Source organism: Mustela lutreola, chromosome 12, assembly GCF_030435805.1.
Source record: "Mustela lutreola isolate mMusLut2 chromosome 12, mMusLut2.pri, whole genome shotgun sequence".
NCBI lineage: Eukaryota > Metazoa > Chordata > Mammalia > Carnivora > Mustelidae > Mustela > Mustela lutreola.
Window position 1 is genome coordinate 90,929,787 of NC_081301.1, and position 251,256 is coordinate 91,181,042.

At 47.9% G+C, this 251,256-nt stretch overlaps 2 protein-coding genes across 5 annotated transcripts; one reads left to right on the forward strand and one right to left on the reverse strand.

Annotated features, from left to right (window-relative positions):
* Window positions 1-698: 698 nt before the first annotated feature.
* KANK1 (KN motif and ankyrin repeat domains 1) lies at window positions 699-194,237 on the forward strand. Of its 4 annotated transcripts, XM_059143268.1 has the most exons (13): window positions 699-809; window positions 65,084-65,211; window positions 132,930-133,049; window positions 164,123-166,780; window positions 179,927-180,124; window positions 180,769-180,877; window positions 182,052-182,294; window positions 183,692-183,779; window positions 187,254-187,473; window positions 189,737-189,879; window positions 190,432-190,632; window positions 192,605-192,703; window positions 193,252-194,237. In XM_059143268.1, the coding sequence occupies exons 3-13, from the start codon at window positions 133,013-133,015 to the stop codon at window positions 193,312-193,314; spliced, it is 4,059 nt and encodes a 1,352-aa protein (XP_058999251.1). In that variant the 5' UTR covers window positions 699-809; window positions 65,084-65,211; window positions 132,930-133,012; the 3' UTR covers window positions 193,315-194,237. The 4 variants fall into 4 exon arrangements, with proteins under 4 accessions (XP_058999251.1, XP_058999253.1, XP_058999252.1 ...); XM_059143270.1 differs by lacking the exon at window positions 182,052-182,294 and having other exon boundaries at window positions 700-809; XM_059143269.1 differs by lacking the exons at window positions 699-809; window positions 65,084-65,211 and adding an exon at window positions 93,555-93,624.
* On the reverse strand, window positions 74,124-74,708 carry LOC131813098 (cyclin-dependent kinases regulatory subunit 2). The gene has a single exon (XM_059143272.1). The coding sequence runs from the start codon at window positions 74,646-74,648 to the stop codon at window positions 74,409-74,411; it is 240 nt and encodes a 79-aa protein (XP_058999255.1). The 5' UTR covers window positions 74,649-74,708; the 3' UTR covers window positions 74,124-74,408.
* Window positions 194,238-251,256: the final 57,019 nt, after the last annotated feature.

Here is a 251,256-nt window from a genome sequence, read left to right on the forward strand (position 1 = left end):
CACGCTCGTGTCCCCCCCTCTCCACCGAGGGCTCCGTCCCGGCCCCACCCCCCGAGCCGGCCCGGGGAAAGGCGACGGGAGGTCCGCGGCCGCCCCCGGGCGCGTCCGGCTCGGGCACCTGCAGGAAAGCCGAGCCCTGCGCGCTCCCCTGGGGCCGGGAAACCACCCCACGCGCGCAGCTTCTGGGCGGAGGGCTGGGAGGGGGCAGTGAAGAGGCGCTGGCGGCGGGTATTAGCCGTGATCCCTCCCGGGCGGGGACGAGAGGTGGGAACGGACTCAGGTTTCCCCGGGGTGGGGCGGACTTTTTCGCTCCCTGCGGGGAGAGGCAGGCACCCGTGGGCGGCAGGGGCGCGCCGGGCGGAGGGCGCCGCGCGGATCGCGGCGCTCGGGGCAGGGGCCGGCGGGCGGGGTGAGGCGGAGGTGCGCGAAGGTGCCTCGTGGGCCTGGTGGAGTCGGAGCGGCGCGCAGGCGCACTGGGGCCAGCCCGCCGGCCGGGTCCCGGGGTACAAAGAGGCGCGGCGCAAAGCCGGGGTTCCCGGAGGTGTCCCGAGCCGCCTGGGGAGCCCTCCCGCCCGGCCTCGGGGCGCCGCCACGGTCGTTTCCCGCGCCGTGGCCGAAGCTCGCCCGCCTCCCCGGACTCGGTGGCCCTGCGGCGGCGGCGGCAGGGCCCGGAGCGCCGCAGTCCGTTTCGGGGTTTAATTCTGGCGCTCGCACGCGGGGCCGGCTCCGCCCTCTCCGCCCCGCCCCCTCCGCCGAGGTCCGGGAGCCGCGGCCGGGCGGGCGCCGCAGGTTGGGGAGCGCGCCCGGAGGTGAGTGAGCCGGGGCTGCGCCGCGCCCTGTGCCGCGCGGGGTGGGCGCGGGGCGCCCGGACCCCGACCCCCTGGCGCGGGCCGGCCAACCTGGCGCGCGCCGGGGGCGCTCGGCGGCCGTGGCGGTGGCGGAGGGCAGCCCCGCGGGCTCGCGCTCGCCCTGCCTCCCCCGGCCGCCTCGGGGCGGGCCTAGGGACGGGTCCGAGAGAGGTTGCTTGGCGCGCGCTGCGGCCGCGGGAAAGTCCGGGCTGGGGACGGGAGGGTGGCGAGCGCGCCGCGCGAGGGTCCCCCGGGCCCTGAACTAGCCCGGGACGGGGTGCCCGACCCTCCCCGAGGCGGCGCCGGCTGAAGTTCTCGGCTCCGCTCCGCAGGGGGACTGGCGGTCGACCTCTTTATCTCTGTGTCCCAGAGCGCCAGGTGGCCTCGGTCGCCCTCCGCCGACTCCGACATGGCTCCGGCCGGCTGGGGTCAGAGGGGTCGGGGGGGTGGGGTGGGGGAAGGGCGGGGGAGTCGGGGCCTCCGGGTCGCGACCCGGGCTACGGCGCGGTCGGCTTCTGGGCGGTCCGCGGCGTCAGGTCGGCGGAGGGTGCGAGTGCCCTTGAGCGGACTTGGTCCCCGACGTCCCCTCCGCGGGGCCACTCGGGCAGAAACCTACGGAATCCTGCGCTCCGTTTCAAGCCTGCCACCGCCCCCTGCTCACTCTGCCCCCTCCACCTGGGTCCCTGGGGAACTTTCGGAGGCAGCTTCTCTCGGGGTCCTGCGGGTCGGCGGGAGCGGCTCTGCACCGGGGTGACCGGTGAGGGCTTCGGCCGAGTTCGCGTTCCGATCAGTCTGTGGCGTCCCCCAGTGCTCGCTGTCTGCACCTCATGTCTGCGGGGTTCGTCTCGTCGTATTAATTAATGAAATACATCAGCACGACAGCCCTGAGACTAACAAGGAAGGGTAATCATCCAGTGTAATTGTGTAGTTGTGCAGTTTCTGGTCCCAACTTAATTCCACGCATCTCTGAGTTGGATGGAAATCAGAACCCCCTTCCTCTTTTTTAGTTCGTGGATTTAGTCAGCTTGATTTTTAGGAGATGCTTAGTTCATCGACCAATGTTCGTTTCATCCAGCTTTCTCTGCTGAGGAGTGGGGCACTCTCACGTTGTGTTTATTTTTAAAATTGAGATACGATAAACATGCCATCAATATACCCTTGTAAACTGCTCAGTTCCATGGATTTTCATATATTCACTAAGTTACACCGTTATCACGACTAGTTCCGGGACATTTTTATCACCCCCAAAAGAACCCCCGTCCCCATGAACAGTCTCCTCATTTCAACCTCGCCCAGCCTTCCTCCTTCATTTTAAGGAGGTTTTCCCAAGATAGAGATAGAATTAGACACGAAGAGATTATTAACTTCAGACTTTCTTCAGTTAATGGATTTGGGGGAAGGTGCTGCTGATGAGGCAGTTGAAGAATAAGTGGGGGCTGTCTCAGGTGAGATTAGTGTCTAAGGATGCAGGAGAATTTGCCCCGTGAGGGAATGATGGCCTCCTTCAAACACAATAACAGGAGGGATGCATTTTATCCCCTGGGGGGCACAAGGGTGCTTTGGGGGCACTTTGTCAAGTGCATGAACACTTCTAGTTGAAGTTCCAGCAAAAGTGAGTTCTGTTTTGTGTGTGTGTGTGTGTGTGTGTGTGTATGTGTTTCGGGGAGGGGGGGTGGAGATGATAGAGCAGAAAAGGAGCAATGTTTAAAAAATAGTTTTGTTTTAAATCATCCAAACTGGCCCCCAAAGAAATAAACCACAGGCAGATGGCCCCTGGAATCGATACAGTCAAGACCTAGGTTCATTTTGTGAGAGTCAGTATTTGCTCACTCATAGTACCACGAGCTGATGTGCTCTTGCCTTAGTCCCCTCGTCCAGAGGAGGAGAAGGAGGGTGGCCAGGGGGTGTAGCTGGAGTAAATTCAAGGAATGGAGGAGGAGGTAGGTGAAGGGCTGACAGGGGCTGTGCAGGTGGGAGGGGAGGCCTGTAGGGTATGAGGGTTCAGAAGCAGCAAGGGGGAATCTCAGGGAAAAATTACAGACACGTCACTCAGGCATTTGCTGGACTATTTGTGCATGTTGTAAAAGTCTCATTTTAGAGTTGCAGCTGCCCAAATGACAGCCACCTCCATACTTCTGCCCTGCAGTCAAAGAAGCTAGGTTGGTTTCGAATGTTTCGGGACATTTTATGCCTCTGTTGCATAGGTGACTTCGCTTATAATCTCTATTGTTTTGTTTTGTCTTGTTTTTAAATAATTGTTAAACTATATAACACCTACCAGTCGTAAATGTCTAATATGACGCATTTTCACAGTGAACATAAACTTGTAACTTGCATTGAGATCAAGGCACAGGAGGTTGCCAGACTGCAGAAGACCCCTTCTGCTCTTTTCCCATTCCTTTTTCATCCCACGGTAACCAGTGTCCCAACCCATAGATCAGTTTTGGATGTTCTCATGCTCTGTGGGCAGGGTATCCTCTAGTACATGTTGTTTGTGTGTTTTTCAATCTGGCTTCTTTCTGTCAAAATCACGCTGGTGAGATACAGCCATGTCGCGTGTGGCTCTGATCCAGTCATTATCTTTGCTGTCCAATATTCCATTGTGTGACTGTGCCCCCGAGTAATTTATCCATTCTAGGGTTGATGGGCATCTACATGGTTTCCACGTTTTATCCATGGCCAGCAGTGTGGCTGTGAACATTCTAGCACACTTCTTGATACAACTGTGCACATTTGTTTAGGGTCTGTTCTCAGAAGCGGCACTGTGAGTTCTAGACTGTTCAGTTTAGAGGACTGTGCCAAACAGATTTCCAAGCGGTCATTTGGTCAATACTCTACTAGCAGCATGTGAGAGTTCTGTCCTGTGTTAAACTGGAAGAACGATAAATCTACAGAGTTTCACAAATGGGCGAAGGGTGACCCGTATGTGTCCCAGTCTAGCAGATGGATTTTTCTAGTTGTGTGTACTTCTAGTGTTTTCCATGGCGGCTTCTGTTTGTATGATATCCTGATAGTCAATTTGGTATTTTGTTTGTCTTAATATTGTTTCAATCTCCGTAACTTTCTAATTCCTGCACACATCCACAATCCCATGGGCAGGCTTCCATTTAATAGTGCCCCCAGCATTAGAAATGAGTATTACTTTTTTTGGACTTGAACTGGTATATATTCCTAAAGAAACCATCTTTGTGCATATATCCCCCCCCTTTGGGGATCATTTCATAAACTAGAGTCTTTGTTTTTTATGGCTCTGGTCCTGTTGTTAAAGTACCACCGGCAGACCTCAGCTGTCCTTGAATCTAGTATAGAATTAAAGTAACCTATAAATTGCTAATATGTTACCCACAAAAAGGCGTTTGCCTAATGGTTTAAATTGCTTTCAAAGTAACGGTGAAGTTGACCCCGATACCTGCTTTTTAAGTAGTGTAAATGGGACTGTTGTAATTTCATTTGCCAGTCACCTATGATTTTTCTTTATGTGATGCTTTTTGCCACGGTACTAAGCTGGGACTTTTCAGGAGTACCAGAGGAATCACACCATTAAGCTGCTGGTTGTCCGGAAATTATGTATGAAAAATTAAGAACACCAGCTAGGCAGATTCCTTACATGTGACAAAGGAGTGTTTCGTTCATTTTCCAGATATTGAGTATTTCTCTGAGTTCTGAATCCAGAGCGGTCTTTCTTGCCTGAATGGTTAGAATGGGCTTCCCTGAAAAGTAAGATTTGAGCTGAGCTCTAGGGGATCCTTAGAAATTGGCAAGGGAGTAGATTTCTCCGAAGAAGACACCACTGAGTTATCTCAAGAAGAGAGCTGAACCGTGCACAGGCCATCCTGGACAGTGGAAATGATGCTGGTCTTTGTCTTCTTTCTCTGGAATAGAGGGAAAATCAGTGAACTACTATAAAGGCAGAAAAAGTAATTAGAGCTTTTAGGGCAAAAACTTTTTTACTTTCAAGTCAGCATCCTGGGGTTCGATCACGAACACTTGCCAAAGGTGACCATGTAGCGGACTGCTGCTTTGCCTAGCTCTGGCTCTAAACGCACTCTTTCCTCTCAAAATGCAGCAAAACTCTGCCTGAGTTAAAGGCTGCTTCACCACCTGGCATGTAGAATAAGCCAGTAGCAGTTTGCCTTTAGTAAATAATAATGACGTTTCTATTTTACACATGGCTTGGTGGGGGCAATTCAGAGACTTAGACCCTGGCAGAGTTCATGGCAAGTGGGGAGGTAGAAAGATACAGAATTGTGGTAGGATGCAAAAGGATGGAAGTATCTGCTAGTAATGGCTCACTCTGGACATGTAAGGGGTGAAAAATATAATGTTGAGAGGTTTGTGTGATATTGAAGGAGACTGGGCCTTGAAAAATTATGTGGTAGGGATTAGCGCAAAGGGCATTGCATTTTAGGGCCCAGCTTTAGAAGCAGTGAGGCAGTCTGGTAGAGCAGGATGTAATATTTGGTTGGTCACGCTCTTGGAGACTCAGGGGAGTGGCAGCTTGAGATCATGCTCTCTGTCCAGTGACTTCTCGCTGCTGAGGCAGCCCCATGATCTGTGTGGAAATATTGTAGCTCTGGACCCGGACTTGCTGATTTGAATATAGGTTGTGCTGCTTGCTGTGTGATCTTTGCCAAAGTTACTGAACCTCTCTGTGATTCTGTTTCCGATTTATAAAAAGGGGATAACAAAAGCACTCCCCTCATGGAGTCACCTGAGAATTAAGTGAGTTGAAATGATAGAGGGGGGCTGGCATGTCTCCAGCTCTTGAATTTGGAGTGTCCAGCACTTGATTTCGGGTGAGGTCACGCTCTTGGGGTGCTGGGATCCAGCCCTGCGTCCGGCTCCGAGCTCGGTCTGCTGGAGATTCTCTTCCCCTCCCTCTGCCCTTCCATTCCTGTACACTTGCTCACTCACTCTCAAGTAAATAAATCTTTAAACGAAAACCCAAACCATAGAGAGCACTTAGAAGACTACTTGGTACACCATAAATGCTAAACACATTCACTGTTGTTTCTTTAATTTTTAATTGTTTAAATTTCTAAGATAGTATTTGGACATAGAATAATGCAAACAACAAAGAAGCATTTAAACAAAGAAGCATTTAAAGGGCTCCTTTCTGATCCCTGTTCAGCTACAGTCTCTTATCGGGTGTTACTGTTAACTCTTTCCATTTTTAATTCTTTTGGCAGTTGTCATTGAGCAAATGACCTCAGACTTCAGTGGCTTGAACAGGTGTTTCATGGTATTTTGGATTCTGTGGGTCGGGGATTCAGGCAGGGCTTGGCTGCTTCTCTTTGTGGTGGTGAGGTCTCTGTGTAGCACGCCCCTGGTGAACAGGGTGGTCTGGAAGGTCCTAGAAGGCTTTGCTGCCGTGTCCCATTCCTTGGCAGGGATGGCTGGAGGGCTGGCTCAGTGTTGATCGCTGCCCAGAGAATCTACTACACATGACAGCTTCAGCCTGATGGTCCTAGGTAGTTGGACTACTCACATGGCCACCAGCTTCCCTCATGTATTAATCAGGGTTCTCTAGACAAACAGAACAAATAGGATGTATGTATTTTCATAGAAAAATATGTATTTTAAGAACCCAGGGTTCACTGATTAAAATGTTAATCTCATCCCCAAATAGTCTCCAGATGGACAGATACAATTCACTTGAGCTAGAGTGCCTCAAGAGAACCAGTTAGAAGCTTTGTGGCCTTTTATGACCTAGTCTCAGAGGTTATAAATATGACTTTCCTTTCACCAGTCTCTATTGATTGGGTCCATCACAAAGACTCAGACTCAGGGACAGGGGACATGGACCTGCCACTCAGTGGGAAGACTGTCAGCAGATTTGCAACCAGCTGCCATCATGTACCCTTGATTTCAACAAATTTGGCAGTATCCATTCATTCCTGCCAAGAAAGAAAGGGAATTAGTATTATCCTCATCTTTCCTCTCTTCCTCTCCCCTCCGCCTTCCAATTTTATTAGATTATTTTTATCTTATTATTATTATTATTATTATTTTTAAAGATTTTATTTATTCATTTTACAGACAGAGATCACAAGTAGTCAGAGAAGCAGGCAGAGAGAGAGGAAGAAGCAGGCTCCCCGCTGAGCAGAGAGCCTGATGTGGGGCTCCATCGCAGGACCCTGGGATCATGACCTGAGCCGAAGGCAGAGGCTTTAACCCACTGAGCCACACAGGCGCCCCTATCTTGTTATTTTTAATTCTCTTTTTTTCAGTAACCTTTATAATTTTAAATAAACCATTCTGTACTTGACAAGGCCATGAAGAAACGAGATTTGTTAGAGAGAGAGAGAGTGTGTGTGTGTGTGTGTTTAGTAGAAAAGAACAGAACTAAGAGGAGACCTAACAGAGAGGCTCTTATAAAAACCCTCCACTGGCTAGATGTGTGAATTGCTGGGGAGCATGTCCCCTGAGGCGCACAGCAGGTGACCTAAAGCAGCAGTTATTTTCTCTTTGGCTTTTGGATGCCTGTTTGCTTTTTTCTTCCTTGAGCTTTATGTTTCAAGTATGAATTCGTTCTCACTGATGAGGAATCTTCAAACAGATACACTGTTGAGTTGTATATTTGTGTATGGATACATACACCAGAAGGACCTATCAGAACTAAGTATGCTCATGCTTTTTTCATTACAGAAGCAATCAGTTAATTGGAAACAGTTACATATTTCAGACAGTGTCAGGAACCCTGTGGCTCTGTTGGAAGGTTGGCTTTTTTTTTTTTTTTTTAAATTAGTTAATGGAATTGAGAAGTGGGGCTTAGTTTAACCCTCAGAAGACATACTAATCCCTTTTTATAATTATCTGATCTCCTGAGAAGCACACAAAAACCTCCATTCTTGTTGGTTTACATTGTCGTGTATTGCAGATAAAACTCCTTTTTATATAATTTTTGGCTTCATTAGAGGGAAGAATGTAAATGTGTTGATATCTGCACTATGTTTTTGGCTGAATTTGTTCAGATTTTGTTGGTGATTCTGACTTGTTCACTGTTGACCTTGGGAAAAATATGAAAAAATGATTAGAGCGAAGGTCGAAATCGAGCTGAATTCGTACTCCCTCTTTCTTTCTCTCCTCTCCCCTGCCAACCCCTCTCCCTTTCTCCTCCACCCTTCTCAACAGAACTGCTCTTTCCTGTAGAAGTAACTGCTTAAGGGTAGCCCTTTTTAGGGGTGCTGATTGTCCCTCTTAGGTGATGCTCTGAGTCACTTGTCTATCAAATTCTGGCTCATTTCTTCTCCCTCACACAGAGCCACACCCTCGGGGTAACCCTCTGGTATCCTAGGTCACTTTTGTCTATGTGTGAAGGTTTTTAATCGCAGTGTGTGTATCCTTTTGTGTCTGGCTTCTCTTTGCTTCGGGCTGTGCTGTGTTATCTGGCTACGGAGTGTTCTTGTGGTTGGTTTGTTGTGTCCCATGGTGTGCTGTACCACCAATGACTCCTCCTCCTAGAGACCTGCATTGAGTTGCTTCCCACTTGGGACCGGCACGGACAGGGCTATCACAAACCAGTCTGCACCCGTGTTCTGGCCGATGTGTGTATACAGTTGTGTTGGACGCACACCCGGGAGCGGAGCTGGTGGCCGGACCGCTCACAGGTCTGCTGTGGTAGAGACGGCCGGAGCGGGGTATCATGGATATTCTCGTGGTGCTGTGTGAGTTCCACTGGCTCTGATGCTTGTCACTGCCCTTTGTCTTGTTTTAGCCGGCAGGTCAGTACCTGTTCTTGAATTCCCCAGACTGATGAAGATGAGCACCCCAAAAAGGGCTCCTGTAACATGTGCTGTACTGTATGTCAGAGCATAGCGAGATACGCACCATTAGACTAGTTCAAAGACTCATTTAGAGATTATATGTCAGCTTTTTGACTGGTCTAGCTCTTCTCTCTCTCCATGCTGTAAAATTCCGTTCTCATGGGACTTTCTCTTCTCATTTGGTAGGAGATGCGTGGCAAGAGATGGGCTCATAGTAAAAGTTAACAAAACTTTACGAATGCTTTCTACCAGTTCTGAGAATTAAGGCTTTCGGTATATTTGAAAGCTGGGATTTTGCTCATGTCATCTTACTGTTTGCACTTTGCTGGTTTAAGTCAATCCACTGGTTTTTGGCATTTACTGCGACATTTTTGTAGGAGAATTTGTCTAAGTCATGCTCTGCATTTGGCCAGGAATTTTTGCCATTTTTAAGAAAATGCAGTGAGTGGTTTGGATGAAACTTAAAATGATTTGATATGCCCGTTTGTTTTGATTTATTTCCTTTTGAAATTTCATCCCTCAGCTTCCGTTTAAGGGGCCTGTTTTATCTTCTCCGGTGTTTCTTTTTGAGGATCGTATCCCTCTTTAGGAATGCAGCCCCGCTTTGTACTTGGTGCAAATGTTCTCTCCCCATTATATATCACTGGGGCGTTGCTGATCAAGGGAGAGGCGCTGTTTGTCTTCAGCACCTCTAAGGTATTTGTGGTACTGTTTGGCCTGTTGGTGGCAAGATTAAATCCTGGGTGGCATAGCCTAAAGGGTCTTTAGAAAACCCAGGCTTCTGACCTCAGGAGCAGAAGATTTCTCTGCCTCCAGAGACCCACCTTTGGATCCCCTTTCAGGGTTACGTTCGGGAGCGGTGTTGGGGGTGGGGTACAGTTTGTAGGATCTCTGTCAAGGAGAGGAGGTTGGAAGAGAGATCATGGAAGCTTACTTCCTGCAACTCAAAGTTTCTTAGCCTGGGTGGGGTTTCAGTAACAATTAGGAGATACAATTCAAATAGTTGACTGCTATGGAAGTTTTTGTATATTGTTAAATTATTTTTTAAGTTGAGGGAACTCAAGACGAATCCTTTCATGAAGTCACGTGAACTTGTGTTCCAGTATGTTTTTGTTGGCAGGAGGAAGGGGAGTCCTTGTGGCTCTGGAGTGGGATCTGAGAATTGTTTGTAAAGCGGAGAAGGGCCCGTGCCCTGCCCTCAGGCAGGGAGGCACCTGCCTGAGGAACAGCAGCGGGGGCTAGTTACGGAGTCGTCGTGAAATAGAAGAAGAACGACTAGGTCACACTTTGTAGGCATTCAGAACTGTTTGTTGAATGAATATGCATAATTATATCCACCACATACTGAAGTTGCCAGATCTGCATGGAGGTCCGACCCATCAACTGTGGCAGTGGTCAAGGGGCTCACGGTCTGGTATCTCATTGATCCTTAGGTAATAAGGAGTTCTCTGCTTCCATCAGCTATAGTTGAAGCATTTTGGTTGGAAAGAGATTTGTCTTTAACAAGATGTGGCATGCTGTACCACGCCCCTCCCCCTCCAGGCATCCGTCTGAACCCAGTTTTGTTCCCTGCTGTTCCTCCCTATACACCCTTCCTGCACGTGTGTGTGTGAACTTGGGGGCACGGGGATCCTATAAGGTACCCTCCCCAAGTTCAGTGGACTCTGTTTTGTCAGGAAAATTTTTATATTCAATTTTTTAATAATTTTTTTATATTCAATTTTTTATATTCAATTCCCATTTATTTATGGCTCTTGGGGCCATGTGATCTCTTCAGTATGAAAAAAAGCAGCAAGTTCAACACAAAATAGAGATAAGACATGCAGAGTAGGGCAGCACCAAAGTAGGGGAAAAGGCAGTAGCCAAAGGAAGAGGTGAGATGCTCAAAGATGAAGAACTTCCTGGCCCGCCCGCCGCCCCCCCCTTTCTGGGGAATGACTCCGGTGTTAAGGTGGGACATACAGCTTTCCATAGGTGATCCCCCCTTTTTTTAAAAAGAATTCTACTTTTATTTATTATTATTATTTTTAAAATTCCCTTTATTTATTTATTTTTATTTATTTATTTATTTATTTATTTATTTTAGAAAGAGAGAGAGCAAGCAAGCAGGGGAAGGAGCGGGGGGAAGGAGGGGAGAGCCCCGAGCACAGCCACACTGAACAGGGAGCCCGTCGCGGGGCTCGATCCCATGGCCCCGAGATCAGGACCTGAGCCAAAACCAGGAGTTGGACACTCAGCGGACTGAGCCACTCCGACGCCCCCAGGAGCGTTTTAATCAATTTTTAGGTTCATAGAGAAAGAAAACTGTCTCTTTTTGTTTGTTTTTAGGCTTATTTTAGCCAGCCCCTAGAAACAAAAGGCTACTGTTTGGATAATCACGGGAACTGGGAGAGCCTAATTGGAAGGACTTGCTTTTCCTTTAGTCACATCCCTTGAGCTCATAAAGCTCTTTCACACCTTCCAGAGAAAGTGTCTCTCACTGGGAAACAGAGTGCTACTGTGCCGGGCTGGGTGCCGCCTGCGGCTCGGCTCGCTGGGAAGGGGTGGGAAGGGTGTGCCAGCTGCTCACCTCCTGAAGTCAGGAATGAGTAAGAAGACCTGGAGGACTTTGAGCCAATCCAGAACCATCAGAGAAAGGAGCTTTACTACAATGGGGGGGAGGGTGTCATTTTTTTTCCTGTCCATCAGCTTTGCCAGCAAGTGGGGAAATACCGTTTAAGGGCACGACATTTCTATAGTTTAGGAATCGTTTTCTTGGGAACTTTTTCTTTCAAAGAAAAAGTGTTATGAGCCTCTAGCCTCACATCCCGTTTGACCAAATAACTGTGCTTCCCTGTGGATCTGATTGGAGTCCCGACTTGAAGCTGTTCCTCACAGAACCAACCCACAGGCTGGTTCGGGGTGCTGAGTGCCTGGAAGCTGTGTTTGGTCCTCAACATCTCTTTCTCTCCTTGACCCTCGATGGCCCAGCGCAGCTTTATCTCCCCAACGTCCTTCCCTGTTTCTTACCTTTGTTTTTGGACTGCTCAGATTGAAGGCATCCGATTCCACACAGGGCAGCGGGCAGGAGCCTGGGCTGCTGGGTCCCAGCCTTGCACTTCCTGCCAGGGGTCTATTTCCTCTGCCTCCTTGTGTCTGAAAGGAAACAATCTTACTCTGCGGTGGTGTTTAAGTGTGTCTTGGGTGTGTGAGTGTGGGGCGGAGGGGAGGCAAGGCAGCGGACGTAGGGGGGAATACAAAGGAAGGCGGGTCTAAGATACAGTATGTCCTGACTCTAAAACTCCCTGAAAGAGCATCATAAAAGACTGTCCTGTTTGCCCAGGGCCAGAGGAGTAGAGAAGGGGTTACGGTCCCAGGTAGCGCACAGTGGAGCGGAGAACCCTGGGAGCAAGCGAAAGGGCAGAGACAGGCGCAGGAGCCCCGACTCCGAGCAGTGCCTTCTCCTCTCTGCGAGGTCTTCCACACTTTTGCCCGAGGAATAGCATCTGTCTCGGCCCGTGATATGGGGGTAACAAGATGTATTATACAGAGAAGCGAAGCTGATCAACCAGGTCATGGGCATGTGTGCCTCGCCCGAGCTTTGTTGAAATCTGCATCACTTGGGAAGCCTGTTGCCCTGCCTGCTGCCCCAGCCAAGGAAGCTCAGTGGTTATGCAGGATCCCTGGTTATTGAGGTTGGGGTACTAGTCTCTGGAGGCACTGGGGTGGGGAGAGATGAGATGCGTTCCTGGGACCCCAAGTTGGTGCTCTGCACTTCTCTTCGGGCAATGTCTCCATACGAATGCTGGTTCCGCAGAGCTGTGCTGGAAACATGGCATGGGTCTTTGAAGTGGTGCAGGCCATTCATCATCTAGAATAATGTTTCTAAGATTAATGCATAAATACTGTTGATAAACTGTGGGCAACACTGCTGGGTGTTGAATCAGTGATTCATTGTATCTGAAGCTTTGGGGGAGTGAGGAGAGTGACATTGTATTCATAGTCCAAGGCCTGTGCAAAAGCTGGGTCCCATTCCGTTAACTACTTAGCTTTTCTTAAATCAGTGACTGTGGGGACCCAGAGGTTGGGTCTTTTTCTCACAGCAACATGCACTGTTTTGCCTTTTCTTGTGTTCATTAAAAGGAAGAACTTTCATTTAGCAGCATACATGAAGGGTGGAGAGGCAGGTCACAAAGTAGAAGGTATTTGTCATATATCCAATAAGCGGCTTGTCCAGAATATGTCAGGGAGAACTACAAATCAACAAGAAAAACAAAACCTCATTTTAAAAATGGGAGAAGGGTATTCCATATCACCCGTCATCAGGAAAATGCACATTAAAACTACTATAAAATACAACACATATTCAAATGGCTCAAATTAAAACCAACCAACCCTAATAACCAAATATTAGCGGAGATAGGAAAAGCTCTCATTAGCTGCTGGTGGAAGTATAAACTGTATAAACTGGTTAGTCACTTTGGACTTAAAAAACCTGGACAAATACATACCCTGTGATCCAGTGATTATCCTCCTGGATATATGTGTCCAACAGGAATGAGTGTATATGTGCACTAGAAGCATTTGCAAGATCACTCCTAATGGAATGATAGAAACTAAGAGAAACAGTCCAAATGCACATGAATGGGTAAATACATTGTGGCAGGATTATGCATGAAATATTGCACAGCAATAAAAAAGAACAAAGTGGTGCTGCACAGAAAAACATGAATATTGAGACATTATATTGAGTAATGTTATAGATCTTATATTGAGGAAAAGAAGCCAAAAGTGTACATATTGTATGATTTCTTTTTTAAAATTTTTTTTTTTAAGATTTTATTTATCTCTTTGAGAGAGAGAGACACACAGAGAGAGAGAACATGAGAAGGGGGAGGGTCAGAGAGAGAAGCAGACTCCCTGCTGAGCAGGGAGCCTGATGTGGGATTCGATCCTGGGACTCCAGGACCATGATCTGAGCCGAAGGCAGTCACTTAACCAGCTGAGCCACCCAAGTGCCCTGTATGATTTCTTTTTTATGAGGCTCAAAGAGGGGCAAAAATAATCACTGGTGAATAGAAGAATAGGGCAGGGGGGCTAAGGTCAGGGGTATATTGACTAGGAAAGGACATGAGGGGCTCTGTGGTCTGGATGAAGTTCTCTATCTTTGACCTAGTTGCCGATGAAATGAGTATTTCATTTGTAAGAATTCCTCATGATAAGTATTTAAGATTTATATATTTTTTAAAGATTTTATTTATTTGTTTATTTGACAGACAGAGATCACAAGTAGGCAGAGAGGCAGGCAGAGAGAGAGGAGGAAGCAGGCTCCCCACTGAGCAGAGAGCCCAATGCAGGGCTCTCTATCCCAGGACCCTGGGATCATGACCTGAGTGGAAGGCAGAGGCTTTAACCCACTGAGCCACTCAGGCGCCCCAGATATTTATTTATTTATTTATTTATTTATTTATTTATTCATTTATTTTTACTTCATTGTACTTTTTTTTCCATTATGTTCAGTTAGCACCATATAATACGTTATTAGTTTTTGTTGTTGTTTTTTTTTGTTTTTTTGTTTTTTTAAAGATTTTATTTATTTATTTGACAGAGAGATCACAAGCAGGCAGAGAGGCAGGCAGAGAGTCAGGAGGAAGCAGGCTCCCTGCTGAGCAGAGAGCCCGAAGCGGGGCTCGATCTCAAGACCCTGAGATCATGACCTGAGCCACCCAGGCGCCCCCATCATTAGTTTTTGATGTGGTCACTGATTCATTAGTTGCTTATAACACCTGGTGCCATTTCCTCATTTTGGAAGTTTATTAAGATCAAACATTTAAAAATAAATAATTCAGGATTTACGGTAAAACAGATAGGCTTATTGGCTGCGTAAAAAGTGAAACTCATTTAAACTGACTTAGACAAACCAGCATCATCAAGGAGTTTTGGGAAACCAACCAGACCACAGTAGCCCAGCCAGTCCTACTGGGAGTGAGGACCGGAAACGGATTCCTGTGGGCACTCATGGTGTCTTGTCTCCAGCATTTGCACCATACTTTGGCTTTTCTCTGCAGATTACCTTTCTCTGCTTCAGCTCACCTGTGGTAGGAAATGGCAGCCCAGCCCTTGCTTCTCCTGACTCCCGTCTCTAACCTAGCTGCTCTAGCCCTCTCTCCCTCCCTGCGACTGGGCTTAGCCTATGCCTCCTTTTTTCTCCCTGGGAAGAGGAATCATTCTGTGATCCCATCAGCTGTGGCCAAGGAGGCTGGGGTTGTGTAGGAAGCACCACAGTAAATAGCCAAGGTTAAGAACGGGTGGCTTTTTCTAAAAGGGAAATGTGTGTGGGAAGAAAATGGTCTCCATGCTACCACGTGTTCTCCTGCTGAATGTCTGCTCCCACTGATTTTTTTTCTAGCCCCAGTTTAAAGCAGGGAAGAGGAGTCCCCAGGAAATTCTTTGCTACCTCACAACCAAAGTCAGACTCACGTTTGTCTCCAAACACCCCATCAGCTTGACCCTGATATTTTGCAAAGTGTTCCTGAGCTAAGCTTTGTCAAGATCCCTCACAAACTAGCCTTGCCGAGGGACCTACTACCCTGGATCTTTGGGGGACTATAAAAGTTTCCCAAATGCATGAAGTTTCACACCTTCCGGATGTAATTTTCTGTCCAATTGTAGGAAATAGCGTTCCTAACTTGATTTGAACTTAGTGTGAATAGCCTTCCTGTTAATTACTGTGGACTTGCTAACCATGGTGGAGGGAACCATGGCCCCCAGATTCAGGACTTTTCAAGGCAGAGTATAGCATTATCTCTCTCCCACTCTTGGGTCAGCTTAGTCCTAGTAAATGTTAGGAGTTTCTCTGGTCATCCAGCTTGCCCTAGCCCCATCACAAATTTGCAAGAGACTGTGCTGAATTTTTCCTTTGGCAGTGAAGTTTTTAAATGATTTGCTGTATATGCTCACCAGAGTAGCCATGAGAAGAGTCTTTAAGCATTGTTTTTCTTTGGCTTCTAGAAAAAAGTTTGAGAGATCTAGTAATTTTCATCAAGTTAGGTTTTAATGGCTCAGGTCTTATTCATATAGGTAAGATTTCCAGGCAGAGGCTAATACGAAAAGGCTAACATGAACCTGAACTTTTTGGGGATTGATTTCTGCATCCCATAAAATCCCAGACAATTACATTTCCTTGTTTTGCTGGGAGACTGGTTTGCCAGTTAAGTTTATAACCTTGATTCTTGTTTTATCCCCCAATTAGTTAGAGATTAATTATGTGTCTTAGGAAGGGTGAGCTGTTGAACCTTATCTTCTTGGAACCTACCGTTGTTCTCAACAAGGTTTTCTAAAGGTCAGTCAAGTAACTGAAGTTTTCTCTCTCTTTCTAAAGCACGTATTTATAAAGTAAAAACTTTAATTAGAAAAAGACCTTATTTCCAGTTTATTACGTATGTTTTGCGGATGGTCATGGAAATTCTCTGGCGGTAAGACCTGCATGTCTTTCTGCATTCATTCAGCTGCCCTAGGTACTAATTATTCCATTGATCATTAAAAGGTTTTTTTTTTTTTTTTTTTTTTAATAAGTGATGGTTTCATCTCTCAGCTTAGGCTACATGATACTCAGGGACCTAAGACACCATTTTAATTTCTTCTTCGCTCTGCTCCAAAGGTCTTCTGTATTTTAGCTCCAGATCTGGGTTGCGTGAGCCGTCCCGTTCTGGGATATGGTAGAGGGTGAGAAAGGAAACCGCCAATCCATTCGTGGCTCTTAATGCTTCCATTTGTATGTCAGTCCTCGTATTCACTTGACTATGGTAAGTTGCGTGGCTAAGCCTACCAACAGCGGAGTAGGGAAATGAAATTAACTTTTCCATCTGGAGACACTGCAAGTCACGTGACAATGGGAAGTCTGTTCCTTTTGCAGGGAGGGCAGCAGATGACTGAAACAAAACCACAATTTACCACAATGGAAAACAATATTTAATTCTAAGAGGTTTAATGGCCTGTATGCTGATTCAGAAACAGAGTTTCGATTGATGACATCTGTATTTGGGGGTTTGTTTTGAAAGTTGTGCTTCAGAAATCTGCCTACATATGGAAGACAGGGTCTCATTTTTATACAGGACTGATTAATCTTTTATGAGTTGGAGAGCTGTACCCACAGTTTGGGAACTTTCCACTCATTGTTTCTTAAGGGTCTGGATCTGCATTTAAACAAGAAGTTACTCTTCTTACTCTCTTGACTTTTGTATCTTGATTTTCTCTGTGTTACTGCTATCTTATTGGTTGATTGTCTTTTGTTTAATTGCCTGAATTAATATGGTTTTGGCAGCCACTCAAAGGCAGATGACAATGTAAAGAGAAAAATAGGAGCCTTCTGAACTGAAATTTATTAGGGCTTAGTCAATCTGTCCTGGTATTTTTCTTGCAAAATGAAATTGCTGAGCTGTTGCTGATATCCTTACTGGGGAATTTCTGCCTTAGTGTTGAAAAAGGACATCAGAATCCTTTGAAGAAAGATGACAAATTGCAATTATTCTTAATGCAAGGTAAAAAATGTCAGTGCCTTGAGTGGTTATTTTCCCGTATGCATGTTGGGGAGATTCAGAACCCTGTTTTGGGGGCAGGCAGGGAACCTTGGCCATTCTTAAGAGTTTCATTCTTGCAGCCTTTAGTGGAGTTAAGGCATCTGTTTAGGTAAGAGTCTTGCATAGATTTTTTTTTTTTAAAGATTTATTTATGTTCTATAGTTAAGAGGCTGTTATGACTTGTCTCCTTCTCTGCTTTTGTCAAGCCACGAGAGACCCTTAACTCTAGGGAACAAATTGAGGGTTGCATGGGGGGAGATGGGTGGGGGCTGGGCATTAAAGAGGACACTTGATGTGATGAGCACTGGGTGTTGTATGCAACTCATGCATCCCTGACCTCTCCCTCTGAAACTAATAATACACTACATGTTAACTAACTGAATTAAAATAAAGTAATTTATTTACTTTAGAGAGAGAGAGCGTTCATGCATGAGTGGGGGTAGGGGCAGAAGGAGAGGGAGAGAGAGAGAGAGAGAGAGAGAGAAAACCTCCGGTGAGCACGGAGCCACACTGGGGGCCTGATCTCATGACCCTGAGATCATGACCTGAGCCGAAATCAAGGGTCGGCTGCTCAACTGATGGGGCCACCCAGGTGTCCTTAGTTTCTGTAATTTTGATAAGAATGCCAAGATTTTTTCTGATTGCTTTATTCTTTAAAAAGGTGAGATGGAATTGACACATTGTGTTAATTTTAACTGTATAATATAATAATTCAGTATTTGTGTATTTTGCAAAACGATCACCCCAGGAAGTCTAGTTAATACCCATCACCACACGTAGTTACAAATTTTTTTCCTTGTGATGAGAACTTTAATTGTTTATTAAAGTTTTAAATTTTAATTCTAGTTAGTTAACATAGTATTAGGATGGTTTCAGAAGTACAATATAGTATATTCAGTATATTATGTATTTTTATATATATATTTTATATATAGCTTTATATGTATTATATATATATTTTAAATATATATATTTTATGTATTTCAGCAGTCCTATACATTAGTGCTCACGATGATAAATACACTCTTTAATCCTCTTCACTTATTTCGCCCATCACCCTGCCCACCTCCCCTCTGGTAACCACCTGTCTGTTCTCTGTAGTTAAGAGTCTGTTTCTTGATTTGTCTGTTTTTTTTCTTTGTACACTTGTTTCATAAATTCCACATCGGAGTAAAATCATATGGTATTTGTCTTTCTTTGACACTTGTTTCTCTTACCTCTCCTCTCTTGATCCATCCGTGTTGTTACACATGGCAGTTTTCCATTCTTTTTTTATGGCCAAGTAATATTCCACTGTGTTTATATACCCATTTTCTTTATCCATCCATCTGTGGATGGACACTGCGGCTGCTTCCGTGCTTTGGTGATTGTAAATAATGCTGCAATAAACATAGGGGTGCTTGTATCCCTATGAATTAGTGTTTTTGTACCCTTTGGGTAAACACCCAGGAGTATGATTACAAGATCTTAGGGTATTTCTATTTTTAACTCTTTGAGGAGCCTCCGTACTGTTTTCCAGAGTGGCTGCACCAGGTTGCATTCCCCCCAGCAGTGCAAGAGGGTCCTCTTTCTCCACATCCTCGCCAACACCTGTTGTTTCTTGTGTTGTTGATATTACCATTCTGACGGATGTGAGGTGATCTCATTGTGGTTTTGATTTGTATTTCCCTGATGATGAGTGACGTTGAGCATCTTTTCATGGGTCTTTTGGGGCCACGAGAACTTTTAAGACTTTTAAGATCTATTCTCTGCAACTTTCAAATAACCCAGCATTATTAACTATAATTGGCTGGATTTTAAGGTAAGCAGACCAGTCCTCAATGGATAACACTTAATCAACCTCAAGTATTAATGAAAACTAGGTTTTGAGACATAGTGTCCATTTATGAAATTCTAAAGGATTCTACACACCAGTCCCAATCAAGTATTGGGTGATTGTGAATGCTGCTTTTCCTTTCCCTCTGATTTCTCTGATCATGTTGGCATGTGTTATGTCCTGAGGGACAGGAAATAATTTAAGGACTAGCCACAAGAGACCCTAACACAGTGCATGTCTTTTGTGTCTGTTAGGGGCCCTTTTATGAAGAAGCATTAGAAAAGTTGCCTTAGGCCCCAGTATTAGAAAATGGTGATTTATTGAACGATATGAATCTCATATGAGACTATGGTTTGACCAAATGTATGTCCTGCTGCTGTTAAACAACCGTGTATACCTTCAGGATCGTCATTTTCCCCAATTTAGACTTTGTTTACTATTCCATAATATTTTCCTTTGTTCTGAATCTGATATTTTTCTTCTGTTTTTAAAATTAAGGTAAATACAGTTCAGTCTAGTTTTGAAAGCTGCCTGAAGCCCTCTTTGGAGTGAGGTTGGATATACATGCATGACTTGGTGCGTTCAAACATTTCAAGAAGGCCCTTCATGTACATGAAGTGTGCGCAGAGAGAGGAGAGCTCAGTCACCCCTCGGTCTGCCCTTTGTCTCTCTTGTTCTCAATAATAGATGTGCACGCTCAGGGGTTGCTGGGGTCTCCGGCTCTTGGACTCAGACTCTAGGCAAGAGACCCTGTCGGGGCCCTTTTGCTAACGAAGAAGGGGCTCGTGGTGTGCTATGCGGTCTGCGATGCAGGCCCAGGACTGCGAGTGGGTTGAAACTGGCAGGAGGCAGTGGGATAACGGGCACGTGGGCAGGAGCAGCTGGGGAAGGGCCTGCACACCAACTTTGGGGTTGGAGTTCATATTTTCCAACGAGCTGCTTTGACATCTGACCCTGGTCCCTCTGCAGACGGTGATACACTCCTTGGGCCGGGAGTGTGTGCCTCTCTGTGCTCTCCTGGCCTCTGGTCTGTGACCTGCTCTGGCTTCTCCTTCACCGCCCTCCCTCGGTGTCCACGGCTCTCGGTGTTCAAGACGGAACTGGCCAGAAGCTACACGCCCGGCCTGCTGCACTGTAGCTGCTCGAAGGCGTGCTTCCCCTGAACTTGGACTTGGTGCCCTTTGCTGTTACTGATGGACGTGATAAAGCATGTCCGTGTTACAGTTTCCGTACACTTGCAGGTTCTCCTCCTTGCTCACGGGTCATTCCTTTCCACTTTCCTTTGCTGCTGCTTCATCTCCTTGATTTTCCGAGGCCCGAGGGCTCCGTCCTCGCTGTCTTCCGCAGACTCGCGCGCGCTCGGTGCTTCGAGTACGGTGCATAACTGCGGTGAGTCTCGCATTGATTTCTCCGGCTCTGACTTTCCCCCTGAAATCCATGCTTGCTCGTCCAACCACCTCCTCCTGTCTCCACCTGGAAGTCTCCTGTGGCCACCACAGTGTGGCCAGAACAGAATTCCTGCTTTTTCCCCAAACTGGTTTTTTTCCCACAGGCTTTCCTGTTTCTATTGTGGGCAAAACCCTCAAACTCTGTATTCCTCTTCACTCGCTTTTTTCTCTCACTCCAGTCCATTGGCAGATCCTGCTGACTCTGCCTTGGCAATTTACCCAGAGTCCGCCCCCTCCCCACCTCCACCCTCCTCTCTCTCTCGCGTGAATCGCAGCAGCAGCCCCGCAGCTGGTCTCCCTGCGTCTGTCCTCGTGGTGCATTCTCCGCCGTGGTTCTTTAAAAACATCTGGGGCCTCAGTCGGTTAAGCGTCTGCCTTCGGCTCTGGTCATCCTGGGATCGAGCCCCGTGTCGGGTCCTTGCTCAGTGGGGCGTCTGCTTCTCCTTCTGCTTCTCTCCCCACTCGTGCTCTCTCTTCCCCCGTCTCTCAAATAAAGAAAATCTTTAACAAAAATTAAAAGCAAAGGTCAGGTGGTGGCACTTTTCTGCTAAACCCTCTGTTGGCTTCCTGTTTGCATAAAAGGAGAAGTTTTTACAGTAAACTCTGGGACTGTTTTGACCTGGGCCCTGGGTAGTCTCTGACTTCCTCTGCTGTACTCCCCCGCCCCCTTGCTCGACAGCGGGGCTCTCCATGGTCTTCCTCACACTTGGCTGTGTGCTTCCCCTTAGGGCCTTTGCACAGGCTGCGTCTCTGCCTACATTGTTCTCATCTCGGTTCCTGCTCAGGCTGAGCGCTCGAGTCCCCAACTCAGAACCTTGACTGTTGGTTCAGAATTGAAATCAGCCTCCTCCTGCCGCCCTTCGTCCCCCTGAGTCCTTCCTTGGCCTTTTCCCCGTAGCATAATAGCATATCCTGTAACTTACCGATTATGTCTACTGTCCGTCTCCCCCAGCAGAATATGGCCCTCCCCGGGGTAGGGCTCTTGACTCGATTTGTTGGCTCACGTACCCCAAACTCTGAGAACAGAGCCCGGAAACCCAGAAGGGGCTTCGTAGGTACGTGTCCAGTGAGCTGCTCCTACGGGTTCACTGTGCCGTTCACGGTCCCTCCTGTAAGGAAATGTATGTTTCAATTCATGTTACGAAAAGAAAATCTATTTCCCTGATGAACAGGGACTTTTAATTTCTTCCGCCAGTTATGGAAGTTGTGTAACTCATCGTATTTCCATTTTTGTTCTGGCTACCAGGATGCCAGGAGCTAAGTCGTAAGGTCAGTTGCACCTCGCTGTGTAGGTCAGTTGCGCCTCGCTGTGTAGGTCAGTTGCGCCTCGCTGTGTAGGTCAGTTGCGCCTCGCTGTGTAGGTCAGTTGTGCCTCACTGTGTAGGTCAGTTGTGCCTCACTGTGTAGGTAAGATCATCCAGACCTCTTCTCCTTTCCCCTCCCGCCAGCCTTCACTTGATGAAAAGTTACCTGGGAGTTCTTCTTATTCTTTGACGATAACTATGCCTTTTATCGTTAGATCCTTCAAGTGACCTTTGGGCATAAAGGGTGTATAAGAATTCGTATCCACAGGGCACTTGGGTGGTTCCGTGGGTTAAGCCTCTGCCTTTAGCTCAGGTCGCGATCTCAGGGTCCTGGGATTGAGCCCCGCATCGGGCTCTCTGCTCAGCAGGGAGCCTGCTTCTTCCTCTCTCCTTGCCTGCCTCTCTGCCTATTTGCTCAAATTTAAAAGATATATAAGGGTCAAGTGAAAAGCCTCCCATTCCTGCCACTAGCCGTATATTCCCTCCTCAGGAGCATTCAGTGTTCTTGCTTCTAAAGATACTCATAAGTAAAAAACATGAAATAAAAAAGTATAAAAACATTAAACACTAAATACTAAAAAAAAAAAGACTAAATAAAGTGTGTGTATTGTCATATTCTACCCCCTTTTAAAATCCCACATATAACGTACTTTTTTTTTTTTTTTTAAGATTTTAAAAATGTATTTGACAGAGATCACAAGTAGGCAGAGAAGCAGGCAGAGAGAGAGGAGGAAGCAGGCTCCCTCCTGACCAGAGAGCCCGATGCGGGGCTCAATCCCAGGACCCTGAGATCATGACCTGAGCCGAAGACAGAGGCTTAACTCACTGAGCCACCCAACCTCCCCCTCAACCCCTCCATAACATACTTTACATACTGTTACGCACCTTGCCCTTTTCCTATAACCAAACATCTTGAAATTTCCTCTGTATAGGTAGAGTTTTTCTTATATTTTTATAGTTTTAAACAGAGCAGCATAGTATTTTCTTCTTACAGATACTCTGTTTTGTTAAGTAGGTCTCCTTTTGATCTTGCCGTTTGCTACAATGCTGCAAGAGATGACTTTGCACGTAGATTATTTTGCTCACATAGGATACAGTCCTAACTCTGGGGTCCCCAGGTGGAAGGGTACGTGGCGTTTGTCCTGGGAGGAGATCCCGCCCCAGGTGTCTTCCGTAGAAGCCGTGCTAACGTCTGTACGCTCACCAGCGAGGTATGTAAGTGCCTGTCTGTTCCCATCCTCACTGGCATGGTGGGTTGTGACGCTTGTTCCTCTTCGCCAATCTGATAAGGGAAAAACAGCAGCTCCTGTGGTTTTAGTTTGCTGTCACTTAGGAGGCTGAGCGTCCCCTCCTGAGCCCGGAGGAGCTCTTCCTATTTACCTTCCTCTGAACTGTTCTGTCCTTCGCCATTGGGCTGTGAGTGACCAGTTCATGTCACTTACTGTCTAAGGGAAACGAGCCCCGTGTGACGAGAGATGGAGATGTTCCTAGTTCACTGCTCATCTTTTGACTTGGTTTATGTGACATTTCTCCATGCAGACAGTTCTGTCAGGTGCCTTGTTTTAAGGCCTTTGAATTTAATACCATAAAGAGGAAAAGGCCATCCTTACTCTAAAATTACTGTCTTTTATTTGTCCAGGGCTGCTTTTCTTACTTCTTTGCTTTTAGTTTTTATACTTACATTATTCATCCATCTTGAATTTATTTTACAACGTAGGATCCCAATATGCTTTTTTTAGATGGCTGCTGGTTTTCACAACCACTTACTGAGTAATCCATTTACCTCCTTTGATAGGAAATGCCACCGTTATCACATATTAAATCCCACATGCCTGTGTGTCCATTTTTTGATGTTTCTCCTCTTTTGATCAGACTTGATATTCAGGTTTTATTTGGGACACTTCTAATTATTAAGGGTTTTCTAATCTATGTTGGTGTTAGGGAGAATTAGGTTTTTTATTTTAATTTAATTTAATTTTATTTTATTGTTGGTGTGGACATTAACTACCAATTTTGCAGTGGCATTTAAAGGTGAATTATGCAGCATTTAAGGAAAACCGATTGGGATTTTGTGTAAATCAGAGGTACACGGACCTAGGTTGGTTCAGCTCAGAGTTTGCTAATGTGAGGCTTACTATTTTTGTTTTTTTCCAGTGAGGAGAAACAAAATACCAAAACAGGTAAAAAGTACTTAATTGTTCAGTTTTGGGAACAAGACTGGCTTACAAGTCAGAGCATTTAGTCCGGAGGGAGGAGGAGCGCGATTCACTAGGTCCGTCATCCCAAAGCAACACTCTTAGGTGGCCGGGCGGGTGCGGAGGCTTGGTGGGGGGACGCGGACCCGTTGGAGATGTGACCCGGCGGGGTGGGTGGGGGGAACGCGGACCCGTTGGAGATGCGACCCGGGGCGGGGGGACGCGGACCCGTTGGAGATGCGACCTGGGGCGGGGGGACGTGGACCCGTTGGAGATGCGACCCGGTGGGGGGGACGCGGACCCGTTGGAGATGCGACCCAGGCCGGGGGGGGGGGGAAGCGGACCCGTTGGAGATGTGACCTGGTCCATTCTTCGGTGTTGAAAATCCCGTGTCAGCAGCCTTGGTGATGTTCCGAGTGCGGAGCATCTGAGAGGATGGAGGGAGACTGCGGCAGCCCGAAGACCATTTCATTCTGAGTCACGACGGCCTTTTGGCCTCTGTCCTCGGCGTTACTCTGAAGAACCTGAGAACGTGGAAGAAGCAGTTGGCATGTCTCTGCGTGCGTGTGGGTCCGTGTGTCCGTGTGAGCCAGGCTGTTGCCATATGTCTGGGGACCCCAAGGAGCGAGAGCTCATCTGGATGCCCACCTTCGCTGTGGTGCCCAGAGTCCCTGCACTCGAGCGGGTCATTTTAGGAACTTTTCTCTGGACGGTAATGGGTCTCAGCCGGTAACTGAATGTGGGTGCCAGCACAGATCAAATACAGAGGAGACCCGTCATAGCTCAGGCTGCTGTGACACAGGCCCCAGACTTGGAGGGGTTTAACAGCCTGGTCGCTTCTCCCCATGATCAAGGCTGGAGGGCAAGGTCCAGCGGCTGCCTGGGTGGGTTCCGGGGACAGCGAGAGGGAGCGTGTTTCCTGGCGGGTGCTTCTTGCTGGGTCCTTGTGTGGTGGAGGGAGGAAGGGCTCTGCTCCCTCTCCCTCTTCTTCTGGGAGCACCCGTGCCTCACGACCTGACCTCACGTCAACCCAGCTCCCTTCCGAGGGTCTCACCTCCAGATACCATCACACTGGGGGTTAAGACTTCAACCTACGAATTTTGCAAGTGACACAAATGCTGAAGGGCGATCGGTCCTTTCCTCAGAGGACTGGCAGGGGATTCTGGCTTTACCGAGACACGCAGGCTCCACAGAGCAAGCCGTCCCTCAGGAACATTCGGTTTTTCCCCCAGAGCTCTGGGCCTGCAATTCCCCTTTCTTCCATGTAGCCCCTGCAGTGGGCCTAGAATGTTCCAGTGGTTGGTTTTGGAAGGAGCTGGGGCCTCCTTTCCCTTGGTACGGGGGCAGTTTCAACAGGAAGCACTCACCTGAATGTCAGGGTGCCTTTTGCTTGTGTTTCCCCATTTTCACCATGTCTGAGTGTACATTTCCGTGGCCCTGAGTCCGTTCACGTTGCTGGGCGAGCATCCCCACCCTCCTTCTCCAGAACTTTGTCATCTTCCCGGGCAGAGACTCCATCCCCGTTAAACACTAACTCTCCTCTTGTCTCTGCACCCAGTTCTGCTTTGTCATTGTTTTTTTTTTTTTTTTTTTTTTTTTTTTGAATGCTTGGAAGATCCCTCTGATACCTTTCTTTCTTTTTTCATTTTTTAATTAACATATAATGTATTGTTAGCCCCAGGGGTACAGGTCTGCGAATCACCAGGGTCACACACTTCACAGCACTCACCGTAGCACATACCCTCCCCAGTGTCCATCACCCTCCCCCTGCCCTGCGCAACCCCCTCTGATACTTTTCTTATGACACAGTCTTCACTCAGCAACTTGGCCTGAGCCTGTAGTTTGCTGGTCTTGGGATGGTCTTTATCCCTCGTTTTGGAACATGTGGAAAGTGGGTAAAACTGCCTGAGTTTATTAGGGAGGGACGTGCTTCCACATTTCTGCCGATGACAAGAGGTCTGACCAACGGTAGCATCTGCAGCACCCGTGGTGTTCTTACCTCTTGCCGCCTTGCGATGGTAAAGCCGTAGGCACAGCTGCAGGCCTGAGCTGGGAGGGGCGCGCTCGGAGGCTGGGGAACTCCTGGAAGGGGGCGTGTCAGGCCCCCTGCAGTGGGGGGTCTGGACAGTGTTGGAGTTGGAGTCCATCATGCCGGGGTGCAGACTCCTTCAAGGGGAAGGCATTTTGGAATATTTGCATTGCTTTGAAGCCAACCCCAGGGAGAGGTTGTGACTTCTTGTCCTGCAGCAACGCCGGGTGTGGCAGGTTGTCCTGTGCAGGAGTCAAGGTGGTTCAAAAAGGGAGATCACCATTGATTTTTGTCAGTACAGTTTGTTGATCCCCCGAGGGCAATGTGGAGGAGGCCTCGCTGTTCCCAGAGTCTGTTGCCAATCACGGCAGATCACAAGCATTAATCCTGAGGTCAGAGCGAACGTCTGGGTTCAGAGTCTAGGTCTGCCAGCTGGTGACTTGGGGCATGTTGTTTAGCAGTTCCAAGCCTGGGTTTCCTCCAGGGAAGAATGAACACGGAGGTAGTTTGCTCTTGGATCTTTGGAAGAAACAGATCAAATAATGCACACGCATTTAGGGAGTCTGGCACAGTCTCGGTACTGACAGTAGGGAAACTCCTACGGCCCTGAAAGAGGCGTATAAAATGGACTGTCTTCGGCATGTGTGTTTTTACCCTCGAGACAAACACTGTGGGGATCTCCCAGGCCTGTGCTGTGTGACTTCTTTGAGTTGCAGATCATTTTTGTGGGATTGTGTGGTGGTGTCCGGATTATCCTTGCAAGAAGCACGAGGTGAGAGAGGCTGGTGTGTCCAGCTCGGTCGGCATTGCTGGGTCTGATGGAGTGGCTGAAGCCCACGTGGAGGTCCAGGGAGCTTCGAACAGCTCCCACACGTCAGCTGTTTTCTTCTTCAAACAGGAGGCTGGAGTGTGTTAGCTAAGTCCGTTCTCTGTCTCTGAGCCATACCTCCTCCTTCCCATGTTGATAAAAAGCCAAACCAAATCACTAGACACACGAGGTGCATGTCCTCCTTCTAGAAGGACCCAGAGATTCACCTGCTGACCCTCCCAGAGTCTCCAGATTTGGACTGAGGAGAGGGCAAGCCCTGCAGCTCCTTTGCTCTCCTGGGTTTTTTGTATCCCCAGGGTCAGCAGAGGCTTGCAGCTTGAGGAGCACAGAAAACAGGGGTTGGGGGGAGGGCAGAGACAAGATCCAGTGCTCTTGTCACGTGCGCCCGAATAATGGATCTGTTCTGAGAACTGCCGATCTGGGTCTGCGTGGAAAGGGCACCGAGTGACACACAGTGGGAGTGCAAAGAATGAGCCTTCAGATCCACGCAGCTTGGCAAAATTCAGAAAATGTTGTGCAGAAGTGTATGCCTTTCCAGTTGGTGAATCCTAAACAATGGGATTGTTGGCAGAACTTTGGAAACTTGTTCTTTTTTGAAAGCATCATTGTGTTCGGTGGGGACATGTGCTTGGCTCACAGACATGCGTAACTTCATCACGCCACCCGGGAGGCTGTGCCTTCTGCCCCCAGCAGAAAGGAACGGAAGAAACGGTGGCTTCCCTGCAGGTGCTAAGAGGTTTTCTCGAAAGGAAGAACATGGGACTCGGGCAGAACAGGAGGACTCCGTCGGCCGACTCACTGTCTTAGCAGCCTACCAGGGGAGACTGGTTTCCTTCCTCGCTGCTGGGTTTTATCTTCATCATTCCTAAGGTGACTTTTTCTCCCTCTCTGTTAGGCTGTAGCCTGCTGGCTGACATTTAACTCTCGACTGGGAGTCCTGGCCAATGATCCACTGTAATTTATAGCCCGGGGTGCCCATGTGAAGAGACAGAAAGGATATTCAAATGCTTTCGGCGTCTTGTTTCTTTCCTTGTGATGTCTTCTCCCAGAAACCTTAGGAAAGCGCCTGAACTAAAAAAGTTCTTACGCTAGGAAAACACCTGTCATCCCTCCTCCATAGAAAATTCTAGGCGTTTCTGCAAAAGTTGGCTTTGCCGTGCCCCTGCAGGAACAATTGCGGTCTTTTTCATTCTTGTTGTGTCTTATAATTTCATGGATGGAGATGGGTGGTGGGCGGGGGAGAGGGGGAGGCTGAGGTAGGAAGCCAGGCTGGAGAATTGAAAACGATCTCTTTCTTTGAGGACGCCCCCGTCACCCCCTCCTGCTGGCTTCTCGACCGTGGGACCCAGCCACATCACTTCCTGTCCAAGTTGGCACCGAGAGGGGCACAGTATCTCGGCCCAGTGTTCTCAAACTGCGCTTGGCACGTTTCCAGTAATAGAGGCACCCAGAGGAACAGCTCAGCCCCCTTTTTGTCTTGCTCTGTTGCCTTGGACAGCTTCCCCAGGCCTCAGTCCCTCTGTCTCTTGCATTTCGGAATAGCCCCATTGAGCTCCCAGATCGCACTGTGATTTACGGAGCCCTGGCTTCCTGAACGTCCAGGTCTGGCTCTGCTCCCTTCTTTTATGCTTAGACCCTCAGTCTGCCCGAGGGAGGACTCATCGCAGGCTTTCCTGTGGGAGAGAGGGTGCATTCCTCTCCAGCCATTTCCCAGTGTCTGCCCTGTGCTGGGCACCCTGTGAGGGCTCTGCCTGCACGTCTTCATTAACCCCTGTGATCCCGTGAGGTGGGCACTGGGGCCATCCCGAAGAGCGGTTCGCAGAGGCTGTCTGCCCCAGGTCACGTGACGGGACAGCAGGTTGCCCCTGAGATGGTCAGGTGCCTTCCCCCCCTTGGGGGCTTCACTTTCTTTTTTTAAATTTTTTTACTTTTTTATTTTTAAAAAGATTTTATTTATTTATTTGTCAGAGAGAGAGCGAGAGCACACACAAGCAGGCAGAGAGGCAGGCAGAGGCGGAGAGAGAAGCAGGCTCCCCACAGAGCGAGAAGCCTGATGCGGGACTTGATCCCAGGACCCTAGGATCATGACTGAGCTGAAGGCAGCGGCTTAATGGACTGAGCCACCCAGGCGTCCCGGGGGCATCACTTTCTTCGCCCACAGCAGGCGGCGCATGCCAGGCGGGTGGCATGTGTGACGTCTTCCGCTCTCAACAATGCAGGCGTCTCCTCGGCAATCTGGGTTTCCTCCCTCCGGAGCTCTCCTTCCCGTCCATGTGTCTCCTAACAGCTCTGTTCAGGGCCATCTAGACTTTCTCTGCCGTGCTCCCCGCCACTGCCCTGTTCCAAAGCCACTGGCCATTTCTTGGCTTTTGTCACAACAGCACCCCACCAAGTCTATATTGGTTTTCTCTCCCTGCCGTGACAGAACCCTCACGTTTGATGCTTAGAGCAACATGAATATATTCTCCTACAACTCTGTAGGTTAGAAGGTCAACACTGGACTCACGGGGATCAAATCGGGGTGATCAAATCGGGGTGGGCAGGGCTGGTTTTGGGAGAGAATCTGTTTCCTCATTGTCCTAACTTCTCGGGCCCCCCCCGCATTCCTTGGCTCAGGACACACTTATTCCATCTTCAAAGCCACCAGTGGTGATGTGAGTCCCTGTCACATTTCAGATCTCTCCGGCTCCTTCATCTTCCTTCTCATCTCTCTCTCTCTGACCCCAGCCAGAGACGTCTGTCGGCTCTCCAGCTCTCATGATTACATTCGACCCACCAGGAGAGCCCCGGTGACTCTGCTCAGCTCGTGGGTCCTTGACTTTAACCACACGTTCAAGTCCATCGTGATAACATACTCAGTTGGGGAAGTAGGACTGAATGTCGTTGGGGGGCTGGTAGGGGTGCATTCTCCTGCCTGCCGCCCAAACTAAGGGATAGCTTCTTAGCAATACGAACTCTCTGGGCTTCGTTTGCAGCCAGCATTCCTTTAGCCAAGTGTGCAGTTGCTGATACAACGAACATTTTCTCCAGGTCCCGTCTGTCCCTCTGGCTGGCCGCACACACCTTGCAGAACAGGTGCGAGACGAGCAAGAGCCGTTGGAAGACTAGAAGCTTCCTCCTTTCCTCTTAAAGGGAAGACGAACCACAGAAGCAAGGAGACCACCCGGATGCAATTCCCCTCCTCACTGTAAAATTAAGAAAAACTAAACCAAGAACAACAACAACAAAAACCTCCCGTAACAGAAATACCAGTTAGTGCTGATGCTTAAAACCGACCCACCTCCTCCAAACCGCTTTCTCCTTTGAACGCAAAGCTGTCTTGCACTTTCATGGGAAAATCATCCCCCCAACCCCCGCCCCCGTGACACTGGGTTGTGTTTCTGACCAGAGTCCCTTTGGGGGCGGTCGGGGAGCGCCGTCTCCACTTGCCACCTGGAACTGGATGCCAGTTCCGCTCTGATAGCTGGTTAGCCTGTGGGATCCGCGCAAGTTCAATCTTGTCTCGGGAAATAATTTGCCTGAAGATCAAAGCGTGGATGGGATAGATTAATTTTTCAGCAAAACCGCAGGTCTGGGAGAATGTCAACACTGTCTCTTAAATGCCGCTCAGGTCCTGATGAACGAGTCATTTGAGGGGACTCTGTTTCTTTTTTTCTTTTAAGATGAAAATTCTGCTTGTGGTTCCTTTACATCCGAGTGTGTAGAACAAGATCTCTCAGTTCTACACTGAGATAAGGCCGCGAGTTGACCAGTTACTACTTGATATTTTGGAACCTCTTTAGAATAGTGCTTCTCGGGGGGCTTTGGTGGTGGGGTGGGGGGACGGTGGAGATTTTGCCCCCGGTGGGGGGGGGATTTGCCAGTGTCTGGAGATATTTTTGACGGTCATGATTCAGAGCAGGGGTGCTCCCAGCATCGGGTGGCCTGAGGCCCAGGACGCCGCTGAACCCCCGACAGCGCACAGGGCAGCCCCCACAACCAGCAGTTCTCCAGCCAAACATCAGTAGTGCCGAGGCTGAGAAACCTGCAGAGGGACGGTCTCCGCTTTTCCACTTACTCAGTTGTGTTTGCGCGTGGATGTGGTTTCTCTGAGGGGCCGCTCCTTGTATCTCCTCATAGCGTCTTCCCCTTAGTGGGCTTAGTGGCCACCATCTTTGTTAAGAACGTCATCTTTTTTGGCCTCAGAGCAGAGCTCTTTGGGGGGCCCGGGGGGTGGGCAGCACAGACAGGCTGACCGGGGCTGAGTCAGCCTGGTCTCCGGAGAGGAAAGAGCACAGGCTTTGGATTTCTCTCAGCCTCTGCTTCCTGACATGTAGAGCGGAGCTGGTAGGCTATGACTGGTATTTAAGAAACACGGTGTCGCAAAATGTTTGACATGTAGTGAGTGACATGTAGTAAATGTCTTCTTTGCCCAGACAACTGATCAGGAGACGGTGTGCAAAGCCCAAAGGCCCTAGGACCCTTTTTTGGGGGTAAAAAAGTTGCATATAAAGGAGAGGCAGAAGTCTGAAGCATTCTGGGATTTTTCCCCCCCCACCACCCAGGAAGGAGAAGGAAAGAACTTAGAGCTTTTTAGTAAAGGTTACTCCCCGGTTGACAAAACAATTTGAAGTACTTAGGAGGCAAGTTTTGCCTCAGGCTCGAGTGAATTTTAAAACTAAAATGAGAGCAACTAGCTCAAGTTGGAACATTCCTGGCTTAATTACAGAGACCTGGGGGAGGCGTGCAGAGTCGGGATAAGGCCATGAAGGGCCTGGTTAGCCTCAGTCGGAAATTTTAAACTCGAGCCCAAGGGCGGTGGGAGATCACTGAGGAGTTGAAAGCCCCGTGAGTTCTGGAACTAGGAGAGCAGACGGGAAACACCCTCCAGCCTGGGGTAGAGGATGGTCCGGGAGCCAAGGCACCTGCAGCAGCGCCCAGGTCAGGTGACCGAGCCTGGGCAGGGGCGCTGGGGCTGGAGGGAGGTGGACGGGCAGCTGTGGGAGGCCGCTGTCGGGGAGCCGTCTGGGAGCTGAGCCAGTGGGAGCGGGAGGCGTCCAGGGCCGAGCCCAGGCTTCCGGAAGGCCCAGCCGCTTGCTCCTCAGTGAGCGGAAACTCAGGAGGGTGTTGGGGAGGGCGATGGGCTTGGTTTGGGGCAGATTGAGTTCCAGGCTCTGCGCCCCATCAAAGGGAAGCGTCCGTGGGAACTGTGTATGTCAAGTTCAGGAAAGAGAGAATGTGCACCGTAGGGCAAGTTGTGCCCCTGCCCCTCCCCCGCACCCCGGGCAGGCGGTCAGTGCAGCTGGGAAGGAGCAGGATCTCCCAGTTGGGGCTGGAGGCCCAGGGTGGGGGACGGGGAGGCGTAGGGCCAGCACCTGACGAGCAGCCTGCAGAGCAGCTTGAGGATCGGATGCAGAGGGGTCCGAGGAACCCTGCAGGGGTGCGTTTCAAGGAGGGGAGAGTGACTGGCGTCCTGTCCTGTGCAGCCACGGGAAGGGAGTCGTGTATTGGATCTGGTGGCAAGAACAGTTTTCGGGGCACGATGCCTGCTGGACCCAGAGCCGAGGGTGGCAGAGTGGGTTGGACGTGAGGGACGGGTTCCTGCCGGCCTCCTCAGGCTTTCGAAGAAGGTGTGCCCGCTGGGGATGGACCCAGTCCCAGCATGTGTGGCTCCGTGAGTGGATGGGGGGCGGGGAGTGTGCCGCTCCCACAGGCCCCCTTAGCCCGTGCCCTTGTCTGGTGTGCAGACTGTGGCCCCGTACACCACTTCTCAGTCGGGGACAGTTTTGCTCAGTGGGGGGTCTTTGGCAATCTGTGAAGACACTTTGGGTTAAAAATGGAACCAAAGGGGGTGGGGGGCTCCTGGCAAATAGTGGGTAGAAGCCAGGACAGCACTCACATCACAGGCGCGTCCGGCCCCAAATGTCAGTTGTGCAAAGCTCAGAAGCCATGCTGGAGTGTGAAGAGGAGGCTGCGGCATCTTCGTGGCCATCTTCCTCTGGTTTCCTCGCGCCGGCCATGTCCCCTTTCTCATCAGATTGTAGCTTGACAACTCTTCCTTCTCTGGAACCCATTTCTCACACACGCCCCCCCAGCCTGCCCCAGTGCTGTGATGCAAAGTACGCTCCCGTCCTCTATTCTGTTTCTGGGCACCTTGTAAGGTGTGTGTATCTTAATACTGTTTGGTCAGGAAAATTTCTTTTGGTACCAGAGAGACCTATGTCACGCTTTGGCTCATCTGAATTCGCCCATAATTCATTGTCCGGGAGACAAGGCTTTAATGCGTGGTCTGTTGAGCAGCCCCTCGGCTGTCAGGCTTGGAGAAAGACCGGGAAGTATTCCTTGCCTTTGGAAGCAAGCCTGGCTCCTGGCTCAGGAAGAAAAGAGTACAAATGGTTCTCACCAGGTAGGGTGGCTGCAGCTCTCAGCCCCTGGGGGAACAAATCAAGTCATTATCTCAGCAGCCTTCTAACTGTGTTCCCAGGTCACTTGTTGTTGAAACATTTGGGGCTGATGAGGAGGAAAGGAGTGAATTAGCAGCTCCCCCCTCGCTGTCCGTTTCCAGCCCTCTCGGATTGCAGCACCAGAGCCCCTGAGATACGCTGGCGGCTTGTTTCATCGTCCAGGTTCTGCGTGGTGCAGGAAGTGGCCGGCTAGGTCTCGGGAGCCCCTCTGACGTGAGCCTGGCGGAGTCCTGGGTCCAGGGAACAGAGAAATGTCCTGCAACATCCCTGTCAGCGGGGAGACCCCTGAATTCACACAACAGCCGTGGAGAGTCCAGGGTGAGCTCGAAGAGCCGTCTTTTCTGTTTGCAGAAGTATTTTAACCCACCGCAGTGGGTAAATCTAAAGCCCCTGAAAGAAAAGAAAACAAGCTAAATAGGAGGTTTTGGCCAACAGTGCTCAAGTCAGTGAGACTGTGTGGGTGAAGCACGGGACACGTCTTACTGTTAAAATGGTGGTGATGGTCACGGCCACTGGCGGGACGGGTGCATCAGGGGCCTTCCCCGTGAGCATGTCCTTTCTGGATTAATTGCTGGATGTCGAGCTGGGCTTCAGGTCCCTTTCGGTTCAGTTGTCTTTCACGTAATTTAAAGAGCAAGGGCTGATACGACTTCCCTTCCCGCACACCCAAGTACCGCAGGCCAGATAACACAAGTGTGGCTTCCGTGTCTGTTTTGGCAAGTCTTAGCTCCGTCTACAACCCCACAAAATGGGGAGACACACGGGAGCTCTTCTGTTTCTGCGAGAGACCAGCCCAGGCTGTGGAAGGGGAGAGTGGTGGAGGGCCGGAGAAGGGGGAAACTCCTGGTCCTCTGGATTGGCCAGTTCCCTTTATGATGTGCTCAAAATTCCCGATGGTAATTCCTTCGAGGAAGGGACATCTTTCGTGGGTAAATAACCCTCCCCGTGCACAGTGTCCGTAGTCATTCTAAACAATATTGCAGACCCTCAGTGGAAATGATGATTCAGGGTTTTTGTCCCTTTGGTCAACCAACAGGTGTTTCTCTAGGGAAGGATCAAAGCTCCTTTGTCAGGGTTACTGTAGTCACTAACCCAGGAAGGCTTTCTAAAGGTCTCTCCGTGGCGTATGGAGGGTTCCCGATTTTGTGACTGCAGCAGGCAAACGTGGTCCTTCCAGCCTGTAAATCTCTGGGAGAGCGCGTACGTGACCCGTTTGCTTTCTAGGACTCCTGTAACAGTAAAGAGCAGGGGTGTTTGCCAAGAACATTTGCAAAGAGCATGCAAACAAAGGTGTATTTATTTGAACAAACAGATATGCATGACTCGTGTGGGGAAAAAAATCTAATAGGTTTAAGGAAATTTTTATAAACAAAGATCTTCCCCTAGCTGACCATGTATTTATATGTCTACATTTGCATAGGAAAAAATGGAAAAGCATGTCCTAAAGTGTTAACAGAAGTCAAGGTTTTTTGTTTGTTTGTTTGGAATTAGACCTATGTAACTGAAATTTTTTCAGATCAGGATTTTAAAATGTTTTCTAATGACCTTGTCATATTTATGCAATAAAAATGAAGGGAGAAAATAGGTATAAATATATAAAAAGCCAGAACTTTAAAGTCTGGTTAAAGAGGTATATAGTGCATGAAACTACAGAGATGAAATCATGTAAAAGTTTTTTCATTTTAATATCACTGGTAGTTTCAAACACATTTATTTTCTTTCTCCACTTACTCCACGGGAAAACAGGGAGAGAGAAAGCATATATGATGAATTTTCCATGTTTCTTCTCCATGGTTTTATTTCTTCTTTGCACTCACTTGGAGAGTTTTTCTGCCAGGCCTCTGATTCTAGAACCTTCCAGTAGAGAGAGTGGAGAGTACCCCACCCAGACCCTTCTGGGAGAATCCGTCCCCTAACTTGGCACCGTGGCTGTGACCTCCGGCCAGTTGCCTCCGGCCTCCCTCTCCGCCCTGACCGCCAAGGAGTTGTTGGTGGCACATCGGACCGAAAGCTCCGAGGTGTTTGAAGCAGGCTGTGTTTCGAGTTCACCAGCTTTTGCTCCCTTAGAAGACCAGGCCGTCCTCAGGAAGGACTGTTTTCCCTTCCCTTTCCTGTTGTGGCTGGGACAGCTGTCTCCGCGCACAGCTTGAGGTGCGGGGCAGCCTTGGGAAAGCCGGCCTCCGGCTGCACCGTGGGGTGCGAGAGAGCAGCCCCCAGTCCTCCCTCTGCCCAAGCCACCTGGCTCCTTTGTCTCTTTTTCCTCCTTGCCTGCCGTCTGGGGCCGAGCGGCAGTGACTCCATCCTCTAGGAACTCCGGAGCCCGGAATGCAGCCGCGAGCAGGTGCTGCTATTGTCCGTCGGGTGGAAGTGTGCGAGGCTCTTCCTGGGGCGGCTTTGGAGAGCTCGTAGCGGGGCGGGGGGGGAGGACCCTGCATTCGGGGTGCGGGCTTGTCCACACACCGTCCCGGGGGTCAGAGTGTTTCCTAGTGACGTCCTCTTCTCCGCGTGACTCTGAGCCGTCCGGAGTGAGGACTTGCCCTCTCTGTGGGCATGTCTGGAGGGTCAGCAGTGCCCATGCCGCTGGGTTGGATGCGGAGGGTCCGAAAACAAGTTCCACGCTGGGGGTCAGGGGGGCGCCGGGAGAAGACCCCTGCAGTGGGATAAACAGGCAGACTCATCTGCGGTAGGTTCTCCCCGAGGTCGTCGTTTCTAGTACCTTTTTAGATACCAGTAATTCCAAAGAGAGGCTCCAATCTTGGGGTTTTCTGAAGGCCATTAGGGTGTCGACGACAAAACCCTCCTCCCCTCGACTAACACGGTGCCGTCAGCGTCCTTCCCACACCCGTTCATGAGCCTGCCTGCGGGTCTTGGGTCTGATCATGCTTTGGGTCGAGCGGCGGGAACAGAGGAGGCATCTTGAAACCTCACCGACCACCTAAAGAACTGGGACTCCTTTGTCCGATTAAATCCTCTCGGGAGCGGCAGCCCGGGAGGGCGGTGCTGCCGGCTCTCAGCTCTCCGTCTTCGTGGTTGTGGGAGGGAGAAGGCCCGGCAGCCGTCGTGTGGACATCTCTGTGATCGCCCTGTTTTATCCGGTTGCTTTTTCTTTCTTCCCCGGAGCTGTCTACCTCTGCACGTGATCAGACTCCTCACCCCCTTTCCCGGGGCTCCAGATTAATTTCCTGCCACCTGCTCAGCAGTTTCCCCCAGATCGTGTAGCTCTGGGAGCCTTGAGGTCCTGCCTTCGAGCTGCTGAGTCGCTGCGTCTCCCGTCTTGGGAGGAGCTGAGTGTGGGGACCAGGGAAAGCAGGAGCCGAGATGAGGGGGCCCCGAGGGGCCAGCGGACAGGGAGGGCTGAGGAGGGAGAGGAAGAACGTGCGGTGAAGGGAGATGGTAGAACACGATTAATTATTGGTCCCACCTGGGGTGCCCAGGTGGCTCAGTCGTTAAGCGTCTGCCTTTGGCTCAGGTCGTGATCCCAGGGTCCTGGCATCAAGTCCTGCCGCGGGCTCCCTGCTCAGTGGAAGCCTGCTTCTCCCTCTCGCATTCCCCCTGCTTGTGTTCCCTCTCTTGCTGACTTTCTCTCTGTCAAATAAATAAATAACATCTTTAAAAAATAATAACGATTAGTCCCACCTGTCCCACCGGTCTGGCCCCGGACGGTCCAAGTTCAACCAGGAAGCCTCTCCTTCCCTCAGTCTTGTCTCAGTTGCTGCACAGCTGAAAAGATCAGGTGGGAAGAATGAAAGCAGGCCCTGGGGACAAAGCAAAAACAGACGAATGTGCCTGTTTCCCTCTTCTATCCAGACTGAGTAGATGGGAGATGGAGTCGTTACCCATGATGCTACCTAATACTGGTTTTAGCATACTAAGCTATTGGGTTTTATAAGAGTGATTCCCAGAATTTTGAATATGAAGTTAGCTGTATGAACTCCGAGGGCCCAGAGTTGTTTTTCAGTGTTGATGACATTCTGCTTTTGGAAACCAGAAAGATGTTGAAAGAATTTGCTTTCTCGTCTGACTTTCTTGCGCGTCTAAAAACCCATCTGGTCCAAAATTGTGTTTGCCTCTGAACTCTCTGACATCGGTGATCACCCTCGTTCCTGAAATGATGCCTAGAGGACTGTTTACAAGGCTGTCTCTCCGGGGCACCTGGGTGGCTCAGTCGGTTGAAGCACCTGCCTTTGGCTCAGGTCATGATCTCAGGTCCTGGGATCAAGTCCCACATCAGGCTCTCTGCTCAGCGGGGTGTCTGCTTCTCCCTCTCCTCTGCCCCCCCCTGCTTGTGGTCCCTCTCTCTCTCTGTCAAATACAAAAATAGAAAGAAATGTATAATGCTATCTCTCCCCTGTGCTCTACACCCTGCACTTAGTCCTAGACATATAGCAGTGGACAGAAACCCGGCCCGCATGGAGCTGGTGGTCCAGTAGTATAGACTGACATTCAGTAGACAGTTATAAAAGAGCAATATAGATACAACTGTGACAGGTGTTAAAGTAAGTAAAAGGAGTATGCAACAGGAAGATCCAATCTACTATCAGCTAGGACCGCTTTCCCTAGAAGTGACTTGGGACCCGAGGACTAATAGAATGGGCTGCAGACTGGGAGTGGATGCTCTGGGTGAGGGATGGGACTTGGGGGTGGGTGATATGGGAGAGAACAGGGCTGGAACAGCATGTGCAAAGGCCCTGAGGCAGGAAGGGTCTTTAGCCTGCTTGGGAGCAGATTAGGACTCTATGACTGGTGTAGAATGGACAGGATGAGGACAAGAGTAGAAGATCCGTGAGCTGGTGAAACGGCAAAGCCAGGACTCAAACCCAAGTCTGTTGGCATTGTCTCCTGAGTGTTTGTTAAATAATATTCAGTAATGATATTGACGTCAACCCACAGCATATTTAAAAGATTCTTAAGTGAAAGCTTTCTTTCCTTATGGCTTATTGATCTTTTAATTATAATCTGAAATGTATTTTATTATTAAGTTATCAGCCGCAGAAAAGAAGGGGAAGGCTCATTTGAATCCACCAGCAGAAACTTGGAATCATGCCCGGTGCCTCCTTCAGCTGTGCCAAAATGGGATTTCTTTAATTCATCCAATCACATTCTTGACTCACCTGCGCAAGTCTGTACTGCGCCTTGGCACCCCCCCCCCCCGCCCCAACCCCATAACGGCTTAGGGATCTCTAAAGAAAATATTTTGAAATGTTCTCTCTTGATCAGCGTGTTTGTGGTTAGACTCTGTGTACACGGCTTTCAGTGCAGAATGTATTTTTCTATCATGTGATTCTTTGTTAGGAATGAGAGCTTTTGGAGTTTTGTCCCCTTTATTTAAAAAATCATTAATCGGGTGCTTTTGTAGAGAACGTGATCTAGTTGTTGGCAGCCTTTCTTTTCCAGAGACTTGAGCATGCTCCGAGGTATTTAAGGTGGAGCGGTTCTGTTGGGTCAGAATAAAAAGATTTTGTCGTGTGGAGGAAGGGCTGCCCCGGGCCAGGAGAACGGCTTTAAATCACTTTGATTCTGATGACGTCCCTGTGATGAAGGTTGGGCTGTACTTTTGTTCTAATTTGGGGAAACTGAGGCTTAAACATGGGGGAACTGAGAGCTGACCTCAGGCTCTCTCAGGGTCCCTGCCCTCGGTCCCTTGCATTTGTGGTTCTAGGGTCAGGTGTGTTTCAGGCAGCTGTTGGGTGTCACCTTAAATTCAGGCAACCAGAGGAACATCGCAGATCAAGGAAGTCTGAGTCAAGTAGAGACATTTTCTAACCAACTATTGGAAGGACCACAGGTGAGAAAAAGGGACTCTAAGGGCTTACTGTCCTGTTAGTCACTCTTGTATGCAGAACTTGTGGTAAGCTCAAAGCTTCCCTGTGTTTGCATATACTCTCACAGGAATACTGGAGGGTCAGCGAGTGGCTCTTCATGGGCGTGGTGGAAATGAAACCCACGTCCAATGGCAATCTCAGTCAGTGGCCCCTTGAAGAAAACGATCGTTGATTGCAGTGATTCTTCCAATCATAATCCTCATCTGAATTCCAGGAGGCTGTACTAAAGCACAGATTGCTGGGCCCGGCTCCTAGCCATGGTGGTTGTTCAGGAGGTGGGGGACTGGCCTGAGAATTTCCACTGCTGACCAGTTCGCAGGTGCTGCCGCTGCTGGGCTGCTCAACACTCTGAGAATCACGGGTATGGGCCAGTGAGGAGCGCTCACGAAGCCAGGGGTCCCATGGCGAGTCCCTGAGAGTCCTGGTCCAGCCTCACACGACATCCACAAGCCGAAGCAGAGTGGTGTCCTGCTGTCCACCGGGGTCCAGGGTGCAGCAGGGACACCGTGGAGTCATCCTCACTGCTGGGAAAACGGTGGGGGGCGGGGCCCTGCCTCTCCTCTCCCTGACACCGCATACGTGGTTGTCAGTCCACTCTCCCAGGATGAAACTTCCGCTCTGCCAGGTGTTCGCCGTAACTGCCTGTACCGCTATGTGAGAGGAGTCCAGTGACTAACTGTAAATCAGGATTCGCAGACCCCATGGGTCAAATATTCTATGTGGTGTATTAAGGAGATGGTCCTTATGGGGGGAGTTGATGAGGTTGGGGGCCAAAAGCTCTCCTCTCCTTGCCATGACTGAGAATTACCTGCAGTCATCGAGAAGTTTAAGATTCCTGTGTGGCTGGAAATAAAATCACATCGGCTGGTTTAGTAAGCCTGAAGAAATTCCTTCAGATTTGATGTGTCCAGACTTGTTCCTGGAATATGAAATATTTGATGTAAGAAGATCTGTGGGCTCCCAGTGCCTAAATGCTTTGAAAGTATGTTTCTCAAAATACAATTAGAAAAAAATTCCTTTGGAATGCAAAAATGATCTGTTAGTGGTAATAAAGATGCTGACAGCCTACTAAGAAATGAAACAAAACAAAAACGTGTAACCTTCATGATGTTATAATAACATCATTAATTTTTTTGTAGACAAGCATCATTGATCATATTTAATCATTAAACGTTTTTAGAGCTGTATGAAAAAGACAACCACTTTTTAAATCATACTCCTCTAATAAAATATTGCAAAGTTGATGGAGGGGTGCTCTAGAGTTTGTTTTGTTTTAGCTCAAGTGGGAAAAAACAAAATTATAACTAAATACAAAGGCATTTTAGAAAGTCGTATTTTAAGGAGGAAGGGAAATTTTGGAGCCAGTTCTAATAATGAACCTCAAAAGTAATCCTGAGACCCAGTAGAATTTTTAAAAATTCCATTATAGTTAATATACCATGTTCTGTTGGTTTCACGTGTGTGATACAGTGTGTTCCGCACTTCCGGGTCACACCCAGTGCCCATCACAAGCGCGCTCCTTCCTTCTCATCCCTATCCCCTCATCCTCTCTCTCTCCCCCCGCTCTGGTAGCTATCGGATTGTTCTCTATAACTGAGAGTCTGGTTTTTGGTTTGTCCATTTCTTTTTCTGCCTAAATTCCACATGAGTGAAATCTCATGGTACTTGTTTTTCTCCGATTTATTTCACTTAGCATTATTCTCTCTACTGCCATCCATGTTGTTGCAAGTGGCCAGATTTCTTTTTTTTGCTTGTTTGTTTGTTAAGATTTTATTTATTTATTTATTTATTTGAGAGACACCACATGAGCAGGTGTAGCAGGAGAGGGAGAAGCAGACTCCCCGCTGAGCAGGGATCCCAGTGCAGGACTCGATCCCAGAACCCTGGGATCATGACCTGAGCTGAAGGCAGATACTTAACCGACTAAGCCACCCTAAGATTTCACGTGTGTTTTTTTTTTAATGATTGAGTAATGTTCCATTTTAGTAGAATATGTATACACATACCACTTCTTTATCCATTCATCTACTGATGGGAACTGGGGCTGCTTCAGTAGTTTACTGCCAAACATAGGGGTGCATATATCTCTTCAAATTAGTCCTTTCATATTCTTTGGGTCAACACCCAGCAGGGGAAATCCTGGATTATTGTAATTCTATTGGTACTGTTCCGAGGAACGCGGGATCTGTCTCCCACCGGGGCTGCACCTGTTTGTGTCAGCTCTGCACGGGGGTCCCAGGTTCTCCGCATCCCTGCCAACCCTTATTGTTTCTCGTTAGAGTTTCTTAGTTTATCTGGCTTAATTTTCTTATTTTAAAATTAATGGACATGTACTATTCACATAAAAAATTCCCTCGTTTGTGTATCTGCTGAGCAGAGAGAAGCTCAGTGTTTAGAGAAAGCTGGCGAAGCAGTTGGGAAGCTTGGTTTCTTGTGCTCTCCTTGGTTTGAGTGTGGTTTGACTCTTAATCTCCAGCCTTGACCAGGCTGGTTTCAGGATCCGGTGCCGTCAGTTATGAGGGGTGACCCTCACAATATCATTTAACCGTGGAGTTTCAGTTTCCACATCTCTTTGATATAATTATATTATTGACCTCATGTGGTTGTGGAGTGCCTGGCTTGGTAAATGATCTCTAAGGTTGGCTATCGCCCTGATAATTGCATGGCTTTAATTTCTTTTTGCAAAATAATAATAATAGTAGTAGTAGTAATAATAATAATAATAATAATAATAATAATAAAGCATTCTAAATCTGTGGAGTGATTGGGATCAGAATCTGGGAGCTAGAAATAGTCTGTCATACCAATGTCACTACCTTATATGGTATTTTACACTTATTTTGGTCCCTGTGAAATAAAACATAAACTCCTATCCAAGATCTTTTTAAACTAATAGTGTAATTATTAGGGTGCCATGATGTCAAAATGTGCTTGTGAAACTAAGGTTTGGGAAGTGAAATGAATCAGATACACCGACCGTAGGTTTTTATTTTTCATAGCTGCCCTTCCATTACCCTCTTGATCTGAAGTGGGATTGTAAAATCTAATGTCTTTGTTCCCTTAAGACAATTCAATAGTTTATCCAATTACACTCCTTACTCAACTTCAGTTCTCAGCCTGTTGGTGCCTTATCTCTGGCTCTTGCCCTGGTTTTGACTTTGCCGCTGAGTTCTAGTTTTGTTTATTTTGTCCATTTTGGTGGGCTGGGCTTCTTTCTACTTTGATTCTTTCAGTCATATGGGCGCCTCCTCTCTTTCCAAACTCACTCAGGACTCATCCCTCTGCTGGGGTTCCTCGGTACGGGCTCATCAGGTGAGATGCGGTATGCAACCTTGTTTGCATTATTATTTGGACAGACCATCTGCAAAAACACACTTCTGAGATAATCGTGAAAATGTTCATGTGGACTGATGCTCGGTGATAAGACAATTATTAATTTTGTTAGGGTTTGATAATGGCAGGTGATTATGTTAAAAACCAGTGTTCTCTTTCAGGCAGAGAACAGTAAGGAAAAAAAATACACGTAGGACTTGGGGTGATTCTAAAATATCACAGGGGACCCAGAGATAGCAATACTGCTCATTGTAGGAAATATGAGGAATATGGAAAAATTGAGAGGAACCCCTCCCCCCTGAATCCTTACACAGTCGGTGCTATTGTGTGTGACGTTTCTGTTCTGTAGGGCGCCGTGAGCACTGAGTTAATAAATACTAAAGCGCCGCTCCTAGTCTGAAAAGGACTAGTTTAGGTAGGGTCCTGTGAGCTCTTGGTCATGAACACTTCCGCCAGCAGTTACTGTGTAGCTTTGTTTCATATGTGTTTCCATTTTAAAGATACCTTGTTACATGTTGTTGACTCTTCAACACTGAGCTCCTGGCTGCCAGCACAGCAACTGGGGCCTGAATGAAGCTCATCTAACACCCGGTTTCCCCGTAACTCCTGTCCCAGCCTCCTCACACTTAGACCACTGGACAGCCCTGTAGCCTTTTGCGTGGGGGCCACTTCAGACAAGACAGTTATCAACAAAAATGCAGAAAATGTGGAACTGAGTGACTGTGAAAGGGATGCTTGTTTACGGCAGGAGAGCTGAAACAAGAAGGCAGGGCGTTGCCTTGTTTGACCTGTGCTGGGAATGTGTGCTACAGTCAGTCAAAGATGTCACTACTCCGCACATGGCCGCGAGTGACCGTGAGCGGTGATTTGGGGGTTAGAGGGTGCACTGAGCGGGCCACTTGGCACATATGGAGTCTGTGAGCAGCAAGGATCTACTCTAGTTTTGCAAGCCTTTTTTGGGGGTAGTCTACCCATAAGTGTTGAAGATTTTTGCCCCAGATTTGTCACCTTCTTGTCAATTGTCTGGTCTGTTCTTGCGGTCTTACAGATTTATTCTAAACACCAAACATCAGAGATAGCCACGTAGAGTTTCTTGTAAATATTTTTGCACTGGTCACCCATTTCATTTATTTTTGTGCAAAGTTTTTGATTACATAAGTCAACACTGTTATTCCTTTCTTTTCTTTCTTTCTTTTTTTTCTTTTTTTTTTTTTTTTGGTCTAAGCTTAGGCAACTCAAGGATGATGATTTTTTTTAATTGGAAAGAGCAAAACAAATGTTGAGGGCAGGGGGAGGCTGCCCACGCTGGGGGAGGTGACCTGAATGTGGAGTTTCTTCCACTGAGTCTGCGTCTTCAGGCCCGGGTTCATCCTATCTTAGGACGCTTTCCTGCCAGAGGTAATCTCCTTGAAAACGCTTCGTAAACTTAAAAATGCTGTTGAAAGTGTAAAGGTTTAATATTTCTGATTGTAGCCTTGTGCTGGCAATCTCAGAGGATAAGAGGAAGGCCAAAAAGAGTGAAGAGAGAGGCAGGTGTTCTTTAGAAATGGAAAAGATTTTTATTTTCTGAAATAGAAAATGAGAAATGCTAGATCTTTCCAAGTATGGTTGAGAAAGCTCTTTTAAAGGCGATTCTCCGGTAAAATCAGGTTGGTGTCTCTTACCGTGACCCCCATCCTTACCTTTATGCCCCGTCTTCATGGAGGCTTTGGTCCTACCAGAGAGAGCTCGTCCCTCCTGCTGCCTAGTGCTTTCCTGGTCTGGAACTTTCTGGAAGCCTTTTTTTTTTTTTTAAAGGATTTATTTATTTTAGAGAGAGCCAAAGTGCAATCAGGAGGGGCAGAGAGAGGCAGAGAGAGTCTCCAGCACACTCCCCACTGAGTACAGAGCCCGGCACAGGACCTGATCTCACAATCCTGAAATCATGCCCTGAGCCAAAACCAAGAGTTGGGCTCTTAACTGACTGGGCCACCTCGACGCTCCTTTCTCAAAGCCTTTTCTCCTTGTGTTGGAGTCCTCTGTGGGTCATCTTTCTGTCTTCCTCATGGTTTCCTGTCTCACCGACGGACTCTTGTTGAGTGCCTTCCAAAGAATAGGTGTGAAATGGTCTTGGAGCGAAGAAGGGATGATTTGGGATTGGCTTGGAAAGAGGCACAGCAGTTTGCAGCGAGTTAACGTGGGTTTCCCAGGGACAAGCCTTTCTTAAAGTCACTTTGTTTTCTTTCTTCCCCCTCCCCCCCCTTCCTTCCTTTCTGAATCAGTTAGTTATTGAAGAGAGAGTTGGAGTAAATATCATTGTTAGGGGATACCAGAATAAAACTCAGTGTTTGAGTTTCTTAGGATCCTTCTATGGGTAAGTTGGAAAAGTACAGATTTGATTATAATACTGTACATAGGTGTGTTGCAGGTTAATTAGCTCTTTGACTTTCTACACGTCCCTGCCTTGCCACTACTATTCTCATTTTCCCATCAAGGAACTCTTTAGGGAAAGCAGAGTTTATACTTTTTAGGGGAAGCTGTGAAGGGGTGAAAGGTACAGGGTCAGGAGCGTTGGGTAAGTTGGAAGCGTATCATGTGTCTTTGAAGTTGCATGTTTTTGCCCAAAGAGAAATCTGCTTTGTATTTTATTTTTTAACTCGTCCACATTTGTTTTCATATAAAAATATTTTAAGTTGTCAGAAGATAAATAGCTTGGTAGTCCTTCCAAGAAAAGACACGTGTCCTGGTTTGAGAGGGCGGTCTCTGATAAAGGCGGATTGCGTTTGCATCTTTCTCAGGGTTAGGATTTCAGAAATCAGAATAGAAAAAGGTTTCTAAAAGTCAAAAGCAATCAGCATGAACAAATATACAATTAAGCTCTACTGAACGCAATTTCCTTATCCCTGGTATAGGAAAAAAAATTGCATGTCCGTGGCATGGAGAGACCTGGGTCATTAGCCACTCTTGTTAAGAAGATGGAAGGTTTGGGTGCCTGGGTGGCTCCGTTGTTAAGCGTCTGCCTTTGGTTCAGGTCACGATCCCAGGGTCCTGGGATCAAGCCCCCATTGGGCTCCTTGCTCAGCGGGAAGCCTGCTTCTCCCTCTCCCTCTCTCTCTGCTTGTGTTCCCTCTCTGGCTGTGTCTCTCTCTGTCAAATAAATAAACAAAATCTTAAAAAAAAAAAAAAAGGATTGAAGGTTTGAGCCAGCCACTTGACATGGTTGGCCATCTTGAGCAGCATTAATGACAGTGTTCAGAACAAAGGAGATAATCATGCCATTGTTTCTGCACTGGACAGGCAGCCTCTGAGGGCCTGCCCTGGGTTCTGAGCTCTGCATTTTAAGAGGGCAGCCAGGGAGGAAAATGGCCTAGAAACTGTGTCCTACCAGGAATAGTAGAAGGGCTGTACCCGTGGAAAGGAGAGCCGACTAACTTCTCAGAATTGAAGCTTCCAGACAGACATAAGAGCCTTCTCTTCTCTGTCCGTGAATTCAAGATTTTTTTTCCCCTGTGTGTTCACAAAGAACATGAGATCTCATATACACTCATGAGTGATTTGCTTTCTTCCACCGACTGCGGCATATACATCATTTCGTGTTTATATTTCTCCATCTGTATTATTCTTCCTAATGGCTATGTAGCATCCTATTACATGAATACACCCTTTATTAAAACCATCTCTCACTGGTAGACATTTTGGTGGTTTGCAATTTCTTAGTATCATAAGCACCAGCGTTATGATGAATATCTTTGAGATATTCCCATCGCCATGGACTTGTCAAGTTATTTCCTTAGGACACCTTCTCAGAAATTGAATAGCTTGCTCAAAGTTAGTCCTTTTTCTCTTTCTTTCTTCCTTCCTTCCTTTCTTTCTTTCAAGGCTTTGGGTACTTTCTGCCAAATGACCTTACCGATAGAACTGGATGTGTTAAAGAATCCGGATTACCCCAAGTCATAGATGTGCAGAGGGGATTTGGTAAGGAGTTGTATATTGGACAGTGGTCTAACATAACCTTCAAAAAGGTCATGGAAGTTTTTACCGGGTGGTGGTTTTATCTAAAGGTGTCCTGTTTCCATCTTAGAGTCCATAAGGAAAGTGATGCAGAGTTCTTATCACAAACCACGGTAGAAATCAGCCAATGATGAGAGACATGTCTCAGGCTGCACGTTAGTGGACCCTCTGGCTAGTAGCACTCGGCACATGGAGAAGAGATCGAATCAGGTACTTCGGTTGCTTAAGAGAAAAGATGAAGCAAACATGCACACCATACTTCTGTCTACAAAGTTGCTTCAAACAAACTGATGAAATGTTTTGTCAAACTTTATTTTTATTTTCTGACCTTTAATAGAGAAGAATTTTTTGTTTATATTTTTTGTTTATATATAGCCAGCACTGAAGTCGCTGTTGCCAGGAAGAGAATTCTGTTATCCACGTCCCTAATATGGCCACTTTGTCTCTGTTTCTGTTCTTTGTGCATTGTGTTGGGTCTGAAACTGTGACTACTCCATTAACTGAGAGCTCTGAAGAGCCATTGTGAAACCGGAGTGATTCTCTGTCTGTGTCCGCTCCATGCATTGTGTTTGAGAATAAACGTGCTGTTTGATTTCTGACAGGACCTCTCTCGTTGCCACTACTGATGTGATGTTACTGAAAAGAGAAGCCAAAGAATGAACCTCAGAAGCTCTTGGCATGGTTGAAACATAAAATCTTTCAGTTTAGGCTTATATGATTATATGCACATGTATGTTTCTGTAGGTGCAAATGGTTGCTAGAACATTAGCATCTTATCCTTGGGCTTCAGGTGAGACGTGTCTATGAAACTGACTCCAGAATTTTGTTTATATGTGCTTTGCTAGGAAGAAGTTCTTTTTTTTTTTCCTTCTCCCTTTTTAAAGTCAAAAATCTCAAATTAGTCTACAGTCCAGAAAGATGAGGGGCTCTGACCCACCCAAATGAATCCAGCCCTAGTAGCTTGTTGGATCACTAGGAAATCTTATCGACACCTAGACCGAGCAGGGGACTCAGAGATGCCGCACACATGTTTGTCGGAGACCTGACAAACACCAGAAGTTCTTGTTCTTTCTCTTATCTGTAACAGGAAACAGCCTGTGAGCTCCCGAGGGGACACTCTGTTTTATTCGTTCTTCAGCATCCTGGCTTCTCACTGCTGTCCCTGTGTTATAAAATGTGCACTTGCTTTGTCAAGGGAGAAGTCTTTAAACTCTTCAGAACTTCCCATTCATACGAAACCGTTTGAGCGCACGTCCGCCAAAGCAGCACTTAACTCTCCCTTGGACGTGTGTGTGTGTCTCTACTGCGGATCCAAGCTCGGCTCTGTGTTACGCTCATCATGAAAAACACATGTGATGTAACTCTATGTAATTTTAGCAGTGCTAAAAGAGGAAGGACGGAAAGCAGCGTTTTTAAATGTACTGATAACCGTGATGGCTTCATGTCAACGTTAGCTAATATCCAAAAGGGCACACTGCGTACTCGGCCCCTGCCTGCTTCTGGCTTCCTCCCCTTTTAGGCTCGTACCCAGCTCTCAGGTCTCATGGTTCCTCTCCCCCCTCCTAACACCCTTTCAGCCGATGGCCTCGCTGCTGACCACTCCTTCTCTGTGCCGCTTTCCGATGCTTTAGTCGGCCTCTCAGTGTACCCATTTTGCCTTATCTTGTCGGGTCAACTCGCGTGAATGTCTCTGACAAACGGCGTTGGTTTCGGCTTCTCTGGCCCCCACAGGTCGCTGGGGCAAGCGGGAGACAAAGTCCCCCGGCACAGGCATGGCACAGGCAGCAAGGAGTGTGGGTGGGGTGGCTTCACCGAGGAGGGGCCCAGTGAGCCCGGAATCGTGGCCCAGCCTTCCACAAGTGTGGCCGGGGGCCTAGAAGAGACGCCGAAGTCTGACTTCCTCTCGTTTCCTTTGCAGGTGCATGCCCACGTTCTTTCCGAGATCTCTAGGCAGATTCAGCCACGTTTTTGCCATTGAAATAAAAAAGAGAGCTGGGGACCATTTATTCCGATACAGATCTTCCCCACCCCCCGTCCCCGTCTGGTGGCTGGCGGGGAGAAAACAGGAGTAGCTCCCTCTCGGAAACTTGCCCCCTTGTTCTTACAGCAGCAAAAATGGTTTCCTGTCCCCTCCCATTGAGCCTTGTGCAGACGGGGTTTGAAGATCTCTCGTGCAGAACGCAGCTCATTTCTTCTGCACAGATGGTGGCCGACAAGGAAAACACGGACGGCAGGTCCTAGTTTGGAAGGCCCCTATGGATGAGGCACGTGCTGGGGAACGTGAAACCTACTTATGCACCCAGGGGGGTGTTTTCTTTTGAAAAGCGCCTCCAGGTCTCTTCCTTGTCCAACTCGCGTGCAGTGTTGGCCCCTTCTGAAGCCCTGGCCACCTGCACCAGTGCCTGGGCTCGTCAGAGGCCGACCTCTTGGGAGTACGTTCCTGTGGTCTGGACGGTTGCACGTGTTCTAGAACTTAAGTGGCCAAGTGGTGTTGACTTGAGAGTTAATTTTTGTTTTTTTTAAGTGGCTCAACACTGGCCAGCAAGAACAAAATTTACTGTTTTCCGAGGAGAGGGAGAGGCGAGCACTAACGTTTATTGAAGGCCTAAGTTCTCCACTCTGTATTCTTTGTTTAAGCTCCCCTTCCTGCCGCGGATCGGTCACTACGATTATTCCCACCGTACGGAGAGGAAAATAAAGCTCAGAAGTTGCGATTTGACTAAAATCACAGACCAGTCCGGTGGGAGGTGTGGAAGGTGACCCTATGTGATGGGTGCTTGCATTTCTTTTGAGCCACTAGGTACCCGGTATGAAGTCAACGTGTGCTACCTTATTCTCAGCACATTTAAGTGTCAGAGGGTTTTTTTTTTTTTTTTTTAAATTTTTTTTTTATTTTAGTGAGTGAGCAGAGAGAGGAGTAGAAGGAGGAGAGAGAATCTCAGACTCCCTGCTGAGCAGGGAGCCCTACCCGGGGCTCGATCCCATGACCCTGAGATCATGACCTGAGCCACAATCAAGAGTTGGACATTTACCTGACTGAGCCACCCAGGTGCCCCTAAGCCTCAGAGGTTTTAAAGATCAGGCCCCCAAGACTGTCTTGAGACCAAGGACAAACATTATTGAAACGTTGTTGGATTTCCTTCTAGTCCCTTGTATGTATTTTTTGTGGAATCAACTTCATACCCAGTTTTCACTTAATTGTATAATACAAGCATTTCCACATCTTCATAAAATCTTCATAAACATGAAATCTGTGTAGTCATTTCAGTTTCTAACTATTTGCTATTATAATCGTGGGGCAGTGAATTTACGTTACTTAATCCGTGGGGGAGGGGGAGTTTAAAACATGTTTTCTTAAGGCGTATTATTAGAAGCAAAGTTACAGGGTCAGAAGTTACATTTATTTTTAAAGCTGTAACCACTTTAAAGGACAGTGATACATGTTGCCTAGTTGATTTCTTTTAACTATGGGAGCAATAGCCACCCCAGGGCAGTGTATGAGCGAATGCCCATTTCCCAGCTGACCTAGCCCCTGGGGCTGGTACGGGTGGTCCCAGTGTGGCTCTGTCCAGGACCATCCCCTCTGCGGGGCACAGAGGACTTGGGAGGCTGTTGGGGCAGAGACCTCACCTGAGTCTACCTGACTCCCAGCTGTTTCCACCTGCTAAAGGCACCGTTTACTAGTCTTCCTGCTGCCCCTCCATTGTGTCATGTCCATTTCAAAAAGCATAACTTTTTCATCTGTATTATTCATCATTCTTTTTTCAATTCCCTCAATATGTCCTAGTGCTTTTTTTTTTCTAATAGTATTTACTTTACTATTTACTGAGGTACCCTTAGAAGAGATACACACTTAACTTCTTTGATAGGATTTTATTATTTTTTATTGGATTTTATTTTATTTTGTTAAGATTTTATTTATTTGAGAGTGAGAGAGCACAAGCAGGGGGAGCAGCAGGGGGGGAACCAGGCTCTGGGGAGCCTCATGTAGGGCTGGATCCCAGGACCTTGGGACCATGACCTGAGCTGAAGGCAGATGCTTAACCAACTGAGCCATCTAGGCACCCCTTTTATTGAATGTTAAATCAACTCCTGGATTTATTGTTTCTGTTTTTTTTTTAATGCAGTCACTGTTGCTCTAGTGTTTCATAGTAATTTTTCTAACAAATGGAGTTGGGTGTTTTTCCTCATTGCATGTGTAGTTCACTTACTGTAATTACTCAGGACTTGCTTGCTTTTAGCTTTGTGCTCACCTTGGCCGGATGCATAAGATTTGACCTATAGGGTTTCTGTTTTGTTAATTTCCCAACTTCTCCAGGCCCAAGTGTTTCTGTTATTGTCAAAGCAGTCTCATGTTAGGATTTATATTTCTTTGAAGCAATGGTTATTTAGGAAAATAATTTCTTTTCCTCTATGTATTTGGCTTTTTTTTTTTTTTTTTTTTTGCTTGCTTAAATGCCTAGTATTTCTCTGATGTGCTTCGAGTGTGGTGTGCTAAGAATGTATTGAATTCCTTAGTATATTTAAATAATTTTTATATATGTTATATTTGTATATATGTTTATATATGATAAATATCTATATATGTTATTTGGTATAAATATATACAGTAAGTTATGTATGATATTTGCATAAACATATATAGCAAATTATGGACATTTGAAAAAGATGTTATTTCTGTAAAACTCACTTAGACTTCTTTTTAAAAATCTGCCCCTGTATTTTAATTACTGTGAAAATGTGATGTCCTTAGCATGCCCTGAATATGAAGACTTGTTTTCCTAGCCGGGGTGACAGTTTTAAGATCACAAGAGTCTTGCTGGCTGGCTACACTGTTACCCAGTGGGTCTGGCTGGGTGTAGACAGTCAGAAATCAAGACTCCGCTCCCTAGAAACCTGATCTGTGACCTAGACCCTGTCCAGGAGGTGTTCTGATCAGAAAGTTAATCTGTTAGAGGAACTTTCATCACTGTAAAAGGCAGAAATGGCTTTCTTAAAGCTTTTGATAAGATCTGGAAGCATACTGCTTTACCCTCTTTATTATGGACACTGAGCACAGGACAGTGTCTCCATTCACTGACATTAATAGTGACATATACTAAGTCACACATACTAATAGTCACATAGACTAAGCAATTTGAAAATTTGTACTTTTTGTAAGTTTTTAAGATATATTGAGGGAGACTAAATTATGTTGCTCTTCATGTTAATAAAGTTATTGAAGACTCCTTGACTTAGTTCTTCATAAGACTTCATACGCATGTTTAGTGTCTCCCTACTGTTTAATAGTAATTTAAATTTCTGACATTTTATTGTGGTAGTTAGTGGGGCAATACATGTATTTGTGCCTAATTTTTTCTATTGTTGTGAACCTTATTTCTTTAATGTGTGTTATTAGAAGCAAAGTGACTGGGTTAGAAATTATAAACTTGTGTGTGTGTATGTGTGTATATGTATGTGTGTATATATGTGTGTATATGTGTATGAACATATATAGAAATAATACCGAATAACTGTAATCACTCTAAAGACCCTGGATGTGTTTTGCCCAATTTATTTCTTTTGTTTTTTAAAATTTTTAAAATTTTTTAATTTTTTTTAAGATTTTATTTCTTTATTTGACAGACAGAGATCACAAGTAGGCAGAGAGGCAGGCAGAGAGAGAGGAGGAAGCAGGCTCCCCACTGAGCAGAGAGCCCGATCCAGGACTCCATCCCAGGAACCTGGGACCATGACCTAAGCCGAAAGCAGAGGCTTTAACCCACTGAGCCACCCAGGCGCCCCCAATTTATTTCTTTTAAATGGGACCATTGTCCACCCCATGGTGGGATGTGAGCGTCTGTCTCAGTGGGGGTGATCTCAGTGCTCTTCCACCCAGCTGTGGGGCTCCATCCAGGAGCATCTCCTTCTGTGGGGTGTTAGTGTGCAAAGGTGGTGTCATGTGTCTTCTCTACAAGAAAAGCATTGTTACCAAGACAAATAGTGGTACTGGATACAGTTATGTACATGTCAGAGGCAGAGAAAAGTTTCCCTGGAGGGGACCGTTGACCATTGCTGGAGGTTGGTAATGCAGAAGTTACATAGTGTTCTTTTGGTGGTAGATGTTAGTGGATTTGTTCTTTTTATTTTTTTTTAAGATTTTATTTATTTATTTGACAGATCACAAGTAGGCAGAGAGGCAGGGAGAGAGAGAGAGAGGAGGAGGAGGAAGCAGGCTCCCCGCTGAGGAGAGAGCCCAATGCGGGACTCGATCCCAGGACCCTGAGATCATGACCTGAGCCGAAGGCAGGGGCCTAACCCACTGAGCCACCCAGGTGCCTCTAGTGGATTTGTTCTAATGTAGGAGACCTTTAAAGAAAATTCTGAGCACCAGAGCCTTAGGAATGCATTATTTGTTAAGATTTAGTAAGGGAGAGCACATGTTGAACAAGATAGATTGCTTTTTTTTCAATTTAATAGGTAAGGAAATAGGCCATGCGTCATTTTTCAATCAAATATCTTTAAGACAGAGTACATTTTTAAACAAGGAAACAATGACCAAGATAGTTGCTCCGGTCCCCAGGCACTTAAAATCTCATGTAAATTTATGGTTAGAAACACACGATTCTGCTTCTTGGATTGAATGCTGAAATGCAGTTGGAGCAAGTCTCAGCCAAGAAACTTAGATGCACAGAGTGAGATGTTTTTCCTAATATATCAGAAAAATTAAAGATAATTTTTCTTGAAAAGGCACAGATTAATCAGGGAAGGAGAAATAGGGGTTTGTAGGAAAAATTTAGGTATTTGGTAAAGATTCACATTTTATCCTTTAACTTCTTGTCTCATAAAGTCAAGTCCTACAGTCATCAAATGTTCTTCCCAGTTTCCCTGTGGGTCAAGGTCAGAACAACCTGGAGATGCTAATTGAGCCTGTGTGTCTGCTGGTCTACCCCAGCAGCTGCTGGGAAGACCTCTGGGTTTTCCTTTTTTCAGTCATTTCAGTTGCAAATGACTTGGAATTAGAACCTCAGTTTTTCGTAGACTTAGATGTCTCTAGCTTGTATATATAATAAACAGTGATTAAAAATATATTTATGCTTTTTAAGAGGACATATTTATCTTAACTAACTGGAACTTATTGAAAGAAGTGTTGAAAAAAATCTTTGTATAATGAATTAAAAAAAGACCTACATGTCAAGCAGCAATTAAATGAAAATTTTTATTTAAACAACAATGATCAGTTTGCCCATCCCCTTCCCCCACCCCCACCCTTGGAACTGCCAGCCTGTTCTCCATCTGTGAGCTTGGTTTTGCCTTTTTTTTTTTTTTTTGGTGGTTTAGGTCCTACATATAAGAGAGATCATATACTATTTGTCTTTCTCTGTCTGACTTAATGTCACTTGCACCCTCTAGGTCCATCTGTGTTGTCACGGGTGGCACGATCCGGTTCTCCTTTATGACTGAGCAATGTTTTCGCTGCCACATTTATATGTGGTAAAATATATGCCACATTTTGCTTGTCCACATCCATTAAGGACCCTTAGGCTGTTTTCAAATCTTGACTCTTGTCAATAATGCTGCAGTGAAGTGGGGATGTGGATAGCTTTTCAAAGTAGGGTTTTCATTTTCTTCACATACATATCCAGAACTCGAGTTTGCTGGGTCATATGGTAGCTCTACTTTTAATTATTCGAGGAAGCTTCTTGCTGTTTTCTAGAGTGGCTGCACCACTTTTCATGCCTGCCAACCTTGCATACAGGGTCCCTTTTCTCCATATCCTCACCAGCACTTGGTACTTCTTATGTTTTTTTTTTTTTTTTAATTTATTTAAGTGTTAGCTACACCCAGTTGGGGTTCAAACGCATGACCCTGCGATCAAGACCCACACGTTCCACCAACTGAGCCAGCCAGGTGTCCTACTCCTCCTCTTGTCTTTGGTATTAGCCACTCTAACAAGTGGGAGGTAACATCTCATTGTGGTTTGGGTCTGCATTTCACTGATGATTGATGTTATAGAGCATCTTTTTCATGTATCTGTTATCCATCTCTGTATCTCTGGAAAAGTATCCAGATCTCTGCTCATTTTTTAATTGGTTTGTGGCGTTGCTATTTATTGGTTTGTTTTGTTTGCTATTAAGTTGCATGAGTTGTTTTTATTTTAAAGATTTTCTTTCTTTCTTCCTTCCTTCCTTCCTTTTTTTTTTTTTTTTTTTTAAAGTAATCTTCACACCCAACATGGGGCTTGAACTCACAACCCTGAAATCAGGTGTCACATGCTCCACCAAGTGAGCCAACTGGGTGCCCTTCTTTATATAATTTGGATATTATAATTTATATAATTTGGATATTAAGCCTTATCAGCTTCCATTCAGAAAGTTGCCCTTTCATTTTATTGATGATCTCCTTTGTTGTGGAGAAGGTTTTTAGTTCCATTTAGTCCCACTTGTTTTATTTTTTCTTTTGTTTCTTTTGCTTTTGGTGTCATATTAAAAAAAAAAATCATCAGCTGACTGACCTCAGGAGTTCTGTGGTTGCAGGTCTTATGTTCAGATGCCTCATCTATTTTGAGTTGATTTTGTGTGTGTGTGTATGAGAGGTCCAGTTTCATTCTTGTGCCTGTGGCTGTTCAATTTTCCCCCCGTTGTTTATTGAAGGAACTTTTCTTTCCCCCATTGTGTTCTTGTCTTCTCTCTCATAAGTCACTGCTCTCCGTTGAGATGGATTGATGTTTGCTCTAGACATCCTGAGTGAAAAGACTGAAGAGTTACCCCCTTGGGGTAAGAATGACTGACGGAGGGAGCCCAGGCTCCCTACCTTACACGGTAAAGGAGATACATACACACTTTGCGAATGTTTAGTATTAGATGGGGTTAACTGTCGATGAACAGCACACTTCTCATTCTTGTAATTGCTGGTGGCTTTCATTAGAGGCCGAGAGCAAGGAAGCTAGCGGCTGGCTTTGCCCATCCACCTGTGCTCTGTGTCCCCAAGATGCTTGCAAGTCTAACCTGGCTCTGTCTTTGTCCTGGAGGGAGTTGTATTGTCCCATTAGAACTCACTGATCATCACTAGCATGGACTCACTTCGCCCCTGGACTGCAAATATTTGAAAGGCCCACTTCAGCCCCACTTCCCTCCTGGGAAAGGTGACAGGAGGTCTGTGCTTGTAATATTCCATAAAGGCTGAGGAACGGGAGGAGGGTGACTGGGCAGGGCGCCAGCTCTCTGTCTTGAAATGCCAGAACCTGGGCTCTGATAATTAATGAGGTTGAGAGCATTTCCTTGGCGAACTTTGCTGCCTGACCTAGTTGACTGGGGTACTCTGGGGAAATAAGCCTGGATCCCTGCTCTTACTTCCCAAGATTGAAATCTGGCATTTACCTGATTGTTAATATTGAAATGGGCAACTGTACAGCCCTGTGTTCTCAACTGGGAAGAAGCCATTGCATTTTGTAATTCTTTGTCGAAAGTACACACTCTTTAAAAAATTTTTTAAAAAGTATGTATATTTCAAATTGAAACCTGTGTGTGTTTGCTTGGTCGTTACACATAACATGGAGCTTGACTGAAGTAATATCTCTTTCCATGAGGAATAATCAAAAGTATCTTCAATTTTTCTGCATTTGGGGAAGGCTCACATTGGCTAGACTTTGTCTTTTTTAAAAGAGAAGGATTTCTCCAATCTTGTGTGGAGGAGGGGTATGGGTATTTGTCTTAAATGTTATAAATTATTTCTATTGAGGCAGTCAGCAATATTCTAAAAGACAAGGCAGCAGCTGGTAGTGGGGGACGTCTTTTAAATTACTCAGTAATAACCTTTCATCAGGTCAACAGTATTTGGGAGGTAGGTGTTCTCAGTTTACGGGTGGAGAATTAAAGCACAGAAAGTGCTGTACTGTCTGAGGTCAGTCGCAAGGTTGGTGACAAAAGCCATGTTCATACTCTCTTTCATGTAATAAACTAATTAAAGGAGATAGTGTACTCATTAATAGCAAGGAATAGCCCAACAGGTGGCTCTGAGTGTGGTCCTTGGGCCATCGGCATCATCTGAGAGCTTGTTAGAAATCTAAATTGTCGGCTTTACCCCGGATCTGCGGAACTGCACCCGGAGGTCAGAGCCCGGCAGTTTGTGTTTTCAGAGCCCTTTGTGTGCTTGTGACGCAGGTGCCAGTTTGAGAAGCACGGCTTTGGAACCTGTGGGTGTTGTTCTCAATGCTCAGAGTCGCCAGGGTGATCAGACCCGCGGGGGTCTGAGGGGAGAGAGGCTGGGGAGCAGGGGGCAGCCTCCTTGGCACAGATGGCCCCCACAGCCCCCCCCCCCAACCTGACTTTTCAAGGTGCAGGGAGAGGACAGGTCAGGAGGCAGAAGAAGGGGAGCTGCTGTGTGCTTGCATCTCTCCAGCAGGTGCCTTTCCCCCAGCCCCTCTCCTGTTGGGCTGTGCCCTTACTGTACCCCTCGGGCCTCGTGGCTGCTTCGTTGTATTCCGGTTGGAGTCTCACTCTCAGGAGTGACATTGGCCATTAGCTTTGGTTCTCTGATGGGTGAGCACCGGGCGTTGCTGCTACATTCTTTCATGTTGGGGGCTGCGCCCCAGCTCACAGGGTCACAGGACATGGGGTTTGTGCTTGAGATGTGGGGCCCTCCTGCTGAGCTCGGTGCCTCTCCCTGGAGCAGGAGTTCTAGGACAGACATGCCGGAGAGGGGAGCAGGGCTCGTAAAGTGGTTGACTTCCTGCTCCTGACGGGAGGGGCGTGGTGAACAGCTGTCCCTGTCGTCCACACCAAGCTCGTACCCTGTCCTGTAGAGCTCGTGCACGCCCTTTGTCTGCTTCTGTTTAAGACAGTAGTTCTCAAGATGTGGTGCCCGCACCCCCCACCCCACCCCGTCCCCCAACACCACCACCAGCCCTGCCTGCGGCAGCAATGCATGTCCCCTGGGAACTTGTTGGAAATGGACATTCTCAGGCCTCACCCCAGACCTGGTGACTCGGACACTCGGGTGGGAACCGGCCATCTGTGCTTTAATAGATTAATGCTTTGGATTCGGAGTTACACTTAGATTTGAAAACTGCTAGTTTTAGGTGCTTGGTTGTCTTTGTTTGTTTGTTTTTAAGATTTATTTGAGAGAGAGAGAGAGAGAGAGTGGGGTTGGTGCAGAGGGAGAGGGAGAATCCTGAAGCTGTCTCACCACTGAACGCAGAGCCCAATGTAGGGCTCGATATCAGCATCCCCGAGATCGGGACCTGAGCCCAAATCAAGAATCGGCCGCCTAACCGACCAAGCCACCCAGGTGCTCCTGTTTCATTTTTTTGTTTTGTTTTGTTTTTAATGGTACATTTTGCTCTGATTTTCTGGGAAAGTAAAGATGTTTGGCATCTAGACTTTGGGGATAAGAGCGCACCGCAGCTCAGAGTGGCACCGTACGGAACCCCTGCCCGGGTGCTGGTAGTGGGTCATTACCTGCTTGCACACCTTTCCTCGAGGCCTCAGGGTCTAGCGAGGGACTTCCTGCCACCTTGCCCCCGGTCACCTTCAGATGTGGTCACCTGCTCCACGGAGAGCTGAAAGAGGGTCGGAATCCTGGAGAGTATGAAACGTTCTATCCCGGGGCTCCTGGTTTGAAGGGCAGGACTGAGCCGAGCGGTAAGCCCATCGGAGGGAAAGCACTTTCTGATCTGGTCTCACACACGTACAAGCCTTCATTCACCTTTTGTTTGCTTTGCTTGAAGTTGGAAATGTTCTTCCTCCTTTATATAAAATTTAGATACAAAGAAAGGAAGTGTATTTTGGATGACAGATGCTCCTTATTCACTGTGCAGTTTCTCAAGTGTAACTTCTTCTTTTTTTTTATTTCCCACCCTTTGCCAAACCACAGATGGTAAAAAAGTTGTGTGTATTAATAGTATAGTTTACATGGTCAGTTAACTATTCTCCTACTGATTAATCCTAAAAGAGAAAAGCTTTTCTTTCCTTGAGCCCTCTGTGTAAAATTTAAAAATTGAATATCTTTTAATTTTGCTCTCCTGGACAGTATTGCAGTTTAAGAATGTATTGGACTGTTGATTTTTACAAAAAGCTATATACATACACAAACAGCTAGCTTTATACCTTGTTACAAGATCATTGCAAGGTTTTTTTTTTTTTTTTTTTTTTAAAGATTTTATTTATTTATTTGAGAGAGAGACAGGGAGAGAGAGCATGAGTGAGGAGAAGGGCAGAGACAGAAGCAGAGTCCCCATGGAGCTGGGAGCCTGATGCGGGACTCGATCCCGGGACTCCGAGATCATGACCTGAGCTGAAGGCAATTGTCCAACCAACTGAGCCACCCAGGCGTCCCTCATTGCAAGTTTTTAAGGAAAAATCACGTATGACAAGTGAAGAGAAAATATGCTTGACCGAGTTGACTATTCTTTCACCGTATCAAGAAATTACACATGGGTGTTTATGGGGGAAGTTATTCCAGACCCTACCAGTTTTCTGCCCACAAAACCCCCCAAACCCCCAAACTGTGTTACTTTAGATAACTATTTTCTCCCACCTCTGTGCAATGTTTAACTTGTCTTGTAACGCAGGCTCAAGCTCTGCTGATAATTCCATCTTGAAGATGACAAGCCTATATCGGGGTGGCACCGTGCAGAGTACAAATATCCCCCTCGGGGTTTTACCTTCATATCTTTTTTTTTTTTCCTTAAACATTTCCTTTGTTTATTTGTCAGAGAGAAAGAGAAAGCACAAGCAGGAGGAGCAGCAGGCAGAGAAAGAAGCAGTCTCCTCACGGATCAGGGAGCCTGAGGCAGGGCTCGATCCCAGGACCCTGGGATCATGACCCGAGCCAAAGGCAGAGGCTTAATGACTAAGCCACCCAGACGCCCTTTTACCTTCCTATCTTGATTTAATAGAATATCAGCAGGTGGAAACAGGAATGGACTACATTGATATATATATATTTATATATATATATGTAAAATATCAGCTAAAGCAGGCTATTCACCATGCAAGCCTAGAAAAACAGGATTCGGTGAGGTATAATTTGGTGGTCAGGCACGCTGAAATGGGGGACAAGAGGCCCAGATGTGTTCCGAGTTCAGAGCATGGACTCCACCGGGCACCCCCTGCCCTGCTGCCCCTCATACCCCCAGCCTGGCTCTGCCTTCTCGGGTCTGCTCCAGTGCTCGCCCAGGGCACCCAGTTGTTAAACTAAGAACACGGTAACCGGGAGAGGATGGTGTTCTCTTGGGTGTCTTTGGCTGTGAGGGTCACACCAACTCCAGGAGGGCTTTCTCAGGATCGTGAAGAGAATCCCGACTCTTCAGAGAAGACCTAGGATCAAAACCAGAGAGCATGAGGCGGGGGAGGACGCTGTGTGTCGTCTCGCCTGCTCTCAGCTCCCCGCCGCCTTCCCGCAGACCGGCGCTGTCGGTTCCCGGGCCACCTGCTTCTGGCCCCCGGCTGCTGCTTTGAAGCCCTACGGGAGAGGCGTCTTGTTTCACATGGGCCTGACGTCTTCATGGGCCCCGTGAGGCCGTGGCTGGGTGAGATGTGTGTATATGGGGGGGCAGTATGGGCGAGTCAGCTCTGACCCTCTGGCTGGGTCAGGACATTCCAGAGAAGGGAGTAGTTGCTGTGGGGAGTCTCCCCCGACGCATACCACGAACATGTTGCTGTGGGTTTATTCATTAGTTGTGCGCTCTGGGGGAGGTGCCCTCTTTGGCTCCCAGAAGATCTGGCTGCTGGACCTGAAGAACCTTGGGGCAGACTGGGGCGTCCGGTCACGGATGATCGTGGATTTCCCGAAGTGACTCTGCCCCACGAGGCCTCGGGGCTGGGAGCGGGTGATGCCTCCGGTGACACCTGCCTCTGTCGGCGCAGACCCTTTACACAGCTCTGGTGACGAGCAAGGCTGACGTTCACCGTGAATGCCCGCGTGGTGGAAAAGCCTCCTGAGTCCCTCCTGGGAGAGCATCCTTTCCTCTGAGTGCCGCTCTCCTCTCCTGATGGAACTCGGTGAATCTGAACGAAGACTCAGAAAATCTGTGTAGGTTGTTAGATGCTAATCCTTTCGGCATCGTGGGTTCGTTTGCTCACTCAGGGGTGAATTCAGATTGGGGAAGAGTCTTGGTGCACAGACTCGGGGTGAAGAAATGCTGTGCTCCTCTGACTCTGCGTCGCTGGTGGTCGCGGAAAGGTGAGGCTGGCGGCTCTCCTCCGTGTCATCCTCCCCAGACGGCGCTGGAGTTATCCCAGGCTCCTGCTCTTCGTCGTGACGTCGGAAGGCCCCCAGGTCATCTCTTCACACTGATCCTTGCTGCTGCTGGGTCAGAACTGAGGCTGGGGAGGGGGCACTTTGTCACATGAGGAGTCCAGGCTCCCCCTCCTGCCATTCTCTCGGACCCTCGTGTCTGGGGATACGGCCAGCGAGTGAGTGTGACCCTCTGCTGCTCCACGTTTCACCCTCAGCTCTCCTGCAACCATCTTAGCTATGTCCTCCTTCCGACCACAGCCTCCCTGGTGCAGGGAAGCCAGAGCCCTCCAGGCCCAGGAATGAGGGAAGCGGGGCCAGGCAGACACACGGAGACGCCTCCCGCCCTGGGGTCGAGACTGTCCACGTCCAGCCAACAGCCAGGCCTCGAGCTGGCCCAGCTCCTCTGCAGGCATGAGCCACCGTCCCCTGGGTCGGGTCGCCGCTCAGAGGCATCTTCTGCTCTTCCTCTCGGCTCCAGATTTGGAGGGAGCTGGTCCTGCTCCAAGCCAGGTGCATAACGGCGTTTGTTGTTGGGCTGTTTCCAGAGCCCGCTGGGAAACCTGTCGATTGCAGAGGAGTAGCCTTCCCGTGCCTAACCGTTTTCCATGCCTCTCCCGTGAATTCGTACAAGCATCCGGAGAGCTTTTGCTTCTCCCCGTCTCTGGCGAGGGGTGATTTAGTTCTGCAGGGGGCTCCCCTACCTGGCTCCCACACACGGCGCACTTTTGCCCTCAGACTTTGCGCGCACCAGGCTGCCGGCGACAGGGACACTTGGGCGGATCAGCCGCCATCCTTCGCCCTTAGGTCATCCGCAGCCTGGCCCACAGCACAGTTACGGCATCAAAAAATAAAAAACATCTCGGGTGCATGTGTGTGTTGGGGGGGAGATATTTAGGAGCAAATCAAGGAGAACCCTCTAGCAGGTGACAAAGCTTGCTCGCGGCATTAAGAAAACTCTGCCACCTTGGGCAACCAGCAGATGACCGAGGCCCTGTGCATGCCTCCTCGTCTAGGATTTCAGCATCGGCTCCACATAAAATATTGATGCAGCAGTGCCCTTGCCTCCCACCGCCCGCAACAAGAGCACGGGCTCACGTGTCTACTGTTACCACAGTCATCACCAACGTATAACCTCCCGAAGAACCTTGAAGGGTAATTGGAATGTTGGAAAGTAGGCGGCCACGGGGTTAAGTCTGTAGGGGCTGATAAAGTGGCCTTGGTTCCTAAACGGAAATATTTATCCTGTGACCAGAACGGCTCCTCGGCGGTCAAGACACGGGACAGAGGAGGGAGAAGAGAGGTTGTTAAAGCACAGAGTGGACGGGACGGTACAGGAGCTGGTAGCCTGGGGAGCTACCGGCAGAGACACCAGAGTTACTGTTGAGAAAGAAACGTCACTGGAAACCCAGCTGGCGATAATTCTGTTACCGAGTCTCTTAAGTCCCTGGAGACACTTTTGTGTATTTTGTTTTTAAATGTGTCATGAGTACCTACCAAAGCAGAAGACTAAAAATGCTAATAATGCTTTTCATTTTTTTCTTTATTCATATCTGATTTTTCCTTTAAATATTTTTTTTACATTTAAATCCAATTCAGTTCATTTCACAATTCAATTAATGAACATACAGCGTATTCTTAGTTTCAGAGGTACCTGTCTGATGGCTCTAAGCTTAAAGCCCTATTTTGAAGGAAGACAAAACTGTTTAAAGTTCTCTTTTTGGCAGGTTAGCATAAATTATGCAAGTCACCTCGAGGTCATCCTCTAGAATCTCACCTGAACTTGGACTTTTGCTCCTTTTGACCTGACATATTGTAGTGTGTGGGTTGCCCCGGGGGGGGGGGGGGTTTGTATGTTTGTTTTCTCTGATAAATAGATAACTATCATTTTCCTGAAGAGGGAAATAGAATTTCGATGCTGAAAGTGGTCAGCATATGGCCGTTGAATAGTTCTGGAAGGTTTCTTAGAGAAGTAGAAGCAGGCACGCCCAGGGCGTGCTGGGCAGAGAGGGTCTGCAGTCAGTTGTTTTTGGTGACTGAGCTCTGTGCACGTGGCGAAGCCAGGAGCAAGGGAATAAGCAACAGGAGAGGTACTTTTACTGGCTTAAGTCAGGTAAGCTTCCGGGTACAAAATGACCAGGACAAACTCTATGGCTTATCTCTGCTTGTCTCCATTGCCTCCTGCTTTCTGCTCAGTCCCCTTCAGCTTGCGTCCTGTACCAGCACGATTGCAAATCGTCCCCAGGGGTCACCAGTGGCCACCTTACTAGTGAAGTTCAGGGACCTCTGGTGAGTCCCCCATCCACGGCCTTCGACATCGCTTCTGTTTCTCTGGGCTTGTGCTCTCCTCTACACAGTTCTTCTGCCCGTGTCCCCTCCTCTGTGTCTCCTTCCAAGGTGGTTCTTTCTCTGTCACTCTTTCTCCTATCATCCCCCTTAGAACCTTCATGTAGCCCTGAAATCACAGCCACCGCCTTTCTTGAGGTAAACAGTGGCAGCCAGTCCCCTTTCTCTCCTGTGAGTCCCCCGGTTGATGCAGAGGGTTTGATCACAAGCTGGCTTCTCAGCATGTGCCCTGACACAAAATCTGTAGGTGCTGGATGTGCTTAGAACTCTTCTGGCTCCGTGAGGAGGCCCCTGGGTTTTCTGTGTGTGGTTTCCTCGTTGCATCAGAATAAGCTCCTGGGTGAGACTCCGGGCAAATGAAAATAGTGGCATTAATTAAAAAAAAATCTTGGGGCACAGGTGACTCAGTTGTTAAGCGTCTGCCTTCGGCTCAGGTCATGATCCCGGGATCCTGGGGTCGAGCCCCGCATCAGGCTCTCTACTCAGCAGGAAGCCTGCTTCTCCCTCTCCCACGTCCCCCTACTTGCCTTCCCTCTCTCCCTGTGTCTCTAATAAATAAAATCTTAAAAAAAAAAATAAATAAAATTAAAAAATAAAAAATCTTATTACATTAAGGCACAAAGGCATATAAATTTCAAAAAACATTTGCAAAGCTGATCCCCAAAATACCTGGCTTATAAACACTGAAACGTGATCTAAAGTGAAAAACTTAAAATAATCAGAATAGCCCCAATCCAGCTGGACCACCGAGCTTGATAAACACGAAACAATGGATAGGGCTGTTAGGACACCATGTGAGGGTTAAATCACCTGGAACCTGGGCCTTGGGAGGGCCAGGGGCTCAGCGGGGCCTTGATGGGGAATAAGGAAAGCCGCGTCCCCCATGGGGAGTGATGGGTCCACAGATAGGGTCTAAGGGTGTGTGCTTTGGAACCTAGAAGACTTAGCCTGGCAAAGAGAGAAGGTGTTTGTTGGATGTTGGAGGAAGATGAGGTAGAGTAGAGCTAGATTATGGAAGGCGCTGACGGTTCTCAGAGCAGTTTATGTTTGCCAGGAGAGAATGTTATTACTGCCACGGATCTGGATGTAAGAGAACACTAGATTTGGAAATTCAAAGACCAGCAAAGTCATCTGCACATACCCTCTAAGGCCGGGTGGGGAGCCCTCCTATTTCTCGAGCCTCTGGTATACGCCAGGCACATGGTCTCCTAGTTCTTACCTTTAGAGCAACCTGAGGGGGCAGACAGCCTGTTCCCATCTCACACGTGGCAGACTGCGCTCTGTGGGAAGGCAGGGAGCGCCTGGGCCAGGATTTAAGCGCAGCGACCTCCGACTTCCAAGCACAATGAGGATGGAGACCATTTTAGTCCGTTCTCTACTTCGCGGTCCAGAGAACTGAGACCCCGGGGAGTGGGGGCTGCTGAGGGGGCACAGGTAGGAGGAGGGCTGGAGCGGCTGCTCTGTGAGGGAGCCTGGGTGGGCGGTGACTGCAGGGCGAGGCCGGCCTGAGGCTGCTGCTGGGGGAGCTGGGGTGCCGCGGCATCTGGAGGCTCGTGGTGGGTCCGGGCGATGGAGAGCTGTGGGACACTGCAAGAGAAAGGGGCTCCGGAGTGGTCCCACAAGGCGCCGTGGCTGGAAAACCATCCCCAGGCTGGAATCCCAGAGAGCTCCCGCACACAGAGAACGTCCTCGATGGAACGTGTTTCCTGAGAAAGGCCTCAGCTCTCTGACGGAGTGGTCCGACTCCGAAACGACAGGGAGACCAAGATGTCCAAACGGACGGTGTGAGCGAGCTGCCTTCTGCACGGATCGACTGGTGCAGGAGCAGCCGTGGGGGCCAACGGCGCGCGTCGAGGAGGCACCAGCCCTCGTCTTCGAAGGGACGGGGATGCACCCTGGGAGTGAGCCACTAAGCTTGTCCTGAGAGCAAAGGACACCCCCGATTGCATCCTCTCGTGGGCCCTCTGTCATGCTGGGCTGCACCCTCCGCCCCCCGTCCCCACCCCACCCCGGGGAAAGGACTTAAGTCTCATGTCTCCACTCCGCAGCCACTCACGGACGCCCCTCTCCCGCAGGTCCCAGGCCTGGCAAGGATATGGCTCCCCGACATTTCCCTCACCAAGCTTCCTTTCCTTTCAGAACGATCGTCGCCCGGCTGGACGGCCTGATGAACAGCTGAATTGCCTCCGTCTTCGGACCACACGGGGGAGAGCGTCCATGGGGCCGGGACACTGATCACAGTTATCTTCTGGCCTGACCTGGCTGAGGTGAGGTGGACGTTTTCCGTATGGCTGTCCTGAGGTTGTCCTGTTTGTCCCCTTGACCTTTGCTTTTTGGAGCCCTTAATCCAGTCCCCCCCACCCAACCCCGCTTTAATGCTCTCATAAGCCTTGCGGAGCGCTCTTCCTCCGCAAATGTGTAAGAGGGCAGGAGAGACTTTTTTAGGATAAAATATGAGCTAGCTGCTTGGCTCTCAAGAATAAAGGGGAAAACGTATTACTCCTCGGATTAAATCAGGAGAAGTACCCTATTTCCAGAAACACAATATGCATGGAGTGGATTATGTTAGGGAAAGTGAATAGACGGAAAGGGGTATTACTAAGGCCACTTGGAAAAAATGGAGATACTTCAGTGATAATATATTGCTGGCTTTCGTCGAGTAAAGAGAATTTCAGACCTCTAGAGAATTTAAAAGGAGGGGGAATAAAAGTCTGTCCTTCCACTTCCAGAGAAAATCCGTGTTCAAATTTAGATGCGTTACTTGTAATATTTTTTATTACAAATATTTGTGATGACGTGGGTCGGTGCGTTGTGCGTGAGTGGTATGCGTGCCAACTTGCTAGATATTTGCAAAGCGAGTGACATTTACCACAGGCTTGCTTTAGGCCGGGCTCTGTCCCCAGCACCTGACATGTATTAATTTATGAATTCTCACAAGCTGGTGAAGTGTCTCTTTTATTATCCTCATTTAAACGTAAGAAAACGGAGGTGCAAGGAAATGAAATGGCTTACCCATGCTCACACGGCTGGTGAACCCATTCAGAACTTGAACCGGTTAGATAAGGTTGGCTTTTTAAAAATTTATTTATTTATTTATTTTGCATATCTCTTTTCCTTAAGAAGATGCTTATTCCTCGGGCCGCTGGGTGGCTCAGTGGGTTACGCGTCTGTCTTCGGCTCAGGCCATGATCCTGGGGGTCCTGGGATCGAGCCCCACTCCCTGCTCAGTGGGGAGTCTGCTTCTCCTGCTTCTCCCCACTGGAGCTCTCTCTTGCCATCTCTGGTGCTCTCTCTGTCTCTCTCAAAGAAATAAATAAAACCTGGGGGGAAAACCACAAATGCTTATTCCTCTTTATCTATAGCATCATTTTTTTACGTGTGTGCTGTTCACTTTCACGGTGACGCACTCTGGCTTCCCTGCCCTGTCTCATTGTGTGCAACTGTCGTGCACATGCACGCTTAGTTCCCGAGGACATCCTGCTCCGAGGGGCTCAGCTGAGTCAGCAGGAATGTGGGAATGTTCCATTCCGGTTTCTGATTCACTCCGCTAATGGTCTTCTCAACAGGCCGTACCAGTTTATATTCTAACTAGTAGCATAGGGAAGTGCCCGATCACCCGAAGCCCTCAGCAACACTGGCTGTTGTCAATTTGAGTAAGTTCGTTTGTTTGTTAAAAGACTCCGGGCGGCCCACCTCTCATACTCTAGAGCCGGCCTCCTGCCTGGTTTCTCTCTCTCTGCTTCAGTCCTTGTCACAAAGGAGTCTCAGGACAGTGGGTGAGAAGAGCCTGGGCGCTAGCGCTAGATGCTTGGGTTCAAATCGCACCTGAGCTACTCTCCCTCAGTCTTCCCATCAGTAAAATGGAAATAATACTGAGCCTCTCTCACAGGGCTGCTAGGTGATAGCTGACTCTTGGTATGTGCTCAGGTAACCGTTGGCTAGTACTGTCCTCCAGAAGTCCATGCTCAGGGGCCCCTGGGTGGCCCATTCGGTTAAGCATCCAAATCTTGATTTCAGCTCAGGTTGTGAGGTCTCAGGGTTGTGAGGTCGGGGTCTGCCTCAGGCTTTGTGATGAGACCACAGTCTGCCAGAGAGTCTTTGTCCCTCTGCCTCTCCTGCTCATGCTCTCTCTCTCTCTCTGAAAATAAATACTCTTAAAAAAAAAAAGGTCCATGCTTCTATAATTTTTAAGAAAAAAAGTTGTATTTTTTTGCAATGACATACAATTACCAAATTTGTCATTCACGGTAAGAGCTGAAGTGCTCACACAGCTGTGACGTTGGTGTTGACACTGTGAGGAAGCTAAAGGTGACACATACGCCATTCCTGCCCCAGCGGGAGCCGACTGGTCCCAGGTATTGAGGAGACAGTAAGAACAGGCGTGTGAAATCAGTAGAATGCGAAAGTGCTTTATGAGCTCACGGAGCACTTTCCCATGCCTTACTTCGCGGGATCCTCACGACAGAGCCACGAGGAGCTGGACCAGCTGTCATTAACCTTGCTTCATAGAGGCGGAATTAAGTGACCTACTCACTTAGCTCATGGAAGTGGTCGGTAGCAGAGCTGGGTGTGTACCCAGGCTTTCTGCCGCTAAACCCTCATTCTTGGTGCTTCGTGTCAAACTGGAAAGCTGAGGGAGGGACAGGGGCTGATCCCCAGCTCTAGAACATGCTAGAAAAGGCAGGAGCAAAGCGGGATGCAACCTGGGGCTGGGGGGACGTGGGGAGGGAGGGTGCTTTCTCTTGCAGCGAGGAGGGAGGAAGAGACAGCGGGTGTAGACTCAGATGCTTTGCCTTGCAAAGGAGTATTTGAGGGCGCCCAAGACTTAGGACCTGAATGTAACTCCAGAACGGGGAAAGAAGAAAGTATTTGTTGAGGGTAAGAGCGGTGGGTTTGCAGTTTTTGGTTTGAGAAACAGGAACTAATCAGAGTAGCCCAGGTATGAAGTGGACCAGGGATCCAAGGCGCTGCCTTTAAAGACCTTTGTGGCCCCAGAGGCAGGGCCCAGATGATGTCGCTCAGAGACTGAGAACCGCAGTGACCCTATTTACACACTCTTGTCACACGGTGCAGGGTGGTTTAATGAGCCTCGTCGGGCTGTGCTAATCATCAGGCACAGAGTACGTGAAGTGGGAAGAGGGACGATGACTTCTTAATCTGTGAAACGAAGTTTCAGACTACGTAGATGCTTCTAGAAGTCCCTTTCTACCATACCGTTTCCTGTTTCATCTTTAGTCTATACCGTCTCCTGTCTGTGACCCCCTCTACTAGGCAATTTAGCCTTTTTATGTGGTGATCTCGATAGTTTATTTGCTTAGTTTGCTTACTGTCATAAGCAGTGTATATTGGCTGTAGAAAAATAAAAGATAAGTAGACAAAAAAGACCTTTTTTTTTTTTAAGATTATGTATTTATTTCTTTGACAGAGAGAGAGAAATCACAAGTAGGCAGAAGTAGGCAGACAGGTAGAGAGGGGGAAGCAGGCTCTCTGCTCAGCAGAGAGATGTGCCTGATGTGAGGCTCGATCCCAGGACCCTGGGATCATGACCTGAGCCAAAGGCAGAAGCTTAACTCACTGAACCACCCAGGCGCCCCAAAAAAGATGTATTTAACGTGCATAATCCTACCACCACTAAATACCCACTGTTAATGTTCTTCCAGAAGCTTTACTGTATGTATATGATTTTTAAATATAAAATAAGATTTTCAAATATAAAAATGTAACTTGGCTTTCTTTCTTTCTTTTTTTTTTTTTTTTAAGATTTATATATTTATTTTAGAGAGAGAGAAAGAGAGAGCAGTGGAAGGGGCAGAGGGAGAGAGAGAATCCCAAGCAGATTCTGCACTGAGTATAGATCCCGATACAGGGGTCGGTCCCACAACCCCGAGATCATGATCAGAGCTGCAATCAGGGGTCTGACGCTCCCCGACTGAGCCACCCAGGCGCCCTTCAACTTGCTTTTCTAGATATACTGTAAACTTCTCTCCGTATCAGTGGTCATGGCGGCATGAATTTTCTTACTATTGAAGTGTGATTGACATACAGTGTTCTTATTAGTCTCAGGTATACAACGGGCTGATTTGACCAGCTGATTCACTACTCAGTGCTTATCACCATCTGTCACCATAACATGTGTCAGTACATGTGCTCCTAACTATTTTTGAGGCTGCTTTTAATGATCTTTAATATAAATTCAGGAAAGGTTTTTGATCTCTATTACCTGAAAAATCTGAACCAGTTTACAGATTCCACTGACAGTATGCAAGAGATACTTTCCCCAGACTCTTCTTAATATTAAAATAGAATTTTAAAAAAACCCTTTGTCTAGTTTTATGGACAAGTGAACATTTGTCATATATTTATGAACCATTAATTTTTCTCCTTTTGTGAATTCTCCGTTCCTGTCCTTTGCCCGTATCTCCAGAGAGACATTTGCTTTTTTTTGTTACTGATGTGCAAGAGGGTTTTTATTATAAAAGATTTTCTATTATAAAACTATTGCAAGTTTTTATGATCTTTGACTTCTGTATAGTGTTTTTAAAAGGAAGCAAATATTTAATTTTTGGTAGTGAAATCTTTTCCCTGTGGTCCCCATGCAGACTAACTAGGAAGCAGGCAGGCCTGGAGGTATCACCCCTACAGTCTGCCCTTGCACAGTACAATGACCTCTTTCAAGTGTCGCCCCGTCCCGGTGCACCCTTCCTGGGCCGTCCTGGCAGTCTCCTCCCTGTGGCCTGCAAGGCCGGACATGACCTCGCTTTGCCTGGTCTCCAGTCTCGCCTCTGTTACTCTCCAACACGGTGTCCCGGCACCCCTGGTCTCCTTTCCGTTCCAGGGATCGTGCAACATCTTCCTGCCCCCCAGGATTCCGCAGGAGCTCTTCCTTTGTTTGTGAACACACACACGCGTGTGCACAGAGCCGCCTGCACTCACGCTTGTGCTCACACGCTCGTGCTCGACTCTGTCTTGTTCAGAGATGCAGTTCCCGAGCGAGAACCCCAGAGCAGGCTGCTTGGGTCCCCCTGACTTTCCCGTTCCCCATCTCCGTGCCCTTGGACCCCTGGAACATCACCATCGTCATCATAATAGTCCTTACTTATCTCAGACCTGCTGGGAGGCCTAAGTGGGTCGATTTATGCAAAGATCTTAGACATCGACCCCTGGCACAGAAGTGCATGTCAGTGGTTCTGTGTCCTTGTCGTTTTCCGGTTCTCAGAGAGTGCTCTCGTGTCCAGGCTCGGTCATTCCCTCTGGCATTCTCCATCCCATAAGCCCTTTTTATCCCCTTTGAGACTTACCAGTATGCAGTTACTTTGCGTTGATTGACTTTGTCCTGTTCTCTTCGCTAGCCTGTGGCTCCCTGGGAACAGGCTGAGTCTGTGGTGTTCGCAGCTCGGTTTCTGGCGTTCTGCAACATCTGTAGAAAGAACGAAGGAGTATCCGCATGTCCAACCACAGCCTGCGTAGGCATTCTCCTATGTTGTGTTATTGCTGTTTTATGGTTTTATTTCATGGTTTTAAATATTTCCTCTGTGTAAAACTGAATTTGAAGTACAGTTTGAAATACAAATGCAAATTAATTTTTCTGCATGTGAAGACATGAAGTAGCCAATTGCAATTGTTGTCTGCTGTTTTTGTTTTTGTTTTTGTTTTTTTTAAGAGTGCTCCAACCCAAATTCCTTCGGGACTCTGTTGTTGTTTCTTGTTTCTTTGTTCATCATTCCTTGAGTAGTCCTTTTGCAAAAAGGAACTGTTCATTGACTTCAGCCAAATTGCTCATGAGCCTGCTGGCCCAGGACCAGGAGGGAATGCTCCCGGGGTCACTTCCCATGGCTTGAAGGAAGACATGATGTTAACCAACTTAAGTACTTGCTGCATTTTTTCAATATCGAATGCTGCTAAACCAGCTGGATATTTTAGGCAATCCTGTTTTAGATATTCTGTGTTCTGTTTCTTAAAAACTTAATGAAATCTTGAAACTTCCACTTTCCACTGACTAAATTACTTTTCCTTAACTGCCTCTTGCATTTAGAGGAGAGATGAATATGCCTCGGTGTAGATCATGTGTTCTGATTTTTGGTTTGGAAAGACTGGTCACCATTCTTTTCCAGATTTTACCTTTTGTCGTTAAAATTAACGATAAAATCGAGACCTACCCATTGTCAGAAAACACGTGCACAGAAAAAAACACCTGACTTGGATTTCACCTTCTGGATCAGACCTTCATATAACCACTTCTAAGTTTATTGTCTGTCCTGCCAGGCTTTTTTATGCTTAGATTTTTACATGTGCATGCATGTATGTATGCAGCACACACACACACACACACACACACTACACACACGCGTGCACCACACACATTCTCACACTCTCTCTCTCTCTCTCTCCCCTCCCCACCCCCTGCAAATACTTGCATGCTTTTCCGGAACAATGTCATAAACCCACTTTCTTATACACATCAGTAGGCTTTCACAACACTCGAAGCCTTTGTTTCCTAGCTGGCAGCATGCTAGAGAAGTTACTAATTGATCTTTTCCCAGGGCAGTTGAAATCCCAAGTCCTGCTTGGCTTGCCTGAGTCACTGGGTGTAATCTTCCAGAGGGCAGGGGCTGGGGCACACTCAGGAATGTGGTATAATCTGATAAGGGTTTCCGTTCTGAGGCAAAGGAAGAAATAGGGGCTCAGAAGGGAAGCCAGCGGGGTGGGAAAGGGGATCCTCCTCTCCGTTGATGAGGGTAGCCTTCAGCGAAGATGTTTTCCCTGGGTTAGAGACCACGTGGGCTGATTTCTGGGGAGAGAGGCTCATACGTTGGGGTGCTGTCTGGGGATAGAATTTTTCTCCACTCATTCTCTTTTGCCTCTTTTTTTTTGGCGGGGGCGGGGGTGGCTCATGAGAGTAGAAGACACTACAGGGTGGGCTGGGTCAGAGAGCACAGTGAGTCACGGGCTGTGCCCTTCACGCTGGCAGTGGAAGAGGGTGGCTGACCGCCCCGGATTCTGATCTATGGCGCCACACTACAGAGACCCGGAGGGGTTTCTGTAAGTGATGGGGACCCAGGACTCCTGCAGAATGGGCCTTGTCAGGGGATTTTCACAATGCCCACCTTACTGTGCCAGAGCAGCAAGTTTCATTGCTTAAGGGAACAATTTATGGCCATGGGCTTATCTCCTTGTTTTAGCTCTTTATGTTTTTTCTGCCTCTTAATAAAATGTGAAGTCACAAAGCAATTAAATAGTAGTGTAGTTTTCAGGCAAGAGGTGGAGAAAGGCTACCCCGGGGGAAAGGCTAACATGATTGACAGAGGCTGACTGGAGATTTACATTGGGAATAACTCGTTTCTCAAAACTTTCTTCATTTCCTAGTGGGAAGTACGGGGTAAATCATCGACCAGGAGGATGGATGATTAAAAGTGCAGGAGTTATGATTTCTTTTTGACTTTGTAAGTCTCTAAATCTAAACCTTAACAGAGGGTTCTCATTTTAAGAACTCTTCAGAAAGTGATGGAAACCGGCCCTGCCAAGGATTGAAGGGAAGCAGAAACACTGTAAAATCTCAAATTGCTAATGAGCTTAAGCTGGTTTATATTTTATAAAATGTCTTGAGATCCAGTGCAATGAAGTGGAGAATTCACGAGCCTTTTTTTTTTTTCTTTATTTCTTATACTGAGATCAACGAGTGTAGATATTTTTCAGTATTTAAAAATATTGAATGGGGTTTCAACTGTTAGTGTCTAGAGTTTTTTAAATAGCATTAGGAATATGTAATAGTGACACTTGAAATGAGGACAATTAAACATGAAAATAGGGAGAGTCGAGATCCCTGTTACTCTTATCCCAGAAACTCTTTTGATTTTGCTACTTTGTATCGATGACCTGCTTGTTCTCATCAAGAGAATTAACAAGTGAAGATACAGAACTTGAAGTTGTCATTCTTTCTTATCCGAGAAGCATTTCGATTTTAAGGAGTTTTGAAAGGCTGCCGTTTGAGCTGAAGTTCTCGTTTCCCGATAGCCCCGTGGAGATGGCCAAAGCAGACAGCTTAAATTAAAATGCATTTGTTGGTACCTGTTGAGAGAAGGAGTAATTTAACGAAGACTTAATTTATAGGACCCAGAAAATGAGTGGCTAAAAGGACAGTGCTTTTTCTGGTGTGAATTTCTCTTGCCATGCAAGCACCCTGCAGGGGAGACTTCGTGCTTTGGCAGGAGCACCCCTGTTCCCTCCCCGCTAAACTCCACCACCACAAAAAAAGAACAAGACTCGGAGAGTCAAGTACACAGCCATCCTGTTGCTGCTGAGGAGGTGTTTCCTGATAGATGACCCCCCAGAGGATCGTGCTGAGGGAATGGGGAGATGTTAATTTCTAGAGATTGGTAAAATGGTAACAAACCACTTTCATCCCAGATCAGTGGATCGTTCCCAGGTCCCTGCCCCGGGTCCTTGTGTGGGTGGTGGAGTGCCCGTTGTTCTCTTTCTGCACCTATAGAGGAAGGTGTGGGACGCCTTGAGGTGTCCATCGCTGTAGATGAAGTTTGGAGAGAGGGCTGTGTGACCTCTCAGCCCTCATTCTGGACTGTTTCTCAGGCAGCCCCCAGAGCCAGTGCTTATGAACAGTCACTGGTTTTGAGTATGTGTCATTTTCCCTGGTGACAGTCCTTTATCCATCCAGACTGCTCCCCAGGGAGGTATCTAGATGCAGAAGGCGCCCTTCTGCACTGGTACCACCATCTTACTGCTCCAGCAGAACGTGACTCATGGGGAATTACTGTTTTGCTCTTCTCGTGTATTATTTTTTTTCAGTAGTATTTGTTTTCAATGACATGAAATTCATATGCGTAGAAGTGAATAATTTAAAAACGAACATTTCAGTGGCATTCAGCACATGACAGTGTTGCATAGCGGCCCCTTCTGTCTAGTTTCAAACATTTTTATTACCCTGAAAGGAAACCCTGTACCGTGAAGCAGTAGCTCCTTATTCCCTCCTCCCTCAGCCTCCGACAACCATTCATCTGCTTGCTGTCTCTCTGAATTTACTGATTCGGGATCTGTCCTATAAATGCAATCGTGTAATATGCAATATTTTTTGTTCGCCTTCTTCTTAGCATGTTTTCAGGGCTCACCCGTGCTGTGGCTTACGACTGAATAGTATTCTGTTGTATGGGTATGCTATAGTTGTTTTTTTTTTTTTTGCAACATACAAACTTTATTTAACAAAAGTAACAGGTCAAGTCAAACAGGCACTTACATTAAAGAGAAAAACCAACTAGAAATTTTATCTTAAACACCTTCTAGTAACCTACTTGCCGTTGTATTTAACTGAGCTCTGTTGCTGTGAAGAATACAGCTCATGCACAGGTATGGATCAACAATTTGTACATTTTTCAAGTATTCACTGAATACTACCCTTATATACACATATACATTAAATTTGAAAAAGACTTAATTGACAATCCCCAGGTAGACTTCATTTTTGTTGCTCTTTTGGAAGAGGTCGTCGAAAGAGAAGAATATGTGGTTCTGGCTCGTGAATCATGTAGTGAACCCAGCCTAGACTCTGTTGGACGCCAAGTCTCCTCCACTCCTCTTCCGACATCAGATGGGTTTTCGGGACTTGTTTGGAAAGTTCTCTGGGTAACATGACATGCCGGTACTCGTAGTGCTCGTCGAAGTACTTGTCCGAGTAGTAGATCTGCTTGTGGGCCATGCTGCGGGCGGGCGGAGCGTCGGGCCGCACGACCGCCTCTCCCCGGGCAACGACTCGACTGCCGGGTATGCTATAGTTTTTAAATTTATTTATCTGTAGACGGACATCTGGGATTTTTACCACCTGCTGATTATTTTGAGTAACACTGCTATAAACATAAGTATTTGGGTCCCTGTTTTCAGTTCTTTTAAGTATATATCTAGAGGTGTAATTGCTGAGTCATATGCTAATTCTATTTAACTTTTTTGAGACACTGTCAAACTGTTTTCCCCAGACTTGTACCATTTATTCCCATGAAAAGTTCCAGTTTCTCCACATCCTTACCAACACGTGTTTTTCCTTTTTTATTCTTTATTGTAGCATCCTTGTGACTATGAAGTAGTACTCGATTGTGGTTTCGATATGCGTGTCTCTAGTGACAAATGATATCGATCATCTTTTCATGTGCTTACCGGCCATATGTGTATCTTCTCTGGAGAAATATCAATTCTAAAATTTGTCTATTTTTGGTTTTTTATTTTTTAGAGATTTTATTTATTTACTTGAGAGAGAGCGAACACAAGCCGGGGAGGAGCAGAGGCAGGGGGAGAAGCAGACTCCCCACTGGACAGGGGGCCCGATGTGGGACTCCATGCCAGGACCCTGAGATCATGACCTGAGCTGATATCAAGAGTCGGACGTTTAACTGACTGAGCCATCCGGGCACCTTCTTTGACCATTTTAAAATTGGGTCTTCTTTTAAAAAATAAATTGGGTTGCCTTTTTATTGTTGAGTTGTAAGAGTTCTTTATATCTTCTGGATCCTAAACTCTTGTCAGGTATATGATTTGCAAATATTTTCTCCCATTCTTATCTTTTCACTCTCTTGGTAATTTCCTTTGACATATGGAAATTTTTTATTTTTATGAAGTCCAAGTGATTTTGTTTTTTTCTTCTGTTGCTCATGCTTTTGATGTCCTATCTAAATATTGCTGCCTAATCCAAAGTCAAGAAGATTTTTTCCTATGTTTCCTTCCAGGAATTTTGTGTTTTTCTCTCTTATGTTTAGCGTATTAATCCATTTTGATGTAATTTTTTGTAAGGTATGAGGTCAGAGTCCAATTTAATTCTTTTGTATGTGGGTATCTAGTTGTCCCATTTATTGAAGGGTCTCTCCCCCATTGAATGGTCTTTGCACCCTTTAAAATAATCAATTGGTCATATATGTGAGGATTTAGTTTTGTGGTTTTTGCTTTTTTTTTTTTTTTTTTTGAGGATTTATTTTTGGACCTTTAGTTTTTTTTCCCCATTAGTCTGTATGTCTGTCCTTGTGTCAGTTTACTCCGTTTTGATAATCGTAGCTTTATAGTAAGTTTTGAAATAGGGAAATGCGAATTTCCAACTTTGTTCTTTTTCGCCATATGCTCTGGCTATTCAGAGCCCCTTGCATTTCCATATGATCAGTTTTTCTATTTCTGGGAAAAAAAAGAAAGCTGTTTCTAGGGCTTGTACTGATTCTGTAGAGGGCAGTGTTGCTATCCTTACAATACTAAGTTTTCCAGTTCACAAAAGCATGAGGTCCTGCTGTGTATTTACGTGTGTCTTAGCTTATTTCAGCATCGATTTTTAGTTTCAGCATACAAGTATTTTACCTCCATTAAATTTACTGTTGAATATTTTGTTCTTTGGAGGCAGTTGTAGATGAATCTGTCTCCTTGATTTCCGATTGTTCCTGGAGTACAGAAACACAACTGCCTGTGTGTTATTTTCATTTAAAAAAAAAAATTAAAGTTAAAAAAAATCATCTCTTCTTTTTTTTTTTTTTTTTTTTTTTTTTTTTAATGACTTAAGATGAGGAGCCTAGGTAACTCTTCATCTCCTACTCTTGATCTCAGCTTAGACCTTCTCAGGGTTGTGAGTTCAAGCCTCACTTTGGGCTCCACTCTGGGTGTGCAGCCTGTTTTAAAAAAAGGACATAAGAACCCCATGATCCCTTCATATATTCCAGGGTTTTTTGTTTGTTTGTTTTGTTTTATTTTTTTAAGATTTTATTTATTTATTTGTTAGAGAGAGAGCACAAGCAGGGGGCGTGGCAGGCAGAGGGAGAAGCTTAGCCGGGAGCCCGATGAGGAACTCCATCCCACAGGGATCAAGTCCTGAGCCGAAGGCAGGCAATTAACCGGCCGAGCCACCCAGGCGTCCCTTCCACCATATATTCCTTTAAGTTTGATGTACATCCTTCTGTGTATTTTCTAGACGTTTACATGCAAGTAAACACCTTCCTTTGGGTAGGCTCTTAATATACTTGTCTATGTTTTAACTGAAGTCTAGATTTGAGTATCTTTCTAGGTCAGTACATCTAGATTTACATTAATCCTTTAAATTGCCTCAGAGTATCCTGTTGTACAATGTACTCTCAGAGCGTTCTTTTAATGAGTATTTGGTGTGCTTTTAGGTTTTTTGTTTTAATAAACAAGCGACAGTTAACTGTCTTGTGTGAGTACTGATCCATACTTGTGTGACTATGTCTTGAAGGGAATGTCCTGTAAGTAAAATTGCTGAGGCAAAAAGTAGGCATATAATATATTTTGGTGGACAATGTTTTTGTTTTGTTTTAAGGGTTTATTACAGGCAAAGATGCTACCTACTCTTATCTTAGAACTCACAGTAAGTACCTAATTGCTTCAAAAGAAATGTGAAAAGCGGGGCACCGGGGTGGCTCAGTCAGTTAAGCGACTGCCTTCGGCTCAGGTCATGATCCCAGACTCCTGGGATCGAGCCCCACATCGGGCTCCCTGCTCAGTGGAGAGCCTGCTTCTCCCTCTCCTTGTGCTGCTCTGCCTACTTGTGCTCGCTCTCTGTGTCAAATAAATAAATAAATAAATAAAATCTTAAAAAAAAAGAAAAAAGAAAGAAAGGTGAAAATGGGGATATGTCTAACCCTTCTTATTCTTTGTACAATGTGGTAACATATAATCTCAATAAAATGTAAATAATAAAATCCTTTGAGGTACGTGTATGAACCATGTCAACATCGTGTTCTTAAAGGTGTGGTTAGCCCAGCTCTCGGTGGTTAGGCGAGGAGGCAAGTGAGAGTACATACCTGCCTCTCGGGCTTTTCTCTCTCCAGCCTGCGTAAGCCCCGCCCCGCTCACTCCTCCCCTGTCTCTCCTTCTCCACCCCACCCCTGCCCCCTTGCTGTCAGTCATTCCAAAAGATCTTTCGCTTGTTGACAGAGTCTGTGAACACCCAGTGTTCTCTTCGTTGGCACCGTCCCAGAAAGACCAGTTTGGGAATTTGCTAACGTGGGAAGGTGAAGACTTTATTTTGTTCAAGTCTAACTGAAAAACTTAGCTAAGCCCTGGAAGGCAGAACATACCCATTTGGGGGGAGGGTCCCCCTCATGTTCTCTGTGGGTGCATCTCACATCTCACGTCATCATCCTATGCTCTTCCGTGGTTCACCAAGTAGAGCAGAGGAGGTACTTCTGTGAACATCTCTGAAGAAAAGAAAGTCAGATGGAAATGAGGAGTAAGAGTTAACTTCGTTGCTTTCCATTCCCCTCCATTTTTAAAGAACTTTTTATTTTGAAATAGTTTTAGACTTAGAGGGAAGTTGCAAAGATTGTACAGAGTTCACATGTGCCTCTTCAGCCAGCTTCCTACAGTGTGAATTTCTTACATAACCCGAGTATCATGATGAGAACCAGGAGATGTAAATCGTCAGAGTCCTTCTAGCTACGCTCTAGGCCTGCTACCCTCCCATTCAGTTTTCTAGGAATGTCCTTTTTCTGTTCTAGGATCCAGGGCAGAATCCACATGGGACTGAGTTGTTCTGTGTCCTTAGACTCCCACCGTTTTCCCCTAGTGTTCCATCATCTTGATACTTTTGAACAGTACTAGTCAGTTCTTCTGTTGAATGAGATTGCCTGAATTGGGAGGTTTTCTACTATTTATTTGTGAGGCTATGAATGGTTCCTTGATGTCATTTTTTCTTACTGGTGGTGAAGCTCCTGTTGATTCCGTGATTCCAGTAGTATCTCCGGGGTTTCTCCCCTATAAGGCTGCTGTTGTAAGGAACAAAGTAGTTTCTTTTTAATGAATAGATATCTTGGGGCCTGATCCTCTGAGTCCGTGCAAAGACTCTGTTATCCTCAAGCTTTCCTGCACTGATTTTGGCAGCCATTGTAGGTCTTGTCTGCAATAATTGTTACTGTACCGTTGCCCTAATAGTCATTTGGTATTGCCTTCATCTCTTATACATTTATTTATTCATTCTTCATAAGGAAGAGCTCTTCTCTCATACATGCACCAGTGTGGACTTGTGGATAGTTATTTTATTCTAACGGTTCTAATCTGTTGCTATAATATGAATTTTGTTGCTCAAATCGCTCTAGCTTTGGCCATCGGATGTTCCTTTGGATCGGCCCCAATGTCCTCTGACAGGTTTCTGTCCTTTCTCAAGCGCTTTCTTCTGTTGTGGTACGTCCACAGGTTACAGGCTCCTCTTGCCTTTTTCTTGCTGTACCCCTGGAATCAGTCACTTCTTCAAGGAGCCCGGGTCCCTCTGGAGGAGGGTGCAGTTGGGAAACCAGGATCTGCGTTGGGTGGCCCGTCCCTGCATCTCTCTTCGGTCAGGTTTCAAGTGAGGTCCTCCCCGTGAGCACGGCTGTAGCAAGCCTGAAGCTTGCTCGGACTCTGCGGGGCAGATAATCATTTGGGTATGAAATAATTTTGATCAGACCATTTAATGGTGGCTTTTGTGAAAACCATTTGCACATAGGGACCTGGAGACCAATAGGTATTTGGACTATAAATGGAGCGGGTTAACCTTTTTGTGGAAAAACACTCTTATATTCAAAGGCTGCTGTTAGCATTTAGACATCCCTAACATTGCTTTCATCATCTCGCATGGATTTTTCACTCTCACTTTTAGCCCATGTCATATTTTAAGGTAATAAGACTAACTTTTGGTCTGTTACTTAGAGAAGTGAAATACTATCTGATGTATTCCCATTAGAGTGTTTTACTCAACGTCTAGGACCGATTGATCATCCTAGAGTTACTTTAGTTTTGCATAGATACTATGTGGCATAAAACTTTTGATAAATTAGTTGTGTCCTTGTAATTCTGTTTATGAAGTTTTACAGTCATTGATAAAATATTTTCATTACTTACGAGTCCTGAGGGCCCTTCTCCTGGGAGAGCTAGCGTGATTCCTTTGCTGCTCTGCCTTCTTACAGCACAGAGCTCACCTGGATGAGATTCCAGTGGGATCTCTTTTTTCCTCTGTAATTTTTCCCGTTTCTGTTACCACATCTCCACTCGCTTGGCTCGCAGCCTCTGCGAGGACAGATCACGACGCCCAGACACGCTCCATGGTGACAGGGGAGATTCTGGTCGTTATGGAGTGAATTCACCCATAGCAGTGAGGAGCTTCTTGAGCATTTTGCTGTTATTTCAGAGCTCGTTCTTGGGTCTTACCACCTGTTTCTTGTATAGGGAGAAAGTTTTTCTTGTTCCTTTTCAAAATATAATTGGAAGAGTGGGTTTGTATCAAGATTTAAGAAGGCGCATCTTTTTCAAGGACATTTTCCTTTGGACTTTGGTGTCTTGTAAGAGATTTCCATATTCTTCCCACCCCTCGTCTACTTGGGGTTAGGCACGATTTGGTACAAAGCCTAGCTGGTCCGTTAAAGCCTGGTGTTGGGATTTTTTGAAAATATGCCTGACTGACTCTGACATCTAAGTGTGTAAATTATCTTTGCAGCAATAAGAGGTCTTGAAGCCCTTGAAGTTGCTTTGATAACTAATCATTATATGATCATTCACCCAGAAAAATTTGCTGAGAATAGCTCATGTGTCTTGCATCCAGTTTAAAGGTTAGGAGTATGAGACTGTAACCATAGTGGTGTAGAGAGACATCACGTAACATTTGGTATTTCTTTACTATTAGTAGTTCCTGCATGAATCATCGTCTTTACCTTTCCCTCATTCTAGGACAGAGGAAGATTTTACTTACTCTATTAATAATTACTGTGTGTCCTATTATTCATTAAAAGAGTAAATGGGCTTAACTTTTTCTCATTTAAAAAAATTCCACTTTATTGGGGTACCTGGGTGGCTCAGTGGGTTAAGCCTCTGCCTTCAGCTCAGGTCATGATCTCATGGTCCTGGGATCAAGCCCCGAATTGGTCTCTCTGCTCAGTGGGGAGCCTTCTTCCCCCGCCTACCCCTGCCTCCCTCTCTGCCTACTTGTGATCTCTCTCTCAAATAAAATCTTAAAAAAAAAAAAAAATTCCACCGTATCATGATCTCAGGGTCTTGGGATGGAGCCCTGTGTGGGGCTCTGTGCTCAGCTGGGAGTCTGCTTCTCCCCTACTCTCTCTGCCAATCCCCTGCTCATGTGCACACAAGCACATGCTCTCTCTTTCAAATAAATGAACATTTAAAAAAAACTTTCACCTTACCATGCCTGGTTTTTCTTCTTTTCCATTAAGTCATGGTGGAGGAGGTTGAGAAGGACATAGGTGGCATGTCTTTGGCCCTTGAGTTTAGCAAAAAGCTCTTTCATCCTATAGAATCTTGACTTTGGGATTTCAACTCGTGGATGCCTTAGTGTCTGAGATAACAGAGCTAATGATCAAAGCACCAAACAAGTATTGTTCTAATTGCTCTGGTTATTTATTCCATCTCTTTCCTGGGAGCATGGGAAATATCAACCATGATGCTAATCATAACCACTTATTGAATCAGCGTTTTGTGCCAGGCAGGTTGTGGGACAGTTTGCAAGTAGCATCTCATTCGATCTTCATAGAAACCTCCTAATATTTCAGAAACGGAACCTCCAGTGCCTAAAATGTTAAATAACTTAGGGTGCCTGGGTTGCTCAGTCGGTTAAGGGCCATATTGGTAAGAAGCAGTCAGTCCAACTCTTGAACTCAGCTCAAGTCTTGATCTTCAGGTTGTGTGTTCAAGCCTCTCATTGGGCTCCACTCTGAGCATAGAGTCTACTAAAAAAAAAAAGAATAAAAAATATTAAAAGAGTCCCCCGAGATCACACAGTGAGCCGGCCAGAGATCTGCTTGGATTTTGTCTAAGGCTCATGCTCACCCCACATAGCCCGCTGTGGTTGTCCTCTTGTCACTAAAGAGGAGGGTTTCTTTAAGATTGCCTTTCCCTCAAAGTATTTTTTAAATTTCTGAAATATTTCCAAGTATTTTTAAAAAATTTCTGTTGTTGGTTTTTAATGAGGCTCCATGGCCAATGTGGAGCCCAACACAGGGCTTAACCCCTGGCTGAGGTCAAGAGTCAGATGCTCGACCGACTGAGCCACCCAGGTGCCCCATTTTTAAAATGATTTTTAATGTTAGGTGTTTTGGGGTTCAGCTATTGTCACACGTTTGGTTTTGAGACAAAAAACTTCTAGCTTTGAGGAAAGGTAATTTGCTTCCAGATGGTGCAGTCCTGCCTTTTCTTGAAGCTGAAGACGACTTCTCTCTTCGACTTTCTTGCTTTCCTGTGAGTGGAAGCTTCTGCCTTTGGGCTGGTGGAGTATTATATTTAGTGGCAGAAAAGATAAAGTGCTGAACATGACATTACGTAGACTGTGAAGATGATGAGTCCGTTGTCACTGCCTTGACCTTTAGTGTGAATGCCCGTGAGTCACCTGCGTCCCGGGTTCAGGAAGCCCGGCAAATGATGCAATGGGGAGCTTATCTGGAATAATTAAAAAGCCCCAACTTCAGCCTCCCTTGCATTTATCGTTCCTGAAGCTCTACGATGTGAACTTCTGATTATACTGAGCTGGTGATGAGATCATCCATGGAAGAAGGAAGTCTTGAGAAGGGAGGGGGGGTAGATTGGCCTCCAGCAGGGAGTTAAAAACCTGCTGTACAGGTTCTAGAAAAGTGGGGTCAGAGGGGTTGGGCTTAAGATGTACAAGGATTTTGCTGGTTGATGGATGATTTGGGACTTGAAGGAGCTATCCAGCTTCTGTAGTCTGAAAGTTCCTTTCTTAGGCTGAGAAGAGGCATGGTGGGCATTATAAACAGAGCAATCACATGTAACTTGAACGCTGGAAGACACTATTTGGCTTTTGGTTTGAGTGTAAAGTAATCATGAGACTTTCATGTGAGGAACACTTAGGCAGCGAGACAGCAGATGAATTGTCAGAATGTTCTAGAGTTACTGTGCCTGCCTCCAAGATGGGCAACGGGATCTCTTCCTTACAGCTGATCTTTCAGAGAATGCCCTTGACATTGTGCTGCGTACAGGAGAAAGGGCCATACTGGGAGGAAGTGGTAGGTTCTGGACCATTTTTTGTTGGAGATGGGAAATATCCTGTTACCACCTTGTCTCTTAAATCACACCTTAGGAAGTATCTAGAAAGTGACGTCGCAGGAAAAATGTTGTTATAATTGAATAGGTGCCATTGGCAGACTCTTAAAAATTTGGGGGACACTGTCATAAGTAGATCACACTGAAGTCGGCTTCTGTGAAGTCGGATGGGTTCTGACATGGAAAACCTCTTGTTGCTGGAATTTTCTTGTTTAAAATTTTTTTTGAAGTGTGGAGCCTGCAACAGGGGTTGAACTCATGACCCTGAGATCAAGACCTGAGCTGAGATCAAGAGTCAGATGCTTAACTAACCGAGCCACCCTGGCGCCACTGGAAATTCCTTGTTTTAGAACACTTGGATGCCCCGGCCCCTGTGCCGTGAGACATTCACCTGTTCTGGAAGGAGACTGCCGCCCTCCGCTCCCCCTCACAGGGACTGTGTGAGGAGGCCCCAGATAATGGTGGAGTGACAGAGATCACTTTCCCTCCGCTGCTCTTGGTTCTCATCCTCTCTTCTGTGATTGGTTTGCACTTCTAGACTTGACCGAACATTCCCATTTACCGAATCCATTCCTCTCAACAAGCCACGGGTTACAGAGGTCCGCTGTGAGGTTAAAGCTTTCTGGATGTTTTGTCCTGTTGGTTTCAGAGAGGGTATGTTTCAGTAGCTAGTAAAGCTTCCCTACGTCTGTTTTCCAGAATTTGGACTAAATCAACAACGTTACATTAAAGTGATTAAGAGGATTCCCAGCCCTCGGTCACTGGGACTGCCATTTGATGATTTCTGAGATAGTAAAGGTCTTCCGGTTACATATTTAATGCTGGAGAATTTATACATGGATGTCCTGCGATACCATGAGCATAAGCTAAAAATGCTTATTAACGTCAAGTTTCCTTAACTCCAAATCGCCTTGTGAAGACGCATCCAGAAATTTTTTAAATTGGAGCCATGATTCATCTTCTGCTTGTGTATTTCTTTCCTGTAATTATATGAACATTTCCACAGATGGGCAGACGTCATTTACATAGAGTGGTCGTGTTATTAGGAACACAATATCCCCTTGTGCTGATGTACCACGGTTCTTGCTAAGTTGGTCACTGATGTGGGGTATCGGGTCTGTCTCTCGTTTTCTCTATGACAGATATGAAGGGACATAGAGAAGGGGCCGTTCTTGCTAGGATTGTCGCGCATCTGTTGAATATATGCCAGGCATGACGTCAGAGGCTGTGGCACGTGAAACAAAGGCCGTTGAGACACAGAGCGCTGTAGGAGATGAGAGGTGTGGGGGATGCTTTCTGTCTAGGGAGAACAAGGAAGGCCGCATGGAAGAGAGGCATTTGATTCTGGGTCTTAAGAATGGGGCCCCTGGATGGCTCAGTCTGTTAAGCATCTGCCTTCAGCTCAGGTCGTGATCTCAGGGTCCTGGGATCGAGCCCTGCATCAGGCTCCCTGCTCAGTGGGGAGCCTGCTTCTCCCTCTCCCTCTGCCTGCTGCTCCCTCTGCTTTACCCTCTCTCTGTCAAATAAATAAATAAAATCTCCTTAAAGAAAAGAGTAGTTAAGAATGGCAAATATGGGAAAATTGAACCCCCCCAAGGAGCAGGGTGAGCAGTTTCAGAGTATTGTGACTGGAGTGTGTTGGATCCGTCTGCCAACGAGCCCAAGATGCACTTTGTTAGAAAATATCTCACTACAAGAACGTGTCCTAATGGGTTTCGGGAAGAGTCTATACGAGAAGTGTATGATTAAAATGTTGCTGAAGAGATGCTTTATAGGAAAATATGTTACTAGTGGCTCATCTCCTATTTGCCAGTCACTTTTTGATCTTCCTTAAGGGTGATTCTGCAGGCCAGTCCTATGAGGGAGTCTTAATTTTGGATTTCCAGGTGACAGAGAGAGGCACCGGACGGTGTGCCACTTCCCGTAAAATACAGGGAGCCATGCACGTGCATACAAGCACCTACAGCTCCTTTGGTTTTGCTTGCGTAGACCAAGCATTTTGGGGATAGATATGTCACATGGGCCAGTGCTGAGACAAAAAAAAAGAAGACTCCATCCCCTGAGGAAACTAACAAGTTAATTAGAGAAAGAATCCCAATCAATAATCACAACAAGGTCGGGGATACCAGGGAAGACTTCTGAAAGAGGAAGTGTCTACACAGGGCCTTAAAGACTGGGGCAGAAAGCCGACGGAGCCCTGGTGTGGCAGGCAGCACAGTCAGCCCGGGCCGAGGCATGAAAATCAGAGAACGTAAACACGAGGGGAAGGAAATTGTGTATGTTTATATGTATATACTGTCCTGGTGGGGAGAGACCAGGTAATACCTGCCTGTGCACGCCGTGCCTTAGGGAAACTCTCAGTGCTTGGGGGTGGGGGTGGGGGGGGAAGAAGGCTGGATCCGATTTACCCAGGAAGTGAGTGGGATGGTGCAGGCCAGGCGCGGTGAGCCTGGTGACAAGGGAGAGGAAGGAGTGGAGAAGGGCCCAGGTGGCCAACTCTCCCTTGGTGCTTTGCAGTATGAGGAAATGAGCAGCTTACTCAGGAGGCCACTGTGCCCAGAACGGCTTTGTGGGCGGGTGCCTACCTGGTGAGGAGGATTGTGTTAGGGTCAGGCCGGAGTTAGCATGGGGGAGAGAAGTGCTAACGAGATTAGCTTGTCTCGATGGCATTTGGGGGGGCCCCAGGTCTGTCTGTGTGACATGGCCCTGTGTCCTGACTCCCTCCCCATGAGTGGGGCTGGAGGTTCAGCAAGCTTCACCACATACTGGCTTCCAGTTCTGGCTTTTACCATTCAGCCAGTTTGATCCAATCAGTATGAGTATGTTTTCCCCTTTAAAAGACCAGAAGGTGGGGCACCTGGGTGGCTCAGTGGGTTAAACCTCCGCTTCGGCTCAGGTCATGATCTCAGGGTCCTGGGATCCCCCTGAGTTGGGCTCCACACTCGGGGGTCAGGGGGAGATTCTGCTTCTGGATTCTCTCCCTCTGCCCTTCCCCATGCACTCTCTCGCTCTCTCCAATAAATAAATAAATTTTAAAAGAAAAGAAAAGACCAGAAGGGAAGAAAAGCCATGGAGCTTTCCCCTGATACAGATTGAATTTTATATGTAGAATATATACTTTTATACTTTAAATATATATATGTTGTATAAAAATTCTAAAAATTAAAAATACAAGAGGCAAAAATACACTAGAGCTTTCATATGATCACTGAAGCAGAAAAGGAGAACCAGTATTCGTGGGGTCTTGGAATGTGTTCGTCCACTCAGCATGCACGTACACGTGTGTCATGCACTGTTCCCATAGTTGTGGAAACATAGGAGAAGAGAAACAAAGTCTTGCTCTGCTGGTGTTTACACTCTGGTGGATTTGGACGAGATGTGACCGGCTCCTGAGTGGTTTTTAAAAACTAAGAAGAAACTGGTGAAATGTGGCTGTTCACCCAGATTTTTTATTTTTGAGTGTTTTATAAAGCCCAAGGAACCCTTGGGAGCTACAGCCTACACTCCAATTATATGAGTTTTCCTGGGTCATTCTTTAAAGCTGGCTCTTCGAGGGGTGCTTAGTAAATGACACCCCCTTTCGCCTCCCAGAGTCCCTCTGCGTGCTGTGGGTCATTCAGAATGGCCCCAAGGTGGAATCTGGCATTTCGTCATCTGCTGGAAGACAGGTGGAGACAGGTGGGGACGTCTGCTCACACAGGTTCGATTGGGCACCTCTCGAGTGGGCCTGTTCGTTCTTGCGCAGATGCCTGTTTCCACCCTGCTCGTGGACCAGCTGCACATACCTGCCTCACCCCAGTCCCGGAGGCCAGACTCGTTGTCTTCACGCGGCCCAGAAGCAGAGTTCCAGAACAATCTGCTTCCCATGCTATACGATCCTCTGTGAGGTTTCACTGTCCTTGTCCTCCTAACGTACTGTGCTGGGACTGAAAGGCACTGTAGGGGTAGCAGGGATTTTTAAGCAAAGAAAAAGCCCTGAAATGGGCAATAATGTTGAGATAAGAAGTATCCGAGGAACTGCTACCCTTACTGGGCTGTGTATATATAACCTTTGTTTTTCCTTGTAGAAAGCTGCGTGTGAGTGAGTGAGTGAGTGAGTGTGTGTGTGGTGATGAGTGTGTGTGACTTTCCACTACCATGGAAGCTTTGAAGGAGAGAATGTAAACTTTCAGAATTGTAACAATTTTCCTTTATTTATATGTGTGTAGTCAGTCTCTTAAAGACCTAAAGGAACTCTGTTGGCTTAAAAAAAAAAATCCCTATCGACCAATGTTATGTATAGAAAAATGTCCTTGTTTTAAAGCATAGGAGATGAAGATGGCCACCGTCAGGGCGTGTGCATGGCGCGAGTGTCCAGACAGTTGGAGACAAGGGGGGGCTCCGTCTACAGTCTCTACTTCAGGACCAGCCCAGTCATCCTCCAGGCTGATTGGGTCTTTCTTCCAGCCGAGGGGATAAACAGGACAGATTTTTAGGGTTATCGGTCTTTAGGGTGGAGCTGTTGAACCACACCTGAGAAGCTACCTAGACGAGGCCAACTCATAAAGTTGCCTAAGAGCCTCCACCCCGGTCGATGGCCTAGATAGTCTCCAAGGGAGTGAACTGCGCCAGTGTCAAGCCTTTAGTGGCATAATGGATGCATTCATCCACATCACTCCGATCCTACGGCATTTTCTTGGATGGAACCCTGAGAAATAACACATGAGCACCTACTCATGCCTCTCGTTAGCTTTCTGGGTCACTGCTGGCCTCCTGCCGTCCTTCCTAGCTCAGCTGCCTTTTGGGACCTGAGCCTTTGTGAGGTTATGGAAAATGTTTATGTTCTTAAAAGCCCAACCGGAAGAAAAATGACCACTACCCTTTCAGAAAGTTGGCTGAAGGACTGTCTGCCCATGTAGCATTTGGCTTTGACCAGAAGAAATTTACCATGTTATTAAGCTGATAATTGCAGGGATATTGTCATAATACCACTGTACTGTTGTAATTTGGAAAGTACTTTGATAAGAGTATGGTTTATACATTATATGGATTTGTTTGTAAATCCTTGTGGGAGTTCTGTTAACTTTAGATTGGGGTCTCAAAAGTCTATTTTAAATAGATTCGTAGACGTTGATTGTGCTACCGTCTTTTGCCTTTTAACCTTCTGGTGGTACTTGCATTTCCTCTAATGGACTCCACTAAAATTTAGGAAAGCTTATAAATTCCAGCTGAGTTAACTCTAAATAAAGAAGAAGAAGGTCAATATCTTCTTTTGGAACCAGAGCCAAAGTGATTTTCCTCTTACCCCTGGTTAGCAAGTAGGTTGTATTTCTTTGTTAAAGAAAATCAACAAAATATTTCCAGATTGCTTATAAATTTTGTCACTCTAATATAAGCATGTTTTTCTCTTTCTTATTGTAATTTGGTTTTCATTTCATTTTAATTTTTGATGTTTTGTTTATTTAAGCAATCTCTATACCCCACATGGGGCTTGAACTCATGACCTTGAGATCAAGAGTCACATGCTCTCCTGACTGAGCCAGCCAGGCGCCCCCAGTTTTCTTTCATTTTATTGATGTGGTGTATTTGGAATACCGTTTTTACTTCATGTGCATCAGTTTTCCAGGGTTTGACAAAGCCTCTACGATGATGCTGGTAAGTAATGTTGAATCATGGTCATGCGCTATAATCTCTAAACCATCTTTCTAATGTTAGACACGTAGATCATATCTGACTCTCCGATAATTTAGACCCCATGGCAGTAAAATCTTAGTTACTCTGGGATAAAAATCACAGAAATCACTAGGTCAAAAAGTAGCAGCATGGTTTGATTTGGTGAGGGAGTTTTTAATTACCAAAGACTCTTTTTAGATTATAAAAGTACTACACGATCATCCTCCTAAATTAGAATGGTGTAGAAGTATATAAAATTAAGATTCTTCCCAGGACTTCGATCCCACTTTGCAAAAGCAAGCCGTGGTGAGCCCTTAGGCCAAGGTTATGTGGGATGAGAAAAGGTGGTTCTATAAAGTACCGGCTTATTTGTCTGACTGAAGAAGTGGAATCCAAGCAGTTCTCTCTTTGGACAAGGTGAAGAGGTGCGCTTTGTTGGTTTTCTGTAGCAGCTGGTTTGACACAGTGCAATTTCCTGTGGTCATGATGTTCCTGCCCCCTTGACTGTGGTCAAGAGATGGCTAGAAGTGGCAGGCCCCCGCTTTTCAGCACCTAAGGGTCATTGAAGAATCCTTGCAGATTAGAGAGGAATTGTAGATCCTGGGCCGGGTGTGATGCCTGGAGGGGTGGCGGAGGAGCGGGGGTGGGGGGGTGGAGGGGCGGAGGGGTGGGGGCGTGGGGGTGTGGGGGTGGAGTTCAAGGGTGTTTAGCAAAGAACACGGTCCTGGCTGCACACTGTGACGTGAGCATCTTTGACATTTGACTTCATCTGCTGAACCCCTTGGTAGAAACCACGTTTGGCATCTTTTTCACTTTTTTAGGAAATGTGATTGAACAAAGGGAAAGAAACCAATTTATAAGACCACTTTTTGGAAAGGAAGTCATTTCCTCCATGAGCTTATGGAAGAAAAATACAGTGGTGTTCTCCCATTGGGTTGTTTCATTGAATTGTTTTGAATGAGTCACCTTTGGAAGGAGGTGTCCTCTGTGTCCTGTATGTGTTCACTTACTCTGCTATCATTTGGTTACGTTGTCACCTGCCCACCGGGCCTGTCTTCAGCCCCACGTCTGAAGGGAAGGTTGGCCTGACATGTGTGGCTCGTCTTTGGCCTTCAGAGATGTTAGCCGTCAGTCCCCAGAGTTCAGTTTGCTAGTCTTGGGCCCAGCCCACAGCTTTGGACCGGTAAAAACAGTAGGCTAGAGGCTTGTTTAGGGAGTCAGAAAGCTGTCATCGACCTGAGTCCTGCTCCCTGGGCCGGCTTCCTCGCAGACTCTCTGCCTTAGTTTCCAACTTGTAAAATTGGGTGTCTGAGCATATCTCCCAGGTTCCGTCTAGGACCCACAGAGGACAAGGTAGGGGCCTCCAGTGATGCCTGAAACCGGTATAAGAACCATGAGACCACCCGTGTCCTCTGCCCTCAGCCCACACAGCGGATGAATTCCAAACAGAGAAGCCGCCAAATACCTTAGCTTCCCTTCACCTTTTATTGAAGGAGAGCATCTCTCATCGCATAGACGATAAGGCTCGAATTCAGAACCTCAGATCCTGATTCTCTGACCTTCGGATTCCATTTCTGAGGGTTTTTTTGTTTTGTTTTGTTTTTAAAATTATTTCACAGTTTATCTTCTCAGTAAATTTTCCGTATCTTTATCGTCTTTACCCTCTAACCTTGTGTGCCCCTGTGCATTGCAAACTAGGATGCAGGGAGAGATGCTCGTATGCTTTTATTTGCATACGAGAGCCCATGCATTGCTTCGGAGCCTCCCACACCCACCCACCACACCCCTGCTCTGTGCTCTCCAGGTGGGGGCAATGGACATTTTGCGCTTTAGGCCGATCTGGAGAAAATACAGACCAAGCGTGGTGACTCTTGGGTGGAGGATGGGAATGTAGTTTTTACGATCTGGTGTTTTTTTTTTTTAACAGCCAGTTATTAGAAATAAGAAAGGGAATCTCGACATCAAGTCAGAGATGTCCCAGTGGCAGATTCTCATGGGGTCTTGTTCTCGAAGCAGCACTAGTGGAAGGCAGTTCAGAGGCCCGAAGCAGGACTTCTAGATCAGCCTGTCGTAGGAGGTGATAAGGTAGCCAGCCGTGCTAGGTGTTTCTTGCAAGAGAAGGGAATGCCTTTGGGATTTCAGTGTTATCTCCATGGTGGTTGCTGTAACAGTTTCTATTAGCCCTTGAACAAGCCGTTGTATTTAAAAAAAAAAAAAAAAAAAAAAAACCTTTCGTATAAAAAATATTGTAATTTGGAATACACGGACCACTTTGGAAGGGGATAAAATAACGCAGTGCGACAGTGCATTTGTGGGATGGGAATTCTAGAAGCTGCAGGAATTGAACCCGAAATCTCAAGGCAAAGACACCTTCCAAGGCCATCCTGGAACATGACGGGCGCGCAGTTCTAAGTGAGTCATGGCTCCAGTGACGGTGCTTGTCTGAGCCTTGGTTCAGCCCGTCAGCCATCCTGGTAATGAGGTAACGAGAGGTAAGTGAGCCCCAGGAGTCACCGTGCCCTGTGGCATCTGCCTGCCCTAGGCTTGGAAGCTGCCCGGGGTCCCAGCGGCCGCGGCGTACCCAGACCGGGGACGGTCCTGGCTTCCGTGCTGTACCCAGTCCCGGCTCAGAGCACAGTGTTCGATGGCTTGGAGAGGCGTGCAGAGCGAAATTAGACATCAGTGGGTGAGGACGTTGGGACAGTAGGAAAGAGCAAGAAGGGGAAGTCAGGAAGGAAGAGAGGGACCGCGTGTACGGTGTCCTGTAAATTCGCGGGAGACGGGCCCCCAGTTGGCCCCCGCACTCCCCGCCAGCCAAGGCAAAGGGAGAAGCACGACCAGCCGTGCAGGCACAGCCGCAGTAAGATTCAGTACGTGACTTAGGAAGAGCACGCGTACTCCCCACGCAGGGCACAGTGGCCGAGCTGTCAACGACGTGCTGACCTTAGGCAGGGCTTAACAGCCCCTACCGGGGGCAGAGCACTGTTGGCGGATTTCACGGGAAATGGACCTGCCTGTTTGCCTCCGTTCACGCTCCTTTGTGAAGTTTGACTAATTACGGAGGCAGGTGACACAGCCTGCAGACTCTCAGACCGCCACGCCCCCCTGCTCAGTACCCTGAGGGACACTCTAAGTGGCGTCAAACACAGGATACTTAACACCTCTTGATTAGAAAGACTGGGTCCCCAGAGCTCCCACATGGTTGGCACTTTCTGGTGGCAGAAGGACAGGATTCACTAGGTGGCAGCATCAACAGCCTTTTGGGATGTTAAAGAGAGGTTCATGCATCTCTCAAGTCCTGAAAATGCAGAAAAGTAGGCAAACTGTTTCGCTGAACATCCGGGATGGCATTTGTGCCTCCCCCACCCTCGCCCCCCACTTTTGTTCGTGGCTGGGAGCAGCTGCGGTCGGTAGTAGCTGCTGGCATGTGGGGGGGCTCCCCCCACCAGGAGCACTTTTCGCAAGAAGCGGATCGCCCACCGTGCATGCTCACCGTCCTCCTGGCTTGAATCCCCGCCCATCACAGGGCCCTTGTCGCTTCATGGTCACTCCGGACCAGCCCTGGGATAATGGCACAGGTGCCATCATGTGTGTAGCTTGTGGGGATAATTTGTGGATCCCCTGTGTTTGCGCATTTATTGTCTCCAGCACCAAACAACATAATGTCTCTCAGGAAGTGTGATTTTTGTTTCCAATTAGGTGAAAATCTTTTGCCCATTTCCTTTTTTGAGGAGAGATGACATTCTCAGCCTGGCTTTTTGTTGTTGTTGTTGTTGTTGTTTGTTTTGTTCTTTTTTTTTTTTTTTTTTTTAATCATAATGGTATAAAATTAACAACATTTGGTTGAAGTTTAGGATCTCTGTGGTCTGCCTCGGGCAGCCTGTGAGAAGGTTAGGAGGACTGGTCTTTGTCCTGTTCACTGGGGCATTTTATTGACAGCAGCTCTGCTGGTGTTCAGAGTGAGAGGATCCTTCATTGTGTGGGGCTGCCTGTCCCCTGCGTTGCAGGTTTTGTTCCGCATCCCTGGGCCCTGTCCATGACATGCCAGGAGTGCCCCTCGGGCTCTGGGACCACCCAGTAATGCACGGTTCACTGCGTTTCCTTAAGGCCTTGAAGCGGGGGAGGTGGGTCTGCCCAGGGGTGAGAGCGGCTGGAGGCTTTGCTGTACCTCCTGGGGCTTGTGGAATTTACTGGGCAGAATCTTGTAAAGAAATGTGTGTTGGTAACCTTATATTTATTTATTTAAAGATTTTATTTATTTATTGGACAGACAGAGATCACAAGAAGGCAGAGAGGCATGTTGTGGGGGGAAGGAGCAGGCTCCCCACTGAGCGGGGAGCCTGATGTGGGGCTCGATCCCATGACCCTGGGATCATGACCTGAGCCGGAGGCAGAGGCTTTAACCCACTGAGCCACCCAGGTGTCCTGTAACTTTATATTTAAAAACAAAACAAAACCACACACAACCATAACTGCGTCACCTAAAATTTCTCATTTTCATTTATTTAGGGGTTGTCATGTCAATTGTACAAAAACACAATTTTTTCTAAAGATTATATTTATTTTAGAGAGAGAGAGAGAGAGGCAGCACTAGCCGGAGGCGCAGAGAGAGAGAGAGAGAATCCTAAGCAGGCTCCATGCTGAGCACAGAGCCTGACGTGGGGCTCGATCCCAGGACGCCGAGACCATGACCTGAGCCCAACCCGGGAGTCGGGTGGTTCACCGACTGTGCCCCCGAGGCGTCCCCACACAATTGTGTGCACACGTAGAACTTGTTGGCGTGCTTTCTGCATAAGCCCCGGATGCACTTAGCTTGCACTCCTTGTCTCTCTTTCACCGACATGTCCTGTCCAGATCGTTCCTTGTCCTCCCCCTGCCCCCCCTCCTTGAAAGTTACAACCATTTCTTTCTCTCTCCGGTGAATTTGAGTATCGTTTTCTTGAGAACGATGAAGTGTCCTTTTTTGTATCTTCAATTGAAACGGCTAACATCCAGATAACTCAAAGGTGAGTCGTATTCTTTGCTGTTGTAGTCCTTCTGACATCATAGGTTCTCACTATTGCTTGACTTTTCCCCTCCCTTGAAACTTTAATTGGGTGAGAGGAATCCTTGACTGTGTGCATTCACTGTCTTCTGCCCTGGAGTGATGGCTTGTCACCCACATGGTACTCATTTATAAATTGGGCTCGTTGAAAAGAGTGTCTTGTCTTGTCTTTTCCTTTCTTGTTCTTTTCTCATCAGCTAGACCAAAAACACCCCTTGAGCTTGAGACCTGGACCTTAGAATTCCCAGATGCCCTCGTGGTACCTAGCCCAAGGGCCAGTCTTTGGTAAAGGCGTGATGAATGGATGTGTTTCCTCTTATTTTCCCTGGTGGGCCTTTGCACTGATGCAGTCAGGACCAGCTTCTGGATGTAGGTTAGGTCACATAAGTTATGGCCAAGACATCAGAAGCAAATTTTATGTCTTTGATGTCTAAAGGCAAAAGACAGGGTAGAGGGGATCCCAGATGGCCCCTGACCTAACAACAACCCATGAGTAAGGAAGACTGTAAACCTGTGGCATTGCCACAGCTATGCCAGCTGGTGATGTGAGTTCTGCACCTGAGTGGATCGCCTGCACCTCATGGACAGACCTCTCCCGGCACCATGGGTGACATGTTATGGGGCAGCAGGGACTTTGGCAACCATCGCATCAGTGTTACTTGTCCCCATGCTCCCGCCCCCGGCATCAGCCTGGCCCCACACCCCTGACTGAAGCTCCGTGTGGAAACACTGCTTGATGCCAAAGTGTCCGCTCGTCCGGATGGAATTTTCAAGTTGAGGTCATCTTGGGGACTTGGTTTACGAGGCTTTTCACTTTGATCCAGGCCTAGAACTACTGTGTCATGAGCTGTGTCCATGGGGAACTGAAGTGAAGACTTTGTGACAGTCAGTCCCATGACTGCTCAGCAGCTGGTTGTCACTCTGGCTACTCACGTCTGGAGCCACTGGACTAAAGATGGCGGGTCTCATGCCGACTGTTAGACTAGATGCTTGGAATGCTGTCAGATTGCTATCAAAGTGCATAACCTGGGTTTGCAGTTCAGTTCACAAAAACCTTTATTTTGCTTGTCCAAGCAGTCATTTAACCAAACAGCTTCTTGTCTCCTCACGCTGTAAAGACTTCTATTCATCTGGTCCCTACCACATCTCACCACTGATTCTCTGAATACTTCCTGACATCCAAACATCAGCTGAGCTTTATGAAGAGCCCTGTGTGAGTCCCCTCAAAATCCGTCAAGGCGGTAATTATTCTACATGACCCCAGAGCTCACTGGGTTTCAGAACCACAGCGGATTTCTCACTCATGCTCCATGTTCACCATGGGTCCGCTGTAGCTCTGCTTAATGCTGACCTCAGTCCGGTGCGGGAACAGCCTCTGTCTACGTCGTTGTTCCTCTTCAGAGCAGGAGAAGAAGAGAACAAGGTGACGACTCATGCCAGCTCTGCTTGTTTTCTCCTGGAAGTAATGCATGGTCATTGGTCATCGCTCGGAGCTAGTCGTGTGACCATATTTGAATTCAGCTGGGTGGTGGTATGTAACTCCTGCTTCGGAAGGGGCAGGGAATTTTGGTGAAGAGTAGTGTAACCACCACTTTTCTGAGAACGCAAGATCTTCATATTCTGAGAGTGTTCGTTTCCTTTTTCAAAATATCGTTCCAGAAGGGAATGGTGGACCCGTTAGGTTGATTTTTCTCATTCCTATAAAGAACCTACTATTATATCTAATAGAGTTTATGATCTATTTATTTGAGCTATCTTTAAAATTAAAGTTATTTTACTGTGTCCAGTTCTTTTATCGGTGGCTTCACAGTTCGTGTCCTACAACTGTCCCTTGTTGGCTTTGCTGTTCAGCACTTACTTTTCAAAACCAGGCATGTCTGTCATCTTCACGAGGTAAATGGAGTCATTGGAGGGGACGGATCGGGAAGAGGAAATTAGGGCGTGACAGATGTCCACGGTCCTGGCTTCTCTTTCCATGTTATTTGTCTCCAGAATGTCCGTCCTGGCTTCTGTGGGTGTCTCTGTGTAGTCTGAGGAGTTCCTTCTGCTTTTGGCCACAGGAAGAGCCCAGTGTCACCTTTACACCTAGTCAGTGGTGAGAAGGAGCCAGCCACCTCCTCTTTTTTTTTTTTTTTTTTTTTTAAGATTTTATTTATTTATTTGACAGAGAGCTCACAAGTAGGCAGAGAGGCAGGCAGAGAGAGAGAGGAGGAAACAGGCTCCCCGATGAGCAGAGAGCCCGATGTGGGGCTCGATCCCAGGACCCTGAGATCATGACCTGAGCCGAAGGCAGAGGCTTTAACCCACTGAGCTACCCAGGCGCCCCCAGCCACCTCCTCTTTCATCCGGCTCTAGTGGGGGTGAGGTAAAAGCAAAACGGGCTGGTAGAAAAAACTGCTTCCTTGGCTGGATTCTCCCCACCGTCGACTTACGGCGGGTAGGCTGATGCCGTGCACCTATCATCTTTGGCAAAAACGCAGCTCAACGGGCCAGTTCCTGACACGTCCCCATGCACACTTTGAATTGCTTCTTCTGTTTTCCACTTTTCCTGCTCAGGTTTCTCTTGGGAGCGGGTCCCACTTAGGACTTATCACTTCCGTCAGAATGACAACACATCTTTATGGAGTGGAATATGTGACGGGAAGAGGGTGTGGGCAGGGTCGGGGGAGGAGTGAATCCTGGCTGCTGTCCGTCAACAGTATTTACAGAACCACCCGCCGGATGCCAAGCTGATTGTGGGCAGTTATCAAAGAGATGTGTCGGGCCCACCTGCCTCCTGCTTTTCTGCACCCTGCGTGTCTGACCTCATCCTCAAGCTTCTTTCTGCTGATACTCCCCGTGGAATTCAAGCTGAAGCTCCTTTGGGTGCAGATCAATACTCCCAAGAATAAAGTAGACAGCTCCAGACCCCCTGTGTTCCAAAACTGTGCCATTCCTTGAGAAAGGCAGAGTGTCCTCTGTTCCAGGACATAATTTTTTTAAGCAAAGACTGCCATCTTTTAAAATATGTATATATTCACTCCTCAGCACCTGATTGACCGCCTCACACACCCACAGTAGGGATCCACGAAATGATTTTTAAACGATGATGAGTGACAGAGCTTGCTCAATTAAAAAAAAAAAAGTCTTCACCCACAGTCCCCCGATTTGTCACCCAGGAAGGGCTGCTTTGATTCGGTGGGAAGGCTTGTGTGCTCTGGGTGAGGAGGTGGCTTTTCTCTCCTGGCTCCCTAACTAAGCTCCTGTCTCTCCTGAGGCAAAATTGGCTTCACCCGATTCTCCCAAGTACAATCTGCTGCTTCTTGTAGCTGGAACAGACTTCATGGGCCACCTTAAATCAGAGAGTGAGTTTGTGGAAACGGAGAAGCAGGGAATTAACGACAAACCTTCACTTACTGTGGCTCAGAAACCCATGGACTTCACGTTTCCTGAACTTAAGTTCACTATCTGTTTGTAAAAATCCACAGCACCCTTGGGAGAAAAAAATGATCATATGAAGTGCAAGCCTCTGTTGATAAGGAAACGTTGACCCAGGTCACTTCAAATCCTCTTGTAGAGCTGACTCTGGTTGGTTCTGTAGACTCAATACTTATCTCAAAGGAGTAGGAGACATTTCTAGTACTTCTGAATTGGTGGATGTGGGGGGGTCTCTTATCTATGCCTTGAGAATGTTTTTTTAAAATGTTGTTTTTAAAGATTTTATTTATTAGAGAGAGAGAATGAGCAATGGGGAGGGGCAGAGGGAAAGGGAGAAGCAGGCTCACCGCTGAGCAGGGACCCCGACGCCTACACCGGGCAGATCCCAGAACCCTGGGATCATGACCCGAACTGAAGGCAGACGCTTAACCAACTTAGCGACGCGGGCGCCCCTAAAATGTTCTTTTTCAAACCATACAGTCTGTAGAGGCACAATCCTTAATCTAACCTGTTGGGTGGATGGTGAGCGGGACAGAATGAGGTTGGCCGAAATCCCACCTGTGACACTGTAACATCTTCCTCGGGACAGCTGCTCTGTGTAATTGGCTCTTTGTATATCCTCAAATTTGGGTCAGCCCAGTTGCTTTATGCTTTGAAAATGGGTATTTTCAACAGAAGAGCTGACATTCCTTCAGAATAGCTAAATGTGCCTTTCTCTTAGGATCAGATGAACCACTGTATACAATCGTAGTAGCTTTCCATTGTTCAGCTAGGGACTGAGTGGATAAAGATATTTCCTGACCCACAAGTAGTTCTGCCTTTGACTTATGGGGCGCATACAGAGTGCAGATCGCAGATGGCCTCAAGTCAGCCTTACTGAACAGTTCAAGGGTTTTAAAATACAATAGATTCCCATGTTAAATGCTAATATTTACGGAAATATTAGCAATTTGCTATAATCTTAAAATACCGTAAGAGACTCTCCTCTGCAAGATTGTTTCTCTATGTATCCAGCTGGTTTAGCGTCTTCTGTTGTGTGCTTTGTTGTCTGGTTCAGGTCTGGGCAGGCCAAAGGACTTTGTGCAGGCCCTAGTGTCTTCTGAAATGCTCTCACTCTGTATTACTCAGGGTCATTAAGCACATGCCAGTCCTGTCTTGGAGTGGGGCATTAACTCTTTAACCACCCAGCACCTGAAACCTGATTTCAGGGGCCCAGGAGAGCAACAAGTAATCCTTTGCAAGGAAAGCAAAAAAAAAAAAAAGAAAAGAAAAATAAAAACGAAATTTTTTTTAAATTAAGTATTGTGGTCACATCAAATAGCAGTGTAAGGTTTGAAAGAATAAAAAGTGCTGTGTCTTTTCTCAGCCCTATGAATAGTTTTGCTGTTGACCTAAATACAGGGCTCAGGCTGGCTCACCGAACTGACTTAATTCTGTATTGGAAACGAGTCATCACTTGATTTACCAGAGGGAAACCTCTTGGGCCAAATTCTCTAATCTGTTGTCTCGCATCTGGTCTGTGTAGATCCTCGCTTAAGGGCTAACTTAAACACATCCTTCCAGAATGCCCAATACCAGAAATCTAAAGTCTTGAATCCAGTCTGTCTCCTTAACTGGAAGCCACCTAGTGGCTGGGTAAGAATTTTACATAGGGCCTCATGTGATAAGAGTCGCCCAACAGCGGCCAGCTGTCAGATCCCGTGTTAGGCCCAACGGTTAGTACTTGCAATGAAAGATAAATGAATCATTTTGAGGTATTTATATCTGCTCTGCCCAAATCGTATCATTAAACTTGAGCTTTATGAATCATTACTGACTTTATAGTAAAACGAGTGTCAGCAAAACCCCAAGGTGCTCTGGAGTCCGGCGTGTGTTCCCTGTGATACTGACTTAGCAAGTGTGGAAGCTCTTATGTCATCACGACAGGGAAGAATCCGAGTCCAGCTGGGGTTTTCACACCCTGGGAACCATCGAAAAGAACAAAAGACCCAAAGGCCTCAAGCCTCTGTCATTTTGTTCTGGGAAATCTCTGTTGTCAAATGTTCCAGGAGAAGCCGTTCCAGGCAGCTAGAGATGAGAAGCCAAAGCCCCACGATAACCCAGCCCTTCCCTTTCCATGACTGACCTTCCCAGGTCTTCCTGTGCCAGAGGACAGCCAGATTTCTTCGCTTTTTCTCTCAGGGAGAACATGGGTTGCCCTCTTCTTTCTGAAGGAGAGTTTGCCGTGCGAGCACCTGCCCCCCGCTTTCCAGCCCTACCTGGCTTGCTCCTACAGTGCCTTGACCTTCACATACAGGCTGTGCCCTCGCCGGTGGAGGGAGACAGTCCAGACACGGGTGACACGGAAGCCCACGTGCCGGCTTTCTGCCGGTTGGCTTTGGTTTGCCCTGGGGACCTCTCTATTGCTTACACTTCTTAGGAAGAGAGAGAGAGAGAGAGAGAGAACAAACCCATAGTGCTGCCTTCTGAAACCTAGGACAGAAGAAGGGACAGGCTCTCCCTGACAGGACAGGCAGCTTATAGCTAAAAACTCCTTTACTGGGTTCTTATGCTTTGTAACCATTTTTGAAGGTCCTTAAGCTCCTGCTGGAGCTCCTCTCCTGTTTGGAGGGAGAGCCTATGAGAGCGGATGAGAAGGTGTTTTGGAAGAGCTTTTCTAGGTGTGTCGTCTTTCCCAGTGATGGGTAAGCTTCTGTGGCTCCCACTCAGCGTGTAACTGGGCTTTGCACGATTCCATAGCCGTGAAAATTAAGCCTAATTATTGATTTTTCCCTCTCCCTAGAGTGGAACCGGAACCCCACTGCTTGGGCGCCATCTTGCCTCTTCAGTTCTGAGCAGACAGAGATTACCATAGTGGGTTAGGTTACTGTGGCTAAACCTTGGCTGTACATCTTCAGAATCCCTGAGTAGTTGCGTTTTTTGTTTGTTTGTTTTAAATAGACTTGCCCAGGCTTCACCCCAAACCTAGGGGATCAGCGTCTCCTGAGTTGGCAGATGGGCTTAGGTATCTGGATGCTTGCCCTCCAGGAGCTTACACACAGCCTGGTGGAGGAAGCACAAGGGTAGACATCCAGTTACGTGGCATTGATCATGCTTCAGGGGGTCTGGGCTTCCAGTTATGTGCAAGCCATTGCCATTCATAGAACATTCCCCTTGTACTTGGTGCTGGGTATATGATTCCATGTTTTGTTATCACCTTGCAAAGTATGCTTTTAGTGGCTGCTGTGCGGATAAGTACTAGTACACACGCATGGTCCCAAGCCAGCTGGGGACAGCACCGAGAAGCAGATGCTGGGCTGCCCCACCTCAGAGCCTGTGCGTGTCCCGGACCTCCCTTCTGCCCCAGACCACACGGAGTGCTAAGGCTCCGTCCCTCCCCCAGGTGAGCACGCCTGCTTTGTGGGATCCTTGTAGCCCCGGATCCTGTCAGCACCCTTTTCAGTATCCTGAGAGTCTCTGTTTGTCTAAAACCCATTTTCTCCATTTTTTCTTTTCCTGCGAGTCTGCTTTTGAAAACTAGAACTCTTGGTTCAGTAAGAATACTATGTGTACATTTAAACGGGATTTCACCGATACAGAAGAACAGAGAGGGGACGATAAAAATAATTCTAGACTTCGACTGGATCTCTGAACCGTTACTTCTGGGTAGTAACATCTTGGCTGTAAAAGCCTGTTTGACCACCCACACGTTGCTATACGAGTGTACAAATCTGTGTAAAGTTTCATGTTTAGAAGCCTCCCGTGGGTTGAAGTGCTAGTTTTTTCAGTAGTCCTCTGAAGTTAAAGACAAAAGGAGGGTATCTTTGTAAATAGAAGAGAGATACAAGAGGTAAGTGGTTTCTGTAAGTTCGGAGGCTGATACCTCGTAGATAGTTACTGGCAGAGGTCAGCACATGTAAGTGGGGTCTTGGGGTTCATGGCCCACTGCCCCCCATGCTTGGTGGCTGTACAGAAGCTACAGATTACGACAGAATGCACATCTCGCATGGTGCTCAGGGACATGCAGAATCATGAGTTTCAAGATGGGCTTGTACACATTTTTCTTTTTTTCTCTTTTTTAATAGGAACTTTGTATTTCATTAAAATTGTTTTCAGCCTTTCTTTGTGCTTCTAGATACAGGGTGCTGCTCTTAGAGCTTTTGTTGCCCAGCTAGGTCATGGAACTTAACAAGGGATGAAAATAAAAAAGGGAGAGGTGCCCGGCCTCAGCCTGTGAAGCATCCGCCTCAGCACAGGTCATGATCAAGTCCCGCATCGAGCTCCTCCTTGCCCAGTGAGGCGCCTGCTTCTCTGCCTGCACCTCCCCCTGCTTGTGCTCACTCGCTTGCTTTCTCTGACAAATAAATAAAATCTTAAAAAAAAAAAAAAGAAAAGAAAAAGAGAGAAGAAGGGAATAAGGGAGCCATAGTCTCTTTTGGGCCAACCAAGTAATACCTGAAGCCTGGTGAAATGTATTTGAAATGGATGACTTGTGTGTTCAGTCTCTGTGTAGACTTGCCTTGGAGCAGAAAGAAGCTAGTCACCTTAGCATCTCATTGTTCCGTGCCCTTCTTGGGCTCTCTGTGATGGGACCCTGTGCGCGGTGGAGTGAACGATGGCCATGATGTCCGTGGGCAGAAATAAGGCTTGGGTCCTGCTCTAGAAGAAGCTTAAAAATCCAGTGGGAGCAAACAGTAAATGCAGAAATAATTACTTAATTTCAAATGGATCTAGCATGCATCTAGAGAGCTGAGTAGAAGCACCTGAAAAAGTTGCATTAAAGAATAACAAACCAGGAACTCCTTTAAAAATAACTTAATAACAACCACAGAAATCTTTTTCTTTTCTTTTTTTTTTTTTTAAAGATTTTATTTATTTATTTGACAGAGAGAAAGAGATTACAAGTAGGCATAGAGGCAGGTGGTGGGAGTGTGGGGGGAAGCAGACTATCCACTGAGCAGAGAGCCCGATGGAGGGTTCCATCCCAGGACCCTGAGACTATCACCTGAGCCGAAGGCAGAGGTTTACCCCACTGAGCCAGCCAGGCGCCCCCACAGAAATCTTTCTTACCAGACCACCAGTGAGAGCCCCGTCTCTAAGTACCCATGTCCAGCCAGACAGTTTTTAGTTTGAGTCTTAAATTTTGACGCAGACTAACGTTAAGCCCTTGAGCAAACTGAACTTTTTTTTCTTTAACTTCTAACTTCTAAATTATAAAATGACATCGGAGCCTAAGATGAGTGTCTACAAAGCTGGAATCCGTAAGATGTTGGGGAATCTGAAAGGTCCCACTGAGGGTCTACAGCACCTAAGGACTGTTTATTTCCCAGGCAGACCCTCCGAGCCCACAGAGGTGTCTCGTCTTTGGCAACAAATTCCTGCAGATAAGAGCCACATTTCCTCCTGGAGGAAAAGACAGCTACCATCAAGAAAAAGTTTGTTTAAATATTTTTTTTTAGTATGTTTTCCTAAGCCCTTATCAAGTAGGGTACCTAGATAAGAACAGTTAAGTATTTAGCTGTAAGCCAGCAGTGGAGAATTGGAACTATTTAAATCTGTAAGAACTTGAGTCCAACAAAAATGCTGGCTGACAGCCTGACCGAGGTGAAATAAACCTTGTTTCCAGGTTTCCCAGAAAAATTGTTTTTTTATGGGCCTCAGCTCAGACCTCCACGTGCGTGCCGTGTGTGTGTGTGTGTGTGTGTGTGTGTGTGTGTGTGTTTGTGTGTGTGTGTGCGCGCGTGCGTGCTCTTTTCATCCAAGGAAACCTGTAGGTTGCGTCTTCTGATGGTTGTCCATTGTCATAAGTTCTGTCTTGATATGTACCTGATTCTTCACGGAACGTCTAGAAAAGACCAAACTGGAGGTTGTCTAATCACTTTTTCTGAGGTGGTGTTTTGGACAGCTCTCTGCGTTTCCCTGGTTTGTTAACTAAAATAGCCGCCTTAGCAATGTCCTGAAATAGTTTCCCAAACAAGTGTTCAGAATAAAACGAACAGAAAGTGTCAGGCATCCCCAGCCAAACATGGATCATGCTTTCAAAGGATCTGTCTCCCGAGGCGCCTGGCTGGCTCGGTTGGTGGAGCCTGCGACGCTTGGTCCGGGGGGTCATGAGTTCAAGCCCCACATTGGGCATGGAGATTTCTTAGAAGTAAATTCTTAATATTTAAAAAAAAAAAAATAATGGTCTTCTGAGTGTTATCTTGAGGGTGACACTGTGTAAACGAAGACTCAGAATTTCGCCCTTTCTCCAGAGAGCTCCTGTTTCCCTCAAGCACAGACGCTTGGAATAGTCTGGACCACTCACACTGGAACTGGAGACCCACGTCTTCAGCCCATGGTTTCTCTCTGTCAGACCGGTACCTTCTTTCCCCTCCTGATTCGAGCTGTGCTTTGGCAAAGACCTCCTTTCCTTATCGATTCCTGTTAGCCTGACAGGCAGATGCCAGGACATTCCAGGACATCTAGACATCAGCCTCTATCTCCCAAAGGGGCTGTTTGATGAAGCAGAGTGTCCTTGTGCTCAGCGTTGAGCAACCCCACCATTTTGAAGCTCCCTCTCTTCTCTCCTGACTGACCCCAATGTCAAGCTGGCTCTTGGAACCTTCCTTCAGTTATTTTGGTTGTGTTGTAGGTGTGAGTTTCAGGGGGACCAAGGGTGGGCATCTGGGATCTGTGTCCTTGCTTGCGCTTTATAAAGACCTCATACCCTAGGCTGGTGGGCTTTATTTTCCCCATCTTTTCTTTGTTCAACAGCAGTGGTAACCTGCCCTCAGGAATTCAGAGCTAAATAGGGTTAGGGCCACATGTGAACAGTATTTATTTATTCCTTAATAAGGATTTATTAAGTCCCTGATGTATGCACAGTCCTCTGCCAAATGAAAATCATTAAAAAAAAAAAGTGTTGTTTTTGTTTTTAAGAAAACACAGGATATGACTAAAGGAGACCTTCAGGATATTTATCTGTAGAGTAGTAAGTATAAACTTTTATAGGCACAGTGCTTTCGTGCTATACAAAACACTACTAAAATACAATCATTTGTTTCATTTCCTTGGTAATCCTCGGCGAGGTGTTTTCTGCATTTTACTGACTTGAATCTAAGCTGAGCTGAGCTTCTCTCCCAGCTTCTGAAGCCAGAAAGACTAGCGCGGAGGCTGAACCCCAGACCCCAGGCTGCCGGTCGGGACCTGCTGCCAGCTGGGGGGGTCTGGCTGCCCCGCGTTGGTCATGTGCTCTCTTCCCCTGCTGTATTTTTGTTCCCAGGTGCTCTGACACATTAATGTCTCTGAAACAGGATACGTCCTGTACCCACCATGGAGGTCCACTTCTTTCCCAGAGTTGGCATCTGCCGGTCATGGGGGGGGGGCTACAAACGGAGACCATGGTTTGCAGCCCTGCGGGAGGGCGTTTGGACCACACTACAGATGTGAATTCACAATGTACATCCGGGGGGGCGGGGCGGGGGCACGGGCTCTGCTTCAAACCCTAGGGCAGAGATTCCCCCTCCACACCCAGTACCAATACCAAGCTCTCCCCGACATCCCATTCTGCATGGTGGGCTTACTTCTCTGTGGCTCTTTGGTGCCCTCGTCTAAGGGGGGCCTCTCCTGCTCAACTCCCCATCTTGCGTGCTTTTGCTTTATTGGGGGTATGTAAAGCAATGCCCACAACATGATGGTGACATGTCACATTTGATGAAACATGGTGTTGGGTGGTGGGAGTCCCTCTGGATGGCTGTCCGTGGCGTGCGGCGTAGCACTGTTTGCCTTCAGCAGAAAAGTGGGTGCTCCCTGCTCCCCATTGCCTAGCCTGAGGCTTGCTGATTGGCTAAGACAAAGCCAGCCTGTATCACCGTTCACTGTCCCTGACCCCCAGCCTTCCTGGCGGCTGCCTAACTTCGTTTCTTGCTGTTTGCACGCAGGAGACAGAAATACAATGTAAATAAATATTTCTACATGTAATTAAGCAACAAGCTGTAAAAATAGTCATTTGCCATCTGCTCACATGCGTTGCTAGGAAAAGATGACATTTTCTGATTCAGTAACTTAACTGCTCTCCTGCCTTCTTTTGGATGCATCACAGACAAACAAATTGTAAATACCCAAACATGTGTCCAGAGAGAAAAGGCCTCCTTATCTAGAGCAAATATGAATAACAAATGTCTGATTCTCCCTCCTGCTGGGGAGGGAGCCAGACAGCTGCCCCATTCTCAGTGACGGGTGCCCAGCTGTAGCCTCGGGTGCAAACTTGTGGGCGCTGAGATACCTCATTGGCATCTAGAGAGACAGGTGGGTGACAAAGCGGAGAGGGGAATGGGCGCAAGCCCTGTCTGTATCCAGGGAAGGGAAAGTATTGTAGATAGCAGATGGCTCGCTTAGTGAGTGCCCTCTGTATGTCAGGCACTGTGCTAGGTGCTTGGTGTGTATTACTAGCTCATCTGCTGGGGATCTGACTGCTCCTGTTAAGAACAAAGCGAATAATGATAAGAATAAAAGGTAATCATCAAATGCAGCCACAGGGGGAAGGTGAACAATGGGGAGTGGGAGAGGCTGCAGGAAACTTGTTTGAAACCCTGGGCTCCAAGGTTTTCTAACAAAAAGGCCAGGTCACGCTGTGACTGGTTGGTGGGAGCAGATGGCTTGGTGGGAGCAGTTCTAGGAGCAATGAAGACCTTGTGCTGTTGCTTTGGTTCCATGACACCAAGTTTTGAATCCCACCCACTTACAAGTATTTTCTTAGCCCTTTGCCCTTGAGACAGAGGGCATGAAATCACAAGTTGAGCTGCGAGCAGATTAAATATACAGTGCAGTTATGCCCCGCAAAGAGAATGATCTGTGGAAGTTATGAAGGGCTCTGTGGCCTCCTGAGGATTCCAGGATCCGGGGGTCTCCCCTGAGCAGCCCTAGCCAGGCTTCCACGCCATAGAATTCCACTTCAAGAGTCATGTCTTCTCCTTTCTCTTGGACGTTCGTCAGCTCTGTACCCTTGGGCCCAACCATCCTGCACCACTAGTCTCCAGCCCAGACCTCCCTCTGCCCCATCACTTCTGTACGCTTCCATGATGGAGGGCTTCCCAAGGAGCGCCTTGTTCCCCCGAGATGCAGGCCTTTTTCTTTAGTTCCACCCGAGTGGTAATTCCTAAAAATGAACACAGTCCTGCAGCTTCTGGGCTCATGTGACATTCAGTGGTTCCTGGGCTCATGTGACGTTCAGTGACTATGAATACTTTCAGAACAAAATCTAAACTCCTTGACGGCGTAGACAAAGCCCTTAGTCATCCAGCTCTTGCATATTTTAATTCCCCGCAGCTCCCTCACACCACCCCCCTCCTGGGGGCTCTTGCCTTTCTGTCTGCTGCCTGTCTTCTTTGAAGACTACACTTCCTTCCCTTCAGGGCCAGCTCTCCCAGCGTCAACACTGCTTTCAAGGGCGATGCCCTCCGATAACCCCTTCCCACAGCGCAGTTTGGTTTATCTCCCTCCCCTCTGTGCTCTGGAGCTCTCAGCGGATGCCTCTTGGAGAACTCTTAACATGCAGTTAGATTCAAGTATGTCCTAACTTCCCTTCGGCTGTTCCTCTGTCCGTGAAGACAAAGGTTAGACCATTAATACCTGTCTCCCTAGGACGAACAGTGTCTCTGGCCCCTGACAGTCTCTGAAAGATCTGAACAAAAAGGAGGTGACATTTGGCGCCCCATTTAATGACGACTGGGAGCTAGCTGGTCAAGCCACAGAAGGTAGTCGCAGTGAACTTCTGTTTAAGTCAGATGTCACGGTTTCCTTTAACGTCAGACCTTGGCAGCCAGCTCTTGTAGATTTTCAGGACCAAAAATATTCCTGAAATTCCATACTTGCAGATTTTGATCTCTGGGATGACATACCTACCCACTGCAGGTCACTATTTGTCAAGATAATTGTGCTTTTTTTTTTGTTTTTAACCTTTGGGGTTCTAAGAGAAGAGGTTAAAAGAATCTGTAGTTTGGTGGTCATGTTGTTCATCTTAAGAGAAAAGTTGAGTGGGAAATGTTTTAAAAACTGGTTAGAGAAGGTCATCATTGGGAACATAGAGAAGGTAATTGCTTATTTCATGTATCGTGACGTAGATAGATGGAGATTTCATGCAAAGTAAAACAGCCTGTGATTTTTTTTTTTTTTTAATAGCTTCTGTACCATGTTTTGCTCACTTTTGAGTTTGTACACACTTCTAGGGCCCCGTAAGACCATTAGGGAATGAAACATTGTATGAACTGTTAATAAGTGGTCCAGTGCTATCTCGTGCCTTTCATGTTACTACCGATGGTGCCACTCCTGCAAGACTCCAGATTCAGGGGTTCGGGGACAGCATCGGGGGCTCAGGGGGTCCCTCCCCAGCGCTGTCCACCATCCGCTGGTGCAGCCTCCGTGTGCCGGCAGAATGGCGGCAGGAGCGCGCCGCTGCCCAGTCGGGTAGGGCATTGTGTGTCTGTTTCAGGAGGGGAGGAATCTCTCCCCAGAAGTGCCCTGGAGAAAGTCTCTTTACCTCTCACTGACCAGAATGGAGTCCCATGTCCTTTCCTAAACCCATCACCGGCAAGCAGAACGAGGGGACTGTGGTAATGACCCCGCTCGGGCCAGAGGTGGGAAGTTGGCCATCAGGACTGCTGTGTGTTCTCCTCCCCAGACCCATGCCCTGCCATTTTGGCTTCCCCTTGGTGACTCTACAACGTGGCCCCTGCCTACTTCCACCAAACCTTCTCTTGACCCCTCCAGATTCCTGGCACCCCGAAGCCCTCACCCAGGTTCCCTCTGCTCCGTGGAACATTTGCCCTCCCTCTGATCTCATTTGGCACCTATGTGAAGGTCACATCTCCCGGCTAGATTCTGAGGTCTTTGGCGGCACGTCTGTGCTTCTCTCTGTTCCCTAGTATACTTTTCAGAGAACTGCAAACCCTGACTTTATTTGTGCAAAAAAACCCTTTCCCTAAAATGTTACTAAGACTAATATGGCCCACGGAAGGAAATGTTCCTAACATCCTATTCCTAATAAGCTCCCTTGAGACGAGAGCCAGTCCTTAAAATAGAGTATTCATCCCTTTCTATTATTAGGAAAATAAGAATTCCATATTAGTAGAACAAGAAAAAGTACAACTGACGTTCACAATGTATTAATACTTTTTCTTCATCCACTCACTTTCGTTTTTGTCCTTTTTGTAAGGAATCACAAACTTCTGCAATGGTGCATACAGGTTTTAGTCAATCTCACTGTTTTCCTACTGTTCTCCAACAGCGTGGTTTCTCGTCTTCACTACCCATCACAATTACCAAAGGAGATTTTAAAAATATGCATATATTGGGGCACCTGGGTGGCTCAGTCGGTTCGGCGGCCAACTCTTGATTTCGGCCCAGGTCATGACCTCAGGGTCATGAGGTCAAGCCACACTGGGTGTGGAGCCTGCTTAAGATTCTCTCCCTCTCCCTCTGCCTACCACCCTACAGCTTAGGCACGCGCTCTCTCTCTCTCTCTCTCTCACACTCACACACACACACACACACACACACACTCTCTCTCTCTCTAAAAAACAAAACAAAGTCAAAAAAGCCAGATAATATTTTTCCAGCAACTTCTCTGAATGAATTTACATTTGGGCAAACTCAAAACTGGGAAGAGAAGAGTGGTGTTGAGGGGCAGATCAGGTTTTGAACAAGTGTTTGCTTTTGCTAAATCCCCGAAGCCTGTGAGGTTGCTTTTATCAGTTTCCAACCCTGAATTTTGGGTTCACGGACCTGCCCAGCCACCAGAACTGGGCAGGGATCTGCATTGCCGTGAGTGGACAGCCGGTCGAATCCGTCATCTTTGACAGGGAGATAAGTTCAAGTTACACAAGAACTTTTGTGGCAGGTAATTCTTATTGGAAATTTAATTGAATCTTCTAAAGGCCAATTTGTTTCTCTGTCTTTCAAAGTCAATAGGTACCTGCCACCTTCTTCTCTTTCATCTGAAAAGCTTCTATAGATGGAAGAAAGTTAATGCTTCCTTTTGGTATTTTGAGAGTTTTATTTTTATGCCTCCAATTGGCAGCCTTTCCTCTCCATAAGCCAGTGTCGACGTGATGGCGCTGGTAAGTATCCCTAGTGTTCTAGAAGACTTCTTTTTTGATGCAGTTTATGCCTGAGTAAATTTATCTTTCTTTCTCCTACTTTATAGCCTCCCCCCATTTAATGTATTATGAACTATTTTATACATAACAAAAAGAAAGAGAGTCTGTTTTGGAAACGTAAAAATAGTGAAAGGAAAGTCATTGTTAAGCTTCTGGTTAGATCAGGATTTGGGAAGATCTTACACTTAGAAACCAAAGTATTGAACCATGGATCTGTTGGGGGTGGGGGGAGCAGTCTTGCCTCTCCATCTTCCTTTGAAATTTCATGAAGATATGTGTGTGTGTGTGTGTGTGTGTGTGTGTGCGTGCGCGCGCACTACACTTTCTGGTGATAAGGTCCATAACTTTCATAGGTTTTCAAAGTCACTACTTTAAGATATCTTTTTGTTGACAAACTTTTACTGTATTTGTTTTAAGATTTGCTCTGTTGTTGCTCAGAAACAACTTTCTGTATTAACTCTTTCAGTGCTTTCTTTGCAGAATAAGATATTCTGTGCAATATATTCTTTTCTGTGTGTGTGGTTTAATTTACTGTGCAGTTAAAATTTTGATCTCCATTCTAGGGAGCTTCTCCCGTGAGTATTTTGTGTAAGAGCAAGGGATGTTAAGATAAATGGACCAGACTTAGCTTTGATTGGTTTTGCATGTAGGAAAACATATCTTTAAGTACCGTCCGTTTTTGAACCGTGGTAATGAAGTAGCGAGAATCCTGGTCTGGTGGTTCTGGAGACCAGGCTCTGTTGTCTTCCAGAAAGGCAGTTAAAGGAAGCAGAGATTTTTAAATCTTCGAGGTCACTGTCGTTCCAATCCAGGTGATAAGTAACTGTGATTTTTGTGCAGGTGCTGCTGTTTTGAGAACAAGCATCAGTTACCATTAACCTGGGGAGAAAGGAATTGAATTCTACTGTGACATTTTTAGGAGTTTAAGAATGTGGTCTGAAGTTAATAATCAGCGACATAAGAGAGGTCCCGTTTTTAAGAAATGGAGTCTCTCGTGTTTCAAAGTTAATATATGTACCTTGGTTTGGGGGACAAAAATTAGGTAAATGGTTAAGGAAGTATTTCTTCTTTTTTTTTTTTAATATTTTATTTATTTATTTGACAGAGAGAGAGATCACAAGTAAGCAGAGAGGCAGAGAAGGGGAAGCAGGCTCCTTGCTGAGCAGAGAGCCCGATGCAGGGCTCGATCCTAGGACCCTGAGATTTAATGACCTGAGCTAAAGGCAGAGGCTTAGCCCACTGAGCCACCCAGGTGTCCCGGAAGTATTTCTTTTTTTAAAGAAAGCATTTCATGATTTGAGCACAAATTACGTTTTTGGCCTTCATGATCTGACTTAGCCACAAAATTACAGAGGTATTTCAGCAGCTGTGTGTGGGGTACTTAGCAGGTCCTGGGTCCCAGCTGGGCTACCCTGGGGCAGCAGGAGGACTGAAGCTTGGTGGGAGACCCCCCCACACACCCCAGGGCTAACAGTTCAGGGCTTGGCAGTCAACTAATAATGTCCTTGCTTGACGCTTTGTTTTACTTTGATGTTTTTCTATGTTTGCTGAGGATACCTGTTTCAGCCGTCACCGTTGACCTTTGGAAAATATGAACACCACCAGGCACCGTAGGAAATATTTTCTTATAGTTAAAATAAACTGTAGTAAATCGTAGGTTATATTTCTACAGCAGAGAATATGCTGTTCTGGATAGCTGAGCCTTCCAAGTGGCTTGGGGTTTGTCCCCGGGATGATGTCTTCTGTGTCCCCCTCTTGCTTGAACCATTTTGGTTTAAAATCGTTCTGAAATTGGTTATATATTTACGGACTTTCTTAAGCAACCTACTAAACATAATCTACGCTTCTCTTAGTAAGTTAGGGCCGTCACTGTCGATCATAATTATTATGTTGTCTACAGTAATAGTAATAGCACAGTTCCCAGCATCCCTAGGAACTGTACAGTTTATAGGGCCGTTTCTGCCTTTTCAAGCATTATTTTATTTTAGAGAGAAATGGGAATGGGAAGGAGGGAGGTGCAGAGGGAGAGGGAGAGAGAGAATCTTAAGCAAGCTCCATGCCTAGCACAGAGATCATGACCTTGAGATCATGACCTGAGTTGAAATCAGGAGTTGAATGCTCAACCGACTAGGCCACCCGGGCACTCCAAGCATCATTTTAACCTCTCTTCCCCAGCTGTAGGAATTTGCCTTTGAGCTACCTGACTTTTCGAAGCAATCCCCAGACTTATAATCTGCTGAGAGCTGTGGAGGAGAGAGGGCCAAATAGCCAGATTTAATAGAATTGTACGTGAAAGAAGAGTAAATTGGCCACAGGTTTAAGGTTTCAGCTTCAGCAAAGTTCCTGGATCTATTTGTGATCATTTATGTATGTATTTGATTATTTTCTATTCTCATTAGTGTTCCAAGCAGACACCTAAGTTCCGGGTAGTTATGTCATTATCACATAAGGATGTTTTACTCTTTCTTAGCATCATAAACACAGGTGTTGTGTTGTACTCTTGTTCTGTGGATGAACTGTGAGCATTACGGAAGCTTGACTTGCAGAGGACGGTCGCTTTTATACCTTGGTGTTCTTTTCTGTGCCTTTGCATGAAACTTAATCCACTATAACTATTAATCTCTGGGACCGGTCAGGTCTCAAAGCGGTGAAAACTGCAGAAAACAAGTGTAGTTTTTAGTGTTCACACTCTCTCCCCATTAAATGTGTATTTAATCCCCACTCTGTTTCTCATTTGGGGGTTTGTTTGTTTTCATCATTTCAGTTGCCTTTCAGAGAGTGCTCTTGAAGAGAAAGGTCTGACAACAGCTGTATGCCTCCCTAGTATCCACCAAGGAGAGTCCCGACAGGAAGCTCCGGGGAGCGAAAGCCCACACGGCGTCTCACCAAGTCTTCCACGCTGTTTTGTTCCTTGTTGACTCAGAACAAATGCTAGAGAAGATGCTGGATGACCTTAGTTTTTCTTTCTGGCCCACACTTATTATAGCAGAGATCAGAAATACCAGCCCTGATCCAAGAGCTGCAGTGGGTAGCCTCGGGAAAGTGTTTTTCACGGAGCTGTCATTCACGTTCGAGGAGTTGAGGGCAAAAGTAAAGGATCGGTTTGGCCTAGTACATTTCAACCATCTTCCTTCCTTCCTTTCTTTTTAAGATTTTTTATGTATTTGACAGAGAGAGCAGAGACAGAGAGAATGAGAGAGGGAACACAGGCAGGGCTAGAGAGGGAGAGGGAAAAGCAGGCTTCCCGCTGAGCAGGGAGCTTGACACGGGGCTGGATCCCAGGACCCCTGGGATCATGACCTGAGCCAAAGGCAGATGCTTAAATGACTGAGTCCCCCAGGCGCCCCTCAACCTTCTGCTTTCACATCCTGTTTCTGGAGGCTCCTTCTTCTATATGTGGAGCGAACTACATAGTAGTAAACTTGTTTCTTCTCTCTTTATTTTTCTTCATTTGGGGGGGGGCACAGGGAGAGAATCTTAAGGAGGCTCTACACCCAGTGCAGAGCCCCCGTGGGGCGCCATCTCACAGCCCTGAGATCCTAGCCTGAGCTGAAATCAGGAGTCGGACACTTAACCGACTGAGCCACCCAGGTGCCCCTCTTTTCTCATTCTTTACTAGAATCATCTCAGTATTTCTTTACCAATTTTCTGCATAACTTCATATTCGCCTTCTCTGGGTCATAAAATGAGAACCCAGACACAAGAATCGAAATGTACTAATGTTCATTACAATAATTTTGAGCGTTGGCTGTCCTAGGCTCTTAGGACAGTCCTAGGCTAGATACTTAGAAAACAAGGACCATAGTTGTGCTCGCAAAGCCTGCAGCTCAGGGAGCTGGGGGTCAGGCGGGGGGCGGCGCGCCGTCTGGCCCGTCAGCACCATTGTAGGGCCGGGAGCTCACTTGTCTGAACGCAGCCTCCTGGTCTGTTACAGGGGGGACATCTCTCCCGAAGCGGTTTTGCAGCCTAGCTAAGATGACACATGTGAAAACATCATAAAATTGCACCACGAGGACGAGTCTACTGTCGGGTTTGGTTTAAAATAGAACATGGGGGGCTTTTTGTCCCGAAACCATTTCGACAATCCAGCTCTGAGATGCGGAGTTCAAGGGAAACAATGCACGTCAGCGTCGCATGCGGTTCCCAGGAGAATGTCGGAGCTGGTATTATTCAGAGCCTCCCGCTCTAGAAAATCCTGTTACTGGCATTATGCTCAGGGGTGAGGACAGCGAGACCCGCGCAGCTCTGTCGGACGCTGCTTGTTCCTGCGGCAGTTCTCAGCCCCCGCCGTGCATTTTCACTCTGTCTGTTTAGTAAGAACCTAGAGAACCTCATGGAAGTAGGATGTATAGAAGATGCCTGTTTTACGACTGGGTTCTGTTTTTATAGCCGTCTCAGTGTTTCTCTGTCTTGGCAGTCCCCTCTCTCTCCCTTTTTCCTGTTAGTTCTTTAAAGGCTCAGAGGTGATCTGTCCCAGTTTGTCTGGGAACTGGGACCATCCCACTTTATGCCTCTTTTTCCAGCATCCCTTCTACTTAACATTCTAGCATTCTCCGAAGTGTCCCAGTTTGGATCATGAGCTATATGGTCACCTTGGTTCAAGGCACTGGAAAAAAAAAAAAAGAACTTGGAGCCAGCAAATGAGTGGAATTTTAAGAATCTTTGATAATTGCCCTCAGCCCCTAACCTGACTTAGAGCGTGGATTTGGTCCCATAATGTCCTGGAATGCAGCTCACGGATGAAAGTCGGTCGTGTGTGGTGTCCGCGCCCACGGCAGCCCTTCCCTCCTGAGCTGTTCAGACTAGAACGCGTGTGTGCGCGCCCTGGCTCAGAGCAGCAGCTTTGACACCCAAACGGTTTCTGTTCGGGCTTGGCTTGCTGGAGCTTGACGGCTCACATTCCTTCTTAAAGGCCTATCAGGGTTTTCATTCAGCGTGAATATTCACATGACGATGGTATCCATCTTGGGATTTTTTTGTTTGTTTGTTTCGTTTTGTTTTGTTGTTTGTTTGTTTGTTTGTTTACCTATTTGTTTAAGGAAACTCTACGCCCAACGTGGGGCTTGAACGCAAGACCCCAAGATCAAAAGTTGCTCGTTCTACCGACAGAGCCAGCCAGGCGCCCCCATATCCATCGCGTTTTTGAGCACCGTTCGCCCCCAGCAGCCCGCCATGGGGGGTGTGAAGCATGCCTGGAGCCTGCAGCTCTTATGGGGCAACTCCAGGGGGCCGGTGGGACAAGGGGGCAGCTCACAGGGCCGGCGCCTGCAAGGCAGCATCTCCATCACTTCCTCCCCCTGTCTCCAGTGAGAAGGTGGGACTGAACGAGACAAGAGCTTAAAGCACAAATGGAGGGAAGAGGGTGCCACTTTGTGTCCCCTCGCAGTCCCCGGCAGAACGACAAAATGGTCCCTTGCCGCCTGCATTAATGCGGACTTGGTGAAAATGTCCAGAGGGTACTGTGCTATTTTAGCATCTGCAATCCCAATATTTTCATAGCAGAGCAGTTGGCCAAGAGTTGGGGCCAAGTTATGGTTGGTGGAAAGCAAACGTGTAACTGCCTTTCTCTGTCGACAGCTGGTATTGGGAGTTCGGGGTTTGCCTCTGTGCCCCTGAGCCCTAAAGGAACAGGTACAAATTAAGTCTTGCAAAGTGAAACCAGGAGGTCAGGAAATAAAGAGAAATCAATGGAACGGGTCAATTCAGTGCTCGCCCCGGCGTGCAGACTTTGCAGAGACGCGAACGTGGTGCAGAGATCTCTGTGAAACCGTGCTTTCTTGCACGTTTTGGGCAATTGTTGAAATGCTGATTTTGATGTCCTGGGGCTGTGATGGGGGCAGCCCACTGCATTTTGGACCTGCTCCAAGGGGTGCTGGTGCCTTTGCAGACCACGATGAGCCTCCTGGCAGGACAGAGTGCTTCAGCGGGCTCCGACTCTGGGTGTCACTGTTGTCCCACAGGCAAGTGAGGGTGACACAGAGGGGACCCTGTACTGGGAGGAGCTCCTCTGCTGAGCCTCAGATGATAAGAATTACTCAGTTAGGGATTAACCGTGGTTCCCAGTGTCTTCCACAATCTTCCAGCATTCTCTATTCCCAGAGGCCCCATGTTCCTGCCGGTGAGAATTCCGTGGACTTGGAGTTCCAGGCACTAGCTCCTTGGACAGCGGTTAGGCCCTAGAAGGAAAGGAGAGGGGGCAGAAGTGTAAGAACTAAACAAGAAATTAGGGTAAATTCAGAGAGGAATGTTCCATTTCCTCTTGCTTCCATCATAGAGAAGAAGCTGTTGAGTGCCTTGCTCTCATCACCTGGAGGGGCCCGGGGCCACCGCTAACTAGTTTCTGGGACTCTATTCTGCCTCTTAACCTCCATTATTTCAGGAAATGTTCTCACCTACAAAACCAGGATTTGAACTGAAAGCGTTTTTAGAGAGCATCGTTAGACTACGGCAACCGAGAGTTTTATGATCATACGACGTTGTGTGTAATACATTCCTGTGTCTTTACTTGAATATGTGGTTTTGTTTCTGTAAGAGCACTTCCAAAATGTGTGTGTGTGTGTGTTTTAATATATATACATTTCATATTTTTCCCTTGGCTCTCTTTTAAAAAAATCTTGGTTTCATAGCTTCAGAAAATTTTATGTAATTCACAGATGGCTCTATTAACTTCATCTGGCCTCACAGTGGCAGCAATAGCTTGAACTTTCTTCTGTGGTTCACCGGCACTTTCCCTAACCATCTGCTCCTCTGGGCTGCATGTGTATGTCCTTGGCTGTTCTTTTGATACAACGACCTCTTCAGTCCTAGGACAGGAGTCTAGAACGTATTCCCATCTCTGCTCTGACCGACTGCTTACACACCAGGCCCCACATGATGTAGTAGGTAATGAGCCACTATAAGTCATTCCAGGGGTTCTCACTCTTAGATTTCTGGATGAGAGAAATATTTTCTATAAATTTACCTCCAGAGACAACATTAATACTATGCACAGTGACTGAGTTTACAAAATAGAAGGTGCTCTGAGCCAAGGCAGAAGAGTAAGCAGAGAACCCCGTGTTGAACAACGGAAATTGTCATGAAATTCAAACTTCATAAGAGCGTATTGTATGCAGAGAGGTTCCAGGTGTGTTGTTTTGGTGGTGTGTTTACTGTGTTAAAAGCAGTAAAGATAGACATGGATTACAGTTGCATTGGCCCTCCCATGCGGTTTTGCTGAGAGTTCACCTTTCTTCAGGGTGACCCATCGGAATGCACAGGCCGTGTCTTTTCATGTCATAAATCCACATCTTGGAATTCATCCATGGCACGTTATTGGACAGGTGCACGAAGCTGAATGTGAAAGCGTGTTCCCAGAGTATTTGTAATATGAACAAATTGGAAATAGTTAAAATATTCAATAACAAAAGAAAGAAGGTCAAATAAAATATGGCCCAATCACGAAATGGAACATTCTGCAGCTGTTAAAAAGTAGGGATGCAGGTATTATCTCCAAAAGATGGCTCTTAAAGGGGTACCTGGGTGGCTCAGTTGGTTCTGCCTCTGTCTTCCGCTCAGGTCATGATCCCGAGACCCTGGGATCGAGCCCCATGTCTGGCTCCCTTCTCAGCAGGAAAACAGCTTCTCTGTCTCTCATTCTCCCTCTGCCTCTCCCCCTGCTCATGCGCTCTCTCAGATAAATAAATTAACTCTTTAAAAAAAAAAAAAAGATGGCTCCTATAAATGTTAAAAGTGCTGAGACTATTGGTTATTCAGATGGAGAGAAATTAAGCTGGACCCCTGCCTCATACCATCTACAAAAATTAATTTGAGTTGAAGCATAGAAAAAAACAAAAACCCCTTAAAGCTTCTGGAAGAAAACAGAAAATAATGTCTCTGCATCTCAGGGGCAAGCAACATTTCTTAGCACAAGACACCAACGCGCTCACCACGGAAGAAGAAAACTGATGTGCCGGGCTTCCCAAAATTTGAAACTTCTGTTCTCCAAAAAAGCAACGTCAGGAAAACAAAAACGCAAGCAACAACCTGTTGCAGAAGTGTTGGTGATATTTTAACGCTCACAAATCCAAAAAAGGACTCTTACCCAAAATATATAAGGAATTACTGTAATTCAAGAGCAAAAAGACAAACAAGGAGGAATGAACAAAAGATGTGCACAGAGTTGCTGCAGAAGAAGGTCTGTGACGGCCACTAAGCCCAGGAGAAGATGCTCAGAAATGCCGGTCACTGGGGAGACCGAGGCACGTCAGACCGCCAGCAGTGATGGCCGACAACAGCTGATTGTCAGTGAGCAAGGACTTGAACTTGTGAACGTTGCCAGTGAGAATATAAAATGTTGCAACCCCTTTGGAAAGAAGTTGGGGTGTTTCTTGGAAAGTTAACAGTACATTCTCCGTGATCTGGCTGTTCTACTCCCGAGTGTATAAACACATGTCCCCAAAAAGATGTGTGAGAGATGTTCCTAGAAGCTTTATTCATAATTTATATGAATAATTTATTCAAATGTATTCATAATTGCCCCATCCCAGAAACAGCAGTAGGTAAAAGGATAAAAAGATTGTAACCTGTTAAAAAAAAAATGCTGCTCAGCAATAAATAGAAGAGACGAAAGAAAAATAAAGTAGCGTGTTTGGGAATGAATATGTAGACACGTATGTACGCACAGGGAAGAATTAGGACGCTACCCCCCAGAATGTCGATGACCATTCATAAGCATTATAACTGCTTTTTCGCTTTCTCTCTTATGATTTTCTCTATTGTTGAAAATGTGCCACTATTGCCTCTAAAGAGAGAAAATACCTTCGTTTGGAAGGGGCAGGACAAAAGCAGCCCCTCTGAGTGCTGAGTAGGAGAAGAATCCAGAACCCTCCTCTTGCAGCACCTCCTCACTGTTGCCTGGTGGTCATTCTCTGGGGGCATCCCTGGGCCTGGGGGAGCTTCCAGACGTTTGGGGGGGGGTGGTTCTGGGAGGCAAGACCTGTGTCCTGCTGACCCATGCACACCGCCCCATGGGGTCTGACATGATTTGGCAACATCAGCCCAGGGGAGCCTAGGATTGACCAAGCCCAGTTACAGAGTCCCAGGATGTCTGTCTGCCCTGGAGTTGTTACTACAGAGCTGGCCTCACCCCACCATAGCGAACTGGGACCCACAGCATTTAAGTAACGTTGCCAGAGTCCTGGAGGTCATTCGAGGCCACATGGAAATGAAAACATGGTTTCCAGTCTCCTGGTCTTGGGCTGCCACTTTGCTCCTCCTGATCTCTGCCGTCGTGAGTGAGCCCCCGGCCTCATGAGCAGCTCTTAAATTAAGGCCCGAGGAAAAGAGGTTTGCAGGTAAGGGAATGGATTTTCCTTCATATCTTAGAACATTTCAGTGTTAGGCCTTAGGTCCAGATTTGTGTCTGGTAAAAGAGGCTGAAATTTAGAGTTTCTTTCTTTTTTTTTTTTTCCCTTTTTAAAGATTTTATTTGTTTGTCAGAGAGAGAGGGTGCAAGCAGGGGGAGCAGCAGAGGGAGAAGCAGGGGCAGACGCAGAGGGAGAAGCAGGCTTCCCACTGAGCTAGGAACCAGGCGTGGGACTCTGTCCCAGAACCCAGGGATCGTGACCTGAGCCAAAGGCAGGAGCTTACCCGACTGAACCACCCAGGTGCCCCGAAATTCAGAGGTTCTTGACTTTCCTTGGGTCCTGCCGCCTTCTGGATACCAACTAAACGTGGTAAAATCTCTCCTTTGAACAGTGTGTTTGCTAAAAACCATAGAACTTAGCATTTGATTTGGGGAGTTTCAAAAACCCTCTGAAACCTGTCATTGGGTAGTACATGTTTTTGACCTTGCGTTGCTCGAGTTTTCAAGCAGTCCTCTTGCCTTTGGACAAAAGGGACGGATGAGCCGGTTTTCATACCTCTGTGGAGAATATGTTTCTTGACTAAACCATCGTTTGGGAACAGAAAGGACAGCATCTAGACACCTCATCACAGCGGACACTTGAGTGTTTCCTGTGTTTCCTGTTGCTGTTCTATGGTCTTTCCAACACAAGTAAAATTTCATGGTATTTTTCAAAAGTCCCACCACACTGGTGCAATGGATTTTTGTTTGTTTGTTTTGGCCCTGTGCTCGACTCCACTCTGCTCCTCCCCGGCTGGGTAATTCCCGATTACAGCAGACCGTCTTCAGCATGTTCCTTCGTCCTGTTCATGGTAAGAAGACCATCGCTTCCAGAAGAAAGATCCAAGCCATGCCCCCACCCCCGCGATGAGGCCAGCATTTCTCTGTGCTTCTCACCAAAAACTAGGTGTTTGGGTAACAGCTGGTAATTTCCACTTAAAAGATAGAAGGGTTTTGGAAATGGTCCTGTGCCATAGTTTTGGAATTGGTTGCAGGACTTGCTAACACACTAACCACTGGGCCCACCGGAAGTTTCCGATTCAGCGGCCCGGGCTGGGGCCCAAGAACATGCATCTCTGATAAATCCCTGCGTGACAGTACTGGTCCTGGGCTGCACTTTGAGATATAGGGACATGTGAGGACTGAGAGTCCTATAAAGCACAGTGGTCTCCAGACTTCTCCTGTAGCAGCACATCTCACACACCGTGCCGGGATCAGGGAATCAGAATCTCCAGGCAGAGTCTCAGGACTCTGTTCCCTTGATGAGGGGAAACACTGTGGCCATCGGGTACGCCCTGCGGAGCAGCGTGGAACCGCAGACTTGACTGACCGCTCCCAGCCACGGTCTCCTCACCCCTGTATGCTTTGACCCGAAGACTACGTCCGCTGCTACAGATATATCTTTCTGGCTTCATCTTCAATTTTCATATGAATTCTGGGCCATCCTTATAAAAGATGTTCATTTCAGGAGCCAAATACTTGGTGCAAGAGAGAAACCAGGACACCCGTCTCTGAGAATTTCCTGAGCTTTTAGTGCATTCCCTTTCTGTGAGCATGGTCATCGTTTGAGTGCGTGTGTGTGTGTGTGTGTGTGTGAGAGAGAGAGAGAGAGAGAGAGAGACAGGAAGTAGGGGGAGGAAGGTAGGAGAGAAATGTGCATTTTTAGCAAGTTCGCTGGTGATGGGGATGGTGATGCTGCTGGTCCAGGGATCCCGTTTTGAAAACCACTGGGATAGACCAGTGACTCCCAGCGTAGCTCAATGGCAACTCCTGGGGAAGGATTCTTCATGGCGGGGTCCCCCTCCCCACAGAGTAGTCTCACTGGTGTGTGGTAGGGCCAGTCTGAAACTCCCCTTACCCGCCAAGGTCATGAACCACTGCTTTGGCTCCCTCAGGGCAGAAGGAAAGCCCAATAGGAAACGTCAAGCCTGATCGGGAAAATAGGGCTCACCCAGAGCGTGTCACACGGCACCGTGTGTGTGACCCCTGTGCGTCCTGTGGGGCCCACGGTTCTGTGCAGCAGGTCTGTCTTGGGGCCCACGGTTCTGCTTTTTTAACAAACCAGGCAGATGCCGCTGCTCTTGGTTTGGGGAATGGTCTGCCCTCGGAATAGCAAGGGATGTAGAAGCTTCAACAGATGCTTTTAACTGCCTATCAACACGTCACTTTCACATTTAAAATTGTATTTTGGGGAAGCCTGGGTGTCTCAGCCGGTGAAGCATCTGACTCTTGATGTTGGCTCGGGTGGTGATCTCAGGGTCATGAGATCGAGCCCTGACTCGGGCTCTGGGCTGGGTGTGGAGCCTGCTTAAGGGTCTGTCTCTCCCACTGCCACCTCCGCCCATGCTCTATTTTATTCTATAACATATATATATATGTATATATATATATATATACATATATATAACATATATATATACATATATATATACATATATATATATGTATATATATATATGATTGAATGACACGGAGAGAGGGAGAGGGAGGGAGAGACAGAGTGCACCAAGCAGGGGGAGCTGCAGGCAGAGGGAGAGGGAGAAACAGGCTCCCTGCTGAGCAGTGAGCCCGATGCAGGGCTCGGTTCCAGGATCCCGGGTTCACTACCCGAGCCGAAGGCAGACACCTAAGTGACGGAGCCACCCAGGCACCCCTATATAGAAATATATATAAAAACAGTATAGAACAAATTAAAACAATGTCTTTGAGATGCTAGACATGTTAAATTAGATATAGTAGATACTTTGCCTTTAATGAATGTTTACCTTCCCTTGATGGCTAGACATTTCGTTGTGGTTTCTCCCTACCCCCTTCCTGTAGTTTCACACAAATGTTTGTGAATCCATTTTGCTCTAGTGTGACGCACACACACTCACAGACCTTCCTTCCCGCCCCCGCCCCACATCTAGATCTCAATGTTCCTGGTCTTTCTGAGAGGGGACCTTTGGGATCTTGCCTTCTTGCTTCCTCCCTGCCTAAGCCCCTGCCCGCTAGGTGTTAACACCCCGGGGGGCTAAATGTGCGGTGAAACCCCAGCCCCCCCCCCCCCCCGCCTTTCTGGAAAGGATGGCATTTAGTTCCTCCCTGCTGTCACATCGCATGTTCTAGGAGTGGCTTTCTGGGGATGTGGCTTCAGCCTGTGTCTCAGGCTCAAGGCAAACCTTTTTCTTCTGGGTTAGGGGTGAAGCCTCTTCTCTGGCAGATTCCATCCACCCTCTGGCACTTTTCCAAGCATGCTGGAGTTGAGACATGGCCATCAGAGGCTTTTAGAAGAAGGAACGGGGCAGCGTGGGGGGCGGCGGGGCAGCCAGGAGGAGGCAGGACCTCGGGGTGAGGAGGGAGGGATTGGAGTCCCAGCTGCAGAGTCGCCTTCCCCAGGCCCGTTGAATTTCCCAGCTGAGCAGGGCAGAAGTGTTGAGTGATTGATGGCGTTTTAATTGGCCCTCGGAGGATGCATCTGTGGCCTCTGACCGTTTGAAAGTGGTGGGAACGACCCCAAGGGGTCGTTCCTTCCCGTGCAGACCAGGGGACAAGGCTTTCCCTCTGGGGCATGGCTGTCCTTGGTCAGGCTGTCACTCTACTGCTGTTATCCGAAGCGTCCCTCCATGGAATGACGGGCTGGCAGGAAACAAGTGTGTTCAGTCGTCTCCGTGGCAGATGCCAACACCCCCACCCAACGCCCTGCTGTTTACGCACCAAACACGGGTAGACGAACACCAGCGGAAATTTTGCAGAGTCATGGAAGCGGCGTGCTTGTCCCAGCAGGAAAGCCTGAGACCGAAAAGCAGAGAACGTTTGGAGTCTCCTATTCCAAAAAAGGAAAAGTTTAAGTGAGATTTATTTCAGCGAACAAAAGTGACATCAAGATTCGCTGGAACAGTCCGTATGACTTATTAAGGGCAGCTTGAATTTGAGGGTGTCTGGGGCACAGTAGAGTTTAGGATCCAGAATTCTGTGGTCAGTTTTTGGCTCCAGCTTTTCCAGTAACCATTTTTAGAGTCTTTAAAGATTGTGCAGGGGGTAGGGAGGAGCAGAGGGAGAGAGAGAGAGGATCTCAAGGAGCTGCCTCCTGAGCTCAGAGCCCAACTGAGCCCATGACCCTGAGACCATGACCCGAGCCAAAATCACGAGTCAGGCACTTAACAGTCTACACCACCCAGGCACCCCTTCCAAAACCGTTTTTAACTGAAGTGCATTTGCTCTACTGATAACAGTCTAACATTCTGGGTACCTCCTGGGCTAGCCTCTTCACGTCTTTTAATTTTCTCTAAAATAAGTAGGAACTTATAGGTTCTGAGGAAAACACAAGAACTTACGGGAAATGTCTGTTTGGCATGGCTGCACCTTTCTGTTATAGAGTGGGAAGTAAACATTTTAAAAGTCAAAGTATAGTCAAAGAGCATGTTACATCATTAGGGGGAAATTATCTATAAAATCTGAAAAAAAAAAAAACCATTTCTGAAACAACCAGTGTCTTTTCCCCATAAGAGTAGTAAAGAAGACCCAACCTACCTCACCTTAAAATGGCAAGACTGCTAAGCCAAAAAAAAATCTTATGTATTCGTTTTAGAGAGAAAATGAGTGTGGGGAGAGGCAGAGGGGTAGAGAAGGAAAGAATCTCAAGCAGATTCCACACCCCTGTGCAAGTCAGAGGTCCACACAGGGCTCTATCCAAGGACCCCGAGACCTCCCCACAGCCAAAACCAAGAGTCGGACACTCAATCGACTGAGCCACCCAGACACCCCTTAAGCAGAATACTTAAAAGTAAGATCATTTAATTTGTGTTACTCATTGATATTAAAATGCTGAGTGACGGGACACCTGGGTGGCTCAGTGGGTTAAGCCTCTGCCTTTGGCTCAGGTCATGATCTCAGGGTCCTGGGATCGAGTCCCCCATCGGGCTCTCTGCTCAGCAGGGAGCCTGCTGCCCCCTCTCTCTGCCTGCCTCTCTGCTTACTTGTGATCTCTCTGTCAAATAAATAAATAAAATCTTAAAAATAAAATAAAATGCTTAGTGACTTTGGACTCTGAATAAACCCCTTTCCCCTTCCCATATCCAGCAAGGCCCAACAAATGTCCTAATTTAACCTCTGTTCACCTCTCTACTGTTTTGCTCTCTTTTATATGTAAGCGTTGGTTGCTGAAACGCGTAGAGCTTTTTCCCACCTCAGTGCCTTTGGACCATGATTTTACAGGAAAAAAGGATTTTAATTTTAATGAACACCGCTTCACCAGTTTGTACCTTTATGGATCTTTTTCTGTCTTCTTTAAGCTCTTCTCCAAGCCTTAGGTCTTGAAGATCTTTGACATTATCTTCTAGAAGTTACAAGGTTTTTTTTTTTTTTTGTCGTTGTTTTACAGTCAAGACTATGAGTCCTTTAGAACTGATTTTTGTATAAGGTCAAAGGTTAAGGTCAGAGTTTGTTGTATGGCCTATCCATGGGCATTTGCTGTAGCACCATCTTTTGAAAGGGTTTTCCTTCTGTTGGGTCATTTCATATGCCGGTTGTGGAAACTCTGTGGGAATGTTGATGTGTCGGGCTGTTTCTGGGCTTCATCCTAATTCCGCACACTCCTCCAGCTAACCCCTACCTGTCCCTTCGGTCTCCCCTTCAATGTCATTTCCCTAGAGGTGTTGCAAGGACCTCGCCTTCCCATCCATCTCCATATCCCCATCATCAGCCCTAAGGAGTTTGACCTTCATCATTCTCACTCAACACCTATTTTTTCCCTCCATGTGGCATTTAGCATCACGTGTTAATAACTTGCTGTTGTGTGTGGGTCAGTCTGTGTGAAATTCCTGCCTTTAGGCCCCTGGAAGACAGAAACCGAGTCTCTTGTTTACCATTCAAGTTCCAGCAGTATGTCTCGTGCATGCCGAGTGCCCAGTCAGTATGTTTGGAGTAAATGAATGGCAAGAAGTCAAGCCCCTTGGGGGATGTTGTCTAAATCATTGGGTACCATTTTCTTTCTTTCTTTGAGATTTTATTTACTTACTTGACAGAGCAAGAGATACAAGCAGGTAGAGCAGCAGAGGGAGAGGGAGAAGCATGCTCCCCACTGAGCAAGGAGCCTGATGCGGGGCTCGATCCCAGGACCCTGGGATCGTGACCTGACCTGAAGGCAGTCGCTTAACCAACTGAGCCACCCAGGCACCCCTGGGTACCATTTTCTTAAAATCAGTGGATATTCCTGGCTCTGGGAGTCTCAGGACTGAGTTCGATAATTCTCATTTAACCCATCTCTTAAGGCAGTGGTTTTGAGAACCTTTGTCCTGTGTCAAGAGTCCCCCACAGGGCTGGTTAAGAAGCAGATTGTTAGAGTTCCTGATTCAGTAGGTCTGGGTTGACCTGTGAATTTGCATTTGTAGGAAGTTCCCAGAAGATCAGTGCTAATGCTGCAATCAGGGAACCACGCTTTGAGAACCTCTGCTTGAAGATTAAAAACCCGAGGATGTGTTATGATCCGCTTTTACTTAGTGACCCATCCCAGGCACCCTTGAACTTGTCATTGAATAGCATTGATCATTTTAAGAGTGATCACAGAGAATATCCTATAAGAACCCAATCCCAGGGGAATTAGAGGGAAAATGTCTGCTGCAGCAGCAAATAAATGAGAATGTCATATTTTAAATAATTAAAGTAGGAAATGAACAAAAGCCTTTCAAACTACAGTAAACTAATTCACTGACAGCTATGGCTGTTACATTTGGGTTCTTTAATATTTGAAGAGGCAAAAGCTCTGACATTTTAACTCATAAACAGTTAGCAGGTGTTGCGGGGGGAGGCTTAGGAGGCTTGCTGAGAGCAAGACCTCACTGAAGAGGGCAGGCTCCTAAATGAAAGGATCAGGTTTCTGCCGGAGTCTCTTCTGCCTTAACCCTTTCGAGATGAACCAAAGCAAATCAGGATCTCCCATTTCATGTGCCTATACTGAATCATACTCTGAAGTGAACAAAAAAAGTTAAAGGTGGTAAAATTTTTTTAAAAAATCGATAATTCTAATTTTCCTTTCTCTGCTCTTTCATTGCCCTCTTTGTTGCAGAGGAAAACAGCTAGTTTTCCGCCCAGGTTGTTAGGATCTGATAAACTCCTCACTGCCTATTTCCTGGAAAGAAAATCTACCAACAGCCTTTTCTTTAAGGAAGCTGAGTGAGTTCCAGCAGTCCAGCTGGAACAGAGCCAGTGCCAGGCTCCAGAAGTATTTGCAGACCCTGAGGTGGTGGTTTGAACCTGTTGGTTAGTAGCAGAGGTGGCGGTTTGAACCTGTTGGTTAGTAGCAGAGGTGGCGGTTTGAACCTGTTGGTTAGTAGCAGAGGTGGCGGTTTGAACCTGTTGGTTAGTAGCAGAGGTGGCGGTTTGAACCTGTTGGTTAGTAGCAGAGGTGGCGGTTTGAACCTGTTGGTTGTAGCATTGCCCTTGCACACACGCTAGGAAAGACCCCGACGTACTTACGTGATGTGTCGTGGACGTGGATGGGTCGTGGGGGGGGGCGTCGTGCAAGGGTCGTGGGGGGCTCGACTCGCCCATCCCACTTTGGGACACAGGGAGACAGATCTGAACGTGGGAATTCTTTTCAGAAGGCAGTAAAGAGGAGTACGGAATTGGCTTTTGGTAGAGCTAATCTGTTCCACACATTGTGAGACCTAAAATGTCCTTCAGCTAGACCTCTAGTTAGATTCCTTGGGGTTTTGGAGGTGGTGGGCATTTATTTTGTTGCTGTAAGCTCCATGCCGGAAACAGTGCGTGGCACATTGCACACACTTACTTGTTAAATGAGTAAATGAATTTATGTATTATTGTTGCTTCTCTCATGTTTTCCCTTTAGTGTCTTCATTTGGACTTCATTTTGACTTGTTCCCGTGATACAAAAACTTGTTCTCGCCTCTTAATTGTTACCCCAAGGAGTAAGTTCTAAATGTAACTGTCTGAACAAACATTGCAAAAAAAAATTTTTTTTAAGATTTTTATTTATTTATTTGACTGAGAGAGATCACAAGTAGACAGAGAGGCAGGCAGAGAGAGAGGAGGGGAAGCAGGCTCCCCGCCGAGCAGAGAGCCCGATGTGGGACTCGATCACAGGACCCTGAAATCATGACCTGAGCCGAAGGCAGCGGCTTAACCCACTGAGCCACCCAGGTGCCCCCATTGCAAAAAAATTTTTGTCTAGTGGGCAAAACCCAATCCTTTCTCTACATTGTAAATGAACTAGTGTCCACGTAGGATTCTGATGTAGGTCCTGATTGATGATGGAGATTTCCTTCTACCCTGCCCATACCAGGAAAATTATCTGCTGTATTTGAGAAGGGTAAGTGGGTTTGGGTCATGATTAGGTCATTTGGTTGGAAAATACTGAGAGTTCATTAACCATTTCTGCCACAGTTTCTGTGGTGGGAGCCAGTAGTAGAAATCACTGGAAGATGATCTGATGATGCACTCATTTCACTCAAACATACTTTTTCAATGAAGTTACTTTTAATTAAACTCTGGACAGAGCTCTCTGGGCAATCATAGGTGGTGATGGAGGAGTGTTTGACAGACTGACTTACTTAAAGAAATAAATGAGCTTTACGTGTTTCGTTAGGGAAAAGGTATCTGTGGCCGTGTGGCCGTGTGTCTGTCTGCACGTGGGTGTTTCCAATTCAGCTTTTGTAGACTCTGTCCTCGTCAGCTTTCTCTTGAGCCTTCAGGCCTTGGTCGTCTTTCTTGACTGGGCTGTTCACTCCAACAAGCCCCGGTGTAAGCGCCCAGTTCTCTAGCTACAGCTCTACCTCCCATGCACTTTCTTTTTCTTTTCTTTTTTTCTTTTAATGATTTATGTATTTATTTGGGGGGGAGGGGCAGAGGGAGAGCGAGAACCCTAAAGCAGACTTCCCGCTGAGCTCGGACCCTGATGCAAGGCTGGATCCCACGACCCCAAGATCCTGAGCTGAGCCAAAATCTCGAGTCAAGCACTTACCTGACTAAACTACCCAGGTGCCCCCGCCTCTTTTTTTTTTTTTTTACAATTTTTTTTCTTAAAGCAATCTCTATACCCAACAGGAGGCTCAAACTCACAATCCCAGAATCAATAGTCACAGACATGCTCTGCCCACCTAGCCGGCCAGGTGCCACCCCGGGCACTGCTGTTTTCTCTTGACTCTGCAGATGCCGCTCCTTCTGTGTGGGATCCCTCTTTCTCACTCTGGAAAACACCTGCTCGTGCTCTCAGATTCTGGCCAGGTGGCCTCTTAAATACATTTCTCGGCCACTCGTAGCACCTCTTAAATACATTTCTCGGCCACTCATAGTCTTTTGGGGCAAAGTAAGGGTCCCTTGCTGTGGAGTAGAATCAACTGTGCGTGCGCTGATGTTCCAGTGTTTTCTCCTTTGACACCGTGCTCGCGTCCAGCAGCAGCGTGTGACTTCTGGGGACAGAACAGCGCTTTTGTTTGTCGTGTATCTCCAGGCAGAAACAAGGCAGTGGCCAGCAGAGATGCTCGGAGTTGCAGGTCTTTAAAACATGTAAAGGTGATTAAAAAAAAAAAAAAAGATAGATATACAGCCCTAATACATCGAAGAGAAATCAGCTCAGTTGGTAATGGTGACACGTTAGCCCTGGGAGAGAGTGATTATTTTTTATCAGATTCGGTCTTTTTGAGATTTTAGGAACACCTGTTTGTGTTGCTAATTTTGTGAAGCAAAAGAAAAACCCCGATGACAGGTCATAGAAGCATGTCAGGACCTGCACGTCCAAACGGTGGTTTCACGTTTCCCAGCTGTGGCTAGAGCCCCGCGGCTCCTACTTCCAGGGTGACGGCCTCCTCCTTCCGTCCGTCCGGGAAACTCCTCGGGCTCCGCGGGGAGCCTCCCGCCGACCCTCCGTGGCGGAGAACGTTGCTGGACTGAGCAAGTACTTCATTTTTTGCAAAGAGTCGGACGACACCCACAGCAAAGGCTAAGGCGCGAGGCCCTGAGCCGCGCCAGCCGGGGTCCTCTGGAGTCCCCAGGAGAGTGTGACGGGCGTGCACAGAGGTAGTTCCTGTGTGTCACCCGGGTCCCTCCGCACGCCCTTCAACGCGTCATCTCAAAGAAAACGATGGGAAATACACTTGCTCCAGAAGCAGGAGCCCCTCACGGCCCGACACCTCCCTTGCTGTCTGGAAGGAACGTGCACGTGGCGTCCTGGCCGTGAGCAGACCCCTCCCGCGCGTGGCCTCCTTGAAAGGTTCCCCTTACTTTGGGGCATAAATTCTTACTTGTTAGAGTAGCACAGCCCACAGCCCCGGGACCTGGATGGCTTCCCTCTGGACTTGGCTCTTCCTGGCCCTCTGAGCCAGGCAGGTTCTCACCTCCCCATGCCTCAGTTTCCTTTTTGTAAAATGGGGAGAGAGAGTTTTTAGTACCTCACAGGGTCATCGTGAGGTTTGAAGAAGGCGACAGCCATTTGGCACTTCTAACAAGTGCCTTGAATGTGACAGTTTTACAAATTCTGAGCTGCACATTTTTTGCATCTTTTTTTTTTTTTTTAAAGACGTTATTTATCCCTTTGACAGAGATCACAAGTCGGCAGAGAGGCAGGCAGAGAGAGAGGAGGAAGCAGGCTCGCCACTGAGCAGAGAGCCCGATGCGGGGCTCGATCCCAGGACCCCGGGATCATGACCTGAGCTGAAGGCAGAGGCTTTAATCCGCTGAGCCACCCAGGCGCCCCAAAGAATTGCTTTTTCTTCATGAGCAGGACTAAGGCACCTGTACCACTTGAGATTTACTGTTGGCTCTTTTCTCCGGGGACCAAGAGAAGCCATTTGTTGATCTGTAACAGAGAATGGGTCGCGGCCAAACATTTTCTGGCTGATATAATGCGCTGACGGGGGAGTCTGCATATCGTGGGGAAGACTCAGGCCTCACCGTGTGACGCCTCCTGCCAGGCACGAGCAACAACTGGGGGAAATCAATCCACAATATCGTACAGATGCCTCCAGGCTCCACGCCCAGTGACAGCCGCGTCGTGCTGCTTCTTCCCGTGGTGGGCTTGTAGTTCCCAATTTGGGGCCTTCTCCCCATTTTGATTTTCTTGTTCAGTTTGAGGGAGGTTGGGAGGGACCAGTTTGGATCTGCTGTAGACATCGTCTGCCAGAGGAAAGGAGGTTCACGGACAGGAGACGACCTTGGGCCAAAGTTGAGGAAGCTTTCGGGCTTCAGAATCTTCTGCGAAGATTCTGGGCATATCTCCATCCAAACACCTTGACACATACCTCACGCGCCCATAATACGCGCAGCCTGTTTCTTCTTGCCTTCTGTTTGCCCTCAAGAGTTTAAGGGGTGGTATTTACAGGCCGTTACAAAGCAAGAGCACAAGCACATGGTCTAGAAACGGACCCGGGATTGGGGTTTTGCTTAGGTTTTATTTTTGTTGACTTTTAGAAATATAATTAGCTGAAGAATTCCAGAAGCTGGGCTTTCCTCCTCTGTGCCCTTATCTTCCTGCTCCCTCTCTTCCTCCTTCTGCTCTCCCAGTGTATGTATATATATATAAAATATAAAATTATCTTGCATATTATTTATTATATATTATATAAAAATTATATATTATAGATTTTATATATACATATATAAAATTTTTTTGAACAAAGCTGCATTTGCCAGACATGTGCTGTCATTTCTATTCTCAAAGGTAACGCTCACTCGATCCCTAAAGCCTGCCGTCTGAGAGCGCCAGCTCTGCCCACACAGAGGTTACTGCTTTCCAAGCTCAATGCCATGGACCTGAACCGGGGCCTGCTGGCAGCAGCAGGTCAGGCGATCGCCACACAGGCAGACAGATGAGAGCCATCCCGTCCTCCTGGTGTGCTGCCAGACCAGAAATGGGGACCGGCAGGGAGCCCGGAGGCCTCCCAGGGGAGGCTGAGGAGCACGTCTCTGCGGGTGGGCTGAGTGGTGGTCCCCAGAGCGGGAGAAGCCAAGCACGGGAACCGTGTACTCCGCTCTGAACTATAGCGCAGGCCCAGTCGGGCAGCGAGGGGACACGCACACGTGTTTGATCACAGAGATCAGCCGTTCGTTCCCTCCGTTCGTTCTTACTTCTTTCTCTTCTTACAGTCGCCGTGACTAGGGCCTGATCCGTGCCTTCTGCACAGCGTTTGGAAAATTCTGTTTTCTTCCTCCAGTGCATTTTAAAGCAAATAAAACCAGACACAGGAAGTCTCTTTTTCTTCTTTTTTTAAAAGAAAACAGCTACTATTCCCAAAGTAGTAAAGGAGCTAAACATCCTAAATGGTATCACACAGGGGCAACCGTAAGGAACATTTTGGTGTACTTCTGACGGTTTTAAATAGATGTGTAAATATGTACATCTGTATTTTTAACAAAATTAGGTTTATGAGAATATTTAGGTTTATGCAATATTTATCAATGTCCTTTGAGTATTTTACTACATTATTAAAAGCTCTTAAAGGTGTGTGTGCTTTCTCTTTCTGCTATTAAAAATGAGAAAGTCATGCCTTTTTCCTTCCTTTTTTTTCCGTAAGAAATCATTTACTACTTGTTTGTGTGTCTGGGTACCACAAATGCGTGTGGCAGACACACAAACATGTGATATATTTTGTTTAAAATATAAACTTTCCAGAATTTTATTTCCTATTCTGATCACTGGTTGGATTGGATTGTCTTTAAAGTTCCTCTTTAGCTCCAGGATGGAAAGTTTTATGTGTTAACTTGACTGAGCTAAGGGAGACCCACGTAGCTGGTGAAGCATTATTTCTGGGTCTATCTGTGAGGATGTTTCCAGAAAAGATGAACATTTAAATCGATGTGCTAAGTAAAGAAGATTGCCATCACCAAGGCAGGTAGACATTACCAAATTCATTGAGAGCCCGGACAGAACAAAAAGATGAGGAAGGGTGAATGTGCTGTCTCTGTTTCATCTCCTGCTGCTGCTTCTTGACCTTCTGGACTCAAACTGGAACTTATGACATAGGGTCCTCTGGGTCTCAGACCTTCCCGTCTGAACTAGAACTACACCACTAGCATTCCTAGACCTCCAGGTGTTAGATACGGGACTTCTGAGCCTCTGTAGTTACATGAGACAATTTCTTAAAATAAATTTTTTGGTATATGCCTAAGGAAAAAAAAAAGAAAAAGGTCTTAAATGATTTCAGTGGCTACATAAAAGCCCAGTATATATGGGTGTGTTGTTATGTTGGCGTTCTCCTGTTGTTGGGAGGTCCTTGTGGGTTCCTGAACTCATGCTTGAATTCTCAATTTGGAATTCATTAGATCAATTTCTTCAGATTTCCTGGGTCTAGAGTTATGACTCGGACATAGTGGAAATGGAATACTTCCATCTATACCATTGTTTGCTTTCTTTGCCAGCATTTTTCAAAAGGCATTTCGAAAGAGCAAGGTTGGAGTAGTGTTCCTTTCCTGTTTTTGTTTATTTTTTGTTTTCAATTTTGTGATTGTAACATGTCTTATGGTAGTAATCTCAGTTAACTTTCTTTTTTTTTTTTTTTATGTTTTATTTTTTTAGAGGGGGACCAGGGGAGGGGCAGAGGGAGAGAGTGTTTTAAGCAGGCTCCACACCCAGCACGGAGCCCCACATGGGGCTCCATTCCACGTTCCCTGAGATCATGACCTGAGCTAAGAAGTCGAGAGTCGGATGCTTAACCAACCGAGCAGGTGCCCCTCCGTTAACTTTAAAATAGAGGATTCACATCAGGTAGCAAATAGGGTGCCCAGCGTGAAGCCTGATGTTTCCAAACTGTGTGTCAAGCTCTGTCACGTGGACGTTATCTGACAGGACCGTGGGAGCTGTGGGAGGCTTTTTAAGAGAGGAGCTGGCCAGATCACATTTACGTCTCACAAGACCAAGTAGGTGAAAGACTTGGAGATACCTCAGAGGGGCTCCCACGAATGAATCCTTTAAAAATGTGAACACTCATATAACAGCAACAGCAGCTACTGTGAGGGCAACTGAGTGAATGAAAGTGTTGAGCCAGCCTTTGGAAAAGAGGCTAAGAACCAGACATGGTTTGTGACAGGCTGTGGAGCCGTACCCATTATGAACCCATTGGCAGTTGAAGGCCACCTTTCTAAAAAAAGTCACGTTTCTAGAAAACCAGTTTTATCTCCTGGAAGAGTACTCTGTCTGGAGACCCGCTCTCTTGCCCATCCCCAGGCCCCTCTGCACGGGTGTGACCCTCTCAACCCTGCACAGCGGGGCCGGACAGCCGTCCCCACCACCCAGGGGCTGCCTCTCTGCTGTCGGATCTGCACCGTCCATTAGCAGCCATCTTGGCAAACACGCATCTAAGATTTAGTGTCGTACGTATTTTTAAATGATCCATTTTGATGGGACTCTGTTTCTTATTTCAGGGTGAACGCATTGGGGAACTTGGTGCATAAGATTTGCATGACTCCTCACTCCTTTCCGGACCTGTCCCTGGATCCCAGCCAGCATGGCTCACACCACAAAGGTTAACGGCTGTGCCTCAGGTAACCGTGCTCTGGAGTGTGTGTATGTGGAGGTGTATGCCTTGGCTCAAGCTGATTTCTGACTTCTTTTTTAATAATGGGTAGATAGTAGCAAGTTGCCTAGATAACTAGGCTATTATCTTTAGAGTCTTTCGGTACAGAAGTCAGTTAGGTACATTATTCCCCACGTCAGTTGTATTGAAGTGCTGAAAGATAAATGTAAAATCCTGAATGCTGATCCAAGGGTAACGTACACTGTCCTCGAACTTCTTGATGAGGGACTGAGCAACGAGAGAAGAAGTGAGTCTGGTGCTTTAGGCCGGTTCCTGGGATCCAGTCCCCAGCAGGTCCTGTTTTCACGTTGCTACGTAAAGAGAAAGGGGCTGGAGAAGGTCGTGCTGTTCCTTCCCAGGGAGGAACACACAACAAGCCGTCTCATGAAGACGTGCATTCTCAGTTCTGCATCTACATAGAGACTTATGTGGATGGCGTGTCTGGTCTAATATTGCTTGTGTAAGATTTGGGAGAAATTTATAGAACAAATGCAGAGAAGCCTCCCAAGAGATGGTGTAAGATAGGAGACAACCACCTGCCCCAAACGGTGTGCCAGGTGTCCGTTCCACTCTCGAATGATCTGCCCGAGAGCAGAAGGTGTGAAAGCAGGGGCTGTGTGGGGAGCGTTTGTGCTGTTGGAACCCAGTGCCGCTGTGCTGCCCTGAACTCTGGCTAATGGAAGGAATGTGGAGTTGGAATCAGGAACCCTGAGGTGAGTCCCATCTCCAGCCCTAACCATGAAATACAGGGCAAGACTAGTTGTCCATGTGTAAACCGTCGATGAATACCTCTGCCTGCACAGTTAGGACCCATGTGAGGACCAGAAATGGACTTAGAAGCGCCCTGTAAGCTGGAGAGCCCTGGTAAGGGCAGAACAGGACGAGCCCTCTGGAGTGGGCTTGCCCGGCCCTCATGTGACTTTCTGTCCCAGGAGAAGGCCTGTCCTCTGGCAAGAAAAGCTATAACTTGCTCCCATCCAAACCCTTCCAAACTTGGTGGTTGATTCTGGGACGACTCATCTCTCTCTTTTCTTTCTTTTGCTTGCCCTTACTGCCGCCACTAAGACATTATGAACGACAAAAGCTAACATGGCCTGAGCACTTACCGTGTACCATGGTGGCCCAGGAGTTTTGCCTCCATCATCATGCGTCATCCTCCTGTCATCACCACTGCCCCCGCATCCATCCTTCTGTGAGCGCAGAGAGACTCAGGCACTCACCTAAGTCAGAGAAGTCGGGCTTATTCCTTGCTTCTCTGGTTAAAGAGTTGATAAGGGAGGAAACTGAAGCCTTGTGAAATTTCCCGAGTGTTGTGGGTGAGTTTCAGTTCCCCGGGATGCTCTGCTCTCCCTTCCCACTCCTGTCCTCACCTGCATTCACATGTTCAGAGCGGGGAGGGGTCCCTCTAGAACTTGACCCTCTGCTGTCTCCGGCATATTCTTATCTCCATGGGTTTAGGTACCTGCCTCATTTCCCCTCCGTTCCTTTTCAGCTTGACTCATCCTAGAGTGTCCCTTGTCCCTTTGTTCCTAAAGTCTGATGACCCAGCTATCACCTTCCCCCTGCCTAACAGGTCTGGGCACTGAGTTTGGAAGCAAAGGGAAGCTCTCATTAGTGACTTCTGGGGTGTCCGGGGATGAATGGTTACTGCAGACAGGTGTCAGGACCACGCGAGGGACGGTAGTGTTTACTCTAGTCGCCAGGACCTCTATGAGCAATCTGATTCGAGGCTCAGCCCGACACAATTACTTTAGTTACAACACACACATGCACACACACACACATACATACATATGATGCTCATTTTAGAAAACTTTAGAATATAAAAGTTTAATATTTTCTGAAAAATAAAGCAGGAATTCTTGCTAATACCACAACCTAGAAATACATGTTCTGCTTATCTTCCATGTTGTCTTTCAGTTGTGTATACTTCACACAGTCCAGATGTGCTTATAAAAACGATGATTTTTCTTTTCCTGCTCTATATTACAAAAGAAATACCTGCTACTGTTTACCCCCCAAAAAAGCCATACTCAATGCCGAAGTATATGCTCGTTATAAATATGCTGTTTCAAAATCTAATTAACATAAGAACATTTATAGGTTGCACATTAAGATGGTATAAAAAGGGATTTATGCAGCGAATGAGGGCTGGATACTGATCCTTCCTGTGAGAAAAATAAATAATTTGGGTAGTTCAGTAAAATTGTAAATGTGGAGTAAATTGATATTTTTTCATTTTCCAAAAATTAATATTAAATATATATATATATTTTTTTAAAGATTTTTATTTATTTGTTAGAGAGAGAGAGAGATACAGAGCGCAAGCACAGGCAGAGTGGCAGGCTAGAGGCAGAGGGAGAAGCAGGCTCCCTGCCAAGCAAGGAGCCCAATGTGGGACTTGATCCCAGGACGCTGGGATCATGACCTGAGCCGAAGGCAGCCGCTTAACCAACTGAGCCACCCAGGCGTCCCAAATATATATATATATTTTAAACCCTACTTCCCCTATGTGTGTTGTGCCCAAAAGGAATCTCCCCCAGCCCTTTCCCTTAAAAAAAAAAAAAATCAGTGCTTTGGGCTCCCATAGAACTTGAGGAAAATTCCCATATGAAGGTGGAGTTAGGGCACTGGCCCCAGAAACATTGCTCATGGTCTTGGGAACAAAGCAGGAATTAAAGAAGTCAGCTGAGGAAAGTACCAGTTGGCCAGGCCCTGGGCTGCCAGCACGTCTGGTGACTGACATCCCACATTCATGCTCCCGTTGAGAGCTGAAACCGAGTAAGGGACCATTCAGAGTCCTTGTATCCTCTGACTCCCCCACTGAGTCCTTCAGTTAGCTGCAATAAAAGGTACCGGTTTTCAAGTAAGAGCAGTTCAGGGCGCCTGCATGGCTCAGTCACTGGGCGTCTGCCTTCAGCTCAGGTCGTGATCCAGGGTCCCACATCAGGCTCCCTGCTTCTCCCTCTCCCTCTGCTCCTCTGCCTGCTTACGCTCTCCCCTCACCTCTATCAAATAAATAAACAAAATCTCCAAAAAAAAAAAAGAAAGAAAGAAAGGGAAAAAAAGAACAGTTAGTTAATGCTGTAATTTGTAAAATGTGTTGCCCTAGGTTTCAGACCAACATAAAGATGATGCAACAGGCACCTGTGTGCATAGCATCTCGCCGAAGAAATACACTTTACAGGTACACGGCAGGGATCCGGGGCCTCCAGTGTCCCAGGCACTGTTCTGGGCACTCAGATTCAGCAGGGAAAACACAGGCCCAAACCCCTACCTCCAAGGACCTTTCATTCTGGTAGAGGCTGAGGATTCCTGTGGGCAGAGCTTCCAGATAAAATAGAGGACTGATTTATGCTTAAAAAAAAAAAAAAAAAAGTATTCACTGTGTTTTCAAAATTTAAATTTCACTGGGTGTCCTCGCTTCTAATTTGCTACACGTGGCACCTCACCTGGGCTTTCCTGCCAGCATTGTCCCCCTACTCACCATCCACCCCGTCAGAATCAATCATGTCTTTGTGTCTGTCACCTCCTTTTATTTTTTTTTAAAGATTTTATTTATTTATTTGACAGACAGAGATCACAAGTAGACAGAGAGGCAGGCAGAGAGAGGGGGAAGCAGGCTCCCCGCTGAGCAGAGAGTCCTATACGGAACTCGATCCCAGGACCCTGAGATCATGAGGACGGTCTGCTTTTTCTCAGGTCTCTGAATCACGTTGGAACCTGGATGCCCTGTTTACCTCTGTAAACACTAATTCATGTTGTGAAACTTTAATTAGAGCTTCGACTCTCTTTAGAAGCTACATAACAAGTGGCTTATTTGTCCGATGAAGCTAATGCACCTTCCCAGCCTCCTTCACAGGATGGTTGCGAGGGACAAATAAAATAGGAGCCCTAGAAACACCCCAAGATATGAAACACTGGTCAGATGTCAGGGGAAATCACTGCCCGCCTTGTTCTGCGAGGTCCCTCCTCGGGTCCTGGTCTGAAAAGGGCCTGCTCACGCGCCGCGGTGCCAGGCCCTGTCAGACGCGTGACTTTGAGGCAAGAATTGTGTTCCTGTCCTGTGTCACAGTTAAATGAAAGAAATCGATGAGGGTTAGGGAGTTCCGTTTGTGCCTCCCATTGCCAGCCTTCTTGTTGCTAATACTTGCCTTTGGTAGTTGATGGTGGTTTTCCCCCCTTTTACTATTTCTCGCGCGTGCGTGCAAACACACACATTTATTTTTTTCCAAATAACTAGATCTTAAGTTACTTAGGGTACTTATCAAGCTGCATTAAAAACTTGGTTGTCAGGACGCCTGGGTGGCTCAGCTGGTTAAGCGGCTGCCTTCGGCTCACGTCATGATGGGATCGGGTCCCACATCGGACTCCTTGCTTGCAGGGAGCCTGCTTCTCCCTCTGCCTCTGCCTGCCTCTCTGTCTGCCTGTGCTCGCTCGCTCTCTCTCCCTCTCTCTCTCTGACAAATAAGTAAAAAATCTAAAAAAAAAAAAAAAAAACCAAACAACTTGGTTGTCATTTTAAATTCCTCTGATAAATTTTAGTAAGGCTGGTTGGGACTCTGGTCAGTCCTTTGGCTCCGGGTTTTGTCTCCATGCTGATCTTAAATGAGGTACAAAGGCCGCTGATAAGACCGGGTCAGCTGGAGCCCACAGACTCCCGGCCCAGCAGGTAGAACTCTGCCGCCCAGCACAGCCCACTCGGTTGTGTAAATATTTTTCCCGGGCAGCGGCGTTTCTCAAACAGAACCCTGAGCCCACTGCTGGGAACCCGACAGCGGGAATTGCATGCTGTTTGTCAAGCACCAGAGCAGTTTGCCCCGACTGGTCTGGCTGGAACTGCCCCGGGGTTTCTGAGACCATCTGCAGGCAAGGTCTCAGCCTGGCAGCGGTGGTGTGCGTCTCTGCTGGGGAGTCTTAGAGCTGTGGTCTCCACCAGCCTTCCTCCAGAGGCAGAAGGTGAGCAGATGAGATGCTAGGGCTGCTTGAATGCGCGGGTACCGGCCGTGACCCTCCAGGGTGTCCTGGAAGCCTCTGCCGAAGAATGAAATGTGTGTTCCTGTCGGTGCTCTGCCCTCCCCTGAAAGCGGTGTGTTTGGTGGTGTATGAGGAGAGCTAAGGGTGCGACCTAGCTGCCTGACATCAAAACAGAGGTAAAGGGCTGGTGCGGGTCTTTATGATTCCACCTGTCCCTACTCTCAGATGAGAAAAACCCAGGCTGCCCAGCCCACCCAGTTACCTAATGGCTAAGCCGGACCTTGAACACAGAGGACCATTTCCCCTTGTTCAGCGCACTCTGTCGACATTAAAAATCAGAAGAGCGCCAACTGTGAATTCTTAATGAAGTAGATCAAGGGGAAAGTGTGTATTTCAGGAAACTTCATGAAACCGAAAAGGAGGGCAGTTGTGAGTAGAAGGTCCTTTGAGATAGAGGCGAAGTTCTTCTTACTGCGAATTACCTCATAGAGCCGATTAACAAACGTCTCAGTATAGTACATCAGTTTCATCCTGTTACTTGGTGTTCTTCGTAATTGGATTTCAATTAGATTGTGCCTTTCAGCGTTAAATGAAACTGTTAGTTTTTCATTGATGAAAGACTCCTTTCCCACTGAGGTTTACACATGAAATAATGTATTTTCTCATAGTGATGGTGTTTCAGAAGATAGTTATTTTTTTAAGCATCAGTTTCATTTGAGTTTCACAGCGCAGAAATCACCTACACATAGGAGATCCCGATTCCAGGGACTTGCCTGTCTGGTTAGATCAGAACCCCAGAACTCCACCAGCCCCCAGGGATGTCCTGCAGAATCCCTCCCTCTGCGGGGCTTGCTTTGTTTCCACACTCTCCAGGCTTCCGCTTTAACCAGGAGCCCCCTGGGGAAGCTCTGCTGCTCCAGACCGTGAGTGAGTCCCAGTGGGTTAAGCATCATTCAGATTTCAGATGGGAGATTCAACTCTGCAGTTCAGACGGGGAAAGATGCCTTATCTGGCAGCAAGTCCCAGCCTACTAGGGTGTAGGACGGGTAGAAACCAGGCTTTTGCCTATCCTAGGCGTTGGGCAAAGATACACCCTTTATTTGGAGAGATGCTGTGCAGGTGCCAACAGGAAAGAAAAAACACAAAATAAAAACCCAGGAGAGAGATGTGCTTCGATGTTAACGCTTTGAGCTGTTGAAGCTGCCAAGTGAGGCCCTTCCTACAAGATTTGAATGTCCTGTGCCCTGCTTACCTAAGGCAGACTTCCCGTCATGAGTATTGGCGTTTTTTTCTGATTATGCACTTCCCCTCTTTCTCAAAGGACGTGGGTGGGCCAGCTGAGCCCATCTGAAGTATAGCTCGTTCCCTTCCTTTCCAAGGGTTTGCCTTCTTCCTGTGCCCCAGATAATTCCCGTTCATCTCCTTTTGTGCAGTTTCTGAGAAAAGTTTGTGCCGGTTTGGGACATGAATGACGAGCTCATTGTTTCTGCTTTGGGGTCCTTCTCTTTGAGAGGCTGTTTGATTTGATCTGGTCCAGAAAATATCCACGTCATTTCTCCAATTCACAGAGGTTGTAAACTCTTGCTCTTTTCTGGTAACATATCGAACTAAAAATTGCATGGAGAAGATTTCTCTAATAAAAACCTTGTAGGAGCTTCAGCCAGGAAATCGGGTTTACTAGGATTCATTCAAACATTTGTAGAGATTCTAAGTTAAAAAAAAAAAAAAAATGATGATTCTGTTCTTCCTCTCTTGGCTTCTCTACTGGATATTTTTGGAATGAGCTGGAACTGATTCACTCATTTCCATATGCTTTAGGAAAAGTATGCTCATGTTTTAGAAGCTAAGCCTGGTTCTACTTTGGGCTGCAATTCCTCATGAATTCTGAGGATGAGAAGTGCTTTAAGTATGCAGCGCATTTGTATCTCGTCGTGATCTCAGCTGGTAGTTCTGTATGGACAAGTGATCTCACAACTTAAAAATACGTATATGACTATTTTGAGAATTTTTTAAAAATTGTGGCCAGATTTCCAATCTTAACAGCACTTGGACCATGATCAAATACTATCCTATAGTATTCAGGGGGCCTTTCTAACCAACAGATAGAAAAGCAGAACTGTCAACCTGAAGGAACACGGGGCCGATGGACCGATTGTTGTTGGATTGATGGGATGCGTTCTCGTCCCCAAAGTTCCGTCTGTGGGCTCTCTCTCGGTCTCGTGTGTGACCAGATTTGAGTGGCCTGTGACTTTCCTCCCCTCTGGGCTGGAGGTTTTGCCCAGTGAGCCTTTATTTAAAGGAGGCGATGCTTGGGAATGCTGTGTGCTCAGTCACAGGTGCTGAATTTATCTTGGGTCCTTTCTCGAGATCTTCCTTAAGGGAGCAAGTTTTCTGTCTGTGGGATCTTTTGTACTCTGGGCATGATCTCTGTTCTGCAGAACCAAGACGACAGGCACATGATTTCCCGAATCTCGTCTCACAACATTTGGATTAGTCAATAAATCCCATCAGCTTTGCAAATAACTTTGTGAAAACATTGATTCAGCCCTCACTGTCAGATTTTCCCATTCCTGCCCACTATTCTCAGTGCTCTTTTCTCTTGCAACAATTGTACACCAGGCAAAGGCTTTTTAAATGTTTGTGTACAAGCAGCCACAACAGGCCCCTTCTGGAGCCTCCCGGAAGACAAGGAGTAGGTATCTCCCCTGACTCCAACTACGAAAGAGAGATGTGAGATTTCTAAAGATTCCTAAGCCCAGACCCAGGTGTCTTCACCCCGTAGTCTGTGCGTCTCCTCTTCTTTTAACGAAAACCCACAAATGTTCCTTCTTTCTCGGCTGCCAGTGTCCTCCCCACGTACATCTGTGCACTCCCCACGTATGACTGCGTGATTTCCTTTCCCCCAGCATTCCCAACGGACGGACGGGGCTGCATTGATCAAATCAGGGACACACCAGGGAAATGTGGTTTCGGTTTTTTGTTGTTTTTGTGTGTGTAGGTCTTTTGTATTTTTGTTTGTTTGTTTGTTTGTTTGTTTGTTGAGGTGGCCCATTTAGCGTGTTCCCCTCCAGCGTCAGCTGGGAGGACAAAAACTCATCTGTCTTCCTGAGAGCTGCCCAAGCAGGTAGTAGAACCTGCCGGCTTTCTGCGCCCTGTGCCTCAGCCAGGACTCCACCCCTGAGCGAGGGGTGACTCAGCCCAATGACACACCGGCTGTTACAGCCGCCCGGGGTGGAGACCTGGCAGTCTGTAGGCCGGTAGGGGCGGAGGGAAAGGTTGGCATGTCAAACCATTCCAACAATGTAGCTTACAGGAAAAAAAATTGCAAAACACTGAAGCCCTGTGCCACCGAGTTTTTCCATTAGGGCCACGCTTTACACAGCTTCCACATCTGCCCCGGGCTCAGCTGCCTGGCAGTGTGAGAGGAAACGGTCACATTGTAAGCTTCTGGGCGGTGAGGAATCCCACCAGCTCCTGGGCATGGCCCTGGACACTCTCAGGCGTCACCTGGGCGCCCGGGAACGTGGATTCTCTGGGCGGGGGCTGCTTGCACCTTATTGAGGTTCTAGAAACTGGCATCTGGAACTTACACCACCCAGGATACTGCTTTTAAATGAAGAATCAACGGACAGAAAATCTTCCAGAAAGGTAAAAGGGGGGGCCAAAAGCTGGGCGCTTTACCTCTGGGGTTCTTATTATTTGTTTTTCTGTCCTCTGGCCAGTTTGATCGTGAAAAGGCAGACTTTGCAAATAGTGGTGCATTTAAATCAGGGGGTCTTTTGGGAATGACCAGAAGGAAGGATGCGAGACAGAGAAACCACTTCAGTGCCATGAGACCATTCATTCGGGAGCTCACTTGTAAATGACTGCACAGAAACGTCCTGGCAGAGGGCACCTGTTTCCCTTCTTTGTGACACGGACCAGCCCTGAGGTCCTGTGAAGGTGGGTCTTTCTTTTACTTACGGTCACTTCTTTGTGACTTTGTTTAGTTCAAGACAGCTGGCGAGATGAAGGAGCACTGAACTTTCCATACTTTTGTTATTTTTCCCGTCTCTCAAACATGTTTGGCTTTCACTGACTTTTGTCTGTTTGCTCCTAAATCTGGGCTTTTGCTTTTGGCCTCATTGGGACAGAATCATGATTTGTTTCTGTGTCTTCAGCCCTGAGGCCTGCAGAAATCTTGGTGGGCCTTCCCAGCCCTCCAGGGCTCCAGGCAGCAAGAGACCAGCTCTGGCAGAGGGTTCTGGGGCAGAACCCCAGGGCGCTTCTCCACCGTCCCCACCCCTGTTCCCCAGCCCAGCTGCCCTGTTGCCTTCCTAGGGCCTTGCTCAAAACCCTGTTCTCTTGATCTGGATGGCTTTCCCATACCTCCCAAGGCCTTCTCATCCTTCAAGAGCTGCTTCCTCCCTGACCTGTTCCAACCAGTGTTCTTGGAGACTCTGAGGGGAATGTCACCCCTACCTCTTCTTAGTTCCTGGAGAGCTATGTATTTTTATGTAGAGTCAGGGGAGTGGCCTCGACAGTCTGTGAGCACTGAGGTCTCAGGGGGTGAGAGTCCCATCATCTGCACCTCGGGTGTACCCACTGTGGCCTGCTTAGTACTCCGCCTGGGGTCCGCAGGCTGCACGTTCCATGAGCACATGTTTGCAGCCTGCTTTGTGCCCGCACAGTGCTGGGCAGCGAATCCAGAGCGGGACGTGGGCACAGTGCCTGCTGGAGAATCTCTGATTGAACTGAACCCTGCTTCTGGCCAGGCTGACAGTGTCTTTCCCTTGGCCGGTGCCCCCCAGCCTGTGCACCTGGATATTTTTCTTCCCGGACGAACCAGGTGGCTTTCAGTGCAGGGCACACACCCGCTGACAGCCCACCTCCTCTGACCTCACCGCTCCGTGCAGGCGGTCGTATCTGCTTTCTGTCCATCACATGCTCTGACGTAGGCTTAAAATGATCCTGTCTGTTCAGTGCCTTGCGTTCCAGGGAGAGGGGACCAGTTTTGACATGGTTGTCCAGGGAGGATTCTTGTCAAAGGGCATTTGGGAAATTTCTTTCCAGCTCCCACCACCACGTTCCTGTTCGTGACCCAGCCAGAGAGAGGAGGTGGACCTCTCATCAGTTCCTTTTGCCCCAGGCGTATTACCTGGTCTGGTTGGGCGGGCTGGTTGGAACTGTGGACGAGAAACCAACCTGGTGGCCTGCGAGGTCGGGAGGATGGCCGGCCGGCCTGCCGTCTGTCCCACAGTTCTCTTGGGAAGGTCTCTACAGATGTCTGTCCCCTCTTAGATGGGAGGAAATAAACGGTTATTTAATTAAGTTATTATTGGATAAATGATTGTTAATAACTTACAATTATTATAACCTATAAAATGTAAATATGTATTAAATAGACGCTTATTGTTTGCAGCGTTCATAGTCTTTGTGGCTATCTAATTTAGTTTTAATCCCCTTATTTCATGCCTCAATTTTGTCACGGGCTTTTTAATGCTGATTTCAGGACTCAGGTGAAAACACATTATGAGACTGTCTCTTTGTCCAAATCTGATGAAAGCAATATTCACAGGCACCCCAGACTGTGAAGAAAGCCTGATGTGTAAAATTCAGTGTGACTCTGGTGTGAAGACTTAAATGTGTTCGAGGAAAGGCGTTCCGTTGAGTCAGGTGTAATGCAGACTGAGGGTTTCTTCCTGGCGTTTTTCGACAGGCGCATCACCCGTAGCGTCCTGGTCCTCATTTCACTCTCCTGGCCGGTGTCACACCTCTGCTGGCACACCCGCCCCATGTTGCCTGTGGCCTCTCCTTGGAAAATCTCTCCTTACATCAAGTCTTAGGGCAGATCCTTCTAATCCAGGCGTGTGAAGAAGGATCCTCTTCCAAACCCAACGCTGTACACACCTACCAGGACGAGGAAGAGCGAGAAGCTCTTGCTGGGCCTGTCCTGTAATCCCCTCCGTGGCCGGTCAGCCCTCGGGGCTGTGCTGGCGCTGGGTGGAGAAGGAGACAGTGGGGATGTGGGAGGGAGCCCCGCCCACTCTGCTCCCCCTCCCTGGGGTTACCTCAGACACCGGCTTCTGTGTCACACCCATCACTGTCCGAGAGCCCGGGAGGGGTGAAGCACACCGCCAGGGCTGTGCATTCCTTAGGGGCTGCTGGGGGGCGGCTGACGCACCACAGACATGATCCAGCCCTGCCACGAGATTGATGACGGAGCATCCTGTTTCCGACCTGTGTCTTTTCCTTCTTCTTCTTCTTTTTAAAGATTTTGTTTCTTATTTTGCCAGAGAGATCACAAGTAGGTGGAGAGGCAGGCAGAGAGAGAGGAAGGGAAGCAGCCTCCCCGCTGAGCAGAGAGCCCGACGTGGGTCTCGATCCCAGGACCCTGAGATCATGACCTGAGCCGAAGGCAGAGGCTTAACCCACTGAGCCACCCAGGCGCCCCCCAACCTGTGTCTTTTCAAGATAAATATTTGCAAGTAGGGTTTGGGCACATTAAGTTTACCTTCAGAAGGCATGGTGGTAAGGATCCTAGGCTGTTGGGTTTGGGTATTTATTTATTTATTTATTTAGATTCTATTTATTTGAGAGAGACCAGGAGAGAGGAGGAGCCTGAGCAGGGGGAAGGGGCAGAGGGAGAAGCCAGCTCCTCGCTGAGCAGGAAGACCCTGGGATCACGACCCAAGTCAAGAGCAGATGCTTAACCCCCGAGTCACCCAGGTGCCCTGGTCTTTATTATTATTATTTTTTAAGATTTTATTCATTTGATTTGTCAGAGAGAGAGAGAGCACAAATGGGAGCAGCAGGCAGAAGGAAAAGCAGCTCCCGCTGAGCAGGGAGCCTGATGTGGAACTCGATCCTAGGACCCTGGGACCGTGACCTCAGCCAAAGGCAGACGTCCAACACCTGAGCCACCCAGGCGCCACAGTTTTATAGTTTCTTCCAACAAAGGAACAAAGGGAAGAAGGGGCATGTGGCTGGCTCAGTCAGTGGAGCATGTGAGTCTTGATCTCAGGGTTATGAGTTCGAGCCTTACATTGGGCGTAGAGATTGCTTAAAAATAAAACCTTTAAAAAATAATAAAATGGGAATGAAGAAATTGGTCACCTGGAAAGTGGGAAAGGAACACGGATGCGAACATGAGTGAAACTGGATCCCACATGGACAGCACGAAGTCCTTGCTCTGTGCCACAGTGAGGCCTGGGAGTGTGCTCCGTTTGACCAGTCCAAGGCTTTGGTTTAATTTGAGTTAATTGCCAAGATGTTTTAAGCTAACAGAAAAACACGAATTTCCTTAGTTTCCCTGGGAAAGTCAGAAGAGGCGGCATCGCTGGGTGGTGTATTATAGGCCACGTGAGCTAACCGGAGGGAACAGGTGCTCTCTGGTCTCCCCAGCTGCCCTGAACACCTCTTTTCAGTTACTGGCCTGGATGCTAAAGGTACTTGGGTTTATGATCTGGACCCTGAGGGTCCGTGTATGCTTCACGGGCTGCCCCCGGGAGGGCTCTCAGCTCCTGTAAGCCGAAAGGAAGACCACACTCGGAGTTGCACATTTGGCTTGGTTTGAAGTGGAGGTTCTCCCTCCTGGCTTCAGTTCAGCCCCCTCTGGGGAACTTCTGAACATGGCGATGCCCTGGCTCCTCCCGCCCAGGAGATTCTGACTCACTGGGGTGGGGTGGGGGGCAGCTCAGCACTTTTACAAACAGCCCCAGGCCGTTTAGTTGTGCAGCAGGGGTTGAAAACTTGGGGGGAAGGTGGGGGCCTGTCTGGGAGGTCCCAGCTTTGGCCTTTATAACCTTGGATGCTGAAAGTGATGTTCGTACCATGACCCCTCAGGCCCAGAGGCCTGCCTCCGCTAAAAAACCAGGACAGGAACTCAGAATCTTTGACATTTTTGTACATCTCGTTAGAAGGAAAGAGTAACCTGCAGAGTTTGACTCCTCTGGAAGGAGTTGCATTGACGGGCTGGGCCCGGGGCACCTGCAGTATGGCCCGGCGGGGGAGGAGGGGAGCACAGCCCTCGTTGAGATGAGTCTGTCGGGCAGTGAGATGTGTGCACAAGTAGGGCGAGAAGAAGCTCTCCTGAGAGCCGGGGTGGAAGAGGCCACGGAAGGACGAGGGACCTTCAGGCAGAACAGATGCTCAGCTGGTCTGGGCAGACTGGGAGGGTTTCGTGTGGGAAGGTCGGGAAAAGAAAAAGGTCTGGAAAGAACAATCCAAGCAAAAGTGTGTCCTTCGCCTCCCGACCCTTCAGAGATGCCAGCTCCCTCCCCCTCCTCCTACCTTTGGGGTGGGGGGTCCTGAAGGTGCAGTAAAGATGGACTGCCCACGTGGCCTTTCCCTAGGAGGTGGCATTCACACAGCAGATGACATAAACTTTATCTGTAAAATGCTGGTAATCCGGGGCACCTGGGTGACTCAGCGGGTTAAGCCTCTGCCTTTGGCTCAGGTCATGATCTCAGGGTCCTGGGATCCAGTCCCGCATTGGGCTCCTTGCTCAATGGGGAGCCTGCTGCTGTCTGCTTGTGCTCTGTCAAATAAATAAATAAAATTTAAAAATCAAAAAATAAATCCCAGTGATCTGAGTTTCACTCCCAGGCCGGTTATGGAATTGAAATGAGTTCACTTCTTCTTCTTCTTCTTCTTTTTTTTTTTTTTTTTTAAGATTTTATATATTTATTTGACAGAGAGAGAGAGGGAACACAAGCAGGGGGAGTAGGAGTGGGAGAAGCTCAGCGGGGAGCCCAATGCGGAACTCGATCCCAGGATCCCGGGATCATGACCCAAGCTGAAGGCAGACACTTAACAACTGAGCCACCCAGGTGCCCCTGAAATGAGTTCACTTCTGTATATGGGATCGAAGGGAGCCTCAGAGCCTCGCTGCAGTGGTGGGTCACTGAGGTCGGAGGGCGTTCGTAACCGCTGGCCGGTAGAAGAGGACGTTACTGGGGGAGGAAGGTAAGCTCAGGCTGTGTCAAGAAACCTGCATCTCACAATGTCCAAAACGTAACTCACGGTTACACTGAATGTCAGTTTTCTCTCCAGACTTGCAGACAGACCCACCCCTGTTCCCCCCACCCCAGGGAAAAGGTCTTTTTTTTTTTTTTTTAAGATTTTATTTATATATTTGACAGAGAGAGAGAGAGAAATCCCAAGTAGGCAGAGAGGCAGGCAGAGAGAGAGGGGGAAGCAGGCTCCCTGCTGAGCAGAGAGCCCGATGTGTAACTTGATCCCAGGACCCTGGGATCATGACCTGAACTGAAGGCACAGGCTTAACCACTGAGCCACCCAGGCGCCCCAGGGAAAAGGTCTTGGTGCAGTACTCCCGTTCAGTTAACATCAGAACTGTGGGCTCAGAAAGGCTTGATCGCAGCCTGGAGCCCGGCAGCTGCCCCCCGGGGGTGAACACTGTTGGTGCCCTCGACCAGCCTGGTGACCAGAAGGCTTCTGTCCACGGCCTGTTCCCCTTCTCACTGCGAGTCACCCTTCCCCGCTCCTTTGCACCTGTCAGAGGCAAAGCCTTGAGTACATGCCCATCCTCCCACGTCTGGCTGGGATGCTTCTTTTGGACATGAATTAAGAGAAAGTAAAGGCAGGCAGGTGTGTCTGTCTCCAGACAGCGGAGCCTGCGTGACTGGCACTCTCCAGGCAGAAAGAGCGCCTGTCTTTAATTATTCTTCCTTCCCGACCTTTGTCCTTCTTCATCAAAGACTGGGTGTTTATTAGTATACTGTGACTTTTTCTGCTAGACCTGACCCTAATGGAAGCACACGTACAAAATTACTACCTTCAGCTGTTTCGGGAATAAGCTGTATTCTTTTTTTTTTTTTTTTTTTCTGTTTGTTCTTTCTTTCTTTCTTTTTTTAATAGGCTAAGCTGTGCTCTTACCTGAACACAATGTTGGTGAAATAGAAATTCAGCAGTATTCTCTTTTGCAGGATTAAGAAACCCTACATTCAGATGCTTTCCTCCATTGAGTTCTTTTTTTCTTTCTTTCTTTCTTTTTTTTTTTTTAGGATTTTATTTATTTATTTGACAGAGAGAGAGAGGCACAGCGAGAAAGGGAACCCAAGGAGGGGAAGAAAGAGAAACAGGGTTCCTGCAGAGCAGGGAGCCCATCTCGGGGCTGGATCCCAGAATCCTGGGATCCTGACGTGAGCCGAAGGCAGATGCTTAACAACTGAGCCACTCAGCCGCCCCCTCCACTGAGTTCTTAAGAACAAGCCTTTGGATAATGATACCTAGTTTGAAATGAAATCACGTGACTGAGCAGTACCAGAATTTTCTCACAAGTACAGAGAAAAAACTTGCTCTGTTAAAAAAGCAAATGATAAAACAAGCCTTAGGGGATTTTTAGGTTGATGGGCATTTCCTAAAACTGGTTTGTGGGGATGGATGCCACAATTGTATACAGTTACTAAAACTCATCAAACTAGTCACTCTTTTATTTATTTATTTGACAGAGAGATCTCAAGCAGGCAGAGAGGCAGGCAGAGAGAGAGGGGAAAGCAGGCTCCCCGCCGAGCAGAGAGCCTGACGCGGGACTCAATCCCAGGACCCTAAGATCATGACCTGAGGCAAAGGCAGAGACCCAACCCACTGAGCCACCCAGGTGCCCCAAATAAGTCACTTTTAAAATGGGTGCATTTTATAGCATGTAAGTATCTTAATAAAGCTTTTTTTAAAGCCCCTTGTCCCCCAAAAGGGAAAAAAAGACACCTAACAAAATCTCTTACCTAAGGTAGGTATTGGTGGGTAAAATAACTTGAAATGATTTGGACCCTGTATTTCAGAGTATCTAGCACTTTGAAGCTTTGTTCTTAATTTATTATTTTTCTCTGAATCGGTTTACTTATTTGGTGGAAAACAACCCCAAATGGGCCCCACATCGTCTTAAAATGTTTAGTCCTTGTAGCTTCACACAGAAAGTTTTGTGTCCCAGAGATAATCACCCAGCCCCCAGATCTGGGCCAGGAGGCCAGAACCAGAAGGTAAAAGGAGTGAGGTGTGTGTGCACGGCCACCAAGACGAACCAGTCAAACAAGGCAAATTCAGTGGATTCTTATAAAATTTTGCCTTTCTCCTTGCGGCTCTACCCTGCAAGGTAGGGTGACTTCGAGTCATCCCTAATCTTTGTTAATCTCTGTTTTATTGTTTAGAACGGGTTCTGCTTGTTTGCCCTGTAGACAGAGCTCTGTAAATCTCGTTCTTCTAGAATCACTTTTAGCCCATGTTCTTAGGCTCATAGGCCAAGGGAAGAATGTACCGTTTCTTATCTGTTTCTTTCTTTCTGTTTTAGGTAATATATTTAAACCACTAGAGGAACATATCATTCTTACCTTTTTTTTTTTTTTTTTTAGATTATTTATTTATTTATCTAACAGAGATCACAAGTAGGCAGAGAGGCAGGCAGAGAGAGAGGAGGAAGCAGGCTCCCTGCTGAGCAGAGAGCCCAATGCGGGGCTCGATCCCAGGACCCTGGGATCATGACCTGAGCCGAAGGCAGAGGCTTTAACCCACTGAGCCACCCAGGGACCCCTCGTTTTTATATTTTTAAAGCAGAAATCGGTGGTTGCTGAAAGATGTTATCATCCTAAAACAGAATGCCCTTGTTGGAGGGGAACTTAAGTCTGTGTCTTTGAGAGTCGTATGATCGAATTTGGGTAAAAATGCATGAGAGAAGATGAAGGAAAAGAAAACAAAAGCCTGGGTCTGTGCTGTACACCCAGGAGTGTTTTTAGCCTTCAGATTACATGTTGCATTAAGGAAGAGTAAAGCAAGCAGAGGAACCCTCACCTCCAGCCCCTCCTGGGCTCAGCTGTACGACTGAGTCATCCCTTTACGCAGACAGCTGCTGAGTTACATCTCCAGATAATAACACGAAGCTTTCTCCGCTCTGGAGGCTTTGGGGAAGGGAAGAAATGAGGGGAGAAAAACAGAAAGCATTTGTTGCTTTTCTCTGTTCTTCCTCGAATGAGTAGGTTTGCCACTGGATTTCGAGGTCGGCATTTCCGGTGTCTAAAGAAAATGAGGAGCCCATGCTCCAAAAATCGGAAGGGGCATGGGAGCAATGTGCCTTCACCTTTTTATTTTTCTGTTAAGATCCTTGCTGGCAGTTTTGCTGGTTGGTGGATTTTGCTGTCTCTCTGGCGCCCGGAGTGTTGGAATTAAACCCCGCCGCCAGGAGGGTGCTAGTTGGTCAGGAAATTCCAAATGGGTAGAAATGAATTCTCCGCAGCAGCTCCCGGGCTCCCTGCCCTGCTCATGTGTGTTAGTCTCTTTAATGACGAGGGAAGTTTGCTGGAGACCGAGCTTCCTGCTTGCTGAAAGTCATAGTTACTTTGTTTCTGGGGAGGTGAATAAGAAAGCCCAAAAGAAGAAAAAAAGAGGAGAGCGTGAAGTTTGGGGGGAGGAGGGTGTGGGGGTGACATAGGAACTCAAGCTCTGTGTGTTAGGAAAAATGTTTGCTTTTATTACAAGCTGGAAAGGATACCTCGTACTCGATTTTTGGTTCACGGACCATTTCAGCTTTAACATAAAGATGTCATTGTCGTGGGAGTGAACGGTGGTACATATAGGCTAAGGTTTGCGTTTCTGAGTTTATGGTTTATTTAAGTTCCAGAATTTCCTTTTTCGTGAGGCTGAATCCATTTTTGGTCATTTGTTTTCAGCTCTGTTTTTCTAATGGGGAGCTGTTCAGTGTGCCTTGAAGCTGGCTTCTTGTTCTTGTATAAACACTATAAAACAAAATACAGGCTGTGATTTATACGGTTACTCCAGTTCCTCCCTCCCCCCAAAACAAGTGCTGCTTTATTAGAAAAGCCCTTTCTGTCCCACTGTCCCAGCTTGTGCTCCTCCACTGCTTTCCACAGAATTACCCTTAGAACTGTCACATTCCCTATTTACCCTTAGAATGGAGTGTTATTTTTTGAAGAAAGTTTGGAAAACAGCCTTCCGTCCCCCGCTAGCTCTCGGCTGCGCATGCATGACCAGTTTGGGCTGGGTTTCAGTCGCCTCTCTCCAAATGACACCGTGAACACGAGCAAGCACTGCCTCGGTGGGTCAGGGGAGGGTCCTGACGGCAGGCTGGTGGCCGTTTCAAGACAGATTTGGGCTCGAGCGTGTCCGCACCTGACAGCAGGCAGAGCGCTGGAGGAGAGGGCCCTGCCGTGTGGGCCCTGCTGTGTGGTGTGCCTCCCTGACGCACAGTGAGCGCCTTCTGTTAAAACACAATCCATTCCGTTCCTTTCCACATCCTTCCCTCCTAGTAGCTCACCTGCAGCCTGGCGTCCGGATTCTTCCAGCAGGTCCAGAGTAGAACTGATTCTACTACAGCAAGGGTAAGCTGCTTTGGGGGCGTGGTTAGGCTGTGTTGTTGTGATGCTTCTGGAAAGGTGCTGTGGGACGAAATGAGCAGAAGAGGGGCCATGGGAGCGGTCTGCCGAGCTTTTCTGGTCTGACACCTGCCGCCATGCCCTCCTTCTCCCCTGGGTCACACAGCGTGCAGTGCTACGACATTCTGTGGGAAATGCGTCGGAGGGTCCTAGTCTGGAAGAAACTTGTGGGAATTCCCGAGGCCCACCTCCCTTCTCATTTTATGCGTGTGTACCTGCTCTCTGCATGGCCCATCTCAGGCCCCTGCAGCCCCGTGGCTTGTCCGTGAACTTGGAAGTATCGATAGCTCCTGTTCTTGTTTTATGAAAGTTACACCTTCCCCCATCTAGGGGAGCCAGTCTGGACGGCCAGGGGGTGAGGTAGTACCGCGCACGTGTGCCCAGTGTGTTCAAGCACGCTTTCCTCTCAGGACTCCTGTGGGGCTGAAAGCATGAGATGGTTCAGAAAAATTAGTGCAGACTCATGTCCCCGTATTAGAAGAGGATGTTTTGATTTGGCCATACTTTGTTGCTAAAGGTCAGGGATGTGGGTTGACTTTCGCTTTGGTTTTAGCTTACCTCCTTCCTGCGTGGCTGAGGCTGGACCCGGCCTTCCTCTCCCCCCAGGCAGCACCTCCTCGCCGCATTCCCTGGGCCTGGTGAGCCCCCACAGGCACACGCACGTCCCCTGCCCGGCCCAGCCAGCCTCTCTCCCCCACCCATGCCCAGAGGCCCAGTCCAGCTTGGACCTCAACATTGTAGCAAGCTCATTCGCTCAACACCTCAAGCCCTGGCTTCTCAGAACTGGGGAGAAGCAGCAGGGTGGCGGGGAGGCCTTCTGGGTCATCCGGGACGCCTCACCTGACAGCGGAGGGCGATCTGCTCAAATGATAACAGGCTGCAGGCTTGGATCGAAGCAGTCCACAACCACGCTGGGCGGCACATCTGTTCTTTTCCCAATTACTCAGCTGATATACCATCCAACATGCCAGCAGCCGGGAAGTGGCAGAACCAGGATCCAGACCCGGGCCGTCTGGCCCCAGAGTGCCGGCTCCTGTCATTACGTGTCTTCTCCCGCCATTGCCGACCAATCTCTAGATGCCTCAGTGCGGAGTTTCTCATCTCCGCGTGTAGTGAGCACAGTGTGTGCCGAGCACTCGGGGATAGGAGAAGAAATTCTACGTGATTCCTGTGCTCTCCACCCCCCTGCCCAAGACACCGTCTGGTGAGGGAAGACCCACGCGTGCTTTGCTGGTCAGGATGTGCAGGCAGAGCGTTTCAGGGCCGAGGGAAGAGGGTGACCAGTTCCTCCGGGACAGAGCAGCTGTGGGTAAGTGAAGCTTTGACGACGGGTGGGCTGCTGGGGTTGAGGCAAGACAGTGTAGTTAACCCTGACAGACGAGAAAGGACCAGAATGAGCGAGGGTGGCTGGCCTGGACAGTTGTTCGTTCCATAGGTTGGGGTGCAGGGTGGGAATGAAACTGGGCAGGTGCTGGATTCGGGCCAAATTGTCGACGATTTCCAATGCCACAGAGAGGAACGTTCATTTTTTTCTTTCTTACGATTTTATTTATTTATTGGAGAGAGAGAGGGAGAGAGCAGCAGAGGGACAGAGAGAGGGAGAAGCAGGCTCGATCCCAGGACCCCGGGATCATGACCCTACACTTATGTGACTAAGCCACCTGGGCGCCCCAGAAAGGAGCCTTTAGACTTTATTTTCTCTCATGGGGCTCCTGGCATATCAATCGGCAACATTAATAATTGAGAAGCCTTTCATGTTTCCAGGGATACCTCAAACAAATGTAACATTCCTCGAAGCATATGTAATAGAGAAGAGAAGGGGCATCAGGCCTGGTTAAAAGGAAAAAAAAAAAAAAACAGGCTGCCTCATTTGCATATACGAGTCTTGGCCGTGCTCCCCGGTGACCAGCTGATGGCACTTCTGTCCCCCAGAAACGCTGAAGGCGCAAGCAAAGGAGGCTCATTATCATCTCCATCTCTCATCCCTCATGTCTGTGCAGAGAGCCCGATGCGGGGCTCAATCCCGGGACCCTGAGATCATGACCTGAGCCGAAGGCAGAGGCTTAACCCACTGAGCCACCCAGGTGCCCCACTTTTTTTTTAAAGACTTATTTATTGGGATGTCTCGGTGGCTCAGATGGGTCCTGATCTCAAGGTCCTGGGATCTAGCCCCAAAGCAGTCTCCTGCTCAGCTCGGAGTCTGCTTCTCTCTCCCCACTCTGGCTCTCTGTCTCTCTCTCTCTGCCTCATTCTCACTCTCAAATAAATAAAATCTTAAAATTTTTATTCATTTTAGAGAGAGAATGCATGAGAGTGAGCTAGGGGTAGGGCAGAGGGAGAAAGACAGTCCTCAAGCAGACTCCCCACTGAGCGCTGAGCCCAAGGCAGGGCTTGATCTCAGGACCCTGAAGTCATGACCTGAGCTGAAACCAGGAGTCGGGTGCTTAACGGACTGAGCTACGCAGGCATCCTGACCCCATCTTTAAATAGCTGATTTGAGGTGTGCTGACATTTGAGAATAACTCATGGGCAAGCACATGTTCTCTGAGTTCTCTATGTTGTCTGCACCTCAGGCCCTTGGGGCCGCCTGCAGCGAGATTCTTGTCAGGCAGGCGGACTCTGACAGGTGACTCTGGGGACAGACTGACCTGAAACGGAGCTTGTCAGAAACCAGCTTAGTGAGTGGAAGAGTTGGATTTTACCATGTACTGCTTGGGTTCTCCCAGACCCAACCCTCTATCTTTAGCCTTCGCATCCGCTAAATCAGCACCTGGGAAGGTGTGGGAAGGGTGTGGGCTGGGTGGGAGCCGCCTGGGTAGTCCGATGCCAGCTGGCCTTCCCTCCTGTGCAGACACACTTGCTGGCTGTCAGGGACAATGTTCCTGCTTCACAGACGTATTCAATCTCTGCGGTTCCCCTCCTAGAGTTTCAAGTACAGAGCTCGTTTGTCCTCTGCATCCCAGAGCGCTCGGGCCGACCCTCACCCGTGCCACACGTGTCCCTCCCGGATTAGATTTATCATGTTTTAATGACCTTCAGAAGAGGAAATCCTATCGTTTTTCTCTGCAGTGAGTCATCCACTGGTTTAAAGAAAAATATTTTCTTTTTTGACAGCATGATGAGGTCATGGAGAGAGCCCCCAAGGGCAAGTCCCGAGAGCTGATCCTGGTCCCCAGCCCAGCCCAGAGGAGCTGAGCTTGTCAAGCCTTCCCAGTAGGCCATAGGTCATCCCAAATGCAGATTCTAAGTTCTGGGGGTTTTAACATTATGGCTGGCACTTAGCCTCGAGTTGTTTTAAAACTCGACTCCGTGCAAAGGATTTGTGACCCCAGGAGAAACATTTATGGGGACTTGGAGCAATCCATGGAAAGCTATTGAAAGTGCGGAAGGGACTCTCAGTCCATCCTCCAGCATCTAGCTAGAGCAGTCCTATTAAAAATGCAGATCTGGGGCGCCTGGGTGGCTCCGTCGGTTGAGCGGCTATCTTCAGCTCAGGTCATGATCCCAGGGTCCTGGGATGGAGCCCTGTGTCAGGCCCCATGCTCAGCGGGGAGCCTGCTTCTCCCTCTCCCTGCCCCTCTGCCTTCTTGTGCTCTCTCTCTATCTTTCTGTCAAATGAATAAATAAAATCCTGTTTTTTAAATGCAGATATGATCATTTCACTCCCTTATTTAGAACCCTTTGATAGCTTCTCAGTGCACTTAGGAGCCAAAAACCAGACTCCCAGGGCCCTGCCTGGCTGGGGTGTGGTCGCCTGTCTGCCGCAGTCCGCAGTCCGGGCGCAGTCCTCTGTTCAGTGTCTAAACAGGGCAGGTTGGGTGTAACCTAGGAGCTTCTCCCATTGCGTTCTCCCCTGCAAGCATACACCCTGCCCAGTTCCCAGCACCCTCCTCCAATCCAGCCCAGTCCCAGCACGATCCATACCCCCTGCCCCCCATCTCTGTCCAGCTCACTCCCTGGGCTTGACTTTCACCGCACTCCTCGCCGCTGGCCCTTCCTCTCTGCACCCCCTTGTCTGTCCCCTCCTGTACTTCGCACGTTCACCTACAGGCTCTCTGTCTGATTTGCTGAGCAGCCCCTAGCCGGGTTTGGCACACAGTAGGTACTTAATAAATATTTCCTGGATAAAAGAATAAAATCCTTCTTTCAGACGGGCCATTGCACCTTCCCTAGGTCAGCATGCTTTTTGTGGGGTGTGGGATTCTGGAGCCAGTATGGAAAGGGGTCGTGGTGGGAGACAGGGGAAGGTGTGGGGGATGGCGTGCAGGTTAGTGGCTATGAGCAAAGGCTCTGACACCCAGTAGGTGCTCACTGTGTGCGCGAACGGATGGGGGGGTGTGCTAACTGGGAGGGGCCACGAGCCGGTGGGAAAGGAACTCTTCCGGTGATGGGAGAGCAGGAGGAAATCTCATCTGTCCTACGTCATTGTAAAGCAGAAAGAGGTCCTTTCTGTGTGTTCTGCACCGACCGGGGTTGCTTGTGGATTGCGTACGGGGAAGGTCCTTGGGTCTGAAAGTCATAGTGCTAACAGTGCCATCCGCAGAACTTTCCTGTTAAACCTGTCCGGAAGGATCTATCCCACTTCACTGTTTTCTTTGTCCTACTCTTTTGAGCCTAGAAAAGTTGATTTGCTAACGCAGTTGCTCTCATACTTTGAGTAATTAACTTCATGGGAACTTCGCTTTCTCTCTTTCATCCTCTGGTTTGCTTTCCTGCCTCTCCGCCCGAGCTCACGTGGAGTGTTTTCCACTGCTTCTAATGACGGGAGGCTTGCAACTCTGCTGCTTTTAAATATGGGAACCCGTGATAATTATGTGCTTCTCGGGGACTGACTCAGCTCTTGGGGCAAAGCCTTCATGCACCATGGGAGTGGAGACAGTGCGGTTGTGGGAATCAGCAGCGTCGTTCAGTTTCAACAGTTCAGGTGAGCATCTGGTGAAGAAAGACATTAAAAGCATGGAAGTTGTGGCCCACGGGTGTAATTATTTCTCATGGTGCCGTCACTCAGCCACTAATCGGGCCTATAGAGTGCAGCAGCAAGACCAGAAGTCATTGGATGCTCACGCATAGATAAAGAAATAATATCAAAGTTTTGTCCATTGAAAAATCCACCAGGACGTAGTAGTCCAGAACCCTGGGTTTTGCTCAGACTAAAGACTGCCTCAGTGGGGCAGCCTGTGTAGAAAAGTGTTTAGCGTTTTCTTCCTTGAAAGTGGCATTTTATTATTATTTTTTTTTTACCCTGTCCCTGGAGCTGGATGTTATGGTCCCCCTGAGAACTGGGGGCATGGAGACTGTGGTCTCTGTGACCCATGTTCTCAATCGCTCTATGGGAAGTTTTGACTCTGCTCCCTGTCCTTGGCACAGACCGTCTATGCCTGAGCACAGCAGACGTTCTGGACGGATAATCCGCCATTGAGGAGGGCAGGGCTGTCTGCCCACTGTGGGGTGTTCAGCGGCAACACTGGCCTCCCTCCACGAGATGCCACTAGCTCCCCCTTCCCGTGGTAACGACCAAAAAGGTGTCCAGATATTGCCGTATGTCCCTCGTGGGGCAAAATTCACCCCCTGTGGAGAACCACCACTACTAGGCTAACCACGTGACTCATTTACTACCATCTAGCCTCATCTCCCACCTCCCAGGGAGTGTTTTTTTTTTTTTTTTTTTTTTTTGTCTGCTCAAACCAAGTATTGTTTGGAGAGTAAGTTTTATTTCCTTGAGAAGTGAAGATTAACCTGAAATTATTTGGGGGGGGGGGGCACCTGGCCGGCTCATTCAGTAGGGCCTGCGACTCTTGATCTCAGGGTCTTGAGTTCAAGCCCCACGTTGGGCATAGTGCTTGCTTAAGAGAAAGAAGTTGGGCACCTGGGTTGCTCAGTTGGTTGAGCATTCAGCTCTTGATTTCAGCTTAGGTCCTGGTCTCGGGCTGAGAATGAGTCCCCCATGGGGCTCTGAGCTGAGGGCAGAGCCTGCTGGAGATTCTCTCTCCCTCTGTTTCTCCCCCGCTTGCACACACGTGCTCTCTCTTTAAAAAAAAGTGATTTTCGAGATATCCGTATCTCCATTTCACTTTGCTAATGCAGATAAACTGCAAGGAAATTTTAAATTTTTCCTGAGGCCATGAATTGGGCCCCTTTCACAGAGCTCTTAAGTTTTATAGGTGGTAAATATATAAATGAAGAGTTGAATTACCGTCAGTTTGTTGATTTCAGCTTCTCTCTGAACACAAGAGAATTTGCTCTGGACTTGGGACATTGTCTCTACTTAGTGTTGTTTTCATTTGGTGTTCGGTTGCCCCAAACTGCAGACCGTAGAAACTGGGTCATGAGAGAGAAGCGGGAAGAGGGTCTCTGATACCGTTGGTGTGTAGGAAGTAGGTCAGCTCAGAGATGGTGTCAACCCCAGAATCCATGCACCTGCTGTTAGTGGCCTGTCTCCTTATGTTGATGCAACAGGATAAATTCTGGGTGATTTCCACCTCTTTGTTTCATTTTTGCCTCGTATTTTACTTGGGTTTTATCCCCATGCGCCCTGCTGCCCACTAGACTGTGAGTCTTATGAAAGTGGGGACCTTATCTCTTGTTCACACTGTGTCCCCTGCTCCTATGACAGAGCCTGGTAAATAGTAACAGCAGATAAATGGATGGATGGACGGATGGATGGTTGGACGGATGGATGGATGAATGGACGGGCATATGGATGGATGGATGAACAGGTGGACAGATGGATGGATGGATATTATTACTACAGACTGTTTTTCTTTATCAATATTGATTATGAGTCGAATGTACAAATAGATTTTTTATTTGGTTGGTCCTTGTGTCACACTTGAGGATGATAACATTCTCATTGGTCCCCTTGAATTTAATCTCTTGGCCTACCTTGGTTGGTCCAGTCCACACACAGTGCCAAGACAGTCTGAGTCAAGGCCTTTTTCGCCTCTAGCATGGGGCGGGGTGTGCCCCACAGGGTGACTATAAGTGGACCAGATCCCCCTGGTCTGGGACCCGAGTCTGGTGGCCTCTTTCGTACTCAGCCACCCCCCAGCTCTTCTGAGCTCGTCTGTCCTCGGGCCGTACCAGCAGTCTCTGCCCTGGGCCTTGGCCCTTTTATTCTGTCATCACTTGCTTTCCCTTAAAAACTCAGCTCTTGGTTAACACCATTCTGTTTTGATTAATTATTCACATACGAGCATATTGTTCTCGTCGATAATATGCCTTTGTAACTAACTGATCTCAATTAATGTTATGTTTAGGGTGTTTGGCATCTATTTCCCAGCAGACTATACCTCCTTTTATTTCTTATAATCCTTCCTCCTCCTCTTTCCACTGAATAGGACCATTTTCTGCACCCAATTAAGCTTTTAATAAATGCTATATAATGAAGGCAGAGGCGGTGCCAGGAGCAGTCTCCACCACTGGCTTTCCAGACATTTAGAAAATTCTTGTAAACCCCAGGGGACAACCCTGTGATTCCAGAATATTTTGCTGGAAGCTGTTACTTTCAGGATTCCATTTGCAGACAAAGCCAGTGGTTCTTGGCTATATATAAACAGGCATAACCCTGTTAGTCCAAAAAAAGGTTTCAGGCAGTTAAGAGTCTCTTTATAACCCACTTAGAGATTTTTTTAAAGAAGTGTTGTTTTTATTCTTTCCTGATTATTCTTGAATTAATAAAAATTTCTGTAAAAAAAAAATTTTATTGTAACATCTCCCCAGTTAATCATTTAATGTTCTTCTTCTTTTCAAGATCTGGTCTTAATTTTTTGTGGGGGAGGGGAGACGCGGAGGAGAGATTGCCTTATCCATTAGAATTCAGTGTAGATCCAAGTAACAGAGACACAACACACAGAATAGTTTCTTTCTCTTGCTTTCTCATAGATGTATAGAGGTGGCTTCCCAGGTGTAGTATAGTAGCTCTGATCTGCAGAGCTCTTAGAGATCAGGATTTTTCTAGCACGTGGTCTTTCCATCCCTATGTGTGAACTCCCAGTCCGGTGAGGGAGCTAGTGTTCTAGTCGTCACATCTGCATTCCAGGCAGTAGGATGGCGGACATGACAAAGAAGAAAGGGGGCCGGAGAACTATTCCTGTGTCTTCGAAGGGAGGTTCTGGGGGGTTGCTTTATGATGTTTCTGCCTATGGTATACTAACAGTAAAAGAGGCCAGGGAAATATAGTCTTTTTATGTGCCCAACTAAACCAGGAGTCCTGTTAATTTCCAAGATGGGATCATACATACAGAGGAACATCGGGATGTCTTTTCTATGGCTGCCCCGTACATCTCCCTCCTGAACAAACTTTCTTGTAGTTTATTTCAATACATTTTCCCTTGCTTTCCAGTAACTTCTTATAATCTTATAAATATTTTTTAAAAGAGAGCCATGTGTTGTAAAAATGTATAAAATATAAGAAACAACATAAAAACCATCCATGATTCCACAACCTGAAGGTAACCACTGAAACAGTTTCATGTAAAAGTTGTCTTTTACAGACAATACAGAGCAAGCAACTTCTGCCTACAGAATATTAAGATGTTCTTAAAAATTCACTATATGCTACTATATATTCAGTTATTCCTTCAGGAAACATGTTTAAACATCTCCATAGTTCCCCACATCTTATTAAGTGATGTGTATGATTGGAAAGGGAGAGCTGTGAAGGAAATATTAAAAATTAATTTTGTTGCTCTTAACATCCTTAATCAAGCACAGAGAGAAGACCTCCACAAGGGGGGAAGTTGGGAAATCCATCAGAGCCTCATAAAATGCTATATTTGTGTTACTGTACGTGAAGGTACCCCAGAAAGCAGGAGGTAAAAATGACACTGGGTGTCTTCACTTAATCGTAGAACATACAGTGGACAGTTGATTGCAGAAATGACACCTTGAGAAACCCAGGTTGCTTTATTTAGGTGCTGGGGATAGAATGTGGGTCCTGTTCTCCTTAGGATAGTCTGATTTAAGCAGCATTAGGAAATCGTCAAGCCCAACATGGTTAAATTCTAACCTTTCCTGAGTCCCAGTTGTAGAAGTCCAGAGTTCGTTTGGGGGATAATTCAGCATGACCTTTTGTGAAACTTCACAAATAACTAAAGATGGGCCGGCTGCCAGTTAAGTTTCACTGAAAAATGTGATGTGCTTTGTTGTCTCCTAAACCCTGACATCAAGTTGCGCATTAAAAAAAAAAAAGAAAGAAAAAAATGGGGCACCTGGGTGGCTCAGTGGGTTAAGCCGCTGCCTTCGGCTCAGGTCATGATCTCAGAGTCCTGGGATCGAGTCCCGCGTCAGGCTCTCTGCTCAGCGGAGAGCCTGCTTCCCTCTCTCTCACTCTCTGGCTGCCTCTCCGTCTACTTGTGATTTCTCTCTGTCAGATTAGTAAATAAAATCTTTAAAAAAATAAATAAATAAAAGAAAAAGAAAAAGAAAAAAAGCATTTTGAAGAGAAATAGATAAAACAAAAATTAACCTTTTCTACAGAAAATGGGCAAAATAACTATGTTAAGAAATACACAGGAAAATCTTGGGGTTATGCCAAAATATTGATATTTCTCCTAAAGGGTGAGAGCTGAGTGACTTTTTTTCATTCTTTCAATGGCCTGGAGGTGATTTTTTTTTTTTTTTTAATTAACATAAGCATGGAATACTTTTGTAGCTGGAAAAAGGTGGGGAGTTTCAAAGAACTTCTTAGCAAGGGCAAAGGCTTGGTTGGGATTAAGACTTAAGGCATAGCTGCTTGTAGCTGGTGAGGCGCCAAGCGCCGGGAAACGTACCCGCAGCGCCCCCGGACCAACAGGGACTTCGGGGCGCTTGGAGAACCTGCTGGGGACAGTGGCCCTATTGTGCCTGGAACTTCCTCAGGTGACCGAGGGCGGGAGCACACACCCTCCCCTTTGGAAGTGACGGGTCCCGCGGACACAGAGCCTCTGTGTGGAGGTGTTTAAGCCGCCGGCCGCATGTGTGCGCCTGGCCGCCACCGGCCCGAAGAACACACGGTTTCGCCAGATCCCGATTTCCTGTTTCCATTAAGAGAGCGGGGAGTGCCGAGCCGCTGCGGGCGCCGGGGGTGGCGTCCCCGGAGCCGCCGGGAGACTTCATTGGTGAGACCTGGGCCTATGGTGTTCGCGCGTGGCCCGGCGAAGTGTGCACGAACGCTGAACCTCCTTTCCTTATGGGGTGAAGACCGACGGAGGGCGTCCGAGGCGGGGCCGGGCCCGGTGCGAGCCGGCGGGTGAGCGGCCGGCGGGGCGGGGGGCGCTGCGGCGGGCGCGGGGCTGGGAGCGGGGCGGGGGGCGCTGCGGCGGGCGCGGGGCTGGGAGCGGGCCGGACGGCGGGGCCGGCGCCGGGTGTCTGCGCCGCGGGCGGGAGGTCTGGGCGGCGGGGAGCGGAGCCCTGCGGGCGCCCGGGATCGGGTGAGCTACCGACGGGATCGGTGGGCGCCCGGGAGGAGCGCTGAGCTGCCGGCGGCCATCGGGCGGGTGGGGAGCGGAGCGCGGCCGGTGCCCCCGCGGACAGGGCTTTTCGGGCGCCGGTGGGGGTGCGGCCGGCTGCGACCCGGCCCGTGGGGGGCGCAGCGCCGCGGGCGCCCCCCTCCCCTGGAGGTGCCGGGCGCGGGGTGGAGCGCAGCAGGCGCCGGGGAGGGGGTGGGTGGCCGCCTGCCAGCGGGGCGCAGCGCGGGGCGGGGAAGGGGCTGGTCCCTGGGCTGAGCCCCCTGTGGCCTGGAGGAGCCACAGCCCAATTTTAGAATCGCCGGCTCCCGGCTCCTGCCCGTCCGATCCGCCTGCGTTTGCTTGACACCCGAGCCCGCAGCTTCTCGCTGCTTGTGGAATTCAGACAGCCCCGGGAACAGGTCGGGCTGCATATTTGGAGTGAGCACGTTGTCCGTGCGGAGTTTAAAAAGGCAAGAAAGAGGGAAGGAGAGACGCGCTCCGGTAGCATGAGCACAAGTTTCCAGGCACCGGCTCAGCATCAGCTCACCCTTCCGTAGGTGAGAACGTGGTGAAGGCTGAGCACCTTGTTCCAGGGGAATTCTCTTTCCATGTTTTAGAAATGAAATCGAGGGCCTGGGTGCGGACAGCGAGAACAGTTTAATATTGTTTTAAATCAGGGCACGAAGAATACACAACTCTGTTGCCTGGCAGTCTTTTTGTACTTTTCTTTCCAACTTTTCCGAGGAAAGAAGGCAAATGCGAGGCGAACGGTTTGCTCAGAGCATTCACGCGGTCAGGTGGAAATGCTCAGCAGGGTTTGGACTGGGAAGGGCAGGCAGGAAACCCACAGTGCTGGAAGGTCTTGACAAGCGGGGTGGGTTTTTATACCCAGGATAGGAGCAGGGGTACAAATGGCTTGCATTTTCACTCATTGCTTTCGGGTACTTGGCATAACTCAAAGAATGCAGAGCTTGTTATGATGATTTTGAGGAAAACACATTACTTAATCCTACAATTTAAACAAACAAAAACGGCCTTGCTTTTCAACTTGAAATGCACAGCTCAGGTCACTAGCAAGGTCTGTGCCTTGAAAAAGTTCTTGCGTTTCCTTTTCTAAATGTTTGGTTTAGCCAGAAGTAGCATTTACTGAATTGCCCCCAGGGATCCAGTGTGTGGAGTATAGGTTTGCTTTTATTTTCATTCTCTTTTGCATCTGTTTGGATATGTTAAAATGCAAAACAGGGTATTCCTGGAGTATGGAACGGTATGTCCAAAAGAAGTCAAAGAGGAGGAATTGGGGCAAGGTTTTGGTGGCGGTGGTGGTTTTAAAAGGGAAGACACAAACAGAGTTGAAGTCTGTTCTCCGACTGTGTTCCTGCGTCAGTCATCCGGCCCCTGGGTCCTGGCTCTCTCAGCGAGGGCTGGCTCAAGGCAAACTATGATCTTCAGGAGGTGGTCGGGCACCAGGGCTGCCCTTGGCCGCCCTTTAGAAAGGCTGCAAAGCCCGCCTAAGAGTGATTGCTGTGAGGACTCTTGTCCCAGGCTTCCTGGATCTGTGCTGATTTGGTCTGTTCTTCCAGCTTTGCACTTTTGGTGCCTCCGTGTTCACTTTATAAAAATAAGAGTCTTCAGGACTGCTCTCTAGACTTCAGCGGACTGTAGGCAACAAAAGAGATGACCCCCTCGAAATGCGTTCAAGTCTTTCCAATACATTCTTTTAAAAAATAAAGTGTTTAGTGAGGACTTGATATATGCTTGGCTCTTTAAAAACCACTGTCTCATTACATTCTTCTAACAACCTTATGAGGTAAATACTTGTATTTCCATTTTTACTCGGGGAGAAACTGAAGTTCCAAGGGGTTTATTAACGTATTCACCCAGCTGTTAAGTTGTAGATCCAGGATTAGAACAGAAAGACGTCTGTCAACTCCTAAGTCATAGTGGTCTGCTACACCGCACCACACACAAATACTAGTGGTTTGGTTTGGTTTTATTAAAGATTTTATTTATTTATTTATTTATTTGACAGAGAGACACAGCAAGAGAGGGAACACAAGCAGGGGCGTGGGAGAGGGAGAAGCAGGCTTCTCACGGAGCAGGGAGCCTGATGCGGGACTCGATCCCAGGACCCCGGGATCATGACCTGAGCCGAAGGCAGTCGCTTAATGACTGAGGCACCCAAGCGCCCCCCAATTGTAGCTTTTATAAACAAGTATATTATATGGCATTATAATATTCTCTTCTCGCTTTCCTAGGGAAAGCAGAGGGTGTTCTGAATGGAAATCATGACAAGGAACAGAAAGATCCTTATTTTGTGGAGACCCCCTACGGTTATCAGCTAGACTTAGATTTCCTCAAGTACGTGGATGACATACAGAAAGGAAACACCATCAAGAAACTGAACATCCAGAAGAGGCGGAAGCCATCTGTGCCATGCCCCGACAGCAGGACCGCGCCGGGCCAGCAGGGTGTGTGGACTTCCACTGAATCCCTCTCCTCCTCCAACAGTGATGACAACAAGCAGTGCCCCCCCTTCCTCCTCGCCAGAAGCCAAGTGACATCGACACCAACCCCAAGGCCCCCTGCCCCTCTGGAGACCTCGCCCACTTCTCTGACCGTCCCAGAGAGTCGGCAGCTGCCTCCCCCCTCACCACAGCTCCCAAAGCACAACCTTCATGTCACCAAGACCCTGATGGAGACCCGGAGAAGACTGGAACAGGAGAGAGTCACCATGCAGGTGGCGCCTGGTGAGTTCCGCAGGCCCAGGCTGGCCAGTTTTGGAGGCCTGGGCTCCACGGGCTCCCTTTCCTCCTTCCTGGGTTCTGGAAACCACAATCCCACCGTGCACCCACTGCAGAACGGATACCAAGGCAACGGGGACTACGGTGGCTATGTCCCAGCTGCTGCCACCACGTCATCCATGGGGAGCTCCGTCCGCCACAGCCCCCTGAGCTCAGGGATCTCCACTCCAGTGACCAACGTGAGCCCCGTGCACCTGCAGCACATCCGCGAGCAGATGGCCATCGCCCTGAAACGCCTGAAGGAGCTCGAGGAGCAGGTGCGAACCATCCCTGTGCTCCAGGTCAAGATCTCCGTCCTACAAGAGGAGAAGCGGCAGTTGGCCTCGCAGCTGAAAAACCAGAGAGCTCCAGCACAGAATGACATCGGTGGCATAAGGCCACGGTCCTACAGTGCTGGGAACGCGTCCCAGCTGGAGGAGCTGTCCCGGGCCCGGCGGGGTGGCGGGGAGCTGTACATAGACGACGAGGAGGAGATGGCGAGCGTGGAGCAGAGCGCGCACAGCATCCGGGAGTTCCGGCAGCTCGCGGCGGACATGCGCGCCCTGGAGCAGAAGATCCGTGACAGCGGCGGCGAGGCGTCCCCGGGGCCCCGGGAGGGCAGCGAGTACCGCTCCGTGGCCGTGGGAGGTGACGAGCGCATGGACCATGTGGTCGTGTACCGCAGGGGTCCCGGGACCTGTCGGGATGCCGCTGTGGGGACGGTCGCGGAGACGAGGAGCTGCGGGGTCGGCGTGACAGAGGCCATGCTGGGGGTGACCACGGAGGCCGACAAAGAAATTGAGCTGCAGCAGCAGACCATAGAGGCCCTGAAGGGGAAGATCTACCGCCTGGAAGTCCAGCTCAGAGAAACCACCCATGACCGCGAGATGACGAAACTCAAGCAGGAGCTGCAGGCCGCCGGCTCGAGGAAGAAGGTGGACAAGGCGGTGATGGCCCAGCCGCTTGTGTGCAGCAAGATGGTGGAGGCCGTGGTGCCCACGAGGGACCAGATGGCTGGCCGGCACGTGGATGTGGCCGACACGGGCGTCGGGACCTCCGTGCAGACGTGGAGCGTGGCGGTCTCCTGCCAGCCCGCTTTTGAGACCAGAGCCACGGGGCCGGAGCTGCCCATGCATCGGTGGGTCATCAAGGAACGGGTGGAGACGCGGGACCAGGGTGCCGGGAGGTCGGTGGAGATGAGCGACCAGAGCGTGGGGGTAGAGATCAGCGTCTGCGAAACAGGCAGCAACACGGAGGAGTCCGTGAACGACCTCTCGCTCCTCAAGACCAACCTGCATCTCAAGGAGGTGCGATCGATCGGCTGCGGAGATTGCTCCATTGATGTGACCGTCTGCCCCCCGAAGGAGTGCACGTCCCGGGGCTTGAGCACAGAAACTGTGCCCCAGGTGGAGGCCGCTGTCATGGCGGTGCCTGCGACCACAAGCCGGCACACCAGTACGGTCTGGGAGCAGGTGGACCAGTCCACCAACACCGAGATGGCCACCCTTGTGGACTCCTGCACCAATACCTCCCTCAGCACTTTGGACAAGCAGACCAGCACCCAGACCGTGGAGACACGGACCGTGGCCATCGGAGAAGGTCGTGTTAAGGATGTCAACTCCTCCACCAAGATGCGGTCCATTGGAGTGGGAACGGTGCTCTCCGGCAGCTCCGAGTTTGACAGGCCATCGGCTGTGAAGACCAAAGAGTCAGGCGTGGGGCAGATAAATATTCAGGACAACTACCTGGTTGGTCTCAAGATGAGGACCATAGCTTGTGGTCCTCCCCAGTTGACACTGGGACTGGCAGCCAGCAGGAGGAGTGTAGGTGTTGGGGATGAGCCTGTTGGAGAGTCTGCAGAGGACCCCCAGCCCCAGGCTCCTTCTGGAACGATGAACGGCTTGGATCACTACATCGAGCGCGTCCAGAAGTTGCTGGCGGAGCAGCAGAAGCTGCTGGCTGAGAACTACAGTGAACTGGCAGAAGCTTTCGGGGAGCCGCACTCCCAGATGGGCTCTCTGAACTCACAGCTCATCAGCGCGCTGTCCTCCATCAACTCCGTCATGAAGTCGGCAAGCGCAGAGGAGCTGAGGAGCTCGGAGCTGCCAAAAATGAGTCTGGGTCAAGTCACAGGTAGGTGGCGTTCCGGGGGACCTGGGGATGAGGAAGGGCGGGGATAACATACTTCAAGGGGGTGTGGATTTTTGTCACCCGCTTGAATCATTTTTTGGAACCCGGAGGAAGGCTCAGAATGGTCGTGAGTAGAATGAACACCAGGAGTCACAACTCGCCAGGAGCTCTGCTGATGCCCTCTGTCTGAGGGTTTCACGGGGCTCAGGCGGAGGACGGTGGCTGGGAGCAGAAAAGCAGGCTCAGGCTGGCTGGCCTAGGGGCTGCCTTCCGGGGCTGCTGGTTTGCTACGATGTCTTCTAGTTTTACGCATTTACTCATTTTATGCAGGACAGCGGCCAAAGGTCCCACAGTGTTTGTGACCATAGTGACCAGTCCGTGCTCAGTAAAAATAACAGGCATGAAGTGTTCTTAATTAAAACCTTGACGGAGGCAGAGAGATTGCATTAATTCATTTATTAATTGAGCAAATAACGATTCTGTTGCTGCTCTTTTCTAAGCCCAGGTCTAGGCTTCTGTCCTCACGATGCTTACATTCCGGTTGAGGACACTGTGTGTCAGGGGGTGACTCGTGCCCTGTAGAAAAGAACTCCAGTTACAGGGAGAGTGAGTGTTGATGGTCGGGGGTGGCAGCGACTGGAGATGGGGGGCGGGGGGTGTCCGGAAAGGCCTCTCTGATAAGGGCCTCCGGAGCCAGAGAAGGGACCTTCTCCAGAGAAGGGTCGATTGTGACAGGTGCTTAAGGTGTTGTCTTTCTCATCCTTTCCATATTGCGATTCCTGCTCACCACCACTTTTTCTTAAACTGAAACTAACTGAGAAATCACTCTGGAAGATTTTATGACCTATAATATTTCCCTGCGAGCCTCGTTAACATGCCTTCCCTTTCACGTGTCTCTAGCGGTCCTCGTGTCCTCCTCGGACAGGGCTCTGTTCCCGGCTCCCCAGCTCGCGAACCTGTATGACCTGGAGAGGAAATACCACCCCCCTTTACGGTTCACTTGTAAAGTGGGGATTCGAAGGGCACCCATCCTGTGAGGTGGTCAGGAGAGCCCTTTGTTGTCCTAGGTGGTGTCGCTAGTAGTATGTCCCGTGGGGCTTCTTAGGTTGGCAAGCTAAAGTGTAGTTGAGGTTTGGGAAGCTACCAAAACACGCCCTCCGCTCTGACCAGGTGCTGCAGGTAAAATGAATTCAGGTAAACGCTTCAGGTGATTTGATGAGTGCACACTGAATTTAATTGGTTGTGAAAATATGCAGTATGGACTAAATTGTGAGTAAACCATTGACAAATTTTTACATTTCTTGTTTCCCTTTACAGTCAAAAGGGGAGTGGTTAAAACAGACTGAAATTGATTCTTTTTCTGTCTTCCCACGTGTCCACTTCCAAACCTGAAATCATATTTGTTTTTCGTCAGTGTTCTGTGGGACAGATAGTTTATTGTCGAAGAAAAACCCGACCATGACAATGACAGTGAATGGGTGAGGGGCTTCTGCCTTTTAGAGTCCAGTCTAGTTAAGTGTACAGAGGGGTCATTTTAGAGTAAATAGGATAAAAATGACATGTGGACTGAAGCAAAGGCTTAAGTAATCATAGGTCTGTTTCCACTTCTTTTTAAAAATTCTGAGGTCAGATGTGAAGTCAAAATAAAACTCTTAAATATCCCCAGACACAGTTGGTGCAGTGGGGCATCCGTTCTAAGAACATTCTCCTGCCAGCTTCCTCCCTCCTCCCCAAACGGGGGTTTCCGTTTCACATTCCTGCCAAAAATATTTAGCTGTACCCTTGCGGTCGTCTGCCTGACACCCTGAGCGTCAGGAACAGGGGAAGGTTTTGCCTGGCTGTACGATGGTGCGTGTTGGTCCCTTTCCAGTCGCAATGACATCGCAGACATCCCTGTGTAAATCTGACCCTGCAAATGAATGCCTAATTAATCAGCTCAGGTGGAGGAGACCTGCAGCATTCAAACAGAAGTAGACTTAATTTTTTTTTAAGATTTTATTTATTTATTTGAGAGAGGGAGAGAGTTGAGAGCATGAGTAGGGTGAGGGGCAGAGGGAAAAGCAGGCTTCCCGCTGAGCAGGGAGCCCAGTGCGGGGCTCAGTCCCGGGACTCTGAGACCATGACCTGAGAAGGCAGACGCTTAATTGACCGAACCAACCAGACACCCCAAAAGTATAAATGTTTTTAATAGCACTTCTGTGGTTACGGCGGCCGCTCCCTCTCAGAGCACAATTTTAAAGTTTTTCTGTCATCACATCACATTTGTATTTTAATGTCCTAACGCAGAAGGAGTTAGATGAGGGCGAAGCATTAAACTTTCATTACTTAGTGTTTGCTTTCGTTAGTGTTTGCTCTATGGACCGAAAACTGAAGTAGCTTGATATGGTGCAGATTTTCAACACTGGGAAAGTGTTGGAAGTGTGGGAAAGTGTGTCAGGTTGCCCTGGGACTTACTGCGGGGTCCAAACGATGTGGAATATTGTTCACACCCAGTCTAGAATACTTTTCTGTACCAAAAGGCATGTACAGCGTAGACATTTTCTCCCCCAAATGAAATGATGTGAAATTGGAGTTTGACCTCACCAAAAGAGCATATAAGTGATCACTTACAGGAATCTGGTACTGATTTTTTTTTTTTTTTTCCTAAAGCTAGGTTTGGGCTCTGAAGCCAGACCTTCTGGGTTCAGGTTCTTTCTGTGCCCTAGGACAAGATGTCTTTGTTTCCTTCCCGGGGTCGCTGTGAGTAAAGCATTTGTAGTAGTCTACAGCCCCGAGCGTAGATGCTCAGTAAATGCTGGCTGTCATTGCTGTCACTGTTTTTACTACTTCCAGAAATGGAAATGTAGGTACAGAACAAATTGCCAAGCAAAATTGCGCAAATGGTCTCATGTTTTTCATCCAAATGTTTATCTTCATTGTTCTGGCTGACCCCTTTTCCCTTCATTTATTATGCCTCCCCAACTAAGACTTTTATCAAGATAAAGAAAGATATCAGTACAAATGGGAAAACACAAAAGAAGTAGAATAAATTTTCAATTCTGAGTCATCCAGAGTCTGTATAAAAGCTAAAAACAAAGCCTAAATTGAATTATGCATTTGTGCCCAATCCAGAGACTTCTCGGTTTTTCTAGATTGGACGTTTAAGGGCATCCTTTTTTTTTTTTTTTTTAATTTTATTTATTTCTTTGACAGACAGAGATCACAAGTAGGCAGATAAGCAGGCAGAGAGAGAGATAAGAGGAAGCAGTCTCCGCGCTGAGCAGAGAGCCCAATGCAGGGCTCGATCCCAGAACCCTGGGATCATAACCCGAGCTGAAGGCAGAGGCTTTAAGCCAATGAGCCACCCAGGTGCCCCTAGGGCATCCCTTTTTAAATTTTTTTTTTCAAGTGGGCTCCACACTTGGGATGCCTGGGTGGCTCAGTCAGTTAAGTATCTTACTCTTGATCTCAGCTCAGGATCGTGAGCTCAGGCTCTGTACACACCGGGCCCCACGTTAGGTGTGAACTGTACTTTAAAAAAAAATCAGAAGCTTAACTGACTGAGCCCCTGGGCTCCCCAAAATGTCCCTTTTTCATGGGCAAAAGAGCATTCTTTTTTTGTAGCACCATAATGCCTAACACACCTCCTTCAATTTCTTAAAATAATAACTGGGATATGTGCTTATAACAAATTAATGGTTCTGAGAGCTTTTAAACAGTCAAAGACTCCCTCATGCTCTCTTGGGACAACCCTTTGTGTGTTTGGTGGGTACAAGTGTGTGTGTGTCTCTATATTTTAGGGATGTAATTTTTTTTTAACAAAAGTTGAATCTTGCATGTTCTATCTGTGTATTTTTCACATAAAAGATCACAGACTTTGTTCTAGGATTCAAGAGACCTAGTCATCATTTTGCCACAGCTGAATTTGTTGATGACCAAAGATAGTCTGTAGTTTTTTCCCTCAGTGTTCCTTTTTTAAAATTTTAATTCCAGTATGATTTACATACAAGTGTTATATTAGTTTTAGGTTCTGAACATTACTCAGGCTCAGTGTATTTTTAGTTTCCGTCACATATTTCACCCACACACACACCCCACCTCCTCTCTGGTAACCATTGGTTTTCTATATTTAAGAGTCTGGTTTTTGTCTGTCTCTTGTTTTCTTTGTTCATTTGTTTTGTTTCTTAAATTTCCACATGTGAGTAAGGTCATACAGTATTTGTGTTTCTGTGACTGACTTATTTCACTTAGCATGATACACTCTAGCTCCAGCCATGTTGTTACAAATGGCAAAATTTCATTCTTTTTGTGGCTGAGTAATAATCCCAGAGGATATACGTACCACGTCTTCTTTACTCATTCATTGGTCAAGGGACACTTGGGCTGCTTCCGTAATTTGGCTTTCGTTGGTAATGCTGCAACAAACATCAGGGTGCAGATATCCATAAAGCACTTTTTGATTCCTTGTGGTGATAAGTTTCCTGTACTTAATATTTTCTTCTATGGAATTACAAAATTAAGAGGAAGTAAGTTTCTGTTCTCACACAAACCTTAGGAAAAAAATGTTTATTCTTCCTGTAAATCCATTGGATTGTTTTGGTTTGAGGAGTAAGTTAATATTTATTTTTTTTCCTTTTTCCCTCAGGAGAGAGAAAATCATAAATGAATGACTTGCACTTACAAATACTCCCAAACTATTTAACTATCTTTGAGCAAGCACAAACAAAACTATCTGTAACAGTGTAATTTTACTGTCTGCCAGTTTGTAGAAAACTAATCTCTTATACTCAGAAGAACTGCTTTTTAAATCAGCTTCCATATTTGTACTCTTGATTATCTTGGGTTTATTTAAAAAAAAAAAAAAAAAAGTATGAACTTGAAGTCATTCCCATAACTGTGAAAGCAATTTTGTCGACAGAGATCCGAGCCAAAGCACAAGCAGGGAAATGAAGTCGTTACAGAAATACCATTCCTAGTGAGTTTTCTCTTAGCTCAAATAATATACCATCTACTTGCCCAAGGACTTGGAGGTTTTTTTAATCACAATTTCTTAAATACTATAAGAGCATCTTATAATCTGGACAAAATGCTTCTGAAACCCAGCAGTATATAATGGGCTGATGGAGAGGAGGACCTGCTGACCCGGAAGTGGTTCAGGAACTTGCAGCATCGGTTGAGAGAGGAAATGGCAGGGCTGCCATGTCCTCTTGTGTCATGAGAAAGTTGGATTCCCTATTTCTTGCTTGGAGCCCTTAAAGCAGAATTATTCTCTAAAAGTAGCTCTCTTCCAAGATTTACCTGAGAGCACGTTTTTCTCAAATTCATGGGTTTTCTGCTGCCACCCACCATCACCACTGCCACCCAGTAGGCACACGCAGGTCCTGTTTCACAGAAGTATTATCGCAGTAAACTACCTTAGAGCAAGGCCTCTTGATCTGGGAACCATTGCTTTGTGAACAGTTTTTGAAGAAATTGAACACTTTTCATCAGATTCTCCAAAGAGATAGCTGACACTCAGAAAAATTGAAATTGCAGATCGGGGGCATCCGTTACAAACCTTGGGGAAGAGTACCCCCACCCAAAGGAAAATCTTTTACAAGGGCTTGAAATCTGTCCATCACCTTCATGAACCCGTCCACGGACACATGCGTGAAAATCTTCTCTTTTAAACTGATGCTTTATTGTTTTTAGTGGGTGTTGGTGACATGGCCATGCCGCTCCGGGAAAAGATGCGAGTTTACTTCGACATATATTCTGAATCCTAAACTGTGCGGTTCATTTCCAGCTAAAGCATACAGATTGGTAGTTTTTGAGAACTGAAGTGAGTTCTTGCATGTTTGATCGTTAAGGACGAAGTGAATTTGTTGATATTGGGCAGTGACCAAAATTGTTTATTCTTCCTCCAAGCAGCTAGTCGTTTATATCTTAGTAAAGATATTTTTCTTAAAGATTTGTTTATGGAGAGAGTGAGAGAGCAGGAACGAGGGGAGGAGCAGAGAGAGAGAGGCAAGCAGACTCTGCGCTAAGCACCACGCCCGATATGGGGCTCTGTCTCGGGACCCTGAGATCATGACCTGAGCTGAAACCAAGAGTCAGACATTTAATCTTTTAAGCCACCCAGGCACCCCTCAGTAAAGATATTTAGTCTGCTCTGTCCCCTTCTCTGTTCAGGTCAGTTGATAGCTATGCATTGACCGTGAACTCTGCGAAGTGTGGTACTACATCAGATAGGTAAGGGGGTCTGTGCCTTGAAGAACTTGCAATCCAGTTGGACCAATCCAAGACCTATATACCAACAATAGGAGTGATCGCCTATGGCAGTGTGTGCGAGCCACCAGATAGTGTGCAAAGAGAATGTGTTCCCAGAGTTCCCCTGCAGTCAGGTGCTCTGAGATTGGGGGAAGAGATGAGGTCTTTAGCTGTCTCTGGAAGCACACCCATGCTTAACCTAACTTAATGCAGCCTGTCAATGTGGCTTTTCTGGGTCAGGCCCTGGGATGGTTTGTAATTAAGCATGGGTGGGGTTGTAGCGAAGGAGAAGCTGATTCTTCATCCACTCTAGCATTTTAATTTCTAAGTACCCCCTTTTAGATACACCCATGACAGCTATCTGGAACGTTCCTGGGAAAATATTAAAATGGCCCTAGAAATTATTAAACTGCAACCCTGACCCTTGAAGCTCTCTGGATCAGTTTGACTGTCCTGGTGGCCACATGCATTGGCCTTGAGGCAGAGTTCTGAATGTTGAACCTTTAACCAGAATGCGATTGCACTTTTTCCTCCATCAAAGATGCACACCTTCTCGTAGAAGTAATGTGTACCAAAAAGCAGATGATCCTTCAGGAATAATCTCTAATGTCTGTTCCCTAAACCAATATGTACGCTGAAAAGGATGAATTTGTGCCCAAGCCCTTTTCTTTATGGAAGAACTTCATGTATTCAGATCCCTTTGAATTTGTAGTATTACTTGGGGAAAATACCTAAATGACTTCATGGCCTCCATAATGACTCAGAAATTTCAGGCCTGCTTCCTGACAAGCAAGCTACATGCTCTTTAAAAATCAGAATGTTCAGCTGAAATTTTGACAAGATACGTGTTTAAGAGCTGGCCACAGTGTTCATGGGTGTGTTTTAAGAAAGCACTTGACATAAATAAAAGCATGGGTTGGCAGGGCAGAAGAGTTGGGATTTGTGAACAGAGCCAGTTCTAAAACCTGTTTTACTTTTTAAAATCAATCTTCTAATAAATAGAGACACACAGTGCAATATACCAAGAACTAATACAAACTCTAGGTGGAGAAATGTCAGAGGAAATTGAAGAGGATAATCTTGTTTAAACAAACAAACAAACAAAAAAACCAAGCTCCTCCAGCTCTGTTTTTCATTGAAGGCTTTTTCTTATAAAATAGTTTGCTTTTAACATTTCTAAATGTTACATTCTAAATATTTTAAAGTCAGGAACATACACAGAGTTTTCACTTTAACAAACTGATGTATTTTTTGGTATAGTTTGCCTTGGGTAGCATAATTACCCGTATATTAAATGCTACATGTACTTTGGAATTAATGCTTCGAGGTGCTCTTATCTTCCAGGCCCTGAGATTTCTGTGACTCATTGTCTTTCAGTTATCACTGATCTGGTTAACTTGTGAAATGAGGTCATTTTAAGTAAAGACCGTGAAGGGCAGCTGCCCTGTCCCCTGCTCTTGTGCTTGCCAGCAGTGCCTGTGGGAACCACGGCCAACTGGAGGGAGCTTTGAGCTGCTAGGCCAGAGTGCTGGAATTCTGCAGGTGTTTTGTGGTCACTCCTGTAGCTTTACGCACGTCGTTGGGGTAGCATTTACTGGTGGTAGTCATGGACTTCTCCCCTTAACGGTCCAGGCCTTATTAACTAAACTCCAGTAATTCCTAAAAATTCACATGATCCAAGTTGATGGATTGAAACCAGAGGGATGTCTAAACTCCTCTGTTTTCTTTTCTTTAAGATTTTATTTATTTATTTTGAGAGACAGTGAGAGAGAGCATGAGAGGAGAGAAGGTCAGAGGGAGAAGCAGACCCCCCCGCTGAGCAGGGAGCCTGATGCGGGACTCGATCCTGGGACTCCAGGATCGTGACCTGAGCCGAAGGCAGTCACTTAACCAACTGAGCCACCCAGGCGCCCTAAACTCCTGTTTTCAACAGTCAGGTTTCTATTAAGGAAGCTCTAGGCCCAACATGGGGCTCGAACTCACCACCCTGAGATAAAGGTTACATGCTCTACCACTGAGCGGGCCAGGCGCCCCTCAGCTGTCATGTTTTGTATCTGTGAAATAATTCAGTGGTTCTCAATCCTGGCTGCACATTAGAAAACCTTCAAGAGCTTTTTTTAAAAAGTACTAACACTTGGGCCCCCCTATGGAGAGTTCATTGTATCTGTATTTTTAAAAGCCCCACCCCCGGGTTTGTTGGTTCTAGAGTGCAACCAAGGTCAAGACCTTTGGATCTGGTTGTCCTCTTTATTTTGGTTTTCTCTGCTGCACCTTTCCTGTGTTTGACTTGAACACAGCGGCCCTGGGCTGGTGCACGTCTCATTCTGCGCATGCTCTCTAACCACCACAGGCCGTGATCGAGTGCAGACCATTGTTTATGGGCCATTCCAGAGCAGCCAGAGTTTCCGCACCATCCGAAAAACATTTTCTGGCAATAGAGGGGACACATTCCCTCTGGTCCCAGCGAATGAGGACCAGTTTAACATTTGATGTTGTTCTGTGCCTTGCCAGTCAGTCGCAACGGAACTCTAGCGACTTTCGGTCGAATCACGTAGGCACTTAGGGAGGGCTGACTGTTCCCCAGCACTGCTGTGGGCACTGTGGAGGACCCAGCAAGAACAGAGCATGGAGGGACTCTGGGCGCTCACATTCTTCTGGAGGAGTCGCCCGTGAAGCCAAGAAAACAGAGGGCGGGCATCCTTTGGTCTGGACACAAGTGCTGCAGGACATGGAGGGAGGAAAGAGACCTTTGTGGACAGCCCCATAGGAGAAAGACTATGGAGGAAGTACAACCATAGCCAGCAGCCTTGAAGAGTCTGGTTCAAGTGCACGTGGTGAAGTTTGCTGAAATAAGGACACAGGTGGAAGTGATGATGTCACGTGAGCCCTGTGAACACGGAGAGGGTGGGAAGGGTTGAGCAGTAGAACTCCCACAGGCGATAGGAAGCTGTCCGTTCATCGTGAAGAACCCTCACGTGCCCGCCAGAGGGGCTGGCTCTGCCTGGGAGAAGTTCTAGGAAGCCCTAGTAGACGCAGTGGAGCTCTGGTGAGGGGCAACCGTGGCCTGGCGTGGAGGTGAGGGTCAGGTTGTCTGCAAAGGTGGGCAGGGGCAGTGTGCACTGACTGAGTTGTTAGAAATGTTCTGTATCTTAATGAGGGAGGTGGTCACACAGGCATGTATGCATTTACCAAAAGTCCCTGAACTCCACAATTGTGCATTTTCTTACATATAAATTATACCTCAACTTATAAATGTATTTTGAAACCTGTGTTCAAAAAGAAAAAGAGGAGCACCTGGGTGGCTCAGTTGCTTAACTATCTGCCTTCAGCTCAGATCATGATCCCAGAGTCCTGGGATGGAGTCTCACATGGGGCTGCCTGCTCAGCGGGGAGTCTGCTTCTCCCTCTGCCTGCCCCTCCCCCTGCTTGTGCTCTCTCAAGCTCGATTGCTGTCTCTCAAATAAACAAATAAAATCTTTTACTTTTTTTTCTTTTTTAAGATTTTATTTGTTTATTTGACAGAGACAGAGAGAGATCACAAGTAGGCAGAGAGGCAGGCAGAGAGAGAGGAGGAAGCAGGCTCCCCGCTGAGCAGAGAGCCCGACGTGGGGCTCGATCCCAGGACCCTGAGATCATGACCTGAACCTGAACCGAAGGCAGAGGCCCAACCCACTGAGCCACCCAGGTGCCCCGATAAATAAAGTCTTTTTTAAAAAGTAAAAAAGAAAAAAAAAATTATGGATCCCAAAATTTAAAGCCCTGAGCAACCCGTGGAAATCTGTGCAAGGATTCCCTTTCAGATATCTTACGAAAGTTTTTCTGAGATCATCAGAGAAATGTCACTACTGACCAAATATGCAATAATCATTAAAAAAAATTTTTAGGTTTTTTTTTTTTAGCGCTTTAATTATTTTTTAAGAGCTCTTTGAGGAATATATGCTAAAATCCGTTAAGGACGGAAGTGCTAGACCATCTAGTTCTTGCTTCCCAGAACTCCTCTGTGAGTGGGTGGACGCGTCTAGCTGAAGCCAGGGAGCTCTGATGGCTCTTGAAGCCCATGACGGGCATGCAGGGATTCAGTACATGGTGTCTGCTTCTGTATAGGTCTCTGGTTTCAAAAATAATAAAAAATGGTTTTAAGTCCCCGCTGGTTCTTAAATAGGAACATGCCCAGTGAAAGTGTTTCTCCAGGAAGTGCGTGCTGGCATTGGGATTCATGGCTGCTGAGACGTTGGGGAGGTCACCCCGCTGCCTCGGCTGTACTGATGAGTTGGGTTGGAGAAGGCGGGACGGAGGCCAGTGCCCTGGTTTGTTCACTTTGCCAACGATAAGTCAGAGGGACTCTCAGAGGCCTTGTTTTTGCTGTTGGGGGAGCGCGTCAGGTCACAAGGACTCTGAATACTATCAGGAAGCCTGCGTACAGTGTTGTGTGTGTGTGCTGAAGGAGGGAGGGAGACCCTTAGAGTCACCTGGGAGGCCCCTTGCCTGCAGAGCTAGAGGAGAACACTCGTGCTACTGTTTTCACAGACAAAATACTGCTCACACAGTTAGGAAATGTGGGTTCTGGGCCACCTATGACGTCACCGAGCCTCCCTGGCATTCAGACTTCTTAAGTTGCATCTATGAGAATTAAAATTTAGGTGATCCCTAATGCCCCACTGTGAACATTTTGCCTCCGTCCACTATTTTTTTTTTTTTTTTTGTAATTAGAGGTTCATTGTTTTAAACCAGTACTTTCTAAAGTGGGCACCGTGCATCAGAATGTCTTGTGAACCCCAGATCAGTGAGGATGTCCGAGATGCCTACCACTGGGCCCCCATTGCAGAGCTACAGAATGATTTTATGGCGGCAGGTGCTTGGGAATCTGCATTTTAGCAAATGCACCCCAGACGGTGCATATAAACAGTAGAGTCTGAAGAGAACAGTTACAGAATTTATCATGGTTGGGTTTTTTTTCCCTAATTGCCTCAAAATACAAGCAGTATTTAAATTTCTTTTCTTCTGGGGATGTAAGCGATTTCAGAGGTTTAGAGAAGAGGAAGTTGTGATCAAATCCTTTCCATATGACATTACTGTGGTTAGATTGAAATTTATTTGAATTAGTAACTCCTGTTTATAATACATAATTTAGGAAGTCAACATCATTAGCCTTAGAAAAGCAGTGTTAAATAGGTTTGTTGTGTATCCTTCCAGACTTTTTCTAATATGTATACATATAAATATTTTTGCCAAAATAGGTTTATTTTCCCCAAATGATTCAATAATCTATTTTTGAAACCCAGTAATACATTATGCGTATCTTTCTGTGCCAAAAATGTCTACCTACATCAACATTTTTAATGGCTACATAGAATTCCTTTGTATAAACGTACCAGACCTAATTTCACTGGTTTCTTACTGGCATTCTGTGATATCTGCCTCTTTCCGCTATTTTACACATGGAAACAATGAACATCCTTCTGTATCTTTTTGTACATCCTTAGGTTAAAATTCCTAGGAACAAATTGCTAGTCAAAGAATTTCCTTATTTTTTTAAAGTGATTTTGAAACACAGTTAATATTCACTCTAAAAAACGGCAAATACAGAGAAAAGTTAACATCTCCATAGCTTCCTGATAACTTTCATATATATTTTTAATAAGATCACATACATAGAATCTTATTATTGCTTTTCTCATTTAACCATACATTGTAAACATCTTCTCATGCCAGCCACATTAAAGATCCTGTGATATACATAGATACAGTAATTATGTGCAATGAATTGATCTGATTCTTCTGCTTTAGCCAGTACCTGATACATACCGTTATTAAGTACCTGAAGTACACAAAAGCAATCTAGTAGATGTGAGGAAAGAAAGTTGATTTGAATTGTTTGGTGCCCTCAAAATTCTTACAGACGAGAAGAGAGTCTTGGGCGCTCCCAGGTCCTTTGTCTTACAGATCCTGTAAGAGGGTCTGAGAGCTGGACTGTGAAAGTCGGAGAAAGGAAAGTCATGTTTAGTTAGGTCAGGGAAGGCTCAGAAGAGATGGTGACGGGGGGCTTGACCCTGTGAAGGTGGGGAGGAAGGAGAGATCCACGTAGAGGAGTGTTTGCCACGATGTGTTGCCTGGAAGATGCGAGACACCCACTCGCAGCATCCCAGTGACTGGGAGGCAGTCCTCCCCTCAAACGGAGCCCCAGGCATGGCGGGAAATCCAGGTGGAGAGGGAAGGAGATGGGTCCGGTGTGGGTGGTCTAGAGAGTACGCGGCTAAGCGTCGTGGGCTGCATTTCCTGAGCAGAGGGGAGAGTTTTATAGCTTTGCTCAGATTTGTTTTAGCCAGAGTGCCGATGGGGGTTGAGGGGCTGGAGTTTTGCTCATCAGCCGTGTGTGGGACAGGCCATCATAAAGGAAGAGCACGGTCAGGATGCCCGCCCAACCGGGGCAGTAACAGCTGTGCCAGAGGGAAGAGACGGAGGTAGAAGGACAGGTGTGGGCGGGCCCGGATACGGGGATAAAAGGAAAGTTAACGGTCAGGAAGGTTCGGGGCGCCTGGGTGGCTCAGTGGGTTAAAGCCTTTGCCTTCAGTTTGGGTCATGATCCCAGGTCCTGGGATCGAGCCCCACATCAGGCTCTGTGCTCAGTGGGGAGCCTGCTTCCTCTTCTCTCTCTGCCTGCCCTCTGCCTGCGTGTGATCTCTGTCTGTCAAAGAAATAAAATCTTTTATTAAAAAAAGAAAAGAAGAAGAAGGTTTGAGTTTGGGTGGCTTGGGGTTTGAGTTTGGGTGGCTTCCATAATACCGCCACGTATGCAAAAAAAACACAGGGAGAAAAGCAGTTAAGAAAATGAAGAGTTGCAAAAATTAAAACAAAAAGAAGTTTAGCTCATTTCATTTGGTCTCAACATCACACGTTCTGCACCTGTCTCCTTCCTGACAGGCAGTAGTCTGGAGTACACCTATAAGTGCGGGGGCCTTCAGGCAGGAGCTCCGTTCCACACCCAGACCTCCCAGCACGAGCAAGCAGTGGGCACCATGGAAGGGAGACCCCTCGGCGGCCAGGACGCCTTCCCCCCTCAGGAAAGCACGCTGTGCCCGGTGAACCTGACGGACGACCAGATAGCTGCCAGCCTCTATGGTAACCTTCCTCAATCAACCCTCCTTGGCCTCAGGATTCTAGGACCAGCGCTGCTCGCGCTGCAGTCTGATGTCACGGTGCCTCATAGGCTGACCTGGAAACACCATTGACCTAAGAAATGGTAGGAAGGTAGGCCTAGAACATCTTTAAAAGATTTCAACATAAAGGAGTGTGCCGTCCCCCGAAGAAAACTCATCTGATTTTGTGAATTATGAAATATTTTAAATAGCATTTCACTCCTTTGCAGTCTGATAGGTGGACCTTTTTCCCAGCTGAGGGAAAACAACAATAATAATCCCCATTTTAGTGCCTAAGTGGTTTTTGAGGCCCAAATAAGATGGGAGATCACTTTATAAACAGTGAAGCCCGATACAGATGCTAGCTGTCAGTCCTTCTGTTATGTCTGGTAGTACTAATGGGGTTTTTTTTAATCCCCATTTAAAGAACTTCATATTATTCCCTTCCATGCATACATCTTTCCAATGGATTTTATGCAAGCTTGTCCTGTGCCCGGGGCCAAGATCTAAACTGACATGAATGAGAAAAAAAAAAAAAAATGAACATGAAGAAAGATTTCTTGGTCCTTTAACTTGTATGGGTGTGAGTTGGGTTAATTTTGTTCGCCCTGATTCCCTTTTTCACAGTGTGTACAAACAGTGAGAGCACACTGAAGTCTATCATGAAGAAGAAGGACAGCAACAAAGATTCAAATGGAGCCAAGAAGAATCTTCAGTTTGTTGGCATTAACGGAGGGTAAGGAAGATGGTGACACCAGCCAGTCTGTACATGGTCTGTCTGTCTCTTTTGCCTCCTGTCTCCTCAAGTCCCATTTAAAGGTGCCCGGTCTGGGCTGCAGCCACATACTGGTGACGGAAGATCCCCTCAGAAAGGTGCATCTGGGCTTCTCTCCTCTCCTCTTCTCGCTATCTTTAAGGATGTGTCGCTCTTGAAAAGACACCTGATGACACTGAGCGATTCACGTCTTGCCACCTCTGATCTGAAAACAATAGTCTTCAACAAAAGCAGCAGGCGGCAGGGGTCCCGCGGTGTTGGACAGCTTGTTCTTGCCTGTATCAGACTCAGGAACAAACAGAAAGGCGAGAGCATCACTCCACGGACCAGTGATGGTCATCTACTCCTTCAGAACGGCTTGTTTTGCTTATCTTCCCATGCTTACGTACGGAACTATAGGGCCTTCCAGTAGACCAGTAGTCCAGCTGTGCCTTCAGTTCTTTACTTTCTAAACAGAATGTCTGTTAGCTGTTTATTCCTTCTTACTGGGGCCAGATAAATAGTGAAGCCTGTTAGTCATCCTACAGTTGGTACAGAGCAGCTAATCTGTTCATCTGCATGTGGCCTCAGCCACAACAAGAAAGCAATAATGTGGTTAGTTGAGTTAATATTTATGACAAGATTTAACTGAATAGGGCCTAGTTTCTGAGTCTTTGAAGTCTAGTTGGGTAGTGTGGCCCAGGAGGTTCTGGAGGGCTTATTCCAGAGGAACGATCGATTACTTACCTAATCCGTTCACCATGACACAGAGACAGTTGATGAATCAAAATAGGAAGAACATTAGGGAAAAGGGGGGGGGGAGGCGGGGGGGGGGCAGAAAAAATGAACCACTGCACACCTGGCCTCATGAGTGAGTTTCCGTTGGTGTATCCTAGGCCAGAGGTGCTACGTAGACATATTTTTTTCCTCCAAGTGGTAGAATGATACCAACTGGCAACTCAAGTTACCCCTTTTCAGTCAGAACCCATTCAAAACCACCAGATTTTTAAAAAGACCTTCCTTTGAACTTCTAAATGCAGAGTCTAAAACCACTGGTCAGATGTCTGGAGTCAGCTGCTTTCCCTGCCTGAGAGTTTCTGTCACGGGGTCTTTCGGGGTACGCCTTGCCTCTCCTGAACTCCCAATTGCCACCTAGGTATGAAACAACTTCAAGTGATGATTCCAGCTCGGATGAAAGCTCTTCCTCCGAGTCAGATGACGAGTGTGATGTCAGTGAGTACCCTCCTGAAGACGAGGAGGAGGAAGAGGAGGATGAAGACACTCGGGGAATGGCGGAAGGGCACCATGCCGTTAATGTTGAAGGTTTCAAGTCCGCCAGGGTGGAAGATGAGATGCAGGTTCCAGAATGTGAACCTGAGAAGGTGGAAATCAGAGAGAGGTGTGGTACACTCCCCTCCCCTCCCTAACCCTTCCCACGTTTCATGTGCCTTTGGCAAGAGAACTGGCTGATGAGGAGATTTCGCCATTGTCGCTATTGGTTGGGTCTTGCCCATCCTCAAAGGATAGCTGAACTTTGTCGTCAGGGGTATAACCGCCCTGTCCTGATGCTAATCAGTACAGGTGCGGAGGGAGATAGCTCCTAGATCTCTCAGAGGAGCAAAAAGATGGGCCTCATCAGGCTGCCACCTTTGTTTCCTTTAAATGATTTGCTAGCTAGTTCTCTCTGTGGACCCACCAGCCACAGAATATTCCACGCCCCCAAGGCGTCCAGTGTTCACATAACCCACCTTATAGTTGAAGGCACATTAGGATTTAGTGTGGCCAGCACATGTCTTTTAAGATTTCGGATTTTATCATTAGCCATTTATCTTGATACAGGTCAGTACTGTTAAGGGATTGCCGTGTGCGAAAGGAGCAGCTCTTTAACCCCTGCCAAAGCTCTTATTCACTGCAAAGATGATGTAATCAGTCCCACATCTGTGTTTTGTTGCTCAATGAGTGATAGGGAACCCCACAAGAATGGGTTTGGAGTCTCCTTAGCAACAGCTGAAGTACCTAGTAAACACTCTGGTTGGCTGAAACACGTACGTAACGGTGTAGAACATTTTTAAAGATGGCTAGCAAATGTGGAATCAGTGCTTATAAAACAGAGAATAGGACATATGAAAAATTCAAGACGGTTTTTCACTGTGTGGAATATAAACAGAACATCTCAAAAAACTTCTATTTAATTTTGCAAATCAGAGTTTAACTGCATTAACATAAGGTAAGTGTTTCTAGTTTATATTTCCAAGTATTTTCACATGGCTGAGATCTTGTCATCTGTGTGTTTTGTTTTTTAACAGTTTTGTTGAGCTATCATTTATTTACCTATGCCATCTGATTTTTCAGTGTAGATTTTCATGGGGGCTAAACACTTCCTGAGTTCAGACATGTGGTTTACTAGTCTGCATAATGGATATGTGGTAATTCTGACCTCTTCAACCCCTTAAGAGTAAAAACATTTTTTTTTAAGAGTAAAAATATTTTTAAGAACTTAGAATAAAAGGACTAAAAAAGTTCCAGGTGTTATTCCAGAATGTCAAAAGCAGAACAGGTAGGCCTGAAAGTCACCATATGGAAAGGCCCGAGCTCTGGCCGGAGACAGTGGCTCTGTATGTCCTCAGACACCTAGGGAGGCCTGCTCGACCTCCATGCAGGCACCTTGTACTACCACGAACTTGTGGAGGTCCGCTCGAGGCCTCTTGTCTTTTAAAGGGGGTATAAAGTCTGCAATAAAAATGCCTTTCCTGGGGTTGCCAATTGTGAGCTCTCTTTCTTTTTATCTTGTCCTAGGTATGAATTAAGCGAAAAGATGTTGTCTGCCTGCAACTTGCTGAAAAATAATATAAATGACCCCAAAGCTTTGACCAGCAAGGATATGGTGAGTCTGCCCTCCAGATGTTGTCCCTAGTCCATACAAAGTGCTCAAGTGGACACCAAAGTCAAGGTGTCTCTAAACTGCCCCTGAGCTGTTGCTACCCACATGCTTTGCCCCTGAACTATTTCTAGCTCGTGTAAGCAAAGTGAGCACCCTGCCACCCTGCTCATACTGAACGTTTCCCTCAGGCCCTGCAGCAGACAGCCCCACCCTGTACTTTTCTCGGCGACACAGGCTCCATGAGGCATACACTTGCACACCGGAGGGAGGGCTAGCGGCAGCTGGTCGTCAGGTTTCGACACATTCTGCTTCCGCTCACAGAACCTTGTGATCCAGGGAGAAGAGTTACCAGAATTTTTTTTTATTTTTAATTGGCCTATGGTTTTTTAAGAAGCAGCCTGACCGGGCTGAGGTCAGCATTCCTTTCAGTTATGGAAGTCCATATTATGTTCTCGTGTGGAATGCGGGCAGCTACTATTTTTAAATTCCGGAGTCACTGCACTTGTTATCTCTGCCCACTCTGAGAGACTTGGAAGCACACAGCCGAGAAGCTGGTGGCTGCCTTGGGAGCAGGAAGGACACAGCCCAGGACAGAGGAGCACTTCTGGGGCAATGGTGAATCTGACACCATGGCAAAGTATGTCGCTCTCCCTCCGGGGTCGCTGAAGTTTTGAGGTGCAGCTTCGCTCCTAGGTCACGCCCACCCTGTGGTTGACAGTTCTCTTCAGCCTGTTGAGAAAATGGAGGCTCTCCCATTACGCTAGACAGAATTGGCATTTGAATCTTGGCATGTCGTCAGCGTGAAGTTTTTTGCTGCACAACTGAAGTCAGCAGTGAGTGAGAAAGTTGATTTGAAAGTCTCACAGGATTACAGAGTGATGAAACCAAAATGTTAGAACTAGAAGGGACTTGAGGGAGTCTCATGCCAGAAAGCCACCGTTTTCCTCGTGAACAACACGCACAGTCTGAGGAAGGACAAGGACAGCTGTCACGGGCATGCGTGCCTGTGAGGCCACTCTGTCCTCATCTACTCTGTTTTAACTGAGGCCCTAACGATTAGGTGTCTTGTCCAGAGTCAGTTAACTAGCTTCTAGTTAGTACTGGGGCCAGATGATACCTCTTTAATACTGGTCCCAGTTTTATTTATCCTCTCTGAATCCCGTCACCTGATTGTACGACACCCTTTTTTTTTTTTTTTTTTTTTTACGGTTCTGGTTGCATCTCAGATTTGTTTTTATTGTTATGGAAACTGAATTTCTCAGAGCCAGCTGTGTCTTGACATTGAATGAGTGTGCTGAGAAAGGCACACGGGGTGATGTTTACAGAAGAAAATACTAAATAAAATCCCTGGGCGGGGGCAGACAGAACTCCATCAGTATAAACTAAACGTGTGTCTAAGCTTCAGTCACAGAGAGCAAAGCCGTGAAATGTCACTGCGGTGTTTGTATTTCCCGTGAGGCTGAACCTGAACTTAAAACTGGTGCTTCTGGGCCCTAGATTCCATAGCTATAATGTACTTTTTCTTGGACCCCGCTCAAAATGCCGGGTCCTGTGGTTTTCCAAGAGAACGTCCATTTCTCTGGTGCCAGAGTACCAAGCATATTGTCACGGACACACTCCGTGGTCAGTTCCTTTTTGGTTAAATGGAACTCATTTGGTAAAATCGTCTGTAAGGGATTGTGCCCTGAAAACTGGTAGAGACATGAACAGTCACAGTGCCAGGGCCCAGAACCGGAACAGGACACCACCAACATGCGGTAACAGAACTCAGCCCCCAGATGACACAAGCTCCCTCTTTGCACACGAGGATGGACTCTGGAGAAACGAAAATCCGAATATGCAGAAGAGTGAGCAGAAGAAAACAAAACAGTAGATGAATTTTTTTTCCCCACCCAGGACCCTTTTCATCAAGTGCCACAAAATATGATAGAATGGGCTGAAACCGAATCATCTGGTGCTGCTGACGTAGGCTTTCCATTTTTTCTTTAGTGTATTTCTAACCCTTGAAAGAGTAAGCAAAGCGCGGGTGAACGGTGATCGCGTGTAGGAAGGGCTCCCGGAAGACACGGTCTAGCTCTGCCCATCCCAGCAGTGCGCATGCGAACTTCATGGGTCCGGGATTCCATCCCCAGCAGTGCGCATGCGAACTTCACGGGTCCGGGATTCCATCCCCAGCAGTGCGCATGCGAACTTCATGGGCCTGGGATTCCATCCCAGCAGTGCGCATGCGAACTTCATGGGCCTGGGATTCCATCCCAGCAGTGCGCGTGCGAACTTCACGGGTCCGGGATCCCATCCCCAGCAATGCGCATGCGAACTTCACGGGCCCGGGATTCCATCCCAGCAGTGCTCATGCGAACTTCACGGTTCCGGGACTCCAACCCCAGCAATGTGCATGCGAACTTCACGGTTCCGGGATTCCATCCCCAGCAGTGCGCATGCGAACTTCATGGGGGATTCCAACCCCAGCAATGCGCATGCGAACTTCACGGGCCCGGGATTCCATCCCAGCAGTGCCCATGCGAACTTCACGGGCCCGGGAACCCATCCCCAGCAGTGCGCATGCGAACTTCACGGGTCCGGGCTGCCATCCCCAGCAATGCGCATGCAAACTTCACGGGCCCGGGATTCCATCCCGGCAGTGCGCATGCGAACTTCACGGGCCCGGGATTCCATCCCGGCAGTGCGCCTGCGAACTTCACGGGCCCGGGATTGACGAAGGCTCGTGAAGGAAGCCCTGCCTTTATGCGGCCACAGCCGGAGGGAAGGCCTGCGTGGGGTCACGGCGGGATGCAGACGCTTCTAAATGGGAGATGTAACTTGTTTTGAACCCGCGTTTTAATCCCTTTCCGTGGTTGAACGCGTTTGTCTTGGGGCCTGGCGTGGGAGTTGGGCTGGTCCTGTCGGCGCAGGGCCGTGGGCGTGTTGAGGGAGTTAGGGCGGTCTGACTGGGAGGAACGCCCCAGCGGTCAGTGAGGGTGATTATGTCTCCTGCCCTGACCCTCCGAAAATCACGTGCAGGGCCAGCGAAAGGACATGATCCTAACCGTTCGAGAATCGATGGCGCCAGGCCTGCGTGGGGTTACGCGTAGTGCCTCGCTTGTCCCCATCCCAAGCCCGGTGGGAGGAGGGGTTTTTCTTGCCCCCATTTTGCAGATGAGTGAACTGAGGCACGGGGAGTTGCCGTCCGCAGGGGAGTAGAACTCACAGGTAGCAGAGCCACAATTGGCCCCTTCCAGGCGGAGCCCCCGAGCAGGGCCGCGTGGCCTCTTCTGTAGCCGGGAGAGGCCCGGGAGGGACGCTCCGGCCTGGACGTCGAGGCTCGTCTTCGGGCTCTGGCTTTCCTGGCTGGTTCTCGGAGGGCAGCTCCGGCTGCATCTCTCCGGCCATAAAAGGCCGCGTTTCTCGGGCTTTCAGCGGCGTGTCGGGCAGGGCCAGAAATAGAAGAGCTAACGGCCGCTCGCGTGTTTTTGGCAGCGGTTCTGTCTGAACACCCTGCAGCACGAGTGGTTCCGCGTGTCCAGTCAGAAGTCCGCCAGCCCGGCCATGGTGGGCGACTACCTGGCGGCCTTCCGGGCCGTGTCCCCGGACGTGCTGCGCCACGTCATCAACATGGCGGACGGCAACGGCAACACGGCGCTGCACTACAGCGTGTCGCACTCCAACTTCGAGATCGTCAAGCTGCTCCTGGACGCCGGTGCGTGCGCCGCCGCGGTCCCTGGCCTGTCGGCCTGCGCGGGTGCTCACCCCCTCCTCGCCCCGGGGCCGCCCCGCGTCCCCCTCCCGTTGCCGGCCCACGCCGTGCGGCGAGGACGTCCTTCTCCGGTCACCGGGGGAGGCTTGACCTTGGAGCACACCCGGGTGGCCCCAGCCCCACGTCCGTCTGGAAGGGAGGTTCTGCGGCCATTCTGGCTGCGGTCAGGCGAGGTGTCCCCCGGCGCTGCGCCTGAGTCAGGGCCCCGCCGCGAATCACGGAATCACGCGGGCCGGCCCGGTGCTCTCAGGAGCCAGATGCGGCAGCCGGGGTGTCTGCGGCTGCTCTTGCCCCTGCGGCCCGACGCCCTCCAGCCGCAGGGCCGAGGTGTGCCCCTAGCCGAGACAGGCACCACGCAAAGCCACTGTGGCCGGTTGTACTGGAATCCGGACCTTTCCCACCCAAGCAGACCCTGTTACCGAGGGAAAAAGGGCTGTTCTTGTATCTGAGCCCTAGTAATGAGGACAGTGAACCTCCTTGTTTGTGACTGGAATAGCCCATCCCAGAATGTGGCCACCGCCGGTCTTACACACGAAGCAAGGCTGTGCTGCGTAGAAGGGCCCTTGGAAAATGGTGAACTTCCAACTTTCTGTTCAACGCTAATAGCCCAGCGGTACATACAGTCCCCGAGTCACTCTGAGTTATTTTCAAACTACATATTTTTATTTCCAGTGTGTGACTGATGCAGAATTTATAGACCCTCGGTCTTAAATTAGTGAGAACACAATGTGAACATTTGATTTAGCATAGGCAGTGAAAGTGACCAGTTTCCCCATTCTGCCTTTGATCCAACTCTCTAATTTCTTCTATTCCGTTTTAGGGGAATTCGAGTAATGCAGAGAAGTAACCATGCAGGTTTATCCCCCTTTCTGAGTCTGCTTATTCTCAGCATATGGGGCTGTGTTAGGCTCAAACGACTTCCATCTTAGAGGAAGGAATTCCAAGCCTCTTTCCCTTTTGACTTTTCAGAGTATAAACAGAGCCGGTGATAATCTCAGCCCACGCTGTTATTTAAACAGAGAAGTGGATAATATCCAAAAGAGTCAAAAACATGATTTCAGATTACTTTTGAAAGTAACAATTTAATCTACCTTTGGCAAATTTGTGTGGACAAGATATTTTGGTAAATTAAATTATTTCAATGCCATGGTTGCGTGGCTTTGGTTAATCACACTACTAGACGTACTTGACCCTCTACCGCTCACCGTCACAGGCTGAGACCGGGGCTCCCATACGGCATGTCAGGAACGACCTCTGCAAACAACTGAACTTCACAGATGATAGCATCAGAGAGCTCGTCAGCTCACACGCTTCTCCATCACAGCTTTTTCTTTCTCCTTTTCTATGTTAAAAAACACGCCCTGTGTTTAAATGCCACCATATCTCTACCGTGTAGTTATTTCGTAGCATAAGGCAAGTTTTCATGGTCCCTTTTCTTCTCACTCCTCACAATAGAAACTTCCTGAACATCTTAACTGTATGTGGTCACACATGAAAGCTTCTTTCCTGCCCTTGCCACTCCTTTCATTTTATTAGATAGTGCTAAAGGAATTTAAAAAAGGATAATTGAGCCCCCAACGCCTCCTTAACAATTACAGGAATAGGCAAGGTCTGGTCTGTCGTGCCTCAGTCCCTGGCAGTTTCTTACTGCATTTCCTCTGACTGCAGTTCCAAGAGCAGCTAGCTAGGAGTCACTCGACCGGAACTCCGCTTCCAAGGGCCCCACGCAAGTCAGACGACCCAACTCGGGGTCTCAGAATGAGCCGTGATTTGCGAGTGGGTGACACCATAGTGCTCTCTACACGGCCCTTCCTATTCGTAGCTCTCCCTGTCCCCTTCGTTCCACAGCCGCGGTCCCCCAAACACAGACGGATGTCCTCATCCCACATTATGTGGCTTCTTCAAGGCCGTCATTACTTAAGGACGACCCCCAGCCCTCGGGGCTGCTGCGGTCCAGGCACCAGTTGTAAACAGGAGGTGCCGTCAAGGCCTCCTCTCACTTCTGCTGCTTCTGGACTCCTATGACACAAGAAAACCTTTTTTCTGTGGAGCATGAAGATGCTCTCAGAGTTCCTTCCAAGTCACTCGGGGACACGGCGCCCTGGAGGCCGTTTCACAGGCCCCTTCCCAGCCCTGTTCCTTTGGCCCCTGCGGAGAAGGGTCGCTGTAGGAAGGCTTCTCCGTGACCAGGCCTGTTTCTCTGCAGACGTGTGTAACGTGGATCACCAGAACAAGGCAGGCTACACGCCCATCATGTTGGCAGCCCTGGCCGCCGTGGAAGCCGAGAAGGACATGCGTGTCGTAGAAGAACTCTTTGGCTGCGGGGACGTGAATGCCAAAGCCAGCCAGGTAAGCGCCCTTGCCACCGGGGTCCGTGCTCACACGGCTCCCACCGACACCAGCCTGTGCCACCCCGTGTGGCCAGACACACTGGTGACCTAGTGGCTTCACTGTCACATGGTGCACATCTCCCTTCTTGGCCGTGCATGCTGCCTCTGTTTGGAGCAGGGTGCGTGCACGGTGTAGGTCAGCCCACCTCAGGGCCCAGGAGTCCCCACCATACACCTGGGGTGACTGTTCGCTCAGTCTCTGATCCGTAGTGTCTTCATGCTGGGCACACAGTGGCCCTGGTATAGTTGGACTTCTCGGCACCTTTGAACTTGCCGGCTCCTGGCTGCAGGGACACAGACCCTCCTGGAGACAGGGCAGCGCTGACACACTACTGGATGATTGTACTTAGCTCGGTGCTCAGAACGAGAAACTGTTTCTCTGTGCCTGCCGCCACCCAGCGCCAGATTACTCCCACGTCTGCTCTGTGCCCTCTGTCACGCCGCCCCTCCACCTCCCCGCACTGGGTCTGCGCTGCTCTGCTGATGCCCCCGCTGCCCTTCCTCCCCGCAGGCGGGGCAGACAGCGCTCATGCTGGCGGTCAGCCACGGGCGGATCGACATGGTGAAGGGCCTGCTGGCCTGCGGGGCTGACGTCAACATCCAGGACGACGAGGGCTCCACGGCGCTCATGTGCGCCAGCGAGCACGGGCACGTGGAGATCGTCAAGCTGCTGCTGGCCCAGCCAGGCTGTAATGGCCACCTGGAGGACAACGTAAGTGAAGGGACACGGCCTTCTCGGGGCCTGCCCGCTAGGGGTCTGCAGGGCCCGTTGGCAGAGGGGCAAGGGCACATTCTCCACGCTGCTCATTGGGGATTTTGTGCCGTGGCCGCCCTTTCCGGCCCAGCACCGCGGCATCTCCTGTGTGCAATCTCCCACTCCCAGTAACTAGAGCCGAAGGCAGGAAGGTGAGGCCTCAGCGCCCGCACTCGAGACAGGAGGGTGAGGAGCGCATCCGAGAGCCAGCCCGTGGCAGGGGAAGACACAAAGGCCAGAGAGCAGATGGAGTGCAGGTGCCTTGCAGGTCCGTGAAGAGGAGAGGACCGGCCCCCCAGAGCGCTGGGCTAGTTGTTCCAGGCTGGGGCTACTAGGTGACGAGAGCCAGCTGTCACCACAGTGAAGCACTTGCCCGCCCCCAGAACGGACTCAAGCGTGCCCTTCACTGGGGCCCCTCAGAGGGACTCCCTTGTGCATCTCATTCAGCTTGGCCCTCCAGACCGTACAGCTCCTTCACGCATGTTTCCCGCTCCTGCTCTGGCTATTCTGTCACCATAATCCCGATCTACTCTCCCCGTTCCCACGCTGTCCCTGTTCCACATAATGCCTGGGAATCATCACAAGGAGCGCTGCTGCCTCTGCAGTCTCCAGGCCACAGGGGAGGAGTGCCCATAAGTGAAGGCACAGGCACTGATATCTGGGTGGGGCCGTGGGTCGAAATGCTGCTTTGGAAGGTTTATCTCCATGGAGCACGGGTTTGGCCCAGAGCTTCCTTCAGCACGAAACACTAGAAAGTTTGAAGGAAAATACCCTTTCTTGCACTGTCCGATCCTGGTGGGCCAAAGCCAGCAGGCAGAGCTAACCAGGGCAGGCATTTACTCGTACCAAGGACTGGGGGGCTGACAGTGGGCATCCGGGTGGCACATGGCTCCTGGGGTGGAGAGGATGCGGCTGTCCCACATCCCCTTAATTTGCGCGGGGCTGCAGCGACAGCTCCCACTTAGCTGTCCCGAGAGCGGCGTGTGTTGCATGTGTCTTGATTTTTGTTTGTTTGCTTTTACTTCTGCTTTTTCTTAGCAAAGAACGGCCTGTACTTGTAGTAATAAGAGGCCCCAGAGCCACAGTGGCTTCCAGAAATGCTGGTCGCCTCCGGAAGGAGTGGGGAGGGAAGTGGGAGGGCAAGTAGCTTAGAGAATTCCGGGTGGGGGGGAAGGACCCTAAGATGCTGACCACCGAGCATCGTTTCCTGCTGCTAGTGCCCAGAAGCACATCCTTACTCCAAGACCAGACAGAAAGTAAATGGCGCTGGGTTTTGCTTTGTCCCTCCTTGACATGCATCCAAAGCTGGGCAAGTTCATGGAAGCCACACATGTAATGGAACCTGACTTCCCCATATTTAGTGTTTCCCCTTGGATTTTCATAAGATGTGTTTCTGCAAGGCCGCAGGACGTGGGGACTGTGTGTGGATGGTGTCTGCAGCGGTCGATGGGGGCACTTAAGGCCGGAGGATCCGCTCCCTCCCAAAGGGCAGCATTAAAAGATCCTTGGCAAGCAGCAGGGTGTCTAAACACACACTATGGTGTTTCCTGCTCGCTGTAAAGAGAAGCAGCACAGACACCTAAGTTTCCACCCCACCTTCTGCTACAGCCCCCAGCTGGTGGGAAGGGTAGTTGGGTGAGTCCCTTTTGTTGCCTTTGTCGTGGGTGCACGGGGCGCACACCAGCAGTCTAACCACCATGAAGCACAGTGGGGATGAGGTGTCGGTCCTCCGACGGGGACTCCACTCTGGTGGACATAGTGCTTCATTGTAGCGTTTGGGCTTGGTGTGCAGAGCTCCAGAAGAGTCTCCTACGGTCCTGAACAGATTTGGGGAACCTTAACAATTCTCAGAGAGTTTTTGTTTTGCTACCTTTCAGTGGTCTGGAAGTTTGAGAAACCCAAATCTTGTTTTTTCCCGTGTTCTCTTTAGGATGGCAGCACCGCACTCTCCATAGCCCTGGAGGCCGGACACAAGGACATCGCAGTTCTTCTGTACGCCCACGTCAACTTCGCCAAGGCCCAGTCTCCGGTCAGTGTTGTGCATTTGGTGTTTGTGAATGGGCTCAAGTCCACCAGGCCCGCGGGCCCCCTTCTTCAGGGAGTTGACAGGAGACGCAGGTTTTCTGAAGATTCTGGAACTGGGAATTTTAGCCTGGAACTTAAGGGTTCGTGACTTCTGCCCCCGCTCCCCAGATGGCCAGGTGGGCCAGAAGCTAGGCCTCTGCTTGTCCTCAGGAGACAGATGTTCTGACGCCCTCCCATGAAGGGGTTAACTCTGGGAAGAATTATCCAAATGGCACCTGGTTCGCCCATGAATGCACACTGTTTCGTTCCCGTGTTCCCGGCATTTTTCCTCAAGCAGACCGTGAGCAGCAACCCATGGTCCGAGAGTCTGCCCCTCCGAGTACATGGCCTCCCAGGGACGGCCGGACACGGTGCTGCTCAGCCCAGCTGGATCTAGATCCGCGCCCTGGTGCCCTGTCAACTGTGCTAGACGGGGTCCATTGTCATAGAGGACGCATCTGCCTGAGGTCACTTATTAACCCCCCCCATTTTTTCTCTTCTTCTGGTCTCTAGGGCACCCCTAGGCTGGGAAGGAAGACATCTCCTGGTCCTACGCACCGAAGTTCATTTGATTGATTCTCTGCAAAAAGCCGTCCATTTCCATGCCTCCGTCGAGCTGCTACCTGTTCCTGTTGGGCTGACAGCTACTGAATGTACGCGCATTGTGCCTGAGCCCCCAGCAGTGGAAGCTGAGCCAGCAGGAGCTGGCCACTGGGCACACGCCATCTCCCTCCGGCCCTCTTCCCGCAGCGTCGGGCTGCTTATCCTGGCTCTGTTGCTGTCGGGTCTCTGCTCCGTTATGTACAGCCGTGCGATATGGTAACCTGACCTGAGCGGGCAGCGTCCGTTCCTTCTCTCCCTGCCTTGCCCCTGCCAGGGAGCATCAGCTTCTCACCGGCTTGGCGTTTTTAAAATGTTCCACGAGTATTTATATTGACTTAATGCAGAGCCATGGGAAAGCTCTCTGAAAATTCCATTCCAGGAAGGTCGTGCTAATTTGTGTGTGTGTGTTTACTCTTGTAAAGTGAGGCGGTTGAGATGACTGATCGTCACCAGAACCTTGGGCCTGGTCTGGTGGGTTTCTTGTTTAAAAATCAAAAACGGAACTCTTGAAAAGTAAAACATTTATGAAAGGAGGTGTTTTCAGTTGGGTTAATTTAGGTGGATGTATTATATGACTTTTTATATAAAAGGTCTCTATATGAAATTGACACAGTATTTTCAACTTTTATATTCCATAGTCATCGAGACATGCAGAACTACATGTAACATTACCGTCTTTTTATTAATCATTGTGCAGGTCTGCGTCTGTGGCAGAGGTTGGATCTCATTAGAGGAATTGGCGATATGTTTGCCCCTAGGGAAGCGTAGTGTAGTTCTCCACATATTTATGGACTCCTTTCTACCACGTCACATTCACTTTGGTCTTACATGTATTTAAATGTTTGAAGTGCCTTAGATTCTTGCCATATTTTCCAAATAAAATTTCATTAAGCTCTTCTGCGTGTCCCCGCTCCTGTCTCTGACAGCTGTCTGCCCAACCCTGTTGACTTATGGCCCTGGAAGCCCGGGCTGATGGACTGTGGGGGCGGGGAGCGCCAGCCTGCGGGTCTTGCACTTGCCTGAGAGGAGAGCACGACTCGGTTCACGCAGCTCTGCCCGGTACTCAGGTTGCCCATCAGGCGTCGGAAGTTTAAGACCTCATTAGGCAGCTCATCAGACAGGTAATCTCCAAGCGGAGGCAACGAGTGACCTATTCTCAGGTGTGGTGCGGAGCACTGGCCTCTGGCCCTCGTTTTGGGTGCAGCTGCTGGGTGATGGCACCCGCCTTGCAGTTCCTTTTACAGAGTAAAGGAACTGAGTCCGTCTTGTTTAAAAAAAAAAAAAAGCATGGCAGCCAAAATGCAAATGAGGTGTTTGGGCACAGTCACTGGTGGTGAATTTTAACCCAGCGTGTTGGCAAGAGCCAGGTGCATGGGAGAAATATCACGGAGGCGTTTCTCACACCTTTCTGTATTCCTCTTTCCTTCCTCTTGTCTGTTCATGCACTGCTGAGCTCAAGAAAGAGACCAAAGGACAGACTTTTTTTCCAGCAGGTGTGTATCACAGTGCCTGTCCTGTTTCACGGGCTGGGAGGAATGCATCGTTTAGAAAAGAACACAGAGGAGCTGTGAAAAGCGACACTCGAAATTGAAGCCAACTTGGGGCGGTAAGAGATGTCCCCACCCCACCCCCCCACCCCCCACCCAGGCCCATGGCGGGACATCCGGGGCAGAAGGGCCGTCCTCTTCTTGACCCATGAGTGAGGTCACAGCCACCTGGGCTCATGAGCGTCTTTGTCGGTCCCAGGAGAGATCCCGTGGCCCTGGGGTCGGGGCTACATTTCATTCATGTAGTCCTTCAGGCTTCTCCAGACCTGAACTAGCATGGTGTAAATTAAGGCAGAAGAGCATTGGTGTTTGAAGCAAAGTAGGTCTGTGAGTTTTCTGTCTCTTGATGGCATGGAATGCCTTTGGAGCAGGGAGCGCCGAATCTCAGGTGGTGTGGAGGTCCTGGGGGTTGTGTTCTGTTTGAGAAAGGAAGGCGTTCATGTTGTCCGTGCGTGAGAAAATGAGTTCCTCCACCTTTGTGCTCCATTTCGTGTTACTTTGTGCTCCATTTCATGTTACTTATGCTAACTTTTACAAAACAGTGAGTGATTTTCTCATGGAGTGGGGTCTCACTGGATCCGTATCGCTTCTAGGTTTGCTGGTGTAGGCCTTGTTTACACTGCTAACACCGGGCACCTAAAAGGCATTTCGTCTTGGCATCTTGCCGCATTACATAGACCAGCCTGGTTCTCTCCTCCCCGGCTTATTGAGGCGTGGGTCCATCAGGGGATTAGTGGCAGGACACTCGGCCCCCCGAGTGAGGCCGGCGTGGGCTGGAGACTCTGGGTGTTGTTTTCTGGCTGGCACGAAGAGAAGCCTGAACCTTTCAGAACCTTTCAGGCAGCCTCTTTCTTCTGTCAGCCTTGCTCAAGCATCGTCCCCCAGACAGAAGGAATAGAGCGGTGGGAACTTAGAGACTTTAATGTTAAGAAAATGAAACAGGACTGGTCCTGCTGCCATTGTGACGTCATGGACTAAACCCTGTGCGAGGGAAGTTGGGGTTGGGGTGCCTTGCTGCTGGAGAGGGTTACCAGGAGTCCCCCGATAAACCAAGTGTTGGGCTCTTGCATGGAAGTTGCCCATGTACTCTAAGGGGAACAGTCTTACCCCCGACTGGGGTGGCCCCAAAACACAGCAGATAACGGGCTAACTCTCACAGATGGGATCCTGTCCCAATGGGTTCTTTGCTGCGGGGAGCCAGCTGCAAGCAGGGAGAGTTTGATTTTCACGGTGCTTTTGTGGGAACTCCTTTGCTGCGTGCGTGAGAACTGACGGTGGGCGCTGGGGGGAGGTGCCGATGGTGGGCCCCACCCTGACGAGTAGCATCCCCGGGGTTTCTCAGTGTGGCCTCTGGTCCACGCTGAGAACGGTTTTACCCTGGAATGACACGGCACTACCGTAGTTCTTTTCCAAACAAATTAGGCGGGGCAGAGAGAGCTGAAAACAAAACAAGAAACAGGACGCCTCCTCTTTTATCTTTAATGTGTGACGAGCCAACAGAACCCCTGTGTGGTCTTTGTCTACATTTGGTGGCATTTCTGCAGCTCTAGAGCAGTCGCTTCTAGAAAGCCAGGATCCACGGCTGCCATGGTGGCGGGTGGGGGGGTTGCCCAAGACATAAGGGACAGCCACTGAGAAGGCAGACGGTTCTGACCCATGAGTGAGGTGTTTGGGCACAGTCACTGGGGGTGTTTTCCTGGGTCCATCTCTTCCTTCCCCTCTTCCTGGAGAAGCAGGTCCTCTCCTGCGCAGGACAAAGGCCGTGACCCATGGCCCTGCTTTGGAACCAAGAGAGCATTCTGTTTCTTTTCTACTGTGAGAAAATTCTTTTTCGCCAGAGACTCTTCTACTTTCTGCCATAAGGAAATTACTAATCATATGTTTGCTTTGTTGTTACAAAGCATGGCTGTAATTTAGAATCCCGCCGATCATAAAAATATATTCTCAGTCCATTTTGCTGAGGATGATCACCACAAAAGGATGTGGCTGAGCCAATGGCCACCCTGTTCCAAGACGGCTCACGTTCACCCTCCCTTCCCGCCTGAGGCACGGGCTGTTTCCTGGGGCAAAGCACTGGGGAGTCACAGTCAGCTCTTCGAGCGTGAAAGGTGTTCACACTTGCAGTGGCGTCCCTGAGGTACCCGGCCTGAGTTCCTGCGAGGATTTTGTAGAGAAGCTAGAAAACAGAATCCCATGTTTTATGGGTACATACCTGATTTTGAGGACATTTTGGGGGAGGAGTTGGCATTTTAGGAAACAAGCTGCCCAGTGCCTCTCCATGAGCATCTTTTGATGATTTAATAGGCACGAGGATGGGAACCGTATCTTTCTTTTGGGTCATGGAAGCTGTGTAAGAAATAATCTGAAGACCAGATGCCAGTCTTATATTTGAGCCAAAACAGGTTTTATACTTGTTCCCCACCCACAGCCCAGCAAGATCAAGTTTGCCCAGTGCTGGAACCACCTGCAGGGGTGAGGCAGAGAGGGAGGGCCCCGAGCGCGGGTGGACAGGGTCTTCTCTGCCACCAGACTTGTCAGGCGGCTCCGCACGGAGGGCCAGCTGGGCGGCCGCTGATTTCTCACAGGGCGGGCCACAGAGAGATTCTGGCTCTGCTCCCTCTGTGATGAAACCCTGCACTTAAGCAAACAGAGCATAAAGATAATAGTCACTAATGAGATTGGGTCTCTCAATCCTATATGAAATTTGCCAACCCCCCCACCACCACCCTGAAAAGCCAGTCTTCCAACAGGGAGTTCCCTAAGTTCAGCTTCCGTGCTTGGGTGTGACACCAGCTGCCGGGACTGAGAAGTTCAGGGGCCTGGCTGACCAGCACTGGTTGCATGAATGAGGGTAGACACATCCTTGGAGGGCAGCATTGAAAGTCAGGAGAGGGTTACTACCAGGGAGGGGGCAGTTCCCAGGAGGAAGCCTGCAAAGGGTTTGCTTCTTAGCCTGGAGGTAGCTCTGCTCTTAGGTTCCCTGTGTGATAATTCAGCAGGCTGTCTGCTCACAATTTGTGCCCCTTTTTGTGTGTGTGGATGTTAACTTCATTTATTTTTAAATTTAGAAGAATTTGAGGGGCTCCTGTTTGACTCAGTCAGTTAAGCATCTGACTTGATTTCTGCTCCGGCCGTGCTCTCAGGGTCCTGAGATTGAGCCCCGGGTCAGGCTCCGCGCTGAGTGTGGAGCCTTGCTTAAGATTCTCTTTCCCTCTCCCTTTGGTCCTACCCGCCTCCCAACCCAACTCAGGCATGTGCACACTGTCTTAAAAAAAGATTTTTTTTTTAATTTGAAAAATTCTCAGCAAAAAAGATCGTAGGTGGGGAGGGTGTCGGTTTTGTAGATCTGAAGGTGAACAGGAACAGGGGTGTCTGGCTGGCTCCGTCGGTAGAGCGTGAGACCTTTGATGTCAGGGTCATGAGTTTGAGCCCCACGTTGGGGATAGAGCTTACTTAAAAATATTTTTTAAAAAAAATGGTGAGCAGGAATAAAATGATAGCCTAAAACTGGAAGCATTGGGTCCCACCATTTAACATTAATACACAGCTTTGCACATGATGGGTGCTGTGGTCCACCCATAACCTTGGATAGTAGTGGTTTGAGCTGTTCTCAGACGTTCCAGTTCTTTCTCGGGGTACTCCCTGCCTACGTCTGAAGTCGGGCTTGACCACGTGACCTGCGTTGGCAGATTGCGGGAATGTGAAAAGCCAGTCTGTCGCTGTGTCCCCGTCTCCCATCTTGTTCACGGAAGCAAGTGTTGAGACGGACTTAGCGGCTGCCCAGGTCCACTAGTGACCGCGTGGAACAGTGTCCTCGCCAGCCTACAATTCCAGGGCTGTCAGGAGCGTGAATTTACCATTATCCTGTCACGGGAAGGGAGTTTGCGGGTGATTCCTCAGCACGGCGTTCAGGTTTTCTTTATCGATAGCAGAAATCGGTTTCGGGAAGTGGGTGCTGCTGGACCCGAATGGCTTCATAGGTGAACTGTGGACAGCAGGGGCACAGGCTCCGTGGACTCAGTCAAGGACACAGGAAAGTAATGCACGCTTTTCCTTACTTTCCCGAGGCTGGCACATGCCAGTAGTTACCGTGCTCGATGCACAGGGGAGTGGGTAGCCTGTCACATAGACGCCTTGGGGAGCAAGGACTAGCCCTCTGGGAAGGATGGCCGCTTCCTGTGTACCTGGGGAGGCCGATTGTATCTCACAAACGTGTAGTTCTCAAACCTGAATCAGAATCCCGAGGAGGGCTTGTGACAACACAGACGAGTTTCTGACTCAGTAGGTCTGGGACAAGGCCTGAGAATCAGCATTTTAAACCAAGCTTCCCAGTGCTGTGGCTGTGGCTGGCCTGGAGACCATGTACCGAGAACCAGTGCTCACCGGGAAGGAGTGTTACAAGTAGACTTATATCTCAACTGCTGGCATCTGATGTATAGGCGTCCCCAGTGTCTGTAGTCTTTAATATTGCCAGGCTTTGTTTATAATTTCCAATGACTGAGACTTCACGTGTCACTTGTGTGCTACGAGCCTCTTGCTCCCTGATTTAAATTCAAATTTTGCAAAGGTGCAGTTGCCTCGTGGCAACTTTCTTTCTCGACCTTGTGTAATATATCAAGTGTTAATAAATCCTGTGTACCTCGAGAATTGGGTTTTAGAACCCAGCCAGAGTCCTGGGCTTGAATCACAGCAGTCTTGCAAGAAAAATGACACACTCACTGCACTTGGAAAGGAAGAAAGCCTGATTTGTACTGATCTCACTGAGTCTCTCTCTGTGTTGGCTCCCTTCCCCCCATCGTGAATGCTCATTGAAAAGTCACCATGTCCTCCTGAACCCACAGCGAGGCACCAAGGAGAGTGTGTCCTGTGTGGCTGCCCCCCAGCTGCCGTCCCTGGATTCCTCTCTGTGTGGCTGTCCCCCAGCTGCCGTCCCTGGATTCCTCTCTCTGTTCCTGTCCTGCATTGCACAGAGGCTCACAGTGGTTTTGCTTGGCAGAGCCAGGCCAGCAGTCACTCTGGAGGCTCAGTGCCAAGTTCTGAGAGACAGGGGCATCTGTGAGGGCAGGCCCCGGGGGCCCCGGGACCAGGAACCAACGCGAGGTGTCTCCCTGCCCACTGACACACGTCATGCATGTCTATCGCTTTCGGGTCAGAGACTCAGTTAAGACGAGTTAAGAAGAGGGAGGGGAAATTTGTGTTTCACAGGGAAACTGGAGGCAACTTGTTTTATATCCTCCCCCACCTATAAATTAATCTTGGAGAGACAAGACTCGCTTTCAGGAAATGCGCTTGCTGACGTGGATTGATGGCAGGCCTTGAATGACCAGAGAACATTCATGAAGTTCCTCCCATGGCCCCGTTCAATCATTGTCAGGGTATAGCCGGAAACATGCTGTCGATCTTATAAGCCTGTGGTATTTTCTGGTCCGCGTAATATTTTAAAAAGTAGAACAGAGTACTTTTCTGTGTCTCTGTGTGTTAAGGGTTTGGGGACTCCGGCTCAGGAGGCCGACCAGCCTATGATTGCTAGAGCAACAGACTTGGTCTCATGAATTGTCCTGCCAGATGCGTGTCGATCTGAAGGTGAACAGGAACAGGGGTGTCTGGCTGGCTCCGTCGGTAGAGCGTGAGACCTTTGATGTCAGGGTCATGAGTTTGAGCCCCACGTTGGGGAAATCAGGGGAGCCAAATGCTGCCACCGCTCATCTGTGACACCCCTCAGTGGTCTGTACATACGCCGAGCTCTACAGGAAGAGGAGTTCCGTCCAGATGCCAGCATGAAGAACAGTGACCACTGCAAACAGCCACCCCGTCCGGGCAGAGGACCCCTGCTCTCTCGAGTCCATGGAAATACGGGGAGGCATGACCCTGCTGGGCTTTGCTTCTCCCCCAGTCCATCCATCTGATGCCTAACAAAAGGATGACTTTTCACTTCTTGCTCTGCTCCTTCTGTGGTTTCTACCAGGATACTGAAGACATCCGTAGAACTGAAGGCCGGGGAAAGATCTTCAGCTCAAGATAGTGCAAGCAAAGACGTGTGTGGGGACCCATTTTATCTGAAGGTGAAAGTTGCCACTGACAGTTCTTCCAAGGGTGTGTCGTCATCCGATTTATAAGTGTGCACATCCGTGACCTTGGCCACAGTGATGCTATGTAACAGAGCCCACAAAGCCTCCGCAGTATACAGCCGTGAGCATTTATTACTCACAGGTCGGGGGTGTGGTGCTGACCGCTGGCTCTGCTGCTGATCATGGCCAGTCTCCCGTGGGGCCGTCAGCCGAGGGAAGCTGCCTGCGCTCCGGTAGCTGAGCTGTTTCAGCTCTGTGACTTGTACCTTCCAGCTGAGTAGCTCAAGAATGTCCTCAAGGCCGTGACAAAGATGCAGGGAAAGCGAATGGACAAAGCTTCTCCAGGCTTCCGTTCAAGGCCTGCACCCCGTCATTCCACGACATGCTCCGGGCCCAAGCAAGTCCAAGAGCAGCCCAGGTTCAGGAGATCGGGAAACAGGCCAGGCCTCTGCAGTCAGCAGAACAGCAGTCCCACAAGTCAGAATGTGTGTCTTCAGACGGACTAAAGGATGTGGAGCCAAAAAACGCAGTAAATATTTCACAGTGAGCTCCTTCCCCTTGATGGTTCTGGCCAGGATTTGGCGTGTTGCTCAATAGACCTATTAGCCTCCTTAAATACCTGCGGGAAAGTGTGGAGACAGTAAATCTGGTCCCTCCTTGAGGCCAGCTCATGTTTGCAGAGCTCTTGCACGGTCGGCCGCTCCTGGAAGTTTCAGCCATACCCTTGTCACTCCCGTGTGTGTCGCCGTGGGGGAGCCCCTGACTGGACTCACCGGCCATGGAGCGGCCTGGGACTGTGAGAACTTGAGCAGCAGACAGGAAGTGGCAGTCTGGACCTTGTGGGGTGGCCGTCCAGAAGCAGCTGGAGAAGAGGAGGTGCCCTAAGAGTCTTGGGAGCTGGTTTCAAATGCTGTTTGAGGAGTGTCCATCAGGGCCAGACACGATGGAGGAAGAACCTCCATTGTCCCAGCCTGGCCTGGCCCAGGCGCCTACACCAGGAAGCCTGTCCACAGCCTTTGGCTCCCTGCTGACAGGATCCAAGAGGGGACTGGCGTGAGTCATGGTAGAGCCCCTTAGGGACCCAGCTAGAAGCAGGATTTTCAGCACAGGCTCTGGCTGCCTCCCGCGGCCAACAGGCAGGGCTCCGTGATCATGTCTGAGTTCTTGTCTGTGGACTTGTTCTGAGGAGGACTTAGCGAGTGAGTCGGGCACAGTGTCGGGGCAGTTACCTGCCCTTGGGGAGCTGGTCCCAGCCTAATGGACCCCATGGAGCTGTGATGTTGGCTGTGCCGGCGGAGGGGCTATGTGTGCAGGCGGCCGGGGCGAGACCAGTGCTTTCCTACTTGCTAGTGCAGTGAGGGGACCTCCTCGGGGGCGCCCAGGTGGCTGAGTCAGTGAAGCGTCTGACAACTCCTGATTCTGGTTCAGGTTATGATCTCAGGGTCAGGAGATAGGGTACCACGGCAGGCTCTGTGCCCAGCAGGGAGCCTGCTTGGGAGTGTATCTCTCCCTCTCCCTCCGGCCCTCCCCCCTTGTGTGCTTTCTCTCTCTCTCAAATAAGTCTTTAAAAAAAAGAAAGGAAGGAACTCCTCACTGCTTCAGGACGGCATAACCCTTCCGGCTGCTCTGGATGTAAGCCGTCTGCCGAATCTCCTCAAAACACAGAGGCGTGTGCTCCTGTTCCACCATAAAGGACGAGCCGACTGCATCATCACTTGGGTCAAGCACGAGAAACATCTTTATAGAACGATCGGAGCTCATAGGAGACAAGGCGGCCTGTATACCTCTCAGATGCGGGTGGCCCTTATAGAGGAGGGCGGCCACACCCCGTGGCCGGTGGCCTCAGCGGGACAGACACCTTCTTAACAGCTGTCTTCACACACTCTGGGTCCCAGCGTCCCCAGGGCCAGGCTCTGCCACCTCCATTCCCTTCTGAGGACCCCACATTCCCCACAACCCAGAAGGCAAGCTGGAGGAGCCTCATTTGCTGCGGTCTGAAGGAGGGTGCCTGGCCCCAAGTACGGTTTAGAACCGGCCCCATGAGGAGGCATCTCCAGGCTGTTGACCGCAAGCCTCCGGGTGGCGGTCACACATCTGAAGGGCGGTTGTGCGAACAGGGGGAGAGGCATTCCGTCGTCCTGCTCCGGGAGGGAGAGGGTCTGAACCCTGAGCCAGAAATCCAACTCCCGGCACACACGCCATTGTGTTCACCAAGCAAAGGGTGAACCAGGAAAAGCTCATTCAGCAAAATCAACTGAAGTCAGAATGGGCTCTGCTGGCGCTAAGGGACGTGAGAGCTTGCAGGGGCCTCCTGAGGTCCCACCAGCCCTGAAACTGGGGCTTTCCTCTTAAGCCTCCAACTGAGTCACTCTATTCCCTGCGCAGCCTGACCTATGAGCTCCCCCTAGCGGCCAATGATGGACACACCCCTGCATGAGCCGGTCTCCTACAGAAAGTCATGGTTGCAAAATCAGTGTTTCCACAAGCACTCTTTAAAACTCCAGTAAATCGGGGCGCCTGGGTGGCTCAGTGGGTTAAGCCTCTGCCTTCGACTCAGGTCATGATCTCAGGGTCCTGGGATCGAGCCCTGCATCAGGCTCCCTGCTTCGTTCTCTCTCTCTCTGCCTGCCTCTCTGCCTGCTTATGATCTCTCTCTGTCAAGTAAATAAAATCTTAAAAAAAAAAAAAAAATCCAGTAAATCCAGAATAACCATTACTTCCACATGTAGTAATGCCACATGTAGTAATGGTTATTAATGGTTAATGAAACCTCATTCACACTCACACGCATGCATGCACACCTGTATGTTCTGGGTCACAAGGTAATGGTGACAGTGGGCAGAGCAGAAGTCTAGGAAGTTTGCACAATCCAGGACACGGTGCAGCTGGGCCCATCGGTCTCTGCGGTTCCTCATGAGGGATGCAGGGAGGAATCCTCTCGAGCACCTGTTGTGACTCATTCTGAGTCAGGGTCCCCGGGGTGGGGTGGGGTGGGCAGCACAAGGTGGAGAAGATCAGCCCCTCCCTGTCCGGGGGCTAACAGTATAGTTGACAAGCAGCCACACCCAAGGAAAGAAAGGCACATTGTGGTGCAGCGGGCACCTGAGAAAGGGTGGTGGGTGGAGCCCGGGGTAGGCAGGAGAGCTCCTGGGAAGATTCATCCAGACTTGTGTCCTGAAGGAGGCATAGGGCAGGGCAGTGCCCAAAAGAAAGGGAGTCTACCTCCTAGCAGGCTGGCGCTGGAAAGGGCTTTGGGCCAGTGTCACCACCCCGTTTTCCCCCCGGCAACCCACTTATGGCCTCATGGACTATAAAAGTCCAAAGTTGATAGCAAGTCCCTTTCTTTTTCAAAGCTCGTTTCTCCCTCTCTTATTTTGACTTCCTATGTTTGATTTTTTTTCCATTGTGGTAAAATACGGATAATGTGCAGTTTGCCATTTTAATTTTGAAGTCTGTAACTCAGTGGCATCAAGTACATTCGCACTGTTGAATAACCATCGGCACCACCCCATCTCCATTCTCATCACCCAAAGCAGGAGCTAACCATCGAGCGGTAAGGACCCACTTCCACTCCCGCTGGCCTCTGGTAGCCTCCATTCCCCTTTGTTTCTGCGGATTTGCCTGTCCGGTGTATTTCACTTAGTATGACGTCCTCCAGATTCATCCGTGTTGTAGCAAGTATCAGGTCATGATCTCAGAGTCGTGAGATCAAGCTCCCCATTGGGCTTTGCACTCAGCTCAGGGTCTGCTTGAGATTCCCTCTCTCTTTCTGTCCATCCTGCTCACACACTCTCTCTCTAAATAAATAAATCTTTTTTTAAAAAAAAATCATAAAACGAAGAACCGAAGCTCAGAGTTACCCAGTTACCCAGTTCCCAGTTAATGGGAAGCCTGATTAGTGAGTCCATGTCTCCTGCCTTCTAGGCCAAGGCTGCCACCACTCCAGGCTAGTAGCTCAGCAGCCCTTTATTTCACATCCTGCTCTCGTTTCAAATAGTGAGAAGTACCAGGCACTCCTCTGAGTGTTTTATCCATGTTAACACATTTTCTCCTCACCATGAACCTACAAGGCAGATGCTCGCCATCACTTTCCCCTTTTTACAGAGAAGGAAACAGAAGCTGAGAGGTTAAGAAACTTGCCCAACATCACACAGCTATTGAGTGACAGAGCTGGGCCAAGAACCAGTTCCAGAATCCCTGCTGTTACTCCAACCCACTGCCCCTCTTGCAGAGAGAAAAGCATTCTTCACCGAAGCAGGACACCCTGTGGATTGTATCTCTAGTGTTAGAGACTGGAATTCTGGAGAGGAAATCAACCCAGCTGCCCCTTTTCTGAGATTAACTAGGGAAAACAAATTTATTCCAGGGAAAAGATTGCGAGTTGAGTTACACTTGCCTTTTTTCAGCAGATGTCTGTGGCCTCGAATTCTGCATGGGTCTTATGGGACAGTCTCCTCCCCTGGCCACATGGTCTAGGAGCTACAGGGCAAATGTACATCCTTCATGCCCAAAATTGGTCCCCTGGAATATTCTAGAATCTGCTCAGTTGAAGACACAGAAGTCTCATTCCAGGGATGCCCTTGCTACGACAAGTACCATTACTGGGTTTTCCATGTGCCTCTGGGTCTCACACCCCAGCCTACCACGGCCACCGTTATTAGAGCTGGGCCAGTAATCTGAAGACCCCAGAAGAGTTTCACATGCACCCAACCACCCTGCCCCAGTTTGGTTTAGGTCACATGACCTGTCGACTCGGGAAGACAGAACTTTCTAGAACAAAAACCCAAAAAATAGCTGCTTTCTCCACGTCTGTTCTACTTGGAAAAGCAATTGCTGAGGAAACCACTCCCACCCTAAGGAGGGCAAATACAAGAGTCAGGCCAGCAATCCCCAGCCAAACAAGCAAGGACGCTTAGTGATGGGCCCTGCCGAGAAAACGTCTCATTAGAAGGTCTGGGCCCCGGGGGACTCTGGGTCCTTGCCGTGTGGCTGGCTGAGTTCTCCAGGTTGTGGGTGGTTTCAGCCAGTAAGTCTAAGGACTTCGGCTGGTCGGTCCACAAGAACAGAACTTATTTACCCGCCACAGAGCATCAGTGGTCACTTTGATAATCCTTCCAGGCGCCCTTGGAAACCAACCAGTTTGCCGGCTTCTACCCTTTCCTCTAAGGCGCAGAGGGCGAGACAAGCAAGTGAGGGCACAGGCGCACTGCTGTTTTATGAGTCTAGTCATGCCAAATTTCCTCTCTTCAGCCTCCCCCACCTACCGCTGGTGGCCCATGGCATGAGTAATGAGACAACACAGAAATCCCGGTGATGCAGGCAAGGAGAGGAAACCGGTCTTCCTGCCGCAGGTGGAGCGCGACCGTTCCAGAACTGTTCTCTGGTCCCATGTAAATAACGCTGGCGACACCCCCTTCTTGCCCACAAGTCTTCACAGAGGCGCCCCTTGAGTCCTCATGACCCCATCCAGAGCTGGGGCAGGAAAGGGCCCGTGGAAGGGGGAAACCCGAGCAGGGTACGCGGCACCCTGCCGGGGTTGCACCAAGCCCCGGAGAGGCAGGCAAGCACCCACCTGGTACATACAGGTCCTGTGACTTGACCAGGAAGAGAGAAACTTCTGGAAGGAAAGCCAGAGAGCCTCCATAGCTGCTTACTCCAAGCGAGCGACGAGGAGCCCCACGAGGTCAGGCTCATCGAGGCATTTTGTAGACACGCCGCAGCGCTCTGGCAGGCCTGGCTCTTTCCTTGAGGTCGGGCTGCTTTTCGTTTCAAGTTCCAGCCGCCGGCGTTACTTACACAGGGACAGTGTCTCCCCGATTACCCTGTGAGTTTGGACAGCAGCCGAACTGGTGGCTAATCATTGAAACCGTAGATGTCCCTGTTGGCACAGGATCGTCCCCCACGGCGCTGGCCCCCTTGCTTCCAACAGAAGGAAAAGCCCGCTGAGCCACAAGAAGGCATCTCAGATGAACCTGAAGCCTGCGTGTGGGGCGTGCAGAGGAAGGGGTCCCCACGCACTCCTGGGTTCCTCTCAGTGTGGGGCAAACATTCCACCCACGCCGCCGTGTTCCAGGCCCATAACGGCTTGCTCCCGTTATCCCCCCATATGCCACCCCACACCAGCCCGGTCACTCCTGGGGGTTTTATGGGGCTTTATGAAGCTCTTCCGGGCATCACTTTGTCGAATCCCATGAGCTAGGTTGTCACCAAGCTCCCGGTGCCACCACCTCAGCGGCGTCTGTGTCTGTCCCCTTCTTGCTCCTTGGGTCTTCTCATTCCTGGGCCTCAAACACTGATCTGTTTGCCAAGCAAATTCCGAGAAGCATGGCCCCAACGAGGGTCATAAGGGGTGGCCTTACCCATACCCATGATAGGGGGTCTGTCAGTGGACCTTCAGAAGAGACCAGAACAATGCACTCCTATTTTGTCCATTCATCTGGAGGCAAGGCGACTGATACAGGCATTAATCCAGTTTAATGACAGAAGCACCGGCCTCCCTTACTGGTTCTGCTCCAGGGCACGGGGGGAGTTCCCTGTCACAGCATCCTCGCTCCCGTTCTGTGGCTGACCGCTGCAGTGCCTCCCTTCTCATAGACCAGACACTCGGCACCTGCTCTTCTGAGAGTTTCTCTTCACCGGGGAAGCTTCCACGACCAGCAGTGATGACACACAGAGGAGAATGCCTCGGACCCCGTTCCGGCTAACGTGGGGGAGTCTTCATTTTGGAAGCACGTTGTCCACTACCTTGGAAAAAGACAAAATTCTCTCCTCTTGTACTGGACGTACTGTAATTCTTATCAAGAAAGTGAGGCCCCAGAGAGGGCTCCCTGGACCAACTGAACTAGATCTGGCCCTTGCCTTCACCCCACTTGCTCTGTGGGCAGTAGGGAGCTCCAGCCTGTTTCGGCCTGCGGTGGTAGAAACACAGGATTTCGGGTGTCTGGACTCACATTCTAAAATGCCTTCGTAAGACTAAAATAAAACACCATCTCCGTGGATTTCTTTCCTATAAAACACGATCACATACTCTTTCCATTCCATAATTAGAAGAAAGGTACTCTTCCCTCTAGTAAAAATAAGGAAAAAAGAGTTTAAAGAGGTATTTTATATATTTATTTATTTATTCCCAAAAATTAGGTGGGAATTAAGGGGCACCTGGGGTGGCTCAGTCAGGTAAGCCTCAGACTCTTGATTTTGGCCCTGGTCCTGATCTCAGGGTCATGAGATCGAGCACCACATGAAGCCTACTTAAGATTCTCTCTCTCCAGGGCACCTGAGTGGCTCAGTGGGTTAAGCCACTGCCTCCGGCTCAGGTCATGATCTCAGGGTCCTGGGATCGAGCCCCGCATTGGGCTCTCTGCTCAGCAGGGAGCCTGCTTCCTCCTCTCTCTCTGCCTGCCTCTCTGCCTGCTTGTGATCTCTGTCTGTCAAATAAATAAGTAAAATCTTAAAAAAAAAAAAAAAAAAAAGATTCTCTCTCTCCCTCTGCTCCCACCCCACCCCCACCTGCTTGCACACACATGCGCTCACTGTGTCAAAAAAAAAAGTGAGAATTTAAATACCACTTAATAGTAATTAATGATAATTATTATACTGTGTCATCTAAACAACCATACTAAAAAAAAAAAAAAAAAACCCACAATTTTAAGTGAATCTTTGCTTATTACAGCATTGATACCTGTCACTACCTTTGTTTTTTTTTTCCTCTATATTTATTTTTCTTTCTACAGTTCTCCCTATACTTATTGTAGTAGATTGTGACACCTTTATAGTTTGAGTGTGTATTGAGCGGTGGTACACATCCTTCTCTCAAGGTAAAGGAACGCAGGAATCTAGAAGCCAGAACCATACCCAGCCTTGGGCAGGGGGGAGGTGCGGCAGGGCTGGGGGTGGGGTGGGGGAGGTGGAGGGTGGCAGGTGTTGTGTCCTGTGGCTCTCTGCCACCTTGTGTCCACATGGGGCTATTGCACTGTCCTCGGTAAGGTTCCAGAAGGGTTGTGGAGTTCTCCCTTTACCATCATCATCCTGAGGGCAGCCCCAGACGGAGCCCACGCCTGTGGGATGACAGAACAAGTACCACCAGGCTCTGGGGAGGGCGGGGGGTGAGGGAGAGATCCAGGATCTCTGGCACCAGACCTAATGTAGACTCCTGGGTCCCCCCCCCTTTACACCTGAGCCTGTGAGCAAGTTCTTCCCCTTTCGGAGGCTTCATTTCTACCCCTGCAGCAGGCAGGTGACATAATGCCCGCCTTCAGACTCGTGGCCACGGAACTTCTAGAAAACCACACGGGTATGATGTTGCTGTAAAGATTAAAGGAAATATCGTAACGTGCCCGCCCGTCATCCAACAAGGGATGCTTCCTGAACAAATGAGAGAATGAGTGGAACAGCTTATGGAATGAACCTGGGAAGAAGGTCTGTCAGTCAGTCCAGCCGACATCCCCTCTTCTGAGGGACCCAGGGAGGCCAGGGGCAGGCAGGAATGCTGGTTACTAAGGGCAAGGCTCTTTCTGACAGTTGCTCGTAGAGTTCCACTTCCAAACCCTTGAAGATAAACCGAGTGGGCCTCGCTGGGTTTGGGCCCATCCCCGGTCCAGACATCTGGCCGGGTGTCTGCTGTGATCGTTAAGGGAGACCAGGAAAGTGTTGGTCCTCGTCAACTGGACTGGCTTTCTGACAGGTGTTTGCTGCACCGCAGGAGAATCTGAACGAGGCAGTGGAGACAACAGGGTGTAGGTGGGAAGAGCCCTTCTGACACCGAGTTTTGTCTCCCAAGGGAACAGCTCTGGTAGGTAAGAAAGCCTACGTTAAAGTCGCTGCTAGATGCTAAACCATGAACTTCCAGAAAGCCAGATGACTGTGGGTTGTTTTACCTCATCCATCGGCTTCTAAAGAATCAGCGGATGCAAGGATCCCTTGTATTCCCCTTCAACTATACAAAAATGGAAACCCAGAGAAATTAGATTTTCTGGTGCTGCTACAAAAGTAATGGATTTTTAAACTGGGACCTGAGTTTTCCAGGTTCTGGTTGAGGTTTTCTTCCTATATAGCACCTTAGCCCCAGGAAAAGGGCAGGCTCCAGAAGAAACTGTCAGATTTTTTTTTTTTTTTAAGATTTTATTTAAGAGAGCGAGCACAAGCAAGGGGAGCAGCAGGCAGAGGGAGAAACAGACCCCCAGCTGAGCAGGGAACCGGATGCAGGACTCGATCCCAGGACCTGGAATCATGACCTGAGCCAATCAGGTGCCCCAGCCATCTAATATTTGAGAAGAGCAACCCCCAGGAAGTTCCAATGAGTTGGACAGCAGGCACCGTCTTCCAGACATGGTCCCATGAGGTGTATGTTTTTGCATGACCTTTAATCCTCAGTGCCCTCCTACCTATTTGAGATAAAGGACCAGGGTCTCTTTGTTAAAACAAAAACAAAATAAAACAAAACAAAAACCTCCCAAAACAAAAAACATTGGTCTTATCCTTTACATTACCTTCATTAAACAGGTTTCAACTTGAAGAAACATAATCAGAGCAGAACCGAACTTAAATTCTTTTTACTAAGAAATCAGTACCTTTTAGGTCGTTTATAAATAGTCCTCTCTACTGTTTTTTTTTTTTTTTTTCAGTTGTTGAAAATGAATACAGTACTTTATTTTTTTTAAGATTATTTATTTATTTATTTGATAGAGATTACAAGTAGTCAGAGAGGCAGGCAGAGAGAGAGGAGGAAGCAGGCTCCCTGCTGAGCAGAGAGCCCAATGCGGGGCTCAATCCCAGGTCCTGGGATCATGACCTGAGCGGAAGGCAGAGGCTTTAACCCACTGAGCCACCCAGGGACCCCAAAAATGAATACAGTATTTTAAAAATTGTCCATTATTATAGCAGCTACCGGTGTACTATAAGTTACTATCTGGAAACAAGTGTGGCAGACAGACTGTGCTTGTCCCCATGGTCTCCTGATGGTCACGCCTTTGTGATGTCCTTCCCCTTGAGCATGGGTGGGACCCATGACTTGCTTCTACCCACTCAGGACAGTAAAGGCAATAGAATGTCACATCTGTGATCACATTATGTGAGGTTGTAACCCCTGTCTTCCAAGGAGACGCTTCCTTACAGGCTGTGAGGAAGCCAGTGGTCATGTCGGCAAGACCCACATGGCCAGGAGCTGAGAATGCCCTCTGGCCAACGACTTCCAAGAAAGTGAGGCCTTCTGTCTGACAACCCAGAAGAAACAGAAAGCTCCTAACAGCCATGTGAGCAAGGAAGTATATTCTTCCCCACTCTGGCCACAGATGAGACCGCACCCCCGGCAGCCCTGCTGATCTTGATTCCAGCCCTGCACCAGGCACAGCTCAGCTGGACCCGGACTCCCGACCTACAGAAACCGTGACATAATGAGTGTGTGTTGCTTTGAGCCACTGAGTTTGTGGTGACATGTCCTTGGAAAGACTGTAAGTCACAGTTTTCTGGAACACAAGCCACAGGAGGCTTTCCCCAGCCCAAAACATGAGCTCCGATCTCTTGATGTCAGCCAACGGCCCCCACTAGACCCACTCCACCCGCCTTTCCTGCCTTGTTCTCCTTTCCTGCTCACTCACCTCGGCTGCCCGCTCCTCCCCTCCTGGCCTCTTCATGGGAAGCCCTGCTGTCCCCATTTTGCCTGCCTAAATCCCCCAAACTTAAGTCCCCCCAAACCAGTCATATCTTAACCTAAATACTCACCAGTCTGTCAACATCCAGCTTGAATTCCGTGTCAATCATGACCCCCAGGAATGCAGGGACCCCTCTGTCCTGGAGGGCTTTCTCCTCCCTCTCTGACCACTTTACCTGAAGTTCAGTTCCCTGCAACACACTTACCCCTCACCGTCAGCCCTCGTGCAGTACCGACTGGACATGCCCTCGGAAGCAGTTCCCTCAATTAAGGTACTTACAGAAAAGAAGAATCCATTTCAGTGCATTCCACCACGTTCATGGGGCCCTGCACCCTTCGTATGGTAAATGCTTTCAGCCAATGGGAGTTCGCACGGAGGTGAGCGCTTTGCAACATATGTAATTACCTGTCCGCAAACCTCTCTTTCTGCCAATTACTTGGTGTTCCAGCAACTGGTTTTGGTCCATCGTGCCTGAGCAAGTGTGTGCGAGTATAGTACTGGACCCACAGAGAAACAAAAAGGGAATCGGGCTGGATGTTAAAATGCAACTTGGACAGTGATGATAGGTATCCACGCAGGAGGAGTTGAGAGAAAGAGAGCCACAGGCCATGGCAGGAGTGACTTGGACATTACTGAGAACATTGAAAAAGACCAGCCCAGGAATACTGGCCATCAGCGAGAGGGCAAGCAGGTGGCCACAGTCCCGGGCAGAGCTTCTCGGGTCTTGGAGCATGGGTGGTCAGAGCCCTCCCAGGGTGCACTGCCAAGCTTGGTTCTGCCTGGGGACAAGACCACACGGAGCCCTTCCAGGCTGATTTAAATAGCACTCCTGTATCCAGGAAGTTGTCCTTCATGAGAAGCCATGGCACATGTATAATACTGTCATTTCTGTTGTTTCCTTTATCAGATCGAAAGTGTCTTAAAATCTGCATCTCTTCTGCATTTGCACACTGCTGTGAACAGGGGAGTCATAAGCTTCTGAATCCTAGAGTACCCAGATCAGGCATCTTGCTCTGGGAGCAGAAGACGAGAAGGTTACAGGGTGGCTTTGTTTAAATGCCTTCTCTTACCCACCCGTAGAGTTATCGTCACGACCTAGCATAGACAGTATTGTTTCCTTTCTGTCTTCGCGGTCTGACAGGGCAGGACCGTGGCTCCGTCAGGGTCTCAGTGAGAAAGAGATGCCACTGCCAAATTGGGAACCTCCATTTCCTAAGGTACAACTCACCAAGATAAAGTCTGGCAGCATGGAAAGCGCAGAGGATGCTATGGTACCCAGAGCCAGTAAAGCCCAAAGGGGAGAGGCATGTGGAAAAGGGCCTGCTTCACAGGACGGTCAGGCAAGGACAATCCAGGGGCATCAAGGCCCCAGCCTCGCTCCTGTCCTGCCCTCCACTCTCCACCAAGGCTCCCTGTTGGCTGAACCGAGGCCAGGGGACAAGGAACCCAGGGAGGTGGGCCACAGAACCCCCCTTCTGGGCAGGGAGCAGGGTGGGGAGGTGGGAAGTGGATCTGGCCTGGCGAAGGGAGCTACCCAGCACCTGGGAGGGTGTCCTGTTGAATATTGATGTCCCTCAGGCCCTGAACAACCCTCATTTAAGATTGATTGAAAATCCTTGATGGTAGGGGAGAAATTATAGTTCTATTTCAACCATATTGCCAGGCCCCAGAGATAAAAACATAAATGTTAATGATCATTCGGCCGGAAGAGAGCATGAAGGGTGAAGTGGAGAGGAGGAAGGAGGAAGACTTGGCTGAGGCAGGAGCGCCTGGTTAAGGGGAGGCTCATGTTTGCGGGACTCCAGATCTCCTCTCTGGGGACTGAGTCAGATGCCCCCAAGGTGAGGGTCGGCTTGGGGAACTCAGAATATTCAGTCCATCCTTCTTTTAAAAAAATAGCAGCGCAAGTACAATCCGTCTTCAAATATCCGCAGGTCTGAAGCTCAAGTGAGTTGGGCTGGGTCGTGCTCCAGGTGGGATCTGTTCTGCTACACAAACGAAAACACAGAAACTGGAGTGGCCCCTTCTGGGTACATACGCCAGGGAACTGACAGCGGAGTCTCAAAGAGCTATTTGTACAATCACATGCATGGAAGCCTTATTCCCAGTAGCCGGAGGAAGAAGCGCCCACATCACTATCGATGGATGAACAGATAAACAAAGGTAGTATATACCGGCAATGGAATATTTTTCAGCCTTAAAAAGAGAGAAAATTCTGGGGCCCTTCTGCGGCTCAGTCACTTAAGTGTCTGTCTTTGGCTCAGGTCATCATCCCAGGGTCCTGGGATCGAGTCCCACATCAGGCTCCCTGCTCAGCGGGAAGAATGCTCTCTCTCTCTCCCTCTGCTCCTCTCTCTCAGATAAATAAATAAATAAATCATCTTTTTTAAAAAAGGAAAAGAAAAAGTTCTGTCAGCTGCTACAACACAGATTGAACCTGGAGGACATTGCACTAACTTTATAAAATAAGCTGGTCACAGAAAGACAGACACTGCATGATTCTGCTGATGCGAGGAACTAGAATAGTCCAGTTCCTAGCTGCATGGGGTAAAAGGGTGGTTTCCAGGGGCTGGGGGACAGGAGGGCCTGGGGTATCCTGTTTAGTGGGTGCAGATTTTCAGTTTCTACAAGATGAAAAGAGTTTTGGAGACGGGTTACACAACAATGTGAATGTACTTGTCTCCCTTGAACCAGACTCAAACTGTATACTTAAAAGTGATTAAGATGGTAAATTTTAGGTTATATGGATTTTACCACCACTTCTAAAGATTTCTTAATCAACAAATCAATAACGTGGCTTAACGCGCAACGGTTCTAGTCTTATGCCCACTACATCTCCCTAAAGGTCAGCCAGGGGCTCTGCTCCATGTTATTACTGGCCTCCCTCTGGACCCAGCCGGTGGGCCGTAGCTTCTGGAATGCTGCTGGTTTCCGTGGCTGAGCAGAGGGACTAAGGGGGAGTCATTCCCACCTGAACCAGATAAGCCTGAGTACCCACAGGGGCGTGGGGGCACGAAACTCAATAGCTAATGCAGATCTAAGAAGTATGTCTAGAAAAAACCATAGGGACGGCTATTACGGCAAGAGGCTGACTAGACTCGAATAGATAAGAAGTTGACTTGTTTTGTTTTGTTTTGTTATGATTTTCTTAAACCACAGCCTGGCCTCAAAGTGTCCGTGACTGGTTGAGATTTTAAATCATCTTTGGTCCCCTCGGGGACCTCTGGGCAGCAAGCAGGCTGAGAAAGCTGTCCCTCCCCGCAGATGTCCTCTAGGAGTGCCCTATTCAAATGACAGGAGAGCGATCAAAGAGCAAAGCAGAGCCACAGGCCAAGGATGGCACCCATGGGGACTGCCTCCAGGGAGCTGAATCAGGGCCGGTGCGGGGAGCGGCGCTGTCCCCGCAGAGGGTGAGGGGTGCGAGCTGCTCGGAATGTCCGGGTACCCGCGGCTCACATCAGAGGATGGACCCGGGACGCCGGGCAGCCCCTCATTCTCCTTTCCCAAAGGAGCAGGTAGTGCACGGGTCCCATCGTGATGTCGCCACCGCACGGCGGGTGGGGGTAGGGTCGCCGAGAGCCCGGCGCTCTAGCTCCCCGGGTTCCCGGTGGATGGGACTGAACCTCGTTCGCTGCCGTACAGGCCCTCAGGAGATCCCGAATTTTGAACTGGGTACTGACCCTGGACGGGGCAGCGGGGCTCCAAGGGCAGCGGGAGCGGGCTGCGTCTATGCTGTGCCCAGCGGGAGGGCGAGCCGTGCGCTGGGGGGCCCGGGGGCACGCTGCGGGGTACACTAGGCATCCCCAGAGTCTCCGATTCTGGGTCCCCAGTCAGGCCGCACTTCCGGCCCCCCTTGCAGCTGGAAGGCACTGAGCGATGAGTGCACTTCTTTGCCTTCTGTTTCTACTGGTTATACACGTGTACCAAGAAGGGGGTCTGTGAATAAGCACGTTAGAAACTACAAAAAAAGGGCACCTGGGTGGCTCAGTGGGTTAAGCCTCTGCCTTAGGTCATGATCTCAGGGTCGTGGGATCGAGCCCCACACAGAGCTCTCTGCTCAGCAGGGAGCCCGCTTCCCCCACTCTCTCTGCCTGCCTCTCTGCCTACTTGTGATCTCTCTCTGTCAAATAAATAAATAAAATCTTAAAAAAAAGAAACAAAAAAAAGCTATGAATAGAGGTTTGAATTAAACCACTCAAAAAAGAAAAGAAAAGAAAAAGTCAATAAAAACAGATTATTGATATAATAAAGGCTGGAGCACATGGGAGAGAATCTGAAGAGAACAGGGGCAGGTGTTGGCACGAAACAGGAGGCGGGCCACCCCTCCGGGCTCCATGACAGCAACCTGCCGAGAGCTGCAGGACGGACATGCTTTGGTTCATTTATCTGCTCAGTATCAGGGTCTCCAACCCATCGTGGACTCCTCAATACCTGCATGGAGATTATATAGCCATCACATCACCAGCAAAGTGTTCCTGGGCTTCACATTAAGGCTAGACTTCATTATCTACCATAACGTGTGGTGGGGGCCACCAGCCTGCTCACTCTGGTCCAGCGCAGAATCCCACACTTGGCAGCTTTTCCTGGAGGAAAAGGCCCATGGGAAGGAGCCACTGTTAATTCAGGCCTGTGACAGAAATCGTTTTAGAGGGTTTGATGGGGATTAGCTATTTTATTTTACTTTATTTATGTATTTTTTTAATTGCCCAACACTGGGATTTACAATTTTTTAAAAGAGAGAGAGAGAGGCAGACTCCCTGCTGAGCGCGGAGCCCGACTTGGGGCTCAGCCTCCCAACCCTGGATCGTGACCTGAGCCGAAATCAAGAGTTGGATGCTCAACCGACCAAGCCACCCAGGTGCCCAGGGACTTGCAGTTTTAAAGCATTTCTGCTGGGGTGGGCGAGGTGTGTGTGTTGGAGGAGAGGTGTTATGATGACCTAAGACAGTGCTGATGGCCCCACAGTTCCCAAGGATCCCAAAGAAATGAGGCCAGGTAGGTGAGCCAGCGGGCCACCACCTTGACCCAGAAAAGCAGTAATGTCCATTCAAGGTCACCCTGACTCCTCCTCTGGGCAGGCACCTTGGTTTCCACCACGGGATTCAAAGCGAAAAGATCTGTGGAATCAAGAAACTGAAGACTTTAGCAGAGCCCAGAAAGAGGTCGTTGACTTTCTGGACAGGTGGACTTCATCCCGTAACACCTGGCAGCCCTGACCGGAAACTTGACTTGATGATGGAAAAAGGAGAAGTGCTTGGCTCTTCATCCCTGCTGCTCTCCAATCAGGTGGACCTTGGTCAAGTCTGTCTCATCCCCCATCTCTGGATTTCTCTGGATTTCTCAGGGGCACCTGCCTGTCCTGTGGCCACTCCAGCTTACTTTACTCACATCTTCTGCCTCCCTGAAAGAAATTTCTGAGTTCTGGATTGACCGATGCACCTCCTATTGTCCTCCTCGATCTGATGTCTAATAACCTGATGTCTAATATTGTGATGAAGTAACAGCTACAGACCATTAGCCCACACTCGCAAGTCTTCTCTTAACCTCGTTCATGCTGGAATTTGCAAGAAAGCAAGAGGATCTGGCTGAGGGCAAGGAGCAAGTTCGGCCAGGCCAAGTCACCACAAACTGGGGGGCTTTGAAACAACAGAAATTTATTCTCTCCTTGTTCTGGAGGCTAGAGATCCAAAATCAAGGTGATGACAGGGTCATGCTCTCTCTCAAGGCTCTAGGGGAGGATCTGTCCACATCTCTTGGTCTCTGGCTGCACTTGGCAGTCCTTGGCTTGTGGACACACCACTCCGGTCTCCACCTCTGTGTCTGTGTCTCCCCAAGGTGTTCTCCTCTCGGTGGGTCTGGGTCCACAATTCCCTCTTTTTTTTAAAGATTTATGTATTTGAGAGAGAAAGAGAGCGCATGGTGGGGAGGGGCAGAAGGAGAAGGAGAGAAGCAGCCTCCCCACTGAGCACGGAGCCCTACGAGGGGCGCAATCTCATGAAACTGAGATCAGATCTGAGCCGAAACCAAGAGTAGAATGCTTAAGCGGCTGCCCCCGCTTCCCTCTTTGACAAAGACACCAGCCACAGTGACCTCACTTGAACTTGCCTAATTACATCGGCAAAGACCCTATTTCTGAATAAGGTCACAGGTTGAGGTTCTGGGTGAACATGAGTTTGAGGGGATAGCAGTCAACCTGGGACAACCCAGTGACTAACCCCAGCAATGAAAGCCTTTCTGTCTGGGAGTCAGGGGCATGGCCCGGAATGGCTGCTTCGTACATTCACCTTGGCCTCTGGTCTGCCGCCGGCGGCCCCCACAGTTGAGGACTAATCCTGGGCCAGGCCTTGCATGGTTTGACGTGCAGTAGCTCCTTACTTTGCTACAAAAACCCCAGAAGGCAGAGTCTCGCCGTCCCCATTCGACAAAGGACACTCACCATGCTGGGAAGTTGAGTGCGTTGAGGATGGACCCCCACAGAGGCACCAGACCAACCCTGTGCAGAGCTCTTAGGTCTGGGTCAGGTTTGCTTTTATCCATTTATTTTGCTTTTTGTATTTCTAAGAAACATCAAATTATGAAACATAGAGAAAGAGTCTATCAAGGTCCACGTTTTCAAAATTATGTTTGAAAAGGGAATTAACCAAGATAATTCACACAAGCGTCTGGCCTTAAGAAAATGAAAACCTACGTATAAGAAACAGTACAGGGGTGCCTGGGTGGCTCAGTCGTTAAGCGTCTGCCTTCTGCTTAGGTCATGACCCCAGGGTCTGGCATCAAGCCCCGCATCAGTGTCCTTGCTCAGCGGGAAGCCTGCTTCTCCCTCTCCCACTCCCCCTGCTTGTGTTCCCTCTCTCGCTGCCTCTCTCGGTCAAATAAATAAAATCTTTAAAAAAAAAAAAAAAAAAAAAAGAGAGAGAGAACAAATCTCTTGAAGTTAGCCACGTGTGGCTAACTACAAAACCCCAGGTTTGGATACCTAAGTGCCGTGAGTCGGGTCCCCCCCAGGAGTGGTGACCCCACGTCATAAAGGGGCCGGATCTACAGGCTCCCTGACTGTGACAACAGCCCGTCTCCACCCTCGAGCTCCACCTTCAAGACAGCCTGGAGGAAGGAACAATCCTCCTGGCCCAAGGAACTCCTGTCTCACTGGGCGGTGACAAGACGGACCAGTCACTCGCCTCACGGAGCTTGTGTTTTGGTGGGGAGACAGGCATTTAAACAAACAAATGAGCGTCTGTCGGGAAGTGAGCTGTGTAGGGCGAGGGGCGATGACGCTCGGGTGGGCAACATGAGTCCGGGGCCCCGAGAAGAGCCTCTTTCAGGAGACGACAAAGGAACTGAGACCCCATTCCATGGGTCTGAGGTGAGGTCCAAGAATTGGTCTTTCTGCCACGTTCCCAGATGTCAGTGAGGCTGCTGGTCTGGGAACACACTTGGAAAACTCTTCTTCTGGCGCCTGATTCCTCCTTTCTCCTGGGTGCACTATCGATGGCTGCATTAATTTTTTAACCTTCCCGGAGGTTCTGTGCCTCAGTTCACACACTTTGGTAAACCCCTTGCAGCTGGAACTAGCTGGAGTGAGCTCTGTCGCCTGCAGCTCAGCAGCCTGATTCACAGAAAGTCGCCCGTCTTCTGTACAGATGCTCTCAACAGTCTTGTAATTCTCAACCGAATCCTCCCGTCACCTCCGTTGGGGTCCTCTGGTCAGGTCTCTACCCGTAGCTCTATTGCTTGCGGAAGTCCCGGGACTCACACTGACCTAAACCCCATTCGACCAGATGTTCTTCATTTCACCAACCGGGCTAAGTAACTCCCTCTTGTTCTGGAACTCTCCTAGACTCCTCCACTTTCTCCCAAAATAAACCACTAGGGAATGTTCCCTGAAGGCCAGAGTTAGGGTCTATTTTGCTCAAAGGCAAACATGTCTTGAATTTAGCATCAAAACTGAAGTAGCCGCACCAAAGAAAAAAATAAAGTTGTAAGAACATCTTTTCATCTACCAAAGGGGAACAGAAGTCAGACGGCAGGTGCCTGCTTTGTGCTGTTTCTTAAGATCTGATCCTTTTTCTCCTTCGTCTTTTCCTCCTCTTCCTCCGCTTCCTCCTCCTCCTTCTCTTCAAGTATCTTACTGTAAAATTTAAAATCAAAGCAACCTAAAAGAGCCCGCTTTGAAGGCTATGAGAGTGGATAAGATTGATTAAAAGGCATCTTGCTAGACGCGTCTATTTAAAAATTGGTTAAAAGGTATTATTTACCCAATGAACCATAAGGGCTCAAAAAAAAAAAAAAAAATCCTAACACAATAACAGTCCCTCAGGTAAATGCCCCTTCAGACAGTTTTTTAAATGTGTATCATTTATTTGATAAAGCATAGCGGCCTATCCAGAGAGGAGTTATGGTCTGCTGCATAAATAGGCATTTGGACAGCTTTAAAAATGCATAGTCTTTACGCCCAATGCCGAGGGAAAATCCCAACAGAAGGCCGTCATTATGAGCAAAGAACAACCACTTTTCAAAACCAAGAGGTGATCCAGCCAAACAGTCTTTCAAACTTTTCTTCTCCGAGAGTGGCATTAAAAATCTCCTTATTTATTTACTTAAATGACCACCAGTTGCCTCTGGGTCTGGGTCTGGAGCCCTCCGACCTGCCCTGAGCTCGGGCTTGTGGGTATTCTCACTGTTGTGTGCCCACCAGAATCACCAGGGGCCTACCCAGACCCCATCCCAGAGAGGCCAAGGCTTGGTTCTAAAAGCCCCTCAGGTAATTCCGATGTGCAGGCAGGGTTGAGAAACCCCATGCTAGATAAAGAATCCAAAGCCCAGAGAGGCCAAGTGACTTACCCAAGATCACACAGCAAGCCTGGGGGCGACCCAGGTGTCTGGATCCTAGACTTCACTCGTGCTGCTCCCGGACATCTCTCTTTGCCTGGCAGAGTTGCCTCCTCCGTTTACTTTTGGCATAATTTCACGCTTCTTTCATTACATTTAGAGTATAAAACTAGCGTAGAGTCACATCAGCAAACATTCGGGAAATGCAACGAGAGAGAACACACCTCCATTCCCCAGATACCAGTACAGTAAGCACTTCCGTATTCAGGTACATACATCGTACCTTAGATCCCGTTTTCATCTTTATATATTTTCCCTGTTTGTAAATGTGAGTTTGTATGTTTGTGTATTTTAAAATTTTATACCGCAGGTATTCTACCTTACTGCAAATTCTCTATTGGTTTTAAATTAGTTTTAAAAATAATAGATGTTTGGGACACCTGGATGGCTCAGTCAGTTAAGCCCCTGACTCTTGATTTCGGCTCAGGTCCCGATCGATGTAAGGGTCGTGAGAGGGAGCCCTGCACCCTGCTCTGCCCTGATTGTGGAAACCGCTTACGAGTCTCTCTCTCTCCAAAAAAAGCAAAAAACAAAACAAAACGAAACAAAACGAAACAGAAAAATCCTGCTTCTTGCTCTGCTCCTCCTTCACCGCACTCTCTCTCTTTCTCTCTGAATAATAATAACAATAATCACGGATATTACTGAAAATTTCAAGGACTGTACATACATAAGATAGAAAATAGAAGGTCCTAAAGCCTTCACATCCCAGTTTCTAGAAGAAATCTTTTTTTTTTCCTACACATACTCTGAGATGAGAACAAAGGATAGGTACAATTCTGTAATTTGTTCTTTTTTTCTCTTTTTCTACTTAACGACATGCTCTGGGCCCCTTTCCCTGTCCGTACATACTGTTTACCTCATACACGCCATGCCCCTAAGTGGATAGTCCATAATTCATTTAACCGGTCTCCTACTGAAACAACGGAAAAAAGGCCTTTTCTATCAGAAACATCCAGCATGCCAACAAACAGCAAACCACGTGAGCTCCAGGGCCTCCCAGCTGCGGTGCCCGCACCCCCCCTCCCCCGGCAGTGGGTCCCCGCTGCCCGCGTGCCAGCGCACACTCTGTACTCTGCAGATAGAGGGCGAGGAGGACTCCCGTCACTGACTCCCCAGCCCGACCCGCGGCTGGAAAAGCAGCCCACAAGAAGTGACACTGATAATTCCCCTCCTTTCCAGGCCAGCTCAAAGAACAGGGAGGCTGGCCCAGGATGCGTCTGATCTGAGTGTGCTTTCAGAAGTCCCCAAAGCTGCCAGAATTCAAGGACTTGAGGTCTCCTGCCCAGACTAACCTTTGTTTTCTGGGGCCCTCCTCCTGCTGCCGGCGGGGGAGGGGAGGCAAGATGGAAAAAGAGCCATTCAGCAGCAACACAGGTGGTCTTGTCTTGCACTCTTGTTTGTTAAACATCAAGGAACGAGAGGAAATAGAAACTCATTGCCAAGAGTGACTTTTGCAGAAAGCAATTTAGGAGTATTTCAAGAGCCTTGAAAATGCCCTTGAAACGCTAACCTAGAGATCCTATGTCTGGGCAACCTAAAGAGAGAATCACACTTGGGCAGGAATTTTCAGAGCCAGGCCCCGGGGGGGCCAAACCCTGGGGGTTGAATCCTGGCTCAGCCCTTTACTGGCAAGTGGCTTTGGACAAGATTCCTCCCCGCACCACCTCCTCATTTCTCAAATCCAAGTAACACTTGTACCTCGTCATTGGGCTCTTGTGACATTGAGATCAGTTAAGCAACATCACCCATTTAGAAAGATACCAAGGAAGCTTTGTAAATGTTGGCTATTGTCATATGTAACCCCAGCGATTGACAGGAGCTAGTTAAATAAACACTGGACTATTATGTAGCCATGAAAAATCACCCCGGGCAAATGCTCACAATGTAATGTCAGTTGAGAAAAACAATTAAAAAATCGCTTTACACAAAGTATGATATTGATTCCATAAGATTGCAGCCAAGTAGTAGGCATGTTTAGACTACCTGACTATGAGAATTTTTAGATTTTTTTCATATCTTATGAAGTTTTCTGTAAATAGGCATCAGTGACATTCACAATCAGGGATAAATAGGGTTCTTGTTGTTGTTGTTTTTAATTAAAAAGGCTCTCAGAACACATGCATGTGTCAAGCAATGCTAATCCTTTTCTCCCAACACTAGAACCAACGCTGCTCCAAAGTGGGGAGCTAAGTGTTGTTTGTCTAGTCTCTTGGTCTCCCCGCTGTGTGTGGCCCTTCCCCCCAACTGCTGTCCCGTCTTTTTATTTCCCTCCTTTCTCCCTTACTTGGCTTCCTCTCGAGATAGGAGTCTACGAACTTCTACAGGCTCAACTGTAAAAGACAGTAATGCTTCAAGGGCTGTGCTTCCCACAACAAGGGTTGTGCTGCCCTGTGTTTTACCAGGGAACAGAGACAAAGGATGACATCTCTAATAGTAGAATTTTGGACAGCATCAGGACAAAGAAGGATGCTGTAAAATAAGCAGGAGGGTAAGGATTTCCTGCAAACCTCTGAAATCGAATCCTGGCGATGACATCCGGCTGGCCCAGCTCAAAATAAACGGACAGTTCGAAGTGCCAAATCTTCATCTCCTGAGAAGAGCAGAACTTGATCAAATTACCGGGAATGAATCAACCGAGTTGGAGGAGGGGGTAGAAGAAGCTGTGGTAGAAGGGCAGGTTCACCCCAGAGAGAGGTTTGCTATTTTCAATATGATAGAGGTTGTTAATGAGTCTTTGGGGTGTCCAGAAGGAGGTGCTGGGAAATAATGCCAATTCCTTGGCAAGGAGAAGAAAGACACGAGTGGCTTCCAAGAACTGGACTCGCCTGACTTTCTGCCCACCGGAGGTAGAAAGAAGGAGAAACGAATGCCCTTCCCAAGTTCAGAGGCCGCTGCGCTAGGGAAAGGACAAGCCTGGAATTGACATCGTCAGCCTAGGTTTGTAACAAAGAAATCGCTTCGTAATTTTTAAATTATTCATCCTCCCCCCAACCCCTGCCGCCCATACCGTGGCCTCATCCCCGGAAGTAGCAAGTCAACTGTATCCAATGAGGGATTAAAGATAATAAATAAAAGAGTAGCAATTAGTTGTGCGTCCTGATTTAAGAGGCCGGGGCCGCCTGGGTCACGCTCGAGTGGCTTATCAAATTTAGGTCTATTATGACTGTCTTGTATTTCAATTGATGTTTGTGCTCAGGTCTGAAAGCCCTTGTAGCGTGTGGCTTTTCTGTGATAAAAGAACTTAAACGCATAGATTGTTCTAGGATTCTATCATTCTTGCAGCGCAAGGCAAAAGTGTTCAAAATGGCAGTTTAATGAGTCGTGCAAAGCCGCTTGGAATTCCGAGCTCCTGCTTCAGTTGTCTTCCCCTCGGCAAAGGCCAGGTGACGCCGAGTCCTAGGGCTGTTTCTAAATGCCGTGGTTCTGCCTCGTCTCTTTATAATTCTTGGTAATTTCCTTGCTTTCAGGAAAGCAAAAGCATTCTGGGGGCCCCAACTTGAGGGGGTCTGATAAAGGTCTGATTCCTTTTCAAAACCAAACAGGAAAAATAATAATAATAATAATAATAATAATAATAAATAAAAAACAAGAAACAAAACAAAACATAGGTGAGGAAATCAGCCTTGGAGGAAGTTGGGGACGGGGCAGTGGGAAGGGGGGAGTGGGTCGGGGGAGGGGGATTTTCGAGGCCGCCCTCACCCGGAATGCAACTCTTCCCCAGCTATTGCCAGGGCAGAACGCGAAGGTGGATGCTGGAAGGACCCTCGCTGAAATGTGCTCTAAGTCCTCTCCTTGGTGGCCTCGGCGGCGTCCTTGGCCAGGGACCTGGGAGAATGCCCTGATCAGCCCCAGCGGGCAAGGGTTTCCCTGCTTGATCGACAAATCTAATTTTAACAGTGCCCTAATTCTTTCATTTGCTGCCCTCCGTATTTCTACCTCCCGGCCATAATTTTACCTGCCAACCCAGGTAAACAGTCTGTAATAGGACAAAGGCTTCGAAAGGTTAGCCCGTACTCGCTTGTGTGCAGAGACTTTGTACTTCCCTGCTGAGTCCTCATAAGAGAGGTTTTGTTCCCCTGGGGTCGCCTCCTGGCTGTATTTTTGGGGAAGGAAGGGGTCCAGGCTATCCTGTAGCCAGGTGTGAGAGGACCAAAAAGCCGATGAACGGCTCCCTTGCTGTCCACCTCTCACGGCCCTCTGTTATGTCACTGCACATGCTGGGGACATGCAAAAAGAAATGACAACTGAGGAGAGAAGGATTTTTAAATCCAACAGGACTATGGCTCTTCCCGTAATACAAGGAAATGGCTCTCAAGAAAGAAAGGGAAGAAAATTTAAAGTCGTAATCACGCGCTGTACTACGTAGAAATCAAGTTAGCACGTGAGAAACCCTAAAGATACCAAAGAATTAGCTAGAATGCTTAAATTCTGTCCCTAGCTTCCCCCAGCAGTGTTATATGGGGAAGCACCGTTTCCTCTAACACCCCGTGATCCGGCAGGCGAGGCACTCGGAAGTTTCTAGAAGCCCCGTGGACTGATATGACATTGGATTTTAGGAAACCTTTGCAATCCGTAGTTTGGTGACACTCAGATCCGCAGCCACAAATCGCTTCCATATTCATAAGAGGTATTTGTGGGCTCAAGGAGGTTCTTACACGTTCCTCGAAGGCACAATCACATTATTTTTGGACTCCCTAATCCATGAGATAATCCATGAGTGCATGAGCTGCAAAGTACAGGAAACCAGGGCGTTTAAGCAACAGAAACTTCCTGCCTCACGGTTCTGGACCGGAGGCTGGAAGTCCAACATCAGGAGGAGACACCCAGAGGCAGGGCTCCTCCTGAGGCCGTGAGGGAGGGATCTGTCCCGGGCCTCCCGTTTAGCTTCCGTCGGTCCTCGGGCAATCTTTCCTTGGCCTTGGCTTATAGTCGTGACCTCTGCTTTCATCTTCATACAGCCTTGTCCCTGAGTGCATCGCTGTGTCCAAATGTCCCCCTTTGATGAGGACATCAGTCCTTCTGGATGAGGGGCCCAGCCTACTCTAGCTCCCCTGACTCTCAGCTTGACTAATTATGCCCCCTGGGACCCCACTTCCAAAGTAGGCCTTGTTCAGAGGCACTGGGAGCTGGGATTTCAATGCACAAGTCCCTGGGATACAATTCAACTCCCAACAGATGTCTGTGCTTTTATTTCCAGGAAAAATGATGGAGCAGCTCAATGAAATCTACCCGTAGGAACCTGGTCTTTGTTGAACACAAAACTGATTTATAAATAAAGAAAATAATGTTGGATTTCTTTAAAACACACACACACACACACACACACACACACACACACACACACAAAATCTCTGAATATTAACTAGCTAACTGACCTTGGGTGAGTCCTATAATCTCTCTGGATTCTATTCCCTTATCTATAAAAATGAGTTTGAGATAAACATAAGGTTTTTCTAGTATTAGAAATCTAAGCCCACAGCACAGAGGAGAATTTATGACTTGTATTGACAAGAGAATGCGGACAGTTTTACAGTGGGCTTATGGTCAGATAATAAAAGAAGATCCGAATGTTTCGTTTTTAAAGGTTTTATTTACTTATTTGTCAGAAAGGGGAGCAGCGGGCAGAGGGAAAAGCAGGCTCCCCGCTGAGCAAGGAGGTCAGTGTGGGACTCGATTCCAGGACCCTGCGATCATGACCTAAGTAAGCCAAAGGCAGATACTCAACCAACTGAGCCACCTGTGGGCCCCAGATCCAACCATTTTAAAGTAGGTTTATGCAGCTACTAAGTAAGACAAGCAGACCCGTTCCCACCAGTGTTATGCACACAGTAATTCGGTGAGTGATCCTAAGTGTCCAAAGGATCCTGCCTTCAGCATGGACACACGCCCTTCTCTAGGGTCACTGGCACAGCTATCAAGTCAGCTACACAGCCTGGGATCTGAGCACAGCCAGAAATAGCAACTAATCACAGCTAATCATTAAATGCATAGATCACCCCGCTCTCTCATGGGGTGCCAAGACTTGGGTCGTCCATTGCTAAAAACCACATTCTTTCTTACAGGTCACAGAGTGAGCACCTTGAAAAAAATCATTCTCTAAAACAATCATGTTCATGGAACCGTGAAAATAGAAGCATCTGGGGCAGTCTTGTTCTAATCACCTCCCAGCACACGGGGGATCTGGAGAAACCGCTCTGTACTCTTCCCTTCTATTCTTGGGCAAAGCTCTGCGAGATTTCCTTGGCTTTCAGAGCCCTGCGCAGATGTGCAGACGAAAGCTCACTAGCTCCAGAGCGTTATCCTTCCTGCCTCTGTGCAATAGCGGTCCTGCTCTTAGCCTCTCCTAAGGAAATATTATCTCAGACAGGGAGAAAAGGAAGGACCGGACCACTGTGAAATTCTTGCTTCTCGTTCTGTGCATGGTCTTAAAAGGACAGAATTGTTTAATTCCGCTTCTCCTTTAGTTCATGGCAGGGTGAACAAGCCACATTCTCCAACTACAAATGAACTTGCTTAAGAGAAGCAAGAGAGCCTATCGCAACTGATTCAAATCGGTAACCGCTGGAAATAGTAATGATCACGCCAATGATCTCTTCATTTAAAAGGAGATAATTTTATGATGAAGCATATATCACCGCACAGAGTTATTTGTTAAGAGAATATGCCTTACAAAGGGAAAATGTTCAAGTTAATTGTTAAAGATCTACTCGGTGGAATTTTAGGTATTCTTTTTTTTTCAAGATTTTAATTTATTTGACAGAGATCACAAGTAGGCAGAGAGGCAGGCAGAGAGAGAGAGAGAGAGAGAGAGAGAAGGAAGCAGGCTCCCCACCGAGTATAGAGCCCAACGTGGGGCTTGATCCCAGCACCCTGGGACCATGACCTGAGCTGAAGACAGAGGCCTTAACCCACTGAGCCACCCAGGTACCCCGGTATTCTTTTTAAATGATGGTTTTGAAGTCTATGTAATGACATAAGGAGAAGTATATTAATAATGTTACAGGAATGGGAAACCTGAGAGGTACAACCCATTAAGCATCCAACTCTTGATTTTTGCTTGGGTCGTGATCTCGGGGTGCTAGGATTGAGCTCCATGTTGAGTTCTGTGCTAGGCATGGAGCCTACTTGGGATTCCCTCTTTCTCTCTCCCTCGGTTCCTGGCCCCCCACCAATACACACATGCTTTCTCTCTAAAATGAATGAATGAATGAATGAATGAATGAATAAATAAATATTTTAAATGTCACGGGAAAATCAGGGTGACCAATGTATTTTTATAAATATATATACAATGATTAACAAAATAAAGTCCCATACTCTTGCCCAGGCCTGCGTGATCTGACCCCCTACCTAGCTCTCTGACCGTATCTACTCTCCCTGTCTTGGTTCTGCACTGTGCTAGAGCCCCCAGCACCTCTTACGGTTATATGCACCCAGCGTGTTTGCATTGCGGGGCCTTTGCACGTGCTCTTTTAGCTGCCTGGAATGTCCTTTCCCCTCTCCTTACACGCCAACTCTTTCTTCGGTGCAAGTCATGGTTCAACATCACCTCCTTGGGAAGCTGTCCTGAGTACCAGATCCAAAGAAGAGACCTCATGCTTCCTTATCACCTTGTTTGATTTTCTCCTTGGTGCCGGTGAAGGGCCGAAGTTATTCTTGTTTTGTGTATTCATTATTGTTTTTCTTGTTTATTCGATGACATCAGGAGCTCTGTTTATCATTTACTAGTAGATCCCCAGATCCCAGAATAAAAGTCGGTCAGGTAATATTTGTTCTATGAACTAATGAAAATATGCATTAAAAAAGGAAGATAATACATTAATTGTGAGCATTTTCTACACAGTTACTGGAATTAGGGCTATTTTCCCCTTCTTTTCTGTATTTTTTATGTTTTCTATAATACTATTCTATATTATAATAAAATAAGAAATTATTTGCCTTTCAAAATGCCCACATAAACATGAAAAGCACAGTCCTATTGTATATTCCAAACTGTGATAAATTCATACGTTTTTCCCTAAGGGAAAACCAACTTCAAAGAATCTAAAGAAAGTAAGACGATTTGCATCTGCTTTTGGAAATGTTAGGACTAACTTAGAAACGGATCCCACTCAATCACTCAAAAGTATTCTATTTTGTATCCTGCTTCTGGAACACTGTATAATCAGAACTGGGTTCAGAAGTTCCACCTTGGGGCGTCCGTGTGGCTCATTCAGTTAAGCTTCTGACTCTTGATTTCGGTTCCGCTCAGGATTTCAGGGTTGTGGGATGGAGTCTGGAGTCCGGCTCTGCGGGGGATTTGCTTGAGAGTCTCTCTCTGCCCCTCCCCCACCCCACCCCATGTCCTCTCTTAATTAATTAATTTAATTAAGTTCCACCTCAACATAAACCAGCCTTTCTGTAGATACCGTGGGCTCATACTTCTATAGAGATTTCTGGAAAGTGCTGACTTTTTTTTTTTTAAAGGATTTTATTTATTTATTTATTTGACAGAGAGTATGAGAGAGCACAAGCAGGGGGAGCTGCAGAGGGAGAGGGAGAAGCAGGCTTCCCACTGAGCAGGAGACCCAGGACACTGAGATCATGACCTGAGCCAAAGACAGAGGCTTAACTGACGGAGCCCCCCCAGGCACCCCTAGAAGGTGGTGAATTATGATAGCAACTGTAAGTAACGTGCCTTGACTTTTTAAAAATAATCCAACCCCATTAAATAAAGACCATACAAAACTTCTAATCGCTATATTAATGACATGGGCAGCACGTACTTGGTAAAATAGGGGATAGATGCACTTGGAAATGTCTGGAAACCATGAATCTTGACCAGAAAACTCTAAGAGGAGATAAGAAAAAAAAATGTATTAGGATTGTTCAGTGGGTCTTTTGTAAAGGATTTTCCCGGCTCTGTAAATAAGGGGTGCAGGGCTCTGAAAAGGAAAGGGAAAAAATTTTTTCCCAAATCGCAAAAAACCCCCCATGAGGAAGGGCCGGCCCTCCGCATGAGCGGCCCGTTGATGCCCCCTGCTGGATCCCGGCGGCACTGCTGAGTCACGCCGGGATTTCAAGGCGGGTTGATTGTCGTCCTCTGACCTCCTACAATTCCTCTAATCTCTTTAAAGCCCCAATCCGACTTTCTTCCTTCTTTCCTTCTTTAAAGGCCCCGGGCTGCTAACTGACGTTCACCGGACGCCAGTCCCTGTTCTATGAGCAAAAAGGACCTTCTGAAAACTGACTCTGTCCAAGGACTTGCTCCGGCTAGTCCTCTGCAAAGCCGGCCCTGACCCCCCCAGGCAGAGTTAGCCCCCCCTCCTGCTGAGTCCTTCCCGGCCCACAGCCCACCTGGCCCTGGGTGCTGGTGCATCTGCCCCCACCGCCAGCTCTGCAGCATGTGAGGACCCTGCGGGTACCTGCTTCCTGAGCCCGGAGTATAATAATGCTGGTACGGACACTGGCAGGCTTCATTCAAGTGCCATAACTCATTTCATCCTCTCCACGGCCGGCAAGTACCTAGAACCCTCCCTACTTCCCAGATGAGGAAACTAAAACAGAGAGGTGGAGTAAGCGTCCAGGGGCCCCCAGGCAGGCAGTCTGGCTCCAGGCCTGTGCCCTTCACCGTTGTCTACAGGCTCCGCCTATGAACTTGGCCCTGTGCTCACCTGTCACAGCAGGCCACCACTCTGGGTTTGGGCACTGCCCTCCAGGCACTCAGTCTTCTATTCCCTGCTCTGCCCCGTGTCCTGGGATGCTGGCCTCTGGGGACCGCATCTACAGGGCCCCCTTACTCTGGGGCTTCGGTTTGGCTGCGGTCAGCGGGAGGTGTGCCCCGCAGCCTGGGAAGGCAGGAGAAGGGTGAGAAGCAGTACCTCTTTCCTTGGTTTTCTCCCTGCTGGTGGCCAGAGGCTGGCTTGGTCCCTGCTGAGCCACAGCCCCTGCCAGAAGACCCTCTCCAAGGTGTCAGCAACTCATGGGTTCCCTCGGCCATTCCTCCCCACCCCTTCAGGACGAGGGGGCAATGCCGGCCGCTGGGTGCTGTGTCATCCCGTATTGATTTCTCCTGACTGTCCTCACACCCCTGTAAAGTGTGTTTGTATTCAGTTCTCCTGGGGGTGCCCTGACCGGTCCTGCCTCCAACCCGTCCCCCGCCTGCTCCAATTTGCTCCCCCTGCTGAGCCCACCATTCAGTTTGTGGGTTAAGGTTTTCTGTTTCCAGGTGTCCTTTGTGTGAAGGCCAACAGCTAGGAACCTTCCAGCCAATAGTAACAACTGTTTGTCATCATCCCTGTCCCAGGACGAGTAGCTTCTGTGGAGAGAAATAGACAAGAGAGTCCGGAAGAACAAGCCAGGAGGGTAGAGAAGGGGGAAGGGGTCATGTGGTCCCGGGAACAGACTCTGCCAGGGTCCTAAAGACGACTTTCTAGAGGGCTGTCTAGTGCTGTGGTTACAGCCGGGCCCTGGATGGATCGGAGCTGGGTAGGAGTCACAGCTCTGGTACCTAAGATCTGGGGGCCCCGCACCGCACAGAGCATCTTCATTTAGAAAAGGCAAACAGTGGGGTGCCTGGGTGGCTCGGTTGGTTGAGCTTCTGGCTCTTGGTTTTGGCTAGATCGTGATCTCAGGGTCAGGAGATTGAGCCCTGCACCGGGCTCTGCGCTCAGCGTGGCGTCTGCTTGAGTTTCTCTTTCCGTCTGCTCCCCTCCCCCCAGCTCGCTGTCTCTGAAATAAATACACCCTAAAAGAAAAAAAACAAAAAAAGATGAACATCAACAGGATATGTTTGCTCAGGTTGTTACGAAGAGGAGATGCATGACACAAGCAGACACTTCCCACCACAGCCAAGTGTCCCCGGCACAGTAGCAGCTAGGGACGCTGTTAGCTGCTCAGCGTTTCTGTTCCCAGTGCTTTGGGAGGCTGAGCAGAAACCTTTGGCTCAGCGATCGGGGAGCTATGGGAGGGTCGTGGGGGGAAAGCAAGTAGTGTCTGGAAAGCAGGACGCTCGGAAGTCAGGACGTCCTGGATTCAGATCTTGTTCTGTCAATTCATGGTTACATGACCATGGGCAGGTTTTACGTCAACTCTGTGTGTCTCAGCATTCTCATCCATGAAAGGGAGGTGATTTTGCCTACCTCGCAGGCCTGTTCAGAGGGTCCGGTGAAAGCAGAATGGTGATCCCATAGGAGGCACTTGATTTTATTTTCCTCTTTTGAAAGCAAGATTTTAGATAGGTAGATACATGGATAGATGATAGATAGATAGATATCATTTTGAAGGAGAAAGAGACGGAGAGAGAGAAACATTCATTTTAAGAAAGTAGCTAATGCAACTGTGGAGGTCATGAGTCAGAACTCTGGGTGGCCGGCCAGCAGGCTGGATGCCTGCCCGGGTGTTTATGTTGTAGCCATTGTGCAGAATTTCTTTAAACTCTCTTTAAACTCTTATCGCCCTCCACTGATTGGATGAGGCCCACCTTTAGACCCACAGAGACTCAAGTCAACTGACTGTAAATATTAATTACATCTGCAAAAGACTTCCACGGCAACATCTACAACACTAGTGCTATAAAACCCCAGTGTTTAACCACACAGTTGGGCACCACAGCCTAGCCAAGGTGACAGAGTATGGTAACCAGCGCGATGGCCATTCACATTCCACATAGTGTTATCTTTTAAAGACCATAGGATCATGTAGCTCTACCATTTGTGTATGGGGGGTGGGGTGTGGGTGAGTGTGTGTGTGTGTTTTCTTTCTTTGCTTCTCCTTTAGGTCTTGAGTTCTCAAGAGAAAGAGAGTTAAAGATTGATTTCTTGGGAGATAGAGAAATTCCTGGATATTACAGACTGGTGCTCCTCCAAAGTCACACCCGATCTGACAGAGACTTACTTCTCAGCATTTGTTTAATTTCTCTCATTGGGAAGAAGTTAAATTATATACTAGGCATTTCACATTATACAATTTAACTTATTTAAGCTTAGTTAATTGATTTGCACTTATTAAATTAAAATATTCTCTTTGGGGGGCGGTGATCGTGAATGGCAAAGGTGAGAGACACCACCTGGGACCCTTTTGTAGGCATATTTTAACAGCTCTAGCCAGCAAAGGATGGGCACGACCCAGAGTTCCTCATTAACTGGGTTCGTGTTTTGGGTTTTTTTTTTTTCAAGATTTTATTTATTTATTTGACAGACAGAGATCACAAGTAGACAAAGAGGCAGGCAGAGAGAGAAGAGGAAGCAGGTTCCCTGCTGAGCAGAGAGCCCAACACGGGGCTTGATCCCAGGACCCTGGGATCATGACCTGAGCTGAAGGCAGAGGCTTTAACCCACTGAGCCACCCAGGCACCCCCGACTGGGTTGGTTTTGACCCTTTCTGAGGTTCCATCTTTAATTTCATGAAAGACGTGAGGCGTTTGTGTTCTGTGATTTAGCCAATCTTTAGAAAAATGTGGCCATTCAGTTGTAGCAACTCAATCCTAAAATTAATTTCTGTAGAAATTTGTGGTGTTGTCAGGCGCCCGGGGCTCTGGCCCATGACTCAGAGCTCCCCCCGCAGCGGTCGCATCTTCGCTCATTCTGCCCAGAAGAACCGTATCACAGCCCTGATGAAACAAGTTCTGTTGATGATGATGACTTACAGCTAAATCCGCAGCCGGGGCCTCTTCCTCCTAGGCCCCTGTCGTCTTCAAAATGCCATTTATTTCGAGAAACAGCTAGTTATTTTCTTTGCATGTCAAATGAGCTGCCAGACTGCTGCCTGAAATAAAAGCACTCGTGTCTGGGGACCTTTCGGAGTTTCCTTTTCAACATGAGCTACTTTAAAACGGCCAGGGGCAGGGAACGGGACAACGCAGAGCCTGGGCTCCTTCATCGTAAAAGTGGAGATTACCACGTGCCAGCCTGTCCCACTCCAGGAAAACACCCAGGAAGACAGGAAGTGCCACCAAATGTCAGGTTTTATTATAATGGGGCAAAAGCCCCAGTATTTTCCGCTAAGAGGTCATCACTAAGGAGAAACTGCACACACGCTGTTCCTCTCACTGTTCCCTCCCTCCGCCCAAGGTCGGCCTGACCACTTGGGCTCATCCTTCCGGTTTCTGCATAGTCACCTCCTCAGAGAAGCCCTCCTAGGTTCCCTATCTGTCTAAATCCCCGGTTACAATCTGTCCCTGCTCCCTTTAGTGGATTTATTCCTCAAAGTCTGTACACAAATGTTTATTTCTATGATTCTTGGTAAAATGTCCGTCTCCGCTCCTGGAATGAATGCTCCAGGAGGCCTGTTCCTCGTCTGTGTGTTCACAGCACGGGGCCTGGCACTTAGGAGGTGTTCAACAAATATTTATTAAAAGTGAATTAACATGGGGCGCCTGGGTGGCTCAGTGGGTTAAGCCTCTGCCTTCGGCTCAGGTTATGATCCCAGGACCCTGGGATCGAGCCCCACATCGGGCTCTCTGCTCAGCAGGGAGCCTGCTTCCCTTCCTCTCTCTCTGCCTGCCTCTCTGACTACTTGTGATCTCTGTCTGCCAAATAAATAAATAAAATCTTTAAAAAAATAATAATTAATAAATAAATAAATAAAAGTAAATTAACATGCCTGTCCCTCCTAAGATTCTCTTCCCCAAAACTTGAAGGAAAAATCTGGGGTTGATTTTCCCTTCCTAATTTCCTCAGAAGGATCCTTGATTCTTAAAAACACAAAAGGAGGAAAGAACACTGAACTTCTGTTCACACCAGGCTTAATCTTCTTAATAAAACTTCAGAGACGGGCTTGGTGGAAAAATGACGCTCAAGAATCTGCCCTTGGAACAAAAATTCGCAAAAATTGGGGCCGGGTTGACATAAGTCCCTCTCGTGAACAACAGTGACCTTGACCTGCAGTGACCTGTCTCCTGGGACATGCCCACCCCTTTCCCGGGGCCTCTGAGGAGCCTGCCTGGGCGGGGCGGGGCCTTCCTGAGCGGCATTCCCTGCTCTGGAAACCCACCTCCCCCCTGCCCCCTGGTCTTCCCTACTCTTCACTAAACCCCCACCTTGTGTCGCCTCCCTTGGGAGAATAAATTTGGCACCAGTTCAGAATTAAAAGAGGATACAGGAACGCATTTTCCTGTGCTAATATGTTTTCTCTTGGCAAGAGCATGGACATTCACTTGGCCATTACTTACGATTGAACATCCAGCCTCTGTGTAGTATTTAGGCTTTAGTATTCAGGAAAATGCAAAGGCTGATAAACACAGTGCTTGGCTGATACCCATCTCCCCAAAAACGAAGAAAGAAAAGAAAAGGCAGAATACATATTGAAACAACTTCCCACAATGAAAGATTTATAAATTCTGGGTAAAATATTATAGATATCCTATAAATTCATAGCCGACCAGAAAAATAAGGGAAATCTCCAGGGGTGCAAAAGAGCCTAAAAAATGATATCTCATCAGGCATGAACTCAGATTTTGACTTCGAAAGGCATTCAGGAAACCCTAGGTCTAAATTCACATCAATGCCTAGAAATGAGGACGCCTGGGTGGTTCAGTCAGTTAAGTGTCTGCCTTCGGCTCAGGTCGTGTTCCCAGGATCGTAGGATTGAGCCCCACATCGGGCTCCTTGCTCAGCGGGGAGCCTGCTTCCCCTCTGCCTCTGCCGCGCCCCCTGTTTGTGCTCTCTCTCTCTCTAAAATGAATAAATAAAATCTTTTTTTAAAAAAATACCTAGAAATGTCACCTATTTGCAGGTAACTTACCCTCCAACTGGATGAACCAGGTCTTCCTCTGATCTAGATTAAAATTTCTTAGCTATGGCACTCAAAAGCACAAGACATTAAAGAAAAAAAGTGATAGATTAGATTTGACCAAAATTCAAAATTTTACATTCTCAAAGGCACCATTAAGAAAATGAAAAGACAGGGGCGCCTGGGTGGCTCAGTGAGTTAAGCTTCTGCCTTCAGCTCGGGTCGTGATCCCGGGGTCCTGGGATCGAGCCCCGCATCGGGCTCTCTGCTCAGCAGGGAGCCTGCTTCCTCTCTCTCTCTCTCTCTGCCTGCCTCTCTGCCTACTTGTGATCTCTCTCTGTCAAATAAATAACTCTTTAAAAAAAAAAGAAAATGAAAAGACAAATTGCAAACTGGGAGAAAATATTTGCAAATCATGTATTTCCTAAAGGACTTGCATCCAGAATAAGAATTATTATTGTTGTCTTTTAATAGGCTCTATGCCTAACTTGGGACTCAAACCCATAACCCTGAGATCAAGAGTCACATGCTCTACCAAATGAGCCGGCCAAGCACCTGGGAAATCTCCAGGGGTGCAAAAGAGCCTAAAAAATGATATCTCATCAGACACGAACTCAGATTTAGAATTATTAAAACTCAATAATAAGAAGACAAATAACTCCATTAAAAAATGAGCAAATTATTTGAATAGTTATTTCACCCAAGATGGTAGAAGAATAATCGATACGCACATACAAGGATGCGTAACATCATTAGTCAGCAGGAAAATGGAAATTTAAAGCCACAATGAGATACATTTCACGCCCACTAGGATGGCTATAATAATAAATGCAGAAATCATTAAGCATTGGAGAGGATGTAGAAAACCAGACCCCTCCTCCACTGCTGATGGGAAGGGAAAACAGGGATAGCCACTCTGGGAAGCAATTTGCCCATTTCTTAAAAAGGTTAAATATAAAATAGTCATGTAACCTAGCTATTCCGCTCCTAGGATCTGTTGAAAGAAATGAAAACATAGGCACTAACAAAGACTTGTATGTAAAGGTTTATAGCAGGATCGCTCACAATAGTCCAAAAATCCTAACGTCCACTGACTGGTAATGTTGCCTACGTCTGAGTACAGCGGTGTCCCACACGGTTCCATACGGCAGAATCCTATTCAGCATGGCTGAACCACAAAACCATTGCATTAAATAAAAGAAGAGAGATTCAAAAGGCCACATATTATACAGTGCCATCTGTGAGGCATCCAGGAAAGGCAAAGCTGTGAAGACAGTGGATTAGTAGCTCCTTGGGCTCGGGAAATGAAAATGGACACAAGGGAATGTTCTCAAGCCGGATTGTGGCGATGAGCCCACCCCTTGCACGTTCACTAAAAATCACTCAGTTGTACCCTGAAACAGGCAGATTGAATGGCTTATACATTATACCTCATAATACCTCAATAAAGTTGTACTGAAAAACAATGGGGGGGGGGTGCCTGGGTGGCTCAGTGGGTTAAGCGTCTGCCTTGGGCTCAGGTCATGATCCCAGTGTCCTGGGATCGAGCCCCGTGTCGGGCTCTCTGCTCAGCGAGAGTCTGCTTCTCCCTTTCCCTCTGCCCCTCCCCCTGCTCATGTTCTCTCTCCCTCTCTCTCCCTTTCACAAATAAATAAATAAAGTCTTAAAAAAAAACAATTAATGGAAATTTTCAAGTTGTGGGTGTTTTTTTTGATGTTGGTTCACTTTACTTTATAAAGTAGCAATGAAAGAACTGTGTGCGTGAAAAGATACGCCAGGACAGCAAAATCAGGTGTAGAAAATATTGATCCAGAGAAAATAAAATTCAAGAAAAAAAAAATCATTGCAAGACCAGGAGAGATACTTCACTCTCCATTAAAGGTACAGTGCACTGAGAAGATGTAATAATCATGAGTTCACGCGTCTTTACATCTCCAGAGCCATGGCCTCAAATTATATACAGCAAAACCCAGCAAATACAACAGGTGAAATGAACAGATACGTGTATGTGGTTATAGGGATACCTGAGCACACTGAGGCATCAACAGATCACAGGGCATAAAGTAAGGATGGGGAATAAATGAAAACAAAATGAATTTGTATGTACATTTACGCTTGAGTGTATGTTCAAACTTTGCACCTCCCAGAAATAGCACAGTCTTTTTTTTTATTTTTTAAATTTAATTTATTTAAATTAAATGAACATATAGTGTATTATTAATTTCCGAGGTAGAGTTCAATGATTCATCAGTTGCATACAACACTCATTGCTCATTGTATCATGTACCCTCCATCATGCCCATCACCCTGTTACCCCGTGCCTGTACGCCCCAGCCCCAGCAACCCTTAGTTTCTGTCCTACAGTTGAAAGTCTCTTAGGGTTTGCTTGCCTCCCTGATTTCATCTTGTTTGCTTCTTTCCCTCCCTTCCCTTATGCTCCTCTGTTTTGTTTCTTAAATTCCACATATGAGTGAAATCATATAATCATATAATATATAATCATATAAATCATATAATCATATAATACCCTCTAGTTCCATCCATGTTGCTGCAAATGGCAAGATTTCGTTTCTTTTGGTGGCTGCATAGTATTCCATTGTATATATATATACCACATCTTCTTTATCCATTCATCTGTCAATGGACATCTGGGCTCTTTCCACAGTTTGGCTTTTTCTTTTTTTAATTAACATATAATGTATTATTTGTTTCAGGGGTACAGGTCTGTGAGTCATCAGTCTTACACACTTCACAGCACTCACCATAGCACATGCCCTCCCCAGTGCCCATCCCACAGCCTCCCCATCCTTCCCACCCCCTTCACTCCAGCAACCCTGTTTGTTTCCTGAGACCAAGAGTCCCTTGAAGTTTGTCTCCCTCTCTAGCTTTGTCTTGTTTCATTTTCCCCTCCCTTCCCCTATGATCCTCTGTCTTGCTTCTCAAATTCTTCATACCCGTGAGATCATATGATAATTGTCTTTCTCTGATTGACTTATTTTGCTCAGCATAATAGCCTCTAGTTCCACCCACGTCTTCACAAACGGCAAGGTTTCTTTTTTGATGGCTGCATAGCATTCCATGGTGTGTGTGTGTGTGTGTGTGTGTGTGTGTGTTATCATCCGTCCCCACACATAACTACACTTTCCCCCCCAGCTTTAAAAAAAAAGAAAAGAAAAAACGATCCTAAGGCTTATCTCCTTCTTGTCCCATGTACCCTGTGCCTACTCCGGGAAGCCCAGTACCAGTCCAGTTCAGTCTAAGTGTGTGACAGCGATCCTGGTGACCCTTCCTCCTGCCCTCCCCCGCTCCCTGCCTTAGCCATTTTCTCTAGTTAGAAAGGCGCCATCCCAGCTGGTTTCTCCTCCTTCGCTTCCAGGTTCTTCACTGTTCATCACATACCAGGGCCCCGTGTGAGGCTCGGTGGTGGGTAAAACCCACGTGGCGCTTCTGGCCAAGGTAACAAAATGCAAAACCAGTTTGCAGGTAGGAAGGTTGGCGCTGCCCTTCAGCGGGGAGGTTCTTGCTGCCTTCTTCTGGGTTCCTTGACCAGAGCTCTGTGATCTCTTTCTCTCTCTGGGCTGGATAGGATCCTCCCCCAATTTGTCCTTCAAGCGTCATTCGTCATCTGTTTTCCCTAGTGTCCTATGGGCTGCTTTCTTAGTCTGATAAATTATGCCCTAACTCCTCTACTTCCCTCAGCCGGCCTCGATTTCTCTGAAAACAAAGATGGGTAAAGGTGGTCACAGGTACAAACTTCCGCTCATAACCCAAGTAAGCCTGGGGATGTCCTGTGTAGCATGGTGACTACAGTTAATAATACTGTATTTTATATTTGAGAGTTGTTATGGGAGTAGATCTTAATAAAAGTTCCCATCACAATAAAAAAATTGTAGCAGTGTGTGGCGATGGACGTTAACCGGACATATGGTGGTGACCATTGTGCAATGTGGACGAACTTGGAAACTTTTCAGCACATGGCTAAAACAAATGCTTTTGTCAATTATAGCACGATGAGAAAATTAAATTTTAAGGTCTGAAAAAAGAAATCTTAGCCTAATGTTAACCTTAGCTTTCAGCTTCTGCTACAGAATGATGAAGTGGGCGAGGCGATGTCCCTTTTAAAGCAGTTGCAGAACAAACAGACATTTTGATGGGTCACGGGTTGGGACACCTCCCCCGACAGGTTACCTGCAGCAAGAAGAAACCCTCTCTGCATTCTGGTTCCCAGAAAGTTTGTTGCCTTTCTTCCATCCCTGAACTGGCCCCTGGATGCGCGGCCTGGGGATTCCAGCGGGCTGAAGGCGAGCAAACCTTCTTGGAGAGCAGCACGTTCACTGACCTAGCACAGTGCCTTCCTGCCCCAAGCACAAGGGGACTTGAACCTTCAGGAATGAAACATGGAGATACTGACTATGCAATTTGCAAAACCACCTAGGTTGTTTGCAGTAGACCTTTCCTTCCCCACAAAGAGTTAAACTTAGCAAAAACAAACTATCGATGACAGGAGGGGTCAAGAGGTAGCCTTCTGGAGTTCTAGAAGCAGCATGTCGCTTGACCTGGATGGCCGTCATCTGAGTATATACAATGTAAACTGCATGGAGGAGAACACTTAGGGTTCCTGCAGTTTCTGTATCTCTCGCTTCCATCTGAAAATGTTAAAGTGGAGATGGATGGTGCGGATGTTGCACACTCAAAGATGGTTAAAATGGTGCATTTTATGTAAATGCTACCGGAATAAAAATAATGCACTTACGTCATCTGGTACAGGTCCCTCTCATATTAAAAAATATTAATTAAACTTATTGATGGCCAAGCTGTCCTTATGAGTAGATGGAAAACCACCTCTTTGCCTGGGAAATTTGCCTTGGCTCTACATTTGTTTGCCCAAGTTCCTTCCTTCCAAGGTCGATCATCTCTCCCAGAAAGTGGACTCGTATCTGTGGGTGAGACTCCTGTCCGGGCCTCCTCGTGACCCTGACCTGACCCAGCCCTCACACTCTCCCCTGCTTGCATGGACTTCCAGGGTTGAGGGAAGCCGAACAAAGACCTAGGGTTCAAGGGGAGGGCAGGGTGCGGAGCAGGGCAGAGAGAGGAGGGGAGAGCCCAGCCAGTATCTCTGCTCTTCTCCTATCTCTGGCTTCCCCTCTTCCCTCCCACCAGCCCGAGACAGGAGGCCCATTGCAGACTTTTAGGCAGCAAAGAGACCCTAGGTCATTAAATTCTACCTCTTTCTTTTTATTTCATTTCTATTTTTTCATGAGGCAAACAAAGCACAGAGAGGTAAAGGGGCTTTTGCAAGGTCACCCAGCAGTTGGAGGCTGAGCCAGTGCTGAGGTTTAGCTTGGTGCCTATTGTTACGTGGGACCTGCACTTGCCTTTAGCTCAGGTCATGAACCCAGCGTTCCTGCTCAGCAAGAGAGCCTGCTTCTCCCTCTCCCTGCTCGTACTCTCTCACTTTCTCTTTGAAATACATAAATCTTTTTTAAAAATCCACTCATTCATTCAACAAACATGAATGAGCTACTAGGGCATCTCAGGTTCTGGGCTAGCAGGTAGAGATACAGCTGTGAATAAGACCAAACAAAAACGTGGCAAAGACTCTCATCATATACTTCGCAGCCCTGGTTTCTGAGGACCAGCTCAAAGCCAGCTGCCCTGACACCCATCATAGCTCCTTGATGAACAGGAATCTTCCCCTCCTTTCCCTGATTTTCGACAGCATTTTCCTCATCTGCATTGCAAATTACTGTTAATGACCTACCCCTTTGTCTTGTTTGCTTTGGCAAAAAAGAGTGCTCAGTGCAGATCTCCCCAATTAAGCTGCTATCACGGTTCACTCTGTTCACCTTAAAAAATAAACCGTCAGTTATTTTACCAGCAAAACCAAGTTTATTTAGGAATAGCAGAGAATGGCATTCAGCACGCACAAGCTAGGCGAAAACAATAGGCAAGTCTGAGAATAAAAGAGAGCAATACCTTTTTATAAAGGGTAGGGGGAAGTTGGGAGGGGCTGTTGTAAGCAAAATATCCATTGGCGTAAACTGGCAGTTCCAAGTATAGTGGCTTCTCATTGGCCGGACTGTGACTGTCTCACATTGGCTGGGCTGTTCCTGGGCAAGGAGAAAATCTTCCTTCCTCTTGTCAGAGTCTCAAGGATAGGCCTCTTCCTACTCTGCATGCAAGGTACTGTCTCCTGCCACTGGGGTCTGGAAGTGATAGGGCACCAGAGCTCTCCTTTCTGGCGCCCCTACTCCATTTTATTTTATTTTATTTTTAATGTTTTTAAGTTTTATTTATTCCTTTGAGAAAGAGAGAGAGAGAACACAGGCATATGGGGAGAGGGGCAGAAGGAGTGGGGGAGGGGCAGAAGGAGAGGGAGAGGGAGAGAGAATCCCAAGCAGAGCCCGTTGCAGGGCCCTATCTCCAGACCCTGAGATTACAACATGAGCCAAAGTCAAGAGCTGGTCTCTTAACTGACTGCACCATCCTGGTGCTCCCCCACGTCCATTTTGCATGAGGTTTCCCTTTATTAATTTTCCCAGCACACTTGTCCACCATAGGCCTGGGTCCCAGAAACATCCCGCCCCTCCCATTCCCATGACCTACTTGTTCCTTGTGCCCCTTATGAGGGACAACAGAGGAGCCACTGGATCTTTCTTAACTTGGAGAATGTGAGCCTGGGTCCACCTGCTGACTTTTTTTTTTTTTTTTGATTGGTCAAGCCACTTCACTTCCATGGACTTCGGGTTTCTCACTTACAATGAGGAGATAATGACAGGACCTGGGTCAAAAGCCCTGGTGATAATTCAGTGAATTAACAGAGAAAGCATTGATCAGTGTTGGACATGAGGAAGCTCTATGCAATTTTTGTTAATTGTTGCTTAATTTCCCTTCCCTTCTTTTCTGGAGTAGACCCTAGGCTTGCCTGCATTTGTTCTTTTATCCTCCTGTTGGGCTGACATAGTCCTCCCTGCCTGCCTGGTGTGACTCCTCTCCTCCCCAGACTTGATACACTTCCTCCATACACGTCCAGCCGAACACTGTATTTACGTGGCTGTCTCTCCTGGTAATCCTGAGCTCTGGCAAGAGAGGGTCTAGGTCATGTTCCTCCTTTAACCCACCAGCCAGGCGGGGCCTGCTGAGAGGAGGGGAACCTGAAGGGCAAGGACAGGTCCATCATTTTAGACCAAGCCTGCTGTCCACAAAAGACTTGGAATGTACTTCCAAATGTGTTATCCCATATCCCATTTTGAATTTTTGTCTTAAAAACAAACAAACAAACAAACAAACATCATTCTGGGAGCCTCAAAAACAAATAGAAGCCCATAGCAGGGATTCACACTCTTTTTAGGTAACAGGACCAGATAGAAAATATTTTAAGGTTTGTGAGCCCTACAGGCTCTGTTGGAACTCCTGGGCCTTCCTCCTATTTTAACGTAGCTATAGACTGCACATAGAGGAGCAGGTACAATTGTGTTCCTATAAAACGTTATTTAAAGGCACTAAAATTTGAATCTCCTATAATTTCCCATGTCATAAAAATTCAACTTTTCATTTTCTTTCAGCCATTTGGAAATGTAGAAGCCATGCTTCTCCCACAGGCTCTAGCAAACATACAGTCATCAGAATTTAGACTATAGAGACAGAGCTGATGATACAAAAGTGGTTTTTGGGGGAGGGTGGGTGGAGTCCTTGGGTGGCTCATTTGATTAAGCGTCTGCCTTCAGCTCAGGTCATGATCTCAGGGTCCTGGGATTGAACCTCAGGGAGCACTGGCACTCTCTTTCTCTCTCTCAAGTAAGTAAATAAAATCTTAAAAAAAAAAAAAAAGTTTTATTTTTTTTCCTATTCCTAAGAGGACTTAGGGAAATGGTGTTTCCCAGAACCTATAAAAATTGGGTTGCCGTATTTGGCAAATAAAAAGTACAGAACACCCAGTTGAATTTGAGTTTCAGATCAACAAGGAAAAATAGTTTTTAGTGTATTATGTCCCATGCAATATTTATGTATTTTATCCGGCACCCCTACTTCAGAGAGTATCAGTAGTATTCACTAAGTACAAGGCTACCCAATCCCACGCTCTACTCCTACAACCTACCACCTCCAACGCCACGGGGCTGGTGTCTACCACAACAGCTGATTATGCCTATTCCTATATGGAGACCCCCTTCAAGTTCACAGGGTGAGGGGATGGGCAGGGGGAAACACACACTGCCTGTCTTCCGGGCAGGAAATAAGGCCTGACAGGGAGCAGGGAGAAGTTTCCTTGCCCTGCCCAGGACCCCCTCCACACCAGTGCGTGTCTACAAGATGGCGGCCACGTGGGACAGACATGCCGGCTTGCAAATGGCGCCTGCCCGGTGGTTGCGAATCTGGCTATGGGCGGGCGGATCAACCAATGACTCTTCCCTTTGCATCTCCCGGAAGAGGAATAGGGGATTTCACTTTGCAGGCTGCAGAATGTCCATGCATGGCGCTCTGGGATTATTTCCTTGTTGCTTTTCTCTGCTTTTATGAATATTTTTAAGGAGTAATAACTTAAAAAAAAAAATTCCACCCTTGTCTCAAAAAGTTTCCCCAAAGCAAAGAAAGGCTTTGTGTTCCTCGCAAGTCTATTAAAGCAAGCGGAATGCATCCGTTAGGATTGGCCATCCAAGGGGCGCCTGGGTGGCTCAGTGGGTTAAGCTTCTGCCTTCCGCTCAGGTCATGATCTCAGGGTCCTGGGATCGAGTCCCGCATCGGGCTCTCTGCTCCGTGGGGAGCCTGCTTCCTTTCCTCTCTTTCTCTGCCTGCCTCTCTGCCTACTTGTGATCTCTGTCTGTCAAATAAATAAATAAAATATTACAAAAAAAAAAAAAAAAGGAATGGCCATCCAAGGAAGGCACTGAGGAATGATGTGGGCTAGGGACATGGGCACCCCACGGATGAACATTTCAAGGTCAAGTTGGGAGTCTGCCTGAATGTCCCCATCTTGAGGCGGTCCCATTTCCCCCTTTGGAAGATGTAATTTGAGTTTGTATCAATTTACCTTCCCTTCATGACTTGGTTCATGAGTCCAAAAACTGCTCCCCTGAAAGCTTGCTTCTTCCAAGAAGCCTCCAAGGCCCCCTTCAGTCTTCAGGGTTTTCTCTTCGAAACTCCTTCATGCTTAACGTCACTGTTCGTTGGGGATGAATCCTGCACTAACTCAAGATACTTTTTGAACTGAACTGTTACTGATATTTTCTTTGCCGAGATATTACACACGTTTGTCTTGTTTTCTGAGCAGCAGGAACATGTTCTAGAGTGTTCCCGAAGTCATGTTTGGTTAGGGGTGCCAACTCGGACAATGACAAATTACAGGAATCAATTTGAAGCAATATTCATTGATAGTAGTATAGAAATGTATAAATAATTATTTCTTGTTATAGTTGCAGGTAGTTTTTCTTGTTTTGTTTTTTTTTTTTAAATTTTATTTATTTGTTTATTTGTTTGTTTATTGGCAGGAGAGGGGCAGAAGGAGAGAGAGAATCTGAAGCCAGCTCTGCACTCAGTGCAGAGCCCCACATGGGACTTGATCCTATAACCTGAGATCACGACCTGAGTGGAAGTCAAGAGTCAGGAACAACCGAATGAGCCACGCAGACGCCCCTACAGGTATAAATTATTTTTAAATAATTTATGCCAGTAATTATAATGATTAGGGTTAGCCATCCTCACTCTCTGGCTTCTTGGCCCATCATTTTTTCTTCTGGGATTAGATGAATTTTTGTTTTTATAATGTATCTGGTGTACTTTTCTTGCATTTGTTGGGAAAGTGGAAACCTGACAAGGCCTTCTTTGGGGCGGAAAAAAAAGCTCACTGAGCCACATAATAACTGATATATGTGTCTACTAAAGGTTTCAATTTTTAAACTTGGAATCAGCCACAAAATATTCATTTTACTATTCTCAGCGCTTCTGCCTCGTGTGAATGGCCCACGCTAAAAACCCAGGCATACTTACATTGTTATTTATCTTGGTAGTATTAGCACTGTGAAACTCTCTGTTTGCCTTCTTTTTATTTTGTTAGCAAACTCAGAAATCGGCAAGATAGTGGCTATTGAACCCAATGGGAGATGTATCGGAACCCCTCTGTTGGTATACATTTTAACTTCCAATTCATTTGAAACTCTTAAATGTTATTTCAGGATTTGTGTTCACTGTTTCCTCTGGTCTTTTAACACTATCACAGCAGAAGACGCAGGAAAGCCTGTGAGAGCCTCGGTTTACCAGAGCATTAGCTGTACGAGGAAGTAATTACATAAACAGACAGTAATTTCAGGGGGATTGCTAAAATTAAAAAAAAGACACCTTTGTTGTAAATGGTTAGTTAAAATAAGACATTTGAAAGTTAAATCCTAGAAGAGCGATTTGAATGTGTTTGCTCTTTACAAATCTCAAACATTAAACCTGTATGTTATTTATTCTTTCTCCACCTAACTAAACTTTCTAAAATTAATTTTTCTGAGCCTAATATTTTACTTTTCTTATTAAGGTTTTTTTTTTTTAAGTTTTTATTTAAATCCCGGTTAGTAAACACACAGTATAATATTACTTTTGGGTATAGAATTTAATGATTCAACAATCCTGTACCTCACTCCATGCTTATTATGATAAGCATACTATTTAATCCCCATCTCAAATAAGTATATATTTTATTTATTATTTTTTTTAAAGATTTTATTTATTTATTTGACAGACAGAGATCACAAGTAGGCAGAGAGGCAGGCAGAGAGAGAGAGAGAGAGAGAGAGAGAGGGAAGCAGGCCTCCTGCGGAGCAGAGAGCCCGATGCGGGGCTCGATCCCAGGACCCCGAGATCATGACCCTAGCCGAAGGCAGCAGCCCAAACCACTGAGCCACCCAGGCGCCCCAAATAAGTATATATTTTAAAGATTTATTTATTGGGACACCTGGGTGGCTCGGTCAGTTATGTGTCTGCCTTTGGCTCAGGTCATGATCTCAAGATGCTGGGACTGAGTTCCGCTTCCAGCTCCTTGCTCAGTGGGGAGCCTGCTTCTCCCTCTGCCTGTGGCTCCCCACTGAGCAATGAGCCCCAAGGAGGGACTCATCTGCTTAGGTTCTCACACACTCTCTCTCTGACAAATAAATAAATAAAATCTTTAAAAATATATAAACATTTATTTACTTATTCCAAAGAGAGCACTTGAGAGAGCATGTGGGGGGAGGGGCAGAGGGAGAGCATCTCCAGCAGACTCCCCACTGAGTCCAGAGAGGAGAGTCTTGACTCCAGGACCCTGAGATCATGACTTTGAGCAGAAGCCAGGGATCCGAGCCTAACCAACTGAGCCCACTGGTGCCCCTACAATAAGTATTTTTTTTTTTAATTTTTATTTATTTGTTTGACAAGCAGAGATCACAAGCAGGCAGAGAGGCAGGCAGAGAGAAAGGAGGAAGCAGGCTCCCTGCCCAGCAGAGAGCCTGAGGCGGGGCTCAATCCCAGGACTCTGGGATTATGACTCAAGCAGAAGGCAGAGGCTCTAACCCACTGAACCACCCAGGCACCCCTACAATAAGTATTCTTTTTTTTTTTTTTTAAAGATTTTATTTATTTATTTGAGAGACAGAGATCACAAGTAGGCAGAGAGGCAGAGAGAGAGGGAGGAGGAAGCAGGCTCCCTGCGGAGCAGAGAGTCCGATGCAGGGCTTGATCCCAGGACCCTGGGATCATGACCTGAGCTGAAGGCAGAGGCCTTAACCCACTGAGCCACCCAGATGCCCCTACAATAAGTATTCTTTTTTTTTTTTTTTTTAAAGATTTTATTTATTTTATTTGACAGAGAGAGATCACAAGTAGGCAGAGAGGCAGGCAGAGACAGAGGGGGAAGCAAGCTCCCTGCTGAGCAGAGAGCCCGATGCGGGGCTCGATCCCAGGACTCTGAGATCATGACCTGAGCCGAAGGCAGCGGCTTAATCCACTGAGCCACCCAGGCGCCCCTACAATAAGTATTCTTAACTGAATTTCTTCTTGAAATTTTAGGCAGTTGATCCTACAAAAAAACTTATGATGGCAAACTATTTCTTTTTCTTTAGGTTAATATAAAAGAGTCAGTATGCTGCTGACAGTCTCAAAACAGCAGTTAATACTGAAGCGTCAACTGCTATTATCTTCAGAATACATTTTTTATTTTCTCTGGAGACCAAGTGCGTTTTCTCCCAATCACTTCATTTGACTTTCAGGTCCAGTGATTTTTCTTTTTTCTAGATAACTTAAGGTTTCCCTTTAAACATCATAATGTTTACATTTTAACAATTCTTCCTGGGAAAAATGACAAAATATTTATATCCTTTTCTTAAAGGGTAAGGAATAGAACCTGATTTAAACTTCTGTTGCTAACTCATGAGGGGCATTACTTGTGAAAGTCAATCATTGCACAACCTTAGAAACAGGGATGACCCCAGGGTCCCCTGCAGGCAATAAGCATCTGCCTCTAGTGACACAGAGCCCCGCCTCCCTGGGTGCTGACTCCTCCCACCCATGGGCTCCCACACGTGCCACTCAGCCTGCTTGGTGCTTTTGACGGGCCACCTTACTGTATCTGTATCCTTCAGTCTCCCTCAGGGCCTGAGACTGGCCCCAAGTGCTCAGATAGTGTGGGGACAGTATGCTTTGTGATTGATGTTTGCTACTCAGAGTTTCTGTCCCTCATCTCCAAGTTCCAGGCTAGGCTCCTAATTACTGACCTTGCCGGGAACAGACTCAAGAAGAATGAGCCAACTGCTCAGATCCTAGAACCTGCCTCAGTTCCCCTCACCTTCCACTGGTGGCTCGATTCCTCCTCTAGGATTCTGAACCCCTCACACTAAGATCATGCTTAATCTCTTGCACACATGGATCGAAGCCCTTTACATATGTTCATAATTGCATTATGACAATTGTCAGGTCCTTTCCAATTTCCAGATAAAGAAAGGGAGGCCTGGAAGGGGTGAGTGACTTGCCCCGAGCAGTACGTCGCTGGTAAGTGGTAAAGCCAGGCCTCTAACACAGGCAGCCTGCGTCCCTATACCCACGCTCTGCCTTCCGCCCTCCTCCATCTGTGTGTGGCAGGCATGGGGCTGGGCATCTTGCAAATAACTTTGATCCCTCTGATATTGTCCTCTCCTCATAAGGACCAGAGAGGTTAAGTGGCTTGTTCAAATCACCCAGCAACTGGCAGACCTACCACTTTCATTCCTCAAACACCTCAAGGATGAAAACCTTTATCCTTCTCCATTTGTCTAAAGGATAGAAGCCAAACTCCTCACTGGCAGGCAAGGTACCACCTTATCTTTCCAACCTTATCTCCTGCTAGGCTCCAGCTTGACTCCTCTGTTCCAAACTGGCAGACCTGGGCCCTCTCCCCCAATCCACAGGATCACTCCCAGTGTCCAGCCTTCCATCAGTCGTTCCCACGACCTAGAAGGTCCCGTTTTCCCCTTCTCGGATCCTGCGAGACTGTGGCCATAGATTCTTCCTCCTACATGCAGGGCCTGAGGCTCTATCGTGCTCCCTCCTCCCTAAATTCCTACTGCTCATACCGCCGGCCATTGCCTCCACACAGCTGTGCACTGAGTCTCTAGTTCAGGCCAGCGAACTCAGGGCTTCACACTTGACCCTAGTATGTAGCTTCATGTAGAGGGTCAGAAGCACCAGAGAACTTTCCCCATGACCTGTGGCACCAAGACTCGGGGCAATGGACAAAATGCAAAGTAGATGAAATTGATCATTGATGTTTTCTAATAAAGCTCCCTACGCCCCCTGTCTCTATGTCCTAGCCAATACTTTCCACTCATCTCTGTCTTTTTATTTTTTTTTAAATTAATTAATTTATTTATTTGACAGACAGAGATCACTAGTAGGCAGAGAAGCAGGCAGAGAGAGAGGGGGAAGCAGGCTTCCTGCAGAGCAGAGAGCCCGATTTGGGGCTCAATCCCAGGATCCTGGGATCATGACCTGAGCTGAAGGCACAGGCTTAACCCACTGAGCCACCCAGGTGTCCCTGGTCTCTGTCTTTGATCACAGCCATCCTCGTGGGTGTACTGTAATTCTTCACTGTTGTTCAGACATAACATTTCCCTAATGGTTGATGACAGCAAGCATCTTCCCATGTGCTTATTGGCCATTCAAATATTTTCTTCAGTCCAATGTCCATTCAGAATGCTGCCCATTGTTTTGGTTGTTGTCTGTTTTTTATTAAATCACAAGAGTTTTAATATATTCTAGATACAAGTCCTTTATCAGATATATGATTTCCAAATATTTTCTCCCAGTCTGTGGCTTTTCAGATTCTTAATGCTATCCTTAGAAGCATGAACGTTTTTGCATTTTGATAACGCCAGTCTGTCATTTTTTGCTCTTAATGTTTGTGCTTTGGTGTCATATCTGAGAGGTCTTTGCCCAACCCTGCTAAGTTTTGGAACAGACTTCCCTCTGCCCCCACCCCACTCATCAGCATGTCTTGGCCATCTGTCCAACTCAGTGCATACAGAACTGCATCATCAGCCTTCAGAGCTCTGGTTTCTGGAAGGGGGGCGGTGAAGAAAGGAGAAAATAGGGCCAGATTGCTCAAAATATCCAGAACCACTCTGCTTGTCCCTGAGGGCTCCTGACTTCTCTTTTGGATCATCTTGTGCCTGATACTTCCTCTGTGGTTTGCAAATAAACTTTATTAGGCTATTAACTTCATCACATTTTATGTTTTTGTACCTTGGTCACACAGCTTCCTAGCCCCAAACTGTCTGTAGCCTTAAGTCTCTCCATCACAGATTCTAGCGATGGGAGGCCCCTAAGAAACATGTGCTCCCCTATAATTTGGGACTCGACAGCTGCTGCTTCCAGCATTGACTTTGTTCTCTTCAACTGGATAGGGCCTTTGGAATAATTCAGCGCTAGCTAATGTATTCAAGTATAAATATATGGGAAAGGATCATTGGTAGGTAACTGCAATTGGTAGGTGTGTTTCAGTAGAAGATTTAGGAGTATTGCTCAACAAAATAGTAGTATCATTTAACAGATTCCAGGATGAGATAAATGGTTGCATCCTGGCTTCCGTCCAGAATAGAGCTTCACTGGGCTTGGTGGTAAGGATACGAGGTATTAGGTCAAGCTAGAAGCTTCTTTAGGAAATGATTTTTGGCCAGAGAATACTAATGGAGAAAATGCAGGCTCAGGGACAAAGCCTGTGAAGGGGGCTTCAGAATAAGAATGCAAAGAGTAGGTTGGAGGATTTCAGAGCTCAGTGAAATGCCAGTAACCACCTTGGTGAGAAGCCAACCAGGGTGACCTCCATCCATTGCGGACCTACCCCCTGGATAGGGGCATGGTATTTGGAACCTGAGAGCTAATACTGGGGAAAAGCAGGGAGAGTCGGGGAGAGATGTTAGGGCAGCCCCCTGGCTGGACAACGGCCATGGCCCATGGCGAGGTTAGGGAAGTGGCACTGAACAAAACTGATAAAGGGTCAACAGTGAGTGCTTCCAAGCTTATTGGAAACTCTGTGAGGCTGACTGAGAAAGGCCGGGTGGGGGGCGGGGGAGGGATCACTGAAGTCCTTTAAAACACAGCCTTGGCTCTTTAACTTTTGCTTTTCACAAGGAGAACAACACCAGGCCATTGCAGGGGCCAGCTGCTATTTTATGTGAAATATACTGAAGATTAAGAAACAGGGAGCCCCTTTGGAAGCTACTGCAGATCCAGACATGGGAAGGGCTGGTGTTGTAGGGACATTGTGGGTGTGTAGGAAAAATGATCTGATCAGCAGGCTTTAGGTTCGGATTTGCCCTGTAAGTGAACAGAAGCTCAGAGGGGTGTTGTCCGGGTGTGGGTGGAAGGCTGTAAGACCACGACGGTGTTTAGAGGTGTAATTACACACAACAAATGCACAGATCTTAAATGCGGGATGAATTTTGGATAGATGTCTACATCTGTTAAGTACGACCCCCTCCCACCCCAGTGCGGTTTTTTAAAGGCTGAGTGCACAGAAAGACCCAATTTTGGGTGCGCTACAGCCCCACAGTGAGGGTCTTATATGCT

What these genes read in the sequence shown, in the direction of transcription:
- LOC131813098 (XM_059143272.1), bottom strand. Translation starts at nt 74,648, where the DNA reads ATGGCCCACAAGCAGATCTACTACTCGGACAAGTACTTCGACGAGCAC.
- KANK1 (XM_059143268.1), top strand. Translation starts at nt 133,013, where the DNA reads ATGGCTCACACCACAAAGGTTAACGGCTGTGCCTCAG. An exon ending in GATAGCTGCCAGCCTCTATG is followed by an intron (nt 180,125 to 180,768) that starts GTAACCTTCCTC and finishes CCTTTTTCACAG; the next exon opens with TGTGTACAAACAGTGAGAGC. An exon ending in AAGGTGGAAATCAGAGAGAG is followed by an intron (nt 182,295 to 183,691) that starts GTGTGGTACACT and finishes ATCTTGTCCTAG; the next exon opens with GTATGAATTAAGCGAAAAGA.